This window comes from Pan paniscus, chromosome 7 (assembly GCF_029289425.2).
Source record: "Pan paniscus chromosome 7, NHGRI_mPanPan1-v2.0_pri, whole genome shotgun sequence".
NCBI lineage: Eukaryota > Metazoa > Chordata > Mammalia > Primates > Hominidae > Pan > Pan paniscus.
In genome coordinates this window covers 126,947,045-127,235,402 of record NC_073256.2, presented here as the reverse complement: position 1 = coordinate 127,235,402, position 288,358 = coordinate 126,947,045, and the positions used below count along the sequence as shown (strand labels likewise).

General features: G+C 37.8%; 1 protein-coding gene and 1 pseudogene across 14 annotated transcripts; both read left to right on the top strand.

The window, feature by feature from the left end:
- Positions 1-168,972: 168,972 nt before the first annotated feature.
- On the top strand, positions 168,973-286,525 carry SYBU (syntabulin). 14 transcript variants are annotated; one of them, XM_034966496.4, is made up of 9 exons: positions 211,990-212,105; positions 214,803-214,923; positions 216,104-216,184; positions 217,889-218,090; positions 241,783-241,980; positions 274,341-274,443; positions 280,500-280,703; positions 282,486-282,635; positions 284,488-286,525. In XM_034966496.4, the coding sequence occupies exons 3-9, from the start codon at positions 216,161-216,163 to the stop codon at positions 285,593-285,595; spliced, it is 1,989 nt and encodes a 662-aa protein (XP_034822387.1). In that variant the 5' UTR covers positions 211,990-212,105; positions 214,803-214,923; positions 216,104-216,160; the 3' UTR covers positions 285,596-286,525. The 14 variants fall into 14 exon arrangements, with proteins under 14 accessions (XP_034822382.1, XP_034822381.1, XP_034822392.1 ...); XM_034966493.4 differs by having other exon boundaries at positions 217,886-218,090; XM_034966491.3 differs by lacking the exons at positions 211,990-212,105; positions 214,803-214,923 and adding an exon at positions 168,973-169,395.
- On the top strand, positions 169,761-188,230 carry LOC130541731 (uncharacterized; annotated as a pseudogene).
- Positions 286,526-288,358: the final 1,833 nt, after the last annotated feature.

Genomic DNA, 288,358 nt, shown 5'->3' with positions numbered 1-288,358 from the left:
CTAGATTGACAACTTCCATTACAGCTCAGGATGTTGGGGATTTGAACATAAAAGCAACTCTGGTGGATAATTAGCACGCTATACTACCTCTGAGAAGAAGTTACATTTTTGATAAACACCTCTAAGTACAGATAGTATGTGCTTAGTACTTATTTTCTACTAAACATAAAATTAACACATGTCATGGGAAGCACCACTATTAAAGATTTTTGTTTTGTCAGATACCTTTTTTCAAGCATAACAGTTCTTTGTGACATTGAATGCTCATATACTCAGAATCAGAAAGGCTACTTTATTTTTAAAATCCAGTGACCAGAAATAGAGAAACTGCATCTTCTTTGTGGTTGACCCTTGGAGCAGTGGCACATGCAGAAACCACTGTCAGTGCCCTGGGAGACCACAATGTGCCTCCCCAGGGAATGAAGAATTTATTAGCTAAAGCCAATTAGAAAGCAGCCAATAGAGGAAGAATTCTCTCTATCCTCCCCCTTTTCTGCCTAAAGACAAGATATAAATTCTTTACTGAAGACAACTCTTATTAGTTCAGAGATGGCACCAGAGGAATCTACACACAAGTTTTACTCCATTCGTTTCTTCCCACAATTTCCCACCTTTGGAAGAGTAAAACTGTTTTCCTTTGGCCAGTCATTTTTCCACAAATGTACTGTTCTTTGTTAAATATGCTACATAAGCCAGAGCTGTAAGCCACTGCCTTGAGTTCCCATTCACTGAGGTTTTTCCTGTATGATGTGCACTACATGCATTAATAAACTTGCTGTTTTTCTCTTGTTAATCTGTCTTTTGTTACTGGGATCTGTCTCAACTATGAACTTATGAGAGTTGAGGAGAAATTATATTCCCTCCCTGACAGTGACCTTTCAGGTCCCTTTTGCTCATCTTGCAGTGGCTGCGTCGTCTACTAATGAATCACATCTGTTACTTTCAGTGGAGAATTTTCCTCAACCAGCGGGAGCCTTCTTACCTCCTGCCCTATAGGAAACCCAGAGAAAGTGACTTTTTGATGCAGGGGTGCAAAATTTCAGCCCTAATTCTTAAAAATGGGAGAAACTCTGTGATAAAATTGGTTCCCTGTCACTTCCTCAATAAATCACTTCCCTCTCAGACTCTGAATCTGGGAAACCTTACCTATCACAACCTATAATACTATAAATTTAACAATTCCATGGACTTTACATATGGACTATCCTTCCTTTTAAATAACATGGGAAATTTACCAGTAATAAGGTCCTAAAGAAAAAATATCAGATTATAGAAAAATTAGTGGAAAGATATGCAACTCCTGTAGGAAAATTCACCTACATGATGTAGCCAATAGGCTACTTGTGATCATGAGAAAATAATGGTGATATTTCCTGGCACACAACTCCTCAAGCTCTTGGAATCTCCAAGTGATAAGTGTCTTTTTATATCCTGATGAGTTGTGAATAGGTTCCAAATGAAAGCTGGTTACCAGAAATACCAGGGCATGATTACAGGATTGAATCTTTCAGCCCCATCCACAACCTCCAGGGAAGGGAGAGGGGCTGAGGGTTGAACTGATCACCAATGACCAATGATTTAATCAATCATGACTACATAATGAAGCTTCCATTAGAGGGCTTGCAGATAGCTAAATACCTGGAGGTTCCTAGAGGGAGGCATGTCCTGAGAGGACATGAAATTTCTGTGTCCCTTTCTACTTACCTTGCCCTGTACATCTTTTCTGTCTGATTTTTCCTCTGTATTCTTTGTAATATCCTTTACAATAAATGGTAAACACAGTTAAAATGTTTCCCAGAATTCTACTGCTCACATTAGCAAATTAATCAAAACCAAGGTAGGTGTCATGGGAACCTCCAGTTTATAGCTGGTTGGTCAATGTATAAGTGACTATTATTTGCAAACTGGTGACCTGAAGTGGGGGACAGTCCTGTGGAACTGAGCCCTCAACCTGTGGGATCTGACAGTATCGCAAGCATAAACCAAAAAGTGTCTGAGATAGGTATCAGTTAATTTAGAAGTTATTTTGCCAAGGTTAAGAATAATAACCCATGACACAGCCTGAGGAAGTCCCAAAAACATGTTCCCAAGGTGGTTGAGTTACAGTTTGATTTTATATATTTTAGGGAGACAGAAGACATCAATCAATACATGTGAGGTATACATTGGTTCAGTTTGGAAAGGCAGGACATCTCAAAGTGGGGGCTTCCAGGTTATAGGTGGAAGATCATGAGAGTTTATGATTGGCAATTGGTTGAAAGAGTTACTATCTGAAGACCCAGAATCAATAGAAAGGAGTGTCTGAGTCAAGATAAGGCATTGTGAAGATCAAAGTTATTATTATACAGATGAAATCTCATAGGAAGGCGTCCATCCTTAGGGGCAATAGATGGCAAATTATTTCCTTTTCAGAGCTTTAAAATGTGCGAGACTCCCAGCTAATCTTTTCAGGATCAGAAAAAGACCTGGAAAGGGAGGGGGATTCTCTATAGAATGTAATTTTTTCCCCACAAGAGACAGGTTTGCAGAGCCATTTCAAAATATTTCAAAGAAATATATTGGGGTAAAATACTTTATTTTGATTACTTTCAGAGCCCCCATATGTCATGTGATGCTATACTAGATCCAGGTTGGAATGTGGTATCTTATTGCTACAAAGAGCCTATTTTGTCAGTCTTCAGATCTCTGTTTTAATGTTAATGGTGGTCAGTTTTATGCCTGAACTCCAAAGAGAAGAGGGTATAATGAGGTATGTTTGACTCCCCCTTCCCATCATGACCTGAATTCCTTTTTCAGGTGTCTTTGGTATCCCCTTGGCCATGAGATGTGTTCTATTTAGTCAGTCAGGGGGCTTAGAATTTTATTTTTGGTTTACACCAGGTAGGAAGTGTCATAATTGAATTAAATTAGAAGACAGCCAGCTGGTGTCTGCTGCAGAATTGCTTAGTTGGTGCGTAAGGTAAAGCCCCCACACATTTGGTGTCAGAAGTGTTGGGTTGACAGTATGAGTGAGTGTAGGGGGAAAAGTCTCTTTATTTTTTTCCTATCTCTCAGACTACTGATCCTAAAATCTAGAAAGACAAAAATAAATAAAATATTAACATTTTCATTTTCTCTCCACCTGTGAAGGGAAGATTTTAATAAAGACCCACATACTCTGGGATAGAAGTCATCTCATCTCCAGTACTAAGCAAACAACTTTCTGTATGCATAAGCAAATGGGGGTGAAAGAAAAACACCAGAATTTGCACTCGATTGTTTAAATAAAGACAACACTGAAGAGTTAAAGTAATTTTCTCTTACAAAATAAGGTTGCAAGAATAAGAGACAACTTTTCAAACCTCCAACTCATCAAAGGAGATGAGATGCACTGAAATAAGTAAATCATGAACTAAGCATTCCAAGATCAGGAAAGACCTTTTCAAAATGAAAAACATGATCTCTAATTTCAAAACTAAATTGATACTTCCTCAGTCCAATAATAAGAAATGTATTAATTATGTCTTCCATATGTTTGATATTTCAGTATTTTGGAGACTTGCTGACACTAGAGAAACTGTGCCTCCTAGGGAAAGCCAACTCCTAGAGATAAGTAAATGATTAAAATGCTGGCATGCCTTTTGTATTAGTCCATTCTCTCATTGCTATTAAGAAATATTTGAGACTGAGTAATTTATAAAGAAAATAGGTTTAATTGGTTCTCAGTTCTGCAGGATGCACAGGAAACAGAGCAGCTTCTGCTTCTGGGGAGGCCTTATGAAGCTTAAAATCATGGCAGAAGGCAAAGGGAACCAGGCATCTTACATGGCAGGAGCAGGAGCAAGAGAAAGAGGGGAGAGGTGTTACACACTTTTAAGCAACCAGATCTCACTAGAACTCACTCACTGTCATGAGGACAGTACCAAGAGGGTTGGTGCTAAACTATTCATGAGAAACCCACCCCCATGATCCAATTACCTCCCACCAAGCTCTTTCTCCAACATACGGAACTACAATTCAACATGAGATTTGGGTGAGGACACATATCCAAACTTTATTACATTTCTTTTCCCAACTAACCAATCCAGAGCTCATTCCTCAACTACTTCATGTATCATATTCTCACACTCTAAGCCACTACCTACCTACTCAAATCACCCTAGGGTCAGGTACCAGACAACTGGGGAGAGACTGTATACCCTGGAGCCAACTGAAATTATTCAAACTATTCGATTCTAAACCTGCTCACCCTGCCTCACTTGTTCCTTCCTATAGAAGATACAATACATGCTCTTCTCCACATGTTCCCCACTCGCCCTGCCTCCAGACCAACTCTGGTGTTGTCTGTGTGGCCCTGCATGGCATGCCATGCCTCCTGTTTCTAAGGATCTAGTAATAAACATCTTTCTTCATAACAGTCATTTCCAAGTCTGCATGTCTTACCATATGTGATTAAAACAAATCCTTGGTACCCTTAACACAAGAAAACATCAGAGAAACAAATTAAGGGATGTTCTATGAAACACCATTCTATAAAGTACTCATCAAAACTGTCAAAGTCATGACAGACAAGTAATAACCAAGAAACCGTCACAGATTGGAGGTGCCTAAGGAATCACAGCAGCTAAATGTAATGCCAAATCTTGATTTGAGCCTTGCCGTAGGACAGAAAAAGGACAGTGGAAGAACTGGAGAACCCAAATTAAAGGAACAGCTCAGTTAATAGTATTTTACCAATGCTAACTTCTTAGTGTTGTTAAATGTCCTATGGTTATGTAAGCTGTTAACATTACTAGAAACTGAATGAAAACTATACAGGAACTCTCTGGTGCCATCTCTGCAAGCCTTTTGCAATCTAAAAACATTTCAAAATAAAACTACTAAGAAAAAATAAAATAAATAAAACTAAGTTAAGTCAATGAATAAGATCTTGGATGCAGCAGAAAATGAAATCACCGGCAAAAAGATAAGCCTGAATGATTCACTCAAAGGTCATAAGAAAAGTATGCAATATTAAAATAAGAGAAAAGCAAAGAGTATAAAAGACAGGACAAGAAGAGATAAAGAATGTAAAATATTAATTACGAAAAGCTAGGTATGAGAGAGAAAATGGAAATTACATTAGAAATTCTTGAATTTCAAGTAGTACGTATGTTATTATAAAATAAAACTAATAAAAATAATCTTTCTTTTATTAAGAAAGATTCATGATGAACATTTTAATTCCAAGATCAAGAAAAATCTTTGCATTAAGGCAGAAAAAATACAAGTAACTTATAAAGTAACAAAAGTCTTACTAACCTCAGATTTCCAAACTGCAGCACTAAATGCTAATGACCAGTAATTCCGAATACATAGGTTCATGTAACATGAATTCCACATTCAATTAAATGATTTAGATGTAAAGGTAACAGAGAAATATTTACACATATTTAAAATGAGAAAGACTTCATAAAGCTTTCTGGGGGTGGGAAACTAAACGAAGTTACAACCTATTCAAGAAATAAATCAAAATAAGATGTAAGAATGGGAAAGACAAGATGTAAAAAACACAATAATAAACAATAAAAGGGGTTAAACTTGGAATTTAAATCAAACTAAATGTTATATTTATATATTTGAAGTTAGAGCAGATGCTAAATTATTTTTGTTTTGTTGATACTTCCATGACAGTCTTTATTTTGTTGCTTCAATATTGAATGCGTAAGTTATTACTGTTTTAAATTATAATTTTCATTGTTATAATACCTTAGCTTTATTTTGGGCAGTATCTAAAATTCAGTCTCTGATTTTTTTAATGAGCAAAATATGGATTATGCAATGATTGCTTTTAGAGTAACTATTCAATCATTTGGAAAATATAAAATAAAGTTAAATCCATTCTTTATAATCACACAAAAATAAATTTCAGAGAGATTTGTTTTAAAATTTTAACAAATGAAACAAATAGATTGAACTATAGTTGAATATTTATACTTTCTTAAAGGTAGAGGTTTTGTTCTGAATGTGGTAGAGGGGGAAGAACACTGGCTTTTACTCTAAAGAGCAATTGAAATTTTGCCTATTCTGAAATGTAAAGTTGAAAAACTATATAGGGTTCTTGTAGAACTCACAAGTAGAAGGACCAATGGAAAACACCTTAGACTTCAAAGTTAAACCCCAAAGGATTCTATCCTACGAGTAAGGAAACATCACAGACTTTACCAGACTGTAAGGGGCACAAGCCCAATATCATCATCTCAATCCATGACAAGACAAAGGTGATCTGAGATTGCTAGAACACCCGCCCCCGCCCCCCATAGCTGACTACCAAAAGCAAAAGCAAATCCTCTTTGGAAGAAAGAAAAATATCTGGAATCTCAAATGATTAACTACAATTTTTAACAAGCCATCTGTAGCACCCAATCAAAATAACTATGTCATACAAAGGTAAGAATTGACTAAAACCCAAGAAAAAATAGAAGATAGAATCACACCTAGAAAATATCCAAATAATGGAGCTACCAGATGTAAAACTTGTATTTCATGATTAATGGTATCAATGGATTGCAAGACAAATGGAAAGTTGTGGCAAAATTTGAAACTATAGAAAATCATATGGAAATTCTATAATTTAAAAATATAATCACTAAAATTTAAAAGTAATTAGATGATTTTAATACCAGGTTACATAACATTAAAGAAAGTTCAGAAAAATATTCATAATTAAGAAAAAAAACTAATGTTTAGAAGATTTGAAGAGTGGGCCGGGTGCAGTGGCTCACACCTGTAATCCCAGCACATTGGGAGGTGGAGGCAGGTGGATCACTTGAGGTCAGGAGTTCAAGACCAGCCTGGCCAACATGGTGAAACCCTGTCTGTACTAAAAATACAAAAATTAGCCAGGCATGGTGGCACCCACCAGTAATCTCACTACTCAAGAAGCTGAGGCAGGAGAATTGCTTGAACTTGGGAGGCAGAGGTTGCAGTGAGCCAATCTCGTGCCACTGCACTCCAGCCTGAGTGACAGAGCAAGACTCTGTCTCAAAAAATAAAAAAAAATTGTAGAGTATAAGAGACCTGGAATATAATAAAAGGGCCCATGCTCCTATAATTGGACATCCAGATGTGTAGATAAAAGAGAGACTGGTCACAGATTCTGAAAACAATATGAACTCCTTAAAAAAAAAAAAAAGGAAAAGAAAGAAAAACCACCTCAAGGTACATCACAATAAGCTAATACATTTTTAAAATTAAGTCATTCTTAAAAGAAGTTCAAGAAAAAATACAAATGCCCTTCAAAGATTCACAATAAGACTCCCAATGGATTTCTCAAAAGGAAACAAAAAGAAAATGGAATGTCACCAAAGAGTTAAATGAAAATTACTTTCTAACATTATATCCAGTGAAAATATTCATAAACAAAAAAGACAAAATGGGACATCTTCACACAAACAAAAAATCTGAAAGGAATTTTTACCATCCATCAGTTTTACTCTACAGGAAATTTAAAAGATACCTTTGTAGAAGAGGGAAATTATCCCAGAGGAAAATCTCAGAGATGTAAGAAAAAAATGAAGAGCAATGTATAGAGCAAGTATAGTTTCCTACATAATATTGACTGTATAAAAATAATAATAATGTCTTGTAATTTAAAATTACATTAAAGAATGTACATATATCTCAGTACCTGGGCTGAAACTAAATGCTGTAAATATCCATATCAATAAATTATTTTAGAAAACCCGGAAGGTAAACCCAAAGATATTATGAGAAAAGAAATAATAAACATAACATAAAGAAATTAAATAGAAAATGAACAAAGAATAAATAGGAGCAACAAATCCAAAACTGGATTCTTTGAAAATAGTAATAAAATTTAAAAATTCCTTGCAAGACTGAGCAATAAAAAAAGAGAAAGAGAAGACATAAATAACCAATATTAGGAATGCAAACAGGTGCATCATTATACACCACATGTATATTACAAAGATAATAGAAAAATATTATAGAAATAGAAAATTATTCTAATAATTATTCATATGTTAAAAATAAAACACCTAACTCATATAAGATGATATAGATTACCCAAATAATCTTATGTTCATTATAAAAATCCATAATATAAAATTTACCAATAAATATAATTCCAAGCCCATATGCCTTCACCAATAAATCTTCCAAAACTTGTGGAAATGTAATACTAGCATTACACAAATAACTCCATAGAGTTGAAAAAAGGAGATCTTGTACTAAATTATTTTATGAGACCAGGAAAAACTTAATAACAAAACCTGGCAAACATGGTAAGAAAGAAAAAAATTACAGAACAATCTGATATATAAACATAATATAAAGTTACAAGTAAAATGTTACAAATCTAAATCCAGTACTATTTATATTCCAATCAGGCTAGATTTTTGTCTAAAATGCAAGTTTACTTTTAATGTTTTAAAACAATGCAAATTACCACATTGTCAGAATAATGAAGATATATCATGTGATCATCTCAATTAATGCAGAAAATGCAATTGATAAACACTCATTCATGATGAAAACTATAAGCCAGTTTGAAATAGAAACTTTATCTGATAAAAGGTATTTACAAGATAAATTTAAAGTCTATGATAAAAGCTATCCATAACAATCAATCTCTGATAAAGGGTATTTACTCCCAAATTATGCTTAATGTGAAAATGTTGAGATCTTTTCCTCTGAGATCAAAAACAATGCAAGAATGCTCACTATTGAAGGGAGTTTCAAAATGGCTGACTAGAGGCTCCTGGCATTCCCCTTCTCCACAAAAACAAAACAAAACAAAAAAAGACCAACACAGAGAGGAGATAACATGTTAAATAGACCTTCTAAGAGAGAATACTAAAATTCACCGGGAAGCGACAGAAGAGCTCTGAGGCATGAGAGGAGGAAAGTGAAGCATCCAGCCCAACAGTATTGGCTCTGAGCCTGAAGGAACTCCCCGTTGCAAGAAAAAGGTAAGTGAGAGATTCCCCAGCAGTCCACAACCCCTCCACATAGTGTACTCTTGCAATCCTAGCCATGAGAGAGCCCCTCAGCCCTCACAGGCTCTGAGACTAGTACACAGAGCTACTGGAGTAGAGAAAGTGACATTGCTCCAAAGGAGTTCACACAAAGTTCCACACACACACTCTGAACAAGCAGCTACAACAGAGCAACATTTTAAGAACGCAGCCCCCACTAAACTACATCCTGTGTTGGGGCCCAAGAGCCACTGCATCTCCACATCACTGCTAATATACCCCCACATCCACCCAGAGGGTTGCAGCATCACTACACCAGCTGAACTCAACAGGGCGGCCAGGTTCCTAGTACTCTCACCCATGAGGGTTTTACATCCCGGGGAGTGCACCAGGGAGGCTGCCTCTAAGAAAAAGGGAGACAAAGTGTGAATTACCTAGAGCCAGAAAGGCACCTGCCCAGGGCTGCTGCTACTGACAACAACCCCACCCTGTCCAGTCAGGGCCACTATGTACCAGCACACACCTTCAAGGGACCTGGGCATGAGCCTACATGGGTGCCATATTCAAAACTGACGACAGGGCCGTCACCACCCATCACCACCAACACTGACACCTGAACACACTATCTGAGGATCTGGGAACCAATCTCCCTCAGCCACTGCCACTGGTGGGAGTGTCCCCATTGAGGAACCTGAGGACAGGTCTGACCTTCCTGCCACTGCCACTGCCACCACCCACAAATGTTATCCAGGAGCCTGGGGACTGATCCACCCTGCCACTACTGGTGCACATGCACGCTGTCCAAGGGCATGATGACAGGGTCACTCCACCTGCTGCCAGTGCCTGTGTACACCTGCCAAGGGCCTAGAGATCAGTCTGCCCAGCCTGCTGCCATTGCCACTGGTGCCCACACTCACCGCTCAAGGACCCAACAATTGACCTGTCAACACTACTCTTACCGGTGGTGCAACATGCACAAACACAAGATACAAGAGAACACAAATAAACAATACAAATAAATCAGAAAAACAATTCATGATCTGAGTGAGAAATTCAACAGAGATAAATAATCATTTAAAAAAGAGACAATTTGGAACTAGTGAATTTAATGAATGAAATAAAATATATAATCAAGAGCTTCAACAATAGACTAGATCAAGCAGAAGAATGGATTTCTGAACATGAAGACAGGTCTTTTGACATAACCCAGTAAGATTAAAAAAAAAAAAGTAAAAGAATGAAGAAAGCCTATATAACTAACTAGAACTAGGAAAGCAAGAACAAATCAAACCCAAAATTAGTAGAAGAAAATAAATAATAAAAAATTAGAGCAAAACTAAACAGAGAATAAAAAGTACAAAGGACCAAGATGAAAAGTATGTTTTTGAAAAGATAAACAAACTCAATAAGCCTCTAGCTCAACTAACCAAGGAAAAAAGAGAGAAGACTCAAATTAATAAAACCAGAAGTGAAAAAGAACACATTGCAACAGATACCACAGAAACACAAAGAATCATTTGAGACAATTATGAATAAATATATGCTAACGAATTAGAAAACCTAGATAAAATGGGTATATTAGTGGACGCATACAACCTACCAAGATAGAAAACCTGAACAGACCAATAATTAGTAAAAAAATTGAATCAGTAACAAAAAGCCTCCTAACAAAGAAAAGCCCAGGATCAGATGCCTTTACTGCTGAATTCTACCAAAATTGTGAAGAAAAACTAAAACCAATTTTCTCGTACTGTTCCAAAATAATGAAGATAAAGGAATTCTTCTTAACTCATTCTGTGAGGCCAACATTATCCTGGTACCAAAACCAGACAGGAACACAACTGAAAAAGGAAACTAGAGGCCAAAATCCCTGTGAATATGTGTAAAAATTCTCAAAAAAAATACCAGCAAACTGAAATCAACAACACATCAAAAAGATAATACACCATGATCAAGTGGGGTTTATCCCAGGGATGCAAGGATGGTCCAACATATGCAAATCAATTAATGAGATACATCATATCAACAGAACGAAGGACAAAAACCATGTGATTGTCCCAACAGACACAGAAAAGGCATTTGATAAAATTCAACCTCCCTTCATAATAAAACTCTCAACAAATTAGGCATAGGAGGAACATATTTCAATGTAATAAATGCCATATGTGACAAACCCACAGCTAGTATCATACTGAATGGGGAAAAGCTGAAAGATTTTTTTCCTCTAAGAACTGGAACAAGACAAGAATGCCCACTTTTATTACTCTCATTCAGCTTAGTATTGGAAGTCCCAGACAGAGTAATCAGGCAAGAGGAAAAAATAAGGCATTCAAACAGGAAAAAAGGAAGTCAAATTGTTTCTCTTTGCAGCTGACATGATGTTTTATATTGGAGACCTATAGACTCCAATATATGAATGTTATATATTGAAAAACCTAAAGATTCCACCAAAAAATTCTTAGATGTAATAAATAAAATCAAAAAAGATGCATGATAGAAGATCCACATACAAAAATCAGTAACATTTTTATATAGAAACAACAAGCTTTGTAAGAAAGAGATCAAGAAAGCAGTCTCATTTACAATAGCCACAAAATAATAATACTACCTAGGAATAAGTTTAACCAAAGAAGTAAAAGACTTCTACAACAAAAACTACAAAACACTGATGAAAGAAATTGAAAGGAGACAAATGAATGGAAAGTCACTCATGTTCATGAACTGGAAGAATTAATATTGTTAAAATGACCATACTACCTAAAGCAATCTACAGATTCAATGCAATCCCTATCAAAATTCCAACATTCTTCACAGAAATAGGAAAAGCAATTCTGAAATTCATATGAAATTACAAAAGACTACAAATAAAGCAAACCTAAGCATAAAGAAAAAACTGGAGGTTTTGTACTGTTTGACTTCAAAATTTACTACAAAGCTTTTGTAGTCGAAACAGCATGATATTGCTATAAAATAGATACATAGATCAATGGAGCAGAGTAGAGAACCCAGAAATAAATCCACATATTTACAGCTAACTGATGTTTACCAAAGGTGCCAAGAACATACATTGGGGAAAGGGAAACCTCTTCAATAACTAGTGCTGAGAAAATTGAATATCCATATGCAGAAGAATGAGACCAGGCCCCTATATCTCACTATATACAAAAACCAATTAATTGGATTGAAGATTTAAACATAAGACCTGTAATTATAAACTACCAGAAGAAAATCTAGAAGATATATTTCAGGACAATGGTATAGGCAAAGAATTTGTGGCTAAGACTTCAAAAGCGCAGGCAACAAAAACAAAAAAAGGCAAATAAAACTGTATTAAACTAAAAAGCTTCTGCACAGCAAAGGAAACAATACAGTAAAGAAACAATTTGTAGAATGGGAGAAAATATTTGCAAACTATTAATCTGACAAGAGACTAACATAAAGAATATATAAGCAACTCAAACATCTCAACAGAAAAAAAACTTATTAAAGTAAGCCAAGGATCTGAATAGACATTTCTCAAAAGAAGACATACAAATGGCCAACAGGTATATGAAAAATGCTCAATATCACTAATCATCAGGAAAACGCAAATTAAAATCCCAGTGAGATGTCATCTCAAATGTCTTAAGATGGCTGTTAACAAAAAGACAAAAAAAAGTGTTGATGAGGATGTGCAGAAAAGGGAACCCTTGTACACTGTTGGTGGATGTATAAAGTAGTACAACCATTATGAAAAAAAGTATGGAGGTTTCTCAAAAACCTAAAAGTAGAACTACCTCTGATCCAGCAGTCCCACTACTGGGTATTCATCCAAAGAAACGGAAATCAGTGTATCAGAGAAGTACCTGTACCTTCATGTTTATTGCAGCAGTATTCACAAAAGCCTAGATATGCAATCAACCTAAGCGTCCATCAAAAGATGAATCGGATACTATTCAGCCATAAAAAGAATGAAATTCTGTCATTTGCAGCGACATGGATGAAACTGGAGGTCATTATGTTTAGCGAAATAAGCCAGGCATAGAAAAGCAGATATTACGTGAACACACTCATATGTGGGAGCTAAAAAAGCGGATATCATTGAGCTAAAGATTAGAATGATCATTACTAGAGACAAGGAAGGGGGAGTGGAGATGAAGAGAGGTTGGTTAATGGGTACAAACATACATTATATAGAAGGAATAAGTTCTAGTGTTTGGTGGCACAGTAGGGTGTCAATAGTTAAAAATAATAATGTATTTTATATTTCAAAATAGCTAGAAAGGAAAATATGAAATATTTTCAACACAAAGAAATGATATATGTTTCAGGTGATGAATATCCTAAATACTCTGATTTGACCAAAACATGTTATATGCATATATCAAAATATCACATAGCCCCCATAAATATGCACAATTATTTTTTATCAATAAAAATGCTCACTGTCAATACTTCTATTTATTTGTTATACTTGAGGTCCAAGTGCAGTAATGTCAGAAAAATAAACCTAAAAACCTCTACAAATAAGTTATTGCAATTAGTAAGTAAACAATTGAAACACAGTTTTAAAAGACAGTGCTTTGAAGCAATTGTGAATGGGAGTTCACTCATGATTTGGCTGTTTGTCTGTTGTTGGTGTATAAGAATGCTTGTGATTTTTGTACACTGATTTTGTATCCTGAGACTTTGCTGAAGTTGCTTATCAGCTTAAGGAGATTTTGGGCTGAGACGATGGGGTTTTCTAGATATACAATCATGTCGTCTGCAAACAGGGACAATTTGACTTCCTCTTTTCCTAATTGAATACCCTTTATTTCCTTCTCCTGCCTGATTGCCCTGGCCAGAACTTCCAACACTATGTTGAATAGGAGTGGTGAAAGAGGGCATCCCAGTCTTATGCCAATTTTCAAAGGGAATGCTTCCAGTTTTTGCCCATTCAGTATGATATTGGCTGTGGGTTTGTCATAGATAGCTCTTAATATTTTGAAATACATTCCATCAATACCTAATTTATTGAGAGTTTTTAGCATGAAGGGTTGTTGAATTTTGTCAAAGGCTTTTTCTGCATCTATTGAGATAATCATGTGTTTTTTGTCTTTGGCTCTGTTTATATGCTGGATTACATTTATTGATTTGCATATATTGAACCAGCCTTGCATCCCAGGGATGAAGCCCACTTGATCATGGTGGATAAGCTTTTTGATGTGCTGCTGGATTCAGTTGGCCGGTATTTTATAGGAATCCAACTTACAAGGGATGTGAAGGACCTCTTCAAGGAGAACTACAAACCACTGCCCAAGGAAATAAAAGAGGATACAAACAAATGGAAGAACATTCCATGCTCATGGGTAGGAAGAATCAATATCGTGAAAATGGCCATACTGTCCAAGGTAATTTACAGATTCAATGCCATCCCCATCAAGCTACCAATGACTTTCTTCACAGAATTGGAAATAACTACTTTAAAGTTCATATGGAACCAAAAAAGAGCCCGCATCGCCAAGTCAATCCTAAGCCAAAAGAACAAAGCTGGAGGCATCATGCTACCTGACTTCAAACTATACTACAAGGCTACAGTAACCAAAACAGCATGGTACTGGTACCAAAACAGAGATATAGATCAATGGAACAGAACAGAGCCCTCAGAAATAACGCCGCATACCTACAACTATCTGATCTTTGGCAAACCTGAGAAAAACAAGCAATGGGGAAAGGATTCCCTATTTAATAAATGGTGCTGGGAACACTGGCTAGCCATATGTAGAAAGCTGAAACTGGATCCCTTCCTTACACCTTATACAAAAATCAATTCAAGATGGATTAAAGATTTAAACGTTAGACCTAAAACCATAAAAACCCTAGAAGAAAACCTAGGCATTACCATTCAGGACATAGGCATGGGCAAGGACTTCACTTCCAAAACACCAAAAGCAATGGCAAGAAAAGCCAAAATTGACAAATGGGATCTAATTAAACTAAAGAGCTTCTGCATAGCAAAAGAAACTACCATCAGAGTGAACAGGCAACCTACAACATGGGAGAAAATTTTCGCAACCTACTCATCTGACAAAGGGCTAATATCCAGAATCTACAATGAACTCAAACAAATTTACAAGAAAAAAACAAACAACCCCATCAAAAAGTGGGTGAAGGACATGAACAGACACTTCTCAAAAGAAGACATTTATGCAGCCAAAAGACACATGAAAAAATGCTCATCATCACTGGCCATCAGAGAAATGCAAATCAAAACCACTATGAGATATCATCTCACACCAGTTAGAATGGCAATCATTCAAAAGTCAGGAAACAACAGGTGCTGGAGAGGATGTGGAGAAATAGGAACACTTTTACACTGTTGGTGGGACTGTAAACTAGTTCAACCATTGTGGAAGTCAGTGTGGCGATTCCTCAGGGATCTAGAACTAGAAATACCATTTGACCCAGCCATCCCATTACTGGGTATATATACCCAAAGGACTATAAATCATGCTGCTATAAAGACACATGCACACGTATGTTTATTGCGGCATTATTCACAATAGCAAAGACTTGGAACCAACCCAAATGTCCAACAATGATAGACTGGATTAAGAAAATGTGGCACATATACACCATGGAATACTATGCAGCCATAAAAAATGATGAGTTCATGTCCTTTGTAGGGACATGGATGAAATTGGAAACCATCATTCTCAGTAAACTATCTCAAGAACAAAAAACCAAACACCGCATATTCTCACTCATAGGTGGGAATTGAACAATGAGATCACATGGACACAGGAAGGGGAATATCACACTCTGGGGACTGTGGTGGGGTGGGGGGAGGGGGGAGGGATAGCACTGGGAGATATACCTAATGCTAGATGATGCGTTAGTGGGTGCAGCGCACCAGCATGGCACATGTATACATATGTAACTAACCTGCACAATGTGCACATGTACCCTAAAACTTAAAGTATAAAAAAAAAGTATAAATTGAAAAAAAAAAAGACAGTGCTTGTAATTACATTAAGCAGTCAAGTATCTAAGAATAAACCTAATTTAATATCTGCAAGACCTCTACACAAAAAATAACACATCATTGAAAGAAACTAAAGAGACCTAAATAAATGGAAGACTATACCATATGTTAGAAGATTCAATAAAGATATCAATTTACCCCAAAACGTTCATATATTTAATGCAATTCCAATCAAAATCCAGCATCAATTTTTGTGAAAACTTTCAAATTTTCTGTAAAATAAATACAGATATACAATGAGTCAAAAATAGCTATGAACCTCTTACTGAAGACAAACCTGAAAGATTTCCCCTCTCAGATATCAAAACTTGTTTAAAAGCTACGGTAATTATAATAGTGTGGTTTTGATGCAAGGATGGACTAGTAGGCAATGAAATATAATAGACAGCCCAGAAATAGACATACTTGCTTTTAGCCATATGATTCACAACAAAGGTGCCACTACAATTCAGTAGGGAAAGGATGTATTCTAAATAAAGGTTACTGGGCCAATTAGATATCTATATGGGGGGGAAAAGCATAAACCTTGAACCCTACCTTATAACATACACTAAAATCAGTTCCAGGTGGATTGTAGATATAAATGTGAAAAAGTAAAAATAAAGTTTCTAAGTCATCATTATCTAATAGAAATATGATGCAACCCACATAATGCAATTCTCAGATATATGCATAAAAAGATAAAAAGAAACTGAATTAAATTTTAATAATATATTTCATAGATTATATATTTAATATGTTTGTTAATAATTAAATTATTATATTAATTAATATATTGCTTGATTATGTTATAATTATTACGTTAATACAATAATCAATTGTGATATTAATATATTTAATATATTAAATAATATATTTAACACATCAAATATGTTATTTCTATACGTAGTCAATGTTAAAATGTTAATAAAATATTTTATATTTGTTATTCATATTGTCTTTGAAATGCATATTTTATAATTATAGTGCATCTCAATTTGGATTAAACACATTTCAAGTATTCAACAACCCTTGTGACTAGTGACTACCATATTGGATAGCACAACACAATGCAACCTAGAAAAATATCATGGTGGCCTTAGAGTGGGGAGAAGATTCTCAAATAAGATCCAGAATAATCAATCATGAATGATAAATAAATTGCATTTAAATTATTTAAATTTTGGTAAATGAAATTAAGCATAAAAGTGTGAAAAGGCAAACTGTGGGATGGGTGAAGATATTTGCAACACTTATAACCAATTAAATGTTCCCCAGATTGTACAGGAAATCCTATAAATCAAAAGAAAAATAAAAAAATCAGATCACTTGATATAAAAGAAAAAAATAGGCCAGGCGCGGTGGCTCACGCCTGTAATCCCAGCACTTTGGGACGCCAAGGCAGGCAGATCACCTGAGGTTGGGAGTTCAAGACCAGCCTGACCAACATGGAGAAACCCCATCTCTACTAAAAATACAAAATTAGCCGGGCGTGGAGGTGCATGCCTGTAATCCCAGATATTGGGGAGGCTGAGGCAAGGGAATCGCTTGAACCCAGGAGGCAGAGGTTGCAGTGAGCCAAGATTACACCACTACACTCCAGCCCAGTAACAGCGCAAGACTCCCTCAAAAAAAAAAATAATAATCATAATCATAAAATAATTAAAAAAGGAAAAAAAGAAGAGATTTAAGAGAGATGTATTAGTCAGCTAGCTGACATGAGAAAATACCTCAGACTACATGGTTTATACAACAGAAATCAATTTCCTCACAATTCTGTGGCTGGGAAGCCCAAGATGAAGGCGTTGGCCAATTTGGTTTCTCGTAAGGGCTTTCTTCCTGGCTTTCAGATGGCCTCCTCCCTGTGTCCTTACATAACAGAGAAAGAGATCCCTTTACACTTCTTGTAAGGACACTAATCCTATTGGTTCAGGGCCCCTCCTTTAGGACCTCATTCACCCTTAACTGCCTTCATACCCAATCTCCAAATTCAGTCACACTGGGGGTTGGGGCTTCAAAAGATGAACTTTAGGGAGACACAAACATTCAGTTCATAATAAAACACTTCACAAAAGAGAATATCCAAATGATAAATATGAATATAAAATATGAAAATGTGTTCAATATCATTTATCTTCAAAGTAATATAAATTAAAACACAATAAATACCAGAGTATACCTAGAAGAATGACTAAAATGAAAAGACAGCAAGAAACATTGACAAAGATACGCAACAACTAGAATTCTCATACACATTTCATGGCAGTTTAAATTGTTTCAGCCACTTTGAAAAATAGTTTATCACCTGCTAAAGTTGAATATATATGTATACTCTGACAAAGAAATTTCACAATCATATTTTTACAAAAGATTAACAATAGCCACATTCAAAAGCAACACAAATGTCCACTGACATAATAACATATAAATAATTTAAGGTATAGTCATGTAACAGCATATCACAGAACAATGAAAATGATCAAGCTATTTGTTATTCGATTGAATTCCCAGAAGCAGACCCAGAGACAAGAATTCAAGATCAACTGATTTATATAGAAGATGACTCCAGGAAATATTACTAGAGGAGTGGAGAAATTAGGAAAGGGAATCCGGCCAATAAAACATACATTAGCAAGACAGTTATCATTGCAAGTAAGTGGAACTTAATCCCACTGGGGAACTCTGAGACTCAGTGTCAAATACTTGCCTCAGAGTTATGTTACCCACGGAGTGGGGGAGCTAGGGCATTTATACACAAACTTTTGTCAGTCATTGATTGAGATCTGCTAGACCGTCATTAATTTCTCTATATTTCTGGCTTTCAGGTGCAAGAGGTGAGGCAAAGACAGCCCCCGGGCAGGTACAATTTGGCCTCACTCACTACAATAGTGGCCTGAAAAAATGTAGGTAGAGAGTAATGCCAGTCTCTGCTATACTTCTGCCATGCATGCTAACATAGATGAATCTCACAAATATTATGTTGAAAAAAAAAGCCAAAAAGAAAAGAGTACATAAGGTATGTTTCCATTTATATAAAATTCAAAACTAGGGCTGGGTGTGGTGGCTCACACTTGTAATCCCAGCACTTTGGGAGGTCGAGGCAGGAGGATGGCTTGAGCCCAGGTGTTTGAGACAAGCCTGGGCGACATGATGAGACCTCATCTCTACAAAGAAAGTAAAAAATTAGCAGGGCATAATGGTGTGCACCTGTGATCCCAGCTACTTGGGAGGCTGAAGTGGGAGGATTGCTTGAGCCTTGGTAGTGGAGGCTCAAGCAATCCTCCAAGTCTCAAAAAAAAAAAAAAGTCAAACCCAGGCAAAACAAAAGTGGTAGAAGTCAGGATAGTGGGAAGGAAGGAGAGGAGATTTGAAGAGGGCACAGAGAGACTCAGGGATGCTTATGATGATTTATTTTTTGATGGGTGGAGAGTACACAGAAGTATTCACAGTATGACAGATAACTCATTGAGCTATACACTTACAAACTGTACATATTTATATACATATATTATTTCCAAATTAAAAGTTGACCTTTTTTAATGGAAGAGAAAATAGGGAAATTGAGTCAGCATTTCAATGCAGGCTGCCTATGTAATGGCAGTCACAGTTAAGGCAGACATTTGTATCACGAAATAGTGTCTGTAAAATGGACATCTCTAACAACACCTCTAGCTCAGCTCACATTTTCTTGTTCATCAGAGCTAGGATTTGGGGGCAGAGATATGGCATTATATTTACAATGGAACTAAAATCACATTTCCTACTCAGTGGCTGTGGTAACTCCTGAACTGTAAACAAAAACAAGAAAACAAGGCACTCCCTCTTTCTACCTATGGCAGGTGTCTCTTCTGTGCATGTTCAGCCAATATTTGTTTCACTGATGTTTCCTTCACATCTAAACCAATATTTTGCTCCATGGGTATTATGCTGGGCCTGAGTTGAGCTGGGAAGGCTGGAGCTAATAGACTCCCCAGGCTTTTCCAATTCTGAGATTGATAAGTTGGGAAGAAATGTGAAAAGAGGGTTCTTAAAGCTCAGGTTGTTGAAATCAGCCAGGATGAGACAAGGATTCTAAAGAGCCTTAGTAAAGAAACACCCGCTTCCAGTGGAGTCTGGAAGCTAAGCAACAAATAAAACATTCTCTTTTTCCAAAGCCAAGATAATTAAGTCCACGTATGGTCCACAGTTTATTTATCTAGGTAAGTCTCAGTTTCTTGCCAATACTGATATGCTTTGATTCTAGTCTCTCACTTGGCTTTTCTCTCTAGTTTGCCCAAAATTCAAAAGCAGCTGTCAGGAGGTTTGAGTTTACAAGGACCATAGCACTAAGACTAGACTAGACATAGCGCTAAGACTAAACCTGAGTTAGTTCATACCTGGAGGTTCTAAGACATTATTATAACCCTGCCTCTCGGTCTCTTTTCCTTTCTGTCCAACAGAAAATATTCAGGCATGTCACCATCTCCACTGTGCTTCATGTAAGGAGAAAAGCATATAGTGACTACGCACAGAGCCAGTGTGACATGAGACTTTTAGACATTTGGTAAACTATGGTCTGGGATAGAACATAGAAAAGAGGAAGAAGAGGGATTCAGGAGCTGGAATGTGAAGCAGCCACAGGAATTACTTATTTTTGATTTTTAATGGTTTAGCTCGTGGCCAACTGCCAAAATAAAATATCAGTGCCTACCACACCCTTCCTGAAGTTAATCCCTATGTCACTAATTTCCTGATTTTGCATTGCTTTCTCATCCAAAAAAAGAAAAATCGACTTGAAACCAACTTGCTGTGCAGTCCTCCTCACTCTGCAAGCACCAGTTAGGAGCATTTAGAATGCAGGGAGCACGGAGGAAGGAATGTTGTCTGTTCATTGCTGTGTCCCTAACACCTAGAACAGTGGCTGGGACATAGTAGATATTCAATATTAGTTTAAATAAATAGTTAAACTATTAAAGTATATAGTATAATTTTCTGATTTTAAAATAATTTTTAAATAAAAATCTTCCATCATTCTCCATTCCCCCTGAGTCAAATATAAAATGACTCTCCAAAAAAAAGAGGGGGGGTTGAAATATCAATACAGAAAGAAACTTGAACTATTTCATGATTCCATGAGCTTATTTCAAAGATGAGATGCTAGTACTTAAAGAAGGCATGCAGACTGTGCAAAGTTCCTTGGCTATTAAAATCCAGGCCTATAGGCAATTCCAGGCTCTCTAATTCCAGACAAATGGTTTTTACATGTTGCCTCATGGGCTTTTCCTCTGTAAGTTACCTGACCTACTCAGTACACAATGCCACTTACTGTTTCTAATCATTTCTGAATTTAAATAATACTTCAATCATGTTGACCTTTTCTAACTTGCAGTTGAAATGTTATATAAATCTTTTACTTGCTGCAAACACTGTGGAAGAGCAATTTTATAGATAAGACAGTCCTGATTTTTACCCGAAAATGCAAATCTCATCCCAGGTTATTAAATGTTGAAGATGAAAACTATAATTCAATACCATTTCCTGTGTATTCAATTTTCTAAGTTGACCTAGAAAAGTAAGAAATTATTAAACTCTGGAGGAACCTCCAGAAGAGGAACTCACACCAAGATAATTTGTCTTTCAAAAACAAACAGCACTCTATTACTTTCTTAAAAGATTTCCTCTTGAACACAGAATTTTGAGTGCAGTAAGAAAAGGCATCGGAAGCCCATTAGTAATTCTCTAACTTCTGAATGTGCAGTTTATTTCAAATGTGAAATATATCACTGTGAAAAAAACATTAGTTTTAATGAGAAAATTCCCCAAGAGAAGAAATGTTTCTTAGTAGCATACTAATCATTTAGAATTCCCAGACACTGTACTATACATAACTTTTGACACTTTATGTACAATTCTGAAGTTTCTTAGAACCACAACATGAAAAACTATTGAGCAAATGTTATAGTCTCTACATTTTATTTTCTGCAATCTCTATTCTAACCTAAATTGATTATTTTGTTGTCGTTGTTCATGCATTTTTGCTAGTTTTAGTCTTCTTTTTTTTTTAAATTATACTTTAAGTTCTGGGATACAAGTGCAGAACATGCATGTTTGTTACGTAGGTATACATGTGCCATGGTAGTTTGCTGTACCCATCAACGCATCATTTACATTAGGTATTTCTCCTAATGCTATCCCTCCCCTAGCACCCCACCCACCAACAGGCCCCAGTGTGTGATGTTCCCCTCCCTGTGTCCATGTGTTCCCATTGTTCAACTCCCACTTATGAGGGAGAACATGTGGTGTTTGGTTTTCTGTTCCTGTGTTAGTTTGCTGAGAATGATGGTTTCCAGCTTCATCCATATCCCTGCAAAGGACATGAACTCATCATTTTTTATGGCTGCATAGTATTCCATGGTGTATATGTGCCACATTTTCTTTATCCAGCCTATCACTGATGGGCATTTGGGTTGGTTCCAAGTCATTGCTATTGTGAACAGTGCTGCAATAAACATACGTGTGCATGTGTCTTTATAGTAGCATGATTTATAATCCTTTGGGTATATATACCCAGTAATGGGATTGCTGGGTCAAATGGTATTTCTAGTTCTAGATCCTTGAGGAATCGCCACACTGTCTTCCACAATGATTGAACTAATTTACACTCCCACCAACAGTGTAAAAGCATTCACGTTTCTCCACATCCTCTCCAGCAGCTGTTGTTTCCTGACTTTTTAATGATTGCCATTCTAACTGGCGTGAGATGGTATCTCATTGTGGTTTTGGTTTGCATTTCTCTGACGACCAGTGATGATGAGCTTTTTTTCATGTTTGTTGGCTGCATAAATATCTTCTTCTGAGAAATGTCTGTTCATATCCTTCACCCATTTTTTGATGGGGTTATTTGTTTTTTTCTTGTAAATTTGTTTAAGTTTTTTGTAGATTCTGGATATTAGCCCTTTGTCAGATGCAAAAATTTTCTCCCATTCCATAGGTTGCCTATTCACTCTGATGAGAGTTTCTTTTGGCGTGCAGAAGCTCTTTAGTTTAATTAGATCCCATTTGTCAATTTTGGCTTTTGTTTCCATTGCTTTTGGCATTTTAGTCATGAAGTCTTTGCCTATGCCTATATCCTGAATGGTATTGCCTAGGTTTTCTCCTAGGGTTTTTATGGTTTTAGGTCTTATGTTTCAGTCTTTAATCCATCTTGAGTTGATTTTTGTATAAGGTGTAAGAAAGGGAAACTTGATCTTAATGCCATTTACTATAACTATAATGATGAAGCAAAAGATATTATTTTTATTATTAATAAACTACGTTCGAGAAGAAGAGGATCAAATCCAAGATGTATCTCCATCAGAAAAGAGAAAATGTGTCTCCCTATCTTAGACAGTCTGATAGTGAGGGGTCTTGTAAGTGACCTGTACAATGTTCATTTCAGATATAATGAAGCTGAATCTGGTGTTCAGAGACTTGAACTGACTTTCTACCCAAAGATGACAAAATCTTTAAAGCAGCATTTAATGATTGAAACGACAACCAACTGTTCCCTCCCTGCTTCCTCTCTCCTATGTAGTTTTAAAACTTATGAATTTTTATTTCCTTACACCTTCTTTAACAAATTGGACCTATCTCCACTTAAAAAAGATCTCGGCAAAGATGACAGGAAATGCTCAGTTTTGTTTCATCAAATCGTGATAGCCAGACACATTTCCTAGCAATCTATATTAAACACAGAGCTGTAGTGTTTGCGTTTAAAATTAACTATGAACAGTTCTGACACATAAAGAGGTGCTGGTTGTGCTACTGCTGATTCCAAAACGGGTTGACAGGAGAAATCAATTCAAAAAATTGGATGCTTTTGGATTTTTCCTAATAGTCTAGAAAAATATAGTGGAAGAGATAGTACACAGCAAGTAGCTGATCCAATAAACAAGACCACTTTGATACTTCTCTCATGTGACATATAAGCAGAAAATGATGATTTAACATAGGAAACAGCCAGTCTTAGTCCCTTTTCCTTCTGCCTGAGTTGCCCCTAATGGTTTCTCTTTTTCTTGGAGCCCCGGAAAACTTGAACTCTAACAGTTTTTAGATACTTAACTGTCATTTATTTCCTGGCCAAAGAGTTTATTGCACAGGAATTGAATAATACTGAAAAGCAATTAGTACTCCATCTAACATACCTTATTTTTCATATTTGTACCATATATGGTCAGTATTTATATTATGCCAATACAGTTGGGAAAATATAATCATAAATAAAACAATCTGCCCTCAAGAATCTCAGGCTACCAAGTAGATAGAAATGCAAACATGAGAGAAAAGCTTCTGTAGTAGAGGAGAAAATAACACTCATAGCAGCAAGATGAGAGGATTAAAAACAGTTACTGAGGGAGTTGGGGAAATCTGCACAGAAAAGATAATATCTGAGTTTTGAGTTTAACATTAAGAAGGACTTTGTCAGGTGAAGAAAGACAGCATAAGGCAGTGCAGGGGACATTAAAAAAATCAGCTGGGTGATGCTCAGAGAGGGTGAATGTACAAATAGGGAAGAAAATCAAAGTTAGGTTGGGAACAATTTTACATGCCCTATTCATGCAGGGGCATAATGTTTGTTGCAAATCCTTCATGATACATTCAGCTGGGAAGAAATAAGCTCAAAATGGCTTAACTAAATAGTTATCTCATGTAATGAGAAAGATGGAGATAGGCCCTTTTCAACATAATCAATTTAAAGACTCATCAACACCATCAAATACCTAGGCTCTTTTCTTCTTTCAATTTAGCCGTCTTTAACATATTGGCTTTGGCCTTGAAACTAGTCCCCTCGCAGTTTCAAGATGGCTGCCCTCAATAGATATTCCTGTATGTCTCATGACCATGAATTGTGTCATATAATTATTCTTCCTAAGTCAATTAATAGCCATGGGAAATGGAACTAACATGATTATCTTGAACTAACCAAGATTTTCCCAGTTTATATTGAAGTATATTACCTTCAAATACCAATTAAAATTTAAGTTTTGGTAGGTAGCAAGGAAGAAATACAAGAAAAGTTAAGCGTGTTACCTTCAAATGCAAAATTAAAATCTAAGTTTTGGCAGGCAGCAAGGAGGAAACAGAGGAAAAGTTATCAGATAGTGAACAGATAGTATTTGCCAAAAGACCTTAGCCAGGGAGAAGAGAGGGACAAGCAATGACCAGCCGAACTCTCATTTAAAAACAAGGTAGGTTCTGGTGAGGGATGTTGATAATGGAGAAGGCTATCCATGTGTGGGGACTGAGGAGTAGAAGGGAAATCTCTGTACCTCCTCTCAATTTTGCTGTGAACCTAAAACTGCTAAAATAAATAAATAAATAAAGTCTTTAAATTTAAAAAAAACTAGTAGGAATCATATCTGGATGCAACCCATTTTGCTGAAAAGCCAAATTGTATAGAAATTTAATTATCTTAATGTAATATAGCCAATTAATAATGCAAATAAAGACACTTTGGACTAAAATATGATTTAGTAAACTTGCCAAGTTTCACAGGAAGATTCAGTCCTCTTTAAGTTTACTTATTGTACTTTCAAGAGTAGTTTTCTATTTTTTTTTCTTATTTTAACTTGCAGAAATGTTACATGTAAAGTTTCACTTGGGCATTAATTTTCTACTTTACTAAGTATTTGTAAAATGTAATACATTTAGACACAATGCACCTTAAATTATTTTTGCATAGTATTGTTTATTTTGTTTAAAGTGGTTTTGTAATAGATTTATTGAGGTGTAATTGTCATGTAATAAATTGTACATATTGAATCTGTATAATTTTATAAGTTTTGATATATGTCTATCTGTGATGTTATCCTTTTTTCAGAAATGTTATGATTTGGAGTTTTATATTTAAGTCTATAATGAATTTTAAGTTACTTTTGTTATAATACAAAATATAAATCAAGGGTTTTGTTGTATATAGAGAACTAGTTGTTCCAATACCTTTTGTTGAAAAAGCATCTTTTACCCTATTGAATTACCTTGTCATGTTTGACAAAAATCCCTGGGTTTCGTTTTGGATAGTTTCTACTGCTCCGTCTTCAAGTTTACTAAACTTTTCTTCATCAATATCAAATCCTCTTTTAATCCAAGGAAATGTGTTTCTCATATCAGATATTATACTGTTCATTTCTAGAAGTTCTACTTGGGTCCTCTTTTATTTTCTACATTTTTATATAACAAGCTCCGTATTTCCTCTATATTCTTGAATATATGGAATATTGTTAGCGTAACTATTTTATGTCTTTGTTCACTATTTCTAACATCTGTGTCATATTTGAATCTCTTTTACTGATTATTTTCCTTTGTTCATCATAGGTTGTATTTGCAGGTTTGTTTCCACAGTGGGTAATTTTTCATTTGATACCCAATTTTTTTTACACTTGCTAAATGTTGAGTAATTTTATGTCCCTATAAATATTATTGAACTTTGCTCTGATAAGCAGTAAGTTGCTTGGAAAGAATTTGATTCTTCTGAGGCTTCCTTTTAAACTTTTTTAGCCAAGACCAGTGCAGCCTATAATCTAGAACAAATTTGGCCCCATTAGGGAGGAAATGCCATTCTGAGTGTTCTACGTGTCCCATAAATTATGTAGTTTCCCACTTTGGCTGGTAGATATACCAACTACTCCCAAACCTGTGTGAGACCTCAAGATTGTTTTCCTTGCTTATTTTAGGTATTTTAGATGTTTTCACCAACTCCCGACCCGTTGAATAAAGTAGTTTCATTATATGCATGTGCTAATGCAGTACTCAGCTGAAGACTCGAGGGAGACCCTCTGCAGTTCACCTGTGAGTTCTGTCTATCTCTTGCCTCTCCAGCATTCTTCTTTTTTTTTTTTTTTAAACTTTTATTGTAGGTTCAGGGGTACATGTGCAGGCTTGATATATAGGTAAACTCATGTCACAGGAGTTTGGCATTCAGATTATTTCATCATCCAGTTACTAAGCATAGTACTCAATAGTTATTTTTTCTGATCCTCTTGCTCCTCCTACCCTTCACCCTCGAGTAGGCTCCAGTGTCTGTTGTTCTGTTTATGTCCATGTGTTCTTATCATTTAGCTCCCACTTAAAAGTGAGAACATGCGGTATTTGGTTTTCTGTTCCTGAATTAGTTTTCCAAAGAAAATAGCCTTCAGCTCCATTCATGTTCCTGCAAAGGACATGATCTCATTCTTTTTTATGGCTGCATAGTATTCCATGGTATATATGTACCACATTTTCTTTATCCATCCATTGATGGGCATTTAGGTTGATTCCATGTCTTTGCTATTGCAAATAGTGCTATAATGAATGTATGTATGCATGTGTCCTTATGGTAGAATGATTTATATTCTTTTGGGAATGCACCCTGCAATGGGATTTCTGGGTCAAATGGTAGTTCTGTTTTTACTTCTTTGAGGTACCACACTACTTTACACAATGGTTAAACTTATTTACACTTACACCAGTATTGCATAAGCATTCCCTTTTCTCTGTAATCTCACCAGAATCTGTTATTTTTTGACTTTCTAATAATAGTCATTCTGATTGGTGTGAGATGGTATCTCATTGTGGTTTTAATTTGCATTTCTCTAATGGTTAGCGATGCTGAGCTTTTTTTCATGTGCTTTTTGGCCACGCATATGTCTTCTTTTGAAAAGTGTCTGTCAATTTCCTTTGCCCAATTTTTAATGGGGATGCTTGGGTTTGCTTGTAAATGTGTTTAAGTTCCCTATACATTCTGAATATTAGACCTTTATCAGAAGCATAGTTTGCAAATATTTTCTCCCATTATGTAGGTTGTCTGTCTACTTTGCTGATAGTTTCTTTTGCTGTGCGGAAGCTCTTTAGTTTAATTAGATCCATTTGTCAATGTTTTTGCTATTGCTGCAATTGCTTTTGGCGTCTTTGTCATGAAATCTTTGCCAGTTCCTATGTCCAGAATGCTATTTCCTAGGTTGTCTTCCAGAGTTTTTATAGTTTTGAGTTTAACATTTAAGTCTTTAATCCATCTCGAGTTAATTTCTGTATATGGTGTAAAGGGGTTCAGTTTCAGTCTTCTGCATATGGCTAGCCAGTTATCCCAGCACCATTTATTAAATAGAGAGTCCTTTCCCCATTGCTTGTTTTTGTCATCTTTTTCACCTCCCTAGTATTCTGCCTTGTGAACTATAGCCACACTGGCCTCTCCAGACTCCCAGACTCCTTAACTCAGGATGACTGCCTGATTCCACTTGGTTTCCATCTTCCTGAGCAAAAGCCTGAAAACTCTTTCCAAGCAGTAAGCTGGGTCTGTTGTAGGAGGCACCTTATTTGTTTCCCCTTCCTCAGGGAATCACTCTTCTGGATTACCTAATGCCCAATGTCTAATAACTACTGCTTCATATATATTTTTACAGTTTTTTTACTTGTTTCAGCTGAGAGGGTAAAATCTGGTCCATTTTGTCTGAAAGGGGAAGTCTACTCTAGACAGTTTCAATTAGTCTAACTGCTTAAAGCCATGTCTGTATTATTCTATTTGTAATGTATAGTTATCATCACATTATTTCTTATGGATTCATTAAGTTGGTCTATTTCAGTAGTCTTGCTTTTTTGTGATTTTTATATTATTATGATTTTATATTATTTTGTTTCATCTGTAGGTTTTGTGTACTATGTAAACTTATTAGATAGCCAATATCTATGAACATTTAGTAAGGTCTTATGGTTTGATACTAATCAAGAAAGGTACTCGATTAGTCCGGGTTCTCCAGAAGGACAGAACTACTAGGATATATGTATATATGAAAGGGAGTTTATTAGGGATAATTGGCTCACATGATTACAAGCAAAGTTCCATGGTAGGCCATCTGCAAGCTGGGGAAGAAAGAAGCCAGCAGGGGCTCAGTCAGAGTACAAAAGCCTCAAAAGCAGGGAAGCTGATAGTGCGGCTTTCAGTCAAGACCCCAGCAAATTCCTGGTATAAGTTTAAGAGTCAAAAGGCCAAAGAAGCTGGAGTTTGATGTCCAAGGGCAGGAGAAATGGAAGGAAGCATACATCATGGGAGAAAGATGAAAACCAGAAGCAAGGTTATCCCACCTTTTTCTGCCTGCTTTGCCCTAGCTCTGCTTGCAGCCAATTGGATGGTGCCCACCCACATTCTGTCAGAGAAGGATCCCAGGAATAGTGAAAGAATAGCCAAGAATACTGTGCCTGAAGTCAAACCATCATACCTGTGTATGTAGTCAAAGGGGAATCTATTTGCTGATTGTTGACAAATACTGAGTCTGAGAAGCAAGTTTCATCAGAGAATGATAAATATAAACAACAAAAAAAAGCTGATTAACCTTTTAGTAACACCCTGTTTTTTGTTGTGAAAGGTAATCCAAAGGATGAGATAGTCTCTAAAAGCTATTTCAAGATTGAGGACATTTCAGGAACACATTTGGTGTTCTCGGGAGAACATAGACATGGTACGTGTGAAAAACAGTCTAAGTTATAAAGATCAAATTGAGATGACAAGACAACTGAATCAGATAAACAGAAAGATAAGAAATAAAAGCAAAACAATCTCTCAACCTGTGTGATGAGTTACAGTGGAAAATTTTTCTAACGTCAGCTCATCCTTTCATTCTTGAAATCAATCCTACTTGTCCATAATGTTTTATTCTTTTATTATGCACTATTTTTATAATAAAATTGCTGCTGTTTTAATGGAATTTCTGCAATTAAATTATTTTCATTTGATCAGACATTGTTTTCCATTTTTGCGTAAATTTTCAGATTTTAATATTAGAATTATGTTAGATTTCTAAACAAATTGTGAATCTTTTATAGTTTTTTAAACTTGGAGACAATTTAAATATCAGAAATTGCTCCTCGAAGCTTTACAATCAGAGCTGGGTGATGTTTTTGTTTGTTTGCAGATTATGGAAAAGAAAATATTTGCCATTTTTATTTATTTGCCATTTTTCTCAATTCTGTTTATAGTTTTATTTTAGTCACATTTTGAACATTGCTTACTGTTAATTCTGGATAACTCATCTTCCCTGAAAATCACCCATATAATCAAATTAATTTAAATTTGGCATAGAGCTATGTAACCTATTTTCCTACAATTTGAAAATTTAACACAATCTGTGGTTATTTTTTCTTTTCTATTCAAAATATTATGCATTATTGTTTTTTATTGGTAGTACTAAAAGTTTGTTCAATTGGCCTTGTCACAACTCTAGTTCTTAGATTTCTTAATTCTATTTATCAATCATTTTCTAATTTATTCAATTCTGTTTTTATCTTTCTGAATTCTTCCATTATGTTTTTCTTAAAATCTTCTTATGTAAGTTATCTATCAAAATTTTTTATTTTCTTCTTTCTTTTAAGTAGCTAAGTTTTAAAAGCCATGAATATCTCTTTGCCAGCATCTTATAAGAAAGCTGGTCAATTTCATTAACTTCTTTGCATCCTGTAATAACAACTTTTATTTCCCTTTTGGTCCAACAGTTATTAAAATTATTTAAGACAATTCTTAAATTTAACTGTAACTTTCAGTTTCTTATTGTCATTAAATTTTGGTAGTCAAAAAATACATCCAATATGGGTTCTAATTTTTGGTATTATCAGGGTTTTCTTTTTTTTTTTATTCTTATTATTTTAAGTTTTAGGGTACATGTGCACAATGTGCAGGTTAGTTACATATGTATACATGTGCCATGCTGGTGTGCTGCACCCATTAACTCGTCATTTAGCATTAGGTATATCTCCTAATGCTATCCCTCCCACCTCCCCCCACCCCACAACAGTCCCCAGAGTATGATGTTCCCCTTCCTTGGTCCATGTGTTCTCATTGTTCAATTCCCATCTATGAGTGAGAATATGTGGGGTTTCGATTTTTGTCCTTGCGATAGTTTACTGAGAATGATGATTTCCAATTTCATCCATGTCCCTACAAAGGACATGAATTCATCATTTTTTATGGCTGCATAGTATTCCATGGTGTATATGTGCCACATTTTCTTAATCCAGTCTATCATTGTTGGACATTTGGGTTGGTTCCAAGTCTTTGCTATTGTGAATAGTGCCACAATAAACATACGTGTGCATGTGTCTTTATAGCAGCATGATTTATAGTCCTTTGGGTATATACCCAGTAATGGGATGGCTGGGTCAAATGGTATTTCTAGTTCTAGATCCCTGAGGAATCGCCACACTGACTTCCACAATGGTTGAACTAGTTTACAGTCCCACCAACAGTGTAAAAGTGTTCCTATTTCTCCACATCCTCTCCAGCACCTGTTGTTTCCTGACTTTTGAATGATTGCCATTCTAACTGGTGTGAGATGGTATCCCACTGTGGTTTTGATTTGCATTTCTCTGATGGCCAGTGATGATGAGCATTTTTTCATGTGTCTTTTGGCTGCATAAATGTCTTCTTTTGAGAATTGTCTGTTCATATCCTTTGCCCACTTTTTGATGGGGTTGTTTTTTTCTTGTAAATTTGTTTGAGTTCACTGTAGATTCTGGATATTAGCCCTTTGTCAGATGAGTAGGTTGTGAAAATTTTCTCCCATTTTGTAGGTTGCCTGTTCACTCTGATGGATTTCTTTTGCTGTGCAGAAGCTCTTGAGTTTAGTTAGATCCCATTTGTTAATTTTGGCTTTTGTTCCCATTGCTTTTGGTGTTTTAGACATGAAGTCCTTGCCCATGCCTATGTCCTGAATGGTAATGCCTAGGTTTTCTTCTAGGCTTTTTATGGTTTTAGGTCTAACGTTTAAGTCTTTAATCCATCTTGAATTGATTTTTGTATAAGGTGTAAGGAAGGGATCCAGTTTCAGCTTTCTACATATGGCTAGCCAGTTTTCCCAGCACCATTTATTAAATAGGGAATCCTTTCCCCATTGCTTGTTTTTCTCAGGTTTGTCACAGATCAGATAGTTGTAGATATGCGGTGTTATTTCTGAGGGCTCTGTTCCGTTCCATTGATCTGTATCTCTGTTTTGGTACCAGTACCATGCTGTTTTGGTTACTGTAGCCTTGTAGTATAGTTTGAAGTCAGGTAGCGTGATGCCTCCAGCTTTGTTCTTTTGGCTTAGGATTGACTTGGCGATGCAGGCTCTTTTTTTGGTTCCATATGAACTTTAAAGTAGTTATTTCCAATTCTGTGAAGAAAGTCATTGGTAGCTTGATGGGGATGGCATTGAATCTATAAATTACCTTGGGCAGTATGGCCATTTTCACAATATTGATTCCTCCTACCCTTCAGCATGGAATGTTCTTCCATTTGTTTGTATCCTCTTTTATTTCCTTGAGCAGTGGTTTGTAGTTCTCCTTGAAGAGGTCCTTCACGTCCCTTGTAAGTTGGATTCCTAAGTATTTTACTCTCTTTGAGGCAATTGTGAATGCGAGTTCTCTCATGATTTGGCTCTCTGTTTGTCTGTTATTGGTGTATAAGAATGCTTCTGATTTTTGTACATCGATTTTGTATCCTGAGACTTTGCTGAAGTTGCTTATCAGCTTAAGGAGATTTTGGGCTGAGACAATGGGGTTTTCTAGATATACAATCATGTCGTCTGCAAACAGGGACAATTTGACTTCCTCTTTTCCTAATTGAATACCCTTTATTTCCTTCTCCTGCCTAATTGCCCTGGCCAGAACTTCCAACACTATGTTGAATAGGAGTGGTGAGAGAGGGCATCCCTGTCTTGTGCCAGTTTTCAAAGGGAATGCTTCCAGTTTTTGCCCATTCAGTATGATATTGGCTGTGGGTTTGTCATAGATAGCTCTTATTATTTTAAGATACGTCCCGTCAATACCTAATTTATTGAGAGTTTTTAGTATGAAGGGTTGTTGAATTTTGTCAAAGGCCTTTTCTGCATCTATTGAGATAATCATGTGGTTTTTGTCTTTGGTTCTGTTTATATGCTGGATTACATTTATTGATTTGCATATATTGAACCAGCCTTGCATCCCAGGGATAAGGCCCACTTGATCATGGTGGATAAGCTTTTTGATGTGCTGCTGGAATTGGTTTGCCAGTATTTTATTGAGGATTTTTGCATCAATGTTCATCAAGGATATTGGTCTAAAATTCTCTTTTTTGGTTGTGTGTCTGCCAGGCTTTGGTGTCAGGATGATGCTGGCCTCATAAAATGAGTTAGGGAGGATTCCTTCTTTTTCTATTGATTGGAATAGTTTCAGAAGGAATGGTACCAGTTCCTCCTTGTACCTCTGGTAGAATTCGGCTGTGAATCCATCTGGTCCTGGACTCTTTTTGGTTGGTAAGCTATTGATTATTGCCACAATTTCAGAGCCTGTTATTGGTCTAGTCAAAGATTCAACTTCTTCCTGGTTTAGTCTTGGGAGAGTGTATGTGTCGAAGAATTTATCCATTTCTTCTAGATTTTCTAATTTATTTGTGTAGAGGTGTTTGTAGTATTCTCTGATGGTAGTTTTGAATTTCTGTGGGATCCGTGGTGATATCCCCTTTATCATTTTTTATTGCGTCTATTTGATTCTTCTCTTTTTTTTTCTTTATTAGTCTTGCTAGTGGTCAATCAATTTTGTTGATCCTTTCAAAAAACCAGCTCCTGGATTCATTAATTTTTTTAAGGGTTTTTTTTTTGTCTCTATTTCCTTCAGTTCTGCTCTGATTTTAGTTATTTCTTGCCTTCTGCTAGCTTTTGAATGTGTTTGCTGTTGCTTTTCTAGTTCTTTTAATTGTGATGTTAGGTTGTCAATTTTGGATCTTTCCTGCTCTCTCTTGTGGGCATTTAGTGCTATAAATTTCCCTCTACACACTGCTTTGAATGTGTCCCAGAGATTCTGGTATGTTGTGTCTTTGTTCTCGTTGGTTTCAAAGAACATCTTTATTTCTTTTAAAATAAATTTTATGTATATTTGAGGTTCAGAAAACAAAGTTATGAGTTACATATAGTAGTTAAATTATTACTACAGTGAAGCAAATTAACATGTCTATAATCCCACATACATTTTTGGGTACAAGAGCAAGAAAATTTACTTATTTAACAAAAATACCTAATAAATTGTATAAACTGTCATCCTCATTTTGTGCATTAAATCTCTAGATTTGCTTATCCTACATATATGCTACTTTGTAACTTTAACCTACATCTCCCCATTTTATTGAGGTTTTCTTTGAAGGCAAGATTCATCCTATCTGTCCCTCTCTTGCCACACACTATCTTCTTCATCACGTTATCCTATTTAACTTCTTTCATAACATTAACCAATTTTTGAAATTAACATTCTTCTACACTTGTTTATATGTATGTTTTCAATCACTTTTCATTATAAAAGGGCCTTGTTCATACTACTATGTAACAGTATAGAGACTATCGATAATAAATGTTTACTGGTGAAATGAATATGAACAATCTTGTTTTATTTCTATAGACAATTTAAAGTAATGCAAATTTTTTGTTCATTGTGTAATTATTGTCTTTAAATTATGTGTATAATTTGTGAGACATATGAAGTTATCAGAGGAAAGAAAGCAGAGAGGACAAAAAGAGAAGTGTGCAAAGACATGGAATAAACCTAAATGCCCATCAATGATAAACTGGATAAAGAAAATATGGTACATATACACCATGGGATATTATGCAGCCATAAAAAAGAATAAGATCATGTCTTTTGCAGGGACATGGATGGAACTGGAGGTCATTATCCTTAGCAAACTAACACAAGAACGGAAAACCAAATACCACATGTGCTCACTTATAAGTGAGAGCTAAATGATGAGAACACATGGACACATGGAGGGGAATAACACATACAGGGGTCTTTCAGAGGGTGTAGGGTGGGAGGTGGGAGAGGATCAGGAAAAATAACTAATGGATACTATGCTTAATACCTATTTGATGAAATAATCTGTACAACAAACCCCCTTGACACACATTTACCTATGTAACAAAGCTGCACTTGTGCCCCTGAACTTAAAAGTCAAAAAAAAATTTTTAAGTTAAATAAAATGAAGTACGGGAGGATTGTCTCCTAAGGTAAGATTTCAACCTAGCAATCAAAAGTGCAGCTTAGAATGGACTTCAACCCGGGAGGCAGAGGTTGCAATGAGCCGAGATGGTGCCACTGCACTCCAGCCTGGGCAATGAGAGCGAAACTCCATCTAAAAAAAAAAAAAAACAAAGAAGAAGAAGAGAACGGACTAGTAAAGAAGATCTAATGATCTATTCCTTACAAGAAACACAGTTTACCTATAAAGACACACATAGATTGAAAATAAAGGGACAAGCAAACATATGCTCTGCAAATAGAAACCAAAAAACAGTGGTAGTATCTACACTTATATCAGAAAAAATGGATTTCAAGGCAACAAGTGTAAGAAGAGAAAAGGTAAGCATATGATTATGAAGAGGTCAATCCAGTAAGAGGACATAACAATTTTAAATGTATATGTACCCAACACTGGCACACCCAGATATATAAAGCAAACTTTAGACGGGACTTAAATACCCTGCATTCATCACTGGACAGATCTTCCAGACAGAAAATCAGCAAAGAAACACTGGACTTAATCTGCACCATAGACCAAATGGACCTAATAGATATTTACAGAACATTTCATCCAATGGCTACAGAATACACATTCTTTTCCTCAGCATGTGGACCATACTCAAGGATGGACCACATGGTAGATTACAAAATAATTCTTAAAACATTCCAAAAAATTAAATAATATTAAGGGACTTCTCTGACCACAAGGTGATAAAACTAGAAATCAATAACAATAAGATTTTTTGAAACTACACAAACACATAGAAATTTAAAAATACGGTCTTGAATGACCATGGATCAATGAAGAAATTAAGAGGGAAATTGAAAAATGTCTTAAAAAATGATAATGGAAATAAAACATATCAAAACCTATGGGATACAGAAAGCAGTACTAAGAGGGAAGTTTGCAGCTATAGGTGTCCACATCCAAAAAGAAGAAAAACTTCAAGTAAACAACCTAATGACACATTTTAAAAAACTAGAAAAACACAAACAAGACCCAAAATTAGCAGAAGAAAAGACACAATAAAAATAAGAGCAGAAATAAATAAAATTGAAATTAAAAAATACAAAAGATCAATGAATGAAAAAGTTGGTTTTTGAAAAGATTAAAAAAAAATCACGAACTTTTAGCCAGACTGAGAAAAAAATGAAAGAAGCCACAAATAAATAAAATCAGAGGTGAAAAAGGAGACATTAAAATTGATACTACAGAAACTAAAAAGATTAGTAATGGCTACTATGAGTAACTATATGCCAATAAACTGAATAATCTAGAAGAATGGACAAATGCCTGGACACATAGAACTGGCTAATTGAACCATGAAGAAGTCCAAAACCTGAACAGACCAATAACAAGTAACAAGGCTGAAGTCATAATGAAATGTCTCCCAGTAAAGAAAAGCCCAGGACCCAATGGCCTCACTGCCTTATTATACCAAACATTTAAGGAAGAACTAATACCAATCCTACTCAAAGTATTCCAAAAAATAGAGGAGATGGGAATATTTCCAAATGCATTCTATAAGGCCAGTATTACTCTGGTACCAAATCCAGACAAAGACACATCAAAAAAAGAAAACTACAGGCAATATCTCTGAAGAACATTGATGCAAAAATCCTTAACACTAAAAATTCAAATTCAACACTATATTAAAAAATTATTCAACATGACGAACTGGGATTTATCCCTGGGATGCAAAAATCATTTAACATGTCCAAGATAATTAATGTGATACATCATATCAACAGAATGAAGGACAAAAACATTATGGTCATTTCAAATGATGCTTAAAAAGCACTTGATAAGATTCAACATCCCTTCATGATAAAAATCCTGAAAAAACTAGGCATTGAAGGAACATGCCTCAGCATAATAAAAGCCATATATGACAGACCCACAGCTAGTATAATGCTAAATTAGGAAAAAAATGAAAGCCTTTCCTGTAAGATCTGGATGGAGCACGACAAGTTTTCCCACTTTGACCACTTTTACTCAACAGAGTTCTGGAAGACTTGGTTAGAGCAATCAGATAAGAGAAAGAAATAAAGGGAATGCAAATTAGAAAGAAAGAAGTCAAATTATCCTTGTTTGCTGATGATATAATTTTATATTTGGAAAAACCTAAAGAATCTCCTAGAAAACTATTAGAACAGTTAAGCAAATTCAGTAAATTTGCAGGATAGAAAATCAACATACAAAAATCAGTAGCATTTCTATATACCAATAGAGAACAATCTGAAAAGAAATTTTAAAAAGTAATCCCATTTACAGTAGCCACAAATAAAATTAAATATCTAAGAATTAACCAAAAAAGTGAAAAGTGTCTATAATGAAAACTATAAAACACTGATGAAAGAAATTGAAGAGGATACTAAAAAAAAAATGGAAAGAAATTTCATGTTCATGGATTGGATGAATCAATAGTGTTAAATGTCCATGCTTCAGATTCAAGGAAATCCCTATATACCAATCTACAGATTCAATGACATCTATGGCAATCTACAGATTTAATAAAATCACTATCAAAATATCAATGACATTATTTACAGAAATAGATAAACAATCCTAAAATTTATATGGAAACTCAAAAGGCCCAGAATAGCCAAAGCTATTTTTAACAAAAAACATAAAACTGGAGGAAACACATTACCTAACTTCAAATTACACTACAGAGCTATAGTAACCAAAATAGCATTGTAACAGCATAATAAAAGAAACATAGACCAATGGAAAAGAATAGACAACATAGCTTCCAACACTACGTTGAATAGGAGTGGTGAGAGAGGGCATCCCTGTCTTGTGCCAGTTTTCAAAGGGAATGCTTCCAGTTTTTGCCCATTCAGTATGATATTGGCTGTGGGTTTGTCATAGATAGCTCTTATTATTTTGAGATACTTCCCATCAATACCTAATTTATTGAGAGTTTTTAGCATGAAGTGTTGTTGAATTTTGTCAAAGGTCTTTTCTGCATCTATTGAGATAATCATGTGGTTTTTGTCTTTGGTTCTGTTTATATGCTGGATTACATTTATTGATTTGCGTATATCAAACCAGCCTTGCATCCCAGGGATGAAGCCCACTTGATCATGGTGGATAAGCTTTTTGATGTGCTGCTGGATTCGGTTTGCCACTATTTTATTGAGGATTTTTGCATCAATGTTCATCAAGGATATTGGTCTAAAATTCTCTTTTTTGGTTGTGTCTCTGCCAGGCTTTGGTGTCAGGATGATGCTGGCCTCATAAAATGAGTTAGGGAGGATTCCTTCTTTTTCTATTAATTGGAATAGTTTCAGAAGGAATGGTACCAGTTCCTCCTTGTACCTCTGGTAGAATTTGGCTGTGAATCCATGTGGTGTGGACTCTTTTTGGTTGGTAAGCTACTGATTATTGCCACAATTTCAGAGCCTGTTATTGGTCTATTCAGATTCAACTTCTTCCTGGTTTAGTCTTAGAAGGGTGTACATGTCGAGGAATTTATCCATTTTTTCTAGATTTTCTAGTTTATTTGCGTAGAGGTGTTTGTAGTATTCTCTGATGGTAGTTTGTATTTCTGTGGGATCGGTGGTGATATCCCCTTTATCATTTTTTATTGCATCTATTTGATTCTTCTCTCTTTTCTTCTTTATTAGTCTTGCTAGTGGTCAATCAATTTTGTTGATCCTTTCAAAAAACCCAGGTCAATTAGGCAGGAGAAGGAAATAAAGGGTATTCAATTAGGAAAAGAGGAAGTCAAATTGTCCCTGTTTGCAGATGACATGATTGTATATCTAGAAAACCCCATTGTCTCAGCCCAAAATCTCAAGCGGATAAGCAACTTCAGCAAAGTCTCAGGATACAAAATCAATGTACAAAAATCAGAAGCATTCTTATACACCAATAACAGACAAATAGAGAGCCAAATCATGAGTGAACTCCCATTCACAATTGCTTCAAAGAGAATAAAATACTTAGGAATCCAACTTACAAGGGATGTGAAGGACCTCTTCAAGGAGAACTACAAACCACTGCTCAATGAAATAAAAGAGGATACAAACAAATGGAAGAACATTCCATGCTGAAGGGTAGGAAGAATCAATATTGTGAAAATGGCCATACTGCCCAAGGTAATTTATAGATTCAATGCCATCTCCATCAAGCTACCAATGACTTTCTTCACAGAATTGGAAATAACTACCTTAAAGTTCATATGGAACCAAAAAAGAGCCCACATTGCCAAGTCAATCCTAAGCCAAAAGAACAAAGCTGGAGGCATCATGCTACCTGACTTTAAACTATACTACAAGGCTACAGTAACCAAAACAGCATGGTACTGGTACCAAAACAGAGATATAGATCAATGGAACAGAACAGAGCCCTCAGAAATAATGCCGCATATCTACAACTATCTGATCTGTGACAAACCTGAGAAAAACAAGAAATGGGGAAAGGATTCCCTATTTAATAAATGGTGCTGGGAACACTGGCTAGCCATATGTAGAAAGCTGAAACTGGATCCCTTCCTTACACCTTATACAAAAATTAATTCAAGATTGATTAAAGACTTAAATGTTAAACCTAAAACCATAAAAAGCCTAGAAGAAAACCTAGGCATTACCATTCAGGACATAGGCATGGGCAAGGATTTCATGTCTAAAACACCAAAAGCAATGGCAACAAAAGTCAAAATTGACAAATGAGATCTAATTAAACTAAAGAGCTTCTGCACAGCAAAAGAAACTACCATCAGAGCGAACAGGCAACCTACAAAATAGGAGAAAATTTTTGCGACCTACTCATCTGACAAAGGGCTAATATCCAGAATCTACAATGAACTCAAACAAATTTCAAGAAAAAAACTAACAACCCCATCAAAAAGTGGGCGAAGGACATGAACAGACACTTCTCAAAAGAAGACATTTATGCAGTCAAAAAACACATGAAAAAATGCTCACCATCACTGGCTATCAGAGAAATGCAAATCAAAACCACAATGAGATACCATCTCACACCAGTTAGAATGGCAATCACTAAAAAGTCAGGAAACAGGTGCTGGAGAGGTTGTGGAGAAATAGGAACACTTTTACACTGTTGGTGGGACTGTAAACTAGTTCAACCATTGTGGAAGTCAGTGTGGCAATTCCTCAGGGATCTAGAACTAGAAATACCATTTGACCCAGCCATCCCATTACTGGGTATATACCCAAAGGACTATAAATCATGCTGCTATAAAGACACATGCACACGTATGTTTATTGTAGCACTATTCACAATAGCAAAGACTTGGAACCAACCCAAATGTCCAACAATGATAGACTGGATTAAGAAAATGTGGCACATATACACCATGGAATACTATGCAGCCATAAAAAATGATGAGTTCATGTCCTTTGTAGGGACATGGATGAAATTGGAAATCATCATTCTCAGTAAACTATCACAAGAACAAAAAACCAAACACCGCATATTCTCACTCATAGGTGGGAATTGAACAATGAGAACACATGGACACAGGAAGGGGAACATCACACTCTGGGGACTGTTGCGGGGTGGGGGGAGGGGGGAGGGATAGCTTTAGGAGATATACCTAATGCTAAATGACGAGTTAATGGGTGCAGCACACCAGCATGGCACATGTATACATACGTATCTAACCTGCACATTGTGCACATGTACCCTAAAACTTAAAGTATAATAAAAGAAAAAAAAAAGAATAGACAACATAGAAACAAATCCACCTATCTACATTGAACTCATTTCAACAAAGGTGCGAAGAATATACACTAGGGAAAAGACAGTCTCTTCAATTAATTTTCCTTGGAAAACAGAATATACATATGCAGAAGAATGAAACTAGACTCCTATCTCTCACCATATACAAAAATCAAATCAAAATGGATTAAAAATTTAAATCTCTCAAGCTATGAAACCATTACAAAAAAACATTGGGGAAACTCTCCAGGACTTTAGTCTGGGCCAATATTTTTTGAGTAATACTCCACAAGCACGGGCAACCAAAGCAAAAATGGACAAATGGGATCACAACCAATTAAAAAGCTTCTGCAGAATGAAAACGGTGAAGACACAACCAAAAGAATGGGAGAAAATGTTTGCAAATTAGCCATCTGGCAAGAGATTATTAACCAGAATATATAAGGTCCGCAAACAACTCTGTAGGAAAAACTCGAATAATCCAATGAAAAAACATGCAAAAGATTTAAATAGACATTTCTCAAAAAAGAAAACACATACAAATGGCAAACAGGCATGTGAAAAGGGGCTCAACATCATTGATCATCAGAGGAATGAAAATCAAAACTATAACGAGTTATCATCTCACCCCAGTTAAAATAGCTTGTATCCAAAAGACAGACAATAACAAATGCTGGTGAGGATGCAGAGAAAAAGGAACCCTTGTACGCTGTTGGTGGGAATATAAGTTAGTACAACCACTATGGAGAACAGTTTGGAGGTTCCTCAAAAAACTAAAAGTAGAGCTAACATATGATCTAGCAATCCCACTGCTGGGTATATACCCAAAAGAAAGGAAATCACTATGTCAAAGAGATATCTGCACTTCCATGTTTGTTGCAGCTCTGTTAACAATAGCCCAGATTTGGAAGCAACCTAAGTGCCCATCGACAGATGAACAGATAAAGAAAATGTGGTATTTATACACATTGGAGTACTATTCAGCCATGAAAAAGAATGAAATTCTTCATTTGCAACAACATGGATGAAACTGGTGATCATTATGTTAAGTGAAATAATCCAGGCACAGAAACATACACATCTCATATTCTCACTTATTTTTTGGAAATAAAAATGAAAACAATTGAACTCATAAAGATATATAGAGAATAGAAGGATGGTTACCAGAGGTTGGGAAGGGTAGTTGGGGAGTGGGAAGGAGGTGAGGATAGTTATTGGGTACAAAAAACAATAGAAAGAATGAATAAGGCCTAGTATTTGATAGCACAACAGGGTGACCATAGGCAGTAATAATTTAATCGTACACTTTTAAATAACTAAAACTATAAGTGGATTGTTTGTAACACAAAGGATAAATGCTTGAGGTGATGGATACTCATCACCATGTGATTACTATGCACTGTACTCCTGTATCAAAACATCTTGTGTACTCCATAAATATATACACCTATCATGTACACACAAAAATAAAAATAATAAACAAGTGCAGCTGATTTGTTTAGTTTTAAATCTTTGTCTCTTCTAGACACAATATCAATAAGGAACCTAAAGCTCTAACTTTTCCAGCCCAAAGGATACATGGTTAATGGCTTCAGTTACTAGCTACAGAGATGAATTTATATTTACTACACAACAAATTTAGGCACCAGGATGAGCAAGAGTATCATGAAGTCATATACTACTTAGTCATGATCAACATTCAATACCACATTAGCTATTGCAATCTCCTGCTATGACAGGCTACTCTGAATAATTTGATTTCAGTTTGTCACATAGAACAAATTCTAACATAACCTTTGTCTTGTACCTCCCACCAAAGCTGAACTCATCTTCAAATATAATAATAGTGTGAAGAAAAGTCTTCATTTATTCTGAGTCAGAATACCGTAACTGTGAAGAGAAGGAATGGTATCCCAAATATTAAGCAATTAATTTCAAAATTTCTTTGACATTCTACCTACAATTTCAAAATCAGTTGATCAGCTTGGGGCTGTCATAAGTTTCTTAGAAAAATACATGGCTACCTTCATAGTAATAAGAATTATAATGAGAAAAATAACTGACAATTTATGAGAATTTAGGAAGTACCAGGTACTATTCTCGGAAATAATTTAGTTAATCCTCACAGCAACTCTATGCAATTAGTCCCATTTGATATAGAACAAAAACCAAACTGTGGAGCAGAGATGCCACATAATTTGTCAAAAGTTAGAGTAAGTGGCAGTGACAAGGCCCAAACCCAGAGCCTGGCTCTAGAATCCCTGCTCTTATCTATTACACAATTGTCTTTCAATTCCTCAGTTGAATTATTGCCAGTGAAGTCATGATAAAAACAAAGCTCTAAAAAGAGAAAAGCATTTCATGTAAAGTTGTTTACTATTCTTCTGATTTTGAAAGTAAAGCAGAGAAGGGTAAACAAAGCCTAGTGGGAGTGGGAAAGAAGGCTTCTTTCAATCTTTTCTTCTTTGAACAATTTTCATAAGAGTTCTCACCAGTGACCTTAGGCTTGTATTGAACAATCAATTTTTTTTAAAACCTCTTCCACATACAAGACTCACTCAATAATGTAAGAAAATTTCAGTAGGCTTTATAAGCTTATTTTACAGATATATAGTGTATCTACACAAATATGTAGACAAATGTAGGAATCCCAAATCCACATTCTGTCTCTAACCAGACATCTCTCCATGAAACATCTCTCAGTGATAATATTTATGCACAAAATACAAGGAAGAGGAGATAAATGCTTTACTTTTCATCTGGGGCTTTGATTTCAAACTAATTTAGTCCCCTAATCTACCAACTGGATGCAGAGAAAACTACTTTTGCTATATCTAGAGGCAGATCCACTTCTGGAAACTAAATCAGGCTAAACAGCCTCCTTCATTGCTTCACACCCAAATCCTCAATCTTACCATTTAATGGCAAGCCTTATTTAGGACCCCCCTTTTATTGTTACTATTGCTCTTATACTTCCACCTGAGCAAATAAAATGGAAAGTGTCATCTTCAAAGGCTTTATTTACAGTTCTCTGACATTATATCAGAAGCTTCCAAAATGTGCCAGGATAAAATAATTCAATAAACTTCATCCACAAAGTTGCTCTACTAAGTTGAAAATTAATTTCATAATCTGCTTCTCTACTAGAATAAGGCTCAACTAAGTTGCCCAACCAAGTTCAGCAGACAATGTGAACCAGATGATAGAATGTCCCAAATAACAGGATGACCATAGAATAAAATGCCCCAAACTTTATTGTTCATTGTAAAATTTAACCATATAAGCTCTTTTCTATTGTCAAGTTAATGTTTGTTTTTATGGAGAATAAGTTCTAACTGTGGATTTTCTTTTTCTGTAATTTCAAAGTATCCAAGAGAAACATCTTCAATTATCTCCAGTGAGTTCCAGGTATATGAAACTCAATAATAAAAAAATCAATACCACACTTTGCATGATGACTTTGGTAAGCACTCTACTCATCACAACAATCTGTCCAATTAGGAATTATTATCCTTATTTTACAAAAATAAAAAGAATCAGAGAGTATAAACTACTTTCAATACACAGCTAATTTAATCTTACCCCCGATTTTTATTTCCCTTTCATTTTACTCCTTCATTTAAGCAATGTAATAACTCCCTTCAAGTACTCAGAAGTATTTTTACTCCTTTTCCCTATTGAATTGATGAATAGAAAAGCATATTCTCAGTCACAGCATTTGTAAATGGAGCCAGACTATCTCTTCACCTTTGTGGCATAGAATAGAAACACTCTAAGAAACAGTAGAAAACTGGACTTAGCTATTTTCTTAGCAAACATAAAAATTATAACAAATTTCAAAATTTTAAATTTTGAAAATGCCCAATAAGAGGGTTTATCTAGTTTATTTCAATTAATTGTGTTTACTCTATGATGATTTGAGATATTTCCCCATTATTATTCTAAAGTGTCCCAAATTATCACATTATGAAGACTAATTTTATATTATAAAGTTAATTCATTTTTTTTTAAAAAGTCAATTTACCTTGCTGAAGAAACTCATCATGAGTTAACATTTGCTCCTATGTTATTTTTATAACTCATTGTTGGTGCTATGTACTTTCCCATTAGATTTTTTTTTTTTTTTTTACCTTATCTGTGTTCTATAGCTACGGGTACTTTTCTTCAGTGACACCTAGCCATTGAAAGTTGACATCCAGTCTCAATAAATCATCAGTCTTCCAATTTAGAGGTGACCACTGTGACCCTGGATTCATCTTCCATGTCAAACTTCAATGACTTTATGTGGTGGTTTTTTATTCCTTTCAACAACAGGTAAAGCATTTTACATATTCCCTTATTCCATCCAAAACTTCTGAGTCAAGCTAAGCATCTGCATTTACTCTCTAGTTATGGATAAAATGTTTCAAAAGATGAACACAATTCAAATAAGAAAATATCCTTGTTCTCTACCAAATTCTGCTAGGCAGCATATAGATTCACTCTTTATGATCTCTAATGCTTCTTGAAAAAATAAAGTATTGGTATAAAGGAAGCACTTTCTGCTTTTAAAAAGAATTATCTGGCTTGCATATTGCTTAATTTTAATGTTCCCTTAAGAACTGAAACAGCATTGGGGAGTTTCCAAAATCCCACTTAGTTTGAGAGTTAGTCTGCACAAATCTATGCTCTTAAATGGAGATTCTGGATATGGGCTTCCTTAATGGAAGTTCAGTATCAAGGACATGTTAGGAAGAGACTGAAGTTTGATGGCACAATATAATACTCTCTAAGAAGAAGCTTTTGATTCGAAATCTTCTTACAAGTAGAAGTGAGGCTTAATTAATTCTGAATCCTGCTCTTTTTATGATATTCCAGGATATAACTGCTTTTCTCATATCAGGCCAGGTCTCCTTAAGTTTGAATATGATTATATCAGTTTATTAAAAAATATGAGTCTTTTGTTTATTTTATTTAAAAAGGTAAGTATATATGAATGAAGATAATTTTAATGCATTTTAAAGGTCTGCTTATTCACTTTGAATTTAGCTACAAAAATAGAGAAATCACAATATATTTGTGAAGATTCATTTAAAATATAGTCTAATTTATATAGTTTCTAAGATTATGCAGTGTTAATAGAAGGGTTAAAACAACTATCTTCAGACTTAAGTTGTTCCAATATAATGAATGTTTTTTAAATGAACCAATAAAATGTATTAGCTCTGAAGAGGATCTCTCACGAATTATCAGAAAAAGAGAAAAATTAAGCTCCCCAGCTTTCAAGTGGGAGGAAAATACTGTTTCTGGAAATTGTCCATCTCCTTCCTGCTGTTTAATTAATTATCTACCTACTTTCATTTTTCTTTTCTTCTTTTATACTATTTCCTTACACAAATTACCTTTTTCCCTTGTTAGTTCTTTATCTTTCCGTAATCTCTCTGTTTGGAAATGTGGACTTCAAGCTTGATTAGTAATTCCACGTGGAAATTTTCTTGTTATGTTACTTACAGACACATGCTGGAGTGTTGTATTTAAAGACAGATGGCAAAAATCATATGAGCACACGATGTGGCTAGTTCTGAATCCATCAATTTTCAGCTGAGGAGGCTAGCTTAAGCATCTGCAATCACTGGTCGACAAGAAAATAAAAATGGAGAAGACTGGAAATTTTCACTTGTTGAAGATGTGGTTTTATTTGTTCTGATACCAAAATATACTGAATTTGAAAGCTCTTCAGATGGTTGTGGTATAAAGCACTCCTACAGAGAAGCGACTGTTTTCTAAATATACATAGCTTCTTTCTTCAGAGTGGGAATTTAAACTAGGAGCCATGAACTTATACAGCCACATTAATGTTTTATAGTGTCAGCCAGTAGAGGTACCCATCATATAGGATTCTTCATGACTTGGCTCCCAGAGTGATAGAGTTAAAACTAACAATATCATCCACAGGCTCTTCCTTCTAATTGTTCTCACCTGGATCTTTAAAATTTGCTACTGCTGTTACATATGTAGTCCTGCCCTAAAAACACTGCGCCAAGAGTCAGAGAATCTCACCAAATAAAACTAAAACAAACAAAAACCAAAAACCTGTCCTCTGTTTCGCAGACTTATCGAGATTCACTTCTTTCTTAGGAAGTCCATTCCATCTGTGAAATCTTAACTACAAGGAAGGCCTCTCCAATAAAGCCTCTTGCTCCACTGAGTTCCCAGGCTCTTTCTAGGGCATGCATATCGCAGGCATCACTTACTCCGGCCATGACTCGGGTGACCCTGACTCCTCCATCTCAGTGTGAAAGAAGGCCTATGTACCCCACCACATAAATGTAAAGCCATCTGATTGTAACACACCACATTTATACACTGACATAAGCATACATGTACACAGACATGCACACACAGAGCCACACACACACTCTCTCTCAATATTGACGAAAGTAATAATCCTGAGAGATGGAATAATAGACTACGAGAGACAAATATTAGAAGAGTTAAAATGATAAAATGAAGGAAAAGCCAGACTGTGGAGAGAGGTTATGAGCAAGAAAGACAAAAAGCATGAGAGATGGAGAGCTGAGGAAACGAGAGAAACCGGGATAAAGAAGAACATCCTTAGGGGGAGATATATGTTGGTGATCAGCAAGGGTGTCAGAATGCACTTATAACCAGTAATACTTTCAGTCCTAACTGATGCCTTTTTCTTAGCCTTCTAGACTCTGCTAGTATAAAGCCTTTAACCTGCTCTATGACCTCGGAAGCTCCGAATTAAGTTTACCAAGAATGTTCTTGGAATACTTGAAGCATGAGTGCTTGGGGAATGTAAGACACAATCAGATTGGAACAAATCTTTCTCCGAACTCTCTCTTTTATACATCTTCTCTAGTCAAAAGAATCTTTTCTGCAGTTCATTAATTCTGTACCTACTATGTGCCAAACTGGTTCTAAATATCTATAACATAGATGAAAGGGTTCTTTATCTCAGAACTTTATAAAGACAACTAAAGAAATATTTGACAGTAACTGAGCCCATACTAGAGAACAAAACCTTAAAAAACATAACTTTTAACATTTTGGCAGACATATCCTAAAATAACCTCCAGTACATTTCTTAAGGATGTGTGATCCCCTTCCCAATTTACATAATCCCCTATTTTGGTGTAGGCAGAACCTGTGATTTCTTGTCTATAGAATATAGTAAGAGTGATGGAATGTCATTCCCTTGACTAGATTACATATATGACAAAGAGGATGAGATATCACTCCCATGATATCTCCACCTTAGCCAACTCAGTCAAGTCTTTAGGTGAGACCACAGCCTCGGCTGACACCTCAATTTCATGCCAGTTAGACCCTGAATGAAGGACTCAGCTAACCTATGCCCTTAGTCCTAACACAGGGAAAGCATGAGGTAATAATGTGCTGTCTTAATCTGCTAAGCTTGTGGTAATTTGTTACATACCAATAGAAAACTGAAACAAACATAGTTGTACATAAACCCATTATGAGTTGTTTAATGACAACCATCCTAGACAAGAGGCTCTCTTGATTTTAAAAGTCTCACTGCATATCATATCAAGCATATTTTGCAATGCTTACATCATGCATTAAGAATATTTTTATTGTAACATTTTTAGAGAGAATTTTTATAATTTTGCTTATTTGAGAATAAATATTTTACATTTTCCTTGCTATTTATTATCTATCCTAAGATATAGCAGTTAAGTTGCAGTGAAACAAGTAAAATAACGTTATGCTTTGTGGATATTTCATTAAGTATTAATTCCTTTTGATTTTGCAGTTTTCATATTATAGAGTTATTAAGTCATTTTTCAGGTTGCACATATATTTGTAGACCTTCCAAAAGTTTACAGCCCTAGGAATTGTGCCTATATCACATAATGGATAAAATGGTTCCCCCCCAAAAAAATTGTAAAAAATAAAAGACAAGGTTGAGAAATACACTTCTAATTATACTTCAATAAGGACTTGTTGAAACATTTCCAAAAGTTTGGCTAAGAAAAAAAATTTCACTATTCGTTCTCCTCTTATCCTTTTTCTCTTTCACAGCCTGACATAGTAGCCTTGGCAGATCATCCTTTGTGTGCAATCCTGATCCTTCTCCCATGTGAGTCTGCACTGGAATGATAGCACAATTGCAAAGGCATTCCATTCTTTCTGAATATAATGTTCAACATGATCACCCCACATTGAGTTTTTATGAATTACTTATGGCTCCAGCTGTTCCTGCTCCCATTAGTTCCTTCACAGATATGTTCAAAAGCTGAAGTGATGGAGATCTTGTCTCTTTTAATTCTCTGAAAAATAACTGCCTTAGTTACGAATTTTCCTGGAAATGACTTCTCTAACTGGGCTACATGTTTCAGGCTTTCTGAACATTGCTTCTCTTTTAGGAAAAGAACTTGCTGTATGGAAGATTTTTATAAGGCTTTGGTAGGAAGAAAAAACCCTTCTATGGTTCTAAGCACCCCATCCTCAAGACACCCCCTCCTTTCAATATAAACCCAATTCAGAAGTTATTAACTCCATAATGCCTTCCTCATTGTGATAGCAAATATCATCCTCCCACTACCCAAGCCAGGATCTTACTGTTTACTTTTTTCTGTCAATTCTGTGTGACCTACACTTTCTCAATCTTTCTTTAAAATCACGGATATAAAATTAGAAACAAAAGGGACCTCTTAGGGGCAGTTATCATGTACCAAAAGAGAGAAACTAAACAGAACCTTCCTATTTAAACAACTAAACAGAAAGATATGGCAATGGATAATAAACTTGAAGATCACGAAGAGAAAGAGAGTAGCAAATGCATTTGAAGTACAACTTGAAGGAACAAAGCATGGCAGAAGATTGTTCGAAAGTGCCAGGAAGTTTTTGCTACATTCTAAAAAAGGATTGTTGGATGTGTTTCCCCATATGTCAGTAAGAGGCATACATTTCTCCTGGGTTGTACACCAAGTTACATATGGAGATAGGCCTTGAAATCATTCTTGGCAGTAAAGGCAAGATGTGGCAAAACACTCACACTATCAAATTGTCAAGCAAAAATATGAATAATAGAGTTTTAGAACATGTATTTTTTTAATTATGTATGCTCTTGGTCAAAATTAAATATTCAACTACATCAAAAACCTTTATAATAATTCTACAGCAACGATAATAATGATAGTCATTTGTTGCATTATTTTACTTAGTAATAAAAGGCAGTATAATGCAATGACTAATCAACATGAATTTTAGAATCAGATAAATCTACATTGGAAATCAATTTCCTCCATTTACTAGAGGAAAGCCACTAGATGAGTCAATTTACTTGTTTCTAAGCCTTAGTATCATCATTTGTAAAACATAGGAAATGATACCTTTTGGGCAAAAAATAAAAGAGATAATAGATAGTGCTTATCACAGGGCCTAACATGTAGTACGATTTCAAAATATGGTAGCAATTATTGTCTACCTCAGATATCTTATAGAAAACAATTATTTTCTATTTAGATATAGTATCACCTCATTCCAAAAATTATGAGGTTTTTAAAACACATGTAGCACATGAAAAGGGAAAAGTGAAGAAATCATGAACAAAAGGAAAATATAGCCAAAAACAACAAGTTGAAGACATTGGTGAGGTAAAATAAATATTATAAAGTCATATATATTTAGCTAGATATAAACCATGGATTTAACTCAGAACTGCCTAGAAGCCAGTGTAAAGAGGAAAACACAATAGGTTATATATGACTTTAAAAATAAACACAGAAATCTGTAGTTTAAAAGTAATCCAGATATTCTGAGAAAAATGTGTCATGTCTCTAGGTATTCATTAAAAAGGATACTGTAGGAGGCAAAAAACTTTCCCCAATTATTTTTCTACACTAAGGTGAATAGAAAAGTGTTTTAATTTTCTTATCATGTCCCTCAAGTTTGGTTAATAGATACCAAAATGCAGTTTAGTAAAATTAAAACAGTGCAGTTTGGATGTGTGGTTCTCTGATGAAAAACAATACACCAATAAGTCAGTCTTAGTAATAACCAACTTTGTGTAGCACTTTAAAATCCTTGATTACTTTTAATTTTAATAGCCAGGTCAAGCAAGCATATTATTCTCATTTTACATATAGGAAAACAGTCTCAAACAGGCTCAATGATTTCCCCAAATTTATGCAGAAGAGAAGTAGCAAAGCAGCGCCTTGAACTCCGTCATCTGTTTCTTAATTCCCTGCCATTTTCACAACCCTGCTATTGAATGAACTGAGCATCAGAAAAGCAGAGAAAGAACTTCAGCCCCTATCACTCACAGGGATAGAAACCATTTCCAACAGCCTTGTTTCCATACACAAAAACAAGATTTGAAAATCTTGTCCTGGCAGAGTTGCTTCCATGACACCTAACTTGGAGGGATTCCCAAAGGTAATTCTTAAAATGGGGGTCACCTATGAGCTATAATAAAATAAGAACAATAATGTTTTTTTTATTTTCATGGCACTTTATATTTCTCAAAAGATGTGTATATGATACTTTGTAGTTCGCTAGAGAAGTTTGTACCTGCAAAACAAAACAATTCATTTACACCAAATGAGATGTTAATCAAGTTTATTTTTGGTTTTGCAGAGAACTGCAGATTAGCAAGAGAAATTAAAATCTGATCATGGATGCTCTTAAATAAGATCCTTGTGCACAAAATAACCTTAATCAGTGGCCTTTTACAAATGCATCCACATGGCATAGAAATTACTCATACATTGAGGGAAAATAGTACATAGCAGCTCACCAATTTGCAAGCTGACATTTCACGCACATGAAAGAAGAAATGGCAAAAGTGGGCATAGATTAAACATTTTAAAAAGAAAAAAAGAGCTAACAATCCATGCTCAGACCTCAGAAAGGATAAAGGTTCCCAACTGCAGTTTGAAAATTTCATACTGCTATTCTTAAATGCAACCCACAATAAAGTACAAAATCTGGTTTTAGGGAAAATATTTGCTAAGTTCTTAAATTATGGAATATTCTGGTTTCCACAAGATGCAAATATTTAGTCTGTCAATAATTAAGTTTCTGTGCTTCCTGTAGGCAGCTGGTATAGGGATAAGAGGTGGTGGTGTGAAACTCAACAGTTACTAAAACTGAGCCGCTCAGAATGAAAATGGGCTTTTTAAATGTTATTATCTAATACAGCTCTGAATATGGCAATGACCTAAGGATTATTAATATAGAAAACATGTCATTAGACTAACATTTTGATCCTAGCAACTCATCTTCTACCAAGAAAATAACATAATGAGGTTGAGAGAATACATACAGAGCAGAATTTAGCCAATTTTAACTAATGCTTTCTGGAACAAGTGCACAGTGTACAAAAGGGACTTTCATTATCTGGGTGATTTGCACCTGATGACAGGAACCTGACTTCGCTGATTACCACAGGCTTCCATCTGGTGGCAAAGCACATTCCTTGTTCCTCTCATTCAGACTGAGCTCTTATGCCAGGGTCTGTTGGGAAACTATCTTGAAAATAATCAATCTGCCAAAACCAAACACACAGCCTCTCAGACAAGGTAAATAATTTTTTTGTGGTAAATCAAAACACCAAAGGATAACTTTAAAAATTTTTTTAGTCACTGAATTTTCAAATAAGAAAACAGACCTCTTTTAGTAGGTATTTGGACCTACTAAAATTGCATTTTGGAAGTTTATTATTTTGCTATTCAGACTGTAAGCTCAATTTTTTAAAGGGATATGTTGAGTTTCTGCTTAAACAACACAGCAAAATATAATACTCAGTGTATAGCAATTATTGTGGTAATATATCCTGAAGTATCATACCTCCCCGTGATTCTATATTTAACATGAGACATATGGGAATATAATGTTTTCTTTGCTTGTTATCTTCTTCGGCTTTGTATTCATCTATGAACAAAGTTATATAATTAACAAAGAGTAAATTTATGGAAAATGTCATATTTTTATCTAAATCCTCAAGAAGTTGGTTCCAATGGTGATGGAAAAGTTTATAGAAACACACTTGGTTCATTTTTTACTCACAAATTATTTTGGTTACCAAATATTGTTTTGACATATGGTACAACTTCTCGGTCTAAATGCAGACTATGCTCCTATGACAACCTAAGAACAAACATTTTTTCTTCTCTTGCCATTAAAATAGGTGCTGAGGACTCAGGGCCTGGCAGTGCCATTATTCTCATGGGCCCTGGATTGGAATGATAATATGTTGATGACAACTTAAGCCTGATGACATTCTTTAGATTTTGTTTCTTTTCAAATTTGACAAGCATGGCTTTTAAGTTGATTCCTTTTTGTTCATGTGTGTTTATGTGTGTGTCAGTTCATTTTACTTTGGTTCAACAAACACGTACAGACCATTCACCATACCCCAAGGACAGGGTTAGATCCTGGGGAAACCAAGATTGCGCTAGACCCTACGGAACACAGTTTTCGTCCTTGAAGTGCTAACATTCTAAGAAGCAACTGATACATAAACAGAAAGCTTTAATACAATGTGATAAGTGCTACAATAGGAGGCTTTGGGAAATGCTATTCTCCCTTCGCTGAAGACAAGCAGCTAAATATAGAAGAGAAGCATTTAATTCAAACATTTATCTGAGCAAATACACACTTGGCCTTCCATGTAACTTAAGGCCTGCCATTAATCTGCATTTTCTTCTTGACGGTGCCTTGCAATATTTTCACTTGATCAAGTGATATGCCTTGTATTACCTATGAAAGTAACTGCAGATGTAGATGCTTAGGGCATAACGGAAATTTAACATATCACATAATCCAACTTCTTCATTTTAGAATTGAGGTAACTTCAGGTTAGAGAAGTCCTGCCCAAATTCCTGTCCAACCCAGTTAAGTGTAACTTTGATCTATCTTGACAGCAGCCCACCATCCATGTGTCTACTCACCAGTTCCAAGTCTCCTTCCTAAGCAGGTTGTTATCTTCAGACCTGGACCATGACCATCCCAACCAACCTTGACAAAGCCCCCATCCTTATGTTCAAACTGAATTAATGTATAAACCATCCCTTTTCATTTTATTCTCACTTTCAGTGCTGATGATAGTCACATATTGGCCTGATTAGATTCACAAATCTTTTGACTTGCAAGTAAATTTTTCTGTATGTGAATGTGTATTTTTCTGAATTAAGAGGCCATAGATTTATTCAGATTCTCAAAGGTTTAACCACCCCCAAATATTAAGAACCAACTTATTTAGAATATTAAAAGTTGGAAGAATATGATTATTTGTGATCTCAGAAGTTAAACTGGCTCAAAGAACAAAGTGCAATATTTTATAGCAAAAACCTGTGTGACCATGGAAAGAGTATTTGACTAGCCCATATTATATCACTTTCTCTCTCTCTCTCTCATAGTCCTTTCAGTCCTGAGTATTCTCATCTGAAAAATTTAAGTAACATCTGGAAATTTTGGAAAAGTCATTGTATTTCTATAAGCTTCCTGTATAATAGAAAAAATAATCATTATTCAATGGACCGATCTATCTAAAAAATATTTACTGAGTAAAGATGATTATGGACCATCTTTGCAGATATATCAGAGAACAAAAAAATCAAGATTATTTTTCTCATAAATCTTACGTTATAGGCTATGAATAAATGGAAGACTAAAAGTATAGGTAAAGATGTAGAAAGGCTGGTAAATTGGGCATTGGGAAGTTTACGGAATTTTTATCTAATTGATCTTACTTAAAGTATGAGGCAAGATCTTCAGCTGAAAATAAAATGTGAGAAAGAGGCTATAAGAAGGAAAAAGAGAAAATGTAAAATATTCATTTTGTAGCATACAAGGGTAAAGTGTAGCAAAAATAGTCAAGCAATATCGAGGAATCACTGGAGTTTTGTGGAGAAATAGAAAAAAGAGAGAAAAAGAAATAAAAAAAAGAAAAGGAAAAACAGAAGTTTTCACAACATACAGCTGTTCAGGTTCTGTTAGACAATAAGAGAATATTTGGATTTAGGAACAATTAGAATTTTGGTAGATGCATACAACAGAGGAGAAGGGGTGCTATAATTTGAACTTTCCTTCAAAACTCATATTGAAATTTAATTGCCATTATAACAGTGTTGAGAGGTGATTATGCCAGAAGGGCTCCACCCTTGTGAATGGTTTAATGCCTTTATTGTAGGAGTGGGCTCTGATAAAAAGTTGAATTTGGCTCATTGTCTTTCTCTCCAACTCATGTGCTTGCTTGCCTTTCTGCCATGGGATAACGCACCAGGCAGGGCTTTGCCAGATGCTGGCACCATGCTCTTGAACTTTCCAGGCTCTAGAACTGTGAAAAATAATTTTAAAAAATTTATCCAGTCTCTGGCATTCTATTATAAAAACAGAAAATAAGCTAAAGTTGGGGCAAGAGAGTTGGATATTGCAAGAGATTGATTATAGTGATGCACTGTGGATAATTAGTAAGAAGAGAAGGGGGAAATTAGTGTAAGAAGAGTGAATGAGATATTTCTATGAGGTCATAGAATTGAATGAGTCATTTTTATCATTTTTAGAGGTGTTACAGTTCTCACAATAACAAGGTCTAATGACAAAAATAAACACGGGACTTGGCAGCTAAGGAGGAGTAGAAGAAAAAATCACTGGAGGTAAAGAGGTCAAAGAACTGAGAGGAAAGCATAACAGCCATTAAAATATATCCCACAAATCTCCAGCCAAGGGGATCATAATTAACAGATGACCCCAGCTACTGTGTACCAAAATCCATCACCACGTCACAACAAAGTCATACTTCCCATAGGTTTCTCACAGCCAATGACTGAGTGCAGCAGGGATAAAAACGCAGGCCCATTCCTGGGAGACGCAAGACCCCTCTTACAAGCAATTTTGCCTCAAGCCTTCCCCATTGTCCTTGAAAAGCTTTCCTTACAACTGAACTGCAATTTAAGTTACTTTTATCCAACCTCTCTTCTCTCCCTCTTTCCTCCCTTGGGGTAAAACCTGCAGTATAGTCTGATGACTCTCAAAATTTCTCTTGAGTTCCTCCACAAATTTTACTCTCAAAAGCATTCATTCCCCTAATAAATTTTACATATGTTTAATCCTATTTAAGCTTCTTTTTGGAGGACCCAGACTAACACAGCAATGTATTAGCTGAATCTTCCACTTGGATTTTGAAATAACAAAGAATGGTAAATAGTTAAGAAGATATAGAGGGAGACAGTTATCCACATAGTAAAGTCTGCAAGAAATAAAGAAATATAATAAAGATTAATAAGATGTCAAGGTAACACAGAAAGGGCTAATAGTAGCAAAGTCTGATGGCATAAACTTTCAAGGAGGTAGGGACTCAAAAGTGTTAGAACAGTGGGTGAGATGTCTCTTATGAAGTCAAATAATAGTTACGAAGATATAGAGGGAAACAGTTATCCACATAGTAAAGTCTGCAAAAAATAAAGAAATATAATAAAGATTAATAAAATGTCAAGGTAACACAGAAAGGGCTAATAGTAGCAAAGTCTGATGGCATAAACTTTCAAGCAGGTAGGGACTCAAAAGTGTTAGAACAGTGCGTGAGATGCCTCTTATGAAGTCAAATAATTGACTGAGATAAGAAGAAAGAAGGTGTTGAATAAACAGACAAATTGTAAAGGTAAAACATTTGCCCCAATTATAGGCCCTGAGATAAGAACGTTAGGAAGAAAACACATCATCCATTCAAAAGGACCTAAGGAATAAATGGCACCAAGGGAAAGCCTGGTTTCTGCTACAAAAATAAGATTAAGGGAACAGGAAAAGACAAATGTAGGATGAGGATAAGGAGAATTTTCCTAATGACAGAAAGCACATGGGAAGAGTTTGGGAAGCCTATGAGGAAAAGAAGACTGGGTCAGAAAATGGAGAAAGATGGCAAGGGGGTTGGAGCAGTGCAGTGATGAGAGTACTAGTGATGCATGACATGAGGAGCTGAGTTTCTAATGGTGACCAGAGGAGGGAGAGATACAAATCATGATGGGATCTGACCTGAGAAAGTCTGGGATAAGGCAGATAAGTGATTCATGTTGGATGTTTCAAGACCAAGGGATAAGTGAACATCTGCTCAAAGAACTTTGGCCAGAACCATCAGTGGCTAAAGGACCTCTTCTCTCTAACACCTAAGTGGTGCTGTAGTCTGGGAAGGGGTAGATCTTCATGAAGCAGAAAACCAGGATAAATCTCTTTCATTAGTGAGGGTAGTGTGGTGCCTGAAGAACTTATATCATAGGAGTGATGGGAAAAATAAATAAAATCCTTATCAGATGACTTACTATTGTGTTAATGTACCTTATACATTATTTTTACTGCTATTGGATGTTCAAAATAATGGGTGTTCTTGCTACCATCCCTTTTTCCCCAAAGTAACCAAGACTTAGTACTCTGCTTCTGGGCTCCACTGCCTCAGAGAATCTCAGATTAGAAAGTGAAATCTACTGTACACAAGTGCTAACTTCTCCACAGACTTAATTTGAGGAGAAGACCCTTAAAGGAAACAGGGGTGAAGGCTGGTGCTGAGAGAAGAAACCAATGAAGAAGAAATTTTCCCAGGCAGGGCAGGGTCTAGTGGTTTGTAGAGATACCATGAATGCAGATACCTTGATGAGTAATTCCCCCTGATATAACCGTGGAGACCAAGAACGGATCATCAAGCATGTGGTCCCTGGACAGGATCTCTGGAGAATTCACTTCTAAGTTTGCAGACAGCATCAGTGCTTGGTAAGCGATGGAGGGGAAAATGGAAGGTAGATTTTCCAGCAAAAGCAGCTATAAGAACAAGGAGGCCCACTCCACCTCCCACATCTTTCTATATCCACATAAGTACCCAAATTTGGAATATAAGGAGTGAGAAGACACTAAAACCCTTGATTGAGATTTAATTCCTTACCTCCTTGGAGAGTAGGGGCACATAGACATTTTATTTGACTTAGAAAATTAAACCAAAATAACAACATTTCTTGTACTGATGTGTAAGGAGGAAATACTTATCTATTAAACGTAGGAAAAGTCCTTGTAAATTATTGATGTTGGTCAGTACTCCAACTCCTTCTCAGTCTTCCAAGGTTATTATCAAACCAGAATGTATTGAAAACTTTTGATGTTCCAGTAGTACCTACATTATATAATTTAATCCCCTCAACTTCCCTAAATAAGTAGCATCACCTCTATTTTTGATTCGAGGAAATGAGCTCAGACAGGTTAAGAAACTTAACCAAGACCACACAGACAGCAGGATGCCAGTTAGGATTTAAGCCTAAGGTTGGCTAACTCAAAAATTCATGCTTTCATTTCACCAGGGTGCTACAAAAAGCACATGTGAAAGTATTTTTAATGCATAAAAGATCCTCAAATGTAGCATCATTATTATGTTCAAGGCTCTGAGGATGACAGAACATAGGCACAGCATTCTCAGAGCTTTTTTATTCACTTGCAGGAATAACAAGGGGGCCTACACTTTTGAAGTACATAACTTTGGGAGTAGCGTGTAAAGAAATTCTATTTTTGTCTTAAAATATTATCATGTAATGGTCAAATTTGATTTTATAAAGTTAGTTATTCAGATAGGCTGTCATTAAACAAGCCTTAATTTTTTTAAGTGATCAGAGCCAATAATAGAAGCGAGATTATGTAAAACTAAATTTATCAGTAAAAACTAGTTTTTAATCTAAGCTGAAGAAAAAATAATGAGATAAAAATTGCCCTTTGCTGATTGGAAGAAAGTTTAGGGGAAGATATGTTGATCAATGTGTGGGATACATGTAAGAGCTATCATTGTTCTTCTAGATTCAATACTAAAAAGAAGTTTTTCACTTCAGAAAGGCTGATGAAATTGACAAGGCTTCAGTGAAATTAAACTTAAGGTTCAGACAGGGATTCAAAATTGTGTTTTAATTAAGTCTAGAAGTTAAAATTTTGTGTTAGTAAAAAGCAAATTTTATGATAATAAAAATGAAAATGAATACTAATATTTATCCAACAGATAATTGAAAACCTACAACATGCGAAGTACTGTGCTGATATCAATTTTGCTGATATTAGCTGTATGGGAGCTACAACTTGCCATTAGTGAGTCTTTAGACCTTAGGACATAGCCTGGAATACAGTAAGTACTTCGTAAGTATGTATGTGTTGAAAGACAGGGAAATCTACCTCCTTCCGTCAAACCCAGTCTCTGCTCTTAGATAAGATATCTTTGACTGGGCCCAAATTATAACTTAGATCAGTGAAGTTCCTAGAGTCGTGAAGAACAAATACATCAAACCTTTGAATAAATTGTCCCATTCAAAATAGAATTTAAACAGCATGGCTTATTCACAGTAAGCATTATTGAATGTATGCTATATAGAAGAATCTGTTACATTATAAACATGACGCAACATGTCCAACAATATCATCTATCTGGGCAGTCTCAGACATAAGAGAACCTCAAGAACATAGGGCCAGAGGGAGATGGGGAGAAAGAGGAGAGGGCAAAATCAGTACCAAATTGAGGAAGGAGTGAGTCCATTTAATATTTAATAAATAGATTTCCATCAAAATTGTCATGAAGATGATGTCCATGTGGTTAAGACATGGTGTTTTGGGACCCAACTCTCACAACTGAGGTTCTGGAACTAGTAGCACCATAATCTCCAACCAGGAAGATACATAGAGCAACCAGAAGATTCCTGTATACTTGGTTGTCAAGGAAGAAACAGCTAATTTGCATGAGATCTATATAAAAAAAAGATAAGGCCCTCCGGAAGATGAACCCATCTCAAGGAAACTGATACAGCCCAATGATATATGGTTAGGGTCAGGACTCCAAGTCTAGAGAGGAGGGACACCATACAGAGTCACTACTTACACTGAATGAGAAGAGAACCTGAGTCAAAATCCAAACCAGGAGCCTAAACAAAAAAGAGTGGAATGAGGATAACAGATGAAAATGTTTGGTGTTTTGAGCTATTCAGAAACCCAGAGTCCTGTCCTTGTATACTAGATCCCAAGTCTATGTGCAGAAAAGAACATAGTGGGATGGGGGAAACTGTGGTAGGGTAGGACAGGAAGCATGAAACAGAAATAATGAAGGCAAAATCAAGGGCCCAGTGGTCATTTCTAGAAAACCAGATTTATTCCAGTCTCCTAAGAGCCATGCCGAAGATGAAAGAGGGTATAGAGAGGGGTCTTTTGATCAGGGCTACAAAGACATACACAGGCCCTGTGAAAACTAATTCAGACTCCATGGAGAAAATGGGTTCACTGCCAAAAGCTGACAAGACTCTCAGTTTGGAATAGCTGGATAAGACAGAGGCTGACAACAAATTTATTAATACCAGTATAAATGAACCCACTTCTAAACATTTTCTTTCCCCTTCAGAAATTGCCCATACTAGACACTGTATTTGTTTAAACTGAACTTCCTTATTTTCTCCAATTCAAATATAAAAGTATACTGAAGAAATGTAAAGGCATCCACTCATAACTGCTGTGTTACAAAGAAGGTGTAACAGAATGGGTTCAGAGTTGGCTAGGAAAATGGAAGGTTCGGAGGCTGTCCGTGAAAACCAAGGTCAGCAGCCATGCCTCTGACTCCAGCTTCTGACTTCAATCCAGCTGTCAAGATCTGTTCATCACTGGGACTTCTCCCTGCCCTGTATCTTGTCCAAAATGGATTATCATTTTCAGGGCATTATTATACTTTTTAAAAACTTTTTTATAACAATAACTTCCCTCCATGAAAGAAAACTCTTGCTGACATAAATGTTTGATTAGAAGCTTTCACATATTCCAATATGAAATGTTCCCTCTCAACCAGGGCTCATGAAATATACATCAAACAAGTTCCTTATGCAGCATAAAACAAATTTCAATATTCCTCTTCAAATAAAATAGTAACAATTTTAGACTATCTCTAATTCTTATAACTGGCCTCAGGAGGTAGCTATTATAGCCCATGGATATACAAGCAAATTTGGATTTTCAGTAAACTGATTTTGCCAGCCCTGTGAATCCAAAGATAATGGATAACATTTTTTGTTTGTCTTTTGGTCAAATTATCTTACCAGGGGACATTTACCTGGGTGATTTTTCAGTCATCTTACTTATAAGATTTTGCTAGACAATTATTGATAATCCAATTTATTAATAATAACCTTAGTTCCCAATTACACTAAAAGTTCTGGTGCAATAGTATTTACCCTTCAGATCTCATCAGCACTCATCCTTAAGTAATATCTTCCAGTGTCAGAATTTTAAACATCATTTGTGGGGATATAACTGGGCATTTACATTTTTAGTCCAGACCATCCTTTGAACTCCAGATTCACAGATCCAGACACCTATTCAACACCTCTGTTTGAGATACTAGGGCTTAATATGTCCCAAATTACCCTCTAGATTTTTTCACCAAAACCTTCTCCCCTCTCAATATTTTCTTATTCAGAATATGGGAACTCTATGTTTCCAATTCAGGCAAAGTCTTTGGGGACATTCTTGACGCTGGGTCTTTTCTCTTTCTTATCCAATCCATCATTATATCCTGCCAATTCTTATTTGGAAATAGCCCTAGAACCTGACCACTTCTCCCCAAACCCTACACATCTCTTCCTGAATTGCAATAACTTTTTTTTTTTTTTTTGAGACAGGGTATCACTCTGTAATGTAGGCTGGCTGGAGTACATTGGTGCAATCTCGGCTCACAGCAGCCTTGACCTCCCCAGGCTCAGGTGATTCTCACACCTCAGCTTCCCAAGTAGCTGGGACTACAGGCATGAGCTACCACACCTGGCTAATTTTTGTATTTTTCTGTAGAGATGGGATTTCATCATGTTGCCCAGGCTGGTCTCAAACTCCTGGACTCAAGCAATCCACCTGCCTTGGCCTCCTAAAGTGCTGGGATTATAGGCGCGAGCCACCTCACCAGAACCTGAATTGCAATAACCTCTTAACTTGAGTTCTTGCTTTCCTCATACTTCCATTCCATCTACACTGCACACAGCAAACAGAGTAAACATAGTCAGATCATGCCATCTGTCAGCTCAACACACTCCAGTGGCTCTTGATAGCTCTCAGAGTAAAAATTAATTAACCCAAATGCCCATCAATGATATAGTGGATAAAGAAATGTGGTACATATACGCCATGGAGTACTATACAGCCATAAAAAGGAATGAGATTGTGTTCTTTGCTGGGACATGGTTGGAGCTGGAAGCCATTATCCTCTGCAAACTAACACAGAAAGAAAAAACCAAACACTACGTGTTCTCACTTATAAGTAGTAGCTGAACAATGAGAACACATGGACTTGGGGGTGGGGAACATCACACACTGGGGCCTGTCGGGTGACAGGTGGGAGCAGGGTGAGCATCAGGAAAAATAGCTAATGCATGCTGGGCTTAATACCTAGGTGATGGGTTGATAGGTGCAGCAAACCACCATGGTACAGGTTTACCTATGTAACAAACCTGCACAGCCTGTACATGTATCCTGGAACTTAAAGTAAAATAAAATAAATTAAAAATAATATAAATAAAATAATATAATAATATGTAATATTATATTATATATAATAAAATAATATAAATAAAATGAAATTTCATTTTATTTATACTATGGCCAATCTTCTCTGCATAAACTGGCACCTCGCTACTGCTCTTACTTCGTCTACTTCTACTCTCCCACTTTTTCACTCTGCTCCAGCCACTGGTCTCCCTGCTGTTTCCTGAGCAAACAAAGCATGTTCCAGCTTCATGATATTTGTACTTCTGTTCTCAGGCTTAATTCATTTAATTCACAAAATAACCCTACTGAATAAGTACTACAATCAATTTCCTTACTTAGAATGTTTAGGAAAGCAAATTCTCAGGTCCCACTTGGAGGTAGGACTCCATTATCTGTGCTTTAACAAAGGCTTCCAGTGATTCTGATGCATAATAGAGTTTGACAACCACTACAATACCTGGAGGCATTTTTGGTTCTTGATACAGTAGAGTGGGGTGGAGAAGCCTACTAGTATTTAGTGGCCACAGATGCTGCTAAACATTGTATAGTGCACAGAACATCCTCCACAACAAAGATGATCTGGCCCAAAATGTCAACAGTGCTAAGGCTGAGAAACCCTGCTGTAGTGTCTACACCAGGCTTCTCAATCTTTTTTATTATCATCTACCTAAGGCACCTTAGATATTTTTCCCCTAATTAACTACCTCCCTATAAAATGTTAATACCACAGATATACAGTGTATCTGTTTATGGTCTGTCATCCTTTGGAGGGACAAAAATCATTCTAATATCTAAGAAATTTTTTGTGCTCCTAAAACCAATTTTCACTCCCATTTAGAACACATGGACTACCAACAACTAGAATCAAGTTTTAGCATAGCTTGAACAGAGAGGTTCTATGTGAAGAAAGACTTATTCTCTAGTAGATCTGCAGCAGTCAGCTAATATGTAATAGCAAGAAATTGGGAAATGAGTTTGAATCAACTGTCAGATAGAGGGCTGAGAGCTTATGGATATAGGGGTACTCTCCCTTGACGTTACGGTGGCCTTAGAGTTTGAATATGATGATGATCTGTGGTAATCAAAGTTGAAATGCAGAACTGCCTTGGCAGGGTAATGAGGAAAGGGTCAGAAAGGTGAGCAAGTCAAAATGAAATCAGAACTCCACCAGCTAGCTATGTTCCATAAAAGAGCCTGAACGACACCTCCTTCACTAAAGCAATAAGGTGTGCATGAGTGAGGAAGATACCAGATTCACTGAAAAGCTTCATGGTCTCCTGTAAGCCAGGGTGATGGTAGGAAATAATCCTTGAAAACAGGCTTCCTAGTGTCAATGAGAATAACAGGATTTTAGTGGACATATTTTATTGCCCAGGAAAACGGAGGGGCAAGGCCAGAGAGGAAACCAGGGGGTCTTGACCACATGGATTTGTGACAATGGCTGATAAACAATGGTATTCCTTGGAACAAGATGAATAGGCAGCCAATAAGGGCACCTCTTGACTTAACAATAATAACAACAAAAGGCCAAAGATTCTTCACGAAAGGGTTGCTGTAATGACAAGTCATTATTTCTTGCCAGTTTCCAAATCTGAGCTAGTTATTAAGTCCCTCACTTAAAGATGAGGTCCACTTAAAAAAGAACCCTGGAATGCCACACCAAGTTATGCAAAAATATTCTCCCAATTATTTCCCATAGAAAAGTATGGCCATTTAACAGAATAATTATACACTAGAAGAGGGATAATACCCAGATATTTTGAGGGCTATGATACAGAGTTTGAGCTGACACTGTTACCAGGAGTCCCAAAGTACTATGATAACTCCTGTTAGAGTGGGGGCCTATGGAGACCAAGGCCATCATACAGTGTGTCCAATGGACTTTTCTGTCATCATTTCCCTAGGTGATTAGTGCAGCTGGCAGAACACTCATATTGTTTTCTCAATCTATGGATTAAGACCCATTATGATGGGAAAAGTCTAATGGAAACCCTGGAACTTTCCCCTAAATTAGTAAATCTTTAAAATTTAATTTTCTGGGGTAGAATTATAGAAACTAGTGTCAACTTCGGTGACTGAAAGTTTAATTCACTGATACGGTCATTGAAAATTCCAGATAAATCATGGCAGATGATGGTAATCCATTATAAGCCAGCTGTGGTGCCAGTCATATCTCCTGTGCCAAATTTGATATCCTGACTAGAACATATCTACCCAGCTCTGACACGGGATGGGTAGTTGTTAATCTGAGCAACACATTTTTTAAATTCAAGCTGTTTGTATTCATCTGAGATAAATACTTACTTTTTTGCCCCAGAGCTGTCTTAACTCTCTTGCTTCCTTTTGTTCACAAAAGGGACCTGGATTATTTTAACATTCCACAGAATATCAGATTTGTTTACATATTGATGGCACACTAATTGGACTTGGTAAACAGGAAGTGGCAATTACTCTGTAGTCCTTGTAAGACACATGCATGCCAAAAGGTTGAGATAAACTCCATAAAGATCCAAAAGCCTTCTGCTTTGGTGAAGTTTTCAGAGGTATGGTTTTCTTGGGCATTTGAGATACTCTCTATAAAGAAAAAGGCAAGTTGGTAAACATCATAACTCCTACAACCAGGCACAGCACTGAAAGGATTGCCCTGAATTTTGGAGGCAATATATTTCATACTTGGAAATACTATTCCAACCCATTTATTGGGTGACTTAGAAAACTACCAGTTTTGAGTGGGTCCTACAGCAAGAGAGGACTTGCAGTGAAAGCTTCACATTCTTTCAGGCCAGCAGATCCAACAGTATCAAGAGATACCTGTGGTAGATATGGACATTGTGTGGAGTCTCTGTCAAGCCCTTGAGGACATGCTCTGTAACATAGATTTTCTAAGATTCTGGAGCAAGACCATGCATTCTGTAGCACTGATCACTTGCCACTTGAAAAGGACTACCTGGCATGCGGCTGAGCCCTAATAGAAACTAACCGTAGTTAAGTGAGCATGCAACTGGAACTACCCACCATGAAAAGGGTATTGTCAAAACTACCAATCATGAGATCAGGGAGGCATAGCAGCAATCCATCATACAATAAAAAAGATAGCATTGGGCCTGAGTAGGTCCAACAGGCAAAAGTAAAATAGAAAAAGATGCAATACAGACTCTACTTCTATTGTATTAGATCAGCAGCAGTACTGGCCAAGAGTAAGGGGAACCTACAATGAGTAGAAGAGGAGGAAGATAATGCCTATCAAGTATGTGTCAAGACCAGCTGCCACAGCAACAACTGTCTCTTAGTCCATGAAACCTTCAGTTATAAGTCTTTCTTAGAGACGATTACAGGCTAATCTCTTGAAGAGTCAGTAACAGAGTGGACTTACAGAGAGGCATGAACCAATTTGAGTAGAGATGTTGATGCCATGTCCAAGAATCTCTCGGTCTACTCAGATTACCTGCAGTTGTAATTGAGATGGTTCCTAAAACAAAAAAAACTTCCTACCTCAAGTGCTGATTCCTTCTGCTTTTCTGGCTAAGGGCTTTCTTCAGGACCACAAAACTTGCTGGACCTATACACAGGTGTTGCTGAAAGCCAGGTAACTCTAAAGCAAAGAGGGATGAGAGTTGATGGATAAATAAACCAGTTTCCTCTTCCGTTGGTGAGACAATACTGAACACTCTTCATGGTTTCTCAAAAGATCCCCAGAGAAATTGAGTTCCAATTGTCAACACTCGTAACCAACTCAATCATGCTTTCTTTATTGGCTTTTCTCCTTTCTATCTATTTCCTCACACACTGTCTGTGCTTTCTGGGATTACTTCCTGAATAAAATATATGCAGTTATACCATTCTCTTGGGGTCTGATTGATATAAACACAAACTCAGAAAGTGTCTTTCCTGCCTTAACACAACCAAGTATTTTTATGACTAGGTTTTTTTTCCTTAGTTACAGCTAAGGAAAACATTCTAGGAGAAGTTCAGAAATACAGTGTAGGCCCAGTTCAGCACCTAAATGCAGATAGTTTTAATGAAAGTTTCATAGATATTTTTGTATCAAATGTCTTCAAGATTAGTTCTATAGATATGAGGATCTTAGTCTCTGACATTTTACCTTTGAAACTGTAAAGTTTAAGCTACCATTTAGCATAAAGAAAATTTTTTAATGTTCCAGGAACTATTACCATGAATTTGAGAAGACTATGCTTTGGGGAACAAAAAGATTTATCTTGTTTTCTGCACATCCTTGTTTCAATCATTTTAGGAGGTATGTTCATTATCTGTGGGGAGTGGCATTGCTCTGATAGGCCTTTCCAAAGCCAACGGAAAATGGAGACCACTTTAAATTTTCATTAGCTTCATTGTGCCTCATCCTGCTTGTCATACTGCTTGCCTGCTATTAGAAGGCAATTACTTGATAAGCTCTTTTAGAGGAATGGAAATTATAAATGATGTTCACTTAGTGGCAACTTAAAAATCTGACCTCATTTCAGGCCCAGAGTTCTTGCTACAGGAGAAGTCCAGAGACAGGTTAGAGGCACCTCATCAAGATGGAAAGAAGCTAGTTTCTGCTGGGACAGAACATTGTGAAAATTCCTAAATGACATCTTTCTCTCAAAACATCTGACATTTTGTTATTCTCATTCTTCAAGTGAGTAATCTTTGCATTGATTTTTAGATTATTTAAACTACCTTCTAATAGTAAAGTGACAAGACTTTACTGCTAAAATACATCTTCATTCTATCTCTACTTTAAAAAGACTTATTTGGGTTTGCAAATCATCATTTTTACTTTCATGTGACTTTCTGTGGCTCCTCCAGAATACTCCCCACATTTTTACTATTGAATTCTGTGTCCATACTGACATCCCTTCTTCTTTAAGCCATAATAAACAGAAATAGCTAAGCCAAATGACAGCGCAGGAATCAAATTCAAAATTGTAAGAAGACTTTTCAGAATCTGCTCAGATAAAATAAAAGCATTGCTCCACCAAGTTGGACAGATGCTATGAACCATTAACATGTTTAAACTTTGGGAAAACTCATTTAAGTGTTTGTTGCTTGCTTAAACTTGCCTAGAGGACTCAGAATTAAACACATGCACACAATAAACAGCCACTTCATTTGGGAGACAGGTATTATACAACCAGAGAAGGAAATTAAATCAGGGTCAGATCCAATGAATAAATGATATGTGCAAGGTGTACACCATCACTGGGTAGACTCCTTAAAGAGATGGCACTCATGATCCCACAAAAATTACACTAACCATGTGCCTACCCAACCTCTCTGCTTCTCCCAGTATTTCTAGTCAACTAAATACAAGAAAGACCATTTCATTTGGAGTAGGATTTCTGAGCCAGAGTCTCATCCAAGATGTTATTTTTTAAGGCAGTGATCTAAAACCTCAGCATTAGCATAGACTGGTGATTATACCAACAGCTCGAGCCAATCTAGAGAGGCTGAAGTGATTGCACACTGCTCTGACTTTAATGCCAGCTTTGTCTCCTGATACTAAGTCCTCAGAGAGCAGAGTGCGAGTGCTTAAATCAGGTACCACATAAATTAATTGAAGTCAGCGAGTTGCAAGTAACTCATCTAATCTGATGTACCTCCATTTTTATTAGAAAGTAACAAATGAAAATAAACTAGCAGTGGTATTCTGTTCCGTAAAATATGTTATTCATCTTTATGAGTTTTTAATATTTTAATGTTGGATAGTTGCAATTCAAATTTTTCACACATTTGAAAAATTATTTTCCTTTGTTTATTTTTTATTTTTTTATTTTTATTTTTTGAGACAGAGTCTCACTCTGTCGCCCAGGCTGGAGGGCAGTGGTGCAATCTCGGCTCACTGCAAGCTCCGCCTCCTGGGTTCAAGCCATTCTTCTGCCTCAGCCTCCTGAGTAGCTGGGACTACAGGCACCCACCACCACGTCCAGCTAATTTTTTCTACTTTTAGTGGAGACAGGGTTTCACCATGTTAGCCAGGATGGTCTCGATCTCCTGACCTGGTGATCCACACGCCTCGGCCTCCCAAAGTGCTGGGATTACAGGCGTGAGCCACCGCGCCGGGCCTTTCCTTTATTTATTAGATAAATCTGCATAAATGAGCTAATGGGGGAAGAAATCTGAGTCATGCTTTTATCCAAGAATGAGCTGAAGTGGAGTACCCTACTTCACTACTCCCTAGTTGTACAACCATAGATAGTCACCTAATCCCTCGAGGTCTCAGATGCCTTGTTTTCAAAGAGAGGAGATTGTCCTAGGTCATTTATATGGGCCCTTCCGGCTCTACCATTCTATGATTAGCCAATAATTATAAATTTTCTATTTTGACATCAGATTTCAAGTTATTGTATTGTATTCCAAGGCAGAGACAGAAGTTTCCTTATAAAAATGAGAAGATAGAATTAAATGTTCACCCAGAAATATCTGTCCACAATTACTTCCACTTGGTTTTGGTACAGAACAAACCATTTAGATTTTCTAGTTGAGAGTCATAATTCAAGAAAGCATAACTCATAGTTATATCTGTGCCACTATGTGCCTGGCACCATGCAATATACTTTACATATATTGCCTCATTTGATCTGCATGACAACTCTGTGAGGATATCAACTCAGAAAAAACGAACGACTCATCATTTATCTTGCCTGAAAAAGTGACTGAGGCCAGAACGGCTGGCTCCAAAGCCCATGCTCTTCAGTGCTGCATTACAGTGACTTAATTAGGGGAAAGAAGACAGCATTACACTGGCATAGCCTTTCAGCAGGAAAATCCAGAAGCCTGTTTGGAAAAGCGTGTGTTGCTATTTCCCAAGGAGCAAAGAAGTACTAATGGATGTGCAGCAAAACCATGACAAACATCCATGATGATTTACTATTTAATGTTCTCCCAATACACAAAGAGTAAGTGATTGCTTTAAGGACAGAAAACAAGTCTTATTTTTTTTATTATTATACTTTAAGTTCTAGGGTACACGTGCACAACGTGCAGGTTTGTTACATATGTATACATGCACCATGTTGGTGTGCTGCACCCATTAACTCATCATTTACATTAGGTATATCTCCTAATGCTATCCCTCCCCCCTCCCCCCACCCCATGACAGGCCACGGTGTGTGATGTTCCCCTTCCTGTGTCCAAGTGTTCTCATTGTTCAATTCCCACCTATGAGTGAGAACATGCGGTGTTTGGTTGAGGACAGAAAACAAGTCTTATTTTTAAAATCCTTTTGATTTTTAATTTTTGTGAGTACATAGCAGGTGTATATATTTATGAGACACATGACATGTTTTGATACAGGCATGCAATGTGAAATAAGCACATGATGGTGAATGGGGAATCTACCCTCTCAAGCATCTATCCTTTGAGTTACAAACAATTCAGTGACAATCTTTAAGTTATTTTAAAATGTACAATTAAGTTATTGACTACAGTCACCCTGTTGTGCTATAAAATAGTAGGTCTTATTCATTCTGGGTTTTTTTTTGGTACCATCCCCACTACCACCACCACCACCATACCCCTACTACCCTCCCCAGCCTCCAGTAACCATCCTTCTACCTTCTATGCCCGTGAGTTCCATTGTTTTGCATTTTAGATCCCACGAATAAGTGAGAACATGTGATGTTGGTCTTTCTGTGTCTGGCTTATTTCACTTAACACAATGACCTTCAGTTCCATCAGTGTTGTTGCAAATGACTAGATCTCATTTTTATAGCTAAATAGTACTCCATTGTCTATATGTACCACGTTTTCTTTATCCATCATCTGCTGATGGACACTTAGGTTGCTTCCAAATCTTAGCTGTTGTAAACAGTGCAGCAATAAACACAGGGGTGTAGATATCTCTAAAACATACTGATTTCCTTTCTTTTGGGTATATACCCAGCAGTGAGATTGCTAGATCATATGGTAGCTCTATTTTTAATTTTTTGAGTAACCGCCAGACTGTTCTCCATAGTGGTTGTACTAATTTACATTTCCAAGAACAGGGTACGAGGGTTCCCCTTTTTCCACCTCCTTGCCAACATTTGTTATTGCCTGTCTTTTGGATATAAGCCATTGTACCTGGGTTGAGATGATATCTCATTGTAGTTTTGATTTACATTTCTCTGATGTTAAATGATGTTGAGCACTTTTTCATATGCCTGTTTGCCATTTGTATGTGCTTTTTGGAGAAACGCCTATTCAAATCTTTTGCCCATTTTTCAATCAGATTATTAGATTTTTCCCTTTAGAGTTGTTTGAGCACCTTATATATTCTGGTTTTTAATCTCTTGTCAGATGGGTAATTTGCAAATATTTTTCTCCCATTCTTTGGGTTATCTCTTCATTTTGTTGATTGTATCCTTTGCTGTGCAGAAGCTTTTTAACTTGATGTGATCCCATTTGTCCATTTTTGCTTTGGTTGCCTGTGCTTGTGGGGTATTGCTTAAGAAACTTTTGCCCAGACCAATGTCTTGGAGATTTTCCCAAATGTTTTCTTGTAGTAGTTTCATAGTTTGAGGTCTTAGATTTTAATCCATTTTGATTTGAGTTTTGCATATGGTGAGAGATAGGGGTCTAGTTTCATTCTTCTGCATATGGATATTCAGGTTTCCCAGCCCCATTTATTAAAGAGGCTGTCTTTAATAAAAGCGTTAAGAGCAAAACTGTGGTATCTCTGAGGAAAAAAAAAAAAAGTTCTGTCTCTAGACTATGGTATCAGCTCCAGCTCCTACCCAAGAGTTTCCAGCCTGCCAGCCTGCCCTACAGATTTGAGACTTGCCATCCATAAGTTGATTCCTTGAAATGAATACATACACACACACTCACATACACACACACACATATATATTTATAAATTATTTTCATTGAGGGAGATGATAGAACTAGTGTTACAGTATTTCATACTTACTAAGCTAAATTCCATTTGTCAAGATAAAGACAGCAAGGAAGAAGGCTAGTTCAGGTACAAATAATGACTTTACTTGTAGACATCTTGAATTTCGGTTACAGTCGTGAATCACTTAATGACAGGGATATGTTATGAGAAATGCATTGTTAGGTGATTTTTTTCATTTTGCGAACATCATAGTGTACTTACACAAACATAGATTGTATAGCCTAATACACACCCAGGCTATGTGGTATAGCCCACTTCTCCTAAGCTACATACCTGTACAACATGTTACTTCAATGCATACTGTAAACAATTGTAATACAATGGTATTCATGTATCTTAACTTATGAACATAAAATGTGCAATAGAAATAAAATGTGAAAGATAAAAAAAAATGGTATACTTGTATATGGCATTTACCATGAATGAAGCTTGCAAGACTAGAAGTTGCTCTGGATAAGTCAGTGAATCAGTAGTGAGTGACTATGAACATTAATGTACACTACTGTAGACCCTATAATACACTGTGAACTTAATAACACTGTACCCTTAAGGCTACACTAAATTTTAAATTTTTTTCTTTCTTCAATCAATCACACACTACTTAGATCACTGTATTTCTTTTACTTCATAAACTTTAATTTTTAAAACTTCGACTCTTTTGTAATAACATTTAGCTTAAAACACACATCACACAGCTGTACAAAATATTTTATATTTTTATTCCATAAGCTTTTATTCTATTTTTTAAAATTTATTTCTTTTTTTAGTTTTTAAACTTATTTGTTAAAATTAAGACACAAACACACACATTAGCCTAGGCCTACACAGGGTCAGAATCATCAATATCACTGTCTTCCACCTCCACATCCTGTCCCACTGGAAGCTCTTTAGGGGCAATAACATGCATGAAGCTGTCATCTACTATGAAAACAATAACTTCTTCAGGAATACCTCCTGAAGGACCTGCCTGAGGTTCTTTTACACTTAACTTTTTTTAGTAAGTAGGAGTACATGCTAAAGAAACAATCAAAAGCATAGTGTAGTAAATACATAAACTAGGAACAGCCATTTACTCTGACGTATTATGTACTGTACATAATGGTATGTGCTAATTTTTTTTTCTTAAAAACTAAAACACAAACACACACACGTCAGCCTAGGCCTATACAGGATTATCAAGACACCAATGGGCAGTAGGAATTTTTCAGCTCAATTATAATCTTACGGGACCATCATTATATATGCAGTCTGTCATTGATGAAAATGTCATTATGTGGCACATGATTGCATATGGAAAATTCCAGCAGATATACTGAGGAGGCAGATAGAAATTCAAGTCTCATGTTGATAAGAGAAGTTATTCCAGTCAAAATATTATATTCAACCACAGTAAATGTAGTTTCTGGCTGCATAGATAGCACATATAACCCATATTTCCATAGAGGCTGAAATTTACACATTACAACTCACGTGCAAAAGAAATATCTAGCTCTAATTATTCTTTGAACATAACTTACCTTCAAACCAATTTTACCCTAAATGCAAAATTTGCCTAGTAAAGATAATTCACCGTCTTCCCATTTAAGGCTGTTTCCTCTTGGGTAAATAGCCTCTCAAGTCAGAGTTGAAACCTCCTGTCAAAGCTGTTTCCTCCCTCTTCTAACTTTTCTTTCCCTAGAGCACCTGGATAAAGGTGAAAGTTCAAGTACCACCATGATAGTAAGAAGGGGGAAGAGAGAGGGTTGTTTCTGTGGCCCACAAGGTGCCCTCTAGATTCTAGCTGCCCTTCACTGAGATGTCATCTTCCTGCCTTGTTACTGAATATTCCATGCTTTTGTGTGCTTATAAATGAGCTAGATTTACTCATGAGCCTGATAAATCTGGAATGAAATATTAGGTAAGTCATGTAGTAGCTGCAGGTCTTTGGGAAAGCTGCTTAACTTGACGAGTTTTATCTCACTCATCTGCAATATAAGGTTCTTTCCTACATTCTAGGGTATAGTGAAAGAAACCAGTTGATTCATAGGGGTCCTCTTCCTACCACAACCATCTAAGCTATTAGCAGTAGCCATGACTAGTGACAAACTTTCATGTATTAAACAGCACTCTCCCTATCAGAAAATCATGTGATAATAAAAAGCCTTCTAAGCTATTTTCCTCAGCAGAGCCTCTATAAAAATACTAAGATTTAGGTACTGCACTGCTTAATATTTTCTTGTGTTTTTTATATAACATTCTTTTTTAAATCATACTTTACTTTTTATTTACACAAAATATTAATAAAATAAAATAAATGGGTCATTTCTTTACAACATTTTATAACATTCTTCATATACACGATGAAGAGAGGAGAAAACCATGAGAAGACTAAATCTCTTAGTAGACAAACCTTTGTCCAAAATCCCATGGGCCTAGACTGAAAGATATTTTTAGAAGACAAACACTTTTAGGATGACTAGACACAACAAGCAATCTTAGAGGTTTCATTAAAGGACTTCCCCGGGGTGGTTCAACTGCCAAAGGCTGACTTCAATGGTTCTCATCTCCCAAGTAAACCAAATGAAGTCCAATCATTTAACAATAAAATGTTCTCTTTCCCTTTATCTCATAGCTCTTCTACAGATTAAGCAAGATTCTTTTTATGGCAACCAGTAATTAGCAAACCATACAAGAGACATCTGTGACATGAGTCATGAAGTCATAGTAATGACATCTTAAAGACACCCTAGTGTTCCTCAGTGTTTTTCTAAATCCATTCTAGGGATGTCTGCTGATGCCTACCTGAACACCTTCAGTTTCAAAACACCTACCAGGAAAAGAAAAGAAATATTGCAGAACACAAAGAGGGGTGTGCTTTCTCAGGAAGCATGATTCTTGCATGTAATAAAATTTTTTTAAATCAGGAGAACTATGGTTGTTTAATTGCTGCTGCCATTGTTTTCTGAGAGCATGTCTTGCCTGCATCAGCATCATAGCTGCCAAAGCATTTTTAAATGACCCGTTTTTAGGGGTGAGGATGAGAGTGGAATTGGGTTCCAGGCTTGAATGAACCAAAATCCACTATGAGATACAATTACAATGCCTATTATGTTGACAGTAAGCACAGCCCTAGATTTTCTTGCCTAACCTCATTCATATTATTAGACTATCACTTTCCAAATGCAATTCAGAACCTGCCATCCAAACATTTTGAAGGGAGAATCTTCCACAGTAATAAATTATCACTTTTTCCTATGTGAAAACGCCAAATATCTCCCACCAGAAAGACAACCCTGTTTGCATTTTTCAAAATAATTTACTCTTGTTCTTTTATTCTCTTGTGCTCCCCTGCATATTTTGAGCTATTTTTCCTCCTTCTCAAGCCATTGGTTTTATTAGTTCCTTCGTATGCATTTAACACTGAGCCTGGCAGGTTGCAGCAAGCAAAGCAGAAGATACAGGGGCAGTCAACTATCTGATTAAGGTGATTGTATTTAGGTCCAATTAAATTTGCACTTCACATGCTTTTGGTGTGATTGCAGATTTCACAATAAAAAATTTTAAAAACACAAAAGTTCAATTTTAAAATGAAAAGGAACATGGCCAAAAAATTAAAATTAACACATCCATTAAGCTATTAAGTTCAGTCTCTCACAGTCAAAAATGCAATAATAATTTCACATATCAAATTGGCAAGCAAAAATTTCTCTGAATTGAAAGTAGTGAAATATGCACACTTATATGCTTCGGAGTAAGAATTCCTAAAATCTTAGTGTCATTATGATTTAGCACAACTTTTAGTATTATTAAGGACCTTGATCTATTTTTACAAGTAATTCTACTTGTAGGAATTTATTCTAATAATCAAAGACACATATCGAAATTTATTTTTATTATTTATAACACAAAAAAATTCAAAAATTGAAGACTGGTAAAGCAAATTGTGGGATACCCACATAATAAATACATTTTTTAATTCTGGGGTACATGCGCAGGATGTGCAGGTTTGTTACATAGGTAAATGTGTGCCATGGTGGTTTGCTGCACCTATTAACCAATTACCTAGGTATTAAGTTTTACATGCATTACCTTTTTCCTAATGCTCTCCCCACCACTGCCCTGCCCCAACAGGCTCCCATGTGTTGTTCCCCTCCCTTGTCCATGTGTTCTCATTGTTCAGCTCCCACTTATAAGTGAGAACATGTGGTGTTTGGTTTTCTGTTCCTGCATTAGATTGCTGAGGATAATTGCTTCCAAATTCATCCATGTCCCTGCAAAGGATATGATCTTGTTCCTCTATATGGCTGCATAGTATTCCACAGTGTATATCTACCACATTTTCTTTATCCAGTCTATCAGTGATGGGCATTTGGGTTGATTCCACATCTTTGCTATTTTGAATAGTGCTGCAATGAACATACGTGTGCATGTATCTTTATAATGGAATGATTTATATTCCTTTGGGTATACACCCAGTAATGGTATTGCTGGGTCAAATAGTATTTCTGGTTCTAAATCTTTGAGGAATCGCCACAGTGCCTTCCACAATGGTTGAACTCATTTACATTCCTACCAACAGTGTAAACGCATTCCTATTCCTCTGCAACCTTGCCAGCATCTGTTGTTTCTTAACTTTTTAATAATTGCCATTCTGACTGGCATGAGATGGTATCTCATTGTGGTTTTGATTTGCATTTCTCTAATGATGAGCTTTTTTTCATATGTTTCTTGGCCGCCTGTCTTCTTTTGAGAACTGTCAGTTCATGTCCTTTGCCCATTTTTTAATGGGGTTGTTTGTTTTTCTCTTGTAAATTTGGTTAAGTTCCTTGTAGACTCTGGATATCAGATCTCTGTCAGATGGATAGATTGCAAAAATTTTCTCACATTCTATAGGTTGTCTGTTTGCTCTGATGATAGTTTCTTTTGCAGTGAAGAAGCTCTTTAGTTTAATTAGATCCCATTCATCAATTTTTGCTTTTGTTTCAATTGCTTTTGGCAATTTCATCATAAAGTGTTTGCCCATGCCTATGTCCTGAATGGTATTGCTTAGATTTTTTTCTAGGCTTTTTATAGTTTTGGGTTTTACATTTAAGTCTTTGATCCATCTTGAGTTAATTTTTGTATAAGGTGTAAGGAAGGGGTCCACTTTCAATTTTCTGCATATGGCTAGCCAGTTCTCCAAGCACCATTTGTTAAATAGTGAATACTTTCCCCATTGCTTGTTTTTGTCAGGTTTGTCAAAGATCAGATGGTTGTAGATCTGTGGTTTTACTTCTGAGTTCTCTGTTCTGTTCCATTGGTCTATGTGCCTGTTTTTGTACCAGTACCATGCTGTTTTGATTACTGCAGACTTATAGTATAGTTTGAAGTCAGGTAGTGTGATGCCTCCAGCTTTGTTCTTTTTGCTTAAGATTGTCCTGGCTATACAAGCTCTTTCTTGTTCTATATGAATTTTTAAATAGTTTTTTATAATTCTGTAAAGAATGTCAATAGTAGTTTAATGGGAATAGCACTGAATCTCTAAATTGCTTTGGGCAGTATGGCCATTTTCATAATATTGATTCTTCCTATCCATGAGCATGGAATGTTTTTCCACCTATGATGATTTTTTAAGATCATCTTAAAATCATCTTTTAAGAGAAAAAATATGTAAGAAAGTGATCATACTTGGTGAAAAATGTAGGCTATAAAATTATATAGAATGCTTATCTCCTTTTAGGAAATCAATTATTTTCTTGGCAATGTCCCTTAAAAAGTTATATTTATTTGTATATATGCATCTATAATATAATATAATGGTATATATACATGTGTATATTTATACACTTTAATTCAGTAAATAAATTTCTGCTCATCTGTCTTGAGAAACAAATTCTTCCAGGTAAAAAGATCTTTACTAATAATTATTAATTACTAATAATACTAAAAATATTAGAAATATGAATACTTGAGCAAGCAATAATAGAATGCAACCATCAAAGAAGCAATAAAGATAATGTAATAACAAATGTTTGTAATTCAAATACTACTAGACTGAAAAGATACTTAATGAATATAATTACAACTAAGAAAAACATGTATGCAGAGGAAACATAATAGGCTATAAATAACAACTCAAACCAACAAAAGTGGTTATGTTAAAAAGAAATGACCTTTGGGTTTTTCTTTTTTTCTATATTTCTTTAGTTTGTTGAAATTTTCCTAATAAATATAATAAAATGCCAAAAAAATTTAATAAAAACATTGAGAAGAAGTGACAGAAGGTTTAACTGAAACAGAAAGGCTTAGCTTAGAGCAACTGAGAAATATGATGAGAACCCAAGAGTGAGGAAAAAGCCACATAAGGAATTTCTCTGCTTATGAGGGGAGCAATGGGATCTGAAGCTCAGTTAATGAGGGGTGCACCAGCACAAAGGGACTGCAAATGCCTCAACAACGTGGGACCCTAAAAAAGTATTAAGTTTGGTTTTGAAATGTGATGATCTATCATGGAAGAAAATTAGGGATTGGCAAAAGAGAAGACATTGATGTTAATACTTTTAACACACTTCAGTCAGATAAGGTTGTGGATTTTAACTTTTACCCAGTTTTTTTAGGACTCACATCTAAGTTTTGCTAATTGTGGAAAATGAATTACTTTCTGAGGTGCATACCAAGTAGGAAAATGAGGAAAAGTCCCCAAAGACAATTTCATGGTAACCAAAGTTTAAAAAATTGAGCAAATGTAGAAAAAAATGCCAATATTAAACCATGAAATACCTATTCCCAGATTATCAAAAGCAGAACTGTGTGTGCCAATCCTTGGAGCTATTACTATCATGCTTGGTTAGACAAAGAAAAAAAATATACCATAGCAGTCTTGGCTACTAACCCAGTTCTAGCTAAAAGTAAAACCTGAACTAAGTATAGAATAAGACATGACCAAGAATTGCAATGGAATCCTTCACCCTGACAACAAATTTTAGATTTATATTTATTGAGTTTTCACAGATGGCAGAGACCTACCTTAGGCAGTAGGCATGGTCTCATCATAAAGCAACTTTTAAAGTAAAAATTTCATGTCACAAAACAGGCTAAGCAAATTAGCATACCACTTAGCTGTATCTGGACTTGGGAATGCTTCCTGAACTTGCTGCTTTACCATAAGAACACCATGCACTGAGTTACCCTGATTTTGAGATTTTTTTCAGATAGAAAACATGGTTTCAAGCCAAGATGACAAAGAAGGAAACTGAAGACTGAACACTAAAACTCTACCCATAAGTAGATACAAATATTCATTTACACAATGTTTACTGTGAACATTAGGTGCTTACTCAAGACAGAGAAACAAATTGAGTTTGATTCATAAGTGCTGAAGGAGTAGACAGAAGGGACAGACTATGTCATCTGATCATCTTCCACTCTCTTTGGAAGTGCTGGATGTTCTTGATCTCCACACTAGCTTCACTTGCTATCCCCAGTGCCAAATACAGAGGGTATAAGAAGTTCCTAGGGTTGTCCAAACAGATGCTGATGATGATAGACCCCATGCTGTTGGAATCGAGTGTCCCTGGTCTGGATAAGTCCAGCAGGCCTTTGCGGAAGTCAAGAATGTTATAGAGATCCCAGGTATCAGAGTCTGGCCTGGTCATCCTGGACCTCACAAACCTCTCAAACACAAAGGGCTGGCATAGAATGTACTGATTCTCTCTCTTCAGTTCCCCCTCTAGGAGGCTGATGGCTGCCCAGGCCCTGTGGTCTTCTCCCCTCAGGACATACACTGTGTTAACCACAATCTTGGGTATGATAAGGGGAAATTTACCAGAGGTGGCAAGTTGCTGGATGATTGCAAGACGCTCGCAGAAGGCCCAGTTTGCGAAACAGGTAAGGGGTCAAGGCTGACTGAGTCTAGAGGCCCCTGAGGTCTTCACGAATTGTGCCACTTCATGCAAAAGCCAGAGCTGGACCATATCTTTGGAAAACAGAGTCCTTGAAGTTCTCCCTGGAAGCTGCTGAGATGGGTTTTCTGCTCCTTCAAGTGTAGTGCTCACAAAGACACCCAACTTAGGGTTAAACCTCAAGAACTGTCCAGGGAGTCTAGTTACAAAGTAGCTAATGCTTCTGGGGAAACAGAGGCACACAGCAGCTTCATCCTGATTGCTGAATGGAGGTGGGACCTGCCCTAAATCCACCCTTTCCTGGGAAGCCTGCAGGGGAGACAACCAGAACAGAGCAATATCCTCAAGAAGTTGCAGCAACCTGGGGATGTTGGAACCTTTTTTTGTTGTTGTTGTTGTTGTTGCAACTGAAGTTACATTTATTAGGTTGAGCAAAGATTTTCTTGCTTTTGGACTAGACCACTGAGAAATCATGACTTCCCTCAGACTTTCCTGTTTCTACTGGGTTATGTATTCTTTGCTACTGTGGTGCTGTTGACATCCTCAGGGCCAGCAATCAGTGAAATCCATCCAACCACTGAACAAAGATCCTTCTGAGAGCAGCTAACAGATTATGTGTCAGATCATTCCTGCCTCTGATATTCTGCCAGATCTACTGTATATAAAATTATAGATATCTGAAGGCTGCCTTTCATTTGTGATCCCCTTATTCGGGGTGTAATATTTCTGTTGTGCACTTCCACTATTGGAAATTGTCTCAGCTTCCAAATACTAGGGCTAAAAAGTTCTTCAATTTTTCCAACTGCTTCTTGTTCCTCAGTGCTCCTCTACAAAAAATCATTAGATCTTCTTAAATGAAACTTTTGATAAATGTACTTTTGTACTGAAGTTAAACCACTAACACATATTTTAGATTAATCCTCTCACCTCCCGCACCCACTTTTCAGGTATAGATGTCTGATATAGAAGTATATTATTGCTTATGGGGTTTGAAAGCTTGATTGAGCCCATTTCAGGATTGCTTTATCCTGATTAAAGAGTCCAGGAGAATGGTAAGTCATATTCAGAGTTTGTGGCTAGTGATAATGTTGAACAGTATTGGGAATAACACGTGTTAATCCAAACAGAATTACAGTTGACGCTTGAACAACATGGGGGTTAGGGATGCTCACCCCTGTGCAGTCATATAATTTTTGTTCACATATAATTTTTGAATCCCCCAAAACTTAACTACTAAGAGCTACTATTGACTGGAAGCCTTACCAATAACATAACTAGTCAATTAACACATATTTTGTCTGTTACATGTATTATATACTATCTTCTTACAGTAAAGTAAGCTAGAGAAAAGAGAACATTGTTATTAAAATCATAAGGAAGAGAAAATATATTTACCATTTATTAAGTGGGAGTGGATCATTATAAAGCTCTTCATCCTTGTCATCTTCATGTTGAGTAGACTGAGTAGGAGGACAGAGAGGGGAAGTTGGTCTTGTTCTTTCATGGGTGGCAGAGGAAGAAGAGGTGGAGAAGGTGGAGGGGGAGGCAAGAGAGACAGGCACATTCTGTGTAAGTTTAATTTTAAAAAATCACGTATAAGAGGACCTGTGCAGTTCTAACCCATATTATTCAAGGGTTAACTATACTCTTTCCAGTAATTCTTGAGTGGCTTAATTCTTCTTGATGGCCATCAACTTTTCTCAGAAATGGTACTGTCTAAGTAACTCTGTGGATTTATAGACATTTAAAAAGAATAAGAAACTCAGAAATGAATATTACTGGAACCTTTACAGCTCTGCAATAGGTCATGCAGATGGTGGGACAGGCCAAGGCCTGGCTCCTGAAGGCCTCCCACTGAGGGAAGCAGGTTCAGCAGCATCAACAGGTGGTCCCACAGGCTACGTGGACTCTACTAACGTGAGTTGAGGAGGTTGTGGTTGGCGAAGAGCCAGCCAAGCATCACCTTGATGGTGGGCAGCAGTCCCTCCCACAGAGAGGATCTTCAATTTCTTTTTAATGGTCTGGAAAGTATTGTGAAACTGGCCAATGGAGGCATTCTGCCCCAAATAGGAGCCAGTTGGAGGCTCTAGCTCAAAAAAGCTGCTCATATCATCCTTGTACTTAATGCCAGATGCACTGGCGGAGGCAGGGCTCAGCTGAGACTGAGGCCTCAGAATACCGTGAACTGAAGGCAGGAGCCAAGCACAAGCCAGGTTTCACTTGGAGCTTTTGGCTCAATGGGGCTGCTAGGGTGGCAGAAATTGTTGTTTTCAGCAGATCTGGGAGATGATGGAGAGGTTTATGTGCCCTCCACTTATCCCTGGGATAAACAGCTTTACATTTGGATGTGGCCCCACTTTCCTGTACTGCTTCTGGATTTGGGAAGCCAGTCTTTTCTTCATCAGTTGTATCTGAATGAAAGTCTCTCTCTGCTTGTTTCTGAGTGGACCTGTGAACTTAAGGATGTGTTTTCCTATTCATCTGTTTCATCTGACTCACAGCAAGAATGAAAATTAGCTTCCGAGTTGTAGCCCTCACTAGAAACACAAGACAGCCTGTGGTTTTTCTGTGATTTTCTGTAGTGGGGCCCAGGACAGGGAGCTGGAAAGTCTTGTTGCCCCTCCCCAAACTTTTCAATCCTGACTTCCATCACCAGGGACAGCAACCTCTGCAGCCAGCTTGTTTATCTGGATCTCAGCCTGGATTCGTGCATCCACATGTTGAATGAGATGAGAGAAAGTCAAGGTGAAGATGACTGCTGGCCTGTGCTGTTTTAAGCCTGTTTTCCTCAGGCTGTTCACATTTATGCGTCAAAGAAGCCCCATGTGGAAGATGAAGAGGTCTGGGAAAAACAAATCGCCTCTTAGGAGCTTTCGCTTCATGGACGCTCAGCTTGGGTAAGATGGACATGGCCGATAGGAAAGACAGAGACAAGTCTTCCAGAAGTAGCAGAACTAGCTATCAACTTGACTGCTGTGAATTTCCTTTGAGGCTGCAGAAGGCTCTGAAGATAGAGGAAGCTAACCAGTAGCCTTTGGTTATCCCAACACTGCCTCTGCTTGGGGGACACTTTCTTTCCCTGGTACATTTTCAGATGGCTGTACCTTTTCCCTGCATGATCAAAGAGCCCTTTGAGGCTCCAAGATGCCCCTTTAAAAGGCACTTCTGAGTAGAGCCAGTGCTGATAGAAGTACATGGATTCAATGTCATAGTATTTATTCCCTGTGATAGCTCCCAACAGGTTGAAAGGCATTCCCATGTGCAGGGCCACTGACAGGGCTCTATAATAACATCTCTCTGCCAAGTTCTTGGTGACCAGAGGTAGGATCTCCCTCTGGTAGCAGAACAAGTCTCTCAGGTACAGCAGGCAGTGATGGCAGGTCATTCAAGCCCAGGTGACCTCTTCCTCTGAGGTGGGCCCCACTTTCTTACAATCAAATGGATCGTGCTGTGAGGCCAATCTATATAGCTCTGTAACTTCAGCTCGTAGTGATCCTAAAGGAATAGGGAGATATGTTCATAGAATGTAAGGCTGCCTTTCAGATGAGTCTGCAAGGGGCCTTTCAGTGTTAGAAAGTGCCCATGTGTCAGAATGCTGGTCATTAGCAGCATGACAGCCTCAGAGTACATTTTCCTCCTTAACAGCTCTTCTGTTCTCCTCCCATAAGCCATGAGGTACTAGAACACGAATTTAATGCAGATGTGCTGAACCAGATCCCGAAGGGCCAGGACATGAGGCTTGAGTACCACTTTGTGAACATTTCCTTTTTGAAGAAACAGGTCAAGACACTGAGCTGCCAAACAAACAAACCTAGTAGAGGAGTTTGGTGTTCAGGGTGTCTGCCTGGCTTCTCTCCATGGACCTGGACTCTTCTGTGATGCTTAAGTTTGCCTTCTGAGAAAATGCAGAAACTACCTACTAATGCTCACCCACAGAGACTAAAAACAACCATCATCATCACCATCAGAACAAAAGAGTGGGGATACATAAGGTCCAGTTAGATAGAGCAGGTAACTCCTGCTTCTCCTTTAGCTCTCAGTTAAAGTTAAATGAAATGCTTCCCTTTCACACTGCACTGGCCTCCTTTGGGTTTCTTGGACTCACTTGGTTGTGAATTTTTCTTGATTTTGTTTCTCCTACCATGGCACATCTATTTAAATTATTTATCATTCTTTCTGATAACCTAGATCACAAAGTTCCCTGAGGGCATGGTCTGAGCCATTTCACCATTGTGTCTCTCCCCTACTTAACAATACCTGATTCAAGTGAATGCTCAGTAAATACCAGTAACTGATGATCCTGCCGAATGTCAGTTCCTTAAATATAATGATCAATTACATGGTTACAATGTGTAAAAGGACTTCATTTTACTATTTAATATACATGTCTAAAGTGATGTAAAATTGTAGGTAACTTCCATAAACTGCAATGCAAAAGAAAGAGGGGAAAAAAAACTCTCATACCAAAATTTAAGTTTAATCAACCTTGTGGGTTCTTTGGGGAATTCATCCTAGATTCTAGTCAAATATATTTATAATATACATAATATTTAATGAAAAAAATATAAAATTTCTTATCCCTGAGTAAAGTTTGCTTTTAGACTCTTGGGAGAGAGGGAGAAGAGAAATACATATCTTGTAATACAAACAGAATTCATACAAAATAAAATACAAAGAGTAGAGGGACCATTCCAAGATGGCCAAACAGGAACAGCTCTGTTCTGCAGCTCCCAGCGTAATCAATGCAGAAGACAGGTGATTTCTGCATTTTCAACTGAGGTACCTTGTTCATCTCATTGGAACTGGTTGGACAGTGAGAGCAGCCCACGGAGGGTGAGCTGAAGCAGGGCAGGGCTTCACCTCACCCGGGAAGTGCAAGGGGTCAGGGGATTTCCCTTTCCTAGCCAAGGGAAGCTGTGACAGACTGTACCTGGAAAAACGGGACACTCTCGCCCAAATATTGTTCTTTTCCCACATTCTTAGCAACCAGCAGACCAGGAGATTCTGTCCCATGCCTGACTCGGTGGGTTCCACGCCCATGAAGCCTTGCTCACTGCTAGGGCAGCAGTCTGAGATTGACCTGCAAGGCTGCGGTATGGCTGGGGGAGGGGCATCCACCATTGCTGAGGCTTGAGTAGGTAAACAAAGTGGCTTGGAAGCTTGAACTGGGCGGAGCCCACCACAGCTCAGCAAGGCCTACTGCCTCTATAGATTCCACCTCTGTGGGCAGGGCACAGCTGAACAAAACACAGCAGAAACTTCTGCAGACTTAAATGTCCTTGTCTGACAGCTCTGAAGAGAGCAGTGGTTCTCCCAGAATGGCGTTTGAGCTCTTAGAATGGACAGACTGCCTCCTCAAGTGGGTCCCTGGCCCCATGTAGCCTAACTGGGAGACAACTCCCAATAGGGGCAACAGACACCTCATACAGGCGGGTGCCCCTCTGGGATGAAGCTTCCAGAGGAAGGATCAGGCAGCAATATTTGCTGTCTGCAATATTTGCTGTTCCACAGGCTCCACTGGTGATACCCAGGCAAACAAGGTCTGGAGTGGATGTCCAGCAAACTCCAACAGATCTGCAGCTGAGGGACTTGACTGTTAGAAGGAAAACTAATAAACAGAAAGGAATAGCATCAACATCAACAAAAAGATCATCTACAACAAAACCCCATCTGTAGGTCACCAACATCAAAGACCAAAGGTAGATTAAACAACAAATATGGGGAGAAACCAGAGCAGAAAACCTGAATATTCTAAAAACCAGAGTGCCTATTCTCCTCCAAAGAATTGCAGCTCCTTGCCAGCAAAGGAACAAAGCTGGATGGAGAATGACTTTGACGAGTTGACAGAAGTAGGCTTCAGAAGGTCAGTAATAACAAACTTCTCAGAGCTAAAGGAGCATGTCCTAACCCATCGCAAGGAAACCAAAAACCTTGAAAAAACGTTAGACGAATGGCTAACTAGAATAAACAGTCTAGAGAAGACCTTATATGACCAGATGGAGCTGAAAACCATGGCAAGAGAACTTCGTGACTCTTGCACAAGCTTTAATAGCCAATTCAATCAAGTGGAAGAAAGGGTATCAGTGATTGAAGATCAAATTAATGAAATAAAGTGAGAATACAAGATTAGAGAAAAAAAGTAAAAAGTAACCAACAAAGCCTCCAAGAAATATGAAACTATGTGAAAAGACCAGTCTATGTCTGATTGGTGTACCTGAAAGTGACAGGGAAAATGGAACCAAGTCGGACAACACTCTTCAGGATATTATCCAGGAGAACTTCCCCAACCTAGCAAGAGAGGCCAACATTCAAATTCAGGAAATACAGAGAACACCACAAAGATACTCTTCGAGAAGAACAACCCCAAGACACATAATTGTCAGATTCACCAAGGTTGAAATGAAGGAAAAAATGTTAAGGGCAGCCAGAGACAACGGTCGGGTTATATACAAAGGGAAGCCCATCAGACTAACGGTGGATCTCTCGGCAGAAACCCTACAAGCCAGAAGAGAATGGGGGCCAATACTCAACATTCTTAAAGAGAAGAATTTTCAATCCAGAATTTCATATCCAGCCAAACTAAGCTTCATAAGTGAAGGAGAAATAAAATCCTCTACAGGCAAGCAAATGCTGACAGATTTTGTCACCACAAGGCCTGCCATACAAGACCACCTGAAGGAAGCACTAAACATGGAAAGGAATAACCGGTACCAGCCACTGCAAGCAAAAACATGCCAAATTGTAAAGAACATTGAAGCTGGGAAGAAACTGCATCAAATAACAGGCAAAATAACCAACTAACATCATAATGACAGGATCAAATTCACACATAACAATATTAACATAAATGTAAATGGGCTAAATGCCCCAAATTAAAAGACACAGACTGGCAAATTGGATAAAGAGTCAAGACCAATCAGTGTGCTGTATTCAGGAGACCCATCTCATGTGCAGACACACACATAGGCTCAAAATAAAAGGATGGAGGAAGATATACCAGGCAAATAGAAAGCAAAAAAAAAAGCAGGGGTTGCAATCCTAGTCTCTGATAAAACAGACTTTAAACCAACAAAGATCAAAAGAGACAAAGAAGGCCATTACATAATGGTAAAGGGATCAATTCAACAAGAGGAGCTAACTATCCTAAACGTATACGCACCCAATACAGGGGAACCCAGATTCATAACGCAAGTCCTTAGAGACCTACAGAGAGACTTAGACTCCCACACAATAATAATGGGAGACTTTAACACCCCACTGTCAACATTAGACAGATCAACGAGACAGAAAGTTAAGGATATCCAGGAATTGAACTCAGCTCTGCACCAAGTGGACCTAATAGACATCTACAGAACTCTCCACCCCAAATCAACAGAATATACATTCTTCTTAGCACCACATCACACTTATTCTAAAATTAACAACATAATTGGAAGTAAAGCACTCCTCAGCAAATGTAAAAGAACAGAAATCACAACAAACTGTCTCTCAGACCACAGTGCAATCAAATTAGAACTCAGGATTAAGAAACTCACTCAAAACTGCAGCACTACATGGAAACTGAACAACCTGCTCCTGAATGACTACTGGGTACATAACAAAATGAAGGCAGAAACCAAGATGTTCTTTGAAACCAATAAGAACAAACACACAATGTACCAGAATCTCTGGGACATATTAAAAGCAATGTGTAGAGGGAAATTTATAGCACTAAAGGCTGACAAGAGAAAGCAGGAAAGATCTAAAATTGACACCCTAACATCACAATTAAAAGAGCTACACAGGCAAGAGCAAAAAAATTCAAAAGCTAGCAGAAGGCAAGAAGTAACTAAGATCAGAGCAGAACTATAGGAGATAGAGACACAAAAAACCCTTCAAAAATCAATGAATCCAAGAGCTGGTTTTTTGAAAAGATCAACAAAATTGATAGACTGCTAGCAAGACTAATAAAGAAGAAAAGAGAGAAGAATCAAATAGACACAATAAAAAATAATAAAGGGGATATCACCACCAATCCCACAGAAATACAAACTACCATCAGAGAATACTATAAACACCTCTAAGCAAATAAACTAGAAAATCTAGAAGAAATGGATAAATTCCTGGACACATACACCCTCCTAAGACTAAACCAGGAAGAAGTTGAATCTCTGAATAGATCAATAACAGGCTGTGAAATTGAGGCAATAATTAATAGCCTATCCACCAAAAAAAAGTCCAGGACCAGACGTATTCACAGCCAAATTCTACCAGAGGTACAAAGAGGAGCTGGTAACATTCCTTCTGAAACTATTCCAATCAATACAAAAAGAGGGAATCCTCCCTAACTCATTTTATAAGGCCAGCATCATCCTGATCCTGAAGCCTGGCAGAGACACAACAAAAAAAGAGAATTTTAGACTAATATCCCTGGTGAACATCAATGCAAAAATCCTCAGTAAAATACTGGTAAACCAAATCCAGCAGCATATCAAAAAGCTTATCCACCACAATCAAGTAGGCTTCATCGCTGGCATGCAAGGCTCGTTCAACATATGCAAATCAATAAACATAATCCATCACATAAACAGAACCAATGACAAAAACCACATAATTATCTCAATAGATGCAGAAAAGGCCTTCAACAAAATTCAACAACGCTTCATGCTAAAAACTCTCAATAAACTAGGTATTGATGGAACATATCTCAAAATAATAAAAGCTATTTATGACAAACCCACAGCCAATATCATACTGAATGGGCAAAAACTGGAAGCATTCCCTTTGAAAACCAGCACAAGACAAGGATGCCCTCTCTCACCACTCCTATTCAACATAGTGTTGGAAGTTCTGGCCAGGACAATGAGCCAAGAGAAAGAAATAAAGGGTATTTAATTAGGAAAAGAGGAAGTAAAATTGTTCCTGTTTGCAGATGACATGATTGTATATTTAGAAAACCCCATCATCTCAGCCCAAAATTTCCTTAAGCTGATAAGCAACTTTGGCAAAGTCTCAGGATACAAGATCAACGTGCAAAAATCACAGGCATTCCTATACACCAATAACAGACAAACAGAAAGCCAAATCATTAGTGAACTCCCATTCACAATTACTATAAAGAGAATAAAATACCTAGGAATCCATCTTACAAGGGATGTGAAGGACCTCTTCAAGGGGAACTACAAACCACTGCTCAACAAAATAAAAGAGGACAAAAACAAATGGAAGAACATTCCATGCTCATGGACAGGAAGAATCAATATCGTGAAAATGGCCATACTGCCCAAGGTAATTTAAAGATTCAATGCCATCCCCATCAAACTACCAATGACTTTCTTCACAGAATTAGAAAAACTACTTTGAAGTTCATATGGAACCATAAAAGAGCCCACATTGCCAAGACAATCCTAAGCAAAAAGAACAAAGCTGGAGGCATCATGTTACCTGACTTCTGACTATACTACAAGGCTACAGTAACCAAAACAGCATGATGCTGGTACCAAAACAGAGATGTAGACCAATGGAACAGAACAGAGCCCTCAGAAATAACACCACACATCTACAACCATCTGATCTTTGACAAACCTGACAAAAACAAGAAATAGGGAAAGGACTCCCTATTTAATAAATGGTGCTGGGAAAACTGGCTATCCATATGTACAAAGCTGAAACTGGATCCCTTCCTTACACCTTATACAAAAATTAATTCAAGATGGATTAAAGACTTAAATGTTAGACCTAAAACCAAAAAACCCTAGAAGAAAACCTAGGGAATACCATTCAGGACACAGGCATGCGCAAGGACTTCATGTCTAAAACACCAAAAGCAATGGCAACAAAAGCCAAAATTGACAAATGGGATCTAATTAAACTAAAGAGCTTCTGCACAGCAAAAGAAATTACCATCAGAGTGAACAGGCAACCTACAGAATGGGAGAAAATTTTTGCAATCTATACCCCATCTGACAAAGGGCTAATATTCAGAATCTACAGAGAACTTCAACAAATTTACAAGAAAAAAACAAACAACCCCATCAAAAAGTGGGCAAAGGGTATGAACAGGCACTTCACAAAAGAAGACATTTATGCAGCCAACAGACATATGAAAAAATACTCATCATCACTGGTCATCAGAGAAATGCAAATCAAAACCACAATGAGATACCATCTCACACCAGTTAGAATGGCGATCATGAAAAAGTCAGGAAACAACAGATGCTGGAAAGGATGTGGAGAAAAAGGAACACTTTTACACTGTTGGTGGGGTGTATTAGTTTAACCATTGTGGAAGACAGCGTGACAATTCCTCAAGGATCTAGAACTACAAATACCATTTGACCCAGCGATCCCATTACTGGATATATACCCAAACGATTATAAATCATGCTACTATAAAGACACATGCACATGTATGTTTATTGTGGCATTATTCACAATAGCAAAGACTTGGAACCAACCCAAATGCCCATCAATGATAGACTGGATAAAGAAAATGTGGCACATATACACCATGGAATACTATGCAGCCATAAAAAAGGATGAGTTCATATCCTTTGCAGGGACATGGATGAAGCTGGAAACCATCATTCTCAGCAAACTGTCACAAGGACAGAAAACCAAACACCGTATTTTCTCACTCATAGGTGGGAACTGAACGATGAGAACACTTGGACACAGGGCAGAGAAAATCACACACCAGGGCCTGTTGTGGGGTGGGGGGCTAGGGGAGGGATAGCAGTAGGAGAAATATCTAATGTAAATGACAAGTTGATGGGTGCAGCAAACCAACCTGTCACATGTATACCTATGTAACAAACCTGCACGTTGTGCACGTGTACCCTAGAACTTACAGTATAAAAATAAATAAATAAATAAATAAAAACTGAAGGAAAAATTTTTTTAAAAAGACAATACAAAGAGTAAACACAAAATAGAAAATGTCTTGCTTTTCCTCATAATAAAAAAAGCAAATTATAGCAAACTTGAGGTAACAATTTAATCACATCAGAATATTAAATTTTAAATTATAATATTTGATACTCCAGGCCATGGTGAAACTTTATTATATACTTACACAGCTGGTAGCATTGAAAGTTTCAAAATTATTCATTTATAAAAACATTTATGTTTATGTCCTTTTACCCAACAACCCTACCTATAGAAATGATTCCTAAAGAAACACACTTAACAAAAGCCAAATCCACATTAACAAAAGGTCTACTCCAAATGTATCTTTAATAAGAAGGAAGGAAATTAAAATTAACTTAATATTCTACAATGAATAAATTGCTTATATATATTTATGTATAAAATCACTAAGTCCATTAAATTTAATAATTAATGTAGACTTATAGAAACCACAGGTACTTCGAAAAAGAGTGGAACACAAAACAATATATATACTGAAAAACTACATCTTCAAAAACTAAAATCTAACCTGTAAAAATTTAAAGAGGTTAGTGTGATAATGGCTTGTCCTCTCCCTGCCAAAAGATTCTCGGAACTGTTATTATTGATCATTCTTTTTTATACCATTATAATATTCAGTTTAATTCCAATCCTGTTTTCCTCCAGACTTATCTGATAAGCCTGTCTAAACAGTATATGTTATGGTAGTCATAGGTGTACTTTACCAGTTGCTAATAACTGCATCTGATCATGATTTCTAAGTTTATTTGAGAATCTGTGGCATTAATTAATTAATTAATTAATCTGCAGGTAATTAATCACCTGCCATAAAGATTTGATTCAATAGCTCAATAGCCTTAAACGTCTACTACATAAGACTCATTGAATATGTACAATATCCATTTGGTTTTAGCAGAGCTAGAACAGCATATAAAAGTGCCTATGATCTGTTTATTATTAGGGTGTGAAAAGTTGAGAAGAAAGAGAGCTGGGAGCAGAGAGAGAGAGAGGATTTGGGCAGGAGGGCAAGGACACAGCCAGAACACATTGTTGAACCAGCAGTTTGGAGTTCACAATCTCCAAAGCAGCACAGAGGTCTTTCCTGGACAAGGAAATAAATAGCTAGCCTGGCATTTCTCAGTTCTGAGAAAGCTGACTGAAGGAAGGGGAAGAACCTACTGAATAGATATCTGGAGAAGACAGACCTGTGTTAGATTAAAACACACACACATGCACACACACAAATTTTACTAAAAGAAAATGTAGTTTTCTATCAAGCCTAGGAGTCAGAGGTTAGAAGGCACAAGCTAGAGAGAAAAAAAAGTTTAAGCCCTAAAATCTATTAGAACATTTTAGGATAAATGGATTTCACTTGAAAGCAGATAAGAATAGGAACTGACTGAAGTCTTTTATACCAGCTTCTTCTCCTTTCCCCTTAAACTCTAAACACACCTAGTGACTTCAAATGGCAAAGTTTTTATGTAGCCCTACTGGGACCCTACCTGGGCAGCTGTGGAAAATCTGCTTGCAAAGAGTGTAGGCCTAGAGCCACTCAGGTTTGAACTGGGCTCACAACAGGAATAGAGACCTCCTTTCCCATCCCCAACCCCATCTTTGCCAGCTCCGATGCAAGGACAGGACCTCAGATGTTAGAACAATTTTGTAATCCTCATAACCCTGAACTGGGATGAAACATGGATATAGATACACTTAGATTACATCAAACTCATGGACATAGGATATACTAGGAAGAAAACTAGTTCCAAAAATATGTTTTCAAGGGTTTGCCTAAATAATTCTCTGTGAGAACTATAAAAAAGCCTTAGATAAAATAATTCACTCATAAATGTGATAAAATGAAGGTTTTCTAAACATAATCTTACCTCTTAGAGATTATTTAATTCGGGAAATTTCCTCCATTCAACAAGTCAAGACAAAGCAGAAAACTGATCATCTTAAATCTATTTTATCAGATTGAATACATCCAAATAATGTTCGTGAATATTTATCAATTCTCCATTAAGTTCGGTAAACAACAGCAAGCCATGAATTTTGGTCACTGCACTCAAAGACCATGCACATAAAAACACCATAGGGTACATAAAAAATCCCTGGTACTCTACACATCTAGGCATAAATTTATGAAGTTAAAATATAATGATTTTCTCACAGTTAAACATTTCCAAACTGAACAATTCATGGGAATTGTTCATTCTCTGAATAAACATGAATGCAGCCTGGCTCCCTGCCCCACTTCACTCTAACACTAATGACTAGGCCCATTTAATTACTAACTTCCAGGACCTCTTTCTTCTTTTAAGGACATTAGGATAAATTTCCCAGCATGCTTACTGACGCAAGGCAACCCAACACAGCTATCTCTAATAAAGCCCTAGACCAATCACAATTCTCTGAACTTTGATGTTCCCTGAACTAAAGCTCCAAGAAGCCCAGAATCTTGTTTATTACAGGAATAAAATTAAATATCTTTGCTGAGATGAATCCACAGGAACCTCTCTGCACCCTGCCTCTGAACTCACCAGGAAGCTGGGGCCCCTGGAGTTTACTCCCACTCAGCCTTCTGGCTCCCCAGGCTTCAATCCCACACACTAGACTCTCAAAGTCGCTAGAATCAATTGCTCTATGTAGGCATCTGAATTGGCTCTGCATAATTGGCATCAGCTGGGTACACTGTGGTCAGGAAGGCTGATTCAGGCTGCTTCCCCAGGCAGGTAATGCAAAACCAGAAATGACCCAGACAATACAGAGACAGTAGGAGAGGCAAAGAGCAGAAGCTGAGATAAATTAGAAAAGGACCACAGAAACAAGAAAATTAAAACCATTCTAATGTACATAACAATATATTTTTTATTCTCTTGAGAAATAAGGTAAGTTAATTACTTGCAACCTAAGTAAGTGGGAGAGTACAGGGATTGCCTTATAATGATGCCTGGTCACTAATAATTAAGCCCTAAAGGATAAAGTCTTCTTATCAATGCTGAAGGGTCATCCCTACTTCCAATGCTAGATCCACCTTGGGAATGTGAGAGTCCACACTCTTCTTGGGAGAACTATCTAGTTGCAGTCCCCACAATGCCTTCAGACTCAAGTATACTTTATACCTGCTTCTTAATACCTTGATCACTGTTTCTGAACCCTAGCAAAGAAGAATATTCCCAAGGATGCTCTTTTATGGCTTAAGTTCAATAAAGAGATTCCAAGCCCAGATATAGAGATCTCATATATTCCTAGGGAGCTGTACATCAATGTGCTTAAAAATTATTTGGACATCTTAAAATGCAGATTCTTATTCAGGGAGTCTGGGGTGGGGCCGGAGAATTTTTACACTTCTAACTCTCAGGTAATTCCAGTGCTGCTGCTCTGCTGACAACACTCTGAATGGCTAGGCTTTCAATATTTTAAAGAGTATAGTAGGTGCTCACGGGACATCTTATTTGCCTTAGAGCCAGTACATAGTATTTCTAATTTCTGCCTTAGGGACATCTTATTTGCCTTAGAGCCAGTACATAGTATTTCTAACTTCTGCCTTAGGCCTAGAATTAACTCCGTTCATGACAAGTCCTCCTGTAAATTCCATTTCAGGCCTGACTCTTAAGAACTATGGTCAACTTTCACATTAGAGCCACTCCTAGTAAAGTCAACACAACTGAAATGAGATTAAAATCCATAATGAAAATCACCTATTCTCATCCCTTAAGTGTCCATGGTGATGAGATTGATCTGCATCCTCCACATCTGTAAGCCATACTAGAGGCTAATGCTGTGTAAAATGCATTTCTGTAACCCAAAAAGCTATCTATGCCTTGCATGAGAAGGCTGATGAAAATAAGCCATCTTCCGTAAAGACAGCACCATAGCTGTTTTGTCTTCACGCAGCCTACTCTGGTCATTAAAACTGGTTCTCTGGAGTCTTGTATAATTATGGGAATCAGGAAATCCTTGACATAAGCCTTAGAAAAAGAATAACAAAAAGAAACCTCCCAAGCAGAGACTGATCATAAGCACCTCATCTTGCCCCCTTGGTCATCCTCTGCAGAGCCTGGAGTAGTAGAGACTGTAGTTTCTAAAGACAGGGGGCAATACACAGGCATAATGGGATTATAGCAGTTTAGGTTCTTAGGCTTGATTTGGTGTATTTTTAACCAAACCTCACTCCAGTTAACTGTTGGGTACCTTCATTTAACTTCAAAATACCATAAAGAAAATACCCCATAAGAGTTAATCCACTGACAAATTAGATAACTTAGATGAAATTTGCAAATTCCTATAAAGACAGAAACTACTAAAATTGACTCCAGATAAAGTTCAAAGTCTAAATAGACCTATACAAGCAAAGATATTGAATTAATTTTAAAACTTATCACAAAGAATAGCCCAGATGAGTTCACTGGTTAATTCTATCAAACATTTAGAGAAGAATTAATACCAATATTTCACAAGCTCTTCCAAAAAATAGAAGTGATGAGAATAGATGTGATGAAAATAGAAGGTGAGTATACTTCCCAACTTATTATATGAGATCAATATTACTCTGATACCAAAACCAGATGAAGACATCACAAGAAAACCACCAACCAGGTGGCAGAGCAAGACGGGAGAATAAAAGCTTGCACTGTTTGTGGCCCCTGAAAGAACACCAAATTTTAACAACTATGTGCACACATGAAAGTACTGTGACAAGAACCAAAAATCAGGTGAGCAATCACAGTACCTAGATTTTACTTCATATTGCTGAAAGAGGCATTGTAAAGGATAGAAGAGACAGTCTTAAATTGCCTATACCACCCCTCCCTCATCTTCCAGCAGAGGTCCTACAGTGCAGAAAGAGTCTGTGCACCTGAAGGAGGGAGAGTACAGAGAGGACTTTACACTGAAAGCACTGCTGTCCTGTCATGGCTGAGAGCAACGCCATGCTGGGCTCAGTCAGCACCCATGCACAGAAGGAGCATTTGAACCAGACCCAGACAGAGGGAAATCACCCATCCCAGCAGCTGGAACTTGAGCTTCTCAGCAAGCCTTGCCACGTGGGCCAAAATGCTCTGGGTTCCTAGGCTTGAAAAGCAGCCTAGGACACAAGGGCTGCAATCTTAGGCAACTCTTAGTGCTAGACTGGACTCAGAGACAGTGGACTAGTGTGGCACATGACCTAGGGGGACACCAGTCGGGGTGGCTAAGGGAGTGCTTGCGCTACCCCTGCCCCAGGCCCAGACAGTGCAGCTTGTGGCAAAGAAAGTGACTCCCTCCTTCTGCTTAAGGAGAGGAGAGCAAACAGTAAAGAGGACTTTGTCTTGTATCTTGGATACCAGCTCAGCTGCAGTAGGATAAGGCAGAGTCATGAGGCTCTGCCAAGCCCAGCTCATCGATTACATTTCTAGACACACCCTGGGCCAAAAGTAGAACTGCTGCCTTGAAGGGAAGGACCCAGACCTAGTAGGATTAATCACCTGCTGACAAAAGAGCGCTTGGGTCCTGAATAACAAGTAGTTATACCCAGGTAGCATGGCCTTGGGCTCTGAGAAGTGCTGACTTACAGTGTGACCCAGCACATTCTTAGCTGTGGTGATTATGGTGAGACTCTTTCTGTTGGAGAAAAGCAAAGAAAAAAGAAAAGGGGACTGTGTCTTGCACCTCAGGTACCAGCTTGGCCACAGTGGGGTAGAGCAACAAGCAGTCTCTTGGGATCCACAAGTCCGGGCTGATGCTCTTGGACAGTATTTTGGGACCTGCCCTGGACCAGAGTGGAGCCCACTGCTCTGAAGGGTGAGACCCAAGCCTGGCAGCATTTACCATAAGCTGACAAAAGAGCCACTGAGATTTACGGAACATCGGCTATGGCCTGGCAGAACCCCACCATGGGCCAGTGGTGATGGTAGCCATAGAGAGAGGCTCCTCTCCCTTTGGAAAGGGGAGGAAAGAGCAGGAAGGATTTGTATTATGGTTTGAGTTCCAGTTTAGCCACTGTAGAACAGAACAACAGGTAAATTTCTAAGGTTTTTGACACCAATTTCTGGCTACCAGATAGCATCTCTGGACCCAGTCGGGACCTGGGGGAACTCTCCATCCTGGAGGGAAGAACACAAAACTGGCTGACATCACCAGCTGCTAATTGTGAAGCCCTAAGGCTTTGAGTCAACATAAGCAGTAGCCTGGTAGTGGTTACAGTAGACCTTAGGTGAGACCCAGTGCTGTGCTGGCTTCAGGCCTAACCCAGCACAGTCCCAGTGGTGGTGGCCCCAAGGGTGCGTGCCATCACCACACCCCTAGTTCCAGGTAACTCAGCACAGAGAGAGACAAACTTCACTTTGGGGGAGAAAGTAAGGGAAAAGAACAAGTCTTTGCTGGTAATCCAGATAATTCTTCCAGATCTTATCCAAGACCACCAAGGGAGTACCTCTATGAGTCTGAAAAAACCACAGTGACATTGAGTTTAGGGCCCAATTCCCTTCAAATACCTAAAAAGCCTTCTCAAGAAGGATGAGCACAAACAAGCCCAGACTATGAAGACTACAATAAAAACCTAACTCTTTAATGACCAGACACCAAAGAACACTTGCATCAGCACCATCCAGGAATACGTGATCTCACCATATGAACTAAATAAGGCACCAGGGATCAATCCTGGAGAAACGTATATGTGACCTTTGTGACAGAGAATTCAAAATAGATGTTTTGAGAAAACTCAAAAAATTCAAGATAGCACAAAGAAAGAATTCAAAATTCAATAGCACAAAGAAGGAATTCAGAATTATATCATTTAACATTAATAAAGAGATCAAAATAATTAAAAAGAAGCAGAAATTCTGGAGTTGAAAAATGCAATTGACATACTGAAGAACACATCAGTCAATAGCAGAACTGACCAAGCAGAAAAAAAGAATAAGTGAGCTTGAAGACAAGCTGTTTCAAAATAGTCAGAAAATAAAAAAAGAAAAAGAATTAAAAAAATGAAGCAAGACTCTGAATCAAAAAAAAAAAATGAAGCACTCTTATAAGAACTAGAAAATAGCCTCAAAGGAGTAAATCTAAGAGGAAGTAGAGAAAGAGATAGGTGTAGAAAGTTTATTCAAAGAGATAATATTAAAGAACTTCTCAAACCTATAGAAGGATATCAACATTCAAATACAAGAAGGTTATAGAACTCCAAGCAGATTTAACTCAAAGAAGACTACTTCAAGACACTTCATAATCAAGCTCTCAAAGTTTACAGATAAAGAAAGAACCCTAAAACCAGGAAGAGAAAAGAAACAAATAACATACAAGGGAGCTCTAATATGTCTTGCTGCAGAGTTTTCAGTGGAAACTTTACAGGCAAGGAGAGAGTGACATGACATATTTAAAGTTCTGAAGGAAAAAACTTTTATCCTATAATAGTACATCCAGTGAAAATATCCTTCAAGCATGAAGGAGAAATAAAGACCCACCCAGACAAACAAAAGCTGAGAGATTTCATTAACACCAGACCAGTCTTATAAGAAATGCTAAAGAGAGTTATTCATTTTGAAGAAAAAGGATGTTAATAAGCAGGAATAAATCATCAGAAGGTAAAAAATTTGCTGGTAATAGTAAACAAACAGAAAAACGCAGAATATTATAACACTGTAATTGTGGCGTGTAAACTACTTTTATTTTAAGTAGAAAGACTTACAGGGTTAGGGATTAGGGAACCAATAAAAATAATAACTATAATTGTTCAAGACATAGACAGTACAATAAAACAGAGAAACAACACAAAGTTTAAAAATAGGGAGACAAGGTTAAAGTGTGGAGTTTTTATTGGTTTCTTGTGCATGTGTGTGTGTGTGTTTGTATGTAAGCATGTGCGTGGGTGTGTGTATTTGCTTATGTAATCAGTGTTAACTTCTCATCCGTTTAAAATAACGGGTTATAAGATAGTATTTGAAAGCCTCATAGGAACCTCAAATCAAAAAACATACAATGGATACACAAAACATAAAAGTGAGAAATTAAATTATACCACCAGAGAAAATCACCTTCCCTAAAAGAAGACAGGAGGGAAGAAAATGAAGGAAGAGAAGACCGCAAAACAACCAGAAAACAAATAACAAAATGACAAGAGTAATACTCTACTTATCAATAATAATACTGAATTTAATGGATGAAATTATCCAATCAAAAGTCATAGAGTGACTGAATGAATGAAAAAATAAGACCCATTGACCTGTGGCCTACAAGAAACACACTTCACCTATACAGACACGTAGTTTGAAAATAAAAGGAGGGAAAAAGATATTCCATGCCAAAGGAAACCAAAAAATAGAAATAGTTGCTGTACATATATGAGAAAAAAAAAAGCTTTTGAGACAAAAACTTTAAGAAGAGACAAAGAGGGACATTATGTAATGATAAAGAAGTCCATTCAGCAAGAGGACCTAACGATATTAAATATATATGCACCCAACACTGGAGCACCCATATATATAAAGCAAATATCATTAGAGATACACAGAGAGATAGACCTCAACACAATAATAGCTGGAGACTTCAACACCCCACTTTCAGTATTGAATAGATGTCCCAGACTGAAAATCAACAAAGAAACATTGGACTTAATCTGCACTGTAGACAAAATGGACCTAATAGATATTTACAGAACGTTTTATCTAATGACTACAGAATACATATTCTTTTCCACTGTACATGGATCATTCTCAAGGATAGACCACATGGTAGATCACAAAACACGTCTTAAAACATTTAAAAATTGAAATAATATCAAGCATCTTCACTGACCACAATGGCATAAAACTACAAATCAATAACAAGAGGAATTTTAGAAACTATACAAACACATGGAAATTAAACAATATGCTCCTGAATGGCCAGTGAAGAAATTAAGAAGGGAATTGAAAATTTTTTTGAAACAAATAATAATGGAAACACAACAAACCAAAACCTGTGAGATACAGCAAAAGCAGTACTATAAGGAAAGTTTGTAGCTATAAGAGCTTACATCAAAAAATAAGAAAAACTTCAAATAAACAACGTAACAATGCATCTTAAAGAACTGGAAAAATAAGAGCAAAGCAAACTCAAAATTAGTGAGAGAAAAGAAATAATAAAACCAGAGCAGAAAAAAATCTGAAATTGAACTGAAAAAAATGCAAGAGATCATTGAAACAAAAAATTGTTTTTTTTTAAAGTGAGGCAAATTTGACAAACCTTTAGCCAGACTAATGAAGAAAAAAAAAAGAAAGATGATCAAAATAAATAAAATCAAAGATGAAAAAGGAAACATTACAATTGATGCTTCAGAAATTCAAAGGATCATTATTGGCTACTTCAAGCAATTATATGTCAATAAACTGGGAAATCTAGAGGAAATGGATAAATTCCTAGACACATAAAACCTACCAAGAATGAACTGTGAAGACACCCAAAACCTAAACAAACCTATAGCAAGTAATGAGATGGAAGCTGTCATAAAAAAAATCTCCCAGTAAAGAAAATCTTTGTATCTAATGGCTTCAACTATGGAATTCTACCAAACATTTAAAGAAGAACTAATAACAAACTATTTGTACTCAGACTATTCTGAAAAATAGGGACTACTTCCAAACTCATCCTACAAGGCCAATTTTACCCTGATACCAAAACCAGACAAAGACACATCAAAAAAGAAACCTACAGGCCAGTAACTCTGATGAATATTGATGCAAAAATCCTTAACATAATACTAGCAAGCTGAATTCAACAATACATTAAAAAAAGATCATCCATCATGGCCAAGTGGGATTTATCCCTGAAATGCAAGAATGGTTCAACCTATGCAAATTAATCAATGTGATATATCATATCAACAGAATGAAGAACACAGATCCTTTGGTTCAACTTATGCTGAAAAGCATTTGATAAAATTCAACATCCCTTCCTAATAAAAACCCTAAAAACAACTTGGTATAGAAAGAACACACCTCAACATAATAAAAGTCACATATAATAGACCCACAACTAGTTTACTGAATTGGGAAAGGCTAAAAGCCTTTCCTCTAATATATGGAACACGAAAAGGAGGCGCACTTTCACCACTGTTATTCAACATAGTACTGGAGTTCCTAGCTAGGGCAATCAAACAGGAGAAAGAAATAAAAGGCATGCAGATTGGAAAGGAAGAAGTCAAATTATCCTTGTTTGCTGATGATATAATCTCATATTTGGAAAAACCTAAAAACTTCACCAAAAAAACTATTAGAACTTATAAACAAATGTATCCTGTTGATTTTGTATCCTGTAAAGTTGCAGGATACAAAATCAACATACAAAAATCAGTATCATCTCTGTATGCCAAAAGTGAACAATTTGAAAGAGAAATAAAAAAAGTCATTCTATTGACAATAGCCACAAATAAAATTAAATACCTAGGAATTAACTATAGAAATGAAAGATCTATATAATAAAAACTATAAAACATTGATGAAAGAAATTAAAGAGGACACCAAAAAATGGTGAGATATTCCAGGTTCATGGATTAGAAGAATCAATAGTATTAAAATGTCCATACTACCCAAAGTAATCTACAGATTCAATGCAATTCCTATCAAAATGCCAATAGCATTATTCAATGAAATAGAAAAAAGAGTCCTAAAATTTATATGGAATTACAAAAAGATCCAGGATAGCCAAAGCTATTCTAAGCAAAAAGAACAAAACTTGAGGAATCATATTACCTGACTTCAAATTATACTGCAGAGCCTAGTAACCAAAACAATATGGTACTGGCATAAAAACAGGCACACAGGCCAATGGAACAGAAAAGAGAACCCAAAAACAAATCCACACAACTACAGTGAACTTATTTTCAACAAAAGTGCCAAGAACGTATGTTGGAGAAAAGACAGTCTCTTCAATAAATGGTCCTGGAAAAACTGGATAACCAATGCAGAAAAATGAAACTAGACTCCTATCTCTTGCCATATACAAAAATCAAATCAAAATGGATTAAAAACTTAAATCTCTCAAACTATGAAACCAATACCAGAAAATATTGGGGAAATTCTCCAGGATTTTAGTCTCAGCAAACATTTTTTGAGTAATACTCCACAAGCACAGGCAACCAAAGCAGAAATGGACAAATGGGATAACACCAAGTTAAAAAGTGTCTGCATAATGAAAAAAGTTAAGAGACAACCCACAGAATGGGAGAAAATATTTGCAAACTACCCCCATCTGACAAGGGATTAATAACCATAATATGTAAGGAGCTCGAACAACTCTACAGAGAAAAATTTAATAATCCAATCAAAAATGGGTAAAAGATTTGAATAGACATATCTCAAAAGAAGACATACAAAAGGCAAACGGGCATATGAAAAGCTGCTCAATATCAATGATCATCAAAGAAATGCACATCAAAACTACAATGAGATATCATCTCACCTCAGTTAAAATGGCTTATATCCAAAAGACAGGCAATAACGAATGCTGGCAAAGATGTGAAGAAAAGGGAACACTTGTACACTGTTGATGGGAATGTAAATTAGTACAATGAATATGGAGAACAGTTTGGAGGTTCCTCAAGAGACCAAAAATAGGAGTACCATACAATCCAAAAATCCCACTGCTGTGTATATACCTGAAAGAAAGGAAATCAATATATCGAAGAGATATCTGCACTCTCATGTTTGCTGCAGCACTGTTTACAATAGCCAAGATTTGAAAGCAGTCTAAGTGTTCATCAACAAATGAATGGATAAGGAAAATGTGGTACTTATATACAATGGAGTACTATTCAGCCATTAAAAGAATGAGATCCTGTCATTTGCAACAACACGGATGGAACAGGAAGCCTTTATGTTAAGTGACATAAGCTAGGCACAGAAAGACCAAAATCACATGTTCTCGAGATCTAAAAATCAAAACAATTGATTTCATGGAGATAGAGAGTAGAAGGATGATTACCAGACACTGGTAGGGTAGTAATGGAGTGGTTGAAAGTTTGGGATGGTTAATGGGTACAAAAAAATAGGAGAATGAATAAGACCTTCTATTTGATAGCACAATAGGGTGGCTATTGTCAATAATAATTTATTATTTAAAATTACTTTATATAAATTATATTTTATATAAATTATTTTATATTTTATAAATAATTTATATAAATTATTTTATATTTTATAAAAAATATAAAAATAACTAAAAGAGTACAACTGGATATGGTGTAACACAAAAAATAAAAATTGGAGGGGATGGATACCCCATTTTCCATAATGCAATTATTATGTATTGCATGCCTATATCAAAATATCTCATGTACCTCATAAATACATGCACCTACTATAGATCCACAAAAATTAAAAATATTTTTAAACTACCAACCAATATCTTTTATGAATATATATGTAAAACTCCTCAAAAAAACACTAGCAAACTGAATCTAACAACATTAAAAAGAAACATATAGCATGACTAAGTGGCATTTGCCACAATAATTCAAGGTTGCTGTAACATCTGAATATCAATTAATGTCACACACCACATCAATATAATAAAGGGGAAAATATTCTTATTTCATAGTATGGAAAAGCTTTTGACAAAATTCAACACCGTTTCATGATGAAAACACTCAGTGAAGGAGGAATAGATGGACACTTCATCAATCTGATAAACAGCATCTAGAAAAAACCCATAGCTAACAGCATGCTTAATAATGAAGGACAATGTTTTCCTTCTAAGAGCGGGAAAAACACAAGATGTCTACTTTTGCCATGTCTATTCAATATTGTACTGGAAATTCTAGCCAGGACAATAGGGCAAGAAAAAATAAAAGGCATCCAGGTGGGAAAAGAAAGGTTAAAACTATCTCTATTTGTAGATGGCATAATTTTGTATATAGAAAACACAAAGGAACCCACAAAAATGATTAGAACTAATAAATGAGTTCAGCAGTGTCATAACACAAAATCAATTGCTCTTATACACTAGCAATGGACAATCTGAAAGTGAAATTAATAAAACAATTTTATTTACAGTAGCATCAAAAAAATAAAATACCTAGGAACAAATTTAACAGAAGTACACATTTGTACTCTGAAAACTATAAAACAGTGCTCGAATTAAGACATCCACGTTTATGAGTCGGACAACTTAATATTGTAAGATGACAATAGTCCCAATTTGATCTATAGATTCAATACAATCTCTATCACAATCCCAGCTAATTTCCTTTGAGAATTTATAAGCCTATCCTTAAATTAAAATGGAAACACAACAGATCAAGAATAACTAGAACACTCTTGAAAAAGAAGAACAAAAGTGGAAGACTCACATTGACTGATTTCACACTTAGAGCAAAACCAAAGTATTCAGATAGTATGATAATAAAAATAGACATATAGATCAGTGAAATAGAAGAGTTCAGAAATAAACTCTTAAATTTATAGTTAATTTTCAATAAAGGTACCAAAACAATGTAATGGGGAATTGTCTTTTCAACAAATTATGCTGGAACAAATGAATATTCATATGTGAAAGAATAAAGTTGGACCCCTTCCTATACCATACACAAAAGAAATGAACTCAAAATGGATCACCGACTAAATGTAACAGCTGAAACTTTAAAATTCTATAAAAAAAAAAAAACTAGGAAAAAATGCTTGTGACCTTCAGTAAGGCAAAGTATTATTAGACACAATACCAAAATTTAAAAGACCATACTAAACCTGTTGTTTACCTCTTATGAGATATGTTTTCACGAACTTAAATGCTAATTCTAATTCTGTGTAGAGAATATTATTCTATATTTACAGAATAAGAGAATATTATTCATCATCACCCGAATATAAAGATTAAAATAATGAGAAGTTCTCCTCCAGTAGTGACACCAGTTGTCAGATGTCCTGGCTGTCAGTGTGATTTTAGAAAGTGTTTGTGTGTACCTGACAGAACAATACCTTAATGTCCTGAAATATTCAGGGAAGAAAGTGTTCTGTTCGATGTGGAGATACTGTGTCCTAGCACAATCCAGAAATTTTTGGGTGCTGTGAAATAGAACAATAGGTATTAAGAGAATTAAGTATTTATTTGAATTCTTTTCTAAGCAGTTAAAACCCACATACAGAAAAGTTAGAAACACCTCAGAAACAGATTACAATTATAAATTGTGTTTTTAAACACTAAAAAGAACAGTAGATCTTTTCCAAAAATATAAAATGTTCTATGTTTAGAACAAATAAATGGGAATATTTTCTTGTTTTAATTTGTCCACATATAACATAGATGGATATAATTCCTGGCATTCAAAAACATGTAGCAATTGAAGGCAAAGCAATAAAGCTTTTAGAATATAATAAATAGAGAATATTTTCACACCCTCAGGGTAAAGAATAATATTGAGTCCTTTTGAAAAGGACTCAATATTCAAAATGCACTGACCAAAAGAGAAAAGATTGAAGTAATTCAATTGCATTAAAATTATGATCTTAAATTCAAAAATCTTTAATGTAGTAAATATTTTATTAGCAATGTATATGTGTGACATTCATAACAATAAAGAATTAATATCAAGAATATTATTTTTAAGTCTATGAATTATAAAGAAAAAAGACAATCTAATCAAGAACTTTAAAGAAAGGACAATCACAAAAAATAACATGCTGGTGAGGTTGCAGAGAAAAGGGAATGTTTATACACTGCTGGTGGGAATTTAAATTAGTTCAGCCACTGTGAAAAGCAGTTTGGAGATTTCTCAAAGAACAAAAACTACCATTTGCCCCAGCAATCCCATTACTGGGTATATACCCCAAGAAATATAAAATGCTCCATCATAAAGACACATGCATGTATATGTTTCTCACAGCACTATTCACCACAGCAAAGACATGGAATCAACATAAATTCCCATCAATGGTAGACTGAATAAAATACATAAAATGTATATATATGGTACATATACTCCATGGAATAAATGCAGCCATAAAAAAGAATGAGATTATATCCTTTTCAGCAAAATGGATGGAGCTAGAGGCCATTATCCTAAGCAAATCAATGCAGGAACAGACAACCAAACACTACACATTCTCACTTATATGTGGGAGCTAAATATTGAGTACACGTGGACACAAAGAAGGGGACAACAGACACCACAGCCTACTTGAGAAGGGGGGAGGAGTGTGAGGATCGAAAAACTACCTATTGGGTACTATGCTTATTAGCTGGGTGGTGAAATAATCTGAACACTAAACCCCCATGACACAAAATTGACCCATATAGCAAACCTGCACATGGACCCTGAACCTAAACTAAAAGTTGGAAAGAAAAAAAAAGGACAATGAAATGACCAATAAACATTTGAAAATATGCTGAATCTCAGTAATCAGAGATTTACAAATTAAAATCAGAATGAACTACGGGACATCCTTCAGTTGGCAAAAATACCTAAAGCCTGATGAAACCTAGTATTTGCAAAGAGTAAGAAGATCTTTCACATATTCCTGATATAATTACTTTAAAATGGTTCAGGCAAATCTACTAACGTAAAACATTCACATACCTTACAATACAGCAACTTCAGTTTTGGGTTTACGTGGTAGAAATCTCTTGCATCGGTGCACCATTTTACACGTGAAGAATATTTCTAGCAGCATTACCTATAATAGATTAAAAAACAAATAAAAAAGCAAAAATTAGGAATAAGCTAATTATACATCAACAGCAAGTTGAATAAATAAATTGTAACATACCGACACAGCATTAAAAATAAATGGCAGTCCTCTTCTAGACTACTAAAAGAATAGAAATAAAAGGCCGGGGCGCGGTGGCTCACGCCTGTAATCCCAGCACTTTGGGAGGCCGAGGCGGACGGATCACGAGGTCAAGAGATAGAGACCATCCTGGCTAACACGTCTCTACTAAAAATACAAAAAATTAGCTGGGCGTGATGGCGGACGCCTGTAGTCCAGCTACTCGGGAGGCTGAGGCGGGAGAATGGCGTGAACGCGGGAGAATGGCGTGAACGCGGGAGAATGGCGTGAACGCGGGAGAATGGCGTGAACGCGGGAGAATGGCGTGAACGCGGGAGAATGGCGTGAACGCGGGAGAATGGCGTGAACGCGGGAGAATGGCGTGAACGCGGGAGAATGGCGTGAACCCGGGAGGCGGAGCTTGCCGTGAGCCAATATCACACCACTGCCCTCCAGCCTGGGTGACAGAATGAGACTCCGTCAAAAAGAAAAAAAGAATAGAAATAAAAATAAAAATAAAAATAAATGAACTACACAATGCACATCCATGTGGCTCTATCACATGAACATACTATTGAACAAAAGCAGCTAGAAAATAGAAAAATATATAAAACATCATGGTATTTATACCAAGGTCCAAAGTAGGAAAAACTGAGCAATGCATTGTTTATGCTTAGCAAAACCACAAAAACGTAGTTATATAGTTTTGTATGTAAATTTAACAATTAAAAAATCTTAAGATACAATTATTTATATTAAAAAGACTAGCCACTTAGTATACCATAATTTTTATTTTTATATCTTCAAAGGATAGTAGATTGACTCTTGTGACTAATTTGAATAATAAATGTCATTAACTACTTTTATTTTCTTTTAAATAGACTGAATCTAATCAAGATGTTTAAAATTATCAAAATGATTATCTGTGTAGCGTAGGAACTAGGAAAAAAAGAAATAAATAAGTTTAAAAAAAAGTAGAATCACCTCTCAACTAATATTTCAAATTACAAGTGATTCCCAGGTAGGTGGGACGAATTAGGAGGTCAGTCACCTGTATGGTTTAGGAGGGTATGATGTGTAAGATTCTGTCAGAGTAAGTCAGATTCTTTACAAATATTTTAGAAAGACAACACTGGCTATTTTTCTAGTTGTAGCATATTTAAAAATTAATTTTTCTATTTGATTTTTCTCCCATTATTGGCCATTAAATTGAAGCTGCAATTAAAGATTAGCTCTCAGGTATAAATGATTATCTTTTCATCTATCATTATAAACTGTATTCCTATTGAAATCACTATGGCTTTGTGAATATGCCCTCATAAAACAGTTATGATCAATTTAAATGTTATCTCACAATAAATGTGCCATCTCTCAGCAACTGTGTTCTGACATAAGACCACCAGAAATAACATGTACCTCTAGATATATCACAGGAAATACCACATGATAATAATTTTGGACAATGCCTCTAAGATACTTGTAAAGCAACATATCTCAAGTCAAGGTCACAGGAACAGAAAGTGGTTCCACTGTGTCTTGCAGCCACTATGTTCTCCCTAGCACCATTATTTTAAGAATATGGACAAATTGGAAAATATCCAGGAAAGCATTTGAGATGATTAGGGGTATAAGCATCATAATGTTTTTTTAAAAACAAAAGAAAAAAGGAAACAGAAAAAAAAAAATTCCTGGATGGCCTAAAGATGTTTATCTCAAAGAGGAGAGAAAATACTAAAAGAAGACCAAATAGACGTCTTCAAGTGTTCGAAGGACTATGATGAGGAGAAATATACTTTTTTCTGTATCACTTCAAAAGGAAGCCAGTGTATCTTTAAGTAGATTTTAAAAGGACAGGCATTAATTTTAAAAAAATAGAGAACTTTTAATTTCAGCTGTCCAAAAGTAATGGGCTGTCTAACAAGGTGGGGATCTTCCAGCCATGAAAGGGCTCTGATCAAAACTGATAGACCATTAGCACACTATAGATAAGTTTTGCTTTGGGGTAGGAGATTGACTTAAGGACTGCTCACATCCTTTTTTAAATCAACAATTCTCAAGCTCCCATGATGATTCATTAACTATTTTCAGATGCTGCTTTCCAAAATACTATGGGTCTATATAAAAACTAAAATTATGTTATCTGAACATTCATTTTGGCCAAATAAGTTAGAAAAGAAGTGTTCTTTCTTCATTTGGTTGCTTCAGTTGCACTGAACAGTATAATGATCGCTATCAAATCTGGACAGGATTAATCTGGAGCATAACTTTTGCCTTTCAGATAAGATCTGCCATAGTTTAAAAATAGCCCAGATGAACAAAGGAAATTACGATTTCAATTCAAAGGAGAACTGACACGAACAAGTACCAGAGTGTTGATGGAAGAGTGTAGACAATCATTGTCTAAAGGCAAATACTTCAGTCAGAGAGAACTTCAAGGACAAACTTCTTTTCTCTTTACAGTATGAGAATGAAATCTGAACTTTTCTGTCAGTGACAAGGTTAAGGCAGTACACCACCCACATAGAAAATGAATCAGACACAAAGAACCAGATTCTCCCATAACTTACAGCACTTTCAGAAGCTGCCCTAACTCTTTCAGAATACTGAGAAACAACAAAACAAGGAAAGTGCACAGTAATGTACATTTGTACTTAAAAAAATTTATCCACTTAATGCTATTAATAATGTTGAGACAACGGAAAGAATCTCAAGTGTCCAACAGTAGGGGATAACTAGATGAATTATAGTTTACCCAAGTAATGTATTATTATTATATTCTTCTATCATTATGCTCATTATGCATCCTAATTATAAACCGTAAGGTACAATGACAGGTGCTAGGTAGACAAAAAAACAAATTGCAAAACTCTAAGTGTGCAATATTTTTAAAAATTATGTAGAAATTGTAGGATGCCTGACAAGATATCAAATTACCAAAAGATGTTGGATCTGCCTTGTGCTGGACAAATGATCTGTACAAATTAGAGGAAGACTGATTAATTTCAGGTCATAAAACTATAACAAGCTCTGAGGAAACAGAAGTTGGTTAGGCCCAAGTCAGGCAGGACAGTGAGGGAAAGGGAAAAGTTCTGTAGGAGTAGAAGGGGGTACAAAAACATGAATAGACTAAAATGTCCTTCTTATACCTTTTATCCTAGCTCATGTGGTCCTGCATCACAGCCCAACCAATTGCCAGCTCCTAGCAGTATAACAGCAGGAGGACTAACCAGAGCTAACCAGAGACCTCAGGGCAACATCCAAGTTGAGATAGATCACGGAACCAGTAAAAAAGGAAGCAAGAAAGAGTACGTGCCAGGTAGATGGGCCAACACCTAATTATTTGTTTTCTTCCCTCTCTTTAATCCCATTGTCTAAGTCAGTAGCTCTCAAAGTGTGGTTCCTGATTAGCAGTATCAGCATCATCTCATACATTGTTAGACATTCAAATACTTTTCTCCTCCCCAGACTTATTGAAACTCTGGGGCCCAAACTTATGTGCTTTAAAAAGCATGTCTGATGATTTTAATGTGTGCAAACATTATAGAACCACTGGTCCAGGTGATTTAATCCAAAGAAAGCAGCTCTTAGAATAAAACCATTCCCTGGGAAAGATATGGAGTGGATTAATGAGAAATAGCACCAAGGGCATTAAAAGTGAGAGAGGAAAGGATGGGAAGAGGCAGTGGTCTAGCCCAAGTGGTAACATCAGAGGCTCACCACCCTAAGGTGCCATCCCTAAATCTACTCCCTAAATTCAGCAGAAGCAGAAGCCCTATAGGAGGAAGACAACAAACTCAATACTCTGCAATGGAGGAAGCTAAATTAATGGACTGAATTAAATAAGAATTTTAAGTAAAAAATTTAAAATAAATATTCTCAAAGAAACAAGGGAGAGTCCTGCTTCCAAACATGAAGCAGGAATAGACATAAGGAGGTAGTATCTGGAGGTAACCAGCATGAAAAATATAACAGTCGAAATTAAACACACAAAATGGCCATCGAAGAACAGAAAGGATAGCTATGAAGAAATTACTTTAAAAATATAGGGTAAGGACCGGGCGCAGTGGCTCACACCTGTAATCCCAGCACTTGGGGAGGCCGAGGTGGGTGGATCACCTGAGGTCAGGAGTTTGAGACCAGCCTGGCCAACATGGCGAAACCCCATCTCTACTAAAAATACAAAAATTAGCCAGGTGTGGTGGCGTATGCCTGTAATCCCAGCTACTAGGGAAGCTGAGGCAGGAGAATGACTTGAACCCGGGAGGTGGAGGTTGCAGTGAAATGAGATCACGCCATTGCACTCCAGCCTGGGCAACAGAGCAACACTCCGTCTCAAAAAAAGAAAAAGAAAAAAAAAAAGAAAAAAAAAAGAACATGGGGTGGAGTGAAGGAGATCTGTATGATATCATTTATATAAATTAAAAGCATGGATTAACGAAACAACACTATATATCTTTCCAGAATGTGTATATGTATGCATCTCAATGAATATCAAAAAAAAAGAGTGGCTAGTTAGGGGGGTGGGGGGGCGTGAAATTAGAGTGGGGTTGAAACGAAGGAGAAAAAAAGGCCTTGAATAGAACATTGATATGTTCTGCTATGAGAAAGAATATGATAAACTCAGTTTTCTGCCTCAGAGAACCAAAAATAAGATTCTTTTTAAAAGAAGGCTAGCTATTTAAAAAGAAACTGTAAGGAAGGGAATATACAAAATAACAATAGCTGTGTTCATATTGGATAAATTTATGAGTATGCTTTTCCATAATTTTAAAATTTACTGTAATTTTTATATAATAATATTTAAATAAAAAATGAATGCTTTCCTCTTAGAAGTAGTTTAAGTACTGAGATAATCTGACCCTAATCAATTTATACATTTGCAATATTAGACTCGTTTTATTTTGGTTGTGAGTCACATGAAAAGTGTTACATTCAACAATGCAATGCCATTTTAAGATATGAATGCTCAAGATGAAAATACATAGCCTTTCAGTCAGTAAATGTCATCAAAAACAGCTTATCTTCATTAAAATACTAAGCTTCTTGAATTTAGTGTCAGTTGTGTTGTATTTATTAAAAATTCCTATTGTAGTGTTCAACCAGGTTAATAACAAACAACCTTTATATTGTGAGATTAAATTGCCTGATATTTCTTTCTAGACATACATGAAAATTAGAATAGCCCTAATCTGCATTCTTAACAGGACACATAATTTTTGAGCATTTTAATTATAACTTGAATCATTCTAATATATTTTAATTGAGAAGAAATTCACATAACACAAAATTAACCAGTTTAAAATGCACAGTTGGGAGGCATTTAGTTCATTTACAATGGTGTGCAAACATCACCTCTGTCTGGTTTCAAAACATCTTCACTGCCCCTCATAAAGATCTCAGATCCATTAAGCAGTCACTCCTATTCCCCTTCGTCTCTGCCCTTGGCAACCACTAATCTGCTTTCTGTCTCTACAGATTTAGCTTTTCTTGATGTTTCATATAAATATAATTATACAATATATTTTCATATTATCTTCATATCACTTCTAAGGGAAATGATTTTAATACATTAGTCATTAAAATTTCTGATTAGGACAGGCCTAATGATTTAATCTATATTGCTTTTCAAATAAATATTATTGTTCATACCTGTAAACAAGTTAAACTCAATGAGCTATTAAGAAAAAGCTAAACAATAAGGCAAATGACACACGTCTAAGTCTAGCCTCATCTCCTTCCCCTACTTTTTAAACTCTATAATCCAATAAGTCAAATTCCTTGCAATGCCCTGAATCTCATGAATATACTTAGTGTGTTCACCCCTCCATGTCTTTGCACATATTCATCCCTGGAATGCATTTCCCCCCTTTGACCAGCTAAAGAATCCTGACTCATAACTAAGTTAAACACCACCTGTTTTTCAAAAGTCCCCATTCAAAACCCCTCTTACCTCTTTTACATCCCCATGTTGCCGCTTTGCCTTGTCCATGCCTCTGCTATTGTACTTACACTTTGGACTATAAATAATATGTTTACATGCAAATCTTCTACTAGATACTGCATCCCTCATGCCTAGCACAATGCCTATAACTTTATAACATGTCAATAAATTACTGAATAGATAAAAATTAAAGAATGGATTAGGTGCTCACAAATATTCTGTGGACCACAGTTAGATAACCTTTGATTGATAACAGTGGTTCTCATATTTTAGCCTCTGAACAAGCAGCATGAGCACCAGCATGAACAAACTTGGAGCCTGATCAAAGTGCAATTTCTTGGGTCAAACTCTAGAGCTACTGAGTCAGAAACTCTGTAGGTGGGCTCCCAGCAATTTGTGGTTTAACAAGCCCTCCAGGTGATTGTGATATACACTCAAGTTTGAGAACCATTAAATTAGAGAATTGATAACAACAGACAGCTGTTTTAACTTGACCTCTGAAAAACATACCTCCTGATTTTCCTCGGATCAGAGGTTGCTCATTCCAAGTATACTCTATGGAACTTTCTCCAGTTGCTCACACCTGAATGCTGGAATGCCTCTGGGCTCCTGCTTCAAGCTACTTTTCTGTCTACACTCACTCTAGACCCAGGTACACCTTCTGTATATTGATGAAATTCTAATGTATGTCTCTAACCCCTACCTCTCTGACCATGTCTCATGTTTATCTGCCTTCTCAGTTTTTCTGCTTGAAAACTGTCTACTAGGCATTTAGTGAACTCATTCTTCCTGATAAACCTGTGGCTCCCCACCTGCCCCATCTCAGCAGATGGAAACAATTGAGGCTAACAGATATGCTTACATTGAGCTAAAGAGTAGAATATCTGAAAAGAAACTTAGATGACTGTAACTGTAAGACAAGAGTATGTTTAAGAGGTTACATGCAGAGATTTAGATCTGGGGTGTGTCTGCATGGAGATAATAACTGAAATTATGAAAGTGGAAAAGTCCGCGAAAAGAAAATCTGTACAGAGAAAAAGGAACAAACCCCCACCACTCAAACAATGAATGTGTTCTTGATTTCTCACTAAGTGTGTTCTTCACTTTTAGTACCTAGAAACACTCTTAATGTAAATCATAAAGTGTTGGAGTTAGAGGAAACCTTGGGGGACCCTCTTTATTCCACTAAGGAAAATAAAGGCACTAAAGGTTAAGTGCCTCTCCCAAAGACAAGTCTGCTAAATGCCAGTAGAGACTGATTCCAATTACAGTATTTTTTTTCACCACTACCAATTGTCTGAAATAATTTTAGTTATGTGGTTTAAAGAAACAGGAATATTTTTAAGGACTTTGAATTTTATATGGGCTTAATATAATATAGATAAGTTTTATGTAGATGGCTATGAATGAAGTCTGAATATATTGTCTAGACCTGTGCTATTCAATACTAAAGCTGCTAGCCACATGGGCATATTTAAATCATTAAAATTTAATAAAACTAAAAAGTCAGTGCTTCTATTTTACTAGTCATATTTCAAGTGCCACATAGCTATATGTGGTTAGTGCCCCCCATATTGGACAGCGTAGATATAGAATAGTTTTACCATTGCACAACATTCATTGGATAGTTCCAGTCCAGCACATTCTAAAACTCAGGAGATACTTCTTTCAGGAAGTTTGACAAGGCTGAGTTTATAATTCTCTCAAATAGCAGGTGGTGGCTTGTTTCAACTACACACACCCCTATATGTTCTTTGGCAAAAAGAAATATCTTTCCAACTTTTACTTCATATATTTCAACTTCCCATTGATTTTCATTCAAATAAGGCTAATTTGATTTTTGAAAGGTCAAAAACAATAAAGACATATTGCTGATTTTAATCAGTTTTAAATATTTTGAATAACCTAAAAATAGTTCAGCACAAATTTTAGATTATTCCAAAAACTCTCCTTTTCTAAAGAAACTGTAGATTCTTCTTCCATTTCTAAAACATGGTGGTCAAATGTGAATAGTAGGTGATTATTTATTATTTTATCTAAATGTTGAATTTTCCATGAGAAATTCCTTCACCCATATGCAAATTTTAAACAAAGTGATTCAGTTTCTAAATTCAGAAGGAGCTACATAATATGAAAACCACAAAAATGTATCCCTTTATTTTTGAACAAGAATGCAGTTTGATGAGGTTTATGTTTGTACACAGATAAATTAATAATATGAGAGGTAGGAGGGCACATTGGAAAGATGACTGTTGAGTGAGATTTGCCTTAAGAGCAGGTTTGAAACCCTGTTTCTCAGCGGGTGTTAGGAGTCTTCTCAGAAGCACCAGAGAGGGTTGTCTAAAATTGAAGACTCCAGAACTCCTCCCCAAACGTACAAAATCAAAATCTCTGTGGACAGTAGTGGAATCTGCATTTTTAATGTATTTCTCACATAATCTCCTCCCTACTAAAACTTAAGGGGAAGACAAATGCTGAATCTAATTGAAGGCTCATAGGTTTGCTGTAATATCTGTATAAATTAAATGTTCTGGCCATAGGAGTTCTGCAGCAAAATAAGAAAAAACCCCTTATAAGCAGATATCATTGTGTCCTTTTTTGTTGTTTTGTTTTGAAACAGGAATACTGACAGTGGTTTCAATTATAATTAGAAAGTCAGAATATCCTACACACTGCTGAAGAGCTATATAACCTGCATATCCAATTCTGTGATCCTTTTGGATAAACAGAATTGGGATTAAACAACTTCTGAAGGTCCTTTTTAAGTCTTGTGATTTTATATTCTCACTTAAATTAATTTACAATTGCTTTAACTTTAAAGATCAGGCTAAAAAAATATCTGGGCAAAAAAGGATGTCTAAAGAATTGAAACCAAAAGTCAAATATTAATAATTAGAGAAGGCATTAAATTTTCAAAACACTAATCTGTTGTTTATAAAGAAAAAAATTAGTAAGATGTATCACTTGAGTTAACATGTAAAAAAAGTCCAAAATTGACCTATTGAATTTATCTAATATTTGGTCCAATAGCAAAAAGAAAGAAAAAGGAAATGAATTCATTTATGAGATTGATCTTACCCAGTGACTACTATGTTAGGAATGCACTTGAATTTGGGGAAAAGTGATTCAATATTTTTTCAGCATAAAATGTTTTCATAAAAAGGCAAATTTATATCACATGTGTATGTCACATGTAATATATAGATACATATAGATATTTCATGACTTATTTTACAAGGTTGCAGTCTTAACAACTGTGACCCCGCATAATTATTGGGGCCTTTTTCAATTTTGCTTTCTTTTCATTACAATATCTCTTTTGTTCTTTTGTGTATCTGCAATGGTTGAGAAGGCAGTTGAAAAGCTTCAAGGCATATGAATGAAGAATACACACTACACTTTCCATAAAAGCTAACTGAGCACCTACTATGTGCCTGGCATTTATTTATGCCCTTTTTACATACTTCAGCACATCTCATAAACACAGCCAATGCAACACTCAGCTCCATCTTCTACCAATGAGCAAACAGGAAGAAGTACCCAGAGAATCTCATTTATGCTGAGGTACTGCTGGTGTCTGAGTCATCATTTACTTTTTGGGGGAAAGGGTGGAAATTGCACTTATAAACTCCTTTGCACCTGCTAAATCATCTTATTTGGCAACTGCTCTCGGTGTTGCTGACATGCCCAAAGATGACTAAGTAATAAGGAAACATTTTTTCCTTCTTTTTTAGAAGCCTAAGCCCTCTTCATCAGTTGATCGCTGTTCAAATAAAGTGAAATGATGGCAGGAGCAGGCTAAGGGGGCTCATTCTATTCGTTCTCTCTCTCTGTCTCTCTCTCATTCTGGCAAGATGATCTATCATCCATCTGAAAGACATTCAGTCCCTGAAAACAAGATCTTAGATTCATCAAAGCTTGAGGAAGCCTGAGGATATGTTGGAAGTTAGCCAATTAGGTGTGCCTGCAAGGTGTCCTGCTTACTTTTTCACTTTCTTTTATCCTTGGCTTTCTGGATTCTTTTATCTTTAGCTAAACAGCAGCGGATGAGCCTGAGGCAGTAAATAGGATCTGAAAAATACAGGTTAAATTGACTAAGGGACACAACTCCTTTACATAGATAGCACATCGCAGACTTTACCCTGATCCTGACCGGTCAGTTGATAACTAAACACTATTAAGCACAGCCCCAAGGGTGAAAAAAAATTGAGAATTGTTACAGAAAATGTATGTCTCTACTGGAAAAAAAAGAAAGATCCTCTGAAAGTATGTAACTGTCGGGTTATTTTCAGTCTCCCTTCTTAGACCACGAGCTCCTTGGAGGCAAAATCACCATGTCATTTCTCTCCCAAACTCTGGTAGTCATATGGTCTGGCACATGGTAAATATTCAAAAACTGTTCAAGGAATACATGGGAATAAATAAATGCATGCAAGTATTTTTCTTATATTACTTTAAGTATCTCTTTTTAATTTTTGTAATCTTAGAGCCAAGAATGTCAACTTTCATTCTAGTTTATTCCTCAATTAGACTATTGCAACTGTCCTCTACTTGGATGCCCAGAGTTTTCCTATCCTCAGCTATATACTGACACTGAGTTCAAGTTGCTGTAATATTGCTTTAATTATGCTAATCCCCTACAAGGAAGCCTTGCATAGTTCTTCATTCTTTGACAAATGCATTCACCCATAAATGAATTCGCCCATCCAGCCAAATTTCATGTTTCAGCTCCCTTCCACTGTTAAACTAATGTTCTTCCAGACATAGATAGGCACTGATTGCATCCGTCTGCAAACATGTCCTTGGATATCTATTTCTCCATTATTTTTCTCTTCTCAAAAGAGCTTCCTTCTCTCCTTTTTATCATTGAAATGTTGGTTCAGGCACCATTTCCCTTGTGACACCAGCCAAAAAATAATCTTTCCCTATTTGAAACCATAATTTGTTGGTAACCTTCCCATTATGTTTATAGCATACACTGTTAAAATTAATTATTAGGAATGCCTTGTCTAACCCACCAACCCATAAGGTGAAGAGACTATGATGTGACCATCTCTGTAGCATCCTTAAGCACCTAGTGTGATATCTTGCACACAGTTTGCTCCAATATTTTTGCATGAGTGAATGAATAAAAAGGATTTTACAGAGACTCAAAATATTGGATTTCCTACTTTTTCATTCATCCCCCAGTGGGCATTGCATATATTTTGTTTTTAAGTATGGTAGAGACAACAATAGGAAGGAATGGGTGTAAAAGAAAACCAAAAGAACTGTCACCTAAATATGAGAATTGAGAGAAAGTGAAGACTCAAAACTAAATGAAGAAATAAGTTGTATTATTAACCAAAAATACAATTTAAGAAAACTGGCAATTTGAAGGGAATTGGTGATTTTATTTCAGGACTTCAGTAAGCATTTCTTGAGGGCTACTAGCAACAGGAAGCAGTTCTAAATTCTGTTTTTAGACACAATGCATATTCCCCTGGGCACACAAAATGACAACAATTAAATGCACAATACAATTGTTAAGAGGAAAATTCTCTATCTTTTCCAGTCTCACTACAAATCGTCAGAAGTTTTGACAGGTATGTCACTAAAAAAAAATTTTAAACAACCATTTCTGTTTAAGAAGGAAAGCCTCTCATAGGAAAATGGGGACTTACTACTTTTATAAATCAGTTTCAGAATCTTAATTCCATCAGTTTGAACTGCAGAGGCAAAAGTAATGCTAAGCACTCATATCTAAGCCCCCTCTGTGATGCAGAAAAAGCAGGGAAACTAAAGGAAATGAAAAAGACAGGAACATTTTTGCCCTCAACTTAGAGCTGCTCTAGAAAGTGTACAGACTCCAAGCAATGTGAACAGTATTCTTAGATACATCTGGCTTTACCCATTTTATTTCTTGAGCAACAAAAATTTACCCGGTACCTACTACTAGCAAAAAGCTATGCTACACGTCAGTATTCTTAAGAACTTATATATACTTTAAGTTTTCATCAGTAAAATCACATCTTACAGTTATTAATGTCATTTGATTTAAAGGGGATCTACTCTGAATTCCTTTATAGATAAATGGCACTTTTGTATTTATTCCATTATGCCTCTATGTATATGTCTCTTCCCTTTTTAACTTAATTTTTTACCTAATACGATGCTATGGAAAAGTCATTGTGAAGAGGATTTTATTTACCAAATATACAGAAATGTTAGAAAATTGAAATTGCTTTTATCCTGGAAACTGACTGTGAACCAATAAAAATGAAAATCTATTTCCATTTAAATGGAAATTTAAAGACAGGGATAGAGGAAAAATATTCCTATAATTTCACAACATGATATATTATATCAGGCATCATGATTTGTAAACTTTGAAATCTTTTGTAACAAGTGTAAAAATTACAATTGTCAAAAATAAAGACCTTTATAACCTACTCAACAAGCAAGAGAATTTTCAATATTGAATTACTCAGAATTCTAAAACAAACATTTATTAGCAAAGGATATCAGCTACATTAAACACCAAAGAAAAACTTAGTATATTTTCTTTACTTGTACCAATTATTGTTTGCAGACTTATTTCTAAGTGAAATAAAATGAGTGTACATTGCAGGAATAATTAAGAACTGTACAACAGTTACAAATTGTATACAGTGGTACCAGGAGTTATTATTAAGAAGTACTAGTGATACCAATTATTTTCCTAGCAACCAGCTTCATTTTTGAAGCTGTGGCTTTCATAGCTCTTTGCAGGCTGTAAGAAAATCTCTGGATATATAAATCTGTTTTCAAACTATAAACACTGCTGAACTGAACACCACCAGAAGTCCAAAATATTCTTATTTGTGAGTTTCTAAAAGCTGTGAAAGATGTTTATCAATCCAATTGATTTAGCAAATATTTATTTAACATCTATGATGTCCAAGCACGACACTAAAATATAGTTTCCATTTTCAAAGAGCTTACTATTCAGTGTGATAAGTATAGACTAATGAGATAGTGACGGTGGTCATATTTGAACAATGAGCTTTTGGCCCACTGGGAATATCTATGCATCAGAGCACTATAATTAAAAGCATCAACTCTGTACTCAGTTATAAGGAGTTCAAAAGCTGATTCTTACTTTTACTACCTGTGGGACCTAGGCAAGGCACTTAATCTCTCTAGTCTACTGAGTTTCTTCACCCGAAAGATAAGGATTTAAGAACACCTATCTTGTAGGGTTGTTTTGATGATGAAGGATTTCCTGGCACAAAGTAATTGCTCTGTAAACAATTGTTTTTCTGGTTGTGGTTTTTATTGTCATTAGTACTGTGGGTATTAGTACTATAGAAGTAGTTCTCGACTCTGAAGAAGTTATGAGATTTTACCTAACCAAAAGAAAGGGAAGTGTATCTCAGATAAGAGGAACTGTATGTGAAAAGAGGTTTGAAAAATATATATATTCAAAAAAAAGTAATTTTGTATTCTCATATTGGGTACCAATTAGGCCAGTGGCCAGAGGAGAGGTGAGAGATAAGATAAAATTAAAATGGTTATATTCTCCATCTAATATACATTTGGGATGTTTTAGTTATTAGTTATTAGACTAGATAAACATTGGTGCCTAAAAAAGTTACTGAACTCAAATACAAGCAACAGAAACTTTACTGGGGGAAAGAAAAAACACATTGTAAAGTCAATTCCTCAAGGTATGAATCATACACACTTGAAAGGAGTCTTCCTCTTTCTCTCTCACAAACACACACCCACACACACACACATGACACACAGATAGAGAGAGAGAGGGAGAGATGGAGAGGGAGAGAGAGAGAGAATATCCTGTACATCAAATGGGAACCTCTAAATTAAGAACTACTTCCACTAATTGGCAGCAGGTGGGGGGTATTCCTTTTGAAATAATTAAAATTGGTTCTAGTCTCATCATTTCCCCTTTTTAGAAATGTTATTGCTATTTACAAAAAGTAAAAAATGAAAACAGAATCATTTCTGTCTGATAGAACTCTGTAGACAGAAGCATTAATACATATTCATTTGAAAAATTAACAGCTCAAAAAATATTGTGCCAATATACTTCATTTTCAAAACAAAATTTCTACTTTATGATAATGCTCTGAAAAGTATAGGAATCAAAAAGAATATATTGAAGTCATTAGGTAGCTCTACTTCCTTTCAAAATTGATGTACCCCAAATGGAACTGGGGTACATCAAACAAAATAAACTCTGCTTAAAGACAAAGAAAGTATATTCAGGATAGGAGGTCTCTGAGCTAAGATGAGTAACAAAAACAAGAAACCGAAAACTCCCAGGTGTGTGAATCCTCAAAAAGTAAGAGAAGGGAGGAAAATTCATGTACCCAGCATCATTACTTACAGATGTTTCAACCAGATGTCCATCATCTTCGAAAAAAGTCAGACTTAAGCTGGACTTCTGGCTGTTTTAGATGAGCTCAGGCAAATCATCTCATATCTTTGGGCATTGTTTTCCGATTTCAGACCAAATGCAACTGAATCATCTAGAATGCTTATTTAAAAATGAAGATTAATGGGCTCCACCCCACTTTTACAGAATTAAAATAACTGCATCAGAGTCCCCATAAATCTGAATTTATTACAAACTTTCTTTGATATTCTTATGAACGCCAAATTTGAGAGCCAACGTGTTTGGAATTTTATCACACTTTCCTAAAGATAAAAGAGTTCAAATTAAATAATACTGGTTATTGAGCATCTACTATGCAACTTATTTCATGCCAAGTGATAACAGAGATAAGATGTCAAGCCCAACTCTTGCTGTCAAGAGGCTTACAACAGTGGAGGGTGAAGACCTGGGTGACAGACAGGAGATATCACATTTAGAGCCTGCTATGGACTAGGTATTATGTTAAGTACATTGCAAAGAGAACTTCATGTAATATCACAATAATCCTGAAAAATTTTAAGTTGAGCCTAGCTCATGCATGTCCTTTCCACTAGAGGAGATGAGGTAATTCAATAAGACAGAATAAGATACAAGAGATAGGGGCAATGTAGACAGTTTTGTAAGAGTTCACTCACACACTCTCATCGTCTGCAATGACTGCCATGTGTGAGAAATGTACATTCCCAGAACTCCACCTCCCCAAGAAGAAGCACAGAGACAGAGGGAATCACAGCAGGATTCATCACAGAAAATTTCTAGGGTGAAACTGGGGACTTCATTCAAGAGTAAAGAACTTGCAGACAACTCGTATGAAAACATGATGCTGGAGAAATATAGGAAGCTGGTCTCATCAAAGCTTTCTGATATATGAGCCCCAAAATAAGAGTATCCACAAAAATTAAAAATAAAAAAAATTATTTTAAAAAAAGAGGAAAAAGAGTTCTAGGGACCCAATTCTGCCCTGCTTTGGGAAGTTTGATCCTTTCAACCTTTACCCAGACCAGGTCAGAGGCCTTCCAATGTACTCCCATAGTTGCACAGGTTTACCAGATTAATAACATATACCTATCAGTATCATAGAACTTACCTGTACCATAGTATATCCGTGTTTACTTAAACCATCTCCCATTGAACCATAAACTTCTGGAAAGAAATAGCTATACCTTTAGTTATAGTTCCAACATAATTAACCTCACATACTACCAAACACATAGTAGATATGTTTGCTGAATTTATACATAAACATTACAATTGTATGATTAATTTACATAGTAAATAATTGTATATAAGTATTTTTATTTGGTTTAGAGAATAGAAAAGGCAACCTTTAGAGGAACAATTTTGAAATGATCTTAGAAGTAGGGGCAGAATTTTAAAAGGTAGTGATGGTAAGGGAGATTGTTCCATACATTCAGAAAAATATGGCAAATAGCATAATGGCAAGAAAGCAAGAGACTCTCAGTTTGGAGGAGCAGAAGGACATCATGGGAAATAAGGTTTGGTTGGGTGCCACATTTTGCCAGAGTTCACATTCACGCTCACATAGGGAGTGGGTAGCAGTTGAGCAGAGCTGTAATATAATAAGAGGGACATGAAAATACATCTGGTGGCTAAGTGTAGGACAGACTCAAGAGGCAAGACATAGCCATAACATGTGGCTACTACAACAGTGATGCAAAGAAGTGATGTATGATGGCAATAGGAAGGAGCAAGAGCAAATGGGTGAGAGAGACACTGCAGAGGTAGATTCTACGAGATTTGGTCGTTGCTTACGTATAGGAAACAGAGAAGAGTCACGGATAACAAAAGTTTCAAACTGGTACACTAGAAGAACGGGGGCCATCACGGTGAGGGCCCAAATATTCCAGGAAGATACCATGTGAAACTTAATTGAGGGCTTTCAAAGAAAGGTCAGGGTTAAAATTAAAGCCCTGGATGACATAGGGTTAAAGATAAAGATTTGGAAGACATGCTAGTAGAGGGGATAAAGTTGTGAGAATGGATGAGATCTCAAAAGGAGACAGAACACAAAGATTAAACAACAATTATTGTAAATACTTACATTTAAAGAGACAGAGGGCAAAGGATACTTACTATCATCTCAACTGTGAAGAATTTTCTAAGATGCAGATCGTGTTAAACACCTTCTTCTTTGTGCCCCATCGTGTCTTTAATCTACCTAACACAGGTCCTTTCAAACTGTTTTATTTTTCTTGTTAAATGCCTGTCTCTATTATTAAGACTATGAGCTTTTTAATAATTGAGTCATGAACTATATTCATCTCTATCACTAGCACTAGTCCCTAAACCCAAACTTAGAGCAACTTTGGGTTTCCAATGAATGGAGGGATTGGACGCATGGATGAGGGATGGATGGATGGATGAATGGATGGATGGATGGATGGATGGATGGATGGATGAGGGATGGATATACAGTGAAAGAGACAGAGTGGAGGTTGAAAGAGGTGACTCAAACCATAAAAGTGCTACAGAGTTAAAGAGAGGATTTTAAAATACACAATGTTCCTCTGCATCTCTAAAATGTAATAAATCTAAAGAAAGATTTCAAAGGTTAACAGTTTCAAAAGCACCTCATGGGATCATTATTTTTGTATGATTCATCCTGCTAGTTCAAAATATATTTAGGAATCCAGAATCCAACCACCTCTCACTATCCGAACTTCCGGCATTTTAGTCCAACGTGTGATCAACTCTCACCTGTATTATTACAACTTTCTCTTCAATGATTTCCCTGCTTCTACCCTTGGCTTCCTATAGCCTATTTCTCAAAACAGCAGCCAGATTGACCCTTTGTAAATAGAAATCAGGTCTTGCTGTTCCTCTGCTCAATTTTTTTCAATGGGTTTCCCATTTTACTCAAAGTTAAACCAAAGTCTTTAAAATGGCACACATGGCCCTGCATGAGCTGCCTGCTCCCCTCAACACTCAATCCCTTAATGATCTCTCTCCAACCTCATCTTTTCCAACTTTCCCCACTGCTGTCTCAATGCCAGCCACTCTGGCCTCCTTGCTATTTCTCCAACATTCCAAGCATGCTTCTGCCTGAGAGCCTTTGCATCTGCAGTTCCCTCAGGCTTGAATGTTATTTCTCTGGATATCCCTGTGAGTCACTCCCTCATCTACTTTTCTCAGCTAACAACTTCCCCTGAGGGCTTCTCAGTGAGGTGTTCCCTGTCCACCCTATTTAAAATTGTAATCTGCCCCAGGACTGCCTTTTCTCCACCCTTGTTATTTTCCTCCATAGCAAGTTACTATTTCCATCCAAGTTCCCACATCTGCAAATCTTACTTATCCTTCAAAACCCTCCAGGACTTTACCATTCCTCCAGGCCCATCCCAACAATGGTGGCCCCCAATATTCTCTACCTTTTCTGAAATCTACCAGACTTGATTATGCAGCATGTCATTTATTACTGACACTTGGTTATTTTACATGGTTACTTTAGGCAACCATGTTTTCACCTGTCTTTTTTTCCTCCTCAACAAAGCTGTAAACCTCTTGAAAACAACTGCTATCACGACTTTTGTGTATATTCCTTGTTAGCACTCAATGTAGCACTAAACACATAACATGGTTTGATTTCAATAAATATTTTAAGAAATGAACAGGCAATGTCAATAATAATAGTTGACACTTGCAGAATTATTACCAAGTGCCAGAACAGTAACCCAGTAAACAATGTGATATTATCATCATTTTACAGCTGAGAATTGAGTAGCTCACCCAAAATCTTGCAGCCTGTAAGAGAGGAAGTGTAGGATTTAAACCAAGGCCTCTTGAACTCCACTGTCCACATTCTACTCTTTCTCTACCATTGTTTCCAAATTAATACCTTCTATTTATTAAGCACTTACTATGAGCTAGGCACAATGCCAAACACTTTACATATGGTATCTCAGTTTACTCCAGAACAACACTGTGGGGTGGATGTTACCAAATTTATTTTACAAACGAGAAAACTGTTGCTTAGAATGGTTAAGTATCTTGGATAAAAATCTACATCTGGTAAGTGACCGTATCAGAGTATTAGCTAGTCAACTCAGCTAAAACAACCACACTTACTGTGCATATGCCACTTCACAATTCTGACCTACATAGAACTATTGGAATAAACTACTATACTCTGAATTCTCTGAGTTTTTTTTAGGGCAAATATACCTCTTACCAGTGAGTTTGTGGTCCCAGAAATTGCGTCACTTTGTAGTCTGTTCTTTGCTGTTAGTCTCCCGACAAGAACTGGTATTTAACTTCTATTAAATATATCAGGGTAAAAGTGAGTCAGCACATCAGAGATAACCACAGAGGGGATTTTCATAATCTCATTTAGTATGGACAGGTTTAATTTTAAACTAGCATAAGTGTGTGTTCTTTTATTTGCATGTTTGTGGAATAGCATGTGTGTGTGTGTGTGTGTGTGTTTGTATGTGTGTGAAAGAGAGAGAGGGCGAGGGAGGGAGGGAAACACCTCTTCCTTGATGCCTTAATTGACAACTGGATCTCTCAAAACCCATGGCTTACCAGCAGTGCCCAAGAAGTCCCCCCAAATGGCACTGCTAACCCCTGAGAAGCTCTATGAAGCCTGCCTTTGAATGACTGAGGGATTTGGGGACAAAATTCTACTTCTGTGCTTAAGAAACCAGAACCCAGTCTTCAAAAGGAGAAGCCTTGGAGAATGGAAAAATTTTTAAAAAAGAAAGGAAGATTTACTTGGCAGAGAACAACGACTCCAAGAAGGAGAGAGATCAGGAAGCCTAAATCACACCCTCAAGTATGAGGCTCAATGGCACGGCTGTTATTCAAACGATGACGACTCCTCTACAGAATGGGTTAGTAAAATGGTAGCTCATTTTTCAAGTGCTGTCTACAGCCAAGTTATGTTGTTGATATTGCTTATTTCTTTGTTTTAAGAATGACTTCAGCACAGCACCTTAATCATTATCAAATCACCCCTGTGATAATGTCACAGAAACGTGAGTACGGCTGATGGATTTAGACAGAGCTGCAAACATCTTTGAGCCTATTTCTTCTTCTCTGTCCTGCTCTTCCCCACACCGGCCCTCCCCTGCCACCTGCCAGAGCATGAGAGTGCAGGGCTGAAAGCATAAGGCTTTCTGAGCCTTGAGATCCTCTGAAGATTTATCCCAGCTCAAGAATAAAGCAGTTATGAAAGACCTCTTGAATTCGAGAAAATACTTTGTGCATTTTTAGTATTCAAATTTCAAGTATGTGTGACGGGTTTTCAGATCCAATTCTGAAGAATCAGATAGAGTTATTTAAAATTATAACTAAAAACACAAATACAGTGTGGAACTGAGAGAAGAGACGTGGTAGAATGAGAGAAGATAAGCACTTCTAAGAAGTGGGAAGACTGGGGAAAGGAAAGGAGAAACAGAAAAACTAGTTTTTTACCATTAGAGGCTACATTTTGTATTTTATGTTGTTCACTCCTGCCATCTAGTGGTTATTATGTAGTAATGCTAAAGCCAGCTCAGTCTGAAGTTAACAAACTAAAAGATACAACAGTCACCTGAGTGTTTACTTCCCCGACAAGTCACCTGCGTTCCTCTCTGGTATGAACATAATTGTGAATGTTCAACATCTGTTAATGTCCATAGCATTTCAATAAAAAGCCAAGGCTACTAACCTAGAATGAATGTGAAAATTTCCAAGATCTCCCCTCACTCACTCAGTATCCCACTTTGGGCAAGTCGTCTCCCCGCAAAAAAAAACTGTTCCATTCTGAAATTCCAGCATTTTAACAAGTTTCTTTTGTTCTAAAGATTGGATGACCCAATATAACTGTGTCTTGCAAGATACTCTTAAACTAAAAAGCTAAATATACTAATGAAATAGAGCTGTAGTCTCTAAATAGTGATCCAATCATCAAAAAGATCCCTTGCCTTTTTAAAAACCTTGATATAAAGAGAAACTCAAATGTGTATTATGTGGTCTCTAGTTTTAATGTTGTAAGTTGCTTTTAGAAGAATATGGTTCAAAACTTTTTTCCCAAACGCAAGCCTTTTCCATTTCTCTGATTATCGGTATGGGGTAGGAGGTTCCATTGCAAACTCAGCAGCTCAGACTTGGTTGCTGTGCTGGGGGTTCCCAGTAGCGCTGTAAAAAAAGGTAGTGCACTGCCAAGTGGCTAAAGAGGTCAAGAACAAAGCCGGCTGTGAGATAAGAAAGTTTTTTAAGGGTTGGAAACCTGCAGTGAGAGGTCTGATCTTGGCAATCATATCAAAGGCAGTGGTTCTACATTTTTTAAGGTGGAAAAAACACAAGGGAAGATCTGTCTGAGAAGTAATGAGCTGCAAGCATGACTGGCTTTCTGGAAGAGAGTTTTGCAATGGCATAAAACATTCCCAGGTCTAGATGTGTGGATGACAAGCACAGAGATGGAAAGTGGCAGGCTGAAACAGAGAAACTCAAGGCATATTTTTAAAAAGATAATTTGGAGGTGAGGGGATGTTTGACCTACACTTTCAAAAAACACAATGAAATTTTTTTAAATACAGCTTTTTTTTCCAGTAAGGAGGAAATTATTACTGATCCATTGTCTTTCTGGAGTCTCTAGGTAGGGAGGGAGAAAAATCTGGTATATATAACGAAGCAATCTTGGTGCATGTACATGACTAACCAGATCTCCACCAGGGCTGTCTTCACTAGTGCTAGGCCGGCCATTGTGACACTTGGTCCCTTTTATGTGCTCCTTACTTCCTGTTCTTATGCCCTGAACTCACTGTGTCCAGCCATCCCGGCCTTCTGTGTCTTTGTTCTTTCTCATTCCTACCTCAGGACCTTTGTGCCAGTGATTATCTTCCACCTGTACATTATTTTCCCTCCTCATTTTAGCAGTCAGGCCTCAAATATCACCTCCTTTAAAATGTTTTCTCTGCTATCCTCTCTAATGCTGCACCCCACCCAACACCCTAGTTTCTTTCTATCAAATAAACTTTAATTTTTTTCACAAAGATAGTTTCTCTACTCCTATCTTTCTTATTTTTGTTTAATTGTTAATGATCTGTCTTTCCCCTGTAGAATCTTAGCTCCACATGAGCAAAGTCTTTCATATCTTGTTTATTGCTTAAATCAATAAGGGCCCCAACAGGAAACAGATGAGTAATTAGGAGATGCTTAGTAAGGGACTGTTTAGGAAGCGACTGTTTCATGGCTCCTCTCGGCAGTGCAATATTTTGGTGCTACTAACAGTGGGGCAGGCTATAGCCACTAGTAGCCCTGAAGACCGAGGTAGGTGCATTACCAGGACACCTAATAAGAAAAGAGACCTGCAGTGGAGAGACACAATCAGTCTGTGGCCCCCCTTCAAAGAGAGCTGGGAAAATCAATGTCTCAATTTCCTTCCCCTTCATCTTTCACATTGCCTACTGAGGCTTATACTAGTGTGTGCTTATGCTTAATACTTATGTCTGTAATCCATGAATAGCATAAGGACTAGAAATTCAAAACTGAATGACCTTTGACTTTAGAAAAAGCAAGTGATTTTCCCTGAAGATTGCCTTCAGCCACCAGCAGGCTAAAGAGACCCACTTCTACTTCTCAGCAAGGCAGGAAGGCGCCAGACTAACTGGTATGCCAAGGACAAATGTTTAGTTGTGAAGTGCATTACAGAAATGATGGAAAGCTTTTCGAGACATCAGATTGTGGGACTTCAAAATTTGAAGAAGTACATACATTAGAGAGTAGTATAGGCGTTCATTAATGCTTTATAAGCCCTTTCAGTAGGCTCCACAGTTCACAGAGAGCTCCACATATCCTATCTCATTCAAGTCTCAAAGTCTTCAGGCAGATAGCAAGTAATGTCCTCATTTTAGAGACAAGGAAAATTTGCCTTAGCAAATTAAATGTCTTGCCCAAGGTCATACAGCTATCAGGGGTGAAACACAAATTCAGAGAAAGGGAAAATAATCTTTTGGGGAAAAAAATCCTCTAAGAGGTGTGGGAGATGAGTCTGAGGGAATTTGATGAGCTAATCTGACCAAGAGTTTTGATAAATTGTTACTCTATTGCAAAAATTGCCCGTTTCTGTGGGAGTCTTTGTCCCAGGTGTATTAGTAGGTGAAATAAAAATGAAATATCAAGACAACATAACAGAAGAAAGTCAAGGATCTGCATAGTCCGTCTGAATAATACACAGCCTAGGGAGATGACATGTAAATGATCAAAGCACCTCTAAAACTATTGCTCTTCTTCCTACCACCTAAATCTTAGCCTGGGAAGAGAAAGTAAGGTACAAAAAAGGCAATTCCAAGTGATAGCAATTCCCCCGAAATAGGAAGAAAACAGAGCTTTCATTTCTCAAATATTAAATCTCTCCAGATAGTGGAATTCTGAACTAGCAGGAGTTGAGTGATGAAACAGACTGCTAATATTTAACTACTTATATTCATTCACCTTCTGTTAATGTATTTAATCTCTTTACTCGTTATTTTACCCTAAAATCACAATGTTATTTTTCACATGCTAGTTGTAGAAGGAATGTAACATTTTTACTAGGAATAAAAGTGGTTAGCCTTTATAGATGAGTTTCACCTCTCCTGCCTGCCTCTTGGCAGACATAACAAAGCCAAGGTACAGTCAGTGCCAGAAAACCTTAATGAGATTGGAGACAAGAATGAAAAGTTATCAGAGGTACGGTATTCCTGGAGATTTTTAAAGCAATGGCAATGAGCCATATTCTTAGCTACAATTAAAATATGGTCTTTAGAGGTGCCTCAGTCAGTCTCAAACATCTTGCAGCAGATCTTCAGGGCCAGATTTAGATTTTAGTGCACCAGGCTTGTGGGTAAATACAACACTTAAATTTTCTTTGTTTTTGTTTTTGTTTGTTTGTTTGTTTGTTTTGAGACTGAGTCTTGCTCCATTGCCCAGGCTGGAGTGCAGTGGTGCGATCTCAGCTCACTGCAACCTCGACCTCCTGGGTTGAAGCGATTCTCCTGCCTCAGCCTCCTCGGTTCAAGCGATTCTCCTGCCTCAGCCTCCTTAGTAGCTGGGATTACAGGGTGCCCACTACCAGGCTCGGCTAATTTTTGTATTTTTAGTAGAGACATGGTTTTGCCATGTTGGCGAGGCTGGTCACCTGACCTCAGGTGATCCACCCACGTCGGCCTCCCAAAGTGCTGGGATTACAGGTGTGAGCCACACACCCGGCCAAGACACTTAAATGTTCAGCCATCAGTGAAAGCCATTTATGTGGCTGATACTGAATGATGGAAAAAACGGTGGTACAATTGCAATTTTGTTACATGGATATATTGCATGGTGGTAAAGTCCTGGCTGTTCGTGTGCCGATCACCCGAACAGTGAACATTGTACCCAATAGATACTTGTTCAACCCTCAACTTCCTCCTACCCTCCCCCTTTCTGGAATCGCCAATGTCTAGTATTCCCCTCTGTTTTTCAGCATATACTCATTGTTTAGCTCCGACTTATAAGTGAGAACACACCATATTTGACCTTCCGAAACGGTATTATTGAAATGCATTTTTTAAAGTTGGGAGTTGAATCCTTAAGGACATTGTTTAAAATCTACTTTTCAAAGGATCCAGTGAAAGTATTTCCCCATGAGCAATGCAGCCACTAATCTGCATTATTCAGTGTGCTCTATCGCAATTAATCTGAAATCCTTCAGCAATGGAATAGAACAACCAGAAGAAGAATCCTCTCACTTTATTATTCACAAGCTGTGTTCTGCAGTTCTCATTCATAAACAACTTTTTTCTGAGACCAAAAACAATCAAGTGGACAGAAACTTAATTCTGCAGCATATGCAAGAGAATTAAATAATCTACCTCATAAGTGAGCAAAACCCTATACTGCTTGGCCATTGCCCTAAATGGCTTGGCTGCTCATTTTCTTTATGATACAGGTGGAGCCTTTTGTGCCTCAGCCTTCCAATCTACTAAGAATGACTTGATTTACCTCTGTGTTCTGTGCCTCAAGCAGAACTTACCAGAATCAATCCTGAGCCATGTAGATTGAAACATGCCTTCTGTTTGTTTATATTAGAACAATTGTTGTTTCTCTGTCCTAGGGAGGCTCGTCTATCTAGCAGGATGGCTCTAAAAATGGGATCTGGAGTTGAGCAAAGTTTGATGTTAAAAACATTCTCTACCAGTTACCAGCTATGTGGTTTTGGAAACTTACTTATTAGTCACCCCCTCAGCCTCAATTTCTGCATCTGTAAAAAGAGGATAATCATAGTACTTGATTCACTGGGTGACTGAGAGAAGAGAATGAGAGAATATGTATAAAATGTGTAGTTCAGAATCTGGCATCTCATAGGCCCTCAGAGCATATAAGCTGGGTACTGCTGTCTGCACACTTGGAATAGGAAGCCACACTTCCTCCTTGTGGCTTCTCTAGGACTACAACAAGCAGCCTTATCCTTCCACTCGCAATGCTTTGCTCCCTCTTCTCTCACCATTTGCTCTTCCATATCATTGCTTATATCCTACTTTCTCCAAGATTCTTAAGGTGCAGGGCTATTGGTACCTGGAAGACTCATCTTCCCCTAACCCTGGGCAACCTTTGGGACTTTGCAAATAGGAGCATAGGAGCAAAAGTCACAAACAAGGAGAGCCCTAGAGCAGGAATGTGGAAGGAAGATCAAAGCTTCAATAAAACATGAAACCACCAAATCGAGCAGAACACCATGCCCTTAATTCCTAAGGAAGTCCTTCATCGCACCTATAGCTTTTGTCATTCAAGTTGTTCCAGCACCTCATCACTACTATTGTTTGTGTGCCTATTTGATATTTATTCTCATATTTTCATTGGTTTTTGCCCTTCCTCTCTCATTAAACTATAATACTTTTTAAGCCAGTGTACATTATTTTAACAATGACAACAACAAAAAAAACTGTGGCCTAAAATAATTGATATGCTTCTGCTATGTTCTGCCAAAGTAATTCTCACTTCCCCTACTAGAATAACTATCAGCTTGTATTGTTATTGCATAAGTTATCCAAGTGTCTGCCTCCCCGTCTTTCAAAGCCCCCCTTCATCTAGTGTATATGACCCGTATGCACTCCTGAGTCACTGTGCCTTATAGCTCTCCTTTACCTACTGCCAGAGCCATATTCACCACTCTAGGGGCTGATTCCTCAGACTAGCTTTTCCCTCCTCCCCCTCTTCCTCCTTCTCTTTCTTCCTTTCTTCCCCCAAGCATTACCAATTCAAGGCAGTAGAATGGGGCAAAAGAGTTCTAAAAGTTTAGGAAAAGATACCCAGAGTGCATTCTGGGAAGTGGAATGCACATCAGCAGAGCTGGAAGGAAGCACGTGTCACTGCTGTGCTCAGGACACAATCTGAATCTTCAGATTGCTTGGTCCTGGAGAGGCTGTTTGGTAGTGCACAGAGCCTGCATCCTGCGGACAGAGCACTTGACATCTCTCTCCTTACCAGCCTGACTAGTCACTGGTGCAACTTTAGAAAAGTTGTTTAACCTCAGTGCACTTTCTCAACTACCTGGTCTCTACAATGATAGAGACCTTAGACAGCTTTTATAAATGCATTATTGTGCATAAATCCTGGCTCCAACAATCACTAAAGAAGTATTTGCTATTATTGTTGCCTGTACCTTCCCAAGCTATCTGCTGCTTACTTCTTCAGTCCTGTCTCTTGCTACTTCTCCTTTGCACTCTATGCTATAGCCATGAAGAGCAACTTGAGGTCACCCTAAACGTAACCAAGATTTATCTCGACCTTGACTCCTTGCTTAGATTGTTCCCTCTGTAAAAAAGGTATTTGCTCTCCCTGCTTCCTTCACCTAGGTCCTAGTCATTCTCAGGTCTCAACTTCCAAATTACATCTTGCATCTTAAAAAAAAAAAAAAAATCCTTCCTAGATCCTCCAAGCCAGAGTCCCTTATATGTGCTCACATATCATGATATGCTCAACATGAATAATGCCTAGTTACTTGCAAGTGACTTATTTTCTTTTCTGTATTTTTCTTGGTCATACCAGACTGCAAATTCTTTGAAAGCAGGAAGCATCTTTCATGGTTCTGTTCCTAGTACCAGCCCAATGCCAGCACTTACTAGATGCTCCATAAATATGTTTTCAATACAAGTTGAAAGCAAAGAAATTAAACAACATGAGAGCAAATTTTACCACTTATGCATACTTTTCATATTGGACACAAAGGTTTATAAAACTCTAGTAGTTCAAGCCTTCATATTTTAAACTGTAACATCTTCAAAATGGAGTTATATGATCTTCATTATTTCTGAACGTGGTGTCAGCTTGGTAAATAGAATAAAAACAAATTTTCCCAGATAAGCAAAAAACTCTGCACTTCTTTCAGCTATGTACAAGGTATATAGGGCAGACTGGCTCAGGCATCCCTTCCAGGCAGGTTTTGAGATATCAGAAGAGACAAAAATGATATATTTTTTAGAGCACCTCATGCTACTTGGAGATTTATAAATGTTTCTCGATGATGCTAATGATAGTGATGATGAAAATTCTGAAACAGTGAAAATAATGTTTAGTAGAATAAAGGTCCTAGATCTTCCCATTGGTTATAAATTGAGATTTGGTAGAAAGATGAAGAAGGAAAATCAAAAATCTAATCCTCTCCTACCTTCCGAAGACTTTATAATATTACATTTATTATTGCTTTAATGTTTGATCTTCTTTAAAATGTTTATAATTCTCTGCAATTGATATATATATATATATATATATATATCCCTCAAATGCACATCTCTCTACTTTTTTTATTTTTATAGATTTAGGGAGTACAAGTACAGTTCTATTACATAAACATATTGTGTAGTGGTAAACTCTGGGCTTTTAATGTAACCATCACCAAAATAGTATACATTGTACCCAATAGATAGTTTCTTATTCCTCACACACCTCCCACCTTCCCACCTTCTGGAGTCTCCAATGTCTATTATTTCACTCTTTATGTCCATATGAAGCCATTGTTTATCTCCCACTTGTAAGTGAGAATAGGTGATATTTGACTTTCTGTTTCTGAGTTATTTCACTTAAAATAATGGCCTCCAGTTCCATCCAAGTTTCTGCAAAATACATGATTTCATACTTATTCTAGCTGAGTAGTATTTCATGGGAGATTATATATATATATATATATTATACACACACACATATACACATACACATGATGGTATATGTAATTATATATATACCACAGTTTCGTTAATTATCCATCAATTGTCCATTGATGGACACTTAGGTTGGTTCCATGACTTTGCTATTGCGCATAGTGTTGCTATAAACCTGCAAGTTCAGATGTCATTTTATATAATAACTTATTTTCTTTTGGGTAGATACCCAGTAGTGACGTGGCTGGATCAAATGGTTTCTTTGAGACATCTCCATACTGTTTTCCATTTACATTCCTACTAACAGCATGTAAGCATTCCCTATTCTCTGCATCATTGCCAATATCTGTTGGTTTTTGACTTTCTAATAGTAGCCGTTCTGACTGGTGTGAAATGGTATCTCATTGTGGTTTTGATTTGCATTTATCTGATGATTAGTGATGTTGAGCATTTTTTCATAAGTTTGTTGGCCACTTGTATGTCTTCTTTTGAAAAATGTCTGTTCATGTCCTTTGCTCATTTTTTAATGGGATGATTTGGTTTTTTTCTTGTTGAATTTTTTGAATTCTTGGTAGATTCTGGATGTTAGTCTTTTGTCAGATGGATAGTTTGCAAATATTTTCTCCCATTCTGTATGTTGTCTGTTTACTCTGTTGATTGTTTCTTGTGCTGTGCAGAAGCTTTTTAGTTTAATTAAATCTCATTTGTCTATTTTTAGTTTTGTTGCATTTGCTTTTGATGTCTTAGTCATAAATTCTTTGCCTATACTACTCTCCAAAAGAGTTTTTCTTAGGTTTTCTCCTAGAATTTTATAGATTAAGGTCTCATGTTTTAAGTCTTTAATCCATCTTGGGTTAATTTTTGTGTATGGTGAGAGATGAGTGTCCAGTTTCATTCTTCTGCATATAGTTATCCAGTTTTCCCAGTACCCTTTATTGAATAGGGTATCCTTTTCTCAGTGTATATTTTTTGTCAACTTTGTTGGAGACAAGTTGGTTACAGGTATATAGCGTTTCTGATTCTCTATCCTATTCCATTTGTTTATGTTTCTATTTTTATACCAGTACCAGGCTGTTTTGGTTACTATAGCCTTGTAGTATAATTTGAAGTCAAGTAATGTGATGCCTCCAGCTTTGTCTTTTTGCTTAGGATTGCTTTGACTATTTGGACTTTTTTTTTTGGTTCCATATGAATTGTAAGATTGTTTTTTCTAATTCTGTGATAAATGATGTTGGTATTTTGATACGGATTGCATTGAATCTGTAGATTACTTTGGGCAGTATGGTCTTTTCAATGACATTGATTCTTCCAATATATGAGCATGGGATATTTCTTTGTTTGTGTCACCTATGATTTCTTTCATCAGCATTTTGTAGTTCTCCTTGTAGAGATCTTTCACCTCCTTGGTTAAAAGTATTCCTAGGTATTTTATTTTTATTTTTAGTGGCTATTGTAAATGGGATTAAGTTCTTGATTTTGTTCTCAGCTTGATTGCTATTGGTGTATAGAAATGTTACTAACTTTTGTACATTGATTTTTGTATCCTAAGACTCTACTGAAGCCATTTATCAAATCTAGGAGTCTATTGCAGGAGTTTTTAAGGTTTTCTTGGTATAAGATTTTATAATCAGCAAACAGAGATAATTTGACGTCCTCTTTTCCAATTTGGATGCTTTTTATCACTTTCTCTTGTCTGATTGCTCTAGCTAGGACTTTCAGCATTATCTGGAATGGTAGTGGTAAAAGTGGGCATCCTTGTTTTGTTCTAGTTCTTAGGGGAAATGATTTCAACTTTTCCCCATTCAGTATGATGTCAGCTGTGGGTTTGTCACATATGACTTTTATTATTTTGAGGTATGTTATGTATATGCTTTGTTTGTTGAGGGTTTTTATCATGAAGTGATGCTTAACTATATCAAATTCTTTTTCTGCATATATGGATATGATCATATGGTTTTTGCTTTTATTTCTGTTTATGTGGTAAATAACATTTATTGATTTGCATTTATTGAACCATTCTTATATCCTTAAAATGAAACCCACCTGATTGTGGTGTATTATCTTTTTTATGTGCTGATTGATTCAGTTTGCTAGCATTTTGTTGATTTTTGCATCTGCATTCATAAGAGATATCGACCTCTGATTTTCTTATGCATGTCTGTGTGTGTGTGTGTGCGCGTGTGTGTCCTTGACTGACTTTGGAATTAGGGTGGTACTGACTTTGTAGAATGAGTTAGGGAGGATTCTCTCTGCCTCAGTTTTTTGCCTTGGTTTGTCAGTATGATTGGTACCAGTTCTTCTTTACACATCTGGTAGAATTCAGCTGTGAACACATCTGGTCCTAGGCTTTCTTTTGTTGGGGGGATGGATTTTTTATACAGATTCAATCTCGCTACCCATTATTGGTCTGTTCAGGATTTCGATTTCTTCCTAGTTCAATCTAGGGAGGTTGTATGTTTCCAATAATTTATCCATTTTCTCTAGATTTTCTTGCTTGAGCGTAGAGGTGTTCGTAGTAGTCTCTGGTGAGTTTCTGTATTTCTGTGTTAGTAGTTGGAATATTTCCCTTTTCATTTCTGATTGTGCTTATTTGAATATTCTTTCTTTTTTTCTTGGTTAACCTAGCTAGGGGTCTGTCAATTTTGTTTATGTTTTCAAGGAGTCAACTTTTTGTTTCATTGATTCTTTGTATTTTTTTCTCAATTTCATTTAGTTGTGGTCTGGTCTTTGTTATTTTTTTTCTCCTGGAGTTTTAAGCTTGGTTTATACTTGTTTTTCTAATTCCTTGAGGTGTGACATTAGGCTACTAATTTGTGATCTTTCTATATTCTTGATATAGGCATTTAACACTATAAACTTTCCTCTTAGCACTGCTTTTGCTGTATACCAGAAATGTTGCTATGTTCTGTCTTTATATTCATTCATTTCAAAAATCTTTCTGATTTCCATCTTAATTTCATCATTGACCCAGAGGTCATGTAGGAGCATGTTGTTAAATTTCCATGTATTTGCATAGTTTTGAGAGTTCCCCCTTGGTATTGATTTCTAATTTTAATTGACTGTGGTCCAAAAAATACTTCATCTCATTTTGATTTTTTAAATTTTATTGAGACTTGATTTGTGGCCTGATAGATGGTCTATTTTGCAAAATACTTCATGCACTGATGAAAATAATGTATATTCTTCAGTTTTGGATACAATGTTCCATAAATATCTGTTATGTCCATTTGGTCTAGAATCCAATTGAAGTCTTAGTGTTTCCTTGTTGACTTTCTACATCGATAATCTGTCTAGTGCTGTCCTTGAGGTGCCGAAGTCCCTCATTATTATTGTGTTGCCATCTCTCTCTTTTCTTAGGTCCAGAAGTATTTGTTTAATGAATCTGGGTGCTCTAGTGTTGGGTACATACATATTTAGGATTGTTATATCTTCTTGTTGAATCGAACCCTTTATCATTATATGACTGTTCTTTCCTACTGTTTTTAATTTAAAGTCTGTTTTATCTGATATCAGTGTAGCACCACCTGTTCATTTTTTGTTTCTGTTTGTGTAGAACATCTTTTTCCACCTCTTTACCTTGATTGACTCTGTCACAGCCAGTTAGGTGTGTTCCTTCTAAGCAGCATATGATTGGATCTTGTCTTTTATTCATTTTGCAAATCTATATCTTTTAAGTGGAGTATTTAATCCATTTACATTTAAGGTTAATATTAATATATGAGATTTTGTTTCTGTCATAATATTTATAGTTACCTAGTTGCTTTTTCCTCTCAATTGTGTAATTGTTTTATAATACCTCTGAGTTATATACTTTTGAATGCTTTTATAATGGTGAATATTGACCTTTCATTTTCATGTTTAGAACTCCTTTGAGCATTTTTGTAGGGCTAGTTTAGTGTTGCCAAATTCCCTCAGAGTTTTCTTGTCTGGGAAATAAATTATTTCTCCTTCATTTAGGAAACTTGGTTTAGTAGGATGCAAAATTCTTGGCTCACAGTTTTTTTTTTTTTTTCTTTAAGACTAAAAGTAGGATCCCAATTTCTTCTGGCCTGTAGAGTTTTTACTGAGAAGTCCATGGTGAGTCTGATAGGATTTCCTTTACAGGCGATTGGATGCTTTTCTTCTGATGCTTTTAGGATGTTTTCCCTCACATTCACTTTAGATAGTCTGATGTCTACATGTCCTGGTGATATCCATCTTGTAACATACCTTCCTGGAGATATCTGAGAATCTTGCATCTACATATCTAAATCTCTAGACTAGGAAAGTTTTCCCCAGTTACTCCCTCAAATAGGTTTTCCAAACTTTTTATTTTTTCTTCTGACTTGTAGGTTTGGATATTTTACATAATCCCATGTTTCTCAGAGGCTTTGTTTTTTAATTTTTTTTCTTTATTTTTGTCTGGTGTTAATTTGAAAAACTTGCCTTCAAGCTCTGAAATTCCTTCCTCTGCTTGGGCTAGTCTATTACTAAAGCTTTCAGCTGTGTTTTATAATTCCTTCCATAAATTTTTCATGTCAGAAGTTATGTTTGGTTGCTTTTTAAAATCTATCTCTGTAATGAATTTTTCATTCATATCCTGAATTGTTTCTTGATTTCTTTGTTCTGGTTTTCAACTTTCTCTTGGATTTCATTGAACTTCTTTAAAGTAAATATTTTTAACTGTTTATCTGGCATTTCAAAGATTTTATTTTAATTAGAATTCTTTGCTGGAGAGTTAGTGTGATCCTTTGGGGGTGTTACAACACTCTGTTTTGTTTTGTTTTTAACAAAATCATTTCTCTGATTTCCTCTCATCTGAATAACCTCTCATTATTTTTCTAATTTACTTTCATTTGAATGAAATATTTTCCCGCTTGAGGTATGACTATAATGTATGTTGTGTAATCATTTGACTTCAATTCTGAGTTCTTTCAGTGGCAAAGACTCTGTATGAGTTCCTTGGCTATAGACAGCCTTTGTGCAATGGCTTTCTCAAATGCTGGTTTTAGTAGCAATGTACTAGGCATATTAGCAGGATCACTGCCTTCTGCAGGGCAGGGAGTGTGGAGGTCTCAAGAAACCTTCATCCATATGAAGATGGGCCCCACTGTTAGACTCTCTCATATCCTTTTTGTATAGCAATTATCACATTTGCCTTTGTGATCAATTAATTAATACTCATGTTCTCCTTAAGAATGCAAGCACCATGAGTGCAGGGATCACGTCTCTCTTGCACATCAAGGTAACCTCAGTCCCTCAGTTATTTTACTAAAAAGACATTCAGTAATATTAGTTGACTTTTAAATAAAAAAGGAGTGTCTTCATATTGTCCTCTCTCTGCTGTTGAGAAGAGAGAACAAATGTCTTAGCATACCTGTTTCTCCACCATTATGACAAAGTAGAAAACAAATTAAATACTCATCTGCTGCAATAATAACTTCATTTTGATAATATAAGGACTCTTAATAAAATTACATTGTAAGTCTAAAAAGAAATGGAGAAACCATCTATTTTCTTGCATAAGATAGAGACGTGCATAACAGAGAAGATATGGTGTGTTGTGTCATAGTCAGAGAATGGGCTTCAGCCTGAGCACTAGATGCACCCCTAAAGGTAGTTTAGTGAAGAAGGAAGGACTCAAATGACACAACCAGGCTGCTAAGGTCAAATTCTGGACTGCCACTTAACATTTGTATGATCACAGCAAGTCAATCTCTCTACTCCTCAACTTCCTCATCTATATGTGGAATTCAATTAGGACTGCTTCATTGGGTGGTTGTGAGTATTAAAGGAGAGATCTATGTAAAACACTTAAAACAGGTAACAGTTATTATTTAACATTTTCTGGACCATTATTGTGTGTATTAGTTCAGACGCATTTATTCCACCAGGAAGTAGAATGGGTTTTTTAAAGATCCTTTTGAGTTTCACCATTTCAGTGATTTTAGGCAAACTAATTTATGCCATGCCTAATAATCATAGTTCAAACTATATCAGATTACAATAACATCACAGGAGCTACAACATCCAAGTGATAACAGATGACAATAAAATCACAAGAGCTAGTATTAGACACTAAACTATCTCATGTTAAAATGTGATCCCCAATGTTGAAGGTGGGGCCTGGTGGGACGTGTTTGGGTTTTGGGGGTGGATCCCTCATGAATGGCTTGATGCCCTCCCCATGGTAATAAGTGAGTTCTTGCTCAATTAGTTACCATGATAAAAGAGGCTGGCAGCTTTCTTGCTCCCTCTTTTGCTTTGTAACACGTCTGCTTCCCCTCTGCCTTCTGCCATGAGTAAAAGCTTCCTGAGGCCTCACCAGAATCCAACCAAATGTTGGTACCATGCTTGTACAGCCTACAGAACTGTGAACCCAAAAAAGTTATTTTCCTTATAAATTACTCAGCTTCAGATATTCCTTTATAAAAGGAATATCTTGCTATAAAGCGAGGCAAATGGAATAATACGTTATCTCTAGTCTGCAGGGGAGAAAATTGACTCTCTGAGGAACTAAGTGTCTTGTTGAACACCAAGCAATAAAACCAAACCCCAGACCCAGAGGTTTTGTGTGCAAGTTGGTACTCTCGACTCAATGTGCACTGCCTCTCTGCTATATCACTTAATAATTCCACTGCCTTGTGTTTGTACTGAATATTACTTAAAGCACTTCCTGTGCCTTATCTTCTTTGGTGCTCACAACAACTCTTTAAGAAGCAATCTAACAGAAAGGCCATGGAGTAGAATGGATAAAGGGCTGGCCAGACACTCACAAGTTTGTTATGATTTATTGGCATTTTTGCTTGGGAAAGTCACTTAATTTCTCTGATCTTCAGTCTCCACACTTGTAACATAGAATAATTGAGCTAGACAATCCTTATTGTTTTCTCTGGATCAAAAATGCAAAAACTCATCAGTCTTCAACCATATTATCTATCCTTTAAATCATCATTTAAAGGCCATCCTCGTCTGAAGATTGCTTCTCAAGTAATATCACCATTTCTCTCATCAACTAGAACAAGAATTTACCTACACCTATATGGATCTATTGTAAAGTAATTTCTTTGTGGTTGCTGTGGAATTCAAGCCCAAACTATTTCTATGCATCTAATGATATTAGATATAGTTTTGTATATTTGATGTAATAATTCCTATGAGTCTAATAACAACTAATACTGAGGTCTGTACATTCTGTTTGAAAAGAAAAGTGGCTAATGAGAATAGCATTACGCCAGGCTCACAACATCCAAAAAATCTGAAAATACCTTTTTCGTAATATAACACTGTCCCTCCAAAATATATACAAGTATAATTTGTCACTTTGCAACAAACTAAAACACAAATAAGTCCTAGGAGGAAAAGCTTGCCCTGTAACTTTAAGATTTACCACATGAGGGCAGGGTTGATTCAGTTCTGGACTTCATCCTTTTCTTTCTCTTTCTTTTTAAAGGTATTGAATACATAGATGTAGTGTAGATGGGACTATAAATCAGTAAAAAAATAAAAAAATAAAATCCCAAAAATAGACTGATCCTTTTCAAAAGAATCATAAAAATTATCACATGCTTTGACTTGTAGTTCAACATATTGAAATATTTCCATAAATAATAAGCCCTAAAGAACTAAAAAGCTGTATATATGAGAATAATCTTTGTAATACTTTCTAAATTTTCTCTTCAAAGCGGAAATAATCTAGATGTCTAACATTGTAGATTTAAATAAATAAATATTATATAAATCTGGTGGCTTATACTGCAACTCTTTTAAATGAATATTTAGAAGATTTGGTAGAGAGATTAAAATGCACATGATTTATTAAGCAAAACTGCAAAAGAATATATAATGTAATCTATTCTGGATTAAAGATATGTAAAAGTCATAATTGCATATTCAGTGGGACCAGAAAGAGACACAGAAAAACAAAAACAGTACTTTTTAAAGGAAGGTATATTTATAGGCAATTCCTTATTTACAGTATTTTTGTACAGTGTTGTATACACCATGCATTTTAATCCCTTTGCCTATAACAGAATCAAGGATAAATCGTCCACATTTTTAGGGCCTTCTTTAATACATTATCACCTGAGTTGCCAAGTATAGCAGACGCAACTGGTTTCTGCTCAATCTCTCAGTCTCCATTTTTCCCTCCATCTTTATTGACCAAACTGATAATCTAGTCTCAAAGGGCATTGTATAGTATGCTCATTTTCTGTCTTCTTGCAACTAGGAATGACTATGTATCCTAGTTCTGGAAAATGAGATGTTAACTGGAGGTCACAGGTTGAGGTTTCTGGGAAAGCTCTTTAAAAAGTGATGGCTTTGAGTGGCTGGTTTGGGAAAAGGTCTTTTGTCCTTTGGCCAAACTCTCTCCCTTATGGTCTAGTGTGTAGATGTCATGCCTGTAGGCAGAGCAGACATTTTCCAGCCATGAGGATGAAAAAGACATGAAAAGGATGTCAGAACAGGAAGATAGAAGACCCCAGACCCCTAGTGGTGTCATGGAGCTTGTCATGTCTGCTCTGGACAGATGGCCTCTGAGCTTGTTTTGTAAGAAAATTTAATTTATTTGGGTAAATTTTGTTGAGAGTGCTACATACAGTCAAGAACTTTTTATCTGATATACCATGAAGGGAAACAACGAAAATATGAAGTTACCCCATATTTTTGTAACATGAAGAGTTCCACAATCAGCTTGAAGGGCTGCAGTGGGCATGTGTGAAGGATTGGAAGGGTAATTCTAGAGACTTCCTTCAAAGAGTACATCGTATTTATTATTTGATGAAGTACATGATATATATCATTTATTTCATTATTTATACCATAGGATGAACTGAGGCTACCAATTTTAAAACGTTTAAGATCTCAGGGCGCCCCTGATTTAAATCTAGTTTGTAGCCCATTTTTCTTGTTTTTTGTACAGTGAAAAGAGTATGCCACTTTTAGAACTCCATTCCTAAGTAAATGGTTACACAAACACACAATTATTTTGTAAAATAATTTTTCATACAGCCTTGTTTTAACAAAAATGACAACATTTAAATATCTAATATGGTAGTAAGAAAATAAATTATGGGTTATATATAAGCGTATTATTTAAAAACATAAATGTAAGCATTAAAATAACTAAAAATAAATGTGATTCAAGTAGATGCATGGTGAATGGAGCAAATGCAAAAATGCCGAATCTCACATATTTTGTATTAATGTATTAGTAAATATATTTATATTTGTTGTGTTTATATCCCTACTCTATCTCTCTATATTCATGAGCCTGCATTACTCTTTGTGTTTTTCTACCATCATTTCAGGGAGGTTTTGGGAGAGAGGAGAAGAAAACCAATGTGTTAATCTCTACCTAAAACATCAGCCAAGCTTGAACTTACCCTCTGGGCAACTGAGTACACTGAGGGATATTAATAAGGGTAACTAGATTTGCATCGCTGGTTTAGTGTCAAGAAGAAAAAATCAGAACACAAGGCTAATTATCTTCAAAGGATTGGTGTTCATTTATTCATCAATGCAGTAAACATTAGTTAAGACCTACAAAACGCCAGAAATGATGATTAATATTTTCATACAGGAAATGAAAGACAGTTCTTGCTCTCAGGAGGCCAGAACTTTGTGCCCACTGCAGTCAAGTAAACTTACAGTGATATTATGTGAGGTACCAAGAAAGGCTTCTAGAGGAAATGACATTTGCGAGTGGCCAGCAAAGCAGGGTATGTGTTATTCTGCAAAAGGAAAGGGGGAAGATTGTGAAAGAGAATGGGGCATGTGTGAAACTTTGGCTATTTAATTGTGCCCAAGGACAAATACATGGGAGGAGCAGAGAAAAGACTAAAAGCTAGCAGAAGTCAAAACTCACCAGAATGTCATACTAAGAAATCTAAACATAGTCTGGATGGTGATAAAATGAGACTGACATATTTCCAGTAGGGAAATAATATGATCAAATTTCCATTTGATGGTGATTACCACAATCATATTCTGGAGAATAAATTGAAGGTACTGGTAGGGTGAGATTTGATGCTGTTACGATAACTGGAGGCATAGGTAATACTCACCTGACACTCCCATTGCACCAACTAGAGACAATATGTATGTAAAGCATTTTCTATTGTGGTAAGAACAAAGAAGCCACTCAATAATGATCACAGTGTACAAACCTTATTCTATTTTGTTCTCATAAAAGTTATGTGAAGTATTGTTAAGCTTAGATTATTGATGGGGACACTGAGGCTCAGGGAGTTAAGTGACTTATCGAAGGACTCACAGCTAGTAAGTGGCAGAGTCTGAAATCAGATACAAATTGGTCTGATCCCCAAATCAGAGCTCTCTGAACCATCACACCATATTGTTCACTGTCTCTGAACAATTCATTTGAGATTCAGAAATCCACTTAGCAGAGACACAGATGAAATTCAGACAGATGAGTACAAACACCATCAAAGCTTTCAATTTTATGATTCCATTGTTCTTCAAAATGGAGGCAAACCTACAGAACCAAAGCTAATCCAGACCAAACCTGACAGCAGGGAGTGAAAGCAGTGTTGTGGGCACTGCAGGTTCCTGACATTACTTTATTTCCATTCCCATTAACTGGCAGCATCTACCACATTATTTAGGATAATTATCTATGAGTCTCAAAGAAATATGCCCATTCCCTCTCTCCTGTCTCCCTGATGGACATAAAAATGACTTTAGGAGAAATGACAAAATATCTCTATGAAAATGAACCCTTAAGTCTGAGCTCCCACTGTAAACCCATCTTATTTTTTTTCTCTCCCATCTTCCAACACCTTGATAATGTTATCGTTTTAATATGATTTCTCGGGATAAAGAGCTCTGAGGAACTTGTATTAAGCAATTACCCCAGGGACTGGCAAACACAAGCTCATGATATTTACTTAAAATTCTCAATTCTGTGAATATGTCAAGGTCTTTGTAAACAAAACTGACTTTTCAAGGGTTGGCAAATTAGCACCGTGTCCAGAATAATCATTTCTACAAGGAGAACGATATGTCCTTATTTTCCATCCCTGTTCACTGGTGACAAGTGCCATTTCAAGCAATTTGCCAAATAAATTCTGAAGATTGCATGGGAATAATACCTAGAATGTATTTTTCATGAAGTAAAACATTCTTTATGTGGCATGAATGTTGAAAAAGAAGAGAGCAGGATCTATACTTAAGATCAATTGCAAATATCTATATTGTTCTTAGATGGATTTTGTTTCCAAGTGCTTTGCAAGGCAATAATATGAGAAAAGTTCTTACAATATGGAAACAGGGTAATTACAGAGACCACTTAGGTGGATTCGTATCAGAGGAATTACATACATCAAACTGACTAGGGACCAACTTGAATAGTTCTATGGCAAAAACTTTTCTTGGTGATGAAAAGAAGAAACTGATTTAAAATTTTTAATCTAATAAAGATAAATCTTGCCCAGAAATTTCACTCCTGGATGTATATCCAAAATAATTGAAATCAGGGATTCAAACAGATATTTGTCAGCCCATGTTCATAGCAGCATTATTCACAGTAGCCAAAATGTGGAAACAATCAAGTGTCTATCCACAAATGAGTGGATGAACACAATGTGGAATATACATGCAATAGATTATCATTTAGCCATGAAAGGGAATAAAATTTTGACAAGTCTGCAACAAGAATGGTCCTTGTAACTATTATGCTTAGTGAAATAAGCCAGACACAAGACAAATATGTATTCCATATAAGTGGAATCATATACACCTAGGCAAATTCAGAGTCAGAAAATAAAATAGCAGTTATCAGGGGCTGAGAGGATGGGGTGGAGGAGAGAAAGGGGGATTATTATTCAATGGCTACAGCGTCTTTGTTGGGGATGATGAAAAGTTGTAGACATACATACTGGTAACGGTTACATAATGTTGTGAACGTATTTAATACCACAGAATTGTACACTTACAAATGGTTGGAACGATAAATATGATGTATATTCTACCACAATATTTTTTTAAAAGAAGTCTTTCAGGTTTCACCCTAAAAATATCTGGAGTTTATGTAAGGTGTTCTCAGTTGCTCTAAGACTATATATTACGACACAATGAGGTACCACAAAAACCTTTTTTAAAAAATTAATGGATCCTTAAGGAATTTTCTGGAAGCTATGGAATCTCTCTCAAAGTGAAAGGAGATAACCCATAATCATGTACAATGTTGTTACGAACAGGAGGACAGGGATTGTGGCACTCTGAAGCCTCCCCATTGACCTCTGATTCAGAGAGCAGTGGTATTGTGAGATTCAAGTCTTTGGCCAGCTGTTGAGGATGTCAGGGTGCTCTCATCAAAGGAAGGAGAATCTCCGTTGCATACGATTTCCAACTGTAGCTAAAGGCCCAGAGAAACACTAAAATCCCAAGTTAGATAATAGAGCAAATAAGACAACCATTATCAGGCCAAACACTTATGAACTCATGGATGCAATTTCAGCTTTGCTTAAGCTGAATGCCTTTCTTGCAGCCTGAGATCACAAATGGTGAATGATAATAAAGTTAACATGAAGGATAAGGAATTAAACGATATGACTTCATCTCATTAAAATACTGAACCTTGTTAATAAGCTATTGCATTCAACTTTGGGGCTATTTTTGAGACCTGCCTGCAAACAGCTGTATTTTTTTTTTCTTTTTTTAAGGAAAGCTTAATAACATCCTTTCTGGGTGAAAAGAGGTTTTTGTATTCGGTTGTAATTTGAAAAGGAACAACTAAAATTATACATTTCAGAGTAATGTAAGAAATAAACACCACTTCATTACTGGGTACAGCGTTCTATTTTTATACCACTATTTAATGTTTACCATTCTCTTGGAAAGGTTAAAGATTGGCAGCATTTTTGTGCATTTTGTAGAAATTGGTACTTTATAATCCTGGGATGAGAGGTGTAACAAATTTGTAAAGTTTAAAATAATACCTTTTTTTAGCTTTCACCTTATTAAATGTTCAGCTTCTATGCTGACTCATTCTTAGAAAATAAAATAATAGGAAACATTTGGAAGAAGACTGTTTCTATTGCACCTCTATCAAATGCACAAATCAGTACCTAGAGATTAAAAAAAATAAAGAGAGTATAATAGAAAGTAATATGAATTGCATATTTAAACTTTTAGGAAAAATAACGGATCCTTTTGAGATTTTTAAGAATATAGAGTACCACAGAGTCAAATGACAGATGTAATTAAATCTAGCCTGGCAATAGTCCTTAACCATTCCCAAATCTAAATATAATATTTTGTTTTCTTCTAAGTCACATTCATTCTACCACAGAATCTAACAAATTAAGCCTGACGGACAGAGTTTTCTGTAACAACATCTGCCCCCTGAGACCCAACATCCTGTTTTCATTGCCCTGTTGATTTCATTTTCCTTTATCTGCATTTAATACTTTCCCTCTCGAATTAAGACAAATGCCATTGAATAGATGGACTGAGAAACACTTTTAAAGCTTTCCATCACAGTCCGTTTGTTTGTAATTCAGTCAGTGCATGGTGAACCAAGACTTGCTCCATTTGCACATGGTAAAGATTAACACCTTTTAGGATGATAAATAACTAGAAATAAATGTGAGTATCCAAAGATCTGTTCAAACTCTTACCAATTTATGTCTTTTTATAAGCTATGATTGTACAATGATCTATAAATATACCACAGAAAATCTCTCTCTTAAAAGTGTGTCTTTTGATAATTTAATAAATGGTAAAATTGAGTAGTGCTTTGCAAAAGGTAGCAGATGCATAAGTGTTGATGTGCAAGATGATTTTGGGTGGAGCACAGGTAGATTTTTGTAGTAGTTATGCTTTTGTGGGGGCTTTTGGTATAAATTTTGGAGTCCAGGCGTTATTTTGTTACATGCATATATTACTGTATAGTGGCGAAGACAGGGTTTTTCTGCATCCATCACCTGAATAACGTACATTGTACCCAGTAAGTGATTTCTTATCTCCCACTCCCTTCCCACCCCTGCAACCTTCCAAGTCTCCATTGTATATCATTCCACACTCTGTTTCCATTTTAATGGTTTTCTCCTATCTATTGCAAGTAACATAGTATCTCCATTTACAGTAGAGATATACAATTTTAGTAGTTATATTTAAATTAAGAATGGTATGTATTTAAAAGAGCCTTTATGTAAATAAGACTACAGGAACACTGGTACATCAAAAATTGGTAACACAGTGCAAAAGAGGAATATTTACTGTGTCATCATATTTTAAACAAAGAATAATCAATGCACCCAAGCCTAGAAAAATAAATTGAAATTCCTAACAGGTCAAGGAAAGAGGAAAGTCATTCCAGACAAAAGGGGACCACATACAAAAACTCTAACATGAATTGCACCCATGGTGTATCTGAGCCCTGTTGGGATAATATACAGCTGGATAATTAGATGGTGGGGGCAAATGTTAGACTATGTGTTGGATTGGCATCAAGGTACTAGATCTCTAAAAACCTTTGCCATGCTGGAATCAATGTAGACAATGGGAAGACATGGAAAGGTTGGAAGCAGGAAGAAACAGAGCTGATTTATGTTGTGAAAATATAACTCTGTGACAAATTGGATTGCAGAGGAAAAGTGAGGAGACCATGGGAGAGAGACTAGTAAGAACTATGTTGCAGAGACGTACAGGAAAAGACCAGGAGTTGAGACTACATGAAAAATATTTCTGAATCACAAAAAGTAACATAAACATTATCAAAAGGCAAGTAGCAGAGTGAAAGGGAAAAAGTACTACACATGCACCCATACCCCAGAAAGGTTAATATGCTTATTGCATAAAGAGGTCCTCCGAGTCAATAGAAATGTTATTTGAAGTTTATGATGATGATGATTATGAAAATTCATGAGACTAATAGGTAATTCACATTTACAAAAAGATAAAGATACAAAAATGCTCAAACATGTTAATAGTCATAAAAATATAACTTAAAAGAGAATAGAATACACCTTTTGCCTATCAGATTGTTAAAAACAGATAATATTTAGAGTTGGCAAGAATGTGTATGAAAGGACTTTCATATAATGTTCATGGAAGTATAAACTAGTGGAATTACAAATTGATGCAAAGGACATGTCATCATCAGGTAAACCATCATTATGGCTTGTCTTTAAACTTGAACTAATTTACAAACTTTTAAAATTATATTCACAAAGCAATATAAGAAGGAAAATACTTGGGATGTTAATACATTCAGTTTCCATCCTATCCTGACAGAGTGTGCACCACATCAATGAAAACACTTATCTCCCTGTCCACTCACTTCCCTCTTGTACAAAATATTAAAGAAATACCCTACCTTAACTGATGTTGTGGAAGTAGTCATGGAAAAGAGTGGAAAAATCTGAGATGTATTTAGAAGATGAAATTTGTAGAATTTAGTGACCTGGAATACGAGAGGTGACAAGAGGGAAGAAGTCGTTATGACTTCATTTTTGGCAATTGGATGTGTCATTCTCATAGATCAGAAACACAAAAGAAGACATATTTGGGAATAAATATAATAGTTCATTTTGGGACCTGATGGGTTTGAGGAACCAAAGATATATCCAAATTAAGATATCCAGCAAGGTGCTGAATAAGGTGAATATTTGGATCTGGGTCTCAGGAGAGGGTCTGGGCTGATAATATATTTTCAGAGTCATTAGGAGATGATGAGAATCATGGATTTGGTAAAATTACCAGGGAGTATGTAGCATAAAAAGAGAGAAGAACAAAGGAAGAGCTTTGGGAACACCAGCATGTAAAAGGAGAGCAGAGGAAGGAAGCACACCAAGAAAGAGTTTGAGGGGCAGCCTTGTGGATGCACACCCAGGCTCAGACAGAGGGCCTGTCTCCCCCTCTGCCAGCTGGTCTGGATACCCAGGCCTCAGCTCTGTCACAGCAGTGGCCAGATGGGAGTCTGAATCTGTGCCTACAAGCCCCTCATCACTACTGGAAAAAGAGTTGTGAGTGAAAGTGAACTGATGTGTCCTCTTTGTGTTGGAGAATGCATCCTTGTTTCCAGAGAAAGCAGGAGCACTGTTTGCAAGGAAGTCTTAGCAGCCACATGGGTTTTTAGCCCAGAGACACTTTCTCCTCCAGATGCATATGTAAAGAAGCTGGCAGGAGAATAGTCACCTCTCTTTTCTCATATATTATTGAACAATCTATGCACTTTTGCATACACACAAAAAATAATCATATTAGTCCAATTGGATTAGTTCAATGCATATCATTTGTAAACCTCCTGGGAAAGGATGGGGAGTAGTTTTCTTTGTTTTCAGAAAATCTGATTGAAGCAGATCATACATATGTTTACAAAGGATAAAGAGCCAGATTAATTTAAATAGGTGAAGCTACAGGGAGCATTAGTCACAGACATCATTCATTAACAAAAGCCATCTGAAAAATTAGAATAAACCGTTGTCGAGGGGTAGTTGAAATTCATTAAAATATACCCTAATCTACAGTCCTTACATAATAAATCCCAAGGTAAATTTATTTATGAAATCAAATCCTGTGCTACTATCCTTTTATACTAAATCCCAGGGTAAATTTAGTTATAAAATCAAACTCTAGTAGGAGAAAAAATATTAAACATATTTAAAATTAAGGTTAAATTTAGTAAAAATAAAGTAGAATAGGTAACAGAAATAAAATCAAATATTCTGTCTGTTTTTTTCTATTTCTAAAAATAAAAACCACTTTTTAAATGAATCTCAATTTTAGTATTTGCTTTTAAATTAAGTAATACCTAAATATAAAAATGTTAATGTTAGAACTATGTTTATTCATAAATCATCTGGCCTCTTTGAATAGAGTCTAGTAAAACCAGAACCATGGAATCTTGTAGTTTCTGGGTCATTGGATAGGACCCTTAAATCTTTTATTACATAGGGATGTTCGTTGTATTGCTCCTTATTATAACTGCACTTAACTCATGTTTCAAATCTTCATGAAAAGAAAGATTTTTTTTTAAATCCAGGAACATATTGAATTCCATGTCCAATTATATTTTTTTTTCTGAGAACACAGATACAGAATATTTTTAACCCAACTAAACCAAAAAGTGCAATATCGCCAAATTTCAGGAAGGGAAGACAATGAATTTTCATCTACATTGGATGACATTTAAAATCTCTGTGTCCTCTCTGCCTTCCAAATAAATGTGGCTCACAACATGAAAAGAGGAATCAGAAATGAAATAAAGACTATGGGAAAAAATTGAGACAGGATGACAGGCTCATTAAAATGTGCAGAAAGCATTCCCAACTCCCTCGAGAAAGCTGTTATCATGAAATAATCACATTGACGAATATGGAAAGAGTGGACTCTGGCAGGGCCTTATATTGCACCCAAGAAGTTGGTGATTATATCCTGGAAATGTGACCCCATGAAAGCCTTGCTTCTTTGTTGCTTAATAGAGTTCACAGAAAATGCTTGTCTCCAAAATGAGATTTCTCCCCTATTCACTGTGCAGCCTGGCAGTCTTGACAGGATGAGCAGGGGGCCATTTCTCCTAATCAAGGGGGGATGCAAACCCCTGGGTGTGGAAGACTGTAAGCAATCAAGCTCAACTGTTGCAGGGAAGAGCCACTGCCCTCTGCTCCTTGTCAAATGGTCACAAAGGAAAGGTTAGGAAAGCTGCTAGAATTTGGTATAGATAAGGGATAATAGGTCAGAGGGATTTATTTTTCTCAGCAATTATCCCATTTCCACCTCTGAGGCTATGAGAAATACTTCCTTGCTGTCTATGCAGCCAATCTATATAGAGTATTTAGCTCTTAATTAAAATCTTTGTTAGCATTTCCATTTTCTCACCCTGTTGGTTCAAAAGTTGCATGTATACTTTAATCTGAAGACACAAGCAAGGCTTTCTAAATTGTTGCACTGATTAGAATGTCTTTCTGCTTGATGCAGCTGAACTGTGAGACAATGGGAATGGTAGTGGGAGTGAAATCAAATAGTATAGAAAGGAAAGAGTCTGAGGGAGGCCTTTAGAAAACTTCTTCAAATCTGGGTTTGCAGACAGGGATGCATTCCCAAACCCTGATAATTTCTGACTTAAATATAGTTAATTTATATTTTTAAATAAAAGTGCAAATAGCAAAAAATGCATACTCTATGATTTATTTAATATTTGCTAAACTATATATTTGTATACATTCATATACATATGAATATAAATGCATTAAAAAGATCAGAAAAAAAATTTTCTGCTACGAATAATGGCTACTTTTACAGTTGAATCATCTGGAGTGGGGTTACAGACAGGAATGAAGGATGGCTAACTCTTTAATCCCAAATATCATTTTCCAAAAATATTTCGTTGTTGGAAAAGTTTCCACAAGCATATATTCATGTGTTGCCTGTATAAGCTAATGAGTACTTTTTAAAAGATGAAAAACCATGGTTAGTTCATGACCGTACTGGGATTGGCTGTGGAATAAAATTGCATCCTAGACTCAGGGGCTCCTGATACAGCTATAATCGAGGGGAAATCTAAAATAAAAACTCACCAGTGAGGGATGTGTCTCCTCCAAAGGGTCAGTAAGGTAAGGCCTATAGTGCATAAAGACCACTTGTTTTATCAAAACAATCATTTTCCCCCTGGAATCTCCCAAAATGTTCTGGAGGCCATACTAAAAGAGATCCTCAAATAATATGCCAACCCTAGCAAGCTGTGAAAATTGTGGCCCAAACTTGACATGCTGATTAAGTTACTAGTAGAATTGGTGTAATTTCCCTGTTGTGCATATACACTCTCTGCATTAGAGACTTTAGGAAAAAGGAACTCAGAAATGTCATGTTTCTTATACTGAAACTTTTACAATCCTGTACTAACACAATATGCTGAACAGTTGAGGACATGTGGGAATTCAGGCACAGCTCACTTCCTAACATAAGACTAAAAACTGCCTAACAAATCTTACTTGGAAATGACAACATTTGGAAATGTGAACTAAGAAACCAAATGAAAATAGTCTTGATTGCGGATTTTCAGCCTGACAATTAAGCTCTGGATTTAGTGCTCCCTGGAGTCAGTAACTCCTACAGATCATTTGTTTGTTAGAGGTAGACCTGACCTCAGTCCTGCACACAACAACTAGCAATGTCTAGGGTGGCACATGTGTCAGGAAATGTTAGTAACTAAAGCCAGGCATCTGGTTATTCACAACATCCTCTCTCCAATTTCAAGGGGTAGGTTCATTCCATGCCACGTGCAGCTTCTAGAACAGAGGGCCTAATTGGCCCAAATGTCTAAAATCCTTTTAGCTGAATCCATTATACTAATATCTGACAATTATGAACTGTCTCATTTAATATGGTTGGATGCTGTCCCTTAAAGGCAATAATTACCAAAAAGAGTTAGCTGTATAAACCTGTTTCCCAGCATGCTGGTTGACAAGATACCCCACTGGTTATAATGCGACCATCAGGCAGAGCTTTTCATATTTAATATTGAAGAGATTATCTTTTGTAAATGGAAAACTGTAGACTCTCACTGTCAATCTTGCCTTGTACTCAGCTACATTTCCATTTCACAGAACATCTTGAATTTAGCTGAGGGAGGTAGTGGTCCCTAAAAATACAGAGCAAGAATAAGTCCAAAAGGAAGAGGGAAGACTAGTAAGAACCTTTCTGCTAAATCAATGACAGGAAGGTATCCTTTTGGCAATACTCCTTCAAAGAGTGACTTCTAAAACCCTAAGGTGAATTTTTGCTCTGTATCCATGGCAAGAATATCAAGAGGAGTAGGGGTAGGAGGATTTCACTTCCAGGGGAAGAATTGTGTCTGCACTACATGAAACGCCTTACATTGCAGAAAAGGTATAGAATTTAAAGCTGTAAGACACTGTTAGAAGTCAGAAAATCTGACCTACTGTGGAAATTTCCATCCAGATGGAAATTCAAACTCCATGTGATTACCCTTAATAATGGGTCGCTTGCAGCCTCAAGAAGCAAGTCTTTGCATTGTTGGATAACTCTCTTCCCATATTCTTCTGTCATGAGCCACAACCTGCAGCCTTTTAATTTCATCCCCCACTCTCCTCCCAGAGCAATATACTCCAGCTGATTTTGAACAATAAACCTCTTCCACTAAAATATAAAATCTCAAAAATCTCCCTTAAAAATGTTTAAATAATGTCATCGTTTTGTGAGGATTAAGATTTAAAAATTTTTAAATGATTTTTTCATTTTAAGGACATTATTAAGCATTCTATTAGAAAGTTTATTTTGTTATAATTGTGAATACAGAGCAAATATCTGCAGATAAATTGTTTTCTTCATTTATCAAGTTCTATTAAATGTGTTTAATCATGTAAGAGAATATATTCAAATTATAGTATATATGGTTTGATGAAAGAATGGATCGTGAGCTAAAGATTAAATTTTAAATACCTGTTTTAATGTCAAGAATACTACTTACTAGGCACTGGGATCCAATAATGAACAATATGTAGCACCAGTCCCAATCCCCAGAGATTCAGATTCAATTGTTCAGGAACGATGCACTGACATTGGTGTTTTTGAAAATCACCTCGGCATTCTATAGTACACTAGCTTGACACAACCAGTAGTTGGCCCACGTGGAGTATCTGTACTCTGAATGGACTGCAGGTTAAAATTATTCACACAGAGAATATTTGTAATACATACACTTGACAAAGAAGCCATATCCAGAATATATAAAGAACTCTTACAACATAAAAGGAAATAAGTCTACCCACCCCCTAAAAGTGCAAAATCTTGGACAGGCACTTCATAAAAGCAATGACCAGTAAAAACAAAACAAGACAAAAAAGCTCTTTTCAGTAGTCATCATAGGAATGCAAATTAAAACACACTGTAACACCACCATACCCATCCAGAACGGCTAAAATGAAACCAAGTGTTGTCTAGAATGAAGAGCAACTGAACTCTCATATGCTGCCGATGATAATAAAACTAAGTATAAATTTTTGGGAAGATTGGCAGTATACTAATTAAAGCTGAATATATCTATAGTCATCAGCAATCTCCCTCCTAGGTATGTCTGCATTGGAAATATGTGCATATGTTCACCAAAAGACATGTAGAAGAATATTCATTTTACTTTCATCATAGCCCAAAACTGGAAGCAACCCAAATGTCCCTCAGTAGTAGAAAGGATAAATACACTTCGGTATATTCATACAGAGGGATACTATACAGCAATGAGAATGAACAAGTGATAGCTACATCCTAAAACATGAATGGATTGCACAAACTTGATATTGAGCAGAAATAGTGAGATAGAAAAAGTACATTCTGTATGAGTCCATTTTATGAAATTCAAAAACAGGCAAAATGAATCCACAGTGTTGGAAGTCAGAATAGTGGTTAACTTTGGGAGAAGCAGTGACTGAAAGGGGCATAAGTGGGACTTCTGGGATGTGGTAATATTTTGTCTTTGATTTGGGGGCTGGTTACATGAGTTTAATCGCACTTATGATATTGTACTTTTCTGAATGTAGTCATACTTCAAAAACATTTTTTAAATTATTCATGACAGTAAATGTAATATTAATCTCTTATTAGGGCAGCATTTTATATTTACAAGCTGTTTTCATACATGCTATCCCATTCAGTTATCTCTTTAATTTATTAATTCACTCATTCATATCCCAAAATTTAGTATCTTATATACGCAGGGAATTGTTCTAGGTGATGCAAGCAACTCAAAGGTTAATAATACATGGTTATTAGCCTCTAAGAGCTTATAGAACTAAAAATTTGAAGACATGTCTGTAGTGCAGCTACAATAATTTATTGTTTAAAACAATGATAATTTATTGTGTCACCTGGGTACTGGGCATTGTACCTTAATATGTACATTACTGGCAGTCTCTCATATTTAATAACTTCAAGAAAAGTATATTTTTAATGTCAGGCTTACTTTCTCCTTAAAACATTTAATGTTATATGAAGGAAAATATAATAAAATTTACTGGAGAAAAGAAAAGAAATTTGCCTCCTGAGGGGCAATGTGAAATGCAAATGTAAAAGCAACACAACAGCCTTCTATCTTCAGTGATTCCATTAACTAGTTCAGGGGATCAGATGATGAATTAAATTGACTTACAGACACCGGAATATTATATAACTGTAAATTCCATTCCAATATTTGTTTTAATTTGATTATTTCATGTCACAACACCTAAAAGGAACAGTGTACTAGTCAAAGCTTATTTCCCAAAATTCAACGAATTTCAACTTTTCAAATAAAATATCATGCTGAAAGAAATATGAGGAAATAAGTGAATTAATGCAGAAATGAAGAAGCAAGTAAGCATGTTCTCACTTATAAGTGGGAGCTAAACCTTGGGTTCTCACAGACATAAAAATGGAAAAATAGACACTGTGGACTACTAGATGGGGGAGGAATGGAAGGGAGCAAGGGTTGAAAAACTAACTCTTGGGTGCTATGGTCAATACCTTGGTGACAGGATCAATCACACCACAAATCTCAGCATCATGCAATATACTGAGGTAATAAACCTGCACATACACCCCCAGATCTAAAGTAAAAGTTGAAAAAAAATGGCAGAAAAAAAGAAATATGAGGAAAGCTGTAAAATATGACTATGAAGATGATAGTATGGTATAAGTATTTTGAAGAAAAGTATAAGTCTTCCATTTAATAAAAAGTGGGTTTAACAAATGCATAAATCTCCCCTGAGTGGGTTTCAAAAAATGTGACAATTTGCAAGTTTTATAGCATTTTAAATGACACTTTCAAAAGTATATGAATATATTTTACAAGATAAATCCTGTAAAACCCATGGAATTTCAGATTCCCAATTCTGTACCTTTTACTGGATATTTGAGTGGTTCTATTTGTTCTGTTGCTAACATTTCATTGATTTTACCCATGTTTGGTCCATTCTTAAAGTATACATTTTCTACTGTGAGTTTAGTCCAATACCTTGAAACAAAATGGTAGTCTATAAACATCATATGAAGTCATCTGCTGTAACTACATCATTTACTCGGATTGTATTATGTGATGTTTCAGGCACTGTGCTAGTCACAGATAAAGCCACTGAATAGCTGTAGGTACCTTCTATAGGGGCAGGGCAACTTGGAGCCATCATGCCTTGGAGGGGCACTCTTAAGGCCTGAGAGGCAAGAACACAAAGTTCTATGCACTGTGCTTAGTACAGGAACACAAAAACTGAGGGGTCCTGCTTCAGAAAAGCTCACAGTCACTGGAAGTGAGTGGCATACAAATGCATGAATATGTGTGGGATAAGTATATTATTTAAAAATATTATTTAAAAGGTATAATAGAAATCAGAAAGATTTCCAAGAAGCAACACTAGAACTGTTGGTGAAGGCAGACAAGGCCATTCACGGCAGAGAAAACTGCATATGAAAAGTGTAGGGGAAGTTATCCACTCTCTCTTTGGAAGCTCCTGTTTCAGATCATCAACAGGGACTACGGAAACTGAAACATGACTGAAAAATATGTCAGATAATATGATTTTAAAAGAATAATGAAACTTGGAGAGTAATTTCATCCACTCGTTGATTCACTCAACCGAATAACAATGTTTGAATGTCTTTGATTGTCAAGCCTTGTGCTAGACAGTGGGTATACCAGGATAAAAACAAAGTCCGCAAAAATCTTATTGTCTAGCAGAGGTGGCAAAGATAGAATTACTGCAATATGATGCACTAAGTCCTATGATACAGTTAATATCAGGGTGTCAAGGAAGACTTCCTAAAGAAGAGGACGTCTTGAAGAATTCGTAAGAGTTCTCTCACCGTTTTGTGGGAGAAGATGTGGCATGGCTGAGAATTTGGAAGTAATTCAATATGGCTGGAGCGTATATTGTGAGGTTAGGAAGAGTGGAACGTTGAGCCTGGTGAGATAGACAAGAAAACTAATGAAAATCCATGTTAAAATGTCTGGATTTTATTCAAAATATAAATTTCTCTGACTTCAAATAATTTCAAGTGCTGCATCCAAGAATCTGCAGCAGAAAATGCAAAATGACGTAGAATGCCAAATAACCCATATGAATTCAGCCTCATGTTTGCCCATATACGATCAAAGATTCTGGTTAAAAATAAACTGGTTTAGACCCAATCCTAAAAATATAGGAGACCTCTTACTGATCGGGCAGATGTAACTCCAAATGTTTACATCAAATTTATTTTGTCTGTTGCAGGAGTTGTTTTTGATAAATCATCTCAAGAAAGTCTACAAAGATCACATTAAGGGATTTAGACAAATCTAACTCTATACCACATTAATTTAAAACAATACAAGTAAAACCTATAAATCTTTTAAAATCATGGATGAGTAAAATAAAGAATTACCACACTCAACAGGAACAGTATTTTGCTTTCACTACAAAATAGTTAGGGATGACTATCTTTTAATAACCATGCCCTCTAACTATTTGATTATATGATTCCTGGTTAAGGGAATAGTCATAGTGAAGATTGTAAGGAAAAACATTTAAATATTCTATCCCTTTTTCTAGCCACATTTCCACATATTTAATTTCTTTCATACTCTTAGGATGCTGGAAAAAAATCTACAACTGAGTGGTTTCAAAACACCACACATTTACGATATGCAGCCTCAGCTGGCCTAGGCTCCATGCCCTGACCAGAATGCCTTAGTCAGCTCCTTTTCTTACTTCCCTCAGCAGCTTTGCCAAACTTTCACCTCTTTACCCAAGTCTTTTTATTCATTTGCACCAAATTGCCTTGCTCTTATTCACTGGATGTAGGAAATGAGTGTGAGAGGTTACATTTGCAGTCACCTAAAGACTGCAAGAACAGCAGACAGCCAGGGAAAACCACATTTAAGGAATAAGTGGATGGTGATTTGCCCTTAGAAAAGACTGAAAAAGGAGAGGATAGAAAATTAGAAGGTAACCAGAAGTTTTATTATTACAAAACCAAAGGAAAAAAATATTTTTAAGAAAGAAGTAGAAAGCAGAACCAAAGGCTGCAATGAGATTAAGTGAGTTAAGGGCCGAAAGTGTTCACCGAATGTGGCAATGTCGTGATCACAGAAAGTAGTGAATTTATTTTAAATACTTTCAACTGAGTGATAAGAATAGAAACCAGTTTTTAATTGGCTAAGCAACAAATAAGGGTAACAAAAGAGGAAAGGCAACGTGATACTACTCTTTCAAGAAGGTTGTTGTGAAACAAGGTGATGTCATGACTGATGAGAGGAATGGAGAACTAAAGGAAGGTTATGGATATGGCAATGGTGGTGATTGTGGTAAAGCTGGCGAAGTAGATAGCAGAGTTGATGTTGGAGGTGATAGTGGAGGTGGTATAGGTGGAGATGGTAGCAGCAGTGGTGGTCTTGGAGGTGATAAAGGTAGTGGGAATGAACATGGTGGAGGTGGTGGAGGTACAGTGGTCACGGGGTGGTGATGGTTTAAATGATGATGAAGGTGGTCAAAGTGATGACAGTTAAGGCAAAGGTAATGGAAATAGTAAAGGCGGAGGTGATGGTGGTAGTGGTGGTGATGGTAGTAATGATAGTAGAAATGAAAATAGTAGTTTAAAATATAGGAAACTCTTGAGTATGTTTAGCCACTAAGGTAAAAAAGCCAGTAAGAGAGACGGAATAGAGAAAAAGAATAATTGAGTAGGCCCCAAAGGAAAATAGACAAAGAAGTTACAGCACAGATAGAAGAACTAAACTGCAAAACCATCTTCCATAGTTAAAATTCCCATACCAAACTACCTGCAGCCCTCCAAATGTATCATGGGGTCCTCTGCCTGCTGCTCTGCCTTTGTACATGGTGCTATATCCTCTATCTAGGACACCTTTCTCCCTGTCATGTCACCATATAACTCCTACTCTTTCTTCAAAATAGAACTCAGAATCTACCTCTTCCAGGAAGCCTTTCTAATTCTCTCTCCCAGTTTAATTAGGATGCCTGTTCTCTGGGCTTTCAGAATACATTGCACATGGTCCATCACAGGACTTTTCATACTATATTGTAATTGTTTCCATCTCCACTAGAATCTAAGATTCATGAAAGTGAATACTGTGCTGTGTTTCATTATGTTTTCATTTATTCATTTAACAAAACTGATGTATCACTATTCCTAATTATAAAAACCTATTGAGCATTTATCATATGCCAAGCAATGGTGGGAAAATTTCAACCCATGACCTGTTTTTATAAATAAAGTTTCAGTGGAACACAGTCACACCTATTCATTTTCATATTGTCTATGGCTACTTTTACCCTGCAATTATGAGGTGAGTATTTGTTACAGAGACTGTGTGCTCAGATCCTAAAATGTTTACCATCTGACCCTTTACAGAAAAAGTTTGACAATTCACGGTTTAACCAATAAAGATGTAATAATGACTCAAAAAAAACCACCAGCAGTTATAACATAACATGATATGTATTTTGGTAGTGGAAAATAAAGTGCTATGGTAGCATATAAGAGAAGAACTTAATCTACACTTTGGGATATCAGATGTGTTCCTAGCATCTAGCACTCTCTAGCATATTACTAGATGCTCTATAAGTGGACCAACTTTTTTCAAATGGGAAAGTTCACTTAGGACATGAAATACTTGACTAAGATGCTAAGGGAGATGATGAGACACCATTCCAAAAAACTGTTAGTATTTCTACCACAAGGGAACTAAATTAGGATCTCATTTAGTTATAACAAACAGTTCATTGTAAAGCTAAGTCATCCAGATATTTTAAGTTTGTGTGCTGTTCCAAATAAATAAGACCCATCTTGGGTCTCCCAGTGGGAACTCTGGTTCTGGTGCCTGGACCAGAGAGGGCAACTTTAACACTTGTTGACAGCTGGAAGACCTACATAATCTTCATATTGTTCTTTAAAATCCTTTGAGAAGCTTTTATTGTGAATTTTTATGTTAAAGTGTATCCTAAAAATGTGACCTTGAAACCCCCTTGGTTTCTCTTTATTTTACAAATACATCTACCCACCCATCTCCACACACACATTTTATGGCCTATATCATCTAACATATAACATGTACATCTATATATATACACATCCCATATTTCCTTCACACATATACTATACAGTTGATCCTTCAACAACTAGGAAGTTAAGGGTGCCAGCCCCCCGTGCAGTCAAAAATGTATGTATAACTTTTGGCTCCCCTAGACTAACTACTAATAGCCTACTGTTGGTTAGGAGCCTTATAAGTAACCTAAATAGTTGATTAACACATATTTTTTGTGTAATATGTATTCCATACTGTATTTTACAATGAAGTAAGCTAGAGAAAAGAAAATGTTATTAGTAAAATCATAAAGAAGAGAAAATACATTTACTATTCATTATGTAGAAGTAGATCATTACAAAGGTCTTCATCTTCGTCATCTTCACATTTAGTTGGCTGAGAAGGAGGAGGAGGGATTGGTTTTGCTATCTCAGGGGTGGCAGAGGCAGAAGAAAAACATGTATAAGTGGACCTGCACAGTTCAAACCCATGTCGTTCGAGAGTCATCTGTAATCTCATATTTTTAAGAAATATGTATATAACTCAAATCGAATACATGCAAACTTCTAGATTTATTCATCAGAGATGGCAGATAGAGTTTCATAGAAGGGTCAATGCCAGTTAGTTACAGGGGTTGCCTGTGGTGCTGTGTTGAGAAAGCTTGTGAGGCCACCTTTGACTGCATAAGAACTAGAACTATAATTCACTATTGCTGTTTGCTTTGGATACCAGAGGTGAAATGGTGGACATCAGTCAACTTATTTGCCATCTCATTCCTTAAGGATATCACACATTGACAGATTTCTTAAACGTAATGTACTCTTGCCCCAAGCTTATCACAAGACAGTGATTAGCTCTCCTAAGAACTGAGGCAGGTGAAAAAGTTTGTGATGTTTACCACCTTGATGAAGAGGATAAGTAAGAGTAATAATAACTTAGGTTTGAAGAGCACTTCATTAATTTCAAAGTATCCTTATGGGTTTTATCTCACTGAATCTCTGCAACTTTCTCTATTCTACAGATTACAAAGCTGAAGTCAGTAGGGCTTAGTGAAGTCAGTGGGGCTTAGTAACTCATCTGTGATTATGTGGAATTCTTGACAGAGATAAAACACAGGTTCTGACTCCTAAATGTGACTCCTGACCTTAAGGGACAGAAGACAGTCTCCCAGGAATTGGAGGTAGCTCACTGCTCTGAGGTGAGAGTGATTATGTTTCATCACATATTTTTTTAACACATTCATGTAGTCAATATTCATTGAGTGCCTACTACATTCATTAAGTGCCTACTGTATGCAAGGAATAATCACAGAGATTATGAGACTTGTTTCAAAGTTTTTACAAGATGTTTTGGAGAAAAATACAAGACAAGAACTTAATAAAACATTAGAAATATCAAAACAAACCGTCAATAACAAATATAACCATCACTTTCCATGGGCCAGGCAGTGACAGAGATATAAATAAGAAAAAAACAAAATGCCTAATGCTAAGGAGCTCACAGAAATTTTTTCTTAATTCTCTGAATTAATTACCTTAATTCTCAGTCTTTTCAATAATTTGGTGTCCATACAATCACCTGGGAAGTGTGTTGAAATTGAGGATTTGATTTATTTGATGGAGGGTAGGCTCCAAAATTTATCTAATGCACGTGGTATTGTTCTATGACCCTCACTGTAAAATACATTATGAACTCATTCAAAGAGCCACACTGGTTGGATAAAATGTAGGAACTGGTTTACTGGTTCCTGATTTGCTGGTCTCCAGTCTAGTCCTCAAAATTCAGTGCCAGTGTGTAAACTCAAAGCATTAGTCTCATAAAACTCAACCATTTGTGATGCTGTTCTACAGTGGTAACTTTTACAATTATAAAAATCAAATCACCAGGCACATTTTGGAACCAGGTAGCTGGGAGGGCCACCAAGTTTAACATGGTTATACCGAGTTAAAGAAAAGCCACAGCTGGCCTTCTTTTCGCGGTTGCCATTCATCTCTCTGTATCTTTACCTATAATATTTATATCTTCTATATCTTTCTTTATGTATATGTGTATAATCACACTGTGAAAAAATACATTGGTGCTTTAACATTGTTCAATACCTTTTGCATAACCTTTATAACTATAGATGACCTACCATATAATGCCCTGATCACAGGTCTACACACATATATGCATCATCAACAAACTGGGGGTGGGGGGCTGCCCTAAGCCTTTCATATCCATAACTTTCAAACTCACTAATTTGCTACTGAGTTTTCCCTTAACAATTGCCTTAATAGCCTTGATTTATTGTGCATTGTTATCTTGATTCGCTGTGCATAAAATTGTTAAAGACATTCATTTCAATTTGATATGAACTTACTCCTTTGCATGAAGACACGACAATGTCTAAGCGCATCTACATTGTGACAGAAGCTGTATAGTATGGCCTTGTTATTATGAAGCTGTTAAAATAATGTGTAGCGGAATAGCCACTAATAGGTATAATTACATGTAATGTTTGGTGGGAAAATCAAGCTGCAAAACAGGGAATCTCATTTAAAAATATATGTATGTCATTAGAATATATACATATGTCATATAGATAAAATTTATATTCATAGAAAAATGTAGAAAAAATTATAATTATGGTTATGGCAGAGAATGTGATTTTTATTTTCTATTTTTTATCTTACATTTTCTATGCTTTCTATAATGTATATAGTCTTGTGACAAAAAATACTATTTACCATAGTATATTCAGTAACTTTCCATTTTACTTTAAAAGTTGTATGAAAAAGGCTGGGCACGGTGGCTCACACCTGTAATCCCAGCCCTTTGGGAGGCAGAGGTGGGCAGATCACTTGAGGTTAGGAGTTCAAGACCAGCCTGGCTAACATGGTAAAACCCTGTCTCTACTAAAAATACAAAAATTAGCCAGGCGTAGTGGTGGGCACCTGTAATCCCAGCTACTTGGGAGGCTGAGGCAGGAAAATCCCTTGAGCCCAGGAGGAAGAGGTTGCAGTGAGCTGAGAATGGCCACTGTGCTCCAGCCTGGGTGATAGAGTGAGACTTCCCTACCCGCATCACCCCCCCCAAAAAAAGTTACATGGAAAAGATACATATTATTAGTATCTATCTTTGAGTGAGAGATTACAAAGGATTTTTTCTTCTTTATGCTTTTCTGCATTTTAAAACTTTCCATAATGTACTTGTTTTTCTTTATGTTAGAAAAATCAAATACAACTATAAGGCAAACTCAGTGCCAATTGATAGAAATTATTCTCTAAAGGTAGAACATAAAGTCACCGTGAAACCTGGGTGTTCCGGGGCATTAGAGGGCCTTTTTGATCATAGACCTTGAGGAAGACAATACTGAAAATCTGTAATATTTGGCTTCATTATTTCCTCTCTAAATTCAAAGTTTGTTTTACCTGAGAAGAACTTACAGTAACTGCTACCACAGCACTAAATAAAGATTATGGGAGTTATATTTTCTAACATGCCATAAAAAATTACACGATAAGCAAAAACAGGCACTCTAGATAATTTTGATGAGAAAATCTAAATTGAGTGATGGTTTGCACACATATCTTAAAAAACAGACATATGAAGAAGCCATTATCAAGTTCAGCTCAGAAGTTGGGGTTATTTGGACACATAACACACTAATAAAAGCATGTTCCTCCAGAGGAGCCGCAAGTCGCGTCTCATCAGCAATCACTGAAATGGATTTGAGGCACATTTGTGGGCATTAACACAAGGAATAGAAGTGTGGCCATAAACACCTTCATTTTGTGATGGCAGACATATGATTAAAGCCTCAAAACGGGAAAAGATTCACTCTCCTCTTTGACAAGATCCGTTGCTATGGTGATGGTCTGCTCGGCCCTGGCTGAGCGCCTTCAGGTGGCTTCAGTTTTGGAAGACAAGCTAGGTCATGTTTGAACCACCTTGCTTACACAGCAACCGGACAACAGAAAATCGCTTACATTCAGGAATGAATTATTCACTTAAAAATTCCATTGCTGTAAAATTTTCTATGTGATGAAGACTGAAATATTTACCTCCAGTGTGGAAATTTCTGAGCTCCAGGCTTCCACTCACCAACTCCATCTCCCATTTTAACTTCTTTAAAACAGTGATTAGTGCCTGAAATGACCTTGTTTTCTCGCACTCCTTTTATCTAACTCTCTCTATTAGAACATCATTTATTTGAAGGCAAAGATACTATTTTGTTCATCACTATAGTCCTAGCATCTAAAACTGTGCCTGACATATAATAGCCACTCAATAAATTTTAATTGACTGACGCTGCCTGTTCTCATGATACCTTTTTTTTTTTTTTTTTTTTTTTTTTGAGACAGAGTTTCACTCTTGTCGACCAGGCTGGAGTGCAGTGGCGTGATCTTGGCTCACTGCAACCTTCGCCTCCCGGGTTCAAGCGATTCTCCTGCCTCAGCCTCCCGAGTAGCTGGGACTACAGGCATGCACCTCCACGCCCAGCTAATTTTTTGTATTTTTAGTAGAGACGGGGTTTCTCCATGTTGGTCCAGCTGGTCTCGAATTCCCTACCTCAGATGATCTGCCCGCCTCGGCCTCCCGAAGGGCCGAAATCACAGGCATGAGCCAACATCCCCAGCTCCACTTTCTTATTTTAGAATTTTCAACAATATTCTTAAGAATGTAATGTGATTGTAGACAGTTTACTTTCTCTGGGCATTTGTTTCCTCATTTACAAAACAGGGGAAATTAACTAATCTATACATTTCTTATCTATGCTAAAATTTCATGACTCTTATGTGTGCAAAGCTTACCTGAATTATAAAATATTCATTTTCCACTTCATTCACTGTGTTTCTAATGAGTTCTTTTCTTATTTTCATGTACAATAATGTATACATAGTTACAGCTCACAAAGCACTTTTGTTTCCACTATTTCCTTTGACACTTACTTCAAATTCCCAAAGAACGATAGTACTTACTATTTCTGTTTTCCGGATAAGGATTAGAAGCTCAGAGAGGGTATACGACTTCAGCGTGCATCTCATTTCACTAAATGTGTCTGTTATGAATAAAAGTTGTTCGGGTGGGGCGCAGTGGCTCACGCCTGTAATCTCAGCACTTTGGGAGGCTGAGGCGGGTGGATATCAAGGTCAGGAGATCGAGACCATCCTGGCCAACATGGTGAAACCTTGTCTCTACTAAAAATACAAAAATTAGCTGGGCGTGGTGGTGCGAGCCTGTAATCCCAGCTACCCGGAGGCCGAGGCAGGAGAATTGCTCGAACCCGGGAGGCGGAGGTTGCAGTGAGCCAAGATCGTGCCACTGCACCCCAGCCTGGCCAAAGCGCGAGACTCCGTCTTAGAAAAGAAAAAATAAAAAAGTTGTTGACTAATATTTTAATACTTGTAAAATCATGATGTAGACCCAGGAATTTTAATAAGTAATCTTTTTTCAAAATAAGTTTTCAATAAATATTAGTCAGCATATGTGTGGTTTAAGGGAGTCTAACACTACTGCATGTTTAATACACAAAAGACCTACTGTATTCCCAGCACATGACCAAATCTACTCCCCCTACATCCTGCAGTAGCATCTAATATTTCTCCCATTGGACTTATTCCTTTGAGTGAAAGCATTGCCTCCAGAAAGCCTCTACAGTGGGTAGGAATACAAAATAATCATAAGTATTTAGCTTCAAATCCCCATTGGACAATTTAATAGCTTTGTGATTGTCAACAAGTCATGGTCTCCTTTTTTGCATCAGCAAAGTGTATAGGAATAACTACTTTCTTAAGAAAAATGTAATAATTAAATTAGACAACATAAATTCGTGCTTAGTTTACAGTATATACTCAGCAAATGTGAATTCCTCCCCATTCTGTTACCTTGGAGGAGTAACATATCAATCTATTCACACTTTAGTGAACAAGTCTTAAGGAAATACAGAGAGAGAAAGGAAAGATAAGATAGTCTTGGAATATGGTACTGGATATAGATTACTGAATAAGTAAATTATAGATAGATCTTAAATATTAATTCTATTAATTATTAATAAAATATTAACAATATTATTATTTATTATATTAATTATATATGGCTAATAAAATCAATAATTATTAATATTATTCATATTTTTGATAGAAGCAATGAAAACTGAACTTTAAGTATTTTTAGAACAAGAAAATTACACCTTAACTCTAGATAAGAAAGGCTAGCATTTCTTTGCAATCACTTTAACTGAATTTGTTTTCCTTTAACTTTGGATTTCTTATATGAGCATGTGGCTTCTGGGCATCATTTGACCCCTCCAACTTGTGAGCTGCTTATTTAGCACCCTTCTCAGGTCTTAGGAAGTTAAAAGAGGGAATTTCCTTTAGTCTAATTCAAATCTAAAATCTAGGGGAAAACAAGTAGGAATAGGGAAGGTTTGTAGTTGTTGTTGTTGTGTTGTGTTGTGTTGTGTTGTGTTGTGTTGTGTTGTATTGATAGCCATGAGGAATAAGTCCTGGTTTGGAAACATATGGGTTTTGGGAAGAAGTTGGGAGTCAAAAAGGAGAAAAAACTGAAACCCAAAACTAAGGAAGCATGACTGATATAACATCTAAAAACCTGGATTAGATCATCTTTTAAAGTCCCACAATCTCCACTCCACTCTGCAATCTGCAATTGCATAAACTCCCCAATTTAAACCTTCCTCCTAAATGATTTCTACAACTGTTTCTACAATTACATTGTATTCTTGGAATTCCAGCAAAATTTGAGTTCGATTATTTGTGCTTTGATATTCATCGAGAGGTATTTACTATATTCTCAGTTTCAGAAGGTCCTCTTATAGAAGATACATCGTGGAGGAAGTATGTAGACAAAGAGCAAGAAAGAAAGCGCCTACATATGAGCCTCCTCCTTTTATTCCACAGTACAGTCAGGACTGTGGCCAGTCTGATGAAAACCAAAAACAAGATTTTTCCCTTTCCTCTTTCTATCTTCTAGTCCACTTGACCATTCCCGCTCAGGAACTCCATGTCTGCCCTTTCCTCTTCCCTATTTTACCACCCTCACCCCTACCCCTCCCACCTCTCTCACATATACACTCTCGGTGCCCTTAAGTCTTCACAATAAAAATAGAATGACATTTCTTTCCAGATAGGTAGCAATCCCCATTCTAAAGGAAACTGTTTACATGCAAGGGCATGAGACTGGTTATCTTTAACCTAATAGTCTTACATTTTCATAGCACTTTGTGTACACTTTTTTTTTTTAGCTTCACAAATGATCTTATAAATAACTAGTTGGAATTCAATAAAAACAATCCAGGAATACCTGATGCAGAGGTCCTGGAAGCCTGGATTATGGATAGAAGGAAGACAGAAAGCCGAGTTCCTAGAGCATAGTTCGAAGAGAACATAAGCTAATCTGGTGAAGGAAATATTGAGCAGAGAGCAGTTTTGACCAAAGCCAAAGGAGGGCACTTATATCCCTTTAAGGCCAAAGGAGGATTAAACTCAGTGGTTGGACTTTGAATAGAGGTAGAAGGGGAGGGGTGGGGAGGGAGGGAAGGAACATACTAAGACCTCCTATGTCACAGTTTGGCAAAGAGGGAAGGGAAGGGGAGGGAAGGAAAGGGGAGGGAAGGGGAGGGGAGGGGAGGGAAGGGGAGGGGAGGGAAGGGGAAAGAAAGGAGAAAAGAAAAAGAAATTGTTGGGATGGGTTGCATTGTGTTATGATATGTATTTTCAATGGGGGAGGGATTTCTAGGGCTTAGAAAACACTACAGAGAAGAAATCTTCACGTCTAAGCCTTACAGTGAGAAGTAGAAGAGATGACCAGATAGCAAAAATGAACTGGAACTAAAAATGAAACGCTTAATGCATTTAACATGTGCCAAGTTAAGTAGGAATATGAGATTGTCGGGTTTCCATTGCATAAACTTGCGCTGCCAAGTTTCCTCACACATGAATGTAAGTAGGTTGGACTTTAAGCTAACTGTGTGCTAAAGGCTAGTGAATACAGTAAGGAAGGGAGGCAGCGAAAGGAGAAGGGGTAGGATGCAGAAGCATCCCTTCCTTTTGTGCAGAAACTTCCTTCAGGGGTAAAAATGAAGAGTAATCTCAGAGTAAGCAAACAACATCAAAAGAATCTCACCTAGAGGAGTCTTTAGCCAAACTGTGGTAGTGACTCTTTCACCCTTAGCTATGATAGGACGATGTAACTGGATTCATCATGAAGAGCCTTAGGAAAGCTAGGCGTTCTTTATGGGGCTACCTGGCTGGGACTCTGGCAATTCTGAGGGAAGAAAGCCCCTTTGCAACAGTCTCTTCAGAAACCTATTTTCCGAGAAAAGCAGGTAGTGGGATTGATTATTAAGCTTGCATTTGGACTAAGAAATTAGAACACAGTATCCTTTCCAGTCTGGGGTTCCCGTCAGCCCTACCTAAAGTCAAAACAAATTATATCTCTATTGCACTTGCTATTAAAGAAGTCTGGAGTATTTTTGTTAAACCCAATTGCTGTTATCTCCTGAGAACTAGAAAGTGAACAGCCACATTTATCCCCAGATCAAAGATCAGGAAACTTAGACAGAGACACACTGTTCAGATGAGGCGCCCAAGGTCACTGGTGAAGTTAGAAAGAGCTTGAAGCTGCAGGTAAGTCTTCGCCCCCTAGTTTTGAGCCGCGCCTCCTTAGCTGTCCCCAGACAGGCAGGCTGTGGTCGCGAGATAAATTTTCCCAGGGAGACTGTCCTAAAGGGCACCTTAGGTTCACGCTGAAGTCAGTGTTCAGGGCTCTTCCTCTCCAGCGTGAGGACAAGGGTGCTCCTTAGCAGAGGGGTTAGTGAAGACCTCGAGGGAGACTGGGGTCCCAGGCCCTCAGCCGCCCCCGGGGATCCGCTCCAGATTGTGCAACGCAAGCCCTCCTGGCCTCCGCCGGGGCTCCCTCATCTGGCAGGAGCCCAGAGTCTCTGCAGCGCGCCACCCACGCTGAGAGCGGCTTCTTCAAGAAACAGATCCTGCAGCATAATCTGCCAGGGCCCTGGCAACAGGAACCGGTCCTTCAGGCAGCGAGCCCAGGGAGCAGAATCCTGGCGCCCCCGGCGCGCGGCCCTCAGCGTGCTCACGCCGCTGCGCCCCACCCAGCGGTGCCTGCCCTTTGGTCCCCCGCCCTTCTCTCCATTTTGTCCTCAGCCCCAGCAGCCGCCGGGCTGGCTGCAGAGGCCGAGGGGCCGAGGGCACCGGAGCGCAAGGGATTCCGCGGCACCACGTGTCCAAGCCGGGCTAAGGCGGGCGGAGCGGGCCGGGCCCGGCTCCCCGGGCCTGAGCGCAAACCAGCAGCGACGCGGGGTCCCGTCCGCACCGGCACCCGGCCCAGCCGGGGCCCGGTCTCCCGGGCGCACGTAGGTGCCTCCTCCTGGACAGCGCGATGGGGCCCTTCTGGGCGAGAAAGGGTAAGACCGGGGCGCCTATGCGGTCTCTGCTGTCAGTGCCCGCGGACACGGGAGGGCAACTGATGGTCTTCGGTACAATGAGGGCAGTGATGGGGCGCTCCGGACCCCAGGACCACCCTTTCCAATGCGGGAGGTATCCAGGGTGCTCGGCGATGCACAGAAGAAGGTCGTGGGAAATGGGGAATCAAGGGCACTCTCAGCACATGGAGGCCAAGGGAAAGGCCCTCCTGTTTGATTGGTTTGATTGGTTGTTGAGACGGTCGGGCTGGACTCCTTGTTGCAACGAGCAAGATTAGCCAGGCTAATGTATAGGCCGTCGGTTTTGAATCTCCCTTTACTGGTTGTTCTCAGGAGTGGGTTTGGAAATGGTAGCTTTTGATAAGGAAGGTTCATTAAGAATAGGTGTTCTCCAGGAAGCCTCCATGGAGCTCTCCAAAGAGGGAGACAGTCCCAAGTCCCCAGAGGACACTTTTCAAGTTTCTGCTTCCTGGAGAAACTTTCGTAAAGACTATTCCAGGTGAGAAAGGATGAGCCATTTTCCATTAATGTGCTGTTGAAGGGCTACGTTGATGAGCTCAAAACCTCCTCATGGTGGGTGGTATCAACAGGTTTGGATTTAAAATAGAGGTAAATTGTACAGTAAAAGATATCTGTAAGCTTAATTTAGTATGTGGAAAGAGATTCTGAAAGCTTTTTAAATGAAAGAAGCTACTGGGGAAAATCGTTGCTTTTATCTTCCCCAGTGTCCAGCAGGTAGTGCTATCAAGGAAAACAGGAGACTCCACTGCTAGGTTCCTCTTGCGTCCTCTGGCCCTGACCCCAGAGCCTGTGCAGCAGAAGCAAAGGGCAGCTGTAACATCTGGATATCTCTTCTCAGAAAAGGGCCACATTTGAACCCTACAGATCAGAATCTTCAACTTAAAGTTTCTGCCAAATCAGATTCTTCAGTAGGCACATGTTAGGAATGTTTGCCTTTTCCTCCCCATAGGGCACCCTTGGGGCAAAAGGAGTCAGGTATTCTCTATGCCAAGTTTTCTCCATTTGTACATTTGGAGAGCAGTAGCACCTGTCGCTGAGAGATGAGCCCAGGTGAAATCATTTTTTTTTATATGCTTCAGATTTTAAAGCAGCAATACATTATCATAGTGCAGATTTTGATTGCTTAATTTATTTTACAATAGTACTATTTTAATGCAGAATATATTTAAAATACACTCTTCAATTCATAATGATCTGTACATATTTAAATAATATTTTATTCACTTGATTTGTATTTAATAGTCTTTAAGGTGATATCATAATTGAAACTAAGTAATTATATGCATTCATAAACGCTGATGCACTGAACAAAAAAACAAAAAATGGGTCCAAAACTTTATTTTTACAGATGATCTACTGAGGCTTGCAGAGAGTAAGTGAGTAATTTAGCCAGTGGCACACTTAGAACCAGCTGTCTCTAATAGTCATGGGTTTTTTTGTTTTTTTTTTCTTTTTCTTTTCATATTGTAGTAACAGTAGGTAAAAGATAAGCACAAAAGAGTAATACTACAAACTAGTAGTTGACAAGGTTTGGAGATGGGATGAGGGTGAGAAGAATGTGACACTAAAAGTGTAGCATGAAGGAGATCTTTGTGAGGATGGCATAGATATGTATCTTGATTATTGTGGTTACACGAATCTACATATAAGATAAAATGACAGGCCTGGCATTGTGGCTCGCGCCTGTAATCCCAGAACTTTGGGAGCCTGAGAAGGATGGGTTGCTTGAGTCCAGTAGTTTGAGACCAGCCTGGACAACATGGTGGGACCCCATCTCCACTAAAAATACCAAATATAAAAAAAATAGGTGGACATGGCAGTAGGTGCCTGTAGTTCTAGCTACTGAGGAGGCTGAGGCAGGATGATTGCTTGAGCCCAGGGTGCAGGGAGCTGTGATAGCACCACTGCACTCCAGCCTGGGTGACAGATCAAAACCTTGTCTCAAAAATAAATAAATTAATTAATTAATTAAAGAAAATTTTAAAAAATCATAGAGCTGTAAACAGGCATTGCACCAATGTCAATTTCCTGGCTTTGATATGATACTGTAGTTATATGATATAACCGTTGGGGAAGACCCGGTGAAGGGTACATGGGATCTCTCTGTACTATCTTTACAACTTCCTGTGAGTCTATAATAATTTCAAAATAAAGAAACTTTTTTACAGTCATTTTGTAAGTACATCAAATTCCAACATCGGCCATTTTTCTAAATCTGAATGTATACAAAATATTTCATTTTACTATATATTCTAAGTATGTAATACTTACTTAAAATAGTTGTGGTACAAACTAACACCTGCATATAACTTTATTGATATTTAAAAGACCATACACACCGTTAAGATGTAACTAATCATGCTGGAGTATCAAATAGCATCTTAGCAATAGGTATTAATTTCATTTTAGTCAATTTCTGTTTATTTAAAATTTTGGAAAACAAAGAGAAAGTGTTTTATTTAAATAGTACTTGTGTGAAAATAACAGCTGGTGTTTTTATTTTCTTCTCTCTTTTTTTTTTATCTGTGTAAAAATACTGAGGTTTTGAGTCTGCATCCTTCTTCTTAGCAGGATGTTTTCTGTGGTTCAGGTGACAGAACCCAGAGATATCACCAAGCAGACATGATAGAGGGGATAGGATAGAAAAAAAAAGAACAAAACTGATGTTCATAAAGATACCTCACTGAAAGAAATTAGGAAAGTAAATTAAGTTATTTGAAATATCTGAAAAGTCTTTTATGGATGTTCAGATCCACCCTCACCAACATCAGGGTGTTTTTTCTTTGGGGTTGGCCACCAATGTCCCAGAATACCTAAATACCTAAATATATCCCCAAAGAAAACAGGGACTAAAGCTTCTGTGGTCTTGTAGACTGACAGCAGGTACTGGCAAAGGAAAGAAAGGTTCCTGTGTACACACTTCTGACAAAAGAAATGTTTTGTATTTCCAGTACTTCAGAACTTTCCAGAACTTCAGTTTTTCTAGTATACTTCACAATTTTTATCATCTCTGAATATGAATCATACTACTACTTACTTATTCTTACTTAAATTAACACATTACTTTTTTACTCAGATTTATCAAAGGAATAATGCCCACCTATGAAATAATGTTTCATCTGTTAGTTACATTTCTCCTAATATGTACAAATAAATATATATTATAGCTTTATAAAAGACATCCATGAACCACCTAAAATTATCTGTGTACCACCTAATGTATCAGGAAACACTGTACAATGACACAACCTTGGGAGGTGCTCCAGGACCTGATGATGAGGAGAAGCCTAGCTATACAGAGTAAGTAGAGAAAATATTAAATTAAAAATGTACCTCTAGATTATTTTTCCTATATGGTCTTTTGAATTGTCAAAATGTGGTTAGAATGAGTACTTCTATTGTTAGAGCAGTCCATTTAATTATTGGGAAGATCCATTTATCCTTATATTGAGAGTAGATGTGAACTCACCTAATTACCTCTACTGTATCTCTACTGTCACCCAACCAAAAATTCTCTATAATAATACCATGTGACATTTTGCCAGATGCCTCATCAAAGTCCATATGCTTTGCCAGTTCTAACACTATCTGTAATAAGAGAAAAAAAATCTAGACTTGGTCCAAGTAATTCTTAGAAGCCCAGGATGATCTCTGTCACTTTTTTCTTTTCTAAGCACCCAGAAACCAACATTTTATTAACTTGTGCCAAAATATTGCCCAATATTTCATTTCAGCCTCATCAATCAGTGTTTTACAGGCTTTCCCTTCCCTCTGGCTTTTGAAAATCAGAACTATATGCTTGGCTTCTATATTTCTAATATCTTGGAATCCCATGCTCAGGGTGCTTCATAGACATTAACAGTGGTGCCATAATTCTATTTGTATGAGATGAGATTGTAAAGCCCAGTTCATAACTTGTTAAATGTCTTAAGAGAAGCTAGTGACATGACTTGACCTGAGCTTTATTCTCTTTTGCCAAGTTTTATTTTTTCCTTTTTAGTTTGGAAATAATTTTTACTTGACAGAGAAGCAAACGAGTCACTAGAAAGTTATGTGTTCTCTTAGTTTTTCATCAGTATTAAATGAACTGTAACAAGTAGTGAGCTTATACTTTTCTTTTGCTTCTTACTTAAAATATAAAGTGAATATTTTTCTATTTCTTATGGTAAGCCATAGTTCAAAATTAGAGTCCAGTCTTCTTGAAACTGTGAACTGAAGTTTTACCATATCAAATGTTCTTGGGACTAGAACCTTAGATTTTTCAGTTTTTTGCATTAATAGTAGTGGTATTTATTATCATAATATTTAATTCAGCTTTTAAATTAACCAAACATCATTATTTTATCTGAAAATGGTGGGATGTGAGAGAGATTACAAAATAAGAATATTCCAAATGACCTTCTAAGTAAAGATGTGCAAGTTGAATACAGAAAGAGAAAGAAGTAAGAAATTATCTATTTCTCTGAAAATAAGGAATGAAATATGAATTTAATCTCAGAAGAGTACATATTTTCTTATTCCCTAAAGAAAATTGTGAACCTTTGGTGACCCAACTAAAGACAGTTTTCTGACTTAAAACCTTAAAAATCAATTTAGGTTCAACTTATTAACTGTGAGAATTTTCTTCCCAAGGGCAGAACTGATGTCTTTGGTAGTATAAATGAAGAATGGGTGGAAGGTAATATTAACCCGTTCTCTTCCTTCTTTCTTGATTTAACCTGTGCCTGGGGAAACTCAGTTCATAATTTCATCAATTTTCACCATTAATACACACCAAATTAACTTTAAATGGTATGGAATGATAGTCTAAGTGAGTAGGAGCCATTAAACCTAATGACACTTAAATGTATTCATCACATTGATGTGTGTCTTTTAAAGGGCCATTATGTTTTTCCACAAGAGAGAAGGGGTTTGAAAGCGTAAACTTTATATTATCTATATGAACATTCTTTAGTATCCATTTGGTTCTTAAAACATATTAAAATGGAAGGTGGCTATAATAAAGTTGTTTTTAAATTTTAATCAAAGGGGAAAATTTCCTGTCGCTCCCAAGAGTAAGGCTGTCGGGGTGTGCGTTGTCCATGGTGCTGAAACGGGCTCTTCCTCAGTGACCTCACTACAGAATTAGGTACAGAAAGAAAAAAAAAAAAGGCATTTCTTCCAGTTAATGACTTACAAGAATACAAATATTGACTTTAAAAATTATGTATTCTTCAGTTTTATAATCAGCATGGAAATAGAATTTGCAGACATTACTAGCTTGTATATTTGAGTGATGTGCTTGTAGGACGAATTGACAAATATTTGTTTTTAACCTATTTGAAGTACAGCTTGGAAATTTTTATCACTTTACTCCTACAATTTCTTGATTCATTAAGTTAATAATATTTAAAGGTTGTCAATTTCTATTTCTTTTCTAAAAACTCTTCATTTCGTAATTTTTTAGTCCCATAGTATTGCTTTGTCTCTGACTTTTGTTACAATAGATACTTTGGACATTTTTCATATAATTTTATATAAAAATTATGCCTCCTCAAATAATGAGCCATTATTTCCATTACTATTTATATGTTTGTAGAATACTTATTATCCATAACAAATTGTCAAGAAATACTTAATGCATATAATTGTGAGGATTATGAAGAATTTTTATATATGGCCCTTGCCCCTGAGAAACCTTAAATATAATAATTACTGCATTTGCATAAAAAATAAAATAACAACAACACAAAGCAGTGTATATTACTAGAATTTAAGGTCATTGAGGGACCGGACCTGTTTGATTTTTTATAGCTTTATCTCAAGTATGTAACACAGTTCCTAACTCATAGTGAGTGCACAAAAAGTATTTGTTAAATGCCATAGAACGTTAGTGAATGAATAAATGCAAAAAGAGCTAGAATTGGTGGCATGAATCAGATGATGTTGATTTACAGCTACCCACTTAAGAAGGGGTATGCGTTGTCTAATTATTATGTTACAGAAATTGATATACATTTATCTGTTTTCCTCCATGCGTTAAATTATGAAAAGCAAAAATAAGTCTAACATGTTTTCATGTATATTAAATGTTAGGTATTTTTTAAGTGTTTTACACATGCCACTTCACTTATTGCTCACTACAATTATTACAATTTCCTCTTTACAAATGAGGAAAGTTAAGAGACTGTCTTAAGTAACCCAGTCAGTAATTAGAAATTCAGAATGAAACTCAGCCTGTCTAATGCTGAGTTTTTAACTATTACTATGCCAAACCCCCAAACTATCCTTCAGCATTAAAGAGCTTTTGTAATTTTCATGACATCATGTGAATTCTAGCTCTTTAGAAATCTTTCTCTTGATCTGCTTATGGAAGATCTGTTACCTAGGCAACCTTGCTTTTCTAATTAACAGTAGAGAAGTCATTTTCCTCCCTCTTCATAGCAGGCAAAAGGAAAATTTATTCATGGGGAAAAGCATAAAATCCAAGAGCCAGAGCCATCCTTTGGGTTTATGTAGAAAGAAGAGGAAGAAAAATGACAGAGTGGGAAAAGAATAGATAGTCCTCTCTACCCTCTACCCTAAGTTGGAAAGGTTTTGTGGGGACTCCAGTGATTATTCTCTAACAACTAGAATGTTCTCTCCTACTTCTTTTTGAAGTGAAGTAGCTGTGGCATGAAGTTCATCCAAAGACTTTTGAAACAATGTTCCAGACAGAGGCTTATTTTTCAGTTTCCAACAAGACCAATATCAAACACCCTGAGCTAGATTGATAATGTTTATACAATTATATTAAACTTATGTACAGATGTTTAATAAGCCCATTATATCATTTCCTCACAGTATTTCCCAGTCTGATATTTCTTATGTTTATGCCACATTTTTAAACCAAAACTTTTAAATCCAGCATCTATTATTCAGCTCTTACCACTAATGAAGTTTGTCCAGAAAACTTATCAATCATCCTGAACTTAACTCACTTATGATCACTTTTCATAAAAAAGTACAAAAAGAACAGATTTAGTAGCTTAGCTGTGTTAATCACATAAAATTCTTATCATTCTTAAATTTGCATCTGGACATCCAGCTAGAAACTTAAAACTGAAAGTTAACTAAGCCCAATAGTTCTGAAAACATTCCACATACTGACAATACCTAAACACTTATTTTCCTTATTGGAAAACACCAAAGACAATCTGATTTTCCTTGCTGAAATAATAATAAAGTTATGCATTAGGTGAAGTGTATTAGTTTGTTCTCACACTAGTAATAAAGACATATCTGAGACTGGGTAATTTATAAAGGAAAGAGGTTTAATTGACTCACAGTTCCACATGGCTGGGGAGGCATCAGGAAACTTATAATCATAGTGGAAGAGAAGGCAAACACATCCTTCTTCACATGGTGGCAGTAGGGAGAAGTGCAAAGAAAAAGGGGGGAAGCTCCTTATAAAACCATCAGATCTTGTGAGAACACACTCACTATCATGAGAACAGTATGGAGGTAACTGCCCCCATGATTCAATTACCTCCTACCAGGTAACTCCCATGACACGTTGAGATTATGGGAACTACAATTTAAGTTAGGATTTGAGCGACGGACACAGAACCAAACCCTATCATTCTGCCCCTGGCCCCTCCCAAATCTCATGTCCTCATATTTCAAAACACAATCATGCCTTTCCAACAGTCCCCCAAAGTCTTAACTCATGCCAGCATTAACCCAAAAGTCCAAGTCCAAAGTCTCATCTGAAACAAAGCAAGTCCCTTCTGCCTATGAGCCTGCAAAATTAAAAGCAAGTAAGTTACTTCCCAAATACAATGGGGGTACAGGCATTGGACAAATAGACCCATTACAAATGGGAGAAATCGGCCAAAACAAAGGGGTTACAAGTCCCATCCAAGTTCAAAATCCAATATGGCAGTCATTAAACCTTAAAGTTCCAAAATGCTCTCTTTTGACTTCATGTCTCACATCCAGGTGATGTTGATGCAAGAGGTGGGCTCCCATGACCTTGGGCAGCTCTGCCCCTGTGGCTTTGCATGAGACAGCCCAAATCCTGGCTGCTTTCACAGGCTGGTGTTGTCTGTGGCTTTTCCAGGCACACAGTACAAGCTGTCAGTGGATCTACCATTCTGTGATCTGAGGACAGTGGCCCTCTTCTCACAGCTCTACTAGGCAGTGCCCCCAACCCCACATTTCTCTTCAACACTGCCCTAACAGAGGTTTTCCATGAATGTTCTGCCCCAGCAGCAAACTTCTCCCTGGACATCCAGGTGATTCCATACATCCTCTGAAATCTATGTGGAGGTTCCCAAACCTCAGTTCTTGACTTCTATGCACCCACAGGCTCAACACCACATGGAAAGTGCCAAGGCTTGGGGCTTGCACCTTCTGAAGTCATGTCCAGAGCTGTACCTTAGCCCCTTTTAGCCATGGCTTAGAACAGCTGGGATGCAGGGCACCATGTCCTGAGGCTGAACACAGCAGGGGAGCCCTGGGCCTGGACCACGAAACCTTTTTTTCCTACTAGGCCTCTGGGTCTGTGATGGGAGGGACTGCTGCAAAGATCTTTGATATGCCCTGGAGACATTTTCCCCATTGTCTTGGTGATTAACACTGGGCTCCTTGTTACTTGTGCAAATTTCTGCAGCTGGCTTGAATATCTCCCCAGAAAATGGGTTTTTCTTTTCTATTGCATCATTAGGCTGCAAATGTTCAAAACTTTTATGCTCTGCTTCCCCTTGAATGCTTTGCCACTTAGAAATTTCTTCCACCAGATACCCTAAATCATCACTCTCAAGTTCAAAGTTTCACAGATCTCTAGGGCAGGGAGAAAATCCCACCAGTCTCTTTGCTAAAACATAGCAAGAGTGACCTTTACTCTAGGCCCCAACAAGTTCCTCATCTCCATCTGAAACCACCTCAGCCTGCACTTAATTGTCTATATCACTATCAGCATTTTGGCCAAAGCCATTCAACAAGTCTCTAGGAAGTTGCAAACTTTCCCACATCTTCCTGTCTTCTGAGCCCTCCAAGTCTCTAGAAAGTTCCAAACTTTTCCACATTTTCCTGTCTTCTTCTGAGCCCTCCAAACTGTTTTAACCTCTGCCTGCTACCAATTTCCAAAGTTGCTTTCACATTTTCAGGTATCCTTATAGCAGCACCCCACTCCAGTTACCAATTTACTGTATTAGTCTATTCTCGTGCTGCTAATAAAGACATATCTGACACTAGGTAATTTATAAAGGAAAGAGGTTTAATTGACTCACAGTTTTGGATGGCTTGGGAAACCTCAGGAAACTTACAATCATGATGGAAGGGGGAAGTAAAACATGTCCTTCTTCACATAGCAGCAGTAAGAAGTGCCAAGCAAAAAGGGGAGAAACCCCTTATAAAACATCAGATCTCAAGAGAACTCACTCACTATCACAAGAACAGCATGGAGGTAACAGACACCATGATTCAATTACCTCCCACCAGGCCCCTCCCATGACACGTGCAGTTTATGGGAACTACAATTCAAGATGAGATTTGGGTAGGGACACACCCAAACCATATCATGAAGTGACTGACATATTATTGATATGCTTTCCAGTCCTGTATATATCAGTAAATATCTAGAGGCTTGTAAATTAAATGTGTGATCGTTTGCTCCAGAATATTTTTTCCCAGTTATTGAATTACGTATGCTGTTATCCAATTATTGTATATAAAAAGAAGAAAAGAAACTTCATCATTTATAAAGACCCTAGGAGAAGGGATGAGATAGCACATAACACATCTTAAATTTCTTCTTAAAAATTTGACATTACATAGCAATCCCTGCTTTACATTCCCTCTGTACAATGAAAAACAATATTAAACATAATTTGAAATTAAATTTTTCCTATACTTTAAAATATATCATGTTAACACATGAATAAGTTGCACTGCTAGGTTTTCTTTTACTCTTTATAGCCTTAACTTTTTCACATTATTTTTCATCCCATTATACTAAGCTTAATCTATATTTCACTCCCCTAAGGAATTTCTTTCTCCTTTTATACTAACTGCTTTTATGTACATTAATGAAAATTTTGCACGCCAAGGAGAAGAGGTGAAAACATTCAGACACACACTCTTGACTTCCTTAATGGACATTCATAAGAAGTGAAACATTTCTTTTCTCAGTGTCTCTAATATATGTTACAAATGAGATCAGGTTAACATTAATGTGACCACAAACTTCCAGCTGTTCAAATTTACACATTCATCGTGTTGCTCGTTTTACTAGTGCACAAGGGAAATACCATCTTCTGGGACTTTTCTTCCCCCCATCAGGATATTTAAGCTGGAAGCTTTGTCAGGCTGCGTCAGTGTTCCCTGAGTAAGCAGGAATGCAAACTGCAATTTTAGCATTAGCATTCTACTTAGAACAAAGGGAGGTGCCCGGAAGCAGTACACATTAGTGCAGAGTTTTCTGGTTTCCCTTTAAAGAGAAGGCACAGCCATTTGACTCTTGAGCTTATTTAAACAAGTCACCAGTCCTTGACTCCAGAACTGAAGCTTTATATGTTATTTCTATTTGGCTGAGCCAGTAATTTTTGATCGCTTCTTCTTCCCAAGAGGTAAGTTTGCTTGCTGTGGTAAGGGAGGTATATTTGTTTTGCTAAGGGGTTATATTCTTGTCAAAGATTTGTCGTAAAAATATTAAGGAAGATGTGGTTAACTAAATCACATTTCATAAAATGTTGCTGATATTCCAAATAAGCCTTGTTTTGGAGTTAGAAATGATCGGGAGAAAATTTAAGTTTTCAAGGGAGCATTTAAATAGCAAAGAATTTGTACAGTCTGACTGTACAATTTCCTGCAAAGAAATTTTCCTGCAAAGAAATTTTCAAGTGAGCATTTAAATAGCAAAGAATTTGTACAGTCTGACTTTACAATTTCCTGCAAAGAAATTGTAAATCATGTATTATAAAATTGTTCCTAATTTGTCATTTAAAGCTGTTTTCCTTTTATCAAACTGTACAAAACTAATTTCTTTCGGTTCTTCACTCTGAGTCTCTCTGATCCGATTGACCAGGAGAGAGCTGCTAACTATAGTAGCATGCTGCCATTCCTACACTTGGCAGGTTGACAGTAGTTGAGTGAAGGAGTTTAAATTAGTTTCTATTTAGAGTTTATCCCAGATTATATAATAATTTTGTACTGCAGGCTTTGCTCTAGAATGTAAGTGAAAATTAATGCTCTTGATCTAGAAACATCTTAAATTGAATTAATTTGAATGTGATATGCTAGTTGTTTTGTAGTTGTACAAATTGAATACGTCTGTAGTATATGAGAGTTTATACGTGTTCTCCTGGTTGGGAGCTTTCACAGGTTAGGGTTGAAGTGCCATATCTGCTCTTAAGTAAATGTGTTGTATTATTTATTGCTAAACTATCAAGTATATACATTTTCAAAAACAGCTACCATGAAGGTAATGGTTTAGTTTAAAACTTGGAGACTCTTGCAGGTGAAACTGGATTTAAATACAGCTATTTTTCTTATTGGCTCCAATACCATTTGGCATTAAGTGGGTACCAGTTAAACTCCCACCTCAGCAAGAGGGGAAAGGTTGTTGGCCAGTGCTCTAAAGGCAGTTTTATCTCTAGCAAGACTTATAATATTTTTGCAGGCATTCAGAAATCTATCCTGAAATAGTGGTAATTATTGTTACTGTCAGAGTCATCTCGTTCCTAATAACATAGAGAGCTGTCTTACTTGTGCTGTCCTTAATTCCTCACACCTACCTGATGTCCCAAACCTCACCTTGTTTGAGGTCACTTAGGTGTAATAGCAAAGCAATTACATAAGAATAGTGCCATTATTGTGCGGACAAACTAAGAGCAATGTTTTCCAACCTTAACTGCACATTGGAAGATGTTACCAGAAAGGGGTCCCGATCCAGACCCCAAGGGAGAGTTCTTGGATCTTGCACAAGAAAGAATTCAAGGCAAATTCATAGAGTAAAATGAAAGCAAGTTTATTAGACAAGTAAAGAAACAAAGGAATGGCTACTCCATAGGCAGAGCAGCAGCATGAGCTACTCGTTGGCTATTTTTATGGCTATTTCTTGATTACATGCTAAACAAGGGGTAGATTATTCATGAGTTTTCTGGGAAAGGGATGGGCAATTCCCGGAATTTAGGGTTCCTCTCTCTTTTTAGACCATGTAGGTTGATTTCCTTATATTGCCATGGCATTTATAAACTGTCATGGCACTGGTAGGAGTGTCTTTTAACATGCTAATGAATTATAATTAGCATATAATGAGCAGTAAGGATGACCAGAAGTCACTTTCATGGCCATCTTGGTTTTGGTGAGTTTAGGCCAGCTTCTTTACCGCATCCTGTTTTATCAGCAAGGTCTTTTTGACCTGTACCTTGTGCCAACCTCCATCCTGTCACTTAGAATGTCTAACCTCCTGGGAATACAGCCCAATAGGTCTCAGCCTTATTTTATGCAGCCCCTGTTCAAAATGGAGTTGCTCTAGTTCAAACACCTCTGACAGAATCACATGGTGGGCTCCATGCATCAGTATTTTTTAAAGGTCTTCTTGTAATTCTAAGATTTATCAAGGTTGAGAACCTCTGCCTTAGTAAGAATTGTCTTCCTGCATGATTTTAAAAGTTATTTGAAGCTGGGCATGCTAGCTCACTCCTATAATCCCAGCACTTTGGGAGGCCGAGGCGGGTGGATCACAATGTCAGGAGATCGAGACCATCCTGGCCAACATGGTGAAACCCTCTCTCTACTAAAAATACAAAAATTAGCTGGGTATGGTGGCGCATACCTGTAGTCCCAGCTACTCGGGAGGCTGAGTCAGGAGAAATGCTTGAACTCTGGAGGCGAAGGTTGCAGTGAGCAGAGATCACGCCACTGCATTCCAGCTTGGGCTACAGAGCAAGACTCTGTCTCAAAAAAAAAAAAAAAAAAAAAAAGGTTATTTGAAACTGCTCTTCCACCCCACCCCCAGACAGCAATATCAAGTAGTACATTATCTACTTATAAGACAAAGTGAGAACTGGAGTCTCAAGCTTAACCTAACAATCTTAAGTTATGGGACATGACATAAAATTCATAGGGGTGCAAATGTGATGCTTTATCTAAATGCTAATATACTTGAGGTCAACTCTGGAAAAGTAAACTTTAAAAGAGTGTGACTTTTAAAGTTTACTTTTACTCTTTTTACTTTAAATGTTACTTTTCCTTTTCCTTTTTTTTTTTTTTTTTTTTTTTTTTTTTTGAGGTGGAGTTTCGCTCTTCTTGCCCAGGCTGGAGTGCAATGGGGCGATCTCAGCTCACCGCGACCCCCGCCTCCCGGGTTCAAGTGATTCTCCTGCCTCAGCCTCCCAAATAGCTGGGATTACAGGCATGCACCACCACACCTGGCTAATTTTGTCTTTTTAGTAGAGATGGGGTTTTTCCATGTTGGTAAGGCAGGTCTCGAACTCCTGACCTCAGGTGATCCACCCGCCTCGCCCTGCCAAAGTGCTGGGATTACAGGTGTGAGCTCCCGGACTTACTTTTCCATATCTAAATGTAATAAAGTTGTGTTTGAGTTATTCAGCAATGTTTATCACATTTCTGTGTCTGAGACCCATCTTAGTCTGAAGTTTGGAAAACACTCACTCCAGCCAGTTTGCTCAGGTAGAAAAAGTGACTAGAATACTGCATTTATAGGGTTGCTGAAAGAATTGAAGATATAATGCATGATAAAAGTCTAGCACAGTGCCTCACATACAATGGGTATTTAATATGTTAGTTTTCACCTTCCTTCCTCAGCTTATTAATTTTAACATTAAAGTGTCTCAGGTTAACCTTAAGGCAATGAGTAGAGAAAAACTATTATTTCCCATATATTATGATGGTTCATCTGTTGTTTTTCAAAGAGGATTAATTCAAACCTTTGCCTGGAACATGAGGTGTATTTTTTTGCAATTTACTTCAAATAATTGAAGAAATTCAAAGTCATTAAAAAGTCATGCAGAAAATGTGAAGTTTATTAATTTGTCTAATTGTTAAAGAAAAGAAATAACTAAAATATGTCCTTATTTTGGTCATTGGAAAATATACCACAGAATGCATTTCAAATTATTTGTGTGTGTTCATATTTTTTAATTGAAAAGGTACCAGGGGTTAACTTGTATGTATTACTTTTAGAGTATCTTACATTTTTTTTCAGTTTTGTAAATGACTATTGTCACTTATTGGCACAAGTTCTTTAAAGGCCTCTCACAAATCTTAACCCAAGTGCATAACACTCGCCTCTATCCAACAAACCAACTACAGATTTCTAGCTCTTTTTTTCCTATATCTTCCTTCACACACACACACACACACACGAACACCCTGAAAGACAGAGAAAAGAGAGAGAAATGGAGACTCAGAGACAAAAAGACAAAGAGCGAGTGAGAGATTTTTCCACAACATATATTCCAAGATCTTAACCAACATAAATGTTGATCACAACTGACTACTGCCAAAGCAATCCAATAAATACCAAAGTGACATGTTCTTCATTATGCAGAGAATCCCATTCCCTCTTGGATGCCATGTCCATAGCTCAATTTCTGAAGAAAATATTTAAGTCATTTTTAATCATACAACTTCTGGACATCAGACTCTGAATCTCAATCCAGAAATTTCTAATACTTTTTCTATTCCAGTTGAATTCTCAATCATTTATATTTGTATACAAGAAACCTGATGCTATACTGTGAAATTGGAGTTAAGCAACTGCGATTTATAATGAAACCCTGGATTCCAAGTTGCTTGACTACAGCTGATTAAATGCACAGCAGCCTTCAAATGACTTACATTTGCTATATTCTTTCTAATAATGGTAACCAACTACATGATAACTTAATTTGATAATGACAGTGTTTTCCTGAGATAAGAATGCTTGTGATTTTTGCACATTGATTTTGTATCCTGAGACTTTGAGGAAGTTGCTTATCAGCTTAAGGAGATTTTGGGCTGAGACAATGGGGTTTTCTAAATACACAGTCAAGTCACCTGCAAACAGAGACAATTTGACTTCCTCTCTTCCTATTTGAATACCCTTTATTTCTTTCTCTTGCCTGATTGCCCCAGCCATAACTTCCAACACTATGTTGAATAGGAGTGATGACGGAGGGTATCCTTGTCTTGTGCTAGTTTTCAAACGAAATGCTTCCAGCTTTTCCCCATTCAGTATATTGGCTGTGGGTTTGTCATAAATAGCTCTTATTATTTTGAGATATGTTCCCTCACTACCAAGTTTATTGAGAGTTTTTATCATGAAGGGGTGTTGAATTTTGTCGAAGGCCTTTTCTGAATCTGTTGAGATAATCAAGTGGTTTTTGTCGTTGGCTCTGTTTATGTGATGGATTACGTTTATTGATTTGCATATGTTAAACCAGCCTTGCATCCCAGGGATGAAACCAACTTGATCATGGTGGATAAGCTTTTCAGTGTGCTGCTGGATTTGGTTTGACAGTATTTTATTGAGGATTTTTGCATCAGTGTTCATCAGGGATATTGGCCTGAAATTTTCTTTTTTTGTTGTGTCTCTGCCAGGTTTTGGTATCAGGATTATGCTGACCTCATAAAATGAGTTAGGGAGGAGTCCCTGTTTTTCTATTGTTTGGAATAATTTCAGAAGGAACAGTACCAGCTCCTCTTTGTACCTCTGGTAGAATTCAGCTGTGAATCCTTCTGGTCCTGGGCTTTTCTGTTTGTTTTAGGCTATTAATTACTGCCTCAATTTCAGAACTTGTTATTGGTCTATTCAAGGATTCAAATTCTTCCTGGCTTAGTCTTGGGAGGGTGTATGTGTCCAGGAATTTATCCATTTCTTCTGTATTTTCTAGTTTATATGTGTAGAGGTGTTTATAGTATTCTCTGATGGTAGTCTGTAATTCTGTGGGATCAGTGGTGATCTCCCCTTTATCATTTTTTATTGTGTCTATTTGATTCCTCTCTTTTCTTCTTTATTAGTCTGGCTAGCTGTCTATCTATTTTGTTAATCTTTTCAAAAAACCAGCTCCGGAATTCATTGATTTTTTGAAGGGCTTTTCTTGTCTCTATCTACTTCGGTTCTGCTCTGATCTTAGTTATTTCTTGTCTTCTGCTAGCTTTTGAATTTGTTTGCTCTTGCTCCTCTAGTTCTTTTCATTGTGATGTTAGGGTGTCAATTTTAGATCTGTCCTGCTTTCTCCTGTGGGCATTTAGTGCTACAAATTTCCCTCTACACACTGCTTTAGCTATGTCCCAGAGATTCTGATACATTGTGTCTTTGTTCTCGTTGGTTTCAAAGAACTTATTTATTTCTGCCTTAATTTCGTTATTTACCCAGTGGTCATTCAGGAGCAGGTTGTTCAGTTTCCATGTAGTTGTGCAGTTTTTAGTGAGTTTCTTAATCCTGAGGTCTAATTTGATTGCACTGTGGTCTGAGAGACTGTTATGATTTCAGTTATTTTGCATTTGCTGAGGAGTGTTTTACTTCCAATTACATGGTCTATTTTAGAATAAGTGTGATATGGTGCTGAGAAGAATGTATATTCTGTTGACTTGGTGTAGAGAGTTCTGTAGATGTCTATTATGTCTGCTTGGTCCAGAGCTGAGTTCAAGTCCTGAATATCCGTGTTAATTTTGTGTCTTGTTGATCTCTATAATATTGAGAGTGGAGTGTTAAAGTCTCCCACTATTATTGTGTGGGAGTCTAAGTCCCTTTGTAGGTCTCTAAGAACTTGCTTTATTTTGCTCATTAGTTGATGCAGTTTCTTCACAGTGTCAATGTTCTTTACAATTTGGTATGTTTTTATAGTGGCTGGTACTGGTTTTTCCTTTCCATATTTAGTGCTTCCTTCAGGAGCTCTTGTAAGGCAGGACTTGTGGTGACAAAATCTCAGCATTTGCTTGTCTGTAAAGGATTTTATTTCTCCTTTGCTTATGAAGCTTAGTTTGGCTGGATATGAAATTCTGGGTTGAAAAATCGTTTCTTTAAGAATGTTGAATATTGGCCCCCATTCCCTTCTGGCTTGTAGGGTTTCTGCAGAGAGATCCGCTGTTAGTCTGATGGGCTTCCCTTTGTGAGTAACCCGACCTTTCTCTTGGGCTGCCCTTAACATTTTTTTTTTTTTTCATTTCAACCTTGGTGAATCTGATGATTATGTGTCTTGGGGTTGCTCTTCTCGAGGAGTATCTTTGTGGTGTTCTCTGTATTTCCTGAATTTGAATGTTTGCCTGTCTTGCTAGGTTGGGGAAGTTCTCCTGGATAATATCCTGAAGAGTGTTTTCCAACTTGGTTCCATTATCCCCATCAGTTTCTGGTACACCAATCAAAAGTAGGTTTGATCTTTTCACATAGTCCCATATTTCTTGGAGGCTTTGTTTGTTCCTTTTCATTCTTTTTTCTCTAATCTTGTCTTCATGCTTTATTTCATTAAGTTGATCTTCAATCTCTGATATATCTTCTGCTATATCAATTTGGCTATTGATACTTGTGTATGCTTCACAAAGTTCTTGTGATGTGTTTTTCAGCTCCATCAGGTCTTTCATGTTCTTCTCTAAACTGGTTATTCTAGTTAGCAATTCCTCTAACGTTTTTTCAAGGTTCTTAGCTTCCTTGCATTGGGTTAGAACATGCTCCTTTAGCTCGGAGGAGTTTCTCATTACCCACCTTCTGAAGCCTATTTCTGTCAATTCGTCAAATATATTCCCTGTTCAGTTTTGTTCCCTTGCTGGCGAGGAGTTGTGATCCTTTGGAGAAGAAAAGGCAATCTAGTTTTTGGAATTTTCAGCCTTTTTGCACTTTTTCCTCATCTTGGTAGATTTATCTACCTTTGGTCTTTGATGCTGGTGATTCTTGTATGGTGTTTTTGTGTGGACGTTCTTTATGTTGATGTTGATGCTATTTCTTTCTGCTTGTTAGTTTTCCTTCTAACAGTCAGGCCCCTCTGTTGCAGGTCTGCCGGAGTTTGCTGGAGGTCCACTCCAGACTCTGTTTGCCTGGGTATCACCAGCGGAGGCTGCAGAACAGCAAAGATTGCTGCCTGTTCCTTCCCCTGGAAGCTTCATCCCAGAGGGGCACCCGCCAAATGCCAGCCGGAGCTCACCTGTATGAGGTGTCTGTTCACACTTGCTGGGAGGTGTCTCCCAGTCAGGAGGCACGGGGGTCAGGAACTCACTTGAGGAGGCAGTCTGTCCCTTAGCAGAGCTCGAGTGCTGTGCTGGGAGATCCATTGCTCTCTTCAGAGCCAGCAGGCAGGAACGTTTAAGTCTGCTGAAGCTGTGTCCACAGCCGCCCCTTCCCCCAGGTGCTCTGTCCGAGAGAGTTGGGCGTTTTATATATAAGCCCCTGAGTGGGGCTGCTGCTTTTCTTTCAGAGATGCCCTGTCCAGAGAGGAGGAACCCAGAGAGGCAGTCTGGCTACAGCAGCTTTGTGGTGCTGTGGTGGGCTCTACCCAGTCCAAACTTCCCAGTGGCTTTGTTTACACTGTGTGGGGAAAATCACCTACTCAAGCCTCAGTAATGGCAGATGCCCCTCCCCCCACCAAGCTCCAGCATCCTAGGTTGACTTCAGACTGCTGTGCTGGCAGCGAGAATTTAAAGCCAGTGGATCTTAGCTTGCTGGGCTCTGTGGCGGTGGGATCTGCTGAGCTAGACCACTTGGGTCCCTGGCTTCAGCCCCCTTTCCAGGGGAGGGAACGGTTCTGTCTCGCTGGCATTCCAGGAGCCACTGGGTTTGAAAAAATGACTCCTTCAGCTAGCTCGCTGTCTCTCCAAACAGCCATCTAGTTTTGTGCTTGAAACCTAAAGCCCTGGTGGTGTAGGCTTCCAAGGGAATCTCCTGGTCTGTGGGTTGTGAAGACCATGGGAAAAGCATAGTATCTGGGCCTCAATGCACCATTCCTCATGGCACAGTCCCTCACAGCTTCCCTTAGCTAGGGCAGGGAGTTCCCCAACCCATTGCGCTTCCCAGGTGAGGCAATGCTCCACCTTGCTTTAGCTTGCCCTCTGTGGGCTGCACCCACTGTCTAACCAGCCCCAATGAGATGAGCTGGGTACCTCAGTTGGAAATGCAGAAATCACCCACCTTCTGTGTTGATCTCGCTGGGAGCTGCAGCCCGGAGCTGTTCCTATTCCGTCATCTTGCCAGCCACCCCCAGCTTTTAAATTACATAATGTATTTTGGCTGGGCTTGGTGGCTCACACCTGTAATCCCAGCACTTCGGGAGGCCAAACCAGGTGGATCACCTGAGGTCGGGATTTCAAGACCAGTCTGAGAAACATGGAGAAACTCCATCTCTACTAAAAATACAAAATTAGCTGGGCATGGTGGCACATGCATATAATCCTAGTTAGGAGGCTGAGGCAGGAGAATCGCTTGAAACTGGGAGGCAGAGATTGCAATGAGCTGAGATCGTGCCATTGCACTCCAGCCTGGGCAACAAGAGCGAAACTCCATCTCAAAAACAAAACCAAAAAAATTCATTTTGACTTCATAAATGAGTTTTTCAAAAAGGTTTACACTAATAACTCATTTTTAATTCAAGTAGAGAGAAACATGCCATCCTCATTTTTATAACTAAATATTTATAAAGTACCCATAGCATCTTTTGTGCATATTAAGTCATAGGCCTAAATCAGTTGTACCTTCTTGCAAGAAGCCTAAATCCAATTTAAATAAACGATATGAACCCTACCAAAATTGAATTAGAGATTGGCTTATTTTCATATTTCAGAAAATAATATTTCTGAAACACATTGAACGAAACTAGTTTGAAACATTTCAAATGCTTTAATCTCTCAAAGTATTTTAGGGTAAGGTGCTGTTGGCCTAATTCATGTGGCCAAAAATTAAATTGCAGTGGAACTTAGAACCCACAAGAGCATTACTATAGGAATATATCTGAGGAGGGCCATCTGCCATCCTCAATGAGCTTCCCTCCAGCCCCCACTGAAAAAGACTCTTTGAGGTTTAGGCTGAGTGTACTTCTCAGAGGACACATCTGAGAAAATGCCCCATGTGTGTATACTCCTTCTATCTCTAATGGCATGAATAATGAATAAGAAGCTTATGAAATATGCACTCAAATAGCCTTCCTCTCTTTTTAAGAAAACACTATGCCACACCTATAGTAAGAAAAAAAAAACTGGAAATGCTGAAATAAGATTTGTCTTGAATTTAATGATTTTGACATAAATAATTTTTTTGCATGGAAATTTGAATTCATTCTTTCTGAAAGAATTATTATGGGGGTAGGAAACCAACATTACACATTTGAAATCAGCATTTTCATACCCAATTACTATGCTATAAATTAGAAAAAACAAGTAACTTCATCTAGAAGATACATAATTTGAGAGCTGTTGACTCTGTCTTTTAAAAAGAACCAATTTTTTATCTGTTTAGCACAAACAGGAAAAATTCTATATTAAGGTTCCCTTTGATGTCCACATAAAGCAAAGTCTCTCTCTCTCTCTCTCTCTCCCATTCTAACTCTATTTCTACCTCTCCCTCCCTCCCTCCTTCCCTCTTGTTTCTTTAGAGAAAACAATTAAATTATACTCCTAGAATTCTATTATAAATGGAAGAAACGAAGGGAGATGGAGAGGGAAGAAAAGAAAGGAAGGAATCAGGATTGTTTGGTAAAAACTGATATGCTGGCAGAAATAAAGCAAATCCTCTTAATTTAAAATTTTATTTAAAGATCTTATGTTTAAACAATAATGAAAGATAAATTATAGAAGTGAATGACCATTTATATCTTCATTCAGCAGTATTCACAAAAACATAAATTATTACAATAGCCTTATCAAAATAGTCCTATAGGAAAAACATCACAGTAAAGGTCAGGAGGTATTTAGAAATTCAATGAGCTAGTATACATGAAAATTATTTGTAAAACTAAAATATATAAGGTAATAGTATTAAAAATTTATTTTTCTAAACTTTTTTATAAATATGAAAAGTCTAATTGTTAAAATTTTATTTTTTATTTTTTATTTTTTTTTAGATATACCTAATGTAAATGATGAGTTAATGGGTGCAGCACATCAACATGGAACATGTATACATATGTAACAAAACTGCACGTTGTGCACAGGTACCCTAGAACTTAAAAGTATAAAAATAAAAAAAAATTTTTTAAAAGTTTTAAAGTAGAATTTAAACTGCTTAGTATTCAGCTTGGTATGTGGATGCATACATATATGTGTTGGAAACAGCTAATAACAGAATAATAAAACAGAAGCTAATTTCTACATCATGAAAATGAATTTATTAGAGTTCTGCTCATAATTCTGTTACCATTACTGACAGCTAATAACAGAATAATAAAACAGAAGCTAATTTCTACATCATGAAAATGAATTTATTAGAGTTGTGCTCGTAATTCTGTTACCATTACTGACCTTTTTTTGTTTGACCTAAGCCTGCTAAAACCTCTACATTTATACTGAAAATAAATGTGACTATGATGAGCATTCATCAGTTTTTGAAAGATTAAAGTGCCTCGATTGCTCACACATGTATGGATTTTTTATTTTACATAGGTAGCTAGGATCCATGTTATGTCAATATCGCTTGAACAAAGACAATTGTAATCAAGGAATAAACATTTATTTAAACTCACAAATAAATGTTCATTGTATGGGAATTATAAAATCAATGAACACATTCTTCTCTATTATGAAATAGTAGCCTCTGGCTGCATCAAATTTTCCTTGGACAAGTTGGAGAAGAGACGTGGGGAAAGGAAAGAATCAACCCAAAGAAGCATTTAATTGGTATAAGTGAATTTACATTTTTCTTACTTGCACTCCAGATATTAAAACATATAGTGTTTGAACCAAACCTGACATAGGATTAAATCAGAAATGACAAAAAGATGCTTTACCAGCTAAACTTCAACACGTTGATATGTTTTATATTATAATACCTCATACATGTAATCTATTCAGTCAGATTTTACAAGTATTTGTGACAGAGACAACAAATATCTTCAAACTCATAGATCAGTTGCTTTTTTTTTTTTTTTTTGACGGAGTCTCACTCTGTCGCCCAGGCTGGAGTGCGGTGGCGTGATCTCGGCTCACTGCAAGCTCCGCCTCCTGGGCTCACGCCATTCTCCTGCCTCAGCCTCCCGAGTAGCTGGGACTACAGGTGCCCGCCACCACGCCCAGCTAATTTTTTGTATTTTTAGTAGAGACGGGGTTTCACCGTGTTAGCCAGGATGGTCTCGTTCTCCTGACCTCGTGATCCACCCGCCTCAGCCTCCCAAAGTGCTGGGATTACAGGCGTGAGCCGCCACGCCCAGCTGATCAGTTGCTTTTTAAAGTAATTCAGTGTCAGAGAAATAAACCTAAATTTTCAGTCTAGTAAAATTTTTGCTGCTTTCAATGTCTCCCCTTTCATAGGCACTTAAAAATTTGACATGTGAATGAATTTCAATCTATTTGTATGTAAAATTTAACATGATTGAATTAAATACTTGTGTTCACTAATTTTCATAAAATATTCATCATACAAATTAAGAGGAATTTTAAGTTATAAGTTATTAAGCTTGAATTACTAGCCCAATCTTTTTCACTGAGACTCGTTTGAAGGACTGTCAAGTTTGAAAATAAAACATTTGCCATCCAGTGTTCACCCTGAGATGCTCTGAAATGTGTTTATCTTTGACAGCAACGATCTGAAATAGCAGGATACTATTTTGCTATTTTTAGTAATACCATGAATAATATGTTTTCAGGTTTCATTTTTCTTGTTGGAAAATTGTGTGGCAACATCCCCTCAAAATCATTCCTTACCCCCTACTCTCCATAGCACACATACATACAGACAGACAAAGGTGGAAGAATCATATTACGTGTTGGTTTAGGTTTTAAGGAAAGCAAGTCATAGTAATATAGTTAAATTACCTTTGAAATATTTTAAATTGCCTACTAAGTTATCTAGCCAGTTTCCTTCTAGCATCAGAACAGGTCAATTTTTTTAAAATACCAGATGAAGTTGTTGGTGTATAATTAGAATCTTAATGTAAAAATAGTTGGATCTTAAAACCCTAGCAACAAAATGGTTCAGTAAGATGTGAGAACCAAGGAGACAGCAAATCTACACCTCGCATTTCACTTTAAATCTCAGGCCTTAACTGGAAATGCCTACACTATTAAAAGTCTCTCTCTCTCTCTCTCTCTCTCTCTCTCTCCCCTTTCTCTCTCTCCCCCTCTCCCCCTCTGCCTCTTCTTCCTTCCCCCCTCCCTCCCTTATTCCCTTATTCTAAACTTGAGTACTTGTGACTTGTGTTTGCTTAATTTAAAGGAAAATATGACAAGACTCTACTTTTTTGCCAAAAAGTCCATTAGCCTCCTGTAATTACAAGCTTTGTGGTGGTGTCACGCCAGCTCTAAGAGTTGCCCAGGAAGCAGTAAAATATACAGAATGAACTTGACTTCTGTCATTTTAAAATAAGCTAATAAGCTTTAAAATATGGAATATGCTTCTACTTAAACTGTTCAAATTTTTCATATGACAATAGGCTGGGCTAAGGTTTTTAAAATCTGGTCTGGTTTTAAAAAACAAAACACATAAACAACAACAACAAAAAAGCCTGTAATCCCAACACTTTGGGTTGCTGAGGTGGGAGGATTGCTTGAGACCAGGAGGTCAAGGCTGAAATGAACTGTGATCATGCCACTGCACTCTGGGCAACAGAGCAAGACTCTGTCTCTAAAAACCACCAACAACAGAACAATAAAAAACAAGAAATGTAAAATTTGCTTTGAAGCATTTTATTTATGCACAGTATTTTATGTGGTAGGAGAGGTTTTAGATACTATTTAAAACACAAATTACTGCGTCTTTTTTTTTTTTTGTGGCACTACTGAAAAATACCAAATTGATGGCAATGGTGCTTTAATATTCTTGTTTATTTCTAGGGAGTACAGTCATTATAAAAATAATTTTAGTAGGGGCCAGGCACGGTGGCTCACACTGGTAATCCCAGCACTTTAGGAGGCCGAGGTGGGCGGATCACGAGGAGATCGAGACCATCCTGGCTAACACGGTGAAACCCCGTCTCTACTAAAAATACAAAAAATTAGCCAGGCGTGGTGGTGGGCACTTGTAGTCCCAGCTACTCGGGAGGCTGAGGCAGGAGAATGGCCTGAACCCGGGAGGTGGAGGTTTCAGCGAGCCGAGATCACACCACTGCACTCCAGCCTGGGCGACAGAGCCAGACTCTGTCTCAAAAAAAGGAAATAATAATAACAATAGTTATAACAATAATTTTAGTAAACATCCTTGAAATATATCTAAGTTAGTTCAAGCTGCTACATCTTTTCACTCTGTTGTATGTAATAATTAATTTTGTATGAAAGTTGGCATTTTATTATGGTATGCCAATTCCATGTAAAAATCAGATGGGATATTTAAATTAGAGGATAAGCTAAAACAAGATCATTAAGATGGAGAAGGTGGGATACAAGAGAATCTCATATGAATGTAATACATTTTCCTAAGGCTATAAGTTCTTTTAAAAAATAAATGTAGTATAGTTTATTATTAATACATTTGTACTCTGAGATTAAAGCTCTTATTATAATTTTAAATATATATTTTCCAGATTTCTTTTTTTTCTGAAATGGAGTCTCTGTTGCCTAGGCTGGCGTGCAATGGTGTGATTTCCATTCACTGCAACCTCTGCCAACCCCCACCACTAGCATGCAAGTGATCAAGCCTTGGTCTCCCAAATAGCAAGGATTACAGGCATGCATCACCATGCCTGGCTAATTTTTGTATTATTAGTAGAGACAGGGTTTCACCATGTTAGCCAGGTTGGTCTCAAACTCCTGACCTCAAGTGATCCTCCCGCCTTGGCCTGCCAAAGTTCTGGGATTACAGGCATGAGCAGTGGTTCTCAATTGAGGATGATCTTGTCTCCTAGGAGATGTCTGGCAATGTCTGGGAGACGTTTTTTATTTGTAATGACCTGGGTCGGGGGTAGGGGGACCTGCTACTGGCATCTAGTGGGTGGAGGCTGGAGAAGCTGCTAAACATCCTACAATGCAAAGGACAGCCCCTACTACAAGAATTATCCAGCCCAATAAGTTAATAGTGTCGAGGTTCAGAAACTCAGGAATAAAGCCATGAACTTTCAAAGAATATGTTGTGTTGTTGGATATTTTCCATTCCTAATCCACATCCACGTTGGTCAAGTAGAGCTTCCTACTCAGAAGCACAGCAGTTGCCATGGTGTTCTCTTCCATCTGAAAGCAGCAATTTTCCGCAGCGTCCATTTACAGAATGTGCCATATTTACTCAGATTCTAATGTATATTAAATATGCTTTGGAAACTTAACAAGAAACGTGCAAGCTCTCAGTAAAGAAAAGTTGTAGAAAACAAAAACTGAACAGCAGGCTTCTAGTTTCTCCTTTCCCAAAATGGCCTTAGTGGATTCAAAAATGGGAAGTGTGAATAAAACTGCTTTGTATTTTAAATAGAAGCATTTGGTAAGTATTGGTATAATGCCTTCAGGACATGAAATCTTCACTTGTTATATGATTGCTTATTTAGAAATGTGATGAAGTGTGAAGAGACTGTACCAGCAGGAGGAATCATTTAAAATTTTAAAGATCTAAAAAATAGTTTCTTAGAACATGTACATGGTTACCAGTCAACTGAAATCTGCAATAGAGCCTTCTTGTTTCAATGTCACAAATGCACTGACCGTTAACTCATTAACAGGCCAAAGAGAGCTTCATGGTCATTCATTTAAATTAATTAGCTGATTTGAAGTCAAAAGTGAAGCTTTTCAATTTTACCCTATAATTTGCCTATTTTTAATCCAACCAAAAAAATGGAAACATAAATTTCAGACACTGGCAAAGCAAGTATGCCTTACCCACTTAATTTTAAATAATTTAAAACTTTTGATCATGGTGAAAGCTATTAGAAAACTACCCAAATCAACTCTGCTTTAGCCAGCTGATTTATGCTAACTGGTAGGCCTGTGCTGTCCAATGTGGTAGTATGAGGCACACGGTTATCAAGCACTTGAATTATGGCTAGCTTAAACTGAGATGTGTTGTAAGTGTAAAATACAAACTGGAGGTTGAAGGCTTGGCCGAAAAAAGCCAACTAATTTTAATTTTTAGATTGATTACATACCGAAATAATATTTTTAATATATTAAGTTAAATAAAATACATTGTTAAATTAATTTTACTTGTTGCTTTTTACTTTTTTGATGTTACTGGTAGGAAGTTTAAAAGTGAATTGTATATTATATTATAGACTTATAGTTGGCTCATTACATTTCTGTTGGACAGCATTGGCCTAGACCATTCAAGTGTTAATTAACCAATAACTTTCCTGATCAAATAAGCATTTAAAAAAGGATATCAATGAAGGGAAATTAGAATATATCATTTGCTAATCACTTCACTGGTGGCATGGATTTCACAGTGTTAAAGCCCCATTTCCCCATTTATGCCCTATAGGAACCTTCTGCTTCCCCAGAAGGAGGGTTTTATTATCAGAATGGTTCTTCTGCCCTCCAGGAACCTTCTACTTCCCTAGCAGGTTCTTCCAAACCATTCCTCCCAACACCCAGTATTCTCTTTTCTATGTTTTTGGTCACAGTGTTCCCTGTTTGGGATGCCTCACCTGCTCATCTTTCTTCAAGCTTCAAGGTCTCACTCAAATTTTTCCTTCTTCAGAATGGTTTTTTCCAATTGCAAGTGGACTCTCCCTCTTCTAATCTCTTTAGTACTTAAACAACACCTGCTTTTCTCAAAGTGTGTTTCTTCTAACACTGGGACTGCCAGGTGTTACATTTTCTGAGAAAAAAAAGTAGCTTTGTGGTTAAATGAGTTAGATAAATACTGAGTTAAATGTAGTCAAATTGGTCTCTACTGGAGGATTTCTTAGGGCCCTTACTAGCTTAATCTGAATTCAGCCATATGGTATAGAGCATTTCTTAGTCTTTTCTTGTTGTTTTTGTTCCATTTATTTATTTGTGTGTTTATTCATTTAAAAACACTCTCATTCTTCTATATATCCCAGGCTCATTCTTCCCCACCTCATAAAATGACCTACACCCTCCCACACATAATAGAGCACGTTTGTTTCTCCAAGCATGTTACGGGACTGAGTTTCTGGCAACACACTTTGAGAAATCATGTCATGGGCCATTAATCAGTACGTACTTCTTTTGTGACCTTTTTTTCCTCTCAATTGGAGCCATTATATAAATCTTACTCATTTACTTAAACTTTCAATTTTTTTCTTGTTTCCTAAATACATTGTATGTGATTTATGGAAGCCAGAAATTATCATAATTAGCATTGTGCAAAATTAGTCATTACCTGTTTATTTAGCTTAATGTATCAAATGATCATACCATATTTGTATTAGTCCTGTTAATAGTAATAGCAACACTAATTGGACATATACAGTAAGCTGAACCTATGGTTCTTGCTGTTGCACAATACTTTTAAGTTTTAACACTGATTTAAATTTTAAATCAGAAGTATAGGACAACCTGTAACTTGTTTAGTATGAAATAGCATCAGAAACAATAAGCAAAGCCAAAAAATACCACTGGCATGTTTTTTGTGGGCAAAAGGAGTAAAATCACTGTAAAATACAGGTTAGGGTCAAATAGATTATTAGAAAATTAGAAAATAAAAAAAAGAGAACATTTTAAAAAATGTACTAGGGGTAAGGAAAGACTAAAAGGAATAATAAAGTACCACCAGAAATATTTTCATTGTGAAATAAAAAATGCCACTTCTATCAAATATTGGCATGGTTGTATGTTAACTATGATTTATTTTTTCAAAAATATGCACTTACCGACCAGTTTCCAAAGCCTAATTGATTCATTACCATTATACACACTGCACTGACTAACCAAAATTGGAATATTTATGCAAGTTATGAGATAAAAATGAAAGATATTACCTAGGAAATATGTGAATTCTGACCCAGAAACTATCTTGTATTGACCCATTGTATCTTTTATTGTCCTGATCAAAATCAGTCCTACTGCTGCCTTTATTCTATTGGTATCTATCTATCTATCTATCTATCTATCTATCTATCTATCTATCATCTATATGTATGTATTTTTATTAAACTGACCCTTCCACACACATAAGATATGACTGAGAGAGCCTATGTTTTATGTCTCTTTATGTTTCTTGTGCTTGATATAATTCACTCGATATTTGTAGAATCTCTGACAATGGCATTAAACTAAACATCATATTGAAGAAAGAAGTAGCTATCTTCCTGATTTCCACCTCAAAAATCAAGAGTATATCTTAGGATCCAGGTTTCTCTTAATGACCCATTTAAATATCATTCATGACTTTGTGACATCATAAAATGTCTTAATCAATTGATCAACGGTGTGCATCTACAATATGTTTACTGTGTTTGGGGTCAGGTCTTAGGGAGAACAAAAAGAAAGTGAGACATATACTTTCTTTGCCTTCAGGTTCATGATCTGGTTGGGAATAAAAGACAAACATATAATTTGAAAATAAATGGAGAGTGAACGCTAAATTTTGTGGAACCTATACTCTAGTTCAGAAAAGTGCAACAGAAGGCAAGCTGGAATAACTAAGAAAGTTTGTAAAAGAAAGCCAGTTTTGAAAAGCTATTGAAGCCCAAGGCATGGTTTACATTATGTCCTGATAGATACTATAGAACCCATGAAAATTTTTGAGGAGAGGGTCTACAAGATAAATCCTACACTAATATTAGATTCATATGGTCCAGTGTGGAAATAGGTTAGAGTCTGGGAGAGTCTGCAGAGAACCATGTCAGAGATTCTTGGCTTTAGCCTACATTGGAAAGATGAGTGGGCGGTGGCCCTGGGACTACAGCAGTGGCCATAGGACTAGACCAGGAGTAGTTTTTGAGAGGAGCAGAGAGGACCTGGTGACTTACTGGAAACAGCAGGTAAAAAAGTATGGATGAGATGATCAAAAATGACCCCAGGGTTTTGATCACTGATGAAAAAGTAACAATAGCTAATTATTTTGAACATTTGCTCTGTGCAGTGTTTTGTGTGCTTTTACTGGATTTTCCCAAGTTTCAGGTTGCATTTATTGATGTAAGTAACAATAGTGCCCTCATTTTATAAGAAAACTAAAATTCATGGAGGAAATGTAAATTTTCCAAAGTCACAGCTGAGCAGAAATTTTAATTTAGGCAGTCTAGATCCAATGGTCTTAACGTCTATGCTATTCTCTGTCTCACTTCCTAAAGGAATAATGGTAACGTGAATAAATTTGGGATGATGAGCTAATTGGGGGAGAATTTAAAAAATGACATATAATTTGAAATATAGTTTGGGTTTGGGATAACAGCACCCAGGTGAGATTTGAAAATAAAAGACCTCGGCTTGGACAAGCTGGAGATCTAAATTCCACAGTAAGCATGAGAACGAAGTTAAAAGCACTGAAGGAAAGAGAACCTAACAGAGGTACAGAAGATGTCAATTTTAAATATTTCTTGGGATAATAAAGTTGGTAAACATGCATGTTGATATTTCATGTTATGTGACCCTAGACCGGTGCTCTACCAACTTCTTTGATCACACATCTCTATAATAACAGAACTGTTGAGTGCACACCCTTAATATTTAATACATGTGGCTTATTCTCCATTGTTTCTACTTGATAATCTTGCTAATGAAGAGTTCATACTGGGTAAAGAGGCAGCTCCATAATTTTCTGGTTTGCTTCTTCTTGCACTATTGGCATTAACTTCAATCTGCATTTCCTTTGCTGAGCACTTTTTAAAGCCATTTCTCCATTTTGTTGAGTTAAAAGTATTCTGTGTGGTCCAGGCACATGCAAACTGCACTCTGCTGCAATACCCTGTGAATGAAAGAGGGACCTCCCTGTCTAAGCCTGCATAATGGATCTCTCATTCTCATTGCATTTACATAGATGACACTAGGTATCTCCAGTTAGAAGCTAAATGAGGTTACAGGTATCATTCTACATATTAAACATCATAATTTTTTTATTTACAAAGTTCAATCCTAGCATTTCTTTTACATGTCCAATAGTTTCTTTAGCTGCTCCTCACCCTGACAGGGAGCTTCTCTGAACTTTGGAGACCACAGACTTCATCTTAAGTTTCTCAGGAGTCAGAAGGCACTCTCTCATGCTCATATTCCAGCATTTGCTGCGTGGGCAAGTGTGAGATTACTGTATTTACACACTGTATGGTGCACACACTTCTGTCCAAAATCTATTCAGCCTTTGCCTTTCCAGATTTGAATCCTTACAATTTTAGACTTCTCAGGACCTCTCTTCTTTTTGATCATTTTAGTTTCCCCTGTTCCTTTTAATCACTGTGGCCTCAACCTTCTCCTGCTTATCTTATAATTCTTGGGTATGACACTGAGAATTTCTTACTGTTTCCAGAGTAAGCAACTATGGATTTGTAGGTGGACAAATTCATGTTTCCAAAATCTTTTTGGATAATATTCAGCAATTCATGTATTTTCCAGCTCCACTCACTGTGGAATGAGGACCTCCTTTTTATTTGTCATAAGTAAAAAAAGGTACCAGAGTCAGAATAAATACCCAATAAATATTTGCTTAGTGAGAAATAATGTAGACAGTAAAGTCAAAGAGAAATGTCAAAAATATTTATTTATAATTGTCAAATGAGTAGAAAATAGTATCAATTAATAGATGTGTTTGTTTTTTATTTAGAATATTGCCATTTACTTCTTTCAGCTCCCATATTCTCTTGTTAACCACTTTATTCTTTTCCTTAGCCTGAATTAAAGGTTTCCCTATGTTTGGATAGATAGTAATCTGGTAAACAGGCAGGCTAGCTACACTATACTTGGAAATATATTTTCATGTGAGCCACAGAAAATAAACCTTAGCTTTGAAAAATGGCCAGTGTGAATATTAAGATATCAGACAACAGCCGTGAACTCCAATTTTTATTATGTGAGATAAGATACAATACTAACGTAAATACACAGTTCAAAAGTTTAAACTTAACTCTCCAATATGTATAAATAATGAAATAAATGTTAAAATAACTTGTAACTCGTCAACATAGTACTGGTGGAAGCCATTGGTTAAAACTGTAAATGTAAACAATTTAAAGAACTTATGAATAGCTGTGAACCAACTTCCTTCCTAGGTTAACAAGTAAAAGGACTTTTACTTTTGATTTATAAACAAAAACTATGGTTCTAGTTTTATTTTAAATTTGAAATCAATGTGGAAAGATGTCTTTCTAGATATTTCCTATTAAAATAAATTAAGCTAAATAGACACTGTCAGAAGATGGCTCAAAATTAGAAACATTTTAGAGTCATTTCATTAGTGCTATTTGGCTAATTGGCTGCTTGACTCATAAATGTTAAGGTTGATATAAAGGCAAATATTTTTGTTCTTTTTTATGAAACATTTATATTTGCACATAATAAATTTACTTAGGATCTGGTCAATAAATTAATAAAACTGCCTTAAGCAACAATTTTACAAAAATACCTACCTCTATTTCTAAAACTAATTAATAATAGTAAATATATATTTTCCCCTACTAATACTCAATTCATTAAAGTGTGCCTATTTACAGAAAACTGCAAAAGACCTATAAGATTTGGGGGGAAAGGCACACAAAAAGACTAAGTGGAAAAACAGTAGTAGAAGGGAACAACCGAATTGTTCTTAGTGTGGGAGAGTTTTAAATGGCAGGCAGAATCGAAGTGCTCTTATGAATGTGGTAAGGGAGTTGTGATGAGTAAAATTTATTGTTCTCTATGTACAAAAGAAAAACTTCAAATTGGACCAATGTGAAATATAATGCTTTTGTCAATGGCATCATGGGCTTCTCATTAAAAATGAACAATGTAAATAAACATTTAGGCAGTGAAATGCAACAAAAAACCATCAGCTTTGAAAATTCCCTACCCCTGCAACACTGGAGAACTTCAATTTGATCATCATGAATAGAAGTTTTGTAGGTGCTGAGGCCAAGAAGGAGCATCAGATTGTCAAATTGTTTGATATTGCCTACACATTGGCTAAACCAGAAATTCCCTTTGGCTAATTTTCTCACATTGCCACACTAGAAGCTCATCTTAGAATGGAATTGGAGCAAGACTGTCTTTCTGAAAGTAAATGTAAGCTGAGCCACATTACTGGAAAAGTCATCACACATCTTCTAATGGCTACTGTTCAGCAAGCCCAGTTCTTTTTCATCGTTACTGGAAAACACAAGGGTCCAAAACCACAAATGCTAATGTCCTTGAAATGATATGTAAGTTCTACGTGAGTGAGATCGCTTTTAAAAATGATAAATTATTGAGTTTTAAAGAGGCCAAGCAGGTGAATGCAGAAGGTTTTTGTTGTTGTTGTTGCTTTCTTTCTTTTTTTTTTTTAGACAGAGTCTCGCTCTGTCTCCCAGGCTTGAGTGCAGTGTGGCGCAATCTCTGCTCACTGCAACCTCCGCCTTTCCGGTTCAAGCGATTCTCCTGCCTCAGTCTCCTGGGTAGCTGGGATTACAGGCGTGCGCCACCACGCCCAGCTAATTTTTGTATTTTTCATAGAGATGGGGTTTCACCCTGTTGGTCAAGCTAGTCTCAAACTCCTGACCTCAGGTGATCTGCCCACCTTGGCCTTCTAAAGTGCTGAGATTACAGGCATGAGCCACCATGCCCGGCCATGAATATAATTATTAATAGAGTCTCAGAGCTTAGCGTGGATGAAAATAACAAGCATATTGGCTTAATGGATGAGAGCATTGGCCCCAATATCTAAATGAAGAGAGAAGCTTCTGACCTACTCAAGCAGGAAAGGTCCTTCATTCACATACCTTGTCTTAGTCATCATTTCTAGAGCTACCAACTACGAACACATTTAAAACACTGGCTTTGTTTACATTTTTGCCACATTTATTTCTCCTTATAACTTATATTGAACATCCCCAGTTTGTCTTCGTGAATTGAGAAGTTTGTAGAAGAAACTTTAACAACACCAAAGGAAGCAGATGGAATGCATTCATTATAGCAGAAATATAGGACAGGCAAAACCCTCCTTTATATATTTCCTCCTTTATATATATTAGTGCCTCAACTTAAAAGTAGTCAGTTAGAAAATCACAAAAGGCCTAAAAGTGAGAATCCAGAGCCACCTGAACATGCTTAATTAACCTAAAACTTGTCCTACCCATCCTACTCATAGTTAAGATATTAGATCTGGCACTGTCTTCCAGAAGGACAATGTGTTTGCTACAGTACCTTTAAGAGGATCAAGAAAGGGACCTTGTATGGTGCACTTAGTAGCTTACTGGTGAATGAAGAAAGAAACCCACAGATAGCGTCTTTCAGTAGGATCAGACTAATTGGAGGACAGTATTGTGATAAAAATTTTAGGAAAAGAGTATTTATGCTAATGCTATTCAAATCATGTGCACCACCTTTGAGCATCTCCATAAAGAAGATGCATCCCAGTGTTTGAAATTATTGAGTATAAATATATGGCCAACAAATGAGTACCCTTAGAAAAATATGGAGTCAAAGAACATGAAATGTTTATTAAACACTTTGAAGGGCTGCTACAATTTAATCATGTGGTTGCTTCCCAGTTGGCTAGACAAGGGGATTGCTCAAAGGTTTCAGATTGAAAAGCCTCACACAGCTCTCTAGGCAAGAAGTTTGGCAGTGATTCTGAAAAACTACAAAGACAAATTCCCAAATATTTATCATATGATTTGTATTCTGCAGTCATTTCCAGTTTCAGTGGCAACAGTGGAAAGAAAAGGATGAAGTCAGGTTACAGGAATAGAATGCTTAAGAAAGGAGTTGAATATCTAATGTGCATTTCTATGGAAGGCCCAATGCCAGAAGTATATAACTACAGACCTGCTGTCAGCCTTTTTAAATTAAAGCTCCATAGAACAAACAAATTTCCTTTGGGCAAAAGACTACCAGAAAACCTTGGTGTTAAAGGGGTGTCATATTCTTTCTGATTTAAAAGGAAGGGAAAAAGAAACTTAGAATTTTCTGCTCAAACCTCCTCTGTAAATGATCTTTTGCTATATTTTTAAATTATGGGACAGTGACTGGTCTACAATAAAGGGCAATAATAGAGCCACTGTGGCAAAATGAAGTGAAGAAATGAGTACATTTTCTACCGTTAAGAAAAGTTTGTACGTCTACTTAGTTTTTAATGTTTATAAAAACAGCAGTACTCTGTGGAAAATATTCAAAGGATTCAACCAAGGGAGAAAAAAAGAGATGCTTAATTTTCATTTAACCGTATTTCTTAATTATAAAGAAAAAGATACACCTGTATCTTGTCCTGTATTAATAAATAGGATTCTTTTGCCATGTCTTTATGTGTTTTTATTCTTGGTTTATCTTAAAATATAGTTAAAAGCTAGAAATATAATTTCTCTATATTAATATTAAATGAGTCATGGGTTTACCTTAAGTGTCAAAATAATATTTTATTTTAATATTTAAAATAAATAATAGTATTTGGGTGAAGCTCATTATTCTACCTTTATTCTCCATGGCCATATAGCAGTTCAAACATTGCTTATTCCAAAATAAGACATCACACCTATCTGTACTACCAAGGTAAAGTACTTAAATGTCTCCCAACATTCACCAGAGTTCTTGGTACACAGCAAGGGCTCAATTAATATTTGTTGAATAAATAACATCACTTATGTATAAAAAGCCTGAATTCAAGGGGTAGGATTTACAATTAGTAAAAGCGTAAGTCTGTAAGGCAATTCTTAAGTGAGCATTAGGAAACCTGCCCAATTATTGTTTGCTTCATTTCTTGGTTTTTAGCAACGAATAATCTTCACATTTTAAAATAATATTTTCAGATACACATTACATAATTAAAAGAGAAAAATGACAAACAGAAGATTCTTAATTCTATATTTATCCCCATACTCAACATTTCCATTCCTATAGAGGTATTTCTGAATTTAGAACTCTGCAGAGAGGACTGCTGACATTAGTGTACACAGAAAAAAATATATGCAAAAATTCCAGGTGTTCACTAAGGGAAATATAAGCACATTGGTTTTAACAAACTTACGGTTCTATACTTAGTGTCTCAAGCATTAGGAAATTGGCTACTCTCAAAGTATATTTAAAGCAGGTTTGCAGTATGAAGTTTTCTAATACTCTCTTGCCAAAGTAACCATTTTCAAGTTTAAAAATAGGTCTACCTAGATGGTGTGTAATTTTTTTTTTTTTGAGATGGAGTCTCGCTCTGTTGTCCAGTCTGGAGTGCAGTGGCATGATCTCATCTCACTGCAACCTCCGCTTCCTGGGTTCAAGAGATTCTCCTGCCTCAGCCTCCGGAGTAGCTGAGATTACAGGCACATGTCACCATGCCTGGCTAATTTTTTATATTTTTAGTAGAGATGGGGTTTCCCCATGTTGGCCAGGCTGGTCTCAAACTCCTGACCTCAAATGATCTGCCCACCTCGGCCTCCCAAAGTGCTGGGATTACAGGCGTGAGCCACCATGCCTGGCCTAGATCATATATAAATTTGAAACTACACATTATCCTGAGTTTGTTATAACAAGAAAAATACAGCAACGCAACTATATGAATATGTGAAAAATATAAATGACAGTGTCTTGTAAAATAAATTCTTACTTAGAATTGTTTTATATTTTAATACTAAAAATCCAATAAGTGGTAGAAGAAAGCAGGAGGAAAAACTATAACAAGGAATCATGGGGATACTTTTTCAAAGAGTATTCTTTGAATCCTCACTCAAGAGAAATGAGTCCACTAAAATAATGAAGCTAAGATTAATATTTTATAATACATAGGATGAAATGTATGTATTTTCTTTGGCAGGAGCCTTTCAAGTTATACCAATTTGGAAGTCATTATTTCACTTGGTCACTTAAAAATTCTTTTGAATTGCTATTCAACTCATGTTACAAGCCCAAAAGCAAACACAGCTTCTATGTTCATCATAGCTTTAATGTAACTTTATCTTTCCATTATAGTTCCCTAAAAAGTATTTTCAAAGCCGAAAATCATTTTATCCTATTTCACACTCAAGACAGGAGCAAATGCCATGACTCTGGCAAATCAAATTATCCAGTGAATATACCCGAAAGGCAAAAGGAACTGGATGGTGCTGGGAGATGGAGGTTGAAGATTGGGAGGTGTGTTCAAGGTAGAGGGAACATTTGTGAAAGTCAAAGGTGGAATGCAAGTATTAAACCATGAAGGATCTTGTAAGCTATGCATTAGTGGATGAAGTTTATCTTGAGACTGGTAGTGAGCATTGAAAGATTTCATTTGAGGCTAGAGAGATAGGATGGGGAAGGAATGATCAGATCTGCACTTTAAAGAGACTATTGTGGCCACTGTTCAAAAATGAACTGAACGGGACAAGTGTGGGGACAGGTTAGAAATCTAGGCAGGAAGAGGTGGTAGAGAAATGAACACATTTTAAAGATAATTAGGAAGTAGAACAGATAGGACTTAGGTTCCAATTAGTTGTAATGGTTAAGGGGAGACAGAAAAGTTAAGAATGTCACCCAGGTATCAGGGTCTTCATGATGATATCATTTATCAACTTAGGGAACACAGAAGTAAAATCAGCTTTTAGAGGAAGTATGATGAATTCAATTTGGAATGTAGTGAGTTTGTGGACCCTGTGAGATATAAAAGTTGAGATATCCAAATTAACTATGGGATAATCATGGAATAGAGGTAAGCAGTTATATAATTTCTATAAGATCTGCCTATAAATAGCAATTGAAGCAATTGGAAAGAAAGATATTGCCCCAAGAGGGAAGGATGGATGAAAGAATAAAAGGGTGAGGGCTTGAAAGTGAGCAAAAGCAACATTTAAGAAATGAGCTAAAAGGATACCAAGAAGTAGGGAAAGATCAGGAGGGCAATGTTCCAGAAAAAACGAAAGTGCTTTTCAAAAATGTGTGAGTATTTCACTATGCAAAGGCTGATGAGAAGCCAAGATTAAGATCAAAACTAGCCATCAGATTAAACCAAATGGAAGAATTTGTGACTTTGAGCAAGAGCTATTTGGTAGAGCTGTGAGTACATGAGTGGAGTAGGGATTGGTTCAAGGAGCAGGGAGGTGTGAGACATATACTCTAGACAAGTAACTTTTTCAGACGTTTGGTGATGAATGGGGATAAGAAATCAGGTTGTACTAGAAATATATGAGAGCTTTGGATGGTCATTTATTTCACTGGAAAAGTTTTTGGCATGTTTAAATGCTGATGTGAAATGTCCAGTAAAAAAAATGGATTAAAGTTATAAAAAAAATTAGCTAACGTTCATTGAGTGCTTAGTGTGTGCAGGGTGCTCTTCCATGTTCTTTATGGTTATTAACTCCTCTGATACTCTCAATAATCCTATGAGAGACTAACTGATAGGATAATATGCCTTAAGAGATGGGAAAGAATGGGATCCAGAGTTCAGGTAAATGAATTTTTCTTGTATAGGAAGAAACACAACTTCCATCCTAAAGAACCAGAAATGGGAAGGATGGGGTGGAGGCAGGTGAATTTATAGGTTTGGAGGCAGGAGATTGAGAGAGTTCTCTTAATACCTCCTATTTTTGTCTGTCAATCAGGAGAAATGGCCATCTGTACAACATGAGGGCAGGGGTGGTAGGCTGGTAGATTTGAAGTATGGAGGAGATTTAAAATAGATATTGTGGAGAATAGGAGAGAACATGCACTAGAAGCCCAAAATGATTACCAGGCAGCACTGAGGCCCACTGCAGGTGAAAAGCAAGAGCATGCAGTGTCATTCATCCACAGGGTTGTGGGGTTTTCCCACCATGCTCAGCTTCGGGTCATAGGAGAGGCAGTGCTGTTAAGACTTTTGGGAAACTTCTAGGAGTCTTGGCATTGAATCCACCATGGGAGACAGAGAAGACCTTGGAGGCAAATCCAAAGGTAATAGGCAGGCAAAGGGCAGGGGAAGATGGGAGATATAGATCCATTTGATGGGCACTTATTTACACCTTCTTCAAAAGCCATAGTATAATTATACCTAACTAATCAGGTAGATTGGGATAGATCTCAGTAAGGGGATATATGGGAACTCTCTATACGTTTTGTTTAATTTTTTTTGTAAACCTAAAACTGCTCAAAAATATAAAGATTAGTATTTTTTTAAAAAATAAAATAGATGCCTAGGAATACATAATGTAGTGACCATATGAACATCATTTATCATTATTGTTTTAGAGAGATTTACCTGACTGTTCAGCTAAAATGGAATTACATAGTTTATCCTCCTCTGGGTCATTGTGAATTGAGGAAGGGGAGAAGAAAGGAGACCAAGAAATCTATTGTTAAATCCCCAGTTTGTACAAGGGACTATGCTGGGCTTATTACAAGTGTTATAGAATTTAATCCTCAAAATAGACCTATGAAGTAGAACCACGCATGTATTTTACAAATAAGAATACCAAGATACAGAGATGTTACCTAGCTTGCCTAAAGTGGTTCAGCAGGTAAACAGAAGAAAGGAGTTTGGAACCATTGTCTATCAAAGCACCTGCTCATTATTTCACAATCACCAAATAATGTTCCATTTATTGACATCCAGTTTCGTATAGCCGTATATTTTGAAAGTTTTCTGAAATTGCCCTGAGAGTTAGAATAAAGGCATTATTAACCCTTATTACGTTTCAGGCCAAGAGACTTTACCTGTCAAAAGAAAATTTCATGAACAAATCCATAGGTGGCAGTATAACATGGTGTTCTTAAAATGTCAACTATTGCTAATTAACAAAACACCAGGTATTGTCTTGATGCTGTCCTAGGTGATCAAGATTTGAGAAAAATCCCTTTCTTCTAGAAGGTTACATCCAGGCAGTAAAGATTCAAGGGGAAGCCCAAAAGCTGTTTTCCTCCGCATCAATCCTTGGGGCCTGGATGGTGGCAGAAGTATCTCAAAGTAGGGAAAAAAGGGGAGAGAGAGAGAGTAGAAAAAGAAGGAGGAGGAAGAGGAGAAAAAGGAAGAAGAAGAGGAGGAAGAGAGGAGAGGAACAATAAAGAGAAAGGAACTCTGAAGAAACCAGATTGTAATAGGATGTATTCAATGCTTCAAAATTCATCTTAAAACTCACCCCTGAACATCTCAGACCCCAGTCTAATTTAGATACTGGCAAGCCCTCTGGGTGTCCAGATCTCATGCAAACACACTGAATAGTTTATCAGCTGATGGTCATGTCCGTGTCTCTATTAGACCTTGGGACACTTGAGGCAGCAATCATTGTTCATCTTTGAATACTTCGGAACTAGTGGCTGAGGCAGTGCATGGCTCAGAATAGGAATGAAGTAAGAAGTGATGGATGGATGAATGAATGAATGAATGAATGAGTGATAGGTGTCTGTGCATTCATCATGCCTTCTACTCTACCTTCTGGAGGAAAAGTCCTGGCGATATCTTTTCTAATGAGAAATTCAGTGTCCTCCATTATATGCCATAAGTCATCGAGAGAAAACTTGTTGCTTCCCTTTAATAAAAATTAAGATGAAACTTTTTAGGATGAGGTGAACGTGAAACAAGCAAGCAAGACACAGCAATGGTGGTTGGAGCCATTTGATCCTGAGGGACAGAGGATATCTATTAAGCTCTAACCATGTGCCAGATATAAATGCTAGGCTTTGCGTCTGTTCTTATCTAATCCCTATAACTGTATTATGAACTAATTACTGTTATTAAGTTTATTTTCTAGGTGTGAAAATGAGGCACAGAAAAGTTAATTTGCCCAAAGACATTAACTAGTGCAACTGGTTCTTCTTTCCTTTTTAGCTAATGTGCACATACTGAATGTTGAGTCCTACAGGGGTTAAATAACGACTGGAGTAGCACTGTCAGAGCAAAAAAAAAAAAAAAAGTCTCAATTTCAGGCCTATGAGACTCAAGAATTCATGTCCTTTATTAAACTACATTTTCTCATCACAGATCTTTTTCCAGACTTGGGAAACTCATTTCACTTTCCAGTGCTTCCCTGAATTAGGTTCACATTATGGCAAGCTGGTAGCTGGGCTTCTGATTAGAAAGGGGCACAGGTACTTTTCTACCAGCCTCTGAGTTAAGGTCATTTCTCCAGCCTTAGCTTTGCTAATTCCCCACCAGCAACTTTTTCTGAAGCTTCAGATGGGTCCGGTCTCCACCAGGACCAGATATCTAGGAAGCCATCCTGAAACTTCTAGGCTTCCAGCAGCAGCCTCAGCTGTTTGTCAGTAGTGATAACGAGGCCTGAGATCCCTGTATCTCAGATCAGTCCCTGATAATCTGAGAAAAGACAGAAGGGAGTAGTAACTTCACTTGCCATATGTCACTTAGAATTTCATTCTTATTTTAACATGCTGGTTTTGACGCACAGTAGATAAGCCTGAAAGTAAATACATGAAACTGCTAACAGAAGGAATATGGATAATTGATGTTAAGGCAATGAGATAATGAGTATCTTTTTTCTTTTCTAAAATTTTTATAACATGGTTTAGTATCCTTTTTTAAGAAAAAAATAGTTATCATTTTAAAAAGGCATATTTTTTCTCTTGATAAGCAGAAGTAGCTAAAAAGGACACATGGGCAGATGAAACTACATAGGCCAGATTCCCAAATTCTAGTTTTATTTTCCTACAAATTCTTCTGCAGTGCGTTAGAGAGGAGCTGGGAGTACACAGCAAAGGCTAGCTTCACTCACAGGGTCACAAGATTTCAGGTATAAAGGACAGTGGTTCACAGGAATAACCTAGGAAGTGGGAATAAAGCAGCAATCAAAACTATCCTCAGCTCTACAACTGCACAAGTGACCCCCACACCAACAGCCCAACCATTCCCTGCTGTAGCTGCCATCATAGTAGTTGGTTGGCTTCTGGGGGTGCTCAGCTCCATTTGGCAATAGTGTTCTTGCTCTTTGAGAAGAGACACTCAAAATCTTCCTCTTTTGCACCTGCTCTCATTTTCTCAGCAGAAATAAAGACAAAGTTATTTTTTAAGATGTTTACTAGAAAGTGGAAGCAAAAAATATAAAATCACGGAAATAAAGTGCATTATGGAGAACATATTGTTTTTAATGTAACTCAAATCTACCATTGTTCTGCTTTCCAGGAACCCAGATTACAATTTTTTTTCTAAGCCTAGACTGCTATGGACGCTGAGTGAACCCCTCAGAGCCTCCAGCCTGTGTATCTGCTCTGTGTCTGGCATGTCTGAGAAGCATCCTCTCTCTATAGCTGCCCTCCTGGGTTCAGGCAACTTTCAGCTGCTTTTCCCACACTTTCTGGTTTCTTGGGGAAGGAAGGTGCTTCTCTATTAGCCCCAGAATTCATCTAATGGATTTAGGCTTTCCTTTTCATGTCTTACAGATAACATCCTTTGCCTTTTCTGTACACCTGTGAGACCAACAGATTGTCTAATCACATGAAGCATTTCACTAGGTAAATGTCAAGTCTCAGTTTCCCCTACTTAGATGGCAACCTTTACACGCATACTTTCCAGAGCGTCTTAATTTCAATCATTCTGATTCATTTTCCTAATAAGTGTACACCTACTTGTCCAACAATGTGTCCCCATTTTGTTTAATGCAATCACCGTGCCTGTGTTTTTGACAAATATCCTACCCTATTTTCAAAGATGAACCAAAGGCCACAAACAAAAAGCCATTTTGGGGGAGGCTATCTCATGTCTGCTCTCCCATAAGGCATCAGAGGATTAGACCCTTACCATCCTTCGACGTTCCAAGCCCCCAACCTCTGCCTCTTCCCCTGGACTTGCCCTTAATTTCTGTTCTTCACTGAGAGAATACTCTGACTGAACACTCGTTTGTCGGGCAGAGATAATTGACACATTCTGAGCCCAATGAATGTTCAAGCATGGCCTGCCTCAGGTTACCCACTGCCCTCTCTGCCCCAAGCACCTCTATGCCACCTCCTGGGGGAGTGATCTTGTGCAATTCTAGTCATTTCAGTTTTACAGCATCAAAGTACCTCAACCTATAGTAATGATAACACACATACATTAAGACGAGGGTTGGGCTGGGCACGGTGGCTAATGCCTGTAACCCTGGCACTTTGGGAGGCCGAGGCGGGCAGATCACGAGGTCAGGAGATGGAGACCATCCTGGCCAACATGGTGAAACCCCCATCTCTACTTAAAATAACGAAAATTAGCTGGTGTGGTGGTGCGCGCCTGTAGTCCCAGCTACTCAGGAGGCTAAGGCAGGAGAATAGCTTGAACCCAGGAGGCGGAGGTTGCAGTGACCTGAGATCGCACCACACTGCACTCCAGCCTGGCGACAGAGTGAGACTCTGTCTCCAAAAAAAAAAGGAGGAGGGTTGATCAATCACACATGCTCTTATGGGAAAACAGGCAGCTCTCTCCCTGGTAAGAAAAATATGGGTCTCCACCCCACCCCACCACACACACAAAAAAATCTCACGATGCCCTAGAATGCAGTTTCTTTCCTTCGTGACGTGTTGTGAAGCACGTCAGCTGCTCCTTGTTGCTGTGCAGATCACCCAACATTAGGTCACCGAGAGAGACAGCAGCTATTGCTCACACAGCTGATAGGATTAGGAGATGGTGCTTTGTCAGCCCTGATTGAGCCCAAGAAAGCCCCCTGCATACACAGGTGAGATGCGAGGAAGAGTGAATGTGAGGGACCGTGATGTGTCTGGGTTGTTTGGTGCAGGCGTTTTCTTTTCAGCAGTGCATTTGTATTGTCTTCTCTGTGAAGTTTGCAGTCTAGGGGATTCCTATTAATAAAAATCTATGCTTTTTCAGTTATCTGGTCTCAGAGATTGGCCACATGTACCTCACGGGATTTTTGTGAGGCTCAAATAAAATTATATATGTGAAAGAGTTCTGAAAATATAAAGTTTTGTGCATAAGAAAGGTAGGAATAATTTAATTACAAATTTCACATAAACAATCAAATAACTTATCCCAGATTTGAGGGAATAATTATATAAAGACATTACCTTCCTTCCCAGTCTACAATACCCTATCTCTCCTGTGCTTTGCCAGGAGATATATATACATATATATATAATTATATGTATATTATTATATATATTATTATATATTATTTATAATCTTTCAAGGTTAAATCCTAAAGCAATTGATATTTTCTAAAAGCCAGAAATACATTAATTTTTAAAGAAGCCAAAAGGTGATAAAACAAGACCATAAAGTAAGTCTTTAAGTAAAAAATGAAAATGATGCATAAGACTATTTTAAAGCAGGGGAAAGAAGACCATATTATGCTGTATTAGACTATATCTCTTTGATGGTATAATCCAAATGTTACAAGACATTTCTTCTAATGACATGAGAAACACTTGAATGAAATTAAGGCGGCATAGATATTATCATCGGTAAAACTTGCCTTTTAGAACAGTGGAAAAACAGGCTTGGGTTCCAAAAGTACAGAGCTAAGAGGCATCTGAACACTAAATCATCAGCCTTTCCCTCTGCTAGGTTGCTATGGCGACAGCAAGGCTACTGCACAGCCTCTCAGTGCCTGCACTTCTGCAGTAAAAGCTGTCACTGAACACATGTTGGATTTTTTAGGCACACACCCAATCATCAGATACAAATACATTGTGGAGGCAGCTTTATCTGAATCATTTTCAAAACAAGTTGTATCTATGTTCTTTATCTTGCACTGATGGGCCCCTTATGGGGTTATAGAATTCACTCATTCAGGCATTAATTCATTTGACAGTTATGTATTGAGTGTCAACTGTATAACAGGAATTGTACTAGGCACTGCCTACAAGCTTTGGTGAAAACAAACAAGTAAATGGGGAATTCTGAGGAGATCATAACAGCTCTCTTGGGGGTAAAAATAAGTGTCCTGGAATCATCAGGGGAGGTTTCCTGGAAGAAGCTGTCTAAAATGAAACAATGTATCTTTAAGAGTTGAGGAGGATAGGTGGATGTAGTGCAAGAAATGTTCTAAACAGAGGCAGGTGCAGCAGTCTCGAGGAAAAAGAGAATACAAAACCTCCACCTCCGAGAACTGAAAGTGCTACAGTTTGAGCAGTATCCATTTGTATGTAAGGGACGAGTGGCAGGGACCAAAGGGACAGGTTAGGGAGGGGAGGGAGTATCTACAAAAGAGAGGAGTGGCAAGAAATGAGATCGGAGAGGTAAACAAGGCGGCCAGATCAGGAAAGCCTTGTGTGCCACATTAAGGAGTTTCAGTATTACCTGGAGGACAATCAGGAAATCATTAATGAGTTTTCACGGAGAAGCATGACTTGATTTAGCTTTTCATAAAGGCTTGTGGAAAAATGGAAACACTGATTGGAGAGAAAGGAATAAGAGGCAAGGCTGAAAGCAAGAGACCTTGAGTTAGACCACTATTGCAATAATCTTGGGTGACTGTGGTTTACACTCTACACGAAGACAATGGAGACAAATAGTGGACAGAAGTAATCAGATTCAAGACCGTTATTACTTGGGTGGCATAGAGATCACTTGGTGGTTTATGCTATGTGTGGGTCAGGTGAATGAGAGAAAAAAGTCCACGATGACACTGAGGTTCTGACATGGCTAACTCAGTGGAGGGTGTTTCTGCTATTAGGTCCCCAGTGTCAATTCTCAATTCTAAGTAGGGAACTCAGAAGCATCCATTAACTTTAAAAGTTTGTTCTTATCTCACAGTATATGATCCCAGGCTCATAATTTTAGGAATAATAAGTTGTATGAATCATCCTGGACCATCACTTTCCTGAGGTCCATATTTGAAACAGCTGTGGGTGTAGAAAGTATGGATTAATCACCTCTTCTTCCCAAATAAAGAATCTTAAAATTACCAACCTCACTGCTTGAGAGAGCTAAGTAGATTGAAAAGGCATGAAGATTTATGGAGGAAGCTCTCTTTTGGAGTTATAGGAAGAAGGGAAATTGATTCCACTAATCCTCTGGCTTCAGGCTCTCTCTAGACTCACAACATATATTCTTAGGCTTGAGAGTTGAGGACTCAGAAATGCTGTTTGGAGGATGGACGAAAGGGGACAATGACCCTCAGTTTTCGAGGAGCACAGTCCTCCTATGTAGGACACTGGTGCATAAGGATCAGAGTGTTCACCTGTCGCACTGCTGCTTGGAATATTCTCCAATTCTGAATAAAGGGTATATAAGTCATTATACATGGTGAATTCCACCACCAGATAAGATTTAAGGGTAGCAATTGTAATAAATCAAGGCCCTTGGCCCAGCTGACGTACCCTATTCTAAGTCCCCAGTTGGACAGATTTTCGAGCTTTCTTAAACAAATTTGTGTGCATCACAAATGCTTTTTCTGCCTGTCATGTAAAAGGCATCAACAAATATTGACTGGATCATCTGGACCTGACTTAGCTGCCCTTTGGAAAGTTCTGTTCAATCAGCTGGATAGAGCTGTTTGTTTTCCTCACCTAACCCTCACAGCTATCCTAGAGGTAGGTATCACTATTATTATCCCTCAATTTAACAAGGGTAAATTTGAAGTTCAGAAGGGTCAAGAACCGTAGGCGTAGGCCACGCATGCAATGGCATCCGCATGTAATTCGAGCACTTTGAGAGGCCTAGACGGGATGATCCCTTGATCCCAGGAGTTAGAGGTTGCAGTGAGCCCTGATCGCGCCACTGTACTACAGCCTGGGCCACAGAACGAGATGCCGTTTCAACAGCAACGGAAAAAAAAAACAAAAAACAAACAAAAAAAACAACGAAACAATAACAAAAACTTTAGGCATAAAGGCACTCAGGCTGAAGGGACCGATTGGAGTGCTGGCTTGAACTCGTTTTTCTGAGTTCAATTCCAGTGCTCTTCCCTTAGCAGTGTGCTGGAGCTACTTCCTGGAGCCGGGCAGCTGCAGGGCAGCGCTGGGGAAAAGACTGTTCTCTGGCTACATAGCAGCCTGGCTTCTCCAAGCCGGAGGGAGCTGCGCTGACCACTGAAGGCCTTTCTGATGCAACCCCTTCCAAGTAGAATCCATCGCAGCCTTTCAGATCCCGGAACCCAGAGGCTGTGTCGGTCCTGCCGCACTGGCTTGGCTGGGCTCCGGTATGAGAGGGATCTCTGCAGCTCTCGGGCGAGGCAGTTGTGGGGAGCTGTAGGCTGACTTAAGACCTGGAGGCCAAGGAGGGGTGGCCAGGGGAAAACTTTCTCTATTTTGTCTCTCTGTGATGTCGCAGGTTTTCTCAGTCACTCCATCCAACGCCACCCCCTTCAAACCTGAGATCAAGTGCAAAAAAAAAAGAGGGTGGGGTCACCCCTGGGCTGGAGATGCCGCTAGCCGCAGCCTGCCTACACTGGGCCGAGCTCCTTGGAGAGGGAGGGACACCGGCTCTGGCTGGGGGGGCGCGGAGTGCCGTGGGGAAATCGGGCGGGTGGGGCGCGCCCAGGCGCGGTCGAGTTGCCCCGAAGGCCGCAGGTGAGGGAGGGCGTGGGAGGCGCCCCAGGAGCTGCCTCTAGCGACTGCGGCACCACGTGTCCGGCCGGGGCGGGGTCGGGCGTGCCCTCGGAGCCCAGAGCAATCGGCGGCAGTGGCGGCGGCGGCGCGTTGGAGCCTCACCAAGAGCCGCCGCCCGCAGCCCGCGCCGGCTCAGCGCAGTCTCCTCGCTCCGTGCTCGCAGGTGCCTCCTCCTGGACGGCGGCAGCGGCGGCGCGAGGAGCCGGCGGGCAGCGGCGCGATGGGGCCCCTCCGCGAGAGCAAGGTAAGGAGCGCGGGGCAGCGCGGGGCAGTGCGGGCACTGGAGGGCGGGGAAGGCGGGCACTGCGGGGCGAGAAGCGGCGGGATGAGAGCTGGAGGGGTGACGTTTAGAGTCTGGGGAAAGGTGGAAGAGGTGGTGGTGGGGTCTGGAGAAGGCAGGAGGCATTGCTTAGGAGTTGAGATCCAGGAGATGGGGAGGTGGTACTGGAGGAATAGATTTTGGAGAATGACATGATTGGAGGGTTAATCCCACCTCCTGAAACTGGGACTGTGGGGTGTAGCTTTCAGTTGATGTCCTGTGTGTGTGATGTGAATGAAAGGAATTTGATGCATCCGCGACTGGGAAATGAGGACTCCCGCGTGTCAGTGACCCTGCCTTAGCTCAGGGTCTGCGGTGTGCCCGGCGGAGTGGCTGGCGCATGGTACCTGCTGGGCGGCAGATGTGCAGGGCGAATCCGAGGCTGCGTGCGGCTGGCGGCCCCCGGGTAGAGTGGATGCCTGAGGGCCCTCCGAAGTTCCCCATTGCTGAGGTTTACCCTTCAATTTATGCCATGTGCCGGCCTCCCAGAGGTGTTTATTTTGGCCGTGACCCTTCCTGGTAAGCCGGTGGAAGGAACAGTAGGTCATGTTTCGAAAGGGTGTTTGTTACCTAAGCCAAAGAGTCCCTTTCAGTGGCAGAGGTTGGAGGAAGCAGTGGAATTTTTGCAAAACGCTCCTCCTAGGAATCCATTTTCATAAGGCAGGGTGGTGGTGACCCTGCAAAGCACTGGATTTGAATTTCGTTCTACTTCTGGCATGGTGTGCAGAATTGCCTAAGCATCTCTACCCCATTTAGCCTGTTTCCTCATCTGAAAATAGGGACATTCATTGGTGTCCTCTCTATGTACAGTCTGGTGTGTAAAGATCAAATGAGAAAATGGTTGGAAAAGCACTTTATAAGTTGGAAAACATTGTGAAAATATTACTGTTATGCATTTTTAAAACCACGACATGGCAGGGTACTTCATGCTGCGTTTTTAAGGAGAAAGAAAAATCTCTTCTTATGGATGTCCTGTAAGGAAAACAAAAATTAAAGATGATGTAAAAGGTGGAGCCATCTTCCCGAGTATCGGATTTTCTGTTGGCAACAAGCCTTGTGTACCAGGATATTAACGAATAATTAAGATCCTGTCCAGAAGAGGAGGGATTTTAAAGATAATTGTGTGGGAGCTATCAGGAAATAACTGTTCCAGGTATAGGGTTCAACTTTGTGAGGAGACAAGAAAACAAGTCAGACTGTCACAGCTAATTTAGGGAAAGCAAAATGGAAGTCTGAAGGCTATCAAGTAAGCCAGAGTGTGGTGTTAATAAAGAGCCTTTGGGAGGCAGAAGCTTGAATGTGATAGAAGTCAGGGTGGGAAGGTAATTCAGGACCAGCATAGGGAAGTAGGATGGCCTTCCAGCTAGTGAGTGGAGGTGTGTATGTGTGTGTGTGTGTGTGTGTGTATGTGCCACACAGACATGTGCTATTCAGTAGATTAGAAAGGTTAGCTCAGTGGAAGAGTTTTGAAGCTCATTTCAGCAACTGAGATAAGAAGGACTACTCTGTGAAGACTCAATACTCAGAAATGTGATTTCTTAGAAATTGATCCTTGAAGGAACCGACAGGAGTTAAGAGAGGGAAACGCGTTTCCTTTTGTTTTCTTTTTTGATGTCCAATTTTGAGAAGGAGCACAGAGTGCAGCATCATGACAAGGAGATTTCTCGAAGCCGAATTCCCCGGTTGATTCTTCGGCCCCATATGCCCCAACAACAGCACAAAGTGTCCCCAGCCTCTGAGTCTCCTTTCTCTGAGGAAGAGAGCAGAGAGTTCAACCCCAGCAGCTCTGGGCGCTCAGCGAGGACCGTTAGCAGCAACAGCTTCTGCTCAGGTACAGTACCCTCGGGAGGCCACCAGAGGCGTGAAGTGTGTGCACTGCAGGTGCATTGTGAATGGGCCCATACTGGGTCCCTTATAGCCTAGAACTACACTTCTACTATTAGGATGAATTGTAGAAGGTGGTACATTTCTGGCTGTTGTGACCTACAAACACAGCAGTTTCATATAGTTCAGTTTATTGGAATCTCACACCTGAATTTTCATATGTTATTCTAGCTTATAATTTCAAATGTAAAATCTAACTTCTTGTTTCTGTGACTTTTTTCCTTTGTTTTATTATACTTTAAGTTCTGGGATACACGTGCAGAACGTGCAGGTTTGTTACATAAGTATACACATGCCATGGTGGTTTGCTGCACCCATCAACCCATCATCTACATTAGGTATTTCTCCTAATGCTATCCCTCTCCTAGCCCCCCACCCCCTGACAGGCCCTGGTATGTGATGTTCCCCTCCCTGTGTCCATGTGTTCAACTTCCACTTATGAGTGAGAACATGCGGTATTTGGTTTTCTGTTCCTGTGTTTAGTTTGCTGAGAATGATGGTTTCCAGCTTCATCCATGTCCCTGCAAAGGACATGAATTCATCCTTTTCTATGGCTGCATAGTATTCCTTGGTGTATATGTGCCACATTTTCTTTATCCAGTCTATCATTGATGGGCATTTGGGTTGGTTCCAAGTCTTTGCTATTGTGAACAGTGCTGCAATAAACATACGTGTCCATGTGTCTTTATAGTGGAATGATTTATAATTCTTTGGATACATACCCAGTAATGGGATTGCTGGGTCAAATGGTATTTCTGGTTCTAGATCCTTGAGGAATCGCCACACTGTCTTCCACAATGGTTGAACTAATTTACACTCCCACCAACAGTGTAAAAACGTTCCTATTTCTCCACATCCTCTCCAGCATCTGTCCATTCCTGATCTTTTAATTACTGCCATTCTATGACTGTTTTTAAAGATGCATTCCTTTGTTAAATGTAGAAAAAATATTGGATTGAATTTTATACTAGCAACTTCTAGAAGCCTGTGTACCTCTAATTATAAAATTCCCCAAAGATAAAGCAATTCCTAATAAATGAGGTCAAGATCAAGGAGAGTTATAGCCCAAGGCTGGCCTGGCCTTATGGTTTAGTAGGGAAGAGCCCAGGCTTTGTGATCTGTCAAGCCTGAAGGGCTGGAATCCCTGGCCCTTTCACCACTTACATACTGTGTGACCTTCAGCAAGTTGCTTAACCTCCTTAAGCCTCAGTTGTTACATCCATAAAATGAGATTATAATACTTGCCTTGTAGAGTGGCTGTGAAGTTGAATGAGACCAGTACCTAAATGTTCACCTTGCACGGTACCTGGCTTACAGAAGTGCTTAATAAATGATGGTTCTTAATACAAGGAACTATGGATGTCTGTTTGGGCACGTGATTAAGAAAGTTTCCTTAAAGTTGTGAGCATGTTTGGTAAGGGCACAAATCTCTTGATAGTTCCTGAAGGTGCCACCATTATCATTTGACAGAGCTTTTAATTCCCATTGAAGCACATGACTTAGAAGGACTTACTTGAGAAGTATTAGGAATTTGGGTAAAATTTAAAGGAGTGACTGTCTTATGACTAGTGAAGAATGTTTCACAGTGGATAATGTTTTAGAACTTATTTAGGGAACATGGAACTTGAAGATTAACACATGTATGAGAAGAAACACGTGAATCAGGATGCTATGATTAATGCTCTAATTTAGCAGGACCTAACATTCCAATGCATTTAGGGCTCACAGCTACATTTTTCAAGGATTTTATAAATGCAGCTTTGGATTTATTACATACTTCCACAAAGTTATTCTGTCCTCTGCATAAGTTGTATGTTGGAAATTCTGCACTGCCTACTTTTTTTTTTTTTTTTTTGCTAACTAACTCAAATTGTCTGCTTGATTCTGAAAAAAAAAACCCTATCAAAATATTATGTTTTAAAACTTATTTCTTTATATTTGAATCACATGAATCTAGTTTAAGATGGAAACCCACTGCTGCTTTGCCTACTATTCCCCCAAGAAGAAAACAAAAGGATAACTGAGAAGCTATCACAGTTAGTATTCCTAGAATCTAGAGTCATATTTGCAGAATGTAATGCTGTTTACTTTAACTCTGTTTTGGAGCCCAGAGCTCACTCTGGTGAGTGTGGATGAACTCTGGGCACGTCATTTCAAACTGACAGAGCTTTGTGTACATAACTCAGTTCCACATTTATTCCTGGTATTCTCTCCCTGTAATCAATTCCTCTGTGAGGGATTTCAGGGTGAGTAGTGTTATCAGAAAAAAAGAAAAAGTTGTTCAAAACAACAAAAAAAAGGAAAACCCCAAATATATTTTAGAATATATGAAGGCAAACCAATATGATTATTGATTTTGGTTATGAATCATTCTTCCCCGGACCCACTTCCTGAATCATCCTCCTTCCTAGGAGACCTGTCTCTGGCTAAGGCTATAATGCTGTACATGAAAATCGAAAGTAGATATTGATCTTTTTGCCATTAACTAGATGAAAATTGAGTGGCAGAAGCATATAATTATGGGTGTCTCTGAACAACCTTTCAATCTTGAGCCTTGCACCCTGCCTGCAGATAGGATTTCCTCCATTCCTGGGCCTCTCCCTCATCTCTCTTCATCTTCCTGTGTTGTCAGTTCCCCAAGGTTTGAGTCTAATGCCTTTCTCTTCCTTTCCTACAGAACTCTGATAAACCCCACAAAGGCTTTTGAGTGCTGTGTAGGCTAAAATTGACAGCAGCAAGGCCTTTGGGGGCATGTTAATGATGCTTTAGGAGGCCGGTTGGTGGGTGGAAAATAAATGGGTTTGGTACTACGGGGAGTGTTAATGCTGGAGGCAGTGAGATAGAGAATGTAAGACATGTCCAACCAGCAGGGGGAAATCGCTCGTTTTAATCCAGCCACTCCAACACTGAGGCCAGAAGGTGTGTTCGTTGTTTAATCACGGCAGTTAAGCCAGAGAACAAGGTGCATACAAATATTAAAAAATACCATCCTTTACTAGAACAAAGCTAAAATAATTTAAAGGGATCTATTGTCATCATAGCTTCGCAACCTTCCAGTAATCCTCCTGTATTAGCTTCTCTTCTTTATAAATCATCACATTCACTCATGTAAAAGGGGCCATGCCTAGTTAAGGGAATTCTTACAATCTGGTAATGAAATTATAGAGGAAGGTGTCACCTCAAATGCAATGAAATTTAATTTGAAAATTACATTTTCAGAACTGCAAACTGGAGACTCTTTCCTCAAATCTATATCAAAAGCATTAATTATGAAAAGCGTCATATGTTCTAAAATTTTTATTTTTTTAAAAAAGATAATGTAATGAGCTTCATAAACATTTATTTAATACAAAGAATTATCCTTTATTTTGAGAATCTGGCTTTTCTATCATTTGTAATGAAACAAAAATTCATGATAGTTGATGGTAGCTATACTTCAGCAAAACAAATGTCAACTCAATGTTGATGTTTTCTCTACTCCACCCTCAAGTTTTTCTTATAATTTTACCGGCCTGTGAAATGAAAAGAATAGAACTATTTCCAAAGTGATCTGTCCATTTTTACCCACTTTCTGTTTTCCCTCCGCACTCCACTGCCTCCCTCTTGCTTTCCCATGGGAGCTTTGGCAAGGAACATTTAATGACTTGATATTCTATATGCTAATTTGTATGTTGTCTCTGCCTCATTTCAGAGGGAAGAAGTTGTGTGTGACCTTTTGCAATTCATTTGGGGTGTGTCCCCAAAGAGCTTTGTTTTTTTTAATCGCTTCTTCTTAGCGGAATTTCTTTGAAGATCTGCATGTGTTTTGTGCATTTCATCAGCACATGAGTGTTTTTGTGCTTGGACATCATTCTCGTCTTCAAACAGTATTCCTCACAGTTTGTACTCAGTCTTGGTCACTATGACCTTAGTTGGAGACAGTTAAGTTTATACAGTATTAGAGGTCAGGCCCTATTTTATGTGCACAGCAAGTAGAACATTGTACATTATTAATAAATATTAATTAATGCTTTATTTTAAAAATACGTAAGGAAGTACAGTTAATAGGAAGTTAATAGAAACAAAACACCTCCTTTCCTGTCCCCTTTAAAAAAAAAAGTTTTTTGTTTGTTTGTTTGTTTAAACCAGTGTTTTGGCATAAAGTCAACCTGTCTTTTCTCCCCCATGTTTCTTGTTTTTAACACAAGAAGTGATAAAGCCCACATTGTTGGTTTGTGTTCTGGGTTTGGCCCATTGAATGTAGCCTCTATCCATTTTTCTCCCCCTTTTCTGTAAGTAGTGAATTGTGTTTGTTACTGTACCATGACCCCAGCCACTATTAGAAAAGCCAATGACCTGGGTGAGTGTGTCAGGCACATACATCAGTCACCTGACATGGTTAGCAGCATGCTGTGCATTCCTCTTTGCTTAGTTGAGGCAATAATTACCCCCTTAGAACTGAGAGGCAGATGGATTGCTGGCTTTTAAGCTAGTTCTCCTTGGGGCGCCTTGTAAACATGGCAGGTGGAACAAATTATGCAGATAGAAGGCTAGTTGTTTTATGGGAGAACAGTAATTTATCTGAGTTATTTTCATGTTTCTAATGTGCACACACAGATACACAGGCAAGTGTGCGACTTAACGCATTAAATACATGTACCAGGTCAATTTTTTTAAATGGTCAAAATCTGAGATTCTTTGCAGTCTAATCCCAAGTAAGGTGTTTGCAGAAAGTATTTTGTTATTTACAGTAGCTGGGAAGAAATCTTTCTTTGAGTGCCAATGACCTAGAGGTAATCATTGTTGCTGTTTGTGGCACAAGCAATTAAGGCAAATTATAACCTGACTGGTGCCCTGTCGAGGCATGACAACGCCTCCAAAAATTTGCCAGGCCTTGCCAAACAGAAATATTTCTCCTGTGCTTTTGTACAGTTGGGGAAACTTGGCATCTGGATAGAGTGAAGCTTTGAACATGATGATTAGAACTGAGATGAACTGCTTAAAGTGAAGTGAGCTGCAATTCCAAATTATACTACAGTTGAATGACTGCTACCTTGCTGTGAATTTAAAAAAAAGACCCTATCAATTTAGTATCACTTTAATGAGACCTAGGAAATGTAGTATAATAAATATTTCAAATGCTTAGCAGCCTCACCACAGAAGCATGTACCTAATGAAATAGATTATAAACGAAAGGCATATAGGCAGTATTTCTTTGAGAATGTGGTAACTGCAATTTGCCAAGAGCAAAATTTTTGCCATTTAATCAACAATTCTTAGCAGTAGGAATGGTGAAAAGTAAACATGATGGAATTGGACTATGTCTGAAAGCAAATTAAGGTACTTAACCTGAAAATCTTTCAGGTTCTAAAACACCTGTCTTTATGAGAATGTTTTCCAATTTTAGAGTATGGTGTTTGCCTACTTTTGAATCCTCAGTAAAACTTGTTTAAAATTCAGATACAATGGCCTTACCCCAAAACTATTGTCTTGAAATGAAAGGGCTCAGGAATCTGCATTTTACAGGCTTTCCAGATAACTCTTGTGCACACTGAAGGCTGAGCCTCACTTCTTTGTGGTCTGTGTGTATTTGGGGATTTGGTATGAGGAGTATGAGGGGTATGCCCAAAGTAGCATCACAAGATGAATAAGGATCAAAGATGGTAGAAATGGTGGCCAGCCAGGCTGTTTAAACCAGTGACCATGGGGCAAGGTGGATGTGGAATGATGCCTCCACAGTCCCTGGAAATTGTAGTTGCTGACTCTATATTTACTGGTCCCATGTCATTAGTCTTAGCCATAATATTATTTATGTCTACATAATAGGTTTAACTTGTGTTCAGATGGTAGCAAAGTAAGGAGGAGGAGAAAGAATTTCCTTTTTTATTTTCCTATTTATCCTCTTTCTGAATTTACTATATCTATACTTTTTACTATTTTGCATATTCTTTTTGTGATATTGGGATGATTTGGGGTTACGCCAAAAGGGGATATACTGATACCAAGAGTATACCCTGAACATCCAGTAGATTCACTGAAGGAGGCAGAAAGAAAAGAAGCTGAGGCCTGGAAGTGATAGGACATTCAGCCTTTTGCAAGCCTTCACCAAAACATGTTTATTCAGTAAGCATCTTTAAATGCCTACAAAGGATCAGGAATTGTGCTTAGGCTACAAAAATGAATGATGCACAGGGATTAGAAAAATCAATTGTTTTACTGCCTTAACCCTGACACTGAAATAAATGGGGTAACAAATTATCCCATCTGGATGGGATTCCCACAGTACTACTTTTACTCACCTGTGTCCCAGTCCCTTTCATTCACACCCACCCCACATACACTCCTACCTTGTAATTTGAGTTTGTTGTTCCATGTCTTATTTGCATTGGCTTCTCACATTTCATAAGCCCAAGGAAGAGAAGAAGTAACATTAATTAGTGCGGTGTAGTAGATAAACATGAGCCTTGGCATCAGCAAATTTGAGTTAAAAGCATGAAATGAGACAGAAAGGCAGGCAGGTCAGGTTATGCAAGACTTCCTATGCCATGCTCAGAACTTCTTCCATGAGCTCAAGGGCCCATACAGGAACTAGGCAAGTAATGTAAAGAGTGAGGCCACCTGGATAGAAGACAACAGAGAGAACTCTAGAACTGGATATGTGTGCCGTCACGAAACATATTCTGAATTTTAAAAATTCAGCTTTTAAATTCTGTGGGACAGATAGCATGTGTACATAGGTGAATATGGATCATGGGCTACCATTTTGCAATTTCTAAAGATCTTGCAGAGCCAGTGGAGGGTTTTCAGCAAGGAAGTGTTATGATCAAATTTATAATTTAGAAAGTCTTCCTATTTCTGTGTTGGACAGGGAGGGGGCAGGAGTGACTGGAGTCTGCCTGCTTTGAAGGACACTGCTGCAGTCTAAGTGAAGAACTGATAAATGACATGTGTGAGATTTGGGGCTAGAACAGATGGGTCTAGACACCAACTGCAAATGGAAGGTGAAGGGGAAGGATTGTGTCTAAATCTCCACTGAATGAATAATATGGGATAGCAGGATTGGGGAGAAGGGCAGGGAGTCAAGTTAATTAGTTCATTTTAAGCTTTGTTGAATTTTAGACAAAAGTCTGGAGCCCTAAAGAAAATTCTAAGATGGTGACCAGCAGAAGTGGAGGGTTTTGATAATATTACTAGTGGGGAGTGCATGGGGAAGAAAATTAGAGGACTAGGAGAAGGACTCTGAGGTATAGCAAGAGGAGGCAGGAAAAGGAAATGAAGACACCTGAGAATGAGCATTCAGGAATAAAGCATGAGACCCAGGTGTGACAATGTCTCCACTTCCAAAGGAAAAGAGTTTCAAGAAGTAGGTAGCCAAGAGGTTTAGGTATCACCGCAAGATTAAGTAAAATGTGCATTAAACAGTGCTCAAGGATCAGACCATTAGGTTATCAGTCATCTTCAGCAGAAACAGCTGCAGTAGAAACAGTTGCAGCAAATTGGTGGTGAGCAAGAGATGGGATGTATCAACCTCTCATCAACTGGGACATGAGTGAGAGGTAACAAAGTATAGACAACTTTTTTAAAGGGTTTAACTGGGATGGGGAACAGATAATAGAATAAAAACAAATATTGCATTTACAGTGAAAATCAGGTGTTTATCAAGTGGCAGGTATTTGATAAAGTTTTTGAACTGAGAAGTAAACAGCAAAGAATAAAACAGAGAGACTGAGGGAGAGAAAGATAATAACAATAGTGCAGAAGTATTAACAAGACTGAGGTAGACCAAAAAAGATACATAAATTAGAAGAAAAGAAATAAGACTGGATGTGACTACAAATAAGTATATTTATAGATCAGAGTAAGAAGCTGAAGGATTAATTTCAATGTCCAGGTTAGGTGCCCCCATCTTTATGCTTTCCACATTATCTGGTTTTAAAATTTCTTGCTTGCTTGCTTGCTTTGGCCTCCCAAAGTGCTGGGATTACAGTCACGAGCCACCATGCCTAGCCTAGTTTTAAAATTTCTTATTTGGTTACCTGACTCCCCAAGACTGTAAACCCTATGAAGGCAGGAACAATATAGTCCCCTGCACTCCTAGCATTTGCTTAGTAAGCATTTGTTGGAATTTGGTAGAAATTATAATTATGAGAACAGAACAAGTGAATAATTCTCTCATTTATAAAATATATTGAGAGCATGGCACTATCTTAGTAGTTGGGGAAGTAAAGCAACTAGAAAAGTACTCAGTACTCTATTAAATAGCTTGGTTAGATGAAGAAAACATTCCTGTCCTGAGGAGTTTAGCATCTCTAAATGTCAAAAAGAGTAAGCTCCACAATAGAACCATGACTCCAGTGTTGTGGGCATCTAGAAGAGAGATCTTTTTGCTAAGAAAACCAGAAAATGCCCCACTCAAGAGCTGGCACATAAGCAAGGTTTTGAAGGTTGTATAGGAGTTTGAGAAGCAAAGCATAAAATGGCAAAAAGAGAGATCACTGTGGGTAAAAGCAGAGTCTTAAAAGCTCAGGGAATATTTAGGGAGCAGTGAGGAGTGCTGTCTTCTCTAATTGTTATTTTTCAGTCACAAAAACCATCATAAAAACGAGCAGCCTAGATTACAATCTAAAAGGTAATTATATCCAGTTGCAGTGGCTCACATCTGTAATCCCAGCACTTTGGGAAGCTGAGGCTGGCAGGTCACTTGAGGCCAGGAGTTAGAGATCACCCTGGCCAACATCATGAAACTCCATCTCTACAGAAAATGCAAAAATTAGCTGGGTGTGGTGGCACACACCTGTAATTCCAGCTACTTGGGAGGCTGAGGCATGAGAATCACTTGAGCCCGGGAGGTGGAGGCTGCAGTGAGCCAAGATTGCGCCACTGCACTCCAGCCTGGGTGACAGAGCAAGACTTTGTCTCAATAATAATAATAATAATAATAATAATAAAGATAATTAGTACAGGCCACATTTTCATGTTTCCCAGGAGTCTGATTTGACACTAGTCACCACCCTACCCCACCCTCCAGGTGGTTTTTATTCTGAGAAAGCCCCAGTCTCTTCCCACTGACTAGAGCAGAAAGTGCCTCCTAACCTGGTGCCCCGGCCACTGCTGGATACAGTCTTCATGCTCTGAAGCGTCCCTGCCAGCTGCTAGGCTCCTCTGGCTCCAGAAGGAGACCTGTTATTTCAGGTTGACTGTTCCCTCTTTTTAGGGAACCCAAACCAAGTTTTCAAATGTACGGCTATGCTATCGTTGAGATCACACAGCATTCACCCATCCCACTAGAAGTCATATCCTTCAACTTTTCCCTGCTCAGTGTGGATTTTCTCTGAGCTCTGCCTCTTTACCAGCTGGCTCAGCCTTTATTCTTTTTGTGTGTGGGTGACCAGGCAGTTAGGATCACGGTTAGAGACTGACCTGACTCTCAGAATTCTTAAGACCCTCTGGATCTTAGGCTACCCTTCTATTGATTCTGGAGTGTTTGTGAGGATTATATTTTCTTTAATGCTAATTATATTTTTATTTTTAAATTCAGAAGTAACAAAAACTTATCTGTTATAAAATATACAAACACATATATCAGACCGGAGCTAATCACATTTATATGATGTATTTTGTTTTGCTTTTTGCCAAAGTGAAATCGTGCTATATTGATCTGTGATCCTTTCTGTTCATGAAGCAAATATTTACTGAATATTTATTGTGTGCAAGGCAGTTTTCTAGTTGCTGAGCTAGAGCAATAAACACTACTGGCATGGCTATTCCTGCCCTCAAGGAATGCATATTCCAGGCAGTACCTGTACCTGTCATTGCTTGTCAGCACAAGGAAGTCCCCCTCATTCATGGTAATGACAGCGTGGCGTGTCACTCTACAGAGGACCATAATTTATTCAAACATCCTTCTGTGGATGGACATTTTGTCTATGAGACTAAATTTCATAATTTAGAATTTTGTATTATGAATGTCACTGGAATTAGACTATATTTTTTCTTTGACTCTATTTTCTTCTTTTGTTCTTTTTTTTAAAAAAGAAGTAAATTCCATGATATAAATGTTATCTAAAACAATTCCTTTTTTCAAAATAGAAAAAACTCAGATGTAACAATTACATAAACAGTATGATGAACATTGCTTTTTCTTTATTTTTTTCCATTTTTATCCCTTACTCTATCTTGACCATTACCATGTTCAGATTCTTATTGTGAAGAAAAATGGAAAGGAAAGGAAAAGATACTCACATTGCTACAAGACAACTCACTTTAATTCAGATGTCCTTAAAGTGGTTTGTAGTTATTTTATTAAAAGTTTTTCAAGAGAATAAGAACTAGCTTCTTGGGGCTGGGCACGGTGGCTCATGCCTGTAATCCCAGCACTTTGAGAGGCCAAGGCGGGCAGGTCATCTGAGGTCAGGAGTTCGAGACCAGCCTGGCCAACATGACAAAACCCCGACTTTACTAAAATTAACCAGGCATGGTGGCGGGCGCCTGTAATTCCAGCTATTCAGGAGGCTTAGGCAGGACAATCGCTTGAACCCTGGAGGGAGAGGTTACAGTGAGCCGAGATCGCGCCACTGTTCTCCAGCCTGGGCGACAAGAGCGAAACTCTGTCTCAAAAAAATAAAAGAAATATCTTCTTGGGCTCTGTCTCTCTGTCTCTCCTCCTCTCTTCTTCCCTTCCTGTCTTTTTAGTTCTCTTTCTTCTCCCTTTCCTTTATCTTCTCCTACCAAGGAAACTTAAAAAGAAAACTGAGCCTTTAAAAAGGCATGGCCTAGAAACTGCAAACAAACCCATAATGCTAAGGAGAGGGAAGGTCAGAAAGATTTGTAACATGCCTATTTTGGAAAGATCATAACCGTATGAAAGAAAAAATAAGATAAAGTTCTCTTGAAAGACAAATTCACCGCCCCCGTGCCAGGGCTCACCTTTCTTCTGTCAGTGATAGAGTCACCCTCTGTTTCCCAATTTCAACACCAACTCCTCCCTCGCCAAAACCTCTAGGTAGATTCATTACTCATTCTACATTAAATATTTGGACCAAATATTTTCTCCTCCAAATTCCTGCTTCAGGGGCTGCTAGTGCAAATCAAACAACTTGATGCTTGGTAGAAACCAAGTACTCGGCCCGTGTTCCAGAGAGAGAGCACGGAGTCTTCTGCAGAAATGGAGCTTACCTCACCTGGCCCTGCATCCTCCTTTACTGCCCAGGGCTTCGCCAGAGTGACTTTTATGGGAGCACTCGAAGCTCCAAAATAGCTCAGAAATCCTGGGAATGTTTATCCGTGAAGTGATTATTTTGTCTCCAAGAAACAAGGAAGGCACTCAGTAAATAATTGCTCCACTCTCCACTTTGCTTTTGTAGATGTAAGTTACATGTCTTAGTGTGAGGTGTTCATTTCAGTCACTCTGACAAGCTAATTTCCATTAGCACATACTCACTCCCCATCTATAAAGAAAAAAGAGCTCCCTTCCTTCTTTACAACTACCTTTATTTGTAAAAGACCCCCCATTTCTTTGCAACTGCCATCCTGTTTCTCTGCTCCTCTTCATGGCAAAACCTCTCCAAAATCCTGGCTCCATAATGCGTCCTGGCAAGCACATGAGTGACCACATTGGCAAATCTAATATTCCCCTTGTCTGCCTTCATTTTCCTTGACCTCTCAGCAGCATTCAACATAATTGAACAAGCCCCACTCCTAGGAAAGATTTTCCTCCGTGGCTTCTGTGAACCGCCCCGCTGAGCGTTCCTCCTGCCTTTCAAGTCACCTTGTTGGCCTCTTCTCCTGTCCTCCCCAAGGGCTTGTATCCAGGCCTGTGTCTTTCAATGTCTCACCTGTAGGGTGATGATGCTCCAGACATCCCCCCTGGGCCCCAGGCTCACTTATCCAAGTGCCTACTTGCTATCTCCAAGGTCATGTTTAATTTGTGTCTCAAATGTAGCATAGCAAAACCAGAATTCTTGATTTCACCCCCTACACAATCATAAACCCATTTTTCTCCAATTCAGAAATGACTGCCATATACCCACTTGTTTAAGAAAAGAACCCAGAAGACATTATTGATCCTTTCCCATTTTTCATTACTGTAAATAAATGCTTTCAGTTATTTTTCCAAATTTATCTTAAATATATGTACTTTTCTTAATGTTCACTACTACCACTTGGGTCAAACCACTGTTATCTCTCATTTCTATTATGGTAGTGGCCTCCAAATGGGTTTATTTGCTTCTATCCTTTCGTTCTTTTTTTTTTTATTATTATACTTCAAGTTTTAGGGTACATGTGCACATTGTGCAGGTTAGTTACATATGTATACATGTGCCATGCTGGTGTGCTGCACCCACTAACTCGTCATCTAGCATTAGGTATGTCTCCCAATGCTATCCCTCCCCCCTCCCCCCACCCTACAACAGTCCCCAGAGTGTGATATTCCCCTTCCTGTGTCCATGTGATCTCATTGTTCAATTCCCACCTATGAGTGAGAATATGCGGTGTTTGGTTTTTTGTTCTTGCGATAGTTTACTGAGAATGATGATTTCCAATTTCATCCATGTCCCTACAAAGGACATGAACTCATCATTTTTTATGGCTGCATAGTATTCCATGGTGTATATGTGCCACATTTTCTTAATCCAGTCTATCATTGTTGGACATTTGGGTTGGTTCAAGTTACAAGAAAAAAACAAACAACCCCATCAAAAAGTGGGCAAAGGACATGAACAGACACTTCTCAAAAGAAGACATTTATGCAGCCAAAAAACACATGAAAAAATGCTCATCATCTCTGGCCATCAGAGAAATGCAAATCAAAACCACAATGAGATACCGTCTCACACCAGTTAGAATGGCAATCATTAAAAAGTCAGGAAACCACAGGTGCTGGAGAGGATGTGGAGAAATAGGAACACTTTTACACTGTTGGTGGGACTGTAAACTAGTTCAACCATTGTGGAAGTCAGTGTGGCGATTCCTCAGGGATCTAGAACTAGAAATACCATTTGACCCAGCCATCCCATTACTGGGTATATACCCAAAGGACTATAAATCATGCTGCTATAAAGACACATGCACACATATGTTTATTGCGGCATTATTCACAGTCTCCTTTCATTCTTAAAGGAGCCGTGCAACATAGTGGTTAACAAAGAGGCTCTGGTGTTAGCTTGTCTGGATTCATACTACAACTCTGCCACTTACTGATTACAAGCTTGAATAGGTGGTGTAAACACTAGTGCCAGTTTTGTATGACCCCTACCAATCAGGATGACAACAGTGCTTATCTCAGAGGGATATTAGATTAAGTTAGTTAAGATTTGTGTTTAAGAACAGTGTTTAGAAGTGAAGTGAAGTGTTTAGAACAGTGCTTGGTAGTTAATAGGCACTCAGTAAATATTAGCTAGATATATTATCACTGATTTGGTCTGTTCTCCATTATAAGCACAGGCTAAATTTTTGTTATCTCATGCATAGTGCACACTGCAGTTTCTGTTGCACTTCCAATAAACATCAAGATTCCTGACCTAAAATTCTTCACTACTTGGGCTTCTGCATCCCTTTGCCCTCATCATCATTCTCTCCCCATCACCCTTCCTCTCTTTGGTTTCCATAATGCACCATATTCCTGCCTATCTCAGAGCTTTTTGTACTTATTTCTCTATATCTGGAATTCTTTTCCTTGTTTTTCCTGCCTTTTGTGTGATTATTTCCTTCTCATTTTTTTTTTGGTTTAGGGTCAAATGACCTCTTCAGGAGCCTTCTATGGCAATATATCTAATGAAGTAGCTTCCCACCTCCCACCTAGTCTACATAATATCATCGGGTATACTTCATTAACAGTAAATCCCAAATATCTTTTTTTTTTGAGACGGATGTCACTCTGTCACCCAGACTGGAGTGCAGTGGCACGACCTCAGCTCACTGCAGCCTTGACCTCCTGGGTGTGAGCAATCCTCCCACTTCAGGCTCCTGCATAGCCGGGACTATAGACATGACCAGCTAACTTTAAAAAAAAAAATATTTTTGTAGATGTGAGGGTCTCTGGCTGGGTGCAGCCGCTCATGCCTATAATCCCAGGACTTTGAAAGGCTGAGGTGGAAGGATCACTTGAGCCCAGGAGTTGGAGACCAGCCTGGGCAACATAGTGAGATCCTATTTATAAAAAAAGAAAAAGAAAAAATTAGCCAGCTGTTGTGGCACACACCTTTGGTCCCAGTTAAATGGGAGCCTGAGGTGGGAGAATCACCTGAGCCCAGGAGGTGGGGGCTGCAGTGATCCTGATCGCTACACTCCAGCCTGGGTGACAGAGTGAGACCCTGTCCCCCCCAAAAAAAAAAAAAAAAAAAAAAGGAGATGTGGTTTCCCCACATTTCCCAGGCTGGTCTCAAACTCCTGTCCTCAAGCTATCCTCCCACCTTGACCTCCCAAAAGTGCTGGGATTACATGAGCTGTCACTACCACACCTGGTCCCAAAACATCTTTTTATGTATTTTTTAACTTATTAACTGTTTCTCCTCATCACTAGAATGTGAACTTGTTAAGAACAAGGATCTTAGTGTCTCACTCATCATTACCTCCCTAATATCTAGAACAATACCTGACACATGTAGGAAATCAATAATTATTTGTAGAAAAAAATAAGTGGATGAATGGATGAGATTTATACACTTCAACGTCAGCCACTGGTTAGTGACATATTGTATAATACTGAAGCATATTTTAGAGCTCTGTACATCTCTGAGTTCCCACTACAAAAAGATGCTAAAATTGGGTGAAGGAATAGAAATGCAAGGTTTGCTGTTGAAAACCTAGAATTCAAAATTATCAGAATGGCACACGTTTTATATGGCTACATGTGTTGAGGCAGGAATACTGGAAACAACTAAAAAGAGTTTCTTGCCTCCAATTTCTGTGGTCTGTTTATTATGGGATGGCTTCTTTCTAACAGCTTCCTTTGTCTGTTTTTAATTTGGGCATTCCCAGAATTGCTGATGTTTCCTCTTGGAACAAACATAACTTGAAAATTTTAGAAAACAGCTAGCTTATGGTGGTGAGTAAAACAGGCAGTTTGTCAGACAAACCTTACTTTGAATCCTGAGTCAATTGCCCAGCAGCTCTGTGCCCATGAAATTTTTAACCTCTCTGAGCCTCCATTTTCCCAACAGTAACATATTATTAAAATTATATGATAATAATTAATGTGTTTGCCACATGATAAGTACTTAATAAATGTTAGTTTTCTTGCCTTATAAATGCACCGAAAGGTTTGTGGTAAGAATTTCACCTGGTTTATATTTATCATGAGTTTAAGCTGTGACACTTTATCTGTCTCCATTAAACTATCTTCAAAAATGCCAGTATCTGGAGCAATAAGCATAATAAGAGCTATATTAGTGTCTGACACATAGTAGATATTCAATAAATATTTGTTGAACAGATGAATAAGTAGTCAGTAAATGCTTCCATTGTTCATGAGAATCAACTAGATTTCCATATAGTTTAAAATAATGTTTCTTTAAACTAGCAATAACTTCCCCCCCACAAAAATTATACAACTGAACATCGAACAGAATCAAACCATAACTGAATGTTTCAAGACATTATGGCATATTTTCCTCCATTAATGTTGTTTTTAAGTGTCTTCTGGAATTGTTTAGTTCAACATTTTTGAAAGCCAGTGGGCTCTGAGATCTAAATTCAAAAAGGAGCCAGCAGTTTTAGAGATGCTTCTTGGACTTTGAAGAAATATTTTATTAATGGTTGTAATTTTTAGAACTTGGTATTTTATTCTTACCTGTAATCGGTGTAAGAAGATTATTTTTGAGACAGGGTCTTATTCAGACACCCAGGCTGGAGTGCAGTGGTGCAATCGTGGCTCACTGCAACCTCCGCTGGGACTACAGGTATGCACTATCATGCCCAGCTAATTTTTGTAGTTTTTGTAGAGACTAGGTTTCACCATGTTTCCTAGGCTGGTCTCAAACTCCTGGGTTCAAGGGATCTGCCAGCCTCAGCTAGAAGATTTTAGTAGGGACTTGGTCATCATAATTGCCACCAAATTTGTTTGATGGCACTGGTTTTTAGGCATTTTTGTTTAATTATCAAGAAAGTTTATGATACGCACATGCACACTTTGGGCAATCTAATATTTTGAAATATATAAATGAATTATGCAAAAAGTATTTATTGCTTTCAAATTTTCATCATAAAAGCATTGCAAAGTAATGTGGTAGACTTCCTTAAAATTGCAATATTAATAATAAAGTTAGCATCTAACCCTCATGCCATATTTTAAAATGGATTCCAGATAGATTTAATTTAAATGAAAGTGAAACTATAAATATCTAGGAGAAAGTACAGGCAAATATTTAGTTGATCTTTGAATAATAAAAACATTCTAAGCATAAAAGTATTGGAAGAAATCACAAAGGAACGTATGGAGAGATTTGACAGAATAGAGCAAAGTTTGAATGTCAAAAACATTATCAAGTCAAAAGCAAACAAAAGGGTTGATGCTTTTAACATATAAAGAGTTCTTACAGATCAGTAAGAAATCCTGAACATCCAAACAGAAAAATTATCAAGGACTTGAACAATTCATAGAATAAATTTAAAAGGTCAATGAACATACAAAGACATTGAGCTTCACAAACAATTAAATACATGTAAATTAAGACATCAAAATTTGTTTTTAATTAACTTTAAGAAATGTAAACCAAATAATATTTAGTACTGGCAGGTATTTAATAAGTGGAGTATGTTCATACAATAATAGGAATATAAGTTGTCTCAAACTTCTTGGAAGTTTTAGTAATTCCACTACACATACATTTTATGAGCTCATCAAAGATTTGACCAAGGATGTATCTATAAAATGTGTAGTAAAGCAATTTTAATAATAGTGAGAAAAATTAAAACAAACTAATTCTTCCTACAAGAAGGATTGGTCTTTAAAAATCCTATGTTTGGCTGGGCGCAGTGATTCACACCTGTAATCCCAGCATTTTGGGAGCCAAGGTGGGAGGACCACTTAAGTTCAGGAGTTTGAGACCAGCCTGGCCAACAAAGCAAGATTCTGTCCCTTAAAAAAAAATTAAAAATAAGCTGAACACAGTGACCTGAGCCTGTAGTTCCAGCTGCTAGGGAGGCTGAGGTGGAATAATCACGTGAGCCAGGAGTTGGAGTCTGCAGTGAGGTATGATTGTTCCACTGCACTCCAGCCTGGGCAACAGAGCGAGACTCTGTCTGAAAATAAACACATTTTAAAAGTGATGTTTATATCTATTTTAAATCAGTACTCCTTTAAAATAATGTTTTCAAGAAATCAAATAAAATACTTTGAAACTTTTAAAAAGCATACTCAAAAACAGAGAATAGTGCAGTGAACTCTCATGTGCTTATTACCCACTTATCTAGATTAAATGATAGCAGGATATTCCTGTATTTGTTATGTCTCTTTTCTTTGTGGAAACATTTTAAAGCAAATCTCCAGACATCATGTCATTTCTTGTCTACCAACATACCTCAGCATGCATAACTTTTTTTTTTTTAAAAAAGCACATTTTCTTACATAATCACAGTGCCCTTTTCATTTCTAACATGATTAACATAATTCCTTGGTATGACAGAGAATGATGAAATATCCCAGATTTTCTCAAAAGTGCCTATTTGCTTCCCTGGTATCATTTAACCCAGAAATCAACAAACTTTTTCTATAAAGCGCCAGATAGCAAATATTTTTTATTTCATTGGCTAGATGGCCACTGATGCAATTACTCAACTCTCTGCCATTGTAGCCTTGAAAGCCACCGTAGACAATATATAAAGGATTGGGCATGGCTGTGTTCCAATAACAATTTACAAAAAACAGGCAGTGGACCAAATTTGCCCTGCAGGCTGCAGTTTGCCAATCTCTAATTTAACTCATTATTCTATTTTCTATATATTTCATAAGGTGAACATTAGCTTTAAAGCCTTGATTGGATTTGGGGGCAATTGTGTGTTTGTGTGTGGCAAGAATTCTTCATAGGGAGTGCTGCATGCCTCATAGCACATCCCATCAGAGGGGTTTTCCCACTGTTGGCGATGGGAAGAAGACTCGATGGGTGCATTTGGGTAAGGCCTGATCCCTCCACTGTAAACTCTCCATTAGACTTTGTCTAGTGGTTTTATCTATTACATTTGCTGCCTAAATCAATTATTTCATTCGAGGTTGCAAAATAGCAATTTTCTATTTCTGTTATTCCATCTGTTTTCATTAACCAGAATGCTTTTGTAAGGACAAACTTTCCAATAACAATGAGGGATTTCAGTTACACTGAGATACAGTTTATATAGGAACACTTTTTACAATAAAAATATATGCTAATTCTTTCTTTCCTTTTAATTGCCAATTTTCAATATAAAGAATTGTTCGTGTATAATTTCCAGTGATTTCCAGGGAGTTGGGCATTTTGGGGGTGAAAGGGGCCTTTCTCTATCTCTGTAATGTGTTTTTTTATATGACCATGAACTCAGTTTTTTTATATATCCAGTGATTATCAGTCACTTGCATTTATTATTCTTTTTGGTACTCAAATTATTTCATTGTTGACCAAAGGGGCCTCCTTTGCGTTGGTTCCCATTAGTCTTTAATAGCTTCTTTCTTTCTAGCCTAGCAAGTTCCAGGGAGAAATTTTCAATGACAGATAATGAAACTGTCTAAAATATATGTTGAAAATTTGATAAAACAAAAAGCAAACAGGCAAGCAAACTGTATTCACAAAATATTTTTCTGGGTAACACAATTATAGGAGAATAATATGTCTTTATTTTATTCTTTACTTCTTTATACTCTTCTGTATTTCAGATTTCACACAATAAGAATTATTGGTTTATAATTAAAAAGTTAAGCTAAAATTTTAACAACCTCAACAGATTTAATTTAATTTAGCAAGTACATTTAAAATGAGATTCAAAGTATTTTTAAAGAACTTAGGCACATATTTTTCAGAATTATAAGTAATTACATAATTATTAACTATATCCTATATTTCAAAGACCTTATAATGTAAAGAGAGAGGAAATATAGATTTTTAAAATCATTTTTTAACAACATTTATGCTACAAAATTGTAATAGTTGCTGGGTTTTCGCATCTGTCTTTATAGACCTTAGAATGTTTTTTATTTTCTTGATGACAATCTGGAAACTATTCCATTCCATAGGCATATATTTTTAACAGTACTTTAGATAGCCCACAACCTCTGAGGTTCCTGGATCTGTGAGTATTCTTTCTACTACCCTTAATCCTGTGTGTTCACCAATTTTAAGCAAATGAACAAGAACAACAACAAAAGAACTGATTTCTAATAAAATCAAGGAGCACATGTAAATTAGTCTCCTTCACTTAGAAGGTGATCATTTAGATGTGGCCTTGAGGAGGGTAATGTTTACCTGAGTTCCACCAGAGGCTATCTTGGACCCGTCTAAGGAGGATTTAAAATAGCAGCCCCTGGAAGGAAATTGTCCCATATTTTCAAATGGATCACACTGTATAAAGCATGTAAAGTGATCCCATGTTTTTTAGGTAAAGTTATACTTACTTCGAATAATGAAGAAAGAAATGTAAAAACTCAACTATGTAAGAGGGTTGTGCGCTTGTGTGTGTGTGTGTGTGCGCGCGCACACGCTCCTGTGATGTAAATTCCTCTCTCTGTAATGGACCAACAGTCTTCTACATCTTCTTCCCTAAAACCTTGGCGCAAAGCTTCCCTGTGGCAAAACCAGACTAAAATGTTCATAGTTTTGTCAGGCATTCTTCTGGAAATGTGGAACATCCCACACTTTGGGGGCACATTATTCAGTATTTCTGCAATTTCGTGCCCAGAAACAGTTTTCTCATATTAGAAATCTTTGTCATTGATAATTTCTTTATATTAACATAACTTATAAAAGCTAAAAATATAAATATATCTTTATAAATCTATAGATTGTACAGGAAAATTCAGCAGTCAGGTAGCAGAAGAAAACAGAAGGCACATTCCCATAGTTTAACTGAAGCAGGTTTAATAAATAAATCTCTTTAATATGTGCTTGGTCCACATGTAGTTTAGTATGGTAAGATTAGATATAAACAACCAAAGAACATCAGCTTGGCTTTACTATTCTCAGAATCTCAGAGTAAATGTGGCCAGGCACGCTGGCTCATACCTATAATCCCAGCACTTTGAGAGGCTGAGGCAGGCAGATCACTTGAGGCCAGGAGTTCAAGGCGAGCCTGGCCAACATGGAGAAACCCCATCTCTACTAAAAATACAAAAATTAGCTGAGTGTGGGTGGTACACGCTTGTAATCCCAGCTACTCAGGAGGCTGAGGCAGGAGAATCACTTGAACCCAGGAGGTGGCACCTGCAGTGAGCCAAGATCACACCACTGCACTGCAGCCTAGGCGACAGAGCGAGACTCTGTCTTAAAAAGATAGATAGATAGATAGATAGATAGATAGATAGATAGATAGATAGATGATAGATAGATAGATACTCATATTATTTTATTGTTTAATGAAGCAGAAGTCATTTAAGTCTTGAAAAAAAAGAATCTCAGATAAATGGGAACTAAGAATATTTTTCATAGAATTTTGAAAAGGAGGGTTATCTTCATTTGAACTGGTGGTCAGCTTCCAACCGGCCATGAAGAGGAAGAAAGGAGGAGGGAGAGCAGAGAAGGAGCCCTAAATAAGACTTGTAAAGATAACTTCTTCTTCAGTGCTGCACAAAGAAAAATACCTCAGGTTACTCCCTAGCACATGAAGCTCTGTGCCTTTGCTGGGGTCTTACTTTGCATAGATAAAGTGTGCACTCTGTAGTAGGAAAATTCATGGCCCTGCCCTTTCTAGATTCCTTTGTTAGTGTCGGGTGCATTAGACAAAACAGGCAAATGCCCCAGGCTTCTCCCATAACCCACAGATTTTCTTGGATATGGATTAACTTTATCAGACTTGCCAGTTTACAATAACTATGCATTGTAAGTGACATATACCCAGATCCTTTTGGCTTATTTATAAACTCCACCAGGATGGGGCCTGGGTACAATGCCTGTGGGCTGGTTCAGTGCCAGGACTTGATACATATTCATTTAACCAATGAAAGACCATGTCTTATATTCCTAGTATTGCCCCCCCAACACACACCATATGAAGCACAAGAGTAGAGAGTTAAGAGATCTTTTTGTAGTGGTTTAAATCCTGTAAGATGGATCCAAAGTTCAGGATGTATTTAGGTTTGAATTTTCTCATTCCCTGCTTCTGGAGATCCTGGCTGTAAATACTGATGACAGGTGAGGCATCACACTCCAGGTTAAAAATTGCTACTGCCTCTTACACACTGCCACCACTCTAAATAATTTCAGTTCTCAAATTTTAATCAGACCCCAGCACTTAATCCTTGAAAGGACTAGCACTGAAAACATGGTGTGCACACATTCTTTCTCATTTAACTTCAGAAAAATGTAATAGAACCCAAGGTATGATTTTGATAGCATTTCTCAATGCTGGAAATTGTTTAATTTTATCCCTGTGAGTCTGAGAGTTTTCAGGAAAACTGAGTTTTTTAGGTTAGACACACTGAAGCATAGATTTTTATTTTGTGGGGACATCTCTCTTTCAAAAGAAGTGATTTATGGAACTGACTCATAAGGAAATAATGTTAAAGACAGCATGGAATGTTGAATGATTAGATTTCATTCATTTATCTGCTTTGGGATAGGAATTAAGAGAGGCTCTCTTGAGGCATTGTGCAGACCTGTTGTGCCTTGTAAAATTGCTGGAATCTGTGTCTGAGTAATTAGCAACTTTACACCTTTAAAAAGGAGCTCAAATATCTTAGGGTTGAAGCCTGGGGTGTGTAAGTGTAAGGGAAAGGCAAGGGCAGTGAATGATGAAACTGCTGAGCAACAGCCACCAAGAAGGGTTCTCATCACCCTGTTATTCAGGGCCAGAGTTTCTTCAGGAGTTCAGGAAGAATGCAACGTATTTAAAAGAGCCCGAAGACTGCAGGCATGAGCAGCACCCTAAAAACCATTCACTTCCAGAAACAGACCACAGAGGTCCTGCGTATGCTGATACACCAAAAAGTCAAAACACGATTATCAAGAGAAATAAGTCATTTTATTAGTGCCAAGTTCACTCTGTTCCAGGAATTGAGATATTTTGTAATTGAAAAATGAAATAAAGGCCAAAAAATGAAGCAATGGTAATTCTTTCTTTAGATGGATTCTAGCAATCAGCATGTTTTATTCAGGCTTAGTTCTGTTTCTATCTTTATTCAAGCTGTAGAGTTTTAAGATAGCCTTTGGTAGATGGCACATTATTTTAGTTCCCGTAATATTCACAAGATGTCTGAAAAGTTATTAGTACTGAATGTCTTTATTTGTTCTTTGTCTAATGAGTTACTAAAGTAACTCTGGCATCAAAACATCTTCATATAATAAAGATTATTTAGTAAAGTAAATTTACCACTAACTGATCAGTTTGCGTAGATGTACTTTTAAGTAATACTGATTTGGCTTTGAGGTCCAATACAGTTCTGCTCATCAAAATATAAATAAATTAACCAACTATCCTAAGTACTTTAATAAATGTGGAACGCATTTATAGGAGTCAGCAGTACGACTTTCCTGTTTCCATAATAAGCATCTATGTAGGTCACTTCATATCGTGCATATTAACTTAATATAATCACCCTGGTAATAATCTGTTATTTGAAAGTTAAAGGAACATTTCTAGTCTAAAAATCATTTTCATCTTACCAGTTTACTCCAGATAGCAATATATCTGATTTATGTATTTTTGGTTGTGTGTGTATGATAAAACAGGATCACTTCACACTGCTTCTTTGAACCCTAAAGTCGGATGACTTATCTTTCAAACTCTGTTAACCAATTGATGGGTCAAGTGATCCAAAACTGGATGTGGTCAATAATATTCAAGTAATTTTATTTTCCAGATGTAAACTCTGAAGAGTTCACCCTAAAGATCCTGAATTGTTCTGGTGAACTTCTTATTACTAAACACATCCAAAAATCTATGGACACATATGACCCAAAAATACACTATATAAAGTGTTGAAACAGACATGTCTTTATGTTTTGACAAAATGAGTGTTACAGAAATATTTGTGTCAAAAAGCTTACAAGGGGCCGGGCATGGTAGCTCATGATTGTAATCCCAGCACTTTGGGAGGCTGAGGCAGATGGATCGCTTGAGGCCAGGAGTTTGAGACCAGCCTGGCCAACATGGTGAAACCCTGTCTGTACTAAAATACACAAAAAAAATACCCGGGCCTGGTTGCATACGTCTGTAATCCCAGCTACTTGGGAGGCTGAGGCACGAGAATTGCTTGAACCTGGGATGTGGAGGTTGCAATGAACTGAGATCACGCCGCTGCACTTCAGCCTGGGTGACACAGTGAGACTGTCTCAAAAAAAAAAAAAAAAAGGTTTTGCATTAAAATATGGAAAAATGAAAGGAGCGTCATGAGAGGAGAGTCCACAGCAGTTAACCTGGGCTTCATAAGCAGAGTGGACGTGTGCGAGTGCACGTGTGCGTGTGTGTGGTGCACCGCATGGCTTCTCACCATCATTGATTTCCTCCTCATCATTAAACACTTATTGATTCCTGTCTTCTAGATGACACAGGCTGTCCTAGCAGCCAGTCAGTGTCTCCTGTGAAGACACCCTCAGATGCTGGAAACAGCCCCATTGGCTTTTGCCCTGGAAGTGATGAAGGCTTCACCAGAAAGAAATGCACGATTGGAATGGTTGGTGAAGGAAGCATTCAGTCCTCTCGATATAAGAAGGAATCAAAGTCAGGCCTTGTGAAACCAGGTCAGTGAACTTACTCGTCATGTTTTCATCAGAACAATGTGATGGGAGTAGTTTCATGTTTAAAACTAAACACCTGTATATTGAGTTGGGGATCACAAATACCGTACCCAGCGTCTAAAGCATCATTTTTAAAAGAGGCAGGGTGGAAAGTGGACTATTTTCTGAAATGGTTTTTAATAACTGAGTAACTATAGTGACCTATAGTGACATGTGTATTCATTATAAAGAGCTTTTTTTAAAAAAGAGACAAAAGTGAAGAAATATAAGCCAGATGTTTTAACAAGCATTTAAACTATATGAGTAATTCTAGATTCAATTATACTAAGCAATTAGTTAGTACTATCATAAGTGACCACAAACCGTGAAGAGAACAGGTTATCTCAATGCAAATCTCTGTAGAGCTGGGCGTTATCTTGATGCAAATATGTAGAGCTGGGCATACTTGCTAACTTAGTTATAGTCTTTTAGAGATTTAAATATGAATATGATATGTATATACACATGTAAATGTTCAATAATTACAAAATATTAGAAGCTATAAGATGAAATGGAGGTCATTACTGCAGTGAATGAAATGCCAGCAGCATCAGAAAAGGTCAATTCTCAGAATCTGCACTATGTAAATGAATATTTTGTATCTCAAATATACATGCAGTATATTTACTTTAAAAGGATGTGTTCATCGTCATTGGGAGGTATCCTCTAATATTGCATTATTCTCTTTAACATTCACAGTTATGCTATCCATATTTATGAGCTGAAAAGACAGATTACTGGCTTGCATGAGTCCTCGTTTCTTACATTTGTCTTCTAAGTTTTGTTTGGTGATGACATTATTGTGCAAGGAGCTACAGATGGTTTTATTTTGATGGGGCCAAGGCCTAGCCCTGTGTCCTCTTCCATAGGATGCTAACATTTCTTTCTGCTTTTGTTCTTCCTGAGTCATTGATGTACACAATACATCATAATGGATTATTCTTCATCTTGCTCTTGTCAACCAAAGATTAGGTAATTTTGTCACCAAGGAAAACTTAAACTGTGAAAAAGAAATCCTCTATTTCCTAGTGGTGCCTGATAAATGTTAGTCATAATGAATTCGTTAATAGTCTCCCACTTTGGAATAATATGTAAAAGAAAAGGAATGCTACACAATGAAGAAGGAAAGACAGCCTATAAATGAGAAAGATGGGGATGATACAAAGGGTGTTGAGCACCCTTGATATTTAAGAAAGAGACAATGAGTTAAAGAATGTCATGAAATTTTAGCCAAGAAATAAAACAATTACCTTGTGTACCCAAGGGCTAGGACTGTCTCCCTTAGCTCAACTGCCTTTTTGAAAAATTGAGATATGATTCATATACCATAAAATTCACCCTATAAAATGTTCAATTCAATAGTTTTTAGCCTATTCAAACTGTTGTGCAAACATCACCATTTACTAATTCCAAAAAGTTTGTATCACTCCCAAAAAGAAACCCCAAGTCCATCAGCACTCTGTTCCCCCTTTCCCCAGTCCCTGAAAAGCACTAACCTACTCTCTGCCTCTATTTGCCTATTGTCGACACCTCAAACAAATGGAATTATACAGTATGTGGGCTTTTGTACATGGCTTCTTTCCCTTAGAATAATGTTTACAATGTTCACCCATGTGGTGTACATCAGTACTTCATACGTTTTTATTTTATTGTATTATTATTATTTTTGAGACAGATTCTCACTGTCCCCCAGACTGGAGTGCAGTGGCGCGATCTTGGCTCACTGCAACCTCCACCTCCAAGGTTCAATGGATTCTCCAGCCTCAGCCTCCCAAGTAGCTGGGAATACAGGCAAGCGCCACCATGCCCGGCTACTTTTTTTTTAGTAGAAATGGGGTTTCACCATGTTGGTCAGGCTGGTCTCAAACTCCTGACCTCAAATGATCTGCCTGCCTCAGCCTCCCAAAGTGCTGGGATTACAGGCATGAGCCACTGTGCTGGCCCTACCATCCTCTTTTTGCATTTCCAGAACACAGGCTCTAGTGCACATTAGAGACTCAGTCAACATTTGTTGACCTCAACAGCAAAGGTAGGCTATGGGATTCAGAAGATAAAATGATGTAGGAAAGAATGTCAGCTTCATAGATTGAAAAAAAAAAAGTATGTTTCATCATGAAGCTATTGTAGGGTTTTAACATAACCTGTAATGATTTTATTTTTGTTATCCTCAGCCCACCCCCACCACCTCATTCCCAAAACATTTTATGGTGATGGCAATACAAGGAAACAGTGAAACAGTAGACAAGCATGGCACAGTAAGAACAAACTAAGTTTATATGAGCGTTAATATTATCATGGCCCTTCCTTGTTTCAATAATCATAATAATTATATGTTAACAAAATACTTAAAACTCTGTGTATATATACAGAATTCACACTGAGCAATTCCCTAATCCTGTAGAAAATACTCATTTGCTAAAGAGCAGCCACTCATCTTGATGAGAAGTATTATGGCTCTCCATCTTCATGAGGAAATCACAGGGAATAGGCCGGGCACGGTGGCTCATGCCTGTAATCCCAGTACTTTGGGAGGCTGAGGCGGGTGTATCACGAGGCCAGGAGTTCAAGACCAGCTTGGCCAACATGGTGAAACCCTGTCTCTACTAAAAATACAAAAATTAGCCAGGCGTGGTGGTGTGCACCTGTAATCCCAGCTACTCAGGAGGCTGAGGCAGGAGAATCGCTTGAACCCTGGAGGCGGAGGTTGCAATGAGCCGAGATCATGCCACTGCACTGCAGCCTGGGTGACAGAGCGAGACTCTGTCTCAAAAAAAAAAAAAAAAAAGAAAGAAAAGAAAAGAAATTACAGGGAATAAAGGAAGGATAAAAGGATGGAAGGAAGGAAAGAAAACAAAAACAGTTTTTCTTAATGCTATTTTGATTCATGGATCCTTCAGAATCATTAAAACTATGGACCCATACTCCAGAAGAGTGTCCATATGCACAAAATATCACATACCATTTCAGGGGTTTCATGGATCTCATTTGTTAGCATTTATGAATCCTAGTTCAATGACCCTTCCCCAAAGCCAAAGCCTCAAACAACCACTTTTGTTAACTTTGTCAACTGCTTCTAATGTAATTGCTCAGAGGCATAAATATCACCTGAGCAGTTTTTAGCTGGTGATCTTTTTATTTATTCATATTTAACTAAGGTAAAGGGGTCCCTAAAGCTTATTTTTTTAGTTGCCTAAAATTTCTAATGTCATCACTGGAAACGTTGCTACAGCTTTTTTGAGTGTGACCTAATTCTGTACAGTAAGTTCTTTGACAAAAATCTGCACCGTGACCTATAGTTCTCTGAACTTTTAGCAGAAAAAAACCTGTCAGTCTCATAAATATGAAGAGAGGAAATCCTGGAAGCGAGGCCCCTGGATGACTCTAAAATTTATAGAATCCAGAGACATAATCTGTTAAAACACAAAAGGATACTGCTCTCAGGTCAAAATGTCTTGCCTCCTCCATAGCCCCAAGCGACCATCTCCTCTCAGCCAAAATGGATCTTCAACTCTTGATGCATGCTCTACTTTTTAAAAAATAAGTCAACTCATTAATAACAATACCAATTTATTAAAATAGCAAGCAATTAGTGGCTCTTATACAGAGGCTCAGGGACTCTTTAATATTAAGTAACCTAAGCCCATTTAATTTTAGGTCTCTTGCTCTAGATTCTGGAACACTGCTGTTCACCTCAGGAAGGAGTTATTAAAATGCCCCTTTGGTCATTAAGATAAAGAGCTAATAATGTTCCCTGAGTGTATGATGCAGAAGAAGAAGGGAAATATGTCACAGGACCTCGGGGAAGGGCTTGGAAAGGTGAGCCGAGCAAGCCTGTACCTTGCCAACAGGGCCCGGCAGCACACGCAGCAGGAAAGCCCTTCCTGTTTCCAGGCAGGAACTGGTTCTGGAAACTTCTTGGAGGCGGTGAGCCTTCTGTCATTTTGGCTTCTATCACTTAATGGCTATGCAGATTTAATTAAAAATTGCCACCAAGGAGCAAAAGAAAACAGTCCTACAGTCCAGTTGGATGGTGGCTTTGTGTTTTCATGTTTCTCTTTTATCTACAACTCTGCAAAACACGCAAGGCTGAATCTGCAGAGCCTAATATTGTGTCTGTCATAAAGTATTAAAGCTGTCCAATAAATACTTAAATGAGAAGTAGAGCTTATACTTTGTGCAAGAGATTATGTTTTGTGTGGGAGGATCGTGGGGAAGTTGTGACAAAGAACCTCCTCCACAGCATCCCTGCTTTTAGGGAGCTTGTAATTTAAGGCAGAATACTGTATGATAAGTTTGGACTGTGGTACAGATTAGAAGAAAATAAATGAAGGCTTTACAACTGGGAAATGTTTTAGGAATCTGAGGTGTTCCTGCTCCCAGGTGCTCCTCCCGTATTTAGTTTGCAGTCAGTTTCCTGATGAAACTGTTTCTACCCAGAAATGAAAGACCTACCTAATTGGATTACTTCCTTGGAACATTAAATGACAGTGCTGGGCCTCATTTAAGGCTTGACTTCCTACTTGGGGAATATCTTAAAGCAAGGAAGAAAAAGATCTAATGTCATTGTTTTACAAAGGGAAGTACTAAATCTTTTTGTCCACAAGGTTAGAGAGATGGGAAAACCATTACACAATTTAAACAAATAAGTAGAAAGTGTGAAAGGAGAAAAGCACTGGAGGCTATTAAGGAGACTGGTAAAGAGCAAATGGTTAGGGTCACTAAAATTTACAAGAATCCACATTTAGAAACTGAAATGTTAAAATCTGCATGTGAAAGATGTCACTGTATCTCCTTAGCATTCAAACTAAGTTAGTATCCCCTTGTCATCAGACACTACCTCTGCTACTGAAATTGGAGACCTAGCTAAGCTGAACTCTAATAACCTTACGACAATAGCAGAGGATTGGTTACTTTAGAAAACCTTATTTCCCACATTCAGAAGCATTTGCTAGAAAACTCAAAAGGCACCAACAAGGTTAGTGGTTAATCAACACTGATTCCCTTAATAGAGGTTCATGCACACACAGTGAAGCTGACAGATGTTTCTGTTCTTACCATGAGCATCACTTTCACTTCAAAGTTAGTTCTGTGAAATAAAACAGCTAGACAACTTACCTAGAGTAGGCCATTCTTGTAATAACTTGAACAACCTAGAGGGGAGTTGAGAGTGTAGATTTACACAGCCTCTCCTCAGGTTACCCAACTTGTCCTATCTTGGGGGAAAAAAAGTACTTTTGTGTTATTGGGTGGGGGGGGGAGGAGGACTTTCTAACCACTAGGCTCTAGAGTCCAGCATACTAGGTTCAAGTCTTTATACCACTATTTTGTAGCTGTGTGATCTCTAGCTACTTGTTGTCTTCTTGAGACTCTGTGTTCTGCATCTGTAAAATAGGTTATGGAAAATATGAAATAGGTGAAATTAATGAATATCAAGTGCTCTGTGTTGGACCTGGCAGAAAGTAATTCCTCACTAAATGTTACTGATGGTCATTTGTAGCTCTTAAAATAGATGCCACACATTCTGTGCACTTCATGTACAGGAAAACTCCTAAAACTCTCACACACAATTTGCATGTACTTGGAACAAAAATCTAGCAGGTTATGTTATCCCATGTCACATAAAAGGAGAGGAATAGTTGCTCTAGGAGGACAGACAGGAGTATGAGTTTATAGCTGATGGCTGACAATGAACAGAGATGGGAAAATATAAGTGAGCAGACAGAGACCACTAAAAAGCTGGGTGGTGCTTTTTTTTCTTTCTTTTTTTTTTCTTTTCTTCTTCTTTTTTTTTTTTTTTTTTTAACAGAGTCTTTCTCTGTCACCCAGGCTGGAGTGCAGTGGCGCAGTCTCAGCTCACTGCAACCTCCGCCTCCCAGGTTCAAGCAATTCTCCCTTCTCAGCCTCCCAAGTAGCTGGGATTACAGGTGCCTGCCATCATGCCTGGCTAATTTTTGTGTTTTTAGTAGAGACGGGGTTTCACCATGTTGGTCAGGCTGGTCTCAAACTCCAGACCTCAGGTGATCTGCCCGCCTTGGCCTCCCAAAGTACTGGGATTACAGGCGTGAGCCACCGCACTCGGCCTGGGTGGCCTTTTAAGTGTTTTAGGCCATTGACAGCTTTTATCACTTGTAGCGCTTAGTGCAGTAATTGATGTAAAAGCAGATTGAATCAATGTGATGGTGAAATTGGAAAACACAATGTATATGAAGGCAGAAAAATGTGCCAAGCATTTTAACAGTGTCTCCATAGAGTGGAAAAAAATTAAAATTTTAGTGCTAACGGGAAGATTTTGGTTATATGAAAACATTCTGCATACTTTGGCAAGGCATAATTTTTCTAATAGCTTGCCAGTTATAAGCTAAGGTCTTCCAGCAGCAAACCCGAGCCTCAAATACAGGCTGTAAGCTATTTCAGATACTATGAGCCTTATGAAAATATTTGGAAGGATACATTAGATGTAACTGTGGGCTTGAATAACACTCTGAAATTTGATTAGTTTTTTAAAATGAATAGTTATCGAGCACTGCCTGTCCCAAGCAAAATTCCAAGCACTTAACTCATTTCATCCTAATATCAGTGCAAGAAAGGGATATCATTATCCTTCATTTTACAGATAGGAAAACTGGGGCACAAGGAGGTTAAGTGACTCATCCAAGGTCACAGAGCTTGTAAATGGATTTTAAACAGGGTAGCCTTGCTCCTAACTCTTAACCGCGGCCATAGTAGTAAAGTCCACCTTCAAAGGAGTAATTTTAATTGCACTAGGAGAGTGTTAAAATTAAGAAAGACGTGTTGATATAAAACACAATTTTTTAAAATGTTGGTAGAGCCCTAAAAATTCCTACTAATTTTTATAAATTAGCTGATACAGTCCATATGTACATTATGTTGACAGTTGCCAGTAACAAAATCAGTGAGCCTCAATGTAACTGCAATGAAGTACAGAAAGTTGGACATACAAGGCCATTTGGATGCAAATCAGTAAAAATAAACCATAAAGATATGAATAGCAAAAAATGTTAAGGTCTTCAGTGTTTTCTACTTAATCATGAGCTAGTCCTTTCTTCACATGTCAAAATGTCTTATGTGCTACCCTGCATATCATGAATATTTTCTTAAATGAAAATCATTAGAGTTTGTCAGCTTAAGCAAGAGCTTTTGTATTTATACTGAAATAGATCTCTAAAACTTTCTTTCACCCTGAGAGAAAGAATGCTCACCTAGGATACAGCAGATCATGTTTTATGGCAGGCCATTTTATAGTTTATCACATCTCCCCAGCAGGGACCAAACCAGTAAAGTAAAGCTTAAATGTGATAAGTGGACTTACGTGTTTATCTTTATGGCAGGGTTACATATTTTCTCTCATGCCTTTCTCCCATCTGTGTTTTCGATGATGCACCCAATTGATGTAATGGTGCCAAATGGCCCTTTAATGGTTTTTCCCTAAGAATTAGTGAATTATAATCCTCTTCTTTCCAAAGGTAATTGCCATCCAAATCCTGGGTCTACTGGGATTTATTGCATGCACAGTGTTCTTAGCCACTGATTTGGGGGCCTGCCAAATGCTTACTCAGTACTCTAATGTGTTGAGAAGGAAGCGTTATAGGTCTCTCAAAAGTAGTGGAAGCTCCAGCAGACCAGATACCCACCATTCAACGTATTTATCAACTGTCAGCATAACAGAAATAAACCTGGAAACTTCTTTTACACACAGACTTCTAAACCAAGCATTGTAGATCATGCAGATATATGCTTTAGGTTGGGCTTTCCCCACCTCCCTAATTGAGGAGCATTTATTGAAGAGACTGACTGCAAAGGTATGTGCATGATTAAGGGGATTCGATAAAGTCTGGTAAAATACTGGGTGCTGGCAACAGCTTGGGGCCATTCCTGCATCCTGAAGGAGCAAGAGGAGGGTAGAGTTACCAACCTAGAGAGAGAACTTCAAGGCCACCTGTGAAGAAACTATGGACTTTAGCAGAGGAATGCAGCCACCAGCAGAAAAGGGGCCAGAGGGATAAATACCTGGACCTCACTGTCTGCTGGTACAATCTGTCGCATGGCATTTTGGTGAACTGTAGGATTATTTACAGAAAGTTACCTGTTGAACAGCATAGTATGTTCACTTGGGCAATTCGATGGGTTAATTTCTTCCACCACCTAAGCCTGTATCTGAGAGCAGCCAAGTAAGCTATATGAATGCCGACTGCGGTCAAGTGGAGTAATGCTTCAGCAACACAGCTGCAATAGGCTTGTATTCCAACATACACGGACTGGCATATTTGTAACATTGCAAGAAGGTGACGCTCTGAAGGAGTCTAAAGGAAAGGGAACCCTCATTTCACTACGTAATCAAGAAGAGGTTTCTGCTAAACACAGGTTTGACTCCTGGCTGTACATTTACTAGCTTTCATTCATTCATTTGATGAATATTTATTAAGTGTTTGCTCTATACTGACACCATTGTTCCAGGCATTAAGGATAGAGGAGTGAAAAAACAAGATGCCTACCTTTAACGTGGGGGAGATGGCTGATGCTTGCACACAAACGAGATAAGTTCAGATGGTGACAAGTAAAACAAGGTAACTGGAGAGTGATGGGGGATGGTCAGGGGAGTGTCTGGGGTGGTGACATTTGAGCTGAGACTTTAACCTTATTGTTCCGTGCTTAAGGAGGGTTGGGGATGGGGTGGCAGGTGGTGGGCAGAGCGGTGAGTTAGGAAAGGAGAAGAGTGGTAGCAGCTGAAGTCTATATCCTTAGAGTAATGTGAAGACATTGGAGGGTTTTAAGAAGGGAGAAATGATTTGATTTACATGTTTGGGATCCCTCTGACGACTCTGTAGAGCTTGGATTATCATGAGGTGAAACTGGAAGCAAGACACTAAATTTGGATGGCTTAGCCTAGGATGGAGGTGGTGGAAATACAGAAAAGTATAGGGAGACAGTAAATATATAAGATCCCCTAATTTTCCTAATGAGATTTTTAGGTGTTTTAATTATTTATTATTTTAGAGAGACAGTGTCTTGCTCTGTCCCCCAGGCTGGAGTTCAGTAGTGTGATCATAGCTCAATGTAGCCTTGAACTCCATGGCACATGTCATTTCCAGTTATAGCCAGGACATCAGAGTCAAATGGGTGCTTATTATGGAAAAGGAGAATAGAGAAGGACATTAGTGTACAACTAGCAAGCAGGTTGTCACTGGATAGCATGGGACAGCTGGTTTTTCTGTATATTCATATATTCTTGTATACATATATGAGTATCCTTCATTATCAAAAGCTATTCAGTCACTGAATTGAGAGAGCAAAAAGGAATATAGGTTTTTGTGATTGCTACAACTTAGCCACTGACAGTATTTCTATTTAAAGTGATCATTAAAAGGCTGAAGGAGTCATACCATAGGAATAATTACAAAATCTGTTTTTGAATTTCTTTGTCTCTTCCATTTTAAACAATTCCATCAGTTGACTCTCCAAAGGGAAGCAAAATTAGCACTGATTGCAGCCAATTCAGAAGGATATGTCTTTTGCAAATGGCACTTTTTGTTCAAAGAAGGTAATTAGGAGAGAGCCCTGTAATAAGAGGCTTTGGAAGGACTCTAATGTAAGGGGATTTCTTCTTTTCTGAGAGGTAATTGCAGGAGGAGGGGTTCTTCACCTTATATTTAGACATTGAGGTAGGGTGGACCAGGTCACCTGCAGAGCAGCACGGGTCGGGGGGAGTTTATTTGGTAACATAAGGAAATATTCTCTCTTTTTCTTTAACTGTAATATGAGGGGATAATTAATATGTAGCTTCTTTGCATTATTGTGAAAATCATGAAAGGTGTTAGATATGTAGCAGAATGTATGCATTACCTAAATACTACACAACACTGAGGGGTAAACATGCACATCCTCTATCTTTGCAAAAATCGGTGTTGGCATTTGACAGTGAGCTGTGTTTGTAGTGACAATATTTGCCTGGCATACAGTATGTGCTCAATAAATGATCACTTTTATTATTATTATAAAATGGGAAATAAGGAAAGTTTACGAATAGCACAACTTTAAGGCATTTGAATGTCCACTCAGCATCTCATCTGCATTAGTCTTATTCTGTCACAGATGCCTTCTTAGTAAGACTTATTCTGAAATAATAGAGAGCTTTGGTGGAAGCTTACTAAACATTTTTTCTGAGCAAACTTCTATTTAGAGGGAATCTGCCTTAAATTGTTCCAGAGAGCTCTGTATTCCATTTTCTGTCCTCAGAATAATCAGGCTCCCCTGTTCCTTTCTTCTGGGCAGTGTTGTGAATTGTCATGCATATTTAAATAGCTGGAATTCATGGAGTACACCAAGCATTTTTCTCAAAGTGCTTGGTGTTTGCCATAAAATTTGTGTTTGCCATAAAATTTAGGGCTGTGTGGGGTTTGATATAATTTCTTGCTTGCCCATTGGGATATTATAATCAATGTGGAAAGATTCTATACGTTTTGGTCCAATATTGTCCGAGGATTCATCTTGACTGTTGTGTAGGCATTTACTTCTATTTGACAACTTGGTATTTCTTCAAATCCTTTGTGTCCATTCATGAGGGCGATGGTTTCATTGGAACACTGCAGTCACCAGGGAGAAGGCCCTGTGCTCTTCCCTGATAGGCTGGCTTTCCCTCTGCCTCCTGTTGCTATGGTGCCAGCAGAGTAACTTCCTTGCCCTGCACATGCAGAAGGCTCAGTCTCCATGGATACCCCACTCTGAGACTGTACTCTACTGAGATATGAGCTGCACACACTGTATTTCTGCAAAAGACATACCCCAGCCTGTGCTGGGAGGCTGTTTGCAGAGGCAATGTTTGCCATGAAAGTCTATGGAGCTTACCTTCTAAGTAAGTAGTATTAGTCACAGTAAGTAAATAATTATATTGGATCACAGAGGCTAGACTCTGTGTGTGTGTGTGTGTGTGTGTGTGTGTGTGTGTGTGTGTGTGTAAGTTAGTTGTGGTAGGCCAAAATGGAGCCTAAAACAAGTTTTCATCTTCACCTCTCAGATACTCTGAATGCATGGTCTTATAACTAAACTTTAAAAAATATACACATGTGTTATTTTAAATACTCTTTGTCATTTATCAGTCTATTTGTGCAATTGTAAGTCAATTTGATGCCAAAATGAAAAAGACTGACCATTGGCAATTACATTTAGAATGCTCTTCCAACCATGAGCATTGCATGTTGCATTTGTAAATGAAAAGCCTGGCCTTACCAGTGGTGTGGTAAGGGAACAGATGAACACAGCCACAATTAACGCTAATTGGCACTGCACATAGTTTGAAGTGGGCCTCTGTGTAGGCTGAAACACGATGTATTTATTATCAAGAGAGAGCCTGTTCGTGTGATTAGGAAAGGGAATACCCATGTCTGCCTGATTACCATGAAAATTACTCAGAACACATCTCTCTGGCCAGTTTTAATTTACTTTTCTCACATGGCATCCAGTAGAAATTCTGAAACAGTTAATGTTCATGGAATTGGGATGTGGAACATTTTTATTTTTATTAACTAATTTGACCTAACACTTCCTCTTTACTCTACATTCCAAGAGCATAAAGGTTGGGTTTGTAGTGTTGTAAAACACATGAGTCATCTTAAAGTACTTTTCATCTGCTGGGCAAATGATTAATGCCTGTGGTGGTAAAATTAATTAGTAGAAACAAAAGAAATACTATGTTTATGGTAACTCCAACTTTAGTTCGGTAACTTTAAAATTGTGTAAAATTAAGATATTTAGATTGTTCACATATATAGCTGACATCTGGCAGCTCTAAACAAAAAGCAAAACATATACTATATTAGTATAAGAGAAATTCATCTTTAATCATATAAAAAAGTGAACACAGCATTATGCTAGATTGTTAACTTTGTTTACTTTTTTATGCTCATGACTACTTAGGCAAAGGGCATACTGTTTTTATGTCATCTTTTCCAACGGTTAGTCATGGCTCAATTTTAATTGCCCAGAACAGTGAAAAGATACCACCCTTTGAGAATGTGAATGTACCAAGGACTACTCTGTCCCTGGCTTTGTCACTGGGGTCAAACTTTAGGTGATTAACTTAATATTTCATAAGTATAATTCTAACAGTAGATGGAATAGCAGACAAACATGGGTGTGTGAGAAATTCTATAGAGATCATGATTTTGGAGCCCTGGAAACCATGTGGATGACACTTTCTCCAAATTTTTACTGCACTAACAGTATAAAGCCCCATATCCCTTTCTCAGTGGATCTGCAATGAAGTCCCCTGCCCACCTCTAAAAACCAGCATAGTATGGGATTTCTTTTTAACCTCAAAATACCTGACTCTTTTCTCTAAAACTTTTCTTTCCTCTATGTAGTGGAGATAGTAAGAGTACCCCTCACATAAGGCTGCTTTGAAAATTCAGTGAAATAATCAATGGCATATGGCATACAAAAAAATTAACTTCTATTGTATTGTGATTACTATAAACGTTATCATCATTTTTACAATGCCTGGTAGTCAAGGGAGGCATTAGCTAATAGCTTGAACAATTCTTTGTTTCAATTTGATTCAGCCTATCAAATTTCTTATCAAGTACTTACTAAGAATCTACTATGTGCTTAACATTTTGATGGGAATTGTGGGATTTTATGTACATGAGAATGTACCTAACAAAAAGTGAAATATACAGTAGTGATTTTTGTTTCCTTTTCAAATGTGTGACTTCGTTGTTTTGCTAAATAGCTATATATATATATGTATGTACGTATGTATATATATGAAATTGTTTTGCTATTAACAAAATGGGTAAGATACCACAGTCTGAGCCATAGCATAAGTCTAGTTAATATTTACAACTTGAATTTAAAATGTGATGATTAAAATCTAGGTTCAAATATTAAGTTCTTTTTTTTCCTGAAAGGATTTCCATGACGTAGTTTGAAAAAAAGCAATTTCATTTTTCATTAGATTCAAAGTTTGGGGAATGATGGGAGAGGAGGAGATGGGAAATGATTGATTAATCTGTATAAAAATAGGCCCCATGCTGGGATTTTTCCTTTTGCACTAATTCTGTGTGACATCTGAGCCAAAAAAATACATAAAACCAATGCCATATGTGCTGAGCCTGCTGGTGCTTATTTTAAAACGCATGAAGAGTTGACCCAGATTATATTTTGCAGCTTTATATTTATTTTAATGCCACTTTAATTTCCACTTCTTCTGGCATATTCTCTTCTTTCCTTCTGTTTTCCCTGGAAAGAACGTGGCATGTGCACCAAGGACTATACCAAGTCACTTGAATGAAAAAAAGGAGCAGGGTGGTAGCATTTGTAGGATGTAGTTTAAAATGAGGTCTTGAGAGGCTGGGAACTTGGAATCAATGTATGTTCATACATGCTGAATATGTTTAGCTAAACATAATTTCAGATGCAATATCACTCAGATGGCCTAGCTAGAATAAGCCTTCTATTTTAAAGTTGCAATGGAACAATTAAATCCTTAGCAATATCCCCACTAGCATGGTGACTTTTACTTATATTCTGCTAGTCTGTGAACAAAATAATGCCCCACTTTCTATTCCATTGTTATTAGTCACGCATGCACATGCTCTGATGGTGCACAGTTCGTCAGTTGCTTGCTGGTACCTGGTGCTTCTGTCATGATATTCGGGTCATATCTGGGGAGCTTTCTGAGGTCTCAGCTGACGTTTCTATTTGTTGCATCCTTTTCCATCAGGAGAGTTTGTGGCACTTTCAGAGTAAGGGATGCTTCCTTGTCTTACATGGCAGCAACATTATTCAGGGAAACTGGATCTTCCTGAGTGTTTGGCTTCTTGTACTCACCTCTGAGGTTGAGATAGGCAGGCTCTGTGAGCCTCTGCCAGGAAGATCTGATTTCTGCCGAGACTACTGGCGGGCCTGACTGTTCTTGAAAGATGAAGGCTATGCCTGTATCCGATACTGGGTTACTGCCTGACATCCAATGCCTTTTCCCTCATCGTTAGAGGAAGAAGTGAAAGATCCAAGCCACGAGCTTAGAAGCACTAGTGCACAGAGGGCAATGGTTTAGAATCTGCAGATTGCTCCATAGCCTCCTATACTGCCCAGCCCAGAGAACCAGGGACAGTAAAGGGATTTTTCCCATGCAACACTGGGTCATTCTCAAGTTTTGGATAAGATTCTCCAACTCAGCATTTCCACCCTTCCTTTTCTTCTCAGTCTCAGCTACCATTTAAAAGAACTGAACCTGGTAATGCTACTCATTTGTTTTTTTAAACGAATGTTTATTAATGTGCTAGGCAGTGACCAGGCACTGGGTACAACAATAAACTAGGGGATCCCTGTATGTTGTGATATGTTTCAGGAGGAAGCGTAGTGTCCAGTGGGAGCCCAGAGGATGACCATGTTACCTAGACTCTGGGGTCTGGGAAGGGTCCCAGGAAAAGTAATGCAATATTGATACTTATAAAGGGTAAAACTGTATTTTTAAGGCAAAGGCACTTAGGGATTTGAACTTCACATGCAATCATTGTTAACTTAAATACTATGTATGCCCTTAGAGGCAGTGTTTTTTTTTTAAATTCTATTGTTATGGTAACCATGTTATATTTAATAATAAATTTTTAGATGGCTCTTTTCTCTACTAGAATGTGAACCTGTCTAGGAATAAGATCATGTTTTCTTTTTTCTTTCTTTTCTTCTTTCTCTCCTTCTCTCTTTCTTTATTACTCTCTGATAAGCATTTGTTTTAAATTCAGTTTTGCTGCTTCCCTTATTTCTTTATAAATACTACATATAATGTGATGCATAAAGAGAATGTATGTGACATATGCGTGAGCTGGGTAGAATAATAATAAAGCAAAACTTGTGATTTCACCTTCCACTTTAAGATTTACCACCAGGGAAGCTGCCTGCACACTCCTCCCAGATCCTATTCTCTGACTACCCCAGGGGTAACCACTGTACTGAAATGTGTGTTTTAACATTTCCTTGCACTTTAAAAATAATGTTACCAGCTTACATATGTGCCCTTTACAATATGTTGGGGGGTATTTTCAAAACTACTGTTTCCAAAGCCTGCTTATTCCCTTGTTTTTACTGCCATGCAAACACTCTTTGATGGTCCTAAAAAGAGTGGCCTTGATTTATTTTTCGTAATACTCTGCTTTGCTTTTCCATTTTATTTTGGTTTTTCACAGAACATTGTGGGCTGGAGAGGGAAGGGGTGGAGAAAGTAGAGAACACTGAGTACACTTGAATTTAAAAGTTAACTTGTGTAGGGGGGTGGGGCAGAGTAGCTGGGCAAGCAAAGGGTTGGCCTGGGAACATGTGCTTTGTGCCAGATGTCACTGAGAGTGAGATCCTGGGGAAGGTTCCACTAAAGGAGTCCAAGGAAATGCAGAGCATAATTTGTGAGCAGAGCAAAATCCAATTGTGAGTATGCTTCATTCATTTTAAGTGCTATAAACCACACCAGGATTTGTAGAAAATGTTTTTGGAAGGATGAGTGGGAGTTCAAAAACATTTTGTTCAGAAGCTTGAGAGTTAGAATAATTTTCAATTGATAGACAATGGTATGAGGTGAAATGTTGTTGCTTGCTGCTGGAGACAGAGCTCTTTGCCTCTTGTCGGCTTCCGCCCCAGCTCGAGAAGGAAGACAGAAGTAGGAACGAGGCATCCCAGTGCATGTCCCCTCCTGGGGCAGACACTGGGCTCTGTGGTCCTTGCACAGGTGTCCCAAGGCAGGCGTGCAGGAGCTGTTCCGCCTGCTTTCCACCTGCTTTCCTGTGACCACATCACCTGATCCAGGCATTTCTCTGTTGTGCTGCCAGGACTTATCTTGAAAATATTTTCTTGTGACTTCATTATTCTGTTTCTCCCTTTCTCATTTGAGTTCCTTGAACACATGTCAGGGTTAAAAACAACCCCAACGCCACTAAGCCTTCCATTTCTCCATTTGCTTTTGTTCTCACACTCCCTACAGATGCCAGAAATTGCCAGAATTTACCCAGCTTATTTGTTTTATTGTATTGATGTTTGTGCTTGCAAATGAAATTTACATTAAAGATTACACAGACACCTGTAATCCCAGCACTTTGGGAGGCCAAAGTGGGTGGATCGCTTGAGGTCAGGAGTTCGAGACCAGCCTGGTCAACATGATGAAACCTGTCTCTACCAAAAATGCAAAAATTAACTGGGTGTGGTGGCATGCTCCTGTAGTCACAATTACTCAGGAGGCTGAGGCAGAAGGATCACCTGAGCCCAGGAGGCAGAGGTTGTAGAGAGCCGAGTTTATGCCACTACACTCCAGCCTGGATGATGGGAGTGAAACCCTGTCTCAAAAAAAAAAAAAAAAAAAATTACACAGAGGTGAAATCTAGTATTGATCTTGGAGTACCTCAATCCATTCTTATCAGATTATCCAATTCTTCACAAATTCTTCAGGCAATATATAAGAGACATTGTTCTTTTCATTTGATTGAGATATTTCCCATTTTGTTTGCTTTTCCAAACATACGTATCTCCACTCAATTGTTCTTTTATGTGGGTAGCACTGCAGTCAAGCATATGGCATAAGATAAAGGTGTTTTTTAATGTTTAACTTGACTTTATCCTTTTTCTATTTTTAATCATTTTGTCCATCTGGAGTGTCAAATGATTTTGAACCCATACAGTTAATTTTGTGGAACCTAAGAGCTACCTGGAAAGGGTCTCCTTTTTCAGCATTCCTTTTCCCTTACCTTATGACCCATCTCCAAACTGTAACAGTCACCTGAATTCCCCACCAGACTCCAGTCTCTCCTTCAGATATTGCTGTCATGTTGTCTTCATAAAGCATCACTGTTCATGTTACCACCCCAAACAAAACTCATTATGGTTCTCTCTTGCCTTCAGTATGTCATAGTTCCCTCTTGCCCATAGCATAATTTTTATATTTTTCAACTCTCTGGTTACAACTCACCTTTTTGGCTGCATTTTCTCATATGATCACTATATTCTAGCCATACAAGGGACTCCATATATGTACTAAACATACCCTGTGTTTTTCTTCCTCTGTGTTTTAGTTCATGTGATCTCTTTCACCCAAGGTCAACTCCTGTCCATGCCCCCAACACTATATTCTTCCTGGTGTATCAGGGCCATCTCAAGTGTCATCTCTCCCATGACATATTCCCCTGCCCTCATCCCTTCACCCTAGCTAAGAAGATTTCTTCCTCCTCTGTGTTTTCTGGGTGCCCGCCCTCTCTGTTTGCACTCATTGTATTCTGCCTTATATCCTGGTTGTTTGTCTGTATAGTCTAACTCCTCCTAGGAAACCCTTGAGCATTGGAACTGTTTCTCCATGCCTCCCCCATCCAGTGCCTTAGCCTAGGAAGTGTTTAACGCATAGTTGAGATGGACTAGATTGAACATTGTTGTCTTGGTTTCCTGATCTTAGATCTTTGTGAATTCTGATCACAAGGATCAAGCAGAGTGATGTCAGACAAGCCAGCTCTGCTGCTTAGTAGCTCTGTGATTTGGGGTGAGTCTCAGCATCACTCAGAACTTTGGTTTCCTGGTCTTTACTTGTATGTCTTTGGGAGGAAGGATTAAAGGAAATAGCAGCTGTAGAGTTCTTGACAGAGTAGGCTCTGAGTCCACAGTGGCTAGTGGCATTATTATCTGATGCTGTCATCCAATGCATTAGTTATCCCTTCAAGGTTTTGTGTAATCAGGAGTCTGCCGCCAACACCATACCATCCATGATTTCATTCATGTCATTAATAAAGCATGTTAAATAGGATATGGACAACACCAGGGCCAGGTGATGTGTTACTAGAGATTTCCCTAGAGGTTGACAGACAGTCCATTTGTCAACATCCCGTGGGTACTTGACTGTGCTATCACCCAATGCACACATGTCGACCTTGTTCATAAGAGTATCCTAAGTGTTTGCATTAAACGTCTGCTGAACTCCAAATATGTGATGTATGTGGCCATGATAACTCCTTCAGAAAAGGAAGTGCAGATTGTTTTTCACATCTGACCCAGTGAACTCCTGCTGGCTCCTTCTTGCCTTATTAAAGGACTTTCTCTACAATTTTACTGGAGATCAACACCAAACAGCAGTTTGTGATTTTCAGAATTTATCTTTTCTCTACGTTCATGACCTGCAGACTTTTTGCCCATTTCCAATCTTCTACCTCCCATCCTTTCCAGTTTCTCAAAGTTAATGATACCATTTCTGCAATCATATATGTAAGTTCTTTTGGTACCTTTCTTCCCTCATTCATTAAATATTCTTCTGAGTCTCCTATAAGCCAGGCTCTTGGCTCTGGGGATGCAGTGATGAACAAGACAGAGGTCTTTGCAGTTAGCGTGGTTTTTGCATGCTGGTATCCTGGGCTGAAAACTTGACTTTTAAGAGGTTTGGGCATAGAGGCTGGAAGTAGGAGTGGAAGGGAGTATTTTTGTCTTAATTGGAAATAACACCAGTCTGTCAATCCAACCTAAAGGGCAAAATAGGAGAAAGAGGAGCTATCCCTAAATGCCAATGGTGGAGAAACTTTTAATGCTGTGAAATAACATTTCAAAACAACAGCACCTACTCTGTGCTAAACCCTGTGTGACACATGGGGATACAAAAGAACACGCCCTCAAGGAGCTGACAAGCATACTGGAAAATATGTTAAAGCAAACAGGCAATTGCAGTGCAATGTGATAAATACTTGTTAAATTCTGGGTGGGGTCAGATAAAGGAGGGCCACCTAATCCCCTTCCTGAAGGAAGTAAAGCTCAAGGCTAAACTGAGACCTGAAGAACAGGTAGTAGTTAGCCAAGCCCAGAGGGATGGGAAAATAATCCAGCTAGAGGGAACAGCATGTGTGAAAACTGGGAGTCTAGAGGCTATCGTGCCTCCTTCAGGAAACTGTGAATGGTTCCATTGGCAGTGGTTATGGTATGACAGTCTGAAGAGATTATGGCGGGTTTGTAAATCATGCTAAAGAGTTTGGACTTTATGGACACAGGGTGCCATTGAGGAGTTTCAACAAGGGAATTGCCTAATGAGGTTTCTTCTCTGGAGTAGTGTGGAAGACAAACTGCTCAGGGCCACAAGGAGCAGCTGGGCACAGTGTAATGCTGTTTCAGTAATTCTGGGTGAGAAATGATGATGGCCTCAGGTGGAGCATTCAGGATGGGAAAGAGCAGACAGATGACACAGTTACTAAACAGACAGATTTGAAAACAAGAAGCATTTGTTGTAGTGATTTCACAACATTACTGTGCGTAGAAGATCACCTGGGCAATTTGTGAAAATGGATTATGAGGCTGACTTAAAGAAATTTCAATCAGCAGATCTGGAGTATGAGTCAAGAATCTGTATTTTTAACAAAGAGGCCAGGTGATACTGATGCAGGTGGTCCTCAGACTGTACCATAAAAACCCCTATCTATTTGATGTTTCAAATGGCAACACTTCTTTAAAATGTATTTCTATTATGTTAACTTTTTGCTTAAGAATGAAGATTCAATCCTATTATCTTTGTTGAAAGTAGATGAATGACACAGCCCCAGGGTTTACTGTGCAAAGGCAGCCTCCTTGCTAGTATAGTCTGTGTTCACTAATTGTTTGCTCTCTGGTGGGGGATACAGAATAGAGTAGTGATGATTTTGTTAAGACTTTTTATTGCAGATTGTTCGTAAATGTGTTTTCAAAGGTTTCAGTGTGCCCCTTGCAAGAGCAAGCAAACACTTTGGGTGGGATGGGGGGTGAGGGTGGCAAAATTGCCCCAAGTTTTGAAGTTCCATGCAGGTATACTTTCCTGGTGTTTAAGGCATATTTTGAATCTTATTGTGATGTTTCAGATCTCCACATAAGGGCTGTGTGACCTTCAGCAACTTACCTGTTGTCTACTTTCCTCACCTGTAAAATAGGAATAATAATTGTACCTCTTTCATATGCTTGATATGAAGATTCAATGAGAATGCCTGTAAGGCACTTTGAACAGGGTGTGAACATAACAAGCCATTTCTAACTATTCCTGAGAGAAACTAGGTCATCTACAACTTATCACTTGTATTTAGAGTTTAGTCACTTAATAAATACCTTTCCTTCTTAAATCACATTACTTAGATAGTCTACAGTGCCCATATGGAAGAATTATTAGAAAAATTTAGTGTTTAGCAGCACACATACCAAACACATGGATAAGTAGGCTAATGATGATGATGATGATGAGTATTTACTGTGCACTTACAGTAGTTCATATTATGGCGTTTAATTCTCACAAAAATTCCATGTGATAGGTACTCTTTTAGTCCCTTTTTACAGTGAGTAAACTTAGGCATAGAGAGGTTAAGTGATTGCCTGAGGTCACACTGTCATTAATGAAAGAGTGGATATTTGAGCCCTGAATCTGCTGATGCTAGCACCTGCTCTTAACCACAGCTGTTAAAAACATATTGTCAATTACATGCAGCATGGTTAGTACCACTCAGTATTATGCCAAGTAAATTAAGCAGTTCACTCATTTTGGATGTGAAATATGTAAAGATGTTCCCAAAATATATACTACAGTGTGTATCTGTATGTCAAATTACAGTCAAGCCGGCTGCTCTCACTTTGTCAGAGGCAGCCATTCAGGAAGCTGCTGGGGGATCTCAGGCATAGGCCTGTCTTAGGGCAGTGGTCCTCAAACTTTAGCATCCATATTCCTGGAGGGCTTATTAAAACATATATTACTGGGTCTCACCTCTACCCATAAGTTATTTAATCTTACAGAATGTCACCTCTGCTCCTAAATTAGTCATCTTCTCATTCTTCTGAAACAGTGACTCTCAAAGAGTGGCTCCAAACCAGCAGCATCAGCACCACCTGGGAAACATGTTTCTGACTCACTGAGGATGGTTTAAAATCTATCCCATAATTGCCTGACTCGCTCAACAGACATTTAACTTCACAAAGACATTTTGAAGTGACAAGTCATCAGCTCTAACACATAGATGCTTAGATAAAAATCAAAAGATAGAAATTTTTACTTTGCCTGTAACATCTAAAAAGCATAGCAGTTACTTCCTCATATAGACTCAAAAAAAATTTTTTTGAGACAGGGCCTTACTCTGTCACCCAGGCTGGAGTGCAGTGGCATGCTCATGGCTCACTGCAGCCTCAACCTCCAGGGCTCAATTGATCTTCCCACCTCAGTCCCCCGAGTAGTGGGACTATAAGCGCATGCCACCACGCCTGGCTAATTTTTTTTTTTTTTTCAGAGATGGGGTTTTACCATTTTACCCAGGCTGGTCTCGAACCCCTGGGCTCAATTGATCTGCCTATCTCAGCCTCCCAAAGTGCTGGGATTACAGACGGGAGCCACTGCACCCAGCTTTAATATAGAGACTTAACTGGTGGCTTCTCTGTCTCCAAAACAGTGGGGCTTGCCTTAAAATGAAGATCTTTTCTTCGCTTGCAACTTGGAATTAGGCCTTGGAATTAGGAACAAGTTCTGGGCTGCATTAAACACCAGCACATACCATCAGGGAAGCTTTCCCCCATCACTCTTCCTCCCCATTTTGGGACAAGAGGTTTCTCCCTCGATGAGGTTGTATGCATAATCCAGCAACTCTGGGTCAGCTTCTCATGTTCATGGGCCCATCTCCTTGCCAAGTCTTAAGTACAGGGTTGTGAAGTGACCTAAGCCAAACTCAACAGGGCATCAAGTAATTCCTGATCTTTGAGGGCTATTCAGGGTCAGAGCTACCATGAGACAACGGGTTACCTTAGGCATATTGGACCCTAAAATTGGAATAAGGTAAAACAGAGATTCTAGTTTTACTTTTACTCTTCATAACTACTTTTAATTATTCATAATGATAGGAAGAAGGGTAAAAGTACAAATCTGTAAGGACAGGTGATCCACAGAGCATTTCTTTTTGCCTATGGAATACATTATTAAGAGTAGATTTCCTCTTGATTTTTCTTCTTAGACTCTGGAAATGCAAATACATGTTTATCAGAATGGAAAATCTAGCTAAATGAGTAACTGGAATAAAGTCAACTCATTTTCTCATTATCGGGAGAATGAAGTATAAATTATGGATAAAGATCACACACTCTAATATTATGTAGCAGTCAAATGAACACACTACAACTATATGGAGAATTTTTGCAATATAATATTGAATGAAAATTGTCCCAAAAGATTTTATATACATCATGATAACCTATTTTATTTTAAAAAGTTAAAAACAAATAAAACAAAAATCCTCAAATTCTACCTTTTAAAAATACATAGATGTGATCATTCTTTGTAAAAGTGAACGCAAGGAAATGGTGAACAGGGGATAAGACAAAGGAAGACCATATAAATGCATGTAAGTTAGTGTCACTGTTCTAGTTTTTGTGATGGATTGGTGGTTTCTTCATTTATTATATTAAACATAAACAAAACATAAATACCTAAACAGAGCAGTCAGTAAATAAATAAATTAAAGATAGCCTTGCATGGGCCAATGATGACAGAATGTCAAAAACCAAGAATTATGATTAATCCAGTTCTTTGTATCTGAGACTCTTTTAAAAAATACATTGAGAGAACAACTTTCTAGGTCATAGAGAAAATAATGAAATGTCACTCACGTATAGAAAAATAGTTCCATGCTTAGTTTCGTATGGCACTCTCTGACCTGCCACTTCCTCACCTCACACGTGTCAGCAGGTTCAGCCTCTAAATGGAGATCAAGAAGGGCACGGATCAGTAGACCATTAAGGGTTGTCAGTGGAATCACTTCAGACAGAATTGTGGCTGTAGGATCCCTAGAATAGGAAAAATACGTGCTTCCTTTTCTTTCATTTTCACCTCTCTGAGTAAGGTAATATGTTTGCATATTTTATTAGAGAAGTGAAAGTGGGAATTTTAGAAAATGAAAAAGACCTGTGTGTCAAATATGAGCAACTCTTAACCTGACCAGTGGCAACCACTGGGACCTGTGTCTAAGGAAGGTTTTAAATTCGCCTGCCTCCAAGTTCCCTTTATTGCCTCATTCCCTGCTGTTGCTTCTAATTCTTTCAGCATTACCATCTCTGTGTGCTGTTCCCTTCACACTGTGCTGTCTCCACAGCTCTGCATGCTACAGTCCTGAATTGTTGTAAATGGCTTCAAAACCTGGCTAGTTCAGTGTGCCTCCTCCATGAAGTCTTCATGCTTCCAGCAGGAAACAGTCTTTCCCATTGTTGACCTCTCTTAGCACCTAACTTGAGTCCCTCCTAAGACATTTGCCTCTCTCTGAAGGCAGGACTATGGTCTCAGCCCACGTGTGCTAGCAAAAAGCTGGAGAACACACAAATATGAACTGATGTGGAGATAACAGCTCTCACCATGTGTTATTCGTGAGCCACAGACCCTATAAGAAGGGTTGGGTCATTAGCTCCCTGTTGTTTAGTGTGCTGCAGGCCTTCCTGTGAAATTGGGATATTCAGTCAATACAGCTAAGGAGGATTTACTCACTGACTTATAATCTAAAAGAAGAATTTTTACCATCCTCTGCCAGGACCATCTTTTATTTTTTTTATTTTCATGCTTGTTTTGAATCCTTTCTTGCCACTCACACTACACAACAGCCTCGCCTCATTTCTTGTCACTGTTCTAAGTTCTTCCAGATTTTGGCCTCACATGTTTTGGGACCTTGATATGGTTCAAAGAGGGTAATCATAAGAAGAAAAGTAAAAAATAATAGTGAAATTTTAAAGTGCTTACTGAGTGCCAGCACTATTTTTACATGTTTTACATATATTATCTTACATCATCCTTACAACAACTCTATGAAATAGATACTATTATTATTCTCCTTTCATAGAAAAAAATGAAGCTCAGAGAGCTTGTCTTTCCCAAGGTCACACAGCTAGTAACTGAAACTACTAAACCATATTATTTTTAAAAAGGCAAAGAGAAATAACTTCATAGAGACTGAAAGCACAAGTGAGAAAGAGAGAGGAGGGTGAAAGCATGTCAAGATATTGGAAGGGGAGCATGGTTGAGTCCAGTGTCAGAACTCTGCTCTGTTTAAATGCAGTGGAGGTGGAGGTCAGTGCTACTGAGAAAATCCAGGGAGTGAGCCACGTGCGAGACATATGCAACCTTCCTGACACTCTGAGTGCCACTGCCAAGGGAAGAAAGGAACCTGTGGGTTGAGAAGATGGTGTGTCCTGGAAGTTGTCACACAGTGAGGATGAAGATGGGGGTTGAATGGTCAAGGTTGTTAGGTCTTAGAGTCAATTAAGAAAAGCCATGTTTAAGTACAGAAGTGAGTTTTTAAAAAAAAATTATTTTAGGGCCCCATTGGATGTCTTGGCAACGAGTTGTGAATTATGTCATCTGTTTCCCAGTAAGTGGGTGTTTTATTCCATTTGTGGTCTAGAATTGCAAGCAGACAGCACCACCTCACTGAGATGAAGAAGAGTGGAGAATGAGGTGACTCCAAAACATTCTCATCTTTTCCTTCTCCCTTATATTCTGGACTGAGTCATAGACTTAAATCCTAGCCCTGTCCTGACCTTCTGTCTTTCCTGGTGTCTCACTCCCCATTTTTCTCTCCCAGTCCTTCATCACCTCCTTCCTCCCCTATGAATGCCTCCTGCAATGACACCCCTGCTCCGCACCCAGCACCACCATTAGTGCTGCTCTTCCTGATGTAGGTTTTCCTGCCAGACAGGAGGGCAGGCATCTCATTTTGGTAAACACTGGATAAATGCTTCTCCTTAAATAGAAGCAGCAGGCTTTCCAGCTAGTTCTTTTAAGGGGGCAGAAATTCAGTTCACTTCAGTAAATTTGACAAGAAATCAAAGATAAGTCCCATGTACAAGTCTGTAAAATACTTCAGGGAGGATTTGCTCTGTTATTACTTGGTCCCCAACATAATGAGCTAGGATGACGTTTATGACCACAGTGGATGTAACCTTTCCCAGACCTGTTGGGTGAAAGGCAGTGGGGGAAGGGCTGCCCGTTGGACATGCCTGCCACTGGAATGGTTCCTGAGCTGAGTCAGTGTGGGAGATGATGAATGCCTGTGTGTAGTTCCTTTGATGCTGTGAAGCATGTCTGCCATGGAAAATTCAGGTTGGCACTGATGGAATAACCCCAGTGCAGGGTATGCTGGATTGTGAAATGTTATTTCTCTGCTGAATGGCATTTGACACGTTCAACAGCACACTGGTTGGCCCCTTCTCTTTTACAACAGGATTATGAGGACTTTGAACCATGAACCAACTGTTAAGTGTCCTACTAGCTTTGCAAACCAACATTTGTGTACATGAGTTTGGCTGGAACTGGCCCAGTTTCAAACAACCTGTGCCTTATGTACATTCTGTCTTTCCCTCCAGTCCTCTGATAATGTATTCACTCCAGGCAAGTGTTTCTGGAGAGCCGTGGGGGTACAGATCATTCTGTAGATTAAATTCTTCTCTCCTGTGCACTTTGCCCGTGAATTTCTTCCTCTTCCTTTTGCTGGCCTGTCTGTCTTCATTTCTGCTCACTCATTGTTCACATCGCACTGAAGAAAGCTCTTGCAATTTGACAGAACTTGGAGAGAAAGTCCAGGCACTTTTTTACCTTTGGAGCTCTCTTCCTCACAATATGGTTCATGGACCACCTGCTGCACAATCAGCTATAGTAATTATCAAAAATGCAGATGCCTGGGCCACCCTCCTCCCAGATCTTCTGAACTGGAATTTTTGTGAGAGTTTCCCAGAAATCTGCACTATTATTAAACTTCCCAGATAAATCTTCATGCACAGTTAGGTTTAGGAACCACTGCATTATTAATAATAATTTTAAGATTCGTATTTATGAGTGTGTCAAGCACTTTCTATGCATTAACTCAATTCATTTTCACAGCAACCCAATGGGATGGGAATCATTATCTTTGCACTTAAAACAGGATTTGACACATGGCAGGTGCTCAATAACTTTTTGCTAAATAAATAATAAATTAACCTTTTAAAATGTATGTGTATACATATATAAGTAAGGCTTAGATAAGTTAAAAAAAACTTGGTCAAGATACACAACTAGTGACAGGTGGAGCTGGGCTTTATAGCTACTTCTGGTCAGAAACTTTCACTTCTCCTTGTTTATTGAAGTTTCTTTACACCCTCTTTGCTTATCATTTCTCTGATTCACTCTTCTTGTTCAGCAGATGGGTCACCTGTATTTCTGCTTAGACAGGTAGCTGAGCCAGCCCAAGGTACAGGAGTGAACTGGGTGGTGTTGCCTCTGACCCTCTTGGCCTCCTTAAGGCCTCCTCCCTTTCTCAGATCTTCCAAGCTACCTAGCTCAGGAGACTGGGCCCTGCAAAGATGAGAGCTGCAGTAAACCTACTAGTATTTCCCCTGGGACTTTCAGAAGGCAGAGTTCTAAACCACAAGAGACTCTAGAACTTTTTGGAGGCGTCCATGGGGAGTCTCTTTTAGAATCAGGATCTTTGGAAACATCTTATTGTACACACACACACACAGAAAGAGAATTAAAAAACAGAAACATGCTCTTTGCTGAACAATGGCAAAGGGAAAACCACCTTTTGTAAAGAGTAATTATAAAAATGTATGAGTAGAAAAAAGCATTTCCTATTATAGGTCTTTTTAAGGGATAGATGTAATCAAGACCTTTTTTGAGAAGCCATCTTCTGGCCTTTGGGCCACTGTACCAGTAGTTTCAGCTAAAATGGTACTATTAAGGGCTTGCTGTATGCCAGGCATTGTTCTAATTTCTTTGCATGTTTCACCTGAATTTCCATAATCTTTTAGCAATTCTTAATATTAATAACCTCATCCCTATTTTATGGATGAGGATACTAAGGCAGAGAGAGGGTAAATTCATTCCTCGAGGCACCACAGAGAGCAAGTAGAGGAGCCAAGATTCAAACCCAGGTGTCTCAACTCCAGAACTCTTTTAATACTACATAATATGGTGTGACTACTCTTATTATAAAAAATTTCCCTTAAAAATTTACATTTTTTTAAAAGGAAAAAATGGATTGTTCATACATCAGTGCACTCCTATATATAGTTTATAATACGAATAATGTGCACATGGTTAGAGAAGCCAAATTGCTCAGAAAGATAATAAAATGAAAATAAGAGTCTCTTTATATTCACACTTTCCTGTTCCCAAGAGACACCGCTATTAACAGATCATTTTATCCCTCAAGAAAAATGTTCTGTGCATATGGCAGGTTACATATTATCTAAAGATTTATTCACAAAAAAAGCAGACTTGCCATACCCACTTTTCTGCATCTTGTTTTTCTCATCTAGTAACAGGTGTTTGATATCTTTTCACTTCGACACACCCAGGATTATGTCACTCCTTTTCACGATGGCGGAGTATTCTCTTAGGCTGCTGCTATACCACCTGATTTAACCAGTCACTGTCGATGGACAACTAGGTTGTCTTTTTGGATCCTTATGTGCAGAATAAATTCCTAGCAGTACAGTTTTCTTTTTTATGCATGTAGCATAGTTCACACTCTTACTAACTCTGTTTTCACAAACCCTTAATGGAGCTGGTATTATCAGACTCTTTTGCCTATCAGATAGATGAAAACAGTCTCCTTACCTTCATTTATATTTTTAGTGGTGTTGATAAATTATATGGCTTTTCATGAATATCAGCCATTTGTTTTTCTTTTTCTTTCATCTGCCTAATATGTCCTTGGCCCATTTTTCTGTTAGTTTTTTTTTTTTTCTAATTTTATGAGCTTCTGGTAAATTAAGGAGATGAACCTTTTATCATGTGTTGGAAATATTTTTTCAATGTATCTATTTGTCTTTGACCTTGCTATTTTCCCATAAGCAGTTTCATTTCATATAGTTGGATTTATCAATACAAATTATTCACTTCTAAATACTTTAAGTTTGAACTTCTCTTCTTTTGTGTTTAGCTGTTTATGTGTGTGTGTGTGTTATTTTAAGTATATGGCAGCTCCATCAATTAAACATCAATCAGAATGAAGAAAACTATTTTCTGAAACTATAATATAAATGGAAATTACATTTACAATTTTTCAAGAATACTTTTATTCTCAAAATGCAAAAAAAAAAAAAAAAAAACACCTGTATATGTAACTTATCAATGTATGGCTCTTAACCAAATATTCCCTTTCTGAGATAAATACCTATACGGGGTTCAGGAAAGTAATTTGCAAAAACTAAAACAAAAACCCTTTTTAGGCTGTGAAGCGTTTCTTGGATACCTTGGCTGGGCCCCCCAAGCCTTAGCAGTTAAGAGTCCGTTCTACTGAATGTACTTTAGAGCAGCTTCTTTTAATAGTGTCTTCTATAATTGTGTGTGTCCGTTGCTCCTGCTGCTCCTTAATAGCTGTGCTTAGCTTCAGTGAAAATGGTTCCTCTCTCCTCCCTGGAGACCTGTAAATTTAAAAATCTGTGTATTTTGGGGGGATGGGTGGAGAAGGAGGATGGGAGAGAAGGGTGGGAACTAGGTGGGTTTTTTTAAAAAAATTTACTGCCTCTATTTGAGGTGGTCCAACCTGAATTAATTTGATAGCTTTGCAGTGATAAAAGATAAGAGAGGGCTTGGGGTTACTTAAATCAGTGTTTTAGAATGGCTTAATACTGCTTAGTAGATCTCAGGATTGTTCTATACTGTGATGTTCTGATGTATGAGGACTGCTGCATATCTTGAAAACAGGCAAAATTAATAATGTCCTAAGAGACCAGATTACAGGCAGTGCTTTAAAAATAAGTCTAGTTAGTTATCGGTTTGGGCACGTATTCTTTTTGTTTTCATTTTTCCTTCCTTTTCTAATTCCCTGGCGTTAGCATACATGCACAGAACGCTTATTATCCTAACGTTATAAATAAAAGGAATATCTCTCAAAAGAGTTCAGCAGTGCTATGAAAACAAAAAACTGCCAGAACTTCTGGAGGCCACTGGGCATAGGTTCTTGAGAGTTGGAAAAGTGCCTTCTGCAGCAGGATGCTTAGTCACCAAGTGTTTGGCATCAGAGCATTATCTTAAAGGTCATCAAATTCATCCTGTCTGTTCAGTCCTGGGATAACACTCCACTAACCTGGCAGCTGATCGAAAACAATATTGATGAGGAACAAAGACTGTTGATGAGGATGACATTCATTCTTTACAAGCAACCCATGAAGCAGGTGCTATGAGTATCATCTTTATTTAACCAATTAGGAAACTGGGACACAGAGAAGTGAAGTAACTTGGCTAAAACTTTCCACCTAATATGGGTTAGGAGCAGGCTTTGAATCCAGGCTGTCTAGCTGAGGTCCTACGTTTTTTTTTTGTTTGTTTTGTTTTTTGTTTTTGTTTTATTTTTTGAGATGGAGTCTTGCTCTGTCACCCAGGCTGGAGTGCAGTGGCATGATCTTGGCTCACTGCAACCTCCGACTCCCTGGTTCAAGCAATTCTCCTGCCTCAGCTTCCCAAGTAGCTAGGATTACAGGCGCTCACCACCACACCCAGCTAATTTTTGTATTTTTAGTAGAGACAGGGTTTTGCCATGTTGGCCAGGCTGGTTTCGAACTCCTGACCTCAGGTGATCCACCCACCTTGGCCTCCCAAAGTGCTGGGATTACAAGCGTGAGTCACCATGCCCAGCCGAGTTTCTATGTTTTTAGGTTAGGTACTCTGTGCGTGATTTTAATAACCCCAAAGAGCACTGAAAACAATACCTTAGTTGCATACACTGTTTAAAGGAAATGAATAAAGAATGCCTCTCCTTCCTTGTATCTTTGTTGCCAACTAATAGATAAATGGCGGCGGGGGCGGGGGGTGTGATTGGTCTCCAGCTTTTCTCTTAGTTATTTTGCTTAGTACATGAAGAAAGTATATCAGATGATGTATTACATTTAGCTTTCCTGTGTATCCCTTAAAAAGAGTTCACTGATTTTTACACTGCATTCACCAGGTTACGTTTTTTAAATTCATGAACTGAAATAGTTGTGAAGTAGTATATACGTTTTTCACTATCGTACTATTCAAATAGGCCTGAATACAGCTGCAGGGACCCGAATGTGCCTTCTAATCTCTTTCAGATGTACAGAAGGTAAGAGAGGAAAGTGCTGAAACAAGGTGACCTTAGGCCCTGCAAATACATAAAAGTCAGTATATTGAGTTCCAGTAGCAATAAAATATAGAACAAAGTTGTCCTTTCAGTTCAGAGAACATAATTACCACAGATCAGAAGCACCATGGGGTAACAATGGATTTTCCGCAATTATCTGTTCCTGTTCTAGAATTTCTGCTTTTAGGCAAGCAGTTCAATTATAGTCGATGGGCTTTTGTGAAAGGAATGAAAGCTGAGTGTTTTTCAGAGTAATAATTTCACATTAGAAAATAATGTCTTAAACCTGATGGCTGTAACTGAAGGATCTATTTTTGAAAATCGCCTACCTTTATAATTTAATAACCAACCTGATAATTTACTAGCAAACAAAGCTGGTTGAGTTAGGCCGTCAGGAATCTCATGCTGCTGGACTGCATTACCAATCATGAATCCTTCAGATTGTAAACTACTACAGTTTAACCAGTGTATTCCTTAGAGTCAACTGATTAAGTTTGGGGAGCTTCTAGGAGCTCATTACATCATTAGACAAAGTCTCTGCAATCCAGAAGGAATAGCTGGTCTCAGTTCTGATAAACTACCATGCTAATCTTCCCAGAATTCTACTGGGAGCCAGGAGTCACTGCTGTCATTTGGCTAATGGGTCATTCTTGGTCTCTTTCCTAGAGACCTGGACTTCCTAGAGGCTGGAGTTCCTGAGAGCTCCTGGAAACCAGGGAAAGGATTTTTTCTTCTCTCTGCCTTGTGATTACCTAACTTCCTCTCTAGCAAAACTAACAGAGGCCATCAGAAAGAGAAATCTGTTCCCTAGTAGGCCAGAGTCTGGCCACATCTTGTACCTATGGTTCATGTTGACCTTTTAGGGAGATGGTAATGTATAGTTTCTTTAAGAACTTCTCCTGTTCCCCTGCTTCTTCCTACTGCCTTTCTGAGGACAAAGCATAGTATGGGAGAAGTAGCATGAAGATTTGGTCCTGGACAGGATTTATCACCTATAAGCTTCAGACAAACAGCTTCAGTTTTCTCAATAGTAAAATAGTGAGATTAATGTCTATTTTACAAAGATGTCAATATTAAATAATATATAGCATAGAAAGTATCGTGAACAGGGCCTAGGACCTAGTAAACACTCAATAAATAGCCATTGTTATGATAATTATTGTTCACTGCTTGTTAGAAAATCAAGGATTAGGCTATTCATATTTTCTTTAGCTCAGAAATGTGAGCTGGCTCTGGGTTCTAGACCAGAAAAGGCACAAATTGTGTGGTAGGAGTTGAGCAACAAGGTCAAATTAAACTGTATACCTAGACTTATTTTTCAGAAGCACATGGTACTTCACGTTTTTAAAAAATTCTTTTTCTTCTTCTCATTGTCTAGCTTGCCTCTTCCACCTCCCCTCACTTCCCCAGGCAGTGTATGGGAATGTTTCCATTATTACTCTTTCAGAACTACATATTTTTGTTAGAATGAATTTATATAAATTATTTTACTGCACAGCATATTTATAATTACACACCCACCTGTAGTCTGTACTCAAAGTATCATGTGATCTTTGCAAACTAATGAACATCCCTACCTGTAATCCCACCCTGAAGCTAAAATTCCAAATTTCAGTGTAATTTACAGGTTCTATCACTGTTAAATTTCTGCTTTTCTGTTAAGGATCTCTTCTTTAAAGAAAAACCAAAACTGCAGTCAGAGAAAGTCAGTCCTCAGATAGTGCCAGTGCAGCAGTTTGGGAGCCCAGGCTTTGCTCTTTCCTGACTGCCTCTCATTGGTTAACTGTCTCCAAACCTAACTTGCCAAATTGAAGTATGAGTAGCTGACTACAGAAGCCCAAAGATAAACTCTCTTGGAAAAACTACTCTTGGACTGATAAGTATTTTATTTTTCTTTTGCTTGAAATAGGGTGAGCCCGTTGTTGTGGAGTGAGAGCCTCACATACGGGAGAACAGTGCATTTCTTGATGCACTTGGGTCACTGTTGACAGTGTCTGCAGGAAGACTGGCCTCTTTATGAAACCAGCCTTACTGTGCATCTTAGCTGTGTTTATGAAATGATATTCTTGTACTGGGCCTTCTCTTGACTGCTTTGAGGAAAATGCTGTGAGCCTGGAAGCCCTGGAATCTTGGCACTTGCCAATAGTGTGCAAACGCAGGGAGCAGGGACCTGGAAGGCAGGGAACTGGCCAGTGTGTTCTCTAGTTTCCTTTCCCTCACGCTTCTCTCTCCCCTGTTGTTTTTCAGGTAGTGAAGCTGATTTTAGCTCCTCGAGCAGCACAGGCAGCATTTCCGCTCCTGAGGTCCATATGTCGACTGCGGGAAGCAAGCGGTCTTCTTCTTCACGCAAGTAGGCACCATCTCCTGCTCTGTAATTAAGACGCTTTACACAGGTGACTCACCTGCACCTGTGCATCTGTAGAACCACCCGGATTACTGTCCGTTCATATTTTATTATTCAGTGAGGCTTTTTGTTTTTTTACAGTGATTTTAAATTGGTAGTTTTTCCTGTCTTGCCAACTGTGGTCACATGGCTCACCTGTGTTTGTCCATCCATGGCTGTCTCCCATCCAACCCTTGACTCTATGCCCACTCCTCCTTCTGTCCCTTCTCTCTTTCCCTTACTTACCTGTGTACTCATCTGCATAGGAAGCTAGTGGTCTCCCACTTCCCTCCTACCTCCCCTCTGTGAATCTATGAGTCTCTTAGCTGTGAAGCCTCTGACTTCACCCTTTTTTTCTTCTAGCTGGACTTCCATTTTTAACCTCTGTGAAGGAAGCAGCTACTCCCTGACCACTCCCAGCATTTACCTGGGGAAGGAGTGAAGAAAGTGTAGTAAAGTTCATAGGCATGGTGGCCACCCCATAGAGCACACCAGCTGGGTGTGTGGGCTCTGAAGCCAGGCTGCCTTGGCTCAAATGCCAGCACCACCAACTCCAGGCTGTGTGGCTCTGAGCAAGTTGTTTAACCACTCCATGCCTTGTTTACCTTATCTGTGAAATAGACCCAGCCACCTCAGAGGGTTTATTGTTAGAATTAAACAAGTTAATAAAAGTAAAATGCTGAGTCAGAGCATGGAGCATAGCAAGCATCAACCAATTCTCTCCATTGATGTTATTTGAATTGGTGGAGAGGACTATGAGACATGGGAGCCACTATGCACATTCAGTGGGAGGGACTGTAAGCCCCAGGATTCTGTGCTTGCCACCAGTGGCTTTGTTTATTCATTTAACAAGTATTTATTGAGCATCTACTATGAGGAAACAAAACTCCACAAAATTATATTCATTGTAGTAGGACAAGAAGGACAATAAATTGAAAAATAATATAATTATTTTTAAAAACACTCGGGAAGGAGATAGAGAGTAATGTGGTTTGTGGTATATTTTAGCTTGGTGGGTCCTAGGATACCTCAGTGGTGAACTGAGCTCTGAGCAGAGACTTAAAGAAAGCTATGGAGGGAGCCACAGAACGTGAGGGGACCTGGCTTCTGACTTTGTCACGTCACTTGATTCCCCTGGGCCACGGTATCCAAAAGACAGTTGGACTGTGTGACTTTTAAGGTCTCTTCCTGGAGAAAATCTATTTAGTTTCCAAAAGCCTGCCTTTCCAGGACTCAGCAAGCAAATATTTTCTATTTCTCTTGGGTGAGCTGAAGATTTAGCAGATGTTTATAAGGTGACCTGAGACCCCCAGGGCACAGTTTTATCATTAAAAATACAGCTGAAGCCAGACAAACCTGTAACAAAAGAGTGAAGTCCGCAGTAATAAAGCACAATTGCTCTATCCCCAGCCCCCACCCACCACCACCATTTTGGCAATAAAGTGCCTCTGGGATTATAGGACATGAATGTAAACATTCTGTGTAAATCAGATGTGGCTTGCTCTAAGAATAAACCATTTATATAACCCACTCAAGAAATTATGACATACACATGGAACAAAGTATCAAACAATATAGAAAGGCAAAAAGATAAAAAAGGAAGGCCTGTAGATGAAGCCAACTTAAATATTTCAAAGGAATCAGTGTTTATGGTTAAATTCCAAGGTTGTGTCAATAATACAGAGTGACTAAGAGAAAATATTCTAGTCTAGAATTCATGGTCAAAATTTGACATATTAAACATAAAATAGCCAAATATAATTATATGCAAATCAGATGAATGCTTCTATTAGTATCTGTTATAGCCAAGCAATAATAGACTTCAAAGGTTTAACAAAAATTAATAGATGGAAAATTGAAAATGGCAGTGTTCTATCTATTATCCTCAGTTTTTAAAAATCTCAGCCGTGCACAGTGTTTCATGCCTATAATCCCAGCAGTTTTAGGAGGCCAAGGCGGGTGGATCAACTGAGTTCAGGAGTTCAAGACCAGCCTGGCTAATATGGTGAAACCCCATGTCTACTAAAAATACAAAAAAAAAAAAATTAGCCGGGCATGTAGGTGGGTGCCTGTTATCCCAGCTACTCGTAAAGTTGAGGCAGAAGAATTGCTTGAACCTGAGAGGCGGAGGTTGCAGTGAGTCAAGATTGCACTGCTGCACTCCAGTCCTGGGCAACAGAACAAGACTGTTTCAAATAAGTAAATAAATAAATAAAAGAATCTCACCCAGGCACAGAGTACCATCAGTAGATTTTGGTCATGGACTATCTCAGCAATTTCACATAAATTTTGTGTTCTGGAGGGCCATGCATGGGGGGGCAGCTCCTCTAGAGTAGCTGGGTATCTCTGCCAAACTCTGTAGTAGTTTGTGATCCTTTCAATTGGCTGCTTCCCCATGTAGTGAATGAATTTTCTCTGTGGAGAATTAGCTCCCTGAAGGAAGGCTAACAGGAAGATTGGTCAATCAGTGGGACATGTGAGGAACAGGTGGAGCTGGTGAGAATATTTTTGATGAGTTATTTTTAAAACAAAAACTTTAAAGGCTTACAGAGTATCTTGTCTCATAGAAGAGCAACTCTGCTGATATTTCTAAGGAATTATCTTTCTTAAACTAAAACATGAATCTGTTTGGAAGATAAAAATCAGACAGAAAAAGAAAACCCTTGGGATTTGGAGTCAGACAGACCTGGGATTGAGGTTAGCCTCCATTATTTATCAGGTGTATGACCCCAAGCCTCAGTCTCCTGTTTTGGGATATGGGATAATAATAGCATCTTACCTCACTGAGTTAAATGAGATGATATGTGTGAGTGCTTGACATGATGCCCAGAACTTAGTGAAAGCGTGGGTAAAAGGTGGTTTTTGTCAGTAGGGGTGAAAGTAGTACTAGGAGACATGGTACTGTTGCTGTTGCTGCTGCTGCTGCTGGTGGTGGTTATGATGGTAATCATGGTGGTGGTGATTATATTAGTCTGCTAGGGCTGCATAACCCAGTACCATAGACTGGATGGCCTAAACAACAGAAATGTATTTACTCACAGTTCTGGAAAAGGGAAGTCTGATACCAAGATGTCTGCAGGGTTGGCTTCTTCTGAGGCTCCTCTCCTTGGCTTGTAGTGGCCATCTTCTCCCTGTGTCTCTACAGCATCTTCCTTCTGTTTGTTTATGTCTGCTCAAATTCCTTCTTTGTATAAGGACACCAGTTAAACTGGATTAGGGCCCACCCTAACTGCCTCATTTTAACTTAATCACTTTTTAAAGCCCCATTATTCTGTGGTACTGGGAGTTAGGGCTTCAACATATCAATTTGCAGGGGGTGACACAGTTCAACCCTAGATCATGGTGATGATGGTGATGATGATGATGATGATGATGATGATGATGATGATGATGATGATATTACCTGAAGTCCAGAGCCATGGTCAGGGAATCGAAATTCACCTGAGTCACTCATGAGGTTTCGTCTTCACTCCTCTGTCTGTGACCTTCTAGTTACGTATTCAGGTTTGTAGAAGGGTTCAGGGTCAGCAGAATTTTCTTTCCTCTTTGTGGACTGCGTTTTTCTTGTCCACCAGACTGAAGGATCTGGGATGGGCTGAAGAGGACAGCATTGGGTTTCACAGTTCATGGCCATGACAAACATGGAATCTCAGTGTCTCCTTTGAAAATGTTTCCTATCAATGCCTATAATGAGTTTGCACCTATACATGTTAACATTTGAACTACTAAATGAAGAGAACTGATATTTTTAAGCGTGTTGCTTCTTTTTAAAAAGTTAGCTCTTACAAACTGTCTGATAATTTATTTCCTGATCAATATTCAGAAAGCACCTGAAACAGCGCCAGGGTCACAGAAGGTCCTCAGTGGAAGTTAACTCGTAATAAAATTCCCCAGGTCAAAATATGGGATAGCTCTTTACATTCCTGCCTAACGTGTAATAGCTAATCCTCCATATTTCTCATAATCAGATTAAGAAATAGTCTGGTTGATGCCAGACTTAGAAGTGAAGCATGGAAAAGAAAATGCACACCAGGGTACATGTTCCTTTCAGCTACTCATGAAGTTCTTTCTACCATGGGCTGCTGAAGTTGGTTTTGTCACAAAGCCATCAGCCCATCTGTTCCGTATAAAGTGTCCTCTTCTCACGAAGAGAAGAGCGGCATTCATTTGAATGATTTCAAAAGGAAATAACTTTAACTTTAGAACTTGGTTACGTTTTATTTATGTCTGATTTGCAAGGCTGACAGCCAGTTGAAATTATATTTGATTGTAAATAAGTGATCATGGTTTTGAAGCCAAGTGTACCCACATGCACACTTGCATTCACATTTACACACATTTCTCATTAAGATGTCAGTTGGATACAGCTGTAATTAAAATTGCAAAGAAAGGTTTGTCAGAAAGCAGTACTACTATATGAAAGCTATCTTGTTTTCTCTTTTTTTGCCATCAAGTAATATTCCTGACATAGAACTTTATCCTGTTTAAGTAATTTCAACATTCTCAAGATGCTTCCTTACACTAGTGGGTGTCAAATCTCTGTCAGGATTAATGGTGAAGTTTGAACAAGTTTATCCTCTAATAATACTCTACAGTTGAGTTACCCTTAATAGCTTGTGGAATGTACTCACATGCATTCTTTGATTTGATTTTCACATCAATTCTGTGAGGAAGGTAGGAAAGGGGTGGGTGTGTGTGTGCATGTGTGTGTGTTTTGATCCCCGTGTTAAGTGGCTCACTTGCCTAAGTTCCTACTAAGTGGCAGTGCCAATGACTCACACCTGGTTTATTTATTCAGCAGTCCTTTAGGGAACACTTACCATGTATCAAAAGTAGGAGGATAGAAAGAACAGGCTGTTTCTGCCCTCAAGGTTGCCCTAGCCTAGCAGGAAGGACAAATAAGTATGCAGTTGTGATGCCATGTGATAAGTCCAATGATAGAAGTTTGCACAGAGTTTTAGGGAGCATTAAGGAGTGCGCCTACACTGGCCTAGGGAAGGAAGAATATAGAGAAGGCTCTTTAGAGTAGGTTCCCATCAGTCTCAAAGTAGGAAGTATCCTGGTATCCAGGGGCTTAGAGAAGGGAGCAGGCGAACATTCTAAGCAGAGGAGATTATGAGTTCAAAAACCTAAGGATGGTCAAGCATGGATCCTTCAGGAAACTGTAAGTGATTTGGAATGCTGTAGTACAGAGGGAGGAGGGAGGAGTGAGGAGTGGTGGAGGATGGGGTTGGATGGAGTAGTGGGATTGGACCTTGTGAGCCATCTTAAGGAGGCTGGCCTTTGTTCTGGAGGCAGTGGGGGACCATCGCAAGGCTTTGAGGAGGATAGTGAATCAGATTCCGTTTTGAAAGGCCACTCCAGCCACAAGCCAACCTTCTACTGGAGGGAGCAAGGCAAGAGGCAGGAGAACCAAAATGGGGCTGTTACAGTATTTCAGCAGTTAAATGACAAAGGTTGTCTTAAGTCACTGGGGCTAGAAAAAAATGAAACAAAAATTTTAAGTAATCAAAATTACCAATGATGCATTTATATGTGCTCTGTTTATCTGCCCTGTTTTCTCCTCCTCCTGTATGGGGTACCACCTTCCCCCATCCTCCAAATGAACCGCATTAATTTTCTTACCCTGACATGAACCAAATGCAAATATTTCTAAACTGAAACAGGTGGACTAGAACAAAAACCATATCTTGAAAACAGCCTCCAAAATAAACCTGAGCTAAATCAATATTCTACATTGTGTATGTTCTTAGCAGGCTATTGGGTGTAATCCAAAACAAGCTTTATGGTCAGAAACTATTTGAAAGAACAACAGAGGGAGAGGTTGCTTGTGCTGATGTCACAAGGAGAGAAAATACCAGGCAGGTGGGAAGAAGGCCGATCCTAAGGACAGTCTACACAAATAATTGTATTGCGCCTTTAAACTCTATAAATTGGATTTCCTTAGATTTAAGGAGTAAGACATTAGCCCTTGGGCATCTGTAGCCCCAAGAATTTTAACATTTTTCATGCTTTTCTCCCAGTCGAGGTCCTCATGGGCGGAGTAATGGAGCTTCGTCACACAAGCCTGGCAGCAGCCCATCATCCCCGCGGGAAAAGGACCTTCTGTCCATGCTGTGCAGGAATCAGCTGAGCCCTGTCAATATCCATCCCAGTTATGCACCTTCTTCCCCAAGCAGTAGCAACTCAGGCTCCTACAAAGGAAGCGACTGTAGCCCCATCATGAGGTGAGTCCTGCTCACCTAATTCATGCATCTTAGTTTGTCCTACTTGGTAAGCTTTTCTTTAAAAAAGAAAAAAAAAAAGTTATACAACTCTTGATCCCTTGCCTGATTCTACAAGACACTGCATTTTTCTTTCCCACATTCGGCTCATTCCTCAAGGGCTGCTGCAGAAAGAGCGCAAGCCACAATTTCTAACAAGGCACAGCAATCAAAGCAGTTCCTGAATAGGGAGAGAAAATGCCACAGAGGCAGCAGGAGGCTGAGGCAGGAGAATTGCTTGAACCTGGGAGGCAGAGGTTCCAGTGAACCGAGATCACGCCACTGAACTCCAGCCTGGGCAACAGAGCAAGACTCCATCTCAAACAAACAAACAAACAAAAACAACTTAAGATGATTCTGTAGGCACCTGTTGCTACAGGGGTGTGTGAAAGGTGGGGAGGGTGTCCAACTCAGTCTGGAGTGATCAGGGGAGGCCTCCCTGAGAAAGTGAAATGGAACTGAGGTCTGAAGAGCAAGCAACAAGTTAATTCATATGAGATTGTAGGGAGTGTGGAGCAGAAAGAAGGAACTGCATTTCCAAAGAAGCCACGACAGGAGGACTGGATGGTGGGCATGGACACAGGTCATCTTGGAGGCAGGCAGGTGCTCAGGGAGCTGGCAGCACAATGGCTGGGACTGGGTCCAGAGTCAGGGAAGGAGCTGGCCGCCCTCCTCCTTCAGCCTTCTTCCTGCTGGGCATCCCTATTCTCGTCAGTCAGCTCTCTTACAGCAGGGATTCCCAGCTCCCAGCCAGGCCTGAGAGGGGCCAAGATTCCAGCAAGGGCTGTTTTGTAAAACATTGAGCCTGTCTTACAAAACACACTGGGCAGAGTTAAGTAGAGGAAGAAACTTCTTCCCTTCAGAAGAAGGATCTTTCCATTTCCTCCAAACTGGCATACTCACAGCAGGGACTGATTTTAGAACAACTTGCATTCAGCAAATAGCCATCAGGATCTTTAGGCAGTGGCACACTGTGCAGAAAGTTAGGTCCTCTGGCTGGCTTCCTTCTCTTCTGCCCAGGCCCATCCCCTGACCCTCACCCATTGTGCTGCATGTTACTCTGAACTGACAGCTCAGGCACCTGGACAATGGTGCATTATTTTGTATGAGAACATTCCTAAGCCATAGAAAATTCTCCTCCTCCACGGTCCCTATTCTCTCCATAAATACACCAATACCCCCTTCAATCTTCAAAGTAATTAACAGTCCTAAGATCGGCAATTCTATTACAGCTCACCTTCTGAAGTGAGGTCACCCATTATTGAGGTTTAAGACCCCAGCACACAGCTACCATTCCTTCTCAAGCTGTTAGCTGTGTCTGGGTCAATGTGGGTGGCTATAACAAAGTACTCTAGATGTTGGTCCAAATCTTTCGAGAACCGTGGGCTATATACTGTAGGTTTAGGTCTGAGATCAGGGTGCCAGCAAGGTCTGGTTCTGGGAAGGGCTGTCTTCTGGGCTGCAGACTGCTGACCTCTTAATGTATCCTCACAGGGTGGAAAAAGAAAGCTAGAAAGCTCTCTGGGGTTCCTTTTATAAGAGCATTAATCCCATTTATGAAGGCTTCACCCTTATGGGCTAATTCCCAAAGTCGTCACCACCTAATACCGTCATATTGGGGTAAGAAGTTCAACATATGAATTCTGGAGGGACACAAACATTCAGTTGATAACACTCTGTGTTACTCTTCTTTTTATAGAAAAGGAAACGGCAAAAAGTAACATTTCATTACTTGGATTGTTTCAGGCGTTCTGGAAGGTACATGTCTTGCGGTGAAAATCATGGTGTCAGACCCCCAAACCCAGAGCAGTATTTGACTCCACTGCAGCAGAAAGAGGTGACAGTGAGACACCTCAAAACCAAGCTGAAGGAATCTGAGCGCCGACTCCATGAAAGGTGAATCTGCCTTCCTTGAACGGTGGGGTGTAGGACAACTTCTTTCTCCATAAAATGAAATATGAACCCAAACTATAGAAAGATAGAAAAGAAAAAATGATTGTATTCAATTTTGGTCAAATTTTTAAAGTCAGCCTCTGAGAAGAGTCATTTCATAACTCTGTGTGATATGGCTGTTTCAGGAGTTCAGGGAGGCCCGTAGGTTAGAGGGGATCCTTTGTTTTTCATTTTCGTTGTCGTTTTTTGTTTTGTTGTTGTTGTTTTGCAGTGTATACAGCTTTGATGTGAAATAATCGGGTGTGTGCATGACTATTTTTAAATGGCAAAAAACACGTGCAGGAACAATCCCATACTTCCAGCAGAATGGGTCACAACCATGGACCAATTAAGCCCTGTTTATATCCGTGCATGAATGGATATGTGTGTGCATTGTGATTCCTGCATGCTATTTCTGTGCCGAAGGAAGTGGCTCATTGTTCTTGGCCAAGTGTTAAGGCTGAAAAAAAAAAAGCCCATGCTTAAGAGATCTTATCTGAGGGAGAAGACTTTTGACATCTGGGCAGCAGGCCAGTTTTTCTGCTTGATCATTTTCCCCTGGAACATTTTGGAACAGACCAGGAAAGCTCTAACCAAGGTAGCTGTGAGCTCAGGGTGAGGGTGGCATGTGCATTCTCTAAGAGTCTGGGCTACCTGATCAGCCCAAACCTCCTCTTCTGCTGCCACAAAGATATAGAGAAAACTCAATACCTTGGTTGCTAAAACTGTGGGCAGGAAAGGGTGCATGCAGACTGTGAGGAAGGGAAAATTTTCATCTTCCGAATTAATCTGGCTCATCATCTGTCTGAAATAGACTTGAGACCCAAACTCTCCTCTGGGGTGAGTCAGACCTTATGTCTGGAAGTGTTTGGTCTGTGATTTGCAGAGTCCATGGGAGGATTGGAGCACTCAAGGGAAGAAGGAATGGGAATGCAGCAAAACTTGGCAAAATATTCTAGCCTAAACTTAAATGAGCAATATTGATGTCTCTTCATATATATGAGGATCCTGACTACCCTATCTTCATATCCACTGAGAATGTAAGGACTGAATATGAAAAAATTATATATAAGAAAGAATTTATATACAAAGATCTTGAAATAGGGTTGTCCTGTGAAGGATCTGAAAAATAGGATAGCTTCTCCTTAGTGTAGGATGAATTCAATATTATCCTACCTGAGAGGAGACAGAATAAGCAGCTTGTCATCATGTAAAGTCCCTGCCATGTGTAGCATTTTATTATTTCAAAAATGTTTATCATTGGAATACCATATGAACAATTTAACAAGGCTAAAACTTATCAGTCTACCTTCTGTCTTAGATAGGTAATTAAAAGTGAACTGGCCTTCCACAAACTATAGACATTTGGAAAGGGTAGGATATGGAGATAAAACAGGCTAACAGATGCTAAGATGTTCTAATAATAAAGTTTCAAATATTAAGGATTGAGTAGAAGATAAGACTTGTAACACAGTGCAATATCCAACCCATAATGAGTACTCAAAAAAAATTGTGGTAGCTATTTTGATTCTGATTCTGATTACTATTATTACTTTAGCCATTTTACAAGTAAAGAGAAAGTTCACAGCTAATCTCCGCCAAAGAGAAAATGTACTGCTTCTTTCAGTTTAGGCTGGAGTGTTTTCTCAAGTTTTTCTGTGTTCTCTTGAGTTCCCCGCATTGAAAACTGATTTCACATCTGTATTTCAAGTGGAAGAGTATGAGCTCTTGGCTCTGTGCCAGAACTGTCTGTTGCCCAGTTCAAAGTTTTTTTTTTTTTTTTTTTAAATTAACCATGCTTGTCTTGGTACTCTAGGGAAAGTGAAATCGTGGAGCTTAAGTCCCAGCTGGCCCGCATGCGAGAGGACTGGATTGAGGAGGAGTGTCACCGGGTAGAGGCCCAGTTGGCACTCAAAGAAGCCAGGAAAGAGATTAAACAGCTCAAACAGGTCATCGAAACCATGCGGAGCAGCTTGGCTGATAAAGATAAAGGCATTCAGAAATATTTTGTGGACATAAACATCCAAAACAAGAAGCTGGAGTCTCTCCTTCAGAGCATGGAGATGGCACACAGTGGCTCTCTGAGGGACGAACTGTGCCTAGACTTTCCATGTGATTCCCCAGAGAAGAGCTTAACCCTCAACCCCCCTCTTGACACAATGGCAGATGGGTTATCTCTGGAAGAGCAGGTCACGGGGGAAGGGGCTGACAGGGAGCTACTGGTAGGAGATAGCATAGCCGACGGCACAGATTTGTTCGATGAGATAGTGACAGCCACCACCACAGAATCTGGTAGCCTGGAGCTTGTGCATTCCACCCCTGGGGCTAACGTCCTGGAGCTGCTGCCCATAGTCATGGGTCAGGAGGAAGGCAGTGTGGTGGTGGAGCGAGCCGTTCAGACCGACGTGGTGCCCTACAGCCCAGCCATCTCAGAGCTCATTCAGAGTGTGCTGCAGAAGCTCCAGGACCCCTGTCCCTCAAGCTTGGCGTCCCCTGATGAGTCTGAACCAGACTCGATGGAGAGCTTCCCAGAGTCCCTCTCTGCCTTAGTGGTTGATTTAACTCCAAGAAATCCAAACTCAGCCATCCTTTTGTCTCCCGTGGAGACCCCGTACGCCAATGTGGATGCAGAAGTTCATGCAAACCGCCTCATGAGAGAGTTGGATTTTGCAGCCTGCGTGGAAGAGAGGTTGGATGGTGTCATCCCACTGGCTCGCGGGGGCGTCGTGAGGCAGTACTGGAGCAGCAGCTTCCTGGTGGATCTCCTGGCTGTGGCTGCCCCCGTGGTCCCCACGGTTCTGTGGGCATTCAGTACTCAGAGAGGGGGAACGGATCCTATGTATAACATCGGGGCCTTGCTCAGGGGCTGCTGCGTGGTTGCCCTGCATTCGCTCCGCCGCACCGCCTTCCATATCAAAACCTAAATAGAAGTTGTTGTTACCGTGTGCCAATGTGTCCCATGTGGGTTGTGCCAGGTAGAGAAACAGGAAGTCAATCTGTGACGGTCTCTATTCTGTCGTTTTGCTCCTTGGTATTTGATTTGCACTATATTTAGTTGAAGCCTGTTCACTGTTTAAAACCGGAGGTATCTTCAAAGGCATGGAGACCTGGTTCCAGTAAATGTCCCACCAGTGGGGTATAGAAAGCATGCTCATGACCCTGCCGTGTCGTCTGAGGTACCCGTTCTTATCCTAGTGGTTCAGGAAGAGAAAACGCAGTTTGCACTTTCAAGACAGCTTCTCTAAGGCTGGCATGTTATCTCCTTGCTTTGCTTTGTGCCGTTTTAAAATGTGTAATTGTTCCAGCATTCCAATGGTCTTGTGCATAGCAGGGGACTGTAACCAAAAATAAACATGTATTTGTGTAATTGGTTTGAAGAAGTCTTGAATAGCTCTTTACTGTCTTACTTGGGGTTGATAAGATTTGAGTGTTTGCAATTTTTTACTAAATGTAGCTCCAAAGTCTTAAATGGCTTGTTTGTTCTTAAACTGTTAATTGATGAAACTGTGCATAAGTTTACAATGTACTAACTTATTTTGCTTATTATATATAGTGTTTTATTGGAAATTGTAACCACACACTTCAGCATGATGAAAATAAAGATTAGTGTTTCCATTTAAATAAATGTTTTATCCTCCTATAAAATAATAATTATTTCTGTGATTTTTACTTCTATGTATAAGAAAGACAATGAATAGCAGATCTTACATCTTTATCAATAGAGGGTCTGTAAAAATTGAATTAAATTAGGAAGAGGGAAAAAGAGTTAGTTATTAAAGAAAATGAAGATTTCCTACCCTTACTTAAAAAGCATCATTTCTGAATAAAAGTAGCTTTATTTGTTTACTTTTAAATTGCCCATACACTATTTTGTCCATATGTTTATGCAGTAAGTACATCTTGAGTGTTTTCAGGAACATTGGGTTGATCTAAGCATGCTAGGTGTTCAGGAGAGGGAGAATATGGTAGTGCCATATAGCTTCCTTCCCCAGAATGATAGGATGAGGGTGGGTGGCTGGGAAGGGATGAGAAGGTATTTGATCTATGTTCATCTAGTGCTTACACCAAAATTTTGAGATTAGTATTTTACACATATAAGGGAACTAAGCTTCAAAGAGGAAAAATGTTCAGGATCTCAGAGCTCATCTCTAGAAGCCACAATTTCAAGTGTTTGCAAAAGCAAATGCCTTTTCTCCACAAAGGGAGGATAAAGAGGCTGGATAATACCCTAAGTTCTCATCCAGAAACTCTTCTTCCATAGCACGTAACACCTTTAAAAATACCACCCTTTTACTTACAATGCCTTGGTTATTACCCATCTTTCCCACTGAGATATTAGCTCCATGAGGGCAGGGATCTGTGTTCTGTTTTGTTCACAGCTGTATGTCAAGAACCTAGAACAAATGAAAGAATAAAACTTAGAATTTGATAGCACAACAGGGAACCTATAATCAATAATAATTTAATTGCATATATTAAAATAATTAAAATAATTGGATCGTTTCAACACAAAGGATGCTTGAGGGGATGGATACCCCATCTTCCATGATGTGACTATTGCACACACATTGCATGCCTGTACCAAAATAGCTCACGAGCCCTTTATAGACACCTACTGGGTACCCACAAAATATTTTTAAAATATTTTAATTTTCTACAAATAAATTAAAATTTAACAATAACTTAGTACAGCACCTGGCACATAGTGGGAAGTCTAAAAATTGCTGTTGAATGAATTAATTAATCCAGCAAATACTTACCAGGTACTCCAATGCTAACTGGGCACTTTCCAGGATGGGTCTTAAAAAGTGAAGGAGACAGAAAAGGTTTCTGTCCTCAGGAAGCTTATGTTCTGTGTCTGTGAGGGACACAACATGCCATCAAATAAACAAAAGATGGTTTCAGATAGTGGTAAATGCCTCAAAGGAAATAAGGTATTTTGACCAAGTGTGGCAGAGGTGAAAGTAAGGAACACATCTCTGAAGAAATAAAATTGGTGGGAATGGATGAAAAAGAGTCAATCATGCAAAAATATGGGACAAAATCTTGTTGCAAGAGGAACAAATGCAAAGGCCGTCAGACAGAAAGGGCTCAGAGTGTGACAGGAGCATCCTGGAGGTCAGTGTGGCTGGAGCAGAGTGAGAAGGAAGGAGAAAGTTGGAGTAGACAAGAAGCTGCTTCATATGGGGCCACATAAACCATGGTAGAGGTTTCAGTTTATTCAAGGACACCATTTAGGGGTCTATTGTAATGTCCAGATGAGAGATGATGCCAATTTGGAGGTGGAAGTAGATACAGAGATTAAGTTGAAAAATTACAGATACAGCTTGAAGATAGAACTAATGTGATTTGCTGATGGATTAAATGTGGAGTAAGGAAAAGAAAAAAAGTAAGGGTGACTCAGGTTTTTGGCTTGAGCAATTTGGATCAATGGCGGCCGTATTTGCTCAGAATGGGAAGAGTTCAAGAGAAACAAGTTTGGGAAAAATAAAACTGAGATGTCTATTAAAACATCTATGTGAAGATATCAAGAGTAACTGCATATATAAATGTGAAAATCAAGGGAGCTGTCAGGACTAGAGTTATAACATTGAACCTTTCTGGCATTTGTGTGGTAATTAAAACCATGGGAACAAGTGAGGTCATCCAGGAAGAGTGCAGAGAAGGAAAAAAGGTCAAAAATGGAT

Bases quoted from the DNA above. Each gene is read 5' to 3' on its own strand.
- SYBU (XM_034966490.3), top strand. From the start codon at position 216,161: ATGGGGCCCCTCCGCGAGAGCAAG. The intron at 241,981-274,340 runs GTCAGTGAACTT...GTTGTTTTTCAG, and splicing joins GTCAGGCCTTGTGAAACCAG to GTAGTGAAGCTGATTTTAGC. The intron at 282,636-284,487 runs GTGAATCTGCCT...TTGGTACTCTAG, and splicing joins GAGCGCCGACTCCATGAAAG to GGAAAGTGAAATCGTGGAGC.